General features: G+C 42.8%; 6 protein-coding genes and 3 long non-coding RNA genes across 19 annotated transcripts; 6 read left to right on the top strand and 3 right to left on the bottom strand.

The window, feature by feature from the left end:
* Window positions 1-4,613: 4,613 nt before the first annotated feature.
* XPOT (exportin for tRNA) lies at window positions 4,614-31,599 on the bottom strand. 2 transcript variants are annotated; one of them, XM_080576637.1, is made up of 25 exons: window positions 31,367-31,599; window positions 28,781-28,917; window positions 26,856-26,938; window positions 25,811-25,867; window positions 24,129-24,198; window positions 22,723-22,941; window positions 21,935-22,119; window positions 21,388-21,556; window positions 19,823-20,059; window positions 19,454-19,492; window positions 15,954-16,016; window positions 14,874-14,998; window positions 13,844-13,988; window positions 13,567-13,686; window positions 13,294-13,388; window positions 12,472-12,541; window positions 11,789-12,027; window positions 10,972-11,257; window positions 10,011-10,200; window positions 8,659-8,775; window positions 8,460-8,575; window positions 7,894-7,941; window positions 6,861-6,932; window positions 5,733-5,789; window positions 4,614-5,200 (listed from the first exon to the last, which is right to left on the bottom strand). In XM_080576637.1, exons 2-25 carry the CDS (start codon window positions 28,838-28,840, stop codon window positions 5,174-5,176), a joined length of 2,889 nt encoding a protein of 962 aa, XP_080432763.1. In that variant the 5' UTR covers window positions 28,841-28,917; window positions 31,367-31,599; the 3' UTR covers window positions 4,614-5,173. The 2 variants fall into 2 exon arrangements, with proteins under 2 accessions (XP_080432763.1, XP_080432764.1); XM_080576638.1 differs by lacking the exon at window positions 31,367-31,599 and adding an exon at window positions 30,341-30,430.
* Window positions 31,600-31,945: 346 nt separating this feature from the next.
* On the top strand, window positions 31,946-35,247 carry RPL18A (ribosomal protein L18a). Its single transcript, XM_080576647.1, has 5 exons — window positions 31,946-32,099; window positions 32,366-32,545; window positions 33,138-33,267; window positions 34,598-34,707; window positions 35,101-35,247. The coding sequence occupies exons 1-5, from the start codon at window positions 32,082-32,084 to the stop codon at window positions 35,191-35,193; spliced, it is 531 nt and encodes a 176-aa protein (XP_080432773.1). The 5' UTR covers window positions 31,946-32,081; the 3' UTR covers window positions 35,194-35,247.
* A 672-nt stretch (window positions 35,248-35,919) lies between these two features.
* KICS2 (KICSTOR subunit 2) lies at window positions 35,920-42,175 on the top strand. 3 transcript variants are annotated; one of them, XM_080576646.1, is made up of 4 exons: window positions 35,920-36,208; window positions 37,538-37,611; window positions 37,708-37,826; window positions 40,862-42,175. In XM_080576646.1, the coding sequence occupies exons 1-4, from the start codon at window positions 35,974-35,976 to the stop codon at window positions 41,676-41,678; spliced, it is 1,245 nt and encodes a 414-aa protein (XP_080432772.1). In that variant the 5' UTR covers window positions 35,920-35,973; the 3' UTR covers window positions 41,679-42,175. The 3 variants fall into 3 exon arrangements, with proteins under 3 accessions (XP_080432772.1, XP_080432771.1, XP_080432770.1); XM_080576645.1 differs by having other exon boundaries at window positions 37,690-37,826; XM_080576644.1 differs by having other exon boundaries at window positions 37,538-37,826.
* A 427-nt stretch (window positions 42,176-42,602) lies between these two features.
* Window positions 42,603-52,825, top strand: LOC308188044 (uncharacterized protein). The gene is made up of 14 exons (XM_080576643.1): window positions 42,603-44,809; window positions 45,346-46,379; window positions 46,512-46,626; window positions 46,867-47,040; window positions 47,140-47,246; window positions 47,962-48,099; window positions 48,635-48,744; window positions 48,937-49,059; window positions 49,706-49,767; window positions 49,904-49,981; window positions 50,165-50,317; window positions 51,251-51,417; window positions 51,628-51,721; window positions 52,634-52,825. The coding sequence occupies exons 2-14, from the start codon at window positions 46,195-46,197 to the stop codon at window positions 52,661-52,663; spliced, it is 1,536 nt and encodes a 511-aa protein (XP_080432769.1). The 5' UTR covers window positions 42,603-44,809; window positions 45,346-46,194; the 3' UTR covers window positions 52,664-52,825.
* An 8,994-nt stretch (window positions 52,826-61,819) lies between these two features.
* Window positions 61,820-70,516, top strand: LOC308188562. 2 transcript variants are annotated; one of them, XR_013945589.1, is made up of 4 exons: window positions 61,820-65,738; window positions 66,823-66,948; window positions 67,387-67,459; window positions 68,499-70,516. It is a non-coding gene; the product is annotated as an uncharacterized lncRNA (long non-coding RNA). The 2 variants fall into 2 exon arrangements; XR_013945588.1 differs by lacking the exon at window positions 67,387-67,459.
* A 992-nt stretch (window positions 70,517-71,508) lies between these two features.
* SRGAP1 (SLIT-ROBO Rho GTPase activating protein 1) lies at window positions 71,509-222,471 on the bottom strand. Of its 2 annotated transcripts, none has more exons than XM_080592081.1 (22): window positions 222,161-222,471; window positions 147,773-147,968; window positions 145,015-145,177; window positions 134,684-134,746; window positions 123,759-123,941; window positions 123,251-123,379; window positions 116,366-116,587; window positions 115,472-115,573; window positions 112,516-112,713; window positions 112,311-112,395; window positions 108,002-108,029; window positions 105,486-105,588; window positions 101,765-101,825; window positions 101,530-101,607; window positions 99,820-99,954; window positions 89,911-90,016; window positions 86,289-86,513; window positions 85,492-85,571; window positions 77,579-77,759; window positions 76,837-76,971; window positions 76,365-76,710; window positions 71,509-74,542 (listed from the first exon to the last, which is right to left on the bottom strand). In XM_080592081.1, the coding sequence occupies exons 1-22, from the start codon at window positions 222,225-222,227 to the stop codon at window positions 74,165-74,167; spliced, it is 3,264 nt and encodes a 1,087-aa protein (XP_080448207.1). In that variant the 5' UTR covers window positions 222,228-222,471; the 3' UTR covers window positions 71,509-74,164. The 2 variants fall into 2 exon arrangements, with proteins under 2 accessions (XP_080448207.1, XP_080448208.1); XM_080592082.1 differs by lacking the exon at window positions 105,486-105,588 and adding an exon at window positions 104,942-104,975 and having other exon boundaries at window positions 222,161-222,470.
* Window positions 195,244-214,360, top strand: LOC308195185. Its single transcript, XR_013951316.1, has 2 exons — window positions 195,244-195,808; window positions 197,678-214,360. It is a non-coding gene; the product is annotated as an uncharacterized lncRNA (long non-coding RNA).
* LOC308195181 lies at window positions 204,851-222,154 on the bottom strand. The gene is made up of 2 exons (XR_013951313.1): window positions 210,809-222,154; window positions 204,851-210,711 (listed from the first exon to the last, which is right to left on the bottom strand). It is a non-coding gene; the product is annotated as an uncharacterized lncRNA (long non-coding RNA).
* Window positions 222,472-222,971: 500 nt separating the features above from the next.
* On the top strand, window positions 222,972-248,626 carry LOC308195157 (uncharacterized protein). Of its 6 annotated transcripts, XM_080592128.1 has the most exons (5): window positions 222,972-230,276; window positions 237,615-237,701; window positions 238,379-238,466; window positions 239,225-239,273; window positions 239,485-239,742. In XM_080592128.1, exons 2-5 carry the CDS (start codon window positions 237,631-237,633, stop codon window positions 239,712-239,714), a joined length of 438 nt encoding a protein of 145 aa, XP_080448254.1. In that variant the 5' UTR covers window positions 222,972-230,276; window positions 237,615-237,630; the 3' UTR covers window positions 239,715-239,742. The 6 variants fall into 6 exon arrangements, 1 of the variants encoding a protein (XP_080448254.1); XR_013951295.1 differs by lacking the exon at window positions 239,485-239,742 and adding exons at window positions 244,528-244,775; window positions 245,285-248,626 and having other exon boundaries at window positions 222,972-238,466; XR_013951292.1 differs by lacking the exons at window positions 239,225-239,273; window positions 239,485-239,742 and adding an exon at window positions 245,285-248,626 and having other exon boundaries at window positions 222,972-237,701.
* The last annotated feature ends 8,140 nt before the right edge of the window (window positions 248,627-256,766 follow it).

The raw sequence follows: 256,766 nt of genomic DNA, 5'->3' as shown, positions 1-256,766 counted from the left end.
CTTTAAATGTTTCACCGCATGAATCACAGGAGAGCGGTACGTTGAATATAGGAACAGGAAGAAAACAGACACCAAAATGGAAAATGTCATTACAGCTTCCCTCTAGATTTTTTTTTCCTTGGCTTCTTTTGACTTCTTTTCAATGTATTAGTTAATCTTTTGGTATTCCTCACATATTTTGTATGTGGATTCTCATTCATGTTCACAAATTCAGCAGTCTGTAGCTGTATACCATTACATCTCTTCATCCTAACGATACAGTTACACAAACGGCAGCTGAAGCTGGCATGGTTTGCACAGCCTTCTGACATGTATGGATGTGAGAGCCAGAACTCAGAGAAGAAAAAGAGGCTGGGAAAGAAGTCAAACTGAGCATCGTTTTGGAACTTTGCTCTCGAAGAATGTCAATTAGCACATCCTGAAGTACGAATCAGGAAGCTATGAGGAGACTTAAATTAGAGCGCACCCTCTGAAAGACCTGGAAGATAGACTAATACTTTTTTGTGGATGTATTATCAAGTGACTCAATTTCAGTATTTGCCTGGTGAGACAAAAAAAGATTAGGCGGAAAGCAAGGCAGCTGGGAGGGGGGACGGATATTAACAGCTTGACCATGACTTTCAGCAAGAGGGAAAGTGGTGGCTGGATTTTCTAGGATGTGTATCTCTGGTGGGTGTGTATCTGGGTGGCTGCTGGACACTGTAATACAGTTTTGATAAAAGTTTTTACTGAACTCACACAGACTAAAACTCTGGGGAATGATTAACAGTAAGCCACGTTTGGTTGAAGGAGCTCATGGAAAATATAATAGTCACCAGCGTGATCTCTTCTTCCAGATTTCCAAGGGCCCATTTCCAAACATGAAAACACTAAACGTGAAGCTTTGTTCAAACGGAACTGAGAGCAATAAAATGGGCAAAACATAGTCTCTTCTTTTAATCTTAATCTTGGGACTCTCCAGGCAACCTAGCAATAATGAGATAAGAACAGGGGAGTGCGGAAATCAACCGCAGTAGACACGTGCCACAAAAAAGAAATTATTTGACTTTTTAAAATTCTGAGTGAAAAATTGCATCTTACCACACAAATTTTAACAAAAACAAGAATCACTTTTTTCCAGCGTGCCACCAGAGCACCCTCCTGCCACGTGCTTGTGTAATACACATCGTTCACATCATCTACAGCCACCCACCTCATAACAAATGGGGAATACCAAACGTAATACCCTAAGACACACCGTGGACAAATAGACACCCACGTACCTGTCGGATTGAATGTGAGCAACCGACAGAGAAAGACCCTCTGAGAGTACGAAATCATTTTTCACCGAACAATTACTCCACCTCTGACTTTTCACTTCTGGTATCACCAGGAACCGCATCAACTTGGCCTTAGCAGAAAAGTATTTCCCAGCACTTTCCATTTCTTTCTGATGTGGCACCTTTTGCTACCACCAGCATGTTTCACGGCCGCTACCTTCCTCTCTTTCTCTGCCCCATCCAACTCCTGTTACTCGTTCCCCTCCCCCCTCCCCCTGTTCTTTCACTTCTGCTGGCATTTCCCAGCCCCGCACGGTGGTTTCAGTGTACTCAATCGGTTAAGACCTGTTGGTTATTTTCCTGCACTCTTCTTTCTTTGGTTTCCTGTTGGCTTAATTTACTGAAATGGCGTCAATTGAAGTTCAGTAACTGGCTGGTTACAGAGAGATGCTACAGTGAAATGAGCAAAATGGCCAAGTGCTGCTGGAAAGGGTGGAGAAGGGAGGGAGACCCTGCCCACACGTTACAGCTGCTTTCCTCGAGTCCACTGTAGCACACGGTAGCAGGATAGTTCCAACTGGAAAACTTTATTCTCAAAGGGTCAGTAGCTTTCTAAATAGCTTTAAAAAAAGCTATTCACTTATTTTGTAGGATCAGCTTTCCACTCTACATCATCTTGTCATGGAACCTGACAAGCTGAATCGAGGGGGGGTGGGGGCAGATTGCCTCTCTGGGCAGCTGCTAGTTGGTAACAACATGTCTTACCTAAACTGATGAGCCATTCCCTGAGAAAAATCGTCTCTCACCCTGCTGGCATGAAATTCATTGCCTCTGTTTTGCGCCTGGAAAAGGACTTACAAACCCCAAAGCTTACCTGTCTTTAATAACTACACCAGCTTGTAAATAAAAGATACAAGGACTTTGGAGATAGAGTATCTTAAAGACTTGCAGCTGTGGTTCCTACTTAGCTGTCTTTTAGTCTGCAGGAGGAAGTTTCGTTGCACACAGAAGAAGGAGTTGCTACCCCTGTGATGTTTTGTGCATCTTTAGGCAATGCAGGTACACAGCAATGGTACCTGGTACAGGAGAGCTGCAAGAAGTTGTGTTGGTGCAGCCTTCAAATCAGATCATCCATTGTCTGAAGAAAAACATATGAATATCAAGCTAATCTCTTAGAGAAATATTTTCACCCCCTATCTCCCTCCTATCCCACAAGAAGTGTTTTTGTGATACATGCAACACATGTAATTGCTCTGTCCAGAGAGTTTAGGTCATGCTCTGAATGCATGCTGCATCACCAGATTTTTCTTGGGAATAAAGAAGGAAAGTGAATTTTTTCCCAGTAGGTTTAAAAAAAAAGGCAGGACTCCATCTGTTCAAAGTCAAGATGCAGAAACCCATTGGCAGCCTTTCTTGGTTCTTTGCAGAGATGGTAAGTAGGCACTGCATAGCCACGTGCACACCACGTAACCCCACTGTAAGCACCTGCAGACCTCTGGTCCCTGCACAGCTGAAGAAAGTCACAGAAAAATAATGCTAGCAGTCAGGATCAGTCTCTGCGTGTTGTCGAAAGATACAGAAACCCACATCCAACACAACACACACATCCTGTTTTGTGGCTCACACTTCACGTAATCCCTCGCAGTACAGTATTCTGCTCCAACCAGGTCAAAGCAAATAAAAGCAAACAATAATTTTTTAAATCTTCAAGCTGAAGCAAAGTTTCTCTGAAGACCACGCTACCAAACCACTCATCCTCCAGGATATTTTTTGCAATGGATGACAAATCAAAAATCACAATTTTATGATAGCCGGGCTGATGGCTGCCATGCACGTTCCTTCTGCTTTATACCCATCCTTGCCTGGCACTGCCCCGGCAGGCCACTAAGTTGATGTGCTTTGAGGGGGAAGTGTTTCTGCCTTTTCATCTCCCTGAATAGCTCAGATGTTCCCCAAGCTGAACAACACATTTAGCACAAAGGAAACTACAGGGGAAAGCGGGGCTGAGGAAGGAGCACGCTCTCCTTGGGCAGGGGCCGGTCTTTATACTCTTCTCCCGCGGCCAGAATTTGATGATAGCTAAATCTGCTGTGTTAGGCAAATGGAGCAGTCAGATGTACTAACAGAATTGCTGACTGGAGGCTTTTCATGCTTTTACCAAGTATTGAAAGCAGCAGCACTACCCTTCCTTCAGAATATGGAAGTCTAAATCCTCTATGCCAAACAGTAATTCCATTACAATGACACTCTAGTAAAGGTTTTTGTTTGCTTGTTTTAAATTTAAAGCCCTGAGAAGAACCTTATTGTTTGCCTTATAATCTGCCTAATGAAAGGCCTCCCTTCCCTGTGATAAAGCTGCTGTAACTGCAGGGGTAGGAGACCGAGCTAAACACAGAGCAGGAGCAGACGGTGGTAGCAAACACTCAGCCCAGTAGACCCTCGAGCTATGCATGGAAGGGCAGCTACAAGGTGCAAGAGCAGGGCTGCATATGCAAAACATGGAGGCTGGAAGGCTTGTATTGCTACAGGAGAAAACAGAACTGATACTCGGCCCAGGGAACCTCTAGCAGCGGTATGGCAAGACGGAAGGAAATGTGAATGTAAAACTAAGAGGTATAGAAAGCACCACAAGAGAAAATAAAAATATTCCGAGAAAATAAAAATGACTTACAGGAAACTTTCAACTAAATGTATAAAAATCAGGAAAAAAATGTTTATAGAAGTGATACTGTCCTATCAAAGAGTAGTAAACACCCTCTGCTTCCTTCCCCCAGTGAAAAGGGAGGGAATGGCAGTGAGCATCCTCAAAACGCTACCACATTGCACTCCTTGGCTGCTGTTCCTGACCCACCTCCTTATTTTCCGTTTTAATAGGATGAAGAACCTAGTACCATAAAGTCTAGAATAACGTGCATCTAATTACGCTAGTAATTACGCTAGAGTTAAGCGAGCTGTTTACTATGCACATCAGTTCTTGAACAAAGTATTAAAACCTGTGCATAGCAAGAATTCTAACCTCCTTCCCTCCATTCCTTTAAAATAGCTATGAATGCTCTTATGTCATAGGAAAGAAAAAAAAAGCAAACAAAAAAAAAGAAATGTATAGAAATAAAATGATCGACTGATAGATTTTGAAAGAGAAATATCAGCACACTCTACTAAAAACTCTGTATAGGCTCTGGACGACCCTGCTGAAGTATTTTCATGAATGCGATTCTTTCTGCCAGGATCTTCCACGTCTAAGACTGCAATACAACTTGTTATCCAAGCATTCATCAAAATGATTCCAAGAGACTTAACGTTTCATCGGATAAAATTTTATTTTTTATAAAAAAAGATAGAACCAGAGGCTACTTTTAAATGAAATCATTTATTAAACCAATCTGTTTTATAGGAGGTATATATATATATATTTTATCATTAAGACAACTTCAATGAAATGACTATCTACAAAAATGACTTTGATTGTTTTATTTTCATGTCACCATACATGAACAGATGGATTTTATGTCTTATGAAAACATTTTACTCAGTATCAAAAATGTACACATTTTAATAACCATTTCTATGGTCTGAAGGGATTTTTACATTTAATTTCAAAAATAAGTGTCATTTTATTGCCGTACATGTTACAGCTTAAGCTTAAATCATTCTATACATAATAAAAGTGTTGTGTAGATATACGGGCAATTTTTCATGTTGTCACATACCTTCATTTTCAAGACACAGAGGTGGGGCATTTGCATTTTTCTTTTCTTTTTTAAGCAAAGGCTAAAATATGTACTGATGTGAGCACAAAGCAACAGTTTTTAAGAACAAAACCAGTTTTAATGGCACAAGAGTTAGCATTTTTATAAATTAACAGCCAGAGTTCTTGATTATGGAAACAGATACATGAGATTCCAGTCCTTCCCTCAGGGCTTTGCTCTCTGGAAGAATACCTGTCAAAATTTATTAAAAAAAAAAAAAAAAAGGAAAAGGAATACAAATTTAAGACATGGTATGTTTGAGATGTAAGATAAATAGACAGAGCTCATTTTCTACTTTAACATAACGAACCATGAGTTACAAGGATGTGACTTGTGCTATTTGATTACATTTACACCCTCAGAAATAACACATTCTCTATAATTACAGCATAAGTTTTTTTTTTTTATTTCAACTGTTAAGTAACACAAGCCACAAGAATACCAGGCTACTGAAAAAATGGCAAGGTGCAAAGCGTAAGTGCAATTCTACAGATGTAGTTTGTTGTTACTGCTCTTTCTTTCATGTAACAGCTTAGAGATTATGTAACTGCTTCTGCTGCTTAGAGGTTCACTATAACTAAAAGCTTATAAATAATTTTAGTCTCATGTTAGGACATTCTGTATTTCAATTTTAGTTCAGGTATGTGCCATGAGTGAATTATGTGTCAATGTTCAAATGGAATTAAAAATGATCTAATAAAAAAACAAACAAACAAACTTTTACCTTTAAGTAGTTTTTAAAAACTTTAGCATCAGGCTGCTGAAGTGCTTGACAGAATTCCTGTAAGAGAGAATGAAATTCTAAAGAAGTAAATGAAGCACAAGACAACCTGACATACATTAGGAGCATATAAAATATCTTGTATGTATAGCCATTGATCTTAGTGTAACCAAAGGAAAAGCATGTTATGGATAAAAAGAAAGAACTGCATTCTGGGATGAGAAAAGCTGTATGGTCAAATATAGAATATGAAGTTCACTTCCAGAGGAATAGACAGAAGCAAGAACTGCAGTCAAGGAGATTCTAAACGTTTAACTTTTCTAGTAACTTTTGGTGGCTTTGAAATGAATACTTCAGGCAAACATTTTCACTTCAGTGATATTTCTCACATACACATGAAGTGACTCTAGATTACAGCAGAACGTCTGCCCCTTCTGAAAGTTACAGTCTTAGACCAGAAAACAACACTGGGGCAAGCAACAGATAATACTTGATCCTTACGTATATGTAATACCACTTCAAAGTTCTACAGTTTAGGAGACATTTGTACTCATTACAAAACTTAAAGCAAGCCTGATTCCTACAGCACCCGAATTAATTGCAATTTCAGATTCTTAGCCTACAGGTAACATTTTCTTTACTGCAATGCTTACCATATGGCTAACAATGCTTAATGTTGAGACAGTAGACAAGCGTAAAGTGTCACTTTTGAGAATCCTCTTATACTGCTTACTACTTCAAAATAAACACACAAAACCCACACCTGTTTTGGTGTAGTACGTTATTTTGACAGTAGAGCCAGTGCTGTGGCTTAGCATTGAATACAGCCTTTATTACCGCACTTAGTGTACATTTAACATTCTTCATTGTTTTACTTTTGAGTTGCTATTATAAGTTACCTGATACTCAAGTACAAATTTATTTGTGTTGAAGTAGGAGGATGACTTTTTTGCAAGGTACCCTTGCACTAATTTCACTCCTTACACTAAATTAATCCTATTCCAATATGCAGTAACAGAATAATTTTTACTGAGGGATAGTAGGAGGTTAGCTTTGTCAGTATAGATTTTATTCCCGTATAAAATTTCTGCATATTAACAGTTTTCCAAATGTTCTTTTGGGAATTCCTACCTGAATTATCTCAGGAGCTACTTGCAAAGAAGGCAAATACTCTTGCTGAAGATATTGAATGCATTCAGGACCCTAAAGAAAAGCAGCACATAATTTAAGTATATTTTTCTATATACTTATGGAAAGTCACAACCCTATACTGCACGGTACGGAAGAGTTTTAGAACAGATGGTCTATATGGCTATTTTACAGAGAAGCTATGCGTGTCAAACACCAAGCGTTCACAGATGTCTCAGATGTTAGCAAATAAAAAGAATTATCTTAATGTTGGCATTAAGGATTCAACTGCATTTTGGTATCTTTCATTACACAGAAGAATGCACTGAAAATTGTACTGAAATAAGTTTACAATAGAGTCAATTTGCGACATGTCAATTGTAAAAGTCAGTTAAAAAAGAAGGTCCCAGCTGGAGAAAAAGGAATGCAAATGATAAGTTCTCCTCAACGCAATCTCCTCTCTGCAAGTTTGTAAATAACTTCTCATAATTTTAGTTTAGTTGTGATTTTAACTTATATTAGATAGAGAGAAGTTAGTCGGCAAGTTAAAGGGCTTAGCAGTAACATGAACATAGAAACTGCTTGGTTTCCCATTAAAACAGAAATATGCTGTAGTGCCTTAGTCATTAGCCAATGCAAACCATTTCTTCCACACGTTTCTCAATATAATCTATTAAGATACTGAAAACCGCCCTTCATTTTTGCAGAAGTACTCTATAGTACAACTCTAATCACTCTTTCGTGGTAGCTGAAGTACTACATTGAAAAGTATAAAGCCTATAGATCACTTAAACGCAGCAACAGTTGAGTGATAGGATTTTTCTCCCTTAATTAAGGAGTCAGTATTTTGCAGTATATTATCAAGACGGAGAAGTACTGGATTCTCTATTCCTACACAGCACTATATTCACCCTATTCATTTACATAAAAGTAGAATAGAAATTCATCTAAATAAGTATCTAATTTCTAGAAATTAATGAAAACATTAGAAAGAAACCTGCAAGAGTTACTCCTTGTAAAGTACTCTGAAGCTTACCCTTTTGAGATGAATCGTCTTTAATGTCACTGCACATTCTGATAAAGCCTGTAATGTAATGCATAACATTAGACTCTTCAATTAGTCTACTAGTTAAGTATTTACATCCAAAGATCCTAAAGTCAGTCCCAAAACAAGGGCTAGTGTATGCCACTGTTCCCTTCTTTTCCCTCACCCAAGACTAACTGAGCCTCAATCAAACTTTACTTCCAATTTTTGTTCCTCTCTAACCAGAAAATTATCTGTCACAGCTGAACCCTAAACAACCTAAGGAAGAGCTACCTGTTTGTTCACTTTCACTGAGTGGTAGTTTGCAAGTAATACAGGTCAATGTCAAATACTCAAACCTGCAATTCTCTAGCTTGATTTTGAGCACAGGTGAACTACAGAATACAGTGCCATAACATGTAAAAACTAACCATACAAATACCCCATTAAGAAAAAATAAGGTATTTTCTTTGTAAGACAAGACAACCCTTAATACCACGTGGCCATTATTTTTTTTTTCCCTTCAGTCTGCCACATGGCAATGAGAATAAAAGAAAAAAACAAACTGTGATACATACCAATACTGTCTGGGCATCTGCTAAGTCAAACGTTTGCTTCAAAGGTGCTAAGAAACATGCAGGTACAATGTGCTTGTAGACAAAGTCTGCAAAACCTACTGGTCCATCTTTACCTCCTGAAAAGAGAAATAACATTTCATGTTCTACCGTTGCTTCCCAGACAGAAGCAGCTGCAAAGGAATTATGGAAAGAATCTTACCCCAAAGCTCCACCAACTTCGAAAGAATAATAAAACAAGTCTTCTGTGCAATAGGATCTGGGTAATCCACTGCTCCTTGAATGACAGTGAACAACACACGTTCCACATTCTCTGCACCTTAAACAAATTAAAGGGAGCTTGTCATTTAAACCTGCAACCCAGGAGTTTCTGTACTATTGCACAATTTTTTATTTTTATTTTTTTAAAGAATACTGACCTGGAAGACATGTTTCAACTTCAAAATAGCCTTTTTTGCACAAATTTCAAATATTTTTGGAAAGTTTCCCCTACGATGCAAGACAACTCTTATTTAGGTTATTTACTTATTTATTTTCAAAGTTTGGAGATGTTTTTTCCCCCCCTATTCTGGCCTTTAACACAATTAAAGGTGAGGGGGGACCTTGATCTGCTTAGAAGTGTTTTCTCCTCTTGACCCAAACATGACAGCTAATTAAAACTCAGCAGCACCCAAGTAATTCACTTATCTTCCAATACAGGGAAAGGTGATTTTTTTTTTTATCATACTTCAAACTTCTGTGATGCTTTTATGCTTATTTCTATTTGATTCCTGTAAAATTTATTGGCCTATTACAACTACCAAAATGCCTCTTTCAAGAAAGCTCTTACTACTACTTAACACCATCCTTTCCTTTTCCATAGGTATTACAAGCATTTTAGGATGGGGGGAGAAAGTCTGAGCTCTAACTACCAGATGAGTTTCTTTAAAGTTTTTCAGATCCCTTCCTTTTTTGATGGAATGCAGACCAAGAGAATTACTTAGTAAAGAATCGAGACACTGGACATCTGGCTTTGAATTCCTGTTATGAAAAATAGAATTAATTTGCATTTCAGAAAGCCTGTTAAGTACATATTTAATAAGTCATGATACATTTTAGCATAGTTGTTAACATCAGGTGATAGTAATAAAAATTGCAGAAGTCACGGATGTGCATTTCTGAAAATGAGCAACACAGAATGAAAACTGGGAGTCGTGAATGTCCTTGCCAAGCAGCTTGAACACTGCCATCTGTTTTTAAATTATTTTCTAGGGGAAAATATTGTTTGATCTCTGATTCAGTAATCAAATACAATAATGCATGATGACGCACAAAGCATTCTTCTTATAAACAGAGTCATCATACTCAAGCTGAAAAAAAAATCAATAGGAAGAATATGCCTACTACAGCTGGATTTTACAAACCCAAATTCTTGCTTAAACAGGTAAGTGTAATACTGTATTTGCATCAGTCCATTCTATCTTAGCATAGTTAATAGCACTTGGCAGAAACTAGGCTTGTGATTTTAGCAGTCCAACCACCATAGTGCCATCCTCAAGAAACTGAACTACTTACCTTGATTAGCTATGACTTCACTCATTCCACTGCCAGTTACTGTCTGCAGAAAAGCAAAGTAACTCCTCCGTAACATTTGTTTTTCTAAAGCAGCAGACTGGTCATTTTCTTCTGCTGGAAGGAGCAACACTTCAAAAATAGCATGAAGTAGTGGCATAAACATCTGTTGCAGAAAAGGTGAAACCTGTGTCTGTGGAGATTGGAAGAAAAAAGTATGAGCACAAGCAGTTACTGAAACTGACACTTGGAAATTAAAAGCTCAGGGCTTGTTACAATTCTCAGCTTTGATTCACTTTCAAAGTTAATATTTTTGTGTACCAAGTACATACAGCAAAGAAAGTCACATCAGGGCCACCAAGAACATTATTGCATCTTGACTTACGTGCCACCTACTTCATGTCTTTTGTACAAAAATATCTAGTCTCAGCTAATCTCATTCTGAGTAGGAACAGAAGCTTTAGCCACATTTCTCATCCTTTTGTTCAGGCAGACTATTTCTAAGTCCCCAAAATATAAAGGTGGGCTATTGTAAAGTCACTGTTGTTACATAAAAGTGTACCTTTAAGATGTTAAAACCAAAAGCAGACCACCTTTTTCAGTACTTAAAGTTCACCTCAGTGTACATTTTGGGCAACAACAGTGCATTGAGATCTTGTAAATCATAAAAAGTTCATTGTGTCTGTAAAAAAAACTGTGCTGCAAGTAATACTTTATTTTTAAATATTAAACACAAAAATTCAGAAACAACATAAAACTTTGAGACTAATCAAAGAAAAACTTGTTACTGTGAGTCTAGCAATACATGCCAGTGGTTGAAGACTGTCTGCTTCCAAGAGTCATAGAAATATACATTTTTATTAAACGTCAGGCAAGGTTTTGACACACATCACCTCTTTGCTGGTTCCAGAAAACTATCTATTCATCAATAGTTGGACTCCAGAAAACTTATGCAATATCATACCTTAAATTTTGCTGTTATTTGGTTTATAAGAGGAATGAATTCCTGAAGATCTTTTGCTTCGCAATCCTTAAGCATGTGTTCAGAGGCAGAAGGAATGAAGGGAAGAACTTCTTCCTCTAGGCAAATAATCATGCGGTGGAGGAAAGTGCGGACACCGCTTCTCAGAACTTCCTTTTGTAATGGACAACTGAGAGCCGGCAAAAACGTTTGTAAGCAGTCCAGATATACCTCAGAGCAGCCACATTGTTTTACAGTTTGCTTATTGCTGAAAGCCTTGCTGGTTCGGCTGTAAAAGCAATACACCAAGTTTCATATAAGCTCACGTTCTATATGACAGAGAAGCAATAACACTGAGAACAACGTATGCTTTAAAACCCATATACTAAACTAAAATACTATGCTTTGTGAAATGGGAGCCAAACACCAGAAGAAACAATTACTTGATATGAAGTAACTATGCTTTGGCAGTTTTTGGAGAATTGAATTCTAACAAATCACAAACAATATATGATTAGAACAGCTCCAGACAATTATTTGAGGAAGCTATTTCATAAGGAAGGGAATAGATGCTGCTGGTTCATTATAAACGTGCTAAATATTCTTTATCTACATCTTTAACAGCCTTCTTTAAGGGGATTTAACTCATTTTCTGGGCTACTATAAGAAATTTTACAGCCACTAGGGATATTCTAGGTCAATACAACACAAATAGAGACTCAGACCCTCCTGCTAATAATTTCTTTCATTTAAATTCTTTAAAATAAATTCACTTTTACTCAAATGAGAAACACACATGCAGACATTGTGCAGTACCTACCTAGCAAACCCAACAGCATGATTGAGGCAGTCAGCCAGTGCCATCTGTCTGTCCTCATCTTGTGCCATCATCAGCTTTTCTAACAATACTTTGAACTTCTCCATCAGTGGAGTCAACAAATTCCTCATTAGAGCCTGTTTTCTTTCTGCGGAGTATTCACTGTTAACTATCAATACTCCAGCTGTTTCATAAATGAAAAGTTGATCATCACTGCTTAACAGAGCTTGGTAACCATTTTCCTAAAATGGAAGATAACAGGCATAATTCACTGTGTCCTCTATCAAAATCACTCTTTCTTTAATCACACTTTTCTTTAATTTCTACAGTACAGTTACAACACTTTAGGTATTTCTTTTACTACCTAGACAGAAGTGTAAAGCACAGGCAAAACTTAGTTGAAGGAACAAAAATTTCTATACAATTCAAACAGCCTTCTATACACTTTTCTTTTGCCTATACACCCAGAAATCCAAAAAAGGAAGATTCTTAAAGTTAGGTTCAAATGTAAACATGCAATTATGCAATTCATCTCCCCGCCCCCCCCCCCCCCCCCCCCCCCAAATCCAAGACAATTATTTGTGCTTAAATGTTTGTGTACTAAGCTCACAATTTAGTATGTATTTGGGCTCACTGATGAATAACCACAAGCCCTATTTATTACAAAAAATGCTGTAAATACTCACAGGAGGAGAAAGTTCCAGAAGGTCTTGTATTCTATTCAGAACATCTTCAATAAAGGGATTCATTTGTTTACTGAAGTAAAACAAAAATATATGACACTATTTAGAAGTGTGTGCATTTTTACAAAATTGCCATTTTCCTTAAGGTGTAAAGCTTGACATTAAACTACCTTCCTAATATAGAACATCCCTTTGAGCATTAGAGCACAGTTTTAGAAAAACCTGGGTTACAGATATGGTGCTTGTGGTAGGCCAAATAAATACGTGGTACAGCTGAAAAATAAGCATTTTTTTCTCTCCCTCATTTTTTAAAAATATGCATAAACAGCATCACTCAGAGTGAAGTATTTTCATTAATAGTGAAAAAAAAAATAGAATCCTTCTGAAATGTGTTCCATCTTGGAGCTTCTCCTGCCTCTACATTCAAACATGTTTGTGAAGTAAGACCAATAGGTCAGGGATATCTGAAGGGCTCTAATAGCCTGAGTAAACTCCAAGTATAAATTTTGTAAATATTGAAATCACTCTCATCTGTGCTTACAGAGGGGGAAAAAAAAGGCAGACATCTATATCGTTGATCAGTTTCAACATCTAATCAAAATCGATTAAGTATATGTATTCAAGTTCTTTGTTCTATGACAAATTTGTCCACTACTAGCTTGGTATTACATAGTAGGACTACTCTGTTAGAGAACTGTTTTGTCATATTACTTCACAGCAGTCCATTTAAAGCCCTGCCTGTTTCAGTGACAGCTGTGATGCTCCTATTTTACCATACATAAGCCTTCTGCACAATTTGAATACATTTGTAGCAGCTCTACTCACTTAAGAGACTTGACAAATCTGGAAAAAAGGTAAGCTGTTCGACTTCGTACTTTTGGACTTGTATGGCGAAGACCACGGTGATCTAAAAATGCCATCTGCAATCAAGAAAAAGTATTTCAGCTTACAATCCCTGAACAAGGTGGGGAAAACTAGTCATACAAAAATTTAAGAAAGTCAGCATCTTTAGTGATGTTCAGAAAAGAAAAAAGTTCTTAAATATAAGAAAACTTATCTACACTTACTAGTTGAATATGTAAATTAGGAGAAACTTACTAGAACAGTTGGAATGTGCTGAGGTTCAACAGCAAAGAATTTTTCATATCTAACCACTGTTTCAAAGAATTCCAGAGTCACTGATGTATGCTGATAGGCACTAACACCAGAAGTCACTAGCTACAAATAAAAGCATTAGCAAGTTAGTACTTTACCCATTTATAACACCAAAATAGTACAATGTAGTTGAAATGCTGGTAATTAACATAAATCATATGAACTGAAGTGTTTGTCTTTATTAGCGTTTTTAAATAGCTCCCACATCACACATGCTTACCGTTCTCATCATATCTTGCAAAGCCGTAGCTTTTGTAACATCACCAGAGAAGTGAGCACCATGAGATACAGGAAGAGCCTCAGCCAACATATACAACAGCCTTATCGCTACCTCTACTTCCATAAATCGTGTAGTCTGCCAATTTCTAGAGAAACATTAAGAAAATCACATCAGTCAACAGAGATTATGAAATAATCACAGTTCTACCACATTAAAATATTCTTTTGAATATTCAGAAACATAGCATAAAAAAAGATTTCAGATAAGAAAATAAATACTCTAGGACCTAAGGCAGGATTTCAGGATGCTTCTGAAGACCTCATCCACACATGTAACACCTCTCCATCAGGGTGCTAACAATTTTCTTTGACCAGTTTCAACTTAAAAGCTACAGATTTTTCCAAGTGTTTCTTTAGGCACAAAGATCTACTTTGATGTGCCAACAAGGCATTCACCTTCACTTAAAGAGAGGGCTCACTAAAAAGCAAGGCACAAGGAAGGCACTGATGACACCATATTTTGATTTGCACACAGCCATCCACCTAGCCAGGCATCTAGCTTATTTACGTGCATAGTTCTCAGGATTGGTTCTGTTCTTTTTGTAAGAATTAAAAAAACTTCACCGTTGTTTCTCTTCTGCATCCAACTTTGTTTTTCTGCTAGCAATAGTATTCAAAATAATTTTCCATATCTCATAAGCATTTCCTGGCAGTGTAAAGTGAACACTTGTCCAAACGGATGTCGTGTAGGTCTAAATGACAAAGATGAAGAGACACCCCAAGGAGAACAAAAAATAGCTACCATTTAAGGTTTCAAAAGAAAGCTTCTTCTTTCTAAGAAGCGGAGTAAAATTATTTTTATCATGAAGTTACACAAAGTCACACTTAGAGAATTGCAACTAGCTTATTCTATCAATAGGCTTTGCCTTGCTACATCACGCTTACGTTTAGTGCAAACCCTGAGAGTAAGAAAGGCAAGAAAGCTAACAAAATTGTATTCACGTAAAGAAGTTAAAAACCAAAAATCTTACTGAAGTGTAGTGTTAAAGACTCTGCGGACAGATGCCAACAATAACTCTGGTGAGACCTGAGCAAGTCTGTCCAGCAACAGTTTCAACTGCTTTCTGTACTCCACAAACATTGCTTCATCTTCACCCTACAAAACATTCACGTCAGTTAAGTACATATTTGCACGTTTAAATACATCCAGAACTGTTTTAGACAATTGCACCTAAAACAAAAATGTGTACATACACGAACAGCACAACACTCTCTGAAAATTCAATAATGCTCTTGCAACATGACTGCTGGCTCCTTTATTGTCTGGTTGCAATATGTTGAGATCCATTGCATTCAGTCCAGAAATACACTAAAAAGGCTTTCCAAACTGAAAACTAGCCAAAAAGTATAAGAAAGAAAATGCTCCTGGCAAAGCATTATTGACCTGTTTCTTGAAAATTGACTCATTCCTCATAAAGATGTTCTTCCTCAGCATCTTAGTTTTAAAATTAATCTGACAGAAACAGTGAACTTGGACTACACGTAGTCCATGTTAATCTCTAAAACCATTGCTCTCAACAGCCCAGAGCAAAATGCCTAACACATTCAATCATTACTGCTGGCTGGCACGGGCAGAAAGTGAAATCAAAGAAATTCCTCCTCTTTTAGGCTATTTTTGCAGGGGTTTGGCCTCCTCCACTCAAAGTAGGTCAAGTAGTATCTCTGAAGTGTTTCATTACACAACGTTTCTTAAATCTTTTTGCGTGACAGTAGAAACGTGCAAACTGAAAAACACTCAAGCACTGAACAAGCCAGCTCAACAGCTATGTTTAGTTAACAGCGCAGTCATATTTACTTAGGAATAGTTCTGTACAAATGCAGCCAGAATTACTCTGTTAACTAAACTGGCTTGGATATCCTTTTACTATGTTGTTTTGTCTTATGCAGATCTCAGGTTAAAAAATACGCTTTCCACACAGAAAAAAATCAGTCTACAGACCTTAGCTTTCTACTTTCACATCCTTACCAAATGAAAAATATGTTTTTTAAAACACGAGAAAGTTTTACTACATGTAATTTAAGTTGCATTTGCCTGTTTATTCACACAATACCTCATTTTCAAAGTTATATTCTTCATCATATGTCAACTTCTTCATAACAGCCAACATGATTGCCTAAGATAAAGAAGAAAACAGAACTAAGGGTAGAAGCAGAAAAGCGGTAAGAAGCAACAGTTAAAATCCTACAGGAAAGAATAACATTAAGGCAAACGTTAAAATATTTGTAAGCATTTAAATCCCATTTGAATTATTATTTTCTGAGGTTTAACAGTATTAACGATCCATATTAGAACAGATTCTATCCAGAGAATACACAGATATCATTCCAGATGACCGGTATGCATGACTTTGAGCTCTGTTTAACAGTATTATCTGGCTGTATTTCCTGCTTCTAATCTGTGCTGTACAGTTCACACTGAAAACAACAATTAGAGGTGACTGAACTAGGCAGAGGAAGCTAAACAGGATGTCCGAGTTCATATTTTAAAGAGGTAGGTCAGCTCAGCCATCACATCGCATTCCCTAATAACCACCTTTCGGAGATGGTGAGGCATTTATTTATTTATTTTTGCCAGGTTAACAATCTGAATTGGTTCAGCAAACGATTCAAGAACAACAGCCAGGACCAGCAAACAAGAATAAGAAAAGCAAAACCTTCCCTTTTCCACAGCAGCAAGTTGTTAGATCAGTCCAAGTGCTAACGTGTAATTTCACTTTAGCAGGGACTGTCCGTAAGTCCTAAAACAGGAATAAAGACTTGATCTTGTCTCTACTGAAGTCTCAAATGCTAAATGTATCACTTTGATGTTACAAAGCACTTATTATTTCATGTGTTAGAACTTTGATATAATGTTTAAAATATATAGAGTACTCAACTCCATTCACATTTTCCAGGATGGAAAAAACTGGACGACAGACTGACACAGCTAGCTAAAACAGATGTTTAGAAATCTGTTATACTTTAATTTTCACTTTAGTTTAAGAGTTTGTTCTGGGGAGCCTACAAAAATATGTACTAGATCTAAACATTCCAAATGAACAGAAAGCTATCCCAGATAGCAAAAACTAGAGTCAAAGGCAGCCTTTTCCTTATGTTTATTACAACAACAAAGTGTAAGAAATCTGAGAGAATATTCAGTAGCAACAGGTAATTGGGCAGGGCATTTCCATGCTCCTTACACATGGAGCGGACTCACTAAATGTTAGAGAAGACTCGGTAGAATTATAACAGGTATTTGATCAGTGTTACAGAGCACCTGATCCCTATTCCTAATACCAGGTTAAAATAACTTGCTCCACCATTTGTTAAGTTCCGTAGTTGACAGTTTTTGTATTTTTTTTTTTTATTTCAACTATAGCAAATGAAAATTGTGATCATATCTGCAACAACTTAATTAGTATTTTGCTATTCTCTTCCACTACTGGAGGTTCTAAATGTAGGTACCCATTCAAGTCAGGTAAGCAATAAAGAAGAAAAAGGTAAATAAAGTAATAATAATAATAATGAACTTTTGATGAATTAATCATGATGTTTTTCTTTTTAAGTGCAAAAAAACTTAAGTTCTTTAACACCAAAACAGGCTGGTAAATTAAACTTAGGTTAGTGAAATGAAATTCTTGGTGATCTTGCATAAACAGGCATTTGCAATAGTTTGAGGAAGAACGTGGTCATATGGCAAGAATGTGGTCAGGCTTTCTATTGACACCAAGTGTCTGCATCGTATGCAAGCATTCTCTGCAGGAAGTAAAATTAAAGAATTAAAAGAATTATAAAATCTCAGTGTGATATGCTTGTAGACAGAAATGCCTAGAAACAGCTGTCATTTTAAGAATTAAAGATATAATCCTGCAGATGAGAAAAAACTTTGCAACTTCAAAGGCACAATAAACATGATTCCCTTTCCTCCCATTCAAGTAATGCACAAGTTGAAAGTGGTAACTTCTTAGGTGCAAAATTTTAAAGGAATGCTGCTAAGCATATGATTTAAAGCTTGGTAAGAAAGTCAGCCAAAAGACAGACTGTTTCAAAATTTTCTTATTATGAATTGGATGAAAGAAGAGAGATTGGTACGATTGCTTCTCAATTAAACACAAATCCTCAATAAACTTACGAAATAATTATAACTGGAAGTTCTTCAGTACAAAAGCAACTTCAACATAATCACAGTTCTGGACAGCAACACCTTCAAATTTTAAGTGCCTTAATGTGTGCTGCAGTAGTAATTTGGTTTGAACAGAAGAGAGAAAGTATCAAAAATAAAAGATTCAGTAATACTATCAAACTTAGGTTACCTCATCCACTTTAAACAAACATTAAACAAAACCAGATCCAGATAGTCTGGACACTATCCAAACTCAAATGTTAATGTTAGAACAGCTCAGTTTTCTTTGTAAAGGAAAAGGAATCACAGCAGTCAGCTATATGAGCTTACAGAGGATCTGTACCAACCTAGCCAATAACATTTAAATTGGTACATCCACATTGGTGCAGAAGTGCCACAGTGAAGAAAAAATTTAAAAACTGTGCTGAAAAAATAAACAGGCAAGTTTACTACTTCCAAAACTGGACACAAAGTTATTTATTAATTTTAATGACTAATGTATAAACTTAAGCTTAATGCATAGCTTAATGCATGTAGCTGCTCATCCTAAGAACAAGCATTATATTCAAATAGCAGCTTCTTTCATAAGTTTAACTCCTGATATCATCAAGGGTTGAATTTTATGACAACTCTTCCCATATTTCTTCCATTTCTTTGGGATTATGGCAGGTTTTAATAAAAAATACAAAGCTCCAGGAGAAAACGTCTTCTATCTTGGTTTAAGACCATTCTGTCAATAACCTGTCCAGGAGTATACCAAGATAAGGTACTGACGGCCCTTGGGAAGACCAGCACTTAAATAGCTTTCATCTTTATGTACAATTCAACATAGGCTTACTAATTAAAGAAACAACTGCAGGTATTGAGTGGAAGATTGAACATATTGTCCTTACTTTTAATTATTGTCATATGAATCACAGAATGGACGGGGTTGGAAGGGACCTCTGAAGTTCATCTGGTCCAAATCCTGCCGAACAAGGTCACCTAGAGCACATTGCACAGGATGGCATCCAGGTGGGTTTTGAATATCTCCAGAGAAGGAGATTCCACAGCCTCTGTGGGCAACCTGTTCAGTGCTCTGTCACCCTCACAGCAAAGAAGTGCCCCCTCATATTCAGCCAGAACCTTCTGGGTTTCAGTTTGTGCCTGTTGCCGGGCACAACTGAAAAGAGACTGGCTCCATCCTCTTGACACTCTCCCCTCAGATATTTATACACATTGATGAGGTCTCCCCTCAGTCTTCTCTTTTCCTGCTGGCAACACTCTTCCAAATGCAGTCCAGGATACCGTTGGCCTTCTTGGCCACAAGGGCACATTGCTGACTCATGGTCAGCCTGGACATTTTAAGGCATACAAATAGTACATGATTTGTTTCAACAAAAATAAAAGTTCTGACACAAAATGTGTTTTTGCAATAAGAAGCCTTGTAAAAAGAAAGTCAACACTTACCTCTACATTAGCTTTTTGTTGGTCTGAAAGTGCAGAAAGCTACAAAAGAAATTTCAAGTGTTACTTTTTGTATTGTAACTCCTTTGCTACATTCCAGTAGCAAAAGACAGGTTTGCTTTTTGTATTTTTTTTTAAACAGCTATATGATCTGCAACCCTCCTGTCCATTATTGCAAGATTTAACACAGTTCCTACGGATTTCTAAACAAAACTATGTAAGCAGTATGCTCACAGCCAGTGAATGTACTGAATACTAGTTAGTCAAAAGGTTATAAGTCAGCTTAAAAAAATATTAGCTTCATACATTCCCACAAAATCAAAGTAAATAATACATCAGAAATGATGTTAAATTGAAGCCAGACATATTTACTTGTTTCAAGATGTGAAGGTAGTCGTAACAAAAGCCGATGATATTAGATGAGATGTCATCATCTTCATGAATGAGCAGCTGCAACATTAGGGACACTTTTGCTTCAATAGCTTGCAGAGTGTCTTGAGCACTCTTCATATCACCATTTTTTATCAGTTTAGTCCAACTAGCTATTAACGCTTGCCCCATTCCATTGACCAGCTTTGAAAATCTGGCCAGAAAATCCACATCATCTTCCTGTAAGAAAAGATATCTGATTAAAAATACTAGCAGAGCTGAGGTTTAAATGGCATGAGCTTACCGATGGTACTACCCACATTTAGTATGTAGCAGAAGTAAAAGCAACATTTGATTCCCAGATGGAAAGTATAATTATCTGGTTTGTTTTCTCTGGAGATTAGAAGAAAAAAGGAAAAGCAATGCTTGAGAGCTGGCTGCCCTCCATTATACAAAAGTAGTTTGCTCATCTCTTCAAATTAGCTTGTTTCACTTTTTGCTTTACAGCAAGAAGCTGGCTAGCAGGTTCAAAATAAAAGAGGAAGCACATACCTACCATAAATTTTAGTCTGTATAAGAGGAAAAACTTTATGGGAAAACTTCAAAGAATTAACAGCTGCACCTCACTTCAGAAATACTGATAACAAGCAACAGTCAGTACTGCCTGTAAAAGCGAGTGATTATTTAATATTTATGGCTTGCTTTTGCAGAAATACATTGATCAGAATTGAGAAACACTGCTAGATCAGTCATCCCAAACAGATGCTTTAATCCATGTCAGAGCTGCACAAGTGCAGAGCAATAACAAGTCTCTCTGAAAGACTGAGATCTTCAGAGGTTTTTTTAGAGAAATGACTCCTGAATTGATGAATGCACATTTTTTGCCTTCTGGAAGGAACATATATTGGATGCAGACTTCACAATAAAGAGAAAGCTTCCTTGCAATCCAAGAACTAAGGAGTGGTTCCTCTTTCTCCATAGCACATAGCAAACAGTTATTCCTGAAGTACTATAACCTCATGGGGAATATGTATTTGGTTGGTAGGTGTATTCTTCCAGCTCCCAGATAATAATTTCAAGCCTCACGTCTGACAGTGCAGGCATGCATAACAGCACACATGACCTAAAAAAGTTAGTCTAATGTCTCGCACTAAAAACTTCTGCCTTGGCTATATTCTTAAAACACCTTGGCTAGAATATCCATTACAGAGTCATTCAGAATGGAAGACACAAGGCAACAAGTCATAAAAGCAGCATAAACAGCATGCGCACCACACTTCTGGAGAGGAATAGGAGTTACACAATACCTTCTAGAACAACAAAAAAAAACACCTCATGCTGAAGACAAACAAAATGCAGTGACTGTACTTTAAATGAGTAAGGTACATTAATAACCAGCTGTTAATTTAAGTATGAGAAAAGTACAAGAAGTGTTTAACGTTGCTAGAGAAGCACAGCTAATTCTCCCTATATTTGTGGACTTACCTTGACAGTTTTCTGTTAACCTGCTTATTTAAGAACTGTCTGAAACTTGTGACTCATTCCTATTGTAAAAGCAATTTACAAACCTGATCAATACTGAAGAGGCCAGCAGACTGTAATACTTGACATAAAGATTCAACCAATTTTGTTTTATCAATTGGGTCCATTCCCTTATTTACAATTTCAAACAGACAATCACAAGCTTCTTCCCGGAGGACTTCCACAGACATGTGACCTAGCAGCATATTTATAAACCTTTGGAAAAAAAAAAAAGTTTATATTTAAAAGTACACAGTAGCATCATATAGAAGCTTTGTATTATTTGTGTGAATATTTAAAAACGTCTTATTAAGAAGAAACCATTAGGAAGTCTTTTGTACTGACTAAACCCAGCATTTTATACATTTTAAGGACAACCAAGCAAAATCTGCAGTGTTTATTTTTACCATTATATCAGTCTGGCTTGCCAAGTCAATTGCTCTTCAGAAACAAAAGACTCAAACATTTACATACAATTAAAGTCTCTATTCAAAGACAAGTTTTAATGTAGTTCCACAGAAATACAGACAACATACTAGCAAGTTTTGTACTATCTCCTCTCCCCCCAGAGATATCCCATCAAAAAATCCTTACCTTTCATTAGCTATCAGGCTCAAATCTATCCAGGATACATAAGCTCCAACTACTTCAAGGCACTGGCATGTCAACTCCGAGTTATTACACTGATAGTTTTGTAAGATTTGGTACCACGATTCCACCAAACTTGGAATGCACTGTTCCCTCATAGTATCTTTTAATAAAGTGTTCCTACGAGCCTCCTATCAACACAGGAAACAGAATAAATCAATCCTGTCATAGAATAGCAGCATTTTCTCAAACTAGTACCATTTTTGCATCCAATACCAGAAACTCCATGTCATAACTAGATAAACAACTCAAATCAAAAGCCCAAAAAGAGCATTTTTTTTCCTTGTAAGAAAAAAAAAATGGCCTAGTTTTCTCCTCCCCTCCCCTTTTTTTTCCCTCTTTTTTTTTTTCCTACCACAATGCCCAAACACTTAAGAAAGGCAAAGGAGAAAGAAGTCTTCTAGATGATTAAATGGACTTTTGACATTAGGACTCCTTCAAAAATGCAGTAGTAGAAATTAACGTTATAAAATGAGTCAGTGTAACATTATGTTGGCTAACTCAGCTCCTTACTTTTTGTTTGCTTGCTCTTCAAGCAAAAAAATGCATTAACTGAGAAGTATGAAATCAAAAAAAGCATTAAACAACATATGGCTTTGGATCTAAACCACCTCATGTCTCTAAGGCAGAGCTGCCATAGGAAAAAAGACGAAGAAAACTTCTTCTGTCTTTTGCTGCAATTAGAGAATGTTTTTGAACTTCAAAACAAATATTAATGTGAAGTAATAACTTGCCTCTGATGTATGAACAACATCACGGTCTACCAGCTCAGCGTCAACAGCCATCAGGATTCTGAGGTACATATCCACACCTCGTGGATTAAGGTCAACTACTGATAAAATATCGAAAAAAAACTTGGGCCATTTTGTGAGATATTCAGTAACAAAAAGCAACGCAAAGACTTGTGCAGCTTTGTTCCGAATAAAAGTCTTCTCAGGCTGGGGATTCAGCATCTGGTAGAAAAAACATTTGTAAATTTTTACTAAATTAGAGAAAAATCAGATATGCTTGTTGATCTCTGTACAGTGATTAAGGTACTACTTTCCTCCTTTTATCAGCTGAGATTTATAAAAAGCCTTTCTTCCTAATGATTTTGAAAAAAAAAATTAGCTAAATTATAATGAAGCAGGGAAAACATTCTTGGTGACGCAGTCCTGATTTTTTCATTCAGTACAAAAATATTAAGCATACTATTCAAAAACTAAATGTCTTCATTTCTTGTCTGAAGTAAACAAGTACTTCTGGAAAACACGTTACGGTCCTCAGGTAGCTAGCTTTGCCCAAGTTAGATGTTAGTAAGAATAGCAAGGAGTTCTTCTAGATCTCCATTATTCTTCAGGAGAAAATGGAATCTGTCACTACCAATTTTTCTCTCCCTCCTTCCCCCCGCCTCATTGGAACAGCTTGCCACAAAGAGAAAAAAAACACAACCCATTTCACAACAACCTGTTCAAGTTGTATTATATTCCATTTCTTAATGTTCAGATCTCCACAAACAAAGCAACTATAATTTGGAATTGGAATGATATTGGAATGAGAGCCAGATAACGGCAGGTATAGGCAAAGACCAGCAACAGTTCACTCCACAGTTGTGCAGATTCCAAACTCTTGGGTCCAACTGATACTACAGCTTCAGCTGATACTCTAACTCCAGTAACTCAGTCCCTAAAAACAGTAGCCGATACACTACCACAGCATTACCAGAGCAGGTGATACGAGGAGTCTCATCCTTTCATTTACGAACATCTGCCAGCACTCTAAGCAGACAGGACACAGGCCAGGAGCGTTGTGAAAACAGAATTACCACTCCTATTCTAGACACTCAAGAACGTCAGGAATCTAGATTACACCTCTCTAGAGGGAAACTTTAAATGCTCCTTACTTCACACACAATAGTTAAACCGCAATCATTATCTGACATAAGAATTTTATATTTAGTATTAAGTTCAAGCACAGATTTCCTTACAACATATAATTTTAAAAAAATAAAAAAAATAGCTTCTTAAAAGTTTTTACTGTCACATACTGTATACCTTCAGGAATATATTTTTAAACTCAAATGACAGATTAGACATTTAGCCTGCACTGAATGCACTACGTTAGCTTACCATGCAAAACTGCTGTAACGTAACACACTTACCTGGGCTTGCAGCCATGTTATAAGCGTTTCCCTAATTAGCTGCTGCTGGACTTCAGTAAGTTCAGAGTATCTGAAACAAAGCATAATAAGATCAAAATATGTCTGCTTCATGGAAAGAGCAACATTCACTAAAGCAAAAACCAGTTTAATAACTACGCTACACATTAGTGTAAATTAAAGGTTTCTAGAAAAAGGAATTTACACAGCTATTAACATATTAAAATTCTGAATAAAAGATGTATTAAAATAACGAAAAACATTTTGGCTGTATTAAAGAATTATGTCTCCAGGCATTAATACCTCCTTTATCAGAGTAGGAGCTTGAAATTTTGCAGGAAGTCTGCCCTTCTACAAGGGACAGGACTTACGACCCTGATAAAAACACACCTTTGACTGGTAAGCCATGGGGAGAACAAATAACATTTGTATATGCTCAAATTTGATTACTACACTATTCGAAGACGCTGACAATAGCGAACACAAGGAAGTCCTTCACTGATCTGACCCTACAGGACATTGATTATCACATGTATGTCAGAACAAGCAAAGCAAAGCAAACAAGGAATTCAATTCTGCTTTGCATCATGCACAAGTCTTGGCAGAACTCTACGTTATAACCAGCCCAACTCATATACTACCCACACATATTCCTTCTGAGGACTAGGCAAGTTGAGAAGACTCTTCCTGCCATTACTTCTCCAGGGTGCTACAGCTCTGGTACACCCCCTGACAGGAATGACTGCTGAATGCCATCTCAGTGTTCCTGTTAAAGTATCTAGTCATTAAGGAGAAGAAAAAAGCAACCCCACTGAAAACAGTGAAAAAATGAGACGCAGGAAAACAGGAGAAAACACTGCAAGAAGCAGATGACAGAAGTGACACATGCAGATGAAGGCGGACAATGAGGTAAGACCAAGTTAATAAAATCTCAAAGAGATAAGTCTTTAATTTTTGCTCTGATACTTAATTGTGAACCTCAGCTGCAATATACATCTTATTTCTATCTGGAGCCTGGCCCACATGCTCAGTGTACTGCAACCAGCACACTGATATCCCAGAGGCAGACACCTCTGCCATGATGTTGGAGGCCAGACACCAAAGGAGCCCAAAGTATGAAACAAATATAGTTCCACACACCTAAACTTTTACCGTTTCAAATTATTTTGTCCTAAAATTATGAAGCTACAGAAACACTACACAGTGAAAACACTACTTTCTCACAACATCTCTGCCATGCTTATTGCATGAATAAGGCTTTGTCTGGAGTCCAGGATTCTGTACTGAGTAAGGCTGCTGTTTGCAGGACTTAAACTCCTTTTTTTTTTTTTTTTTTGGTAAAAATTAATGAGAGTGTGGAGTAAGGCTTAAAGGGCAATGCTAAGTAAGTTTCATTCCACACTTGGTGATCGGGTCTGTGTTGGGCCATATGCAGGCATTAGACTAGCTAGGGAGAGCATGCTGCTAAGACACCAGCTACTTCTCTCCCAGGAAAAGCTGAAGGAACACAAGAAGTCCTGTGGGACGAATTAAGCTCATCAACCACACTGAGGTAATGGTTTACAGAATAAAGGTTCTAAAAGCTTTTAGTCAGGAACGACATCCCATTTTAAGTTTATTTGCAAGCAGAATAAAAAGAAAATCAAAATAACATTGCATGGTTGCTATCAAGAAAGATTACTAACTTGAACTTAATTTGATGTTCCAGAACTTGAAAGCAAAAGAACTTGATGTGATCATCACTAGAAAAGAAGACAAAATTCTGTTAGATGTGGCAGTATGGTACACTTCTCTGTGAAGAACAAAATTCCTCATATCTTACAACCAGGTGGTGCCTTTGGCAGTTCAAGAACTACCGTGCACTGAAGAAAAAGTCTACGCAAAAACAGCAAATACTCTAGCAATGCATTTGAAAAAAACAATGTGCAACTAATATTGATATTCCCTCTTATAATATTTTTTTTCTTATGTTCACCAGTTTATCATGCTATGAGTTTGGTATTGAACATAAACTACAATATGTATTGCATCCTGCCTTTAAAAAAACTAAAAATTGTATGAATCAGTGTATTTTAGTAAACAGAGACTACAACTGTTTTTCAAATGTTGCATGGTTTTGTTAATCACTGCGTACTCTGCTGGAGTCTGAGAAGCTTTAAACAATCTTTTGCAAAAAAAGTGTTCACTATCAATCACTGATATTATTTGGGAGATATACATCCCTGAGTTTCCTTCCAACTTGCATCATTGTATGACACAGCAGCAACCTATTATTTGAGATCCAAGTACACAACTTTGTGCAAAAACAGGGGTGACGACGCTTTGCATTTTGAAAAATAGGGGGGTGAGGCACTGTTCCTAAGCTTAGTGCATATAAAGCCTACATTCTCACAACTTGACAGTTTCAGCACTCCTCCCCTCCCCAGAATTGAATGGGGATGCATTCAGTGGGCTTGAGTGCATTTTTTTTGCCCTGGATTTCATAACGCAGCAGTCTTTAAGCTACCAAATTAATATTGGGTTTTATTTATACATTATTCTTCCTTGAAAGACATTATATGGAAATCACAGATTAACAGTGATACTAAGAATGGCATGAAGACCATATTAACTTTCAGCAATTTACAGTTTGCTAATTATGCTGTAAAGATAAAAAAAAAAAAAAAACAACACCCCAAAGACCCAAACATATTACTAATGAAAATAAGCAACGATTCTTATCTATATTACCTGTATATACTCTGAGCTAATGCTTCTGCGCAGACTTGCCAAGCATCCTGAGATATCTTGAGCTGCTCAAAGTAGGCTAGTGCCTGCAAATATTCAAGTAAGAAGGAATGAAAAAGCCAAAAACACACACACACACACAAAAACAAACAAACAAAAAAACCCACAGCCAGACATCTTATTCACACTTGACACATTTAAACACCTCTCCTTCAAAAAAACACAAACAGTATTTGGAAAGAGGTTTTTATGTGGCTTCCTCATTACCACAACACAAGTGTTTCTCCAAATGTTAACCCTACAGGTACCTACCTCCACTGTACATTCAAGACAAAGGTTTCTATTACTTCTATATAAAAAGGTCAGATTCACAGAACTGGTGAGGTTAAAGGGGACTTCTGGTGATAGTCCAGTCCAACTTGCCTGCTGAAAGCAGGGTCAGCTAGGAGAAGTTGCTCAGGGCCTTGTCCACTAGGGTTTAAAATACAACTTCCAAGGGTGGAAGTTCAAGTCCAAGTTAAAAATTTAGGTTTTTCACTGAAAACGACTCACAATTTTTATTGCACAGCTTTGGTTGTATTCTACATCTCAAGCAGCATTCGAACACAGTCATTGACTGACCACCTGACAAACATCAGTGTGTGAACCTATTAAGGAGACTGGAAAGAACTGTCTACTTCAGCCAAATTGTAGACGCCCAAGTTGTTGATCAGTTCTTCTAAGAACGTCCTGAAAACAGTTCACTCGATCTAATTGCTTTAAGATTTAGTGTGACTTGCTATACAAAAGAGTAAAATAATTTTTGAAACAGAGATTTGATTGACACATTATTTTAAGCCTATGAAGGCTTGTCTTTCAAGCTTATTTTTTCCACTAACTTAACTGTTTACATTCAACAAAGTGATTATTCAGGGAGTTGAATTAAGTTCTTAAAACAAGAGTTCATTGTAGACAGCACTGGCAATATCCTTCTACTGAACAGTTTTAATAGCTGATGTTTGAGATGCATTTTATGTGAAGTCCCTTTCCGTATGAATAGCAAAAAGATATGTCACCTTTTAGTATAAAATATTTCAGAACTATGCAGATTGCATGGTTAAAATGTCAATGAATTTGTAAGCTTCAAATTCCATAGCGACATTCTGTTAACAAAACTTTAAACTTTAGCTATATCCCTCTTTTCAGGAAGGACAAACACCCACAATAAACATATTTAACGAGCTGCTTAGCAATACCAGCATGCAGTAAACTACATTTGTAACTGCCTTACATGTTCTGGGATTCGTTTTGTGAACACCAAAAGATATTAAGTATCCACACTTCTGAAGGATTTTACTGAACATCATCCTGTATGCAACAATGAGTAAGCAGAACTCTTTACTCATTTGATAGTTACAGTAATGCCTTGCCACATAAGCACCTCTCATATCACGTAACTGTTACCATTTACTATGATTATTTTCTTAAGTTACTCTAAACTTCACCACAGTTCAAAAACCGATGTTTCATTACAAGACACTGAAGGTAGGCAATCCATTCAAACAACAATAACAATAATAATAATAAAACCACACAAAAAAACAATCCCCACCTAAGAATTAAAGGGCAATTTTAAGCAATATTGTTTCCAGTGGCTGCTTTTCATTCTGTGGGAACCTGCGTAAGGTACTGAGCAAAAAGTACAGATAATTGAAAGGACTGGAAAAGCCAGAGGAGCCCAGAGAAATAAATTCTGTACACGTTAACTGTAACTTCACAGAGTTGGAAACAACTCCTGCAGCTTACATGCATGCCTGCAACATGACAGTTTGCACATGCCACCACAAACCCTTTGTGCTGGTTAACCCGATAACAATCAAGAAAGCGTTAGACTTTTCAGTGAAGCAACACTCCAAATTATTAGAGAGATACGCAAGTTAATTACATACTCTTTGTCTGAAGTCTGCATCAGCATTTGGGTTTAGCCCCAAAAGGGCTTGTTCATCCATCTCTACTGCTATACGATTGGTTTCCTACTCCTACTAACAGGTTTGCCCACTTCTTCTAGAGGAGAGCCTACGATCATCTGAAAATAGAGAAAGAGATTTTATTTGCCCAGCACAGCAATAAAAATTAAACGCAGGACAGCAGCAACCGCAGGCGTTTGCACACAAATCTCAGACACCCAGCATGAACTCCACCACAGCATGAGCATGCATTTTTCTGATACAGAAAACAAAATGCAAACTCCCTTAATCACCCTTCGATAACAGAAGTGCCGTAAGGTGAACTATTTAACTGAAAGGCTGGAACTTAAATTTCAAGCACGTGAAGTTTCAGCAAGATATGACGTAAGCATAAATCATCTGCTTAAATGATACACAACAGTATTTTTTATCCCACAAGCTTAGCAACTGCAAAAATAAGCTTCTCTACTCATCTCTAAAATATTGTTAAGATGCTTCATAAAACCATTTGTAAAGTATTTCCCCTGGGGAACAAAACCCATTAGGAGGTCTTTCTTCTAAAGAAAGGGCATGCTGGAGAAGTGTCATAGACATTAACCACAAAATACATCATACTGAGCTGTTAACAAAGCTGCCTCTCCTGCTAATGGGTGCTAATTTACTAGTGATGATTTTTATTTAGAAATTTCAGTGTAAAACTAACAAGCAAGCTGGACAAATGTTCTAGAGATTGTGTCTCTACAAGCTGCTCTGTAATGCTCTGGATAAAGCACAGCGGATTAAAAAAAGTCTCTGTCAAATACGCAGATGCTGTTAGACAGCAAGAGGGGACAAAAATCCACCTAGCCGTCAAAAAAAATTCCCACATGGTAACATCATTAATCAGGCCTGAAGCAAGGCCTCGTTATGTAAGCACGTAGGAGGCAGGGGAAAGGAAGACAGACAAGAGGAGGAGAGGAAACACAAAGTAACTGTGGTCTGAAACTGCCTCCATGCCTGTAGGTAGAATTTCCGATTTCTTAGCGTGACATGCCTGGTGCAAGCTCTGCTGTGAGCCCTCCCCCCGAAGAAAAGTGGCCCAGTGACAGCGAGCACGCCTGGAAGGGAAAGCCCAGCATTTGGTGTGACAGCGGACAGACATTCCTACAAAAGCCATTACAGAACCTATGATAACTAAATGCATCACGAAAGGCAATTTAATACCCAAAATTAAGCAGGCGCGCACACAAAAATGCAGGTTGTGGCAGCACAGAAACCAGAAAGTCTGGAACAAAGCAATGACTCGTGGCAAAACGAGCTCTGCACACTGCCTTACGACACAGAGCAATCCCGCGCGGGGTCAAAACCTTTAGGGATTAAAGCTGCTCTGCTGAGGCTTCGCCCTCTGCGTCCCCAGCTCGTTTTCCCCATAACCAACAGCCAGAACAGGCAGACGAGGGGGGAAAAAAAAGTAAAATGCTGTAGGAAAAAATGCTTTTTTGGACAGCATCTTTCAGATGGGGCCTGGTCCACAGTTACACAAGGAGAACTGTTTCAACTTACACAGGCATATTTCTGGCATATTTTCCCGCTGATATCACTTGATCCTCTGCCCGAAAGATAGGAATCTTCCACACACAGGTGACAGGTTTTGCTATTAAAAATAACCTGGCTCAAAATGTGTTCTCTTCACGTGTTCAGCTAACAGCAAGGCCAGGCGGTTCTACTAACCTCGTATATGCTACGTGAGCATATTTAAAATTTGATCCTCTACCAAATATCCTTTCCTAAGAGTTTTAGGTTGACTAGCCCGCTCTGGAGAACAATTAATCAGACAGCTTTCTGAAAAGACCCGTTCAAATACCCTAACAGAACAGCTTCTCATGGTACCTGGGTTTAGCTGAGCAAGTCGCTTTTCCTGCACAGATGAATTTTACTAACAAGTTACGCTTGGAAAGCAAGGCCCGACTGTAATTTTAAGAGAATTTGCCCAATCAATCGAAATATACACCCAGCTGTAACACCGAGTATGGCGTTCAAGGCAGTTTTACTTGTAAATGGTGTTCGCCACTAACATTAAAAGTTAACACACAGCTGTGCAGAAGGCAACGCCAAAACACAGAGGAGGTTTTTTTTGTGGCTGCTGCTAGCCAGTGCCCCGTGATGGGCGGCTGAGATCCCAGTGCAGCCAGAAGGGTGCAGGTCGTTAGCAGCAGGGTCACACAGGTGCACGTCTCGCTAACTGGGATGGGAAATGGGGATATGAGGTACTCTCCTCCGCAGTGCCTACGAGAGCACTCGGTAAGAGGCTGCTTCCCCACAGGGACGGGGGCAGACCCCGCCGCGGCACCAAGCAGGGGGGGCAGGGCAGGGCAGGCCGCCCGCCCGGGCAGCCTTACCCAGGGGCCTAGCGGTGACAGCGCCTCACAGGCGGCACCGCGGGGCCCCTCGCAGCCCCGCCGGGCACAGCAGGCGCCGTGCCCGCTGCTTCCCCCCACCCCACCCCGGGGTCCTCCCGGTTCCCCCCCGACCCCTGCGGCACCTCCCCGGGGAGCGGCGAGGCCCCGGCCCGCCCCCCCCCGCCGTTACCTTCCCGGTCACTGCGCCATGGCCGCGGCCGCTCCCGCCCCGCAGCTCCGGGGCCGCCACGAGCATAGGGAGCGGGCAGGGCCGGGCCGGGCCGCGCCGCCTCGGCTGGCGGCGGCAGGAGGAGGAGGAGGAGGAGAAGGGGGGGGAGGAAGACGCCCAAGGGGAGGTGCCGCGGCCCTCACGCGTCCGGGAAGAGGTGCCCCCGCCCCTCAGCGGTGGAGCAGGACTACAACTCCCAGCGTGCCCCGCGGCGCGCCGCTCGGCAGACACAGCCTGCCGCGCCGCGGGACACGCTGGGAGTTGTAGTCCTGCACCGAAGCACCCTGGGAGAGGTAGTCCCGCCGCGCGGTGGGGTACGTGTTACATGGCAGGTTACCGGCCGTGAGGCGGGGAGACGGGCACGGCACAGCCGCACGGCGCCGGGAAGCCACCCGCACAACGCCAGGCCCACCCGGACCCCCCCGAGGCCAAGGACGGGGCCCGCGCCCCCTCCCTCCCCCGGCGGTTAGGCGGTTGCCGCGGTTACCGCCGGCGTAACGCGCTCCGTGAATAGCGTAAGGAAGGCCCCGGGCGGCCACGCGGGCTCCCACCGCACGGCGGAGATTGACGGCTGCCTGGGCCAATCGCGCTGCGCGGCGGGGCGGTGGGCGGGGCCGGCGGCTGAGGTGAGGAGGCGCCGCGCGCGGCCCCTTCCTTTCCTGCGGGCGGCGGCACCATGAAGGCGTCGGGCACCGTGAGTGGGGCCGCGGCGGGGCGCCCGGCGCCGGGATTAGGATTAGGATTTGGATCGGGATTGGGACCGGGATTGGGATCGGGATCGGGGTCGAGGCGGCCGCTGGGAGCGCGGTGCCGCGGGTTTGGGCGCTCCGTGCGCGGCCCTGCAGGGAGGCGAGCGGCCAAGATGGCGGCGGCGCCTGAGGAGGCCGCGGCGGCAGCGGGCCCGGGGACGGGGCAGGCTGGCGCCGAGCCGCTCACGGCTCGCTCCCTGTCTGCCCCCAGCTGCGGGAGTACAAGGTGGTCGGGCGGTGCCTGCCGACGCCGAAATGCGCCACTCCTCCGCTGTACCGCATGCGGATCTTCGCCCCGAACCACGTGGTTGCCAAGTCCCGGTTCTGGTACTTCGTGTCCCAGCTGAAGAAGATGAAGAAGTCTTCGGGAGAGATCGTGTACTGCGGCCAGGTGCGCGCTGGAAGAGCCGATAATCTGGGAGGCTTCTGGGGAATTCCACCTGGTATACATAGAAGGAATTTACATGAAGCGCTGTTACGGGGGGGGGGCAAAACTAAAGTTCATCCTTCATTTGCTGTGAAGATGAGGAACAAATTCACTTTTTGGAAGTGGCAGTGCATGTCCAGGGAGCTTAAAACAAAATCCCATTAACTTAATATTTTAAACATATGATGAATTATACCATTCAGTGCTGTTTCCTGAGTTTTATACTCATTTCATTGTGGCATGTGCATTTTAAGAGTTACGTGGACATTCACGATTCTTGCAACATCGATACCTGGGCATATCTATCTGACTGTTTAAAGGATGTTCTTTTTTTTATTATTATTATTTTTGCTGTGATGTAGAGCTGAAATCTAGTAATTTCACACTGAATTGTTAAGGTTTGACTGCTGCTATGTTGGTGTGGGAGAAGAGACCAAATGTTCTTTGGCAGTAGAATTTTTTACAGTGTTCTCGTAAGAACTTTAATGTAACTAAACTGATGAAACACTGATGATGTAGTTTCTTTAACTTCTTTTATGCTCTTGTCTAATTCCAGGTGTATGAGAAGTCCCCTCTGCGGGTAAAAAACTTTGGCATTTGGTTGCGCTATGACTCTCGTAGTGGAACTCACAACATGTACAGGGAGTACAGGGATCTGACCACTGCGGGTGCTGTCACTCAGTGCTGTAAGTATGTGTAACTGTTGGAGATACAAAATGGTAGGAACGGTATATAATGCAAGCTTAAATATTAAATTGTGTGTGAAGCCTAGGTAAGAGCGCTGTCTTCATCCACGGTAACCAAAACACTCGGAATCGAGATTGTGAAGTGGCTGGAGAAGTCTGCAGATGTTTGTGCTCCCTTACTGATGATACGTTCTCCATACTGATGATCACATTCTCCACCTTGAAAATATTACCACTTAATGTGACTTTCTGTAATTCCAGTAACAAATTTTGCTATACAGGCCAACAGTTGCATAACCTTTCAGGTGCTATATACATTTATTTTACTGTATATAGTGTTTTGAAATGGTCGAGTTTATCTTCCTAGTTCATGTGGGAAGAATATCTCAGATCAGGTTCTTCTGATTCCTCTTAATATGAAGTATTTGAGGGACAGACCATTTGTATAGACGATGCTATTGACAGTTGAATCTGGAAGCGTTCAAACCGCTACAAGTTGCACACAAAAACCCAAAGAACGTTGTTCTTAGTAATGATGTTCTTGTCATGTGTGCAGATATTATATGTATCTTGTCGCCTTTCAAGAGCTGAGGTGCTCTTGGAAGTGAAACTTAAGGTCCTACATTACCTTGCAGGATATTGCCAGTTAACAAACATACCAAAAAGCTTGCTTAAGAGGTCTGAGAACTTGATTTGTCGTAGCATAATGACTTTGAAAGCTTCATGTTCAAGAATACTGTAGCAGATGAAGCTTTTACTAGGTTAGATCTTCATGGGGGACACAGTAAGCACGGTATTTCAATAGGCCTGTCTTGTAAAATTAGCTATTGTCATGATCTAAGGCAGTGTGACTACCACTGAGAGGAGTTTTCGGGTAGCCTATGTACAGATCCTCCTGTTCCATAAGGCAAATTATGTGGGCTAAGTAACAATTCCTGATTGTATCACTAGTGAATTTTTAGAAAAACCTATTTTCCCAATAATTGTGTTTCATTGTTGATTCTGAATTACATTTTTCTCGTGGGGGGAAAGAAAAAGTCCCATATAGATTTCTGTAACTTCATAACTCCCTGAAATCAGGCAAGAGCAGTAAGATGGCATTCTCTTGGAGAAGTTCTGTTCTGAGTTCCAGGTGGAATTGTCTGCTGCACTGTGGTTCTCTGATGAACAGTTCCGCCATCGCTCTAGATGGTGGAAATAACGTGGTTAAGCAGAGTTAACCACGAATTCTAGAGGTTGTGGATGGCATTCATGTTTCTTGGATGGATGCTGGTAGGATTTTGAACTGAAAATGTGTGAAGATTTATTTTAACGAGTTCTCTCGTTACAGACCGTGATATGGGAGCCCGTCATCGTGCCCGTGCTCACTCTATTCAGATCATGAAAGTGGAGGAAATTGCTGCGAGCAAGTGCCGTAGGCCAGCAGTCAAGCAGTTCCATGTGAGTGAAGTGAAACTGTGGCGCCTGCCGGGTCCCAGTTTAATATCGGGCTGGGGGGGGGGAGCTTTGTTGTCTGGTACACCTTTGTTTTGCAGGGAAACGGGAGGGGACTGAACTGGCATGCATAGCTTTACAGTTACTTTATGCTGTGTGATCAAGGCTTTTAGAGAAGTCAAAATAAATGCATGTTATATTGCAGGAAACTTGCCTTAAACGGGCATTTTGTTCAAAAAGAACCATAAAGCTAGCGCATCCATTACCTCCTATGAAGTGTATCTAATCTGTGGATGCATTACATAAATCACCTGTTGAATTATAACCCAGCTTTTTGTTGCAAACTGGTTTTGGTGTTCATCTAACATCTCAACTAACACAAAAATATTTTTCTTGCAGGATTCGAAAATCAAGTTCCCTCTGCCGCACAGAGTTCTGCGTCAGCAGCACAAACCCCGTTTCACCACCAAGAGACCAAACACATTTTTCTAAATGCAAAAACGTGCTGTTGGCTCCGTGTTGTAATAAAGATGGATTTGAACCTTTGACTCCTGGTTTTCTTTGGAAAAACTCCCCAGTCTTTTTCCTTCCTTCCCTGAAGCCCCTTTCCTTCTGTTTGCTACGAGCTGTCAGCAGCCCGGTTGGAGAGCGCAAGGGAAAGAGGGGCTAGGGGAAACGGAGGATGTTGCTGTTCTGGGGGTGCTGGAGGGGTGCAGCTCGAGGTGGGGAAGCGCTGCCTGTTAATTTCATGGGGGATTAATGGGGTAGAAGGGAGTGGGCAGGTGTTCCAGGGGAATTACAGAATCGGTAGGTTGGAAGAGACCTCCAAGGTCACCGAGTCCAGCCTCTGCCCTAACGCAAGTCCTCCGCTAAACCATATCACCGAGTTCTACATCTAACTGCCTTTTAACGACCTGCAGGGGTGGTGACTCCGCCGCTTCCCCGGGCAGCCCATTCCAGCGCCTCACGACCCTTCCGGGGAGCAGGAACAGCCCCTGCCGCCTAGCAGCCCTCCCACGGCCCTCGTGTTCCTGATGGCTGCGTGCCTGTTCTCAGCGCTTACACAGGGTCTGCTCGGGGAGCTGATCTGTCCGCAGTGCAACGCGGAAGGGGATTGATTTGGGCAGTTCTGAGCTATCAGCAGGCTCCTCGGAACCTCGCTCAGGGCCCTGAGTCCCTGGCGGGGCGGAGCGGGGCGGAGCGGGGGGGGGAGCCGGAAGGGGCGGGCGGTCGGAAGCGGCCGGCAGCAGCGGCGGCGGGTGCGGGTGCGGGATGGGGGAGGCGATCGCGCTGGGCGCGCCGGTGCCGGTGGAGCAGGCGGTGCTGGAGACGTTCTTCTCGCACCTCGGCATCTTCTCCTACGACAAGGCCAAGGACAACGTGGAGAAGGAGCGCGAGGGCAACAGGAGCGCGGGCGGCAGCTGGCTGGCCCTGCTGGCGGCGCTGGCGCACCTGGCGGCCGCCGAGAAGGCGTACCACAGCATGGCCTTCCTCGGGCAGAAGCTAGGTACCGCCCGCCGGGGGGGGGGCACGCACCGCGGCTGGCGGGCGGGGAGAGGAGCCCGCCCCTCCGTAAGGTCCGGCCTCGGTGTTGGCGCCGAAGGGGCGGCCGATTTGACCTGCTTCAGGAGGACCTTACAGGCAAAAAAAAAAATCCGTAAAGCTGGCTTTAAAAAGCGAACTTGGTGCTAGCAGAAAGAAAAAATTGTCAAAATGACAGGCGAAGTTCTGCTTGTTTCCAGACTTCCCAGACAACAGCAGTAGGTGATGGCTCCTCTGCCGCGACTTGGGGGCAGGTCGCGGCTTGGAAAGCTGGCTGTTTATCCGCCGTAACCAATCCTCTGCTTTTCTGCCTCAAATTGCTACGGTTACTCTTGAACAATACGTGTGAAAAGAACGGCGCGCCGTTATAAAAGCCACGAGCAGGCTCAAAGTGGAACCAGAATTTGGAGTCTCCTCCTGAAAGTTCTGCAGGCTCAGCGCTTGTGGGCCTTGCTCTGCCGCAGCCCGCGGCAGCTACAGCAGCACCTTTGCACGGGCTTTTGGTAGCATCAAAGTTTGTCCCTGCCCATGGCAAGGGGCTTGGAGCTGGACGATCTTTAAAGTTCCTTCCACCCACAGAAAGGTCCCATAGAAAGTGTTTTATGATGGCCACTTTTATTTTTTTTTTTTTTTTAATTTTTCATAGCATTGAGCAGGTAGAAAGAAGCCCTGACCTTTTTTTCTCAGTTTTAGTTACGCATTAACCTGTGCTGTGGTCCTGCTGAGATAAGCTGTGTTTGTTTTGCCTGTGAATTCTGGCGTATATTAGGTGGTTTGGGGACTGGAAACGTTTGGTTTTGTAAGTCTGAGTGTTTGACGTTTCAAGTGGTATCGTTAGGGGAATTCTCTTCAAGAGATCTATTAACAGCAGTGGAGCCTATTAAAATTTCACGATGACTTGATTCTTCTGACTTGCACAGATAACACCATTTCCAGGTTATGTAGCATAGCAGCAAAATCACCTAACCCCTTGTTATCAAAAAGGTCACGCTGTAGTTAAGGCCAATGTGAAGGGGTTAAAGAAATTTTGCAGCAGTCACTGGCTGCTGAAATACGAACAAGGACAAGCGTGACCTGTATCAAATTAGGTAGAGTGCTTCTGATTTTCTGCTACATGCAGCTCAGTCATTCGCAAAACAATACACTGAAATTTATTTCTTGATGGAAAATGGTGTGATCGAATAACGCTTGGGAACACCCGGGGAAAAACAAGCACGGTTTTATTTTTTCCAGTACTGCTGTCTCTCTCTGCTGTCCCTGGATTTTGGTAATCCCTCCATGTTTGTCTGAACAGGTGGTCAGTCATTCTTCAGCCGAAAGGACTCCATCCGAACCATCTACACATCCCTGCACAATGAGCTGAAGAAGGTGGTGGCGACGGGTCGCAATGCACTAGGAGGAACAGCTCCTCACTTGGAAGAGCTGCTTTCTCACCTGTCTGAACAGCTCTGTTTTTTTGTTCAGGCTCGGATGGAAATTGCTGACTTCTATGAAAAAATGTACACGCTCAGCACCCAAAAGTTCATTAACTCTGAGGAACTGGTAAACATTTTGGAATCCATCTTAAAGAAATACAGCTCAAGGTCAGTGCTTGTTTGCTGGCACTAAGTACTCAGCCATGTTTTGTAATAAACGATGTTGAGGTTCAAAGCAAGCCTGAAGATTTTGCTCTCCTTTGATTGCTGAGCAGCGTGGCCCCTTGCATGAATTCACACGTGACGTGAGCGTTGGGGAGCGGTGTCCAAACATGAGCTGAGGGCTCCAAATAAGACAGTGAGACCTCCCTGACCCCCAGTCTATGCAGCATGTTATAGAAACCATCTTTCTGATTCCTAATTCATGCTCAGCAGAGAGGGAGAATCATTTTCCTCATGGAAAAAGTACAAGAATTATTTCCTTTTTTTTTTATTTATTAGGTGTGTGTGAAGGGGAAGCAAGGCGTAATTTCATACAGACTTCAGTAAAATTAGTGTAGAAATATAACAGATATTTGTGTGCCAGTTTTAGTCTAGAATATGTCTGTTTAATTCTAAAAGCCATAGTAAAGTAAAAAAATAAAGATAACTTGGTGCTGTTTTCTGACATTCAGAATCTAAGCACTGCAGCTGACTCCCTTACTTTTAGGAATAATTTAAGGAAATTGTAGTGTAGTTTTGCTATTTAAAAGTCAGAACTAGTCTGTCATCTTACTAGTCATTTTTGGTGATTCTCAGCTTGTAAACCTTCACAATATCGGAGCAGTTAGTCCAAGGAAAAATGAAACTACAGTTTTTTTTCCTTGGTATGATAGTCAGTAGAAGAGTAAAGGAAGGCATGCTTGTTGCAAAGTTGCTTTATGATGTACGCTGGCCATTATCATTTGTTCTGAGCGTGTGCTTAGTCAACAGTACTGTTTAAAATTCTGGAAATCAAAACTGAGTCTCCGAGGTGCGTTTGTGCTTCTAGTGCACTATTGTAAGGAAATAAGAAATGCCTCCTTGGGAAAATAGTGATGATCTTGCTTGGGGATAATGAGCAATCTTTAAGACGAAGACATTCTAAGAGGCTGCTGGAGCTATTTCAGTCGTTCGGTTCTCCCCAGTAATGTACAGAGTATTTCTGAAAGAAAGGAATAATTTAACTGCAATAATTAAGACAGCATCAGGTGCAGGATCCTTTAAACGCCTAGTATGAAATGAGTAAGTAAATAGTAAACTATCTTGATGTAATTATTCTGGAGTGTTAAACGCTCTCCATCTAGTCAGCGTTTTCTAGATTTGTATGCATCTGTGTTCTCTAGAAGGAAATGAAGAATGATGTGGCTTGTTTATGGTCTGCAAAACAAATCTATCATCCCTCTGCTTTCAAGAATGATTGGGGGAAGAATCAAATTTCCAATGTGCAGTTAAGTTCTTAACACGCTGGCTTACCGAAATAGCGTAAAAGCCTGTCTGTTTTAAGTGATAGCGAGCTCAGTCAGGTGCTCCTCTGTTAGGAAAGTTAATTACAGCAGATAGTCTGAGTGCATAACCTGGTTCCTCCGCAACCATATCAGGCTTCTCAGCTGTGGCTGAGAAGCGTATTTTTGGATTAAAACAGTTTAGCAAATCCTGCCGTGCAGTGAAACATGAAAATAGCAATGAGCCGTGAAGGAAAGTGGAAGTGGGAAGCCGTACATCAAAACATTAATCCAGGAGACACGGCGGCGAGTTTTTTTAATTGCTTTTAAGGTTGAAGAATAAGCTTAGGCTGACTGCAAGTGTGCTGAAACCACTGTGCTAAGTGTACGCTTGGTGGGAATATCTGGAATAAATAGTGTTGCATAGTGCTTCTCTTCCCTTCTAATACCTGCCAACAAAACTGTGTTTTTTTCTACTGAATACCTAAACCATTGAAAAAATATAGTGTTGACTATTATGGGAATATTATTTCTAATTGACCCTTATTTGTTTAAAGAAATTCAAATATGCTCTGGGCTTTTCGACCCACCAAAGCAGTTGGTAAACACTGGATCACTGCTACAGCAGAAAGACATGATGGCTGCTGACATACGCCGTGTACAGAAGGTGGCAGGTCCCCCAGCCGAGCCTTTTTGCAGAACACGCTGCGTCGGTTGTTCCACCACATCCAGCATTTCATTTCCTTCAAATAAACTTGGACTTGCATCTTAAAAGCAAATCCTTTCAACACACGTATTGTGGCTGTTGAGAAAAAAGGGACACTTGAAAATATTTTTAAGATCACACAATTTTTGGATAAAATATGAAGAAAACAAGGTGGGAAAGAAAGCTATAGAATGGCTCTATTAAAATTCCACAGAGACTTGTTCTAATGGTAGGGTCACTCTAGTGAATAAGATGTGCAGTGACACTTCTACCTTGTAGATGAGATTTTTTTTCTGTGAAATTCAGAGCTGATCTTGTCCTGAATTTTTAGAGAGGAAAAAAATGATTGTTAGAGCATCTTTGTTGTGATATTATGAAGTCCTGCCAAATGTTGTTTTTTTTTTGCTCTTAGCACACTAACGTTCAAAATTTGGGACCAGGTTCATTAGTAAATACAGTCAGTTGTGATGCTATTGACTAATTTCCCATCACATTTTTATTGTGAATTAAAAAGAAAAGAATAAAACTCAATTTGGTTTCCTCATAGCTTTTCTACATAAACATTGAATTTATAATGTAAGATAACTTTTTGTTTTAACTTAATATCTTAGCACTATTCTATGACTATCAAGACATATTGCCACTGGAAGGGATTTTAAATTGGAAGAAAAATTAAAAAAATCTTAATTCTTACTTAAAAAATTCTTAGATCTGAATTTAAAGAGGAATGGCACTATGGTAGCTTGTGGATCAAGATTATCAGTGCCTTTTCTTGGACCGGTCAAAGAGGATTCCCTTGCTTTGGTAAATGCCTGATGGGTGTTTTTGTTAAATATGAAGTGCTGTATGTTCATTAAAATGTTTGTCCTAATTATGTTAAAAGAGGAGTTTTTAAACTTACAAGGTGATTTTTTTTGTTTTACACTGTAGCCTCCTTTATGTGGTGTTCTGTATATGAATTGACAACTATTAGCTGGTAATTTCACTGCTGCGTACAGCAGTTCTCACGTCTTGAATAACGTTGTGTTTTCTAGATTTCATCATCCAATCCTCAGTCCTCTTGAAAGCAGTTTCCAGCTGGAAGTAGATGTGCTTGCACATCTCTTAAAGGCTCAGGCTCAGATCTCAGAGTGGAAGTTCCTTCCATCCCTGGTCAACTTGCACAGCGCTCACACAAAACTACAGACGTGGGGCCAAATTTTTGAGAAACAGCGAGAGACCAAGAAGCATCTGTTTGGAGGGCAGTCTCAAAAAGCAGTACAACCTCCACACCTCTTCCTCTGGCTGATGAAACTCAAAAACATTCTCCTTGCCAAGTTTAGCTTTTACTTTCACGAGGCCCTTAGTCGACAAACAACAGCATCTGAAATGAAAACGTTGACTGCAAAAACAAATCCTGATTACTTTGGGAAAATTTCCAGTTTCATTCGGAAATATGATGCTGTCAATGTTTCCTTGATTTTTGACAATCGTGGATCGGAAAGTTTTCAGGGACACGGTTATCATCACCCCCATTCTTACAGGGAAGCCCCCAAAGGAGTGGATCAGTACCCCGCAGTGGTGTCTCTGCCCAGCGACAGGCCTGTTATGCACTGGCCCAATGTAATCATGATTATGACTGACAGAACCTCTGACCTCAACAGCTTGGAGAAGGTTGTTCACTTCTACGATGACAAAGTCCAAAGCACATACTTCCTGACTCGCCCCGAACCTCATTTTACCATCGTAGTTATTTTTGAGTCTAAGAAGTCAGAAAGGGACTCTCATTTTATTTCTTTTCTCAATGAAATTTCGCATTCCCTGAAGAACTCCAAAGCTTTTGCAAGCTTGAAGCCTGGATCCAAAGGGTAAAATACGTAATACAAGTTTTCAAGGCAGACTGCCAGCCTCGGGGAAAGCTGTAGGGTTCAAGACTTACATAAATCAATGTTTTTTCAGAGTCTAATTAAAAAGGAACCATTATTTTTAATTATATAAGTTCATTTTTTTTAAGCTAACAGACATTTAAAAAAAAAGTATTTCTGGTTGTACTTAGTGGGACAACTTAACCGTGGGGTGCTAAATGGCCACAGCAAGTTTTTTTGTGTGTGTGGTTTTCAACTTGCAGAACGACTTATTTTTTCAGTCCACAGCTTTGTTGCCTGTATCACAGAGGAATATGTGCACTTTATTGTAATCTGATCTATAGAATTTATTGAAAATGCTATGAGGGTGGAAAATACTATCTTCAGAAAACCGTGTTGCCTGACAGGAATTATTTCTGGGAACTATACACTGATAGAAGGGAATATTAAAATGTATGAACCTGCAAGAACACATTTTAAATAAAAATACATGCATCATAAAAATACTCTGAATTCTGAGTTTTCAAGTGGCTTAAAATTGAGATCTTTGACATAAACCTTTAAAGAGCTGTCTCCGTTCTGAACAGATGTTTCAGAATGCACACTCGTGCAAATAAAGCTGAAGTATGAGTTGGAAGTAGACTATTCACTGGAGTGTTGTGACATTGTGTGTACAGTATCAGTCTTAATTCAGATTTAAACTCGAGATAAGCTGAGGTTGAGCAGGTGTTTTAGAAGGAACCATGAAGAAGTGCCATGGAAATAGCAGTGAAGCTATTTCAAGTTGTGCTTTGGTCTGGCTATGTTTAAAAAAAATGCAGTAGGAAATACTCTTTGTGAATGAGTTAATTTACAATTTGCTGCTAGGGTCAACCTAGATTTATTTTTTTTTTTTTTGTAAGCATATTTTTGTAAGATTTTTGTAAGATTTTTGTAAGCATATTTTTCTTTCTGCTTAATTTTAAATAATTTCATAATATGGCCAAATCACTGTTGGAATTTTTATTTAAATATACAGCCTGCGTAGTATGTTTACCTCATTCTGAAATGTCTCTTATACCACTTACTTCTAGCCTCCACATTTGGAAAAAAGTATTGTGAGAAACACTCCGTAGCCAATAACTTAGGCTCAGGCGAGGATCTCAGTGAAGTAGTAATTTATTTGCGATTGTAGTGGCGGGTGTCCCACAAGCAGGAGCGCACCTACTGGTTCCAAAACGCAGTTTATATACTTCTTGATGTCAGCACCCTCCCCTGTTTCCCCACTGTGTGGGTAATCACAATCTATCTGATGCTTCACAGACAATGCATGGCCTTCAGTTGCCAGCCTGTTAAATTTCAAATTTCTTTTGACTTTTTTACTGTTTGAAGTGGTAATGTTTCTTCACTTATCTGAGACTTAACACCGTGATTTTCACCTAATTGTTCTAAGGAGTCTGGTTGTCTGCATTTTACAAGGTCGCCTGCTAAGTTTTCTTATCACTGCAAGCATATCTCAATACCCCATTCCTTACCTTTAAAAAATGTAACTCTGCAAAAACAACATCTTTATTCCCACAGTATGACATCTGGTTACCCTGTAAGTGCTGTGTTTATTTGGAGAATCAATAACCCTCATATTCTATTTGGAAATAAGTTGGCTGTACCTGTAGCCCTATGTTATGTGATTCTTCTGACGACGTGTGGTGATTTTACCCTGCTGGGCAGCTGAGAGCACAGCTGCTCTCTCACTCTCCTTCTGAGGAAGGGGAGAAAATATCGTGGAAAGGGCTCAAGGGTTGAGCTAAGGACAGGGAGACCACTCAATTATTGTCACAGGCAAAGTAGACTCAATATAGGGAGATTAATACAATTTATTATATACCATTAGCAGACTAGAGCAGTGAGACTAAAAGCAAGCTAAAAACACCTTCCCCCTCTTCTCATTCCTCCCCCCCAAGTGGAGCAGGAAAATGGGGGCTGCGGACAGTCCTTGGTGCTTCATCTCCTCTGCTCCTTCTCGGTCACTCCCAGCCCCTGCTCCCCGTGGGGTCCCTCCCACGGGATGCCGTCCTTCTGAACTGAGCCTGCGGGGGCTGCCCACAGGCAGCAGCTCTTCAAGCACTGCTCCCACATGGCTCCGTACCACGGGGTCCATCCCCCAGGAGCAAACTGCTCCAGCACGGGTCCCCCACGGGCGGGCGGCAGCTCCCCCCAGACCCCCTGCTCCTGCGTGGGCTCCTCTCCACGGGCTGCAGCTCCGGCCCGGGGCCTGCTCCTGCGGGGGCTCTCCATGGGCCGCAGCCTCCTCCAGGCCACATCCACCTGCTCCACCGGGGGCTCCTCCACGGGCTGCAGCGTGGAGATCTGCTCCGTGTGGGACCCATGGGCTGCAGGGGGACAGCCTGCTCCACCAGGGGCCTCTCCACAGGCCGCAGGGGAACTTCTGCTGTCTGCCTGGAGCACCTCCTGCCCTCCTGCTGCACTGACCTGGGGGGCTGCAGGCCTAAGTTGGTTTTTTTTGTTTTTTTTTTTCCTTCAATCTGCTCTCCCAGAGGCCCACCTAGCGTTGCTGGGCAAAGTAGGCAGGCAGGGCTTTTTTCTGGCATCGAGGCCACCGGGGGAGCTGCCAGGGCCTGGCTGCCCTCCTGAAGCAGGCTGACGAGGCGTGGGCAGAGCCAGCAGCGACCCCTCCCCTGTTGCTGCCCTCTGAGGGCGGCAGAGCCACCGTGTGTGTGGGGTGTGGGCATGTGGATGGCCTGGTCAGCCTGGTGGCAAAGCTCAAGGAGGACGTGGAGAGGTTGAGGGCCATCAGGGAGTGTGAGCGGGAGATAGACTGGTGGAGCAACTCCCTGCCAGGCCTGAAGGAAAGGCACCAGGGTGAAACACCGCAAACTGGTGGGCCCCCTGCCCTGTTGCTGTTGGGCAGAGGGAGGGGACCTAGGAGATGAGGAGGAATGGAAACAGGTCCCTGCTCGATGTTGCAGGCAACCCCCCTCCCTACCGGCCCCACCTTCCCAGGTGCCCTTACACAGCAGGTCTGAGGCCTTGGAGCTTGAGAGACCGGTGGGTGAGGATGAGGTGGAAAGTCTACCCAGGAGGATGCCTGGGGCAAGGGTGGACTCCACGCCTCAGGACTGCGTCCACTAAGAAAGAAAGGTGATCGTTGTAGGCGACTCCCTTCTCAGGGGAACAGAGGGCCCTATTTGTCGGCCTGACCCTACCCGTAGGGAAGTCTGCTGCCTCCCTGGAGCCAAGGTCAGGGACGTTGCCAGAAAGCTTCCCAACCTGGTTCGCCCCTCTGATTACTATCCTCTATTGGTAGTCCAGGCTGGCAGTGATGATATTGAAAAGAGAAGCCTGAAGGCTATCAAACGGGGCTTTAGAGGACTGGAGCGATTAGTAGATGGATGGGGGAGTACAGGTCGTGCTTTCCTCCATCCCCACAGTGGCAGGGAGGGATACAGAGAGGACACGGAAAGCTCACCTGATAAACACATGGCTCAGAGGCTGGTGCCAACACAGATATTTTGTTTTTTTATTTGACCATGGGGCGCTTTACAGAATAACAAAATCATCTAGGTTCTTCCCTCTGAAGCTCGCTTTGGTTACTGCAACGTTCTTTCTGGGTATTTCTGTGGCCCAGGCTTCTATAAAACTAACATGCAGCATTTTCTCTTCCTGCCCTTCCCCAGTCACTGCGGAACTGGCGAAGTCGGCAGTGATGAGATGATGCTGGAGCTAAGGAAGAGCCAATTCCAGAAAGCAAAGAGCAGATCTGAAGAGATGAGGGAAGCCTGGAAAACTCTGGCTTCCACCTTGTGAAGCTCCTCCCTTGCATTTCGTTCCACATGTGCTGCTCCACCTTGCTATTCAATAAACTTTGCCATCTAGTCCGTCATAGAAGGACAGAATCACTGAGGTTGGAAAAGACCTTCAAGACCATCAAGCACACTGGTCAACCTGACCTCCGGAACCCCATTGCCAGGGAAGTGGCTGCGATGTCTGCACAATGCACAGACCGTCACAGCTTTTAAGGACTGAAAAGCAACATGAGTTGCTAATGGCCAACTCAAACCTCCCCTGGCGCAACACCTCCTCACGTGCTATCCCTTCTCACCTGAGAGCACAGGCCGGCACCCACTTCCACGCGAAGACCCGGGCTGCCCTGCGCTCACCCTGTGCCTCATGCCCGCGAGGCCACCCTGCAGTGGAGGCACCGGGCAGGCGCCCCCCGCCCCTGCAGGGCGGTGCCCCTCAGGCTGCACACCCATTGTGATGCCCTTTGTGACACCCTTTGTGACACCCTGCCCGTGGCCTGGCAGCAAAGCCTTGTGCTGCCTGCAGCCGGCGGCGCTCAGTGCTGTCGCCGCCACTGGGGAAGCGACAGCGCGTGCGTGGCCGGGAGCGTGGCTGCGGCCCTGCCCTCGCGTGGTGCCTCTGCCCCGCTGCGGGGCTCCCAGCCGTCTCGGCTCCCATCTCCCTGCCCGGAGCCCGGCAGAGCCCGCCGGGCGCCTCCTGGTGCCGTTGCCCTGAGGGGGGCCATGGCCTCATCCCAGCGTCCTGGGGCTCCTCAGGGGCTGTCGGGAGCCACCGTCGGTGCCTGTCGGCTCCAGAAGAGGCAGCTTGGTGGGCTGCACGGCGCGGCCGCCCGCGGTGACCTGGCCCTGCTGCAGCGGCGCCGGTGGCTGAGGAAGCTGTGCATCAACTGGCGGGATGCGGAGGGGCGGTAAGGGGCAGCCAATGCCTGCAGCCAGGCCCTGGCCCTGCCTGGAAGCGCCCAGCCCAGGCGGAAGCGCTCTGGGCCCTGGGCCGGCCCGTCGTGGTCTCTCTGCCTTAACGTAGCATCTGAAATTTGCAGGACACCTCTGCATCTTGCTTGCGCCAACGGCCATGTGGATGTCGTTCAGTTTCTGGTTAGGAAGAAGTGCAAGCTGAACCCACGTGACAATTTGAAGAACACGCCCCTGATGAAGGTACGTGAAAACACGACGCCATTGCTGTCGATGGGGCTTGTTGGCTCCGCTCTGAGGGCTGATGGCTTCCTGGCGGCATTCTTTACGTAGGCCCGCGCAGACACAGGGGCGCTGCAGTCAGCGCAGAATGGGCACGTGTTCCCTGACCGTTGGAGACCCTCTTCCCGTGTTGGGAAGCTCTCTCTGACAGAGAGAAGCGTAGGCGTTGCACGTCATTCCTTTCCTGTCTCTGGTTTCCAGGCGGTAGCATGCAAGCAAGAAAGCTGCGTGGCTGTTCTGCTAGAGCACGGCGCTGACCCAAACATCACAGATCATGACGGCAACACTGCCCTTCACCTCGCTGTCCAGACTGCTAACGTGTTTGTAGCGGAGATCTTACTGCAGTACAATGCCCAGATTGATGCTCTGAATGAGGTAACCTGGTAGCTTGGGCAAGGCTGTCCTTCCAAAAAAAAAAAAAGAAGTGACTTCACTTTTCTCTCCTGTGCTAAGGTAGATTCTCTCTCCTTTCAGCTGGGATACACGCCGCTCGCTCTCGCAGTCTCCCACCGTTGCAAAGGGATGGCAGAGTTCTTTCTGAACAAAGGAGCCAACGTGAATGCGCGAGATTGCTCTGGAAGGTGAAGGGTTTTTCAGAAGTTTGCCTGGGTTTCCTTAGCATTGCTCAAGTGAAATTGATCAGAGGCATAGGAACGACCTTTGCAAAAGAAGCTGGAGCCGCACCGGAGGAGTTCCTTCTGCATGCCTTGTGAAAGCAGATCTGCGCGTGGCTGTGGTCTTCCTGCAGGGGGTGTTTTCCACGCTGAGGGCTGCAGGAAAGCATTGCCTGCGGTGCCCCCCAGCACACAAGCACAGCCATTCTGAAACTTGCCCTTTGCTCAGCAGCATTGCTGTTAAGCAGGAGAGGGGGGGTTGAATCGAGGCATAGTTTGTACGTAAGAGTTGTCAATGGGCAAGAGACAAGGGGCGTAAAGGGAAGCAAGGGGAGTGGGAGTTGCGTGTAGGGCGGCACCTTTCAGCACGAGCATGGGCAAGCAGTGGGACGGGTTGCGCGGGAGTTTGTGCAGCCTCCAGCCTTTGAAGGAGGCTTTGAAGAGCAGAATGGGAGAAGCCCCAAGCAGCCCAGTCTGACCCGATAGCTGGAGACCTGCCTGGAGACCTCCTGAGGTCCCGTCCAACAGGAGTTCTCTCGTGCTTTGCCTTTGCTTTCGCTGTCCCTGTAGGAAAGGGGGGGGGATCCGTTGCCTGGGAGGCAAATGGGGAGGGGACTAAAACAACGGCAACGCGATGTCTGCAGAAGCTGATGTCTTTTGCACCTGGTTTTGGATGCTACAGGACCATTCTTATAATTGCTGCTGTTGTGGGGGATGTGGACATCATGCAACTTCTTCTTCAGCATGGTGCTGACCGTTCTCTGACAGACATGGCCGGCATCACAGCCAGGAGTTACTTAGCAACTCTCCACAGACAAGAGTAAGTGTTCTGCATCGTTCATTGCCAGGGGGTTGTCCAAATGTCCGTGCTGTCTTATGGACCGCTTGGTAGAGGCACCAAAGTTTAAGGAGGCGTTGAGACCTTTGTGTCAGCTGGGCTCAGTGGCATCTTCAGATGCATCTCCTTCCCGCATCCTTTTTCAATAGTAGCCTGGGTCTGCAGCAAATTTTTGTTTATTTATCTTCTAAGGTTTAGTTAAGAAGCAAACGTGCAAGTGGTCTCTTCCAGAGCCCCAAGTTACCCTCTGCCAGGCTGGTCAGAGGATAACAGCTGTCCAGCAGCGGGGAGTTACCCTATAGATGGGAAGAGGCATCTATAGACTGACTGAAGGTGCCTGTAGTGAATATGAAATCTGTAAGAGTAGCGCAAGCAGCAGTGTGTGTGTAACCCTTTCTCAACTGGCTCTGAAGCTGTACAGGCTGGACAATGAACGGCTGCTGCTTTTCTAGTGAAGACTGTAGGCAAGGCTGTGGTTATTGTTATACAAATGGATTCCCTTTCTTTCCGTCTGTAGTCTTACTGAGGAACAGGAGGAACCCGTGAGCTCTGAAACCACGGGAGAGTCTTCTGCAGATGCTGCAAAAGGCACAACAGTACCCGACAGCTCCTGCCCGGTGACAACTGGTGGGTACCGATTAGGCACACTTGCACTGAGCGGAGTAGGCGGGATCCTTCAAAGTGGATGAGATGATGTGGAAAACCCACTCTGGCCTGTAGCAGAATAATAACCCATTTTTGGGATGCAGGGCTTGAGTGATGGGGAGAAATAGAGTGAAGGAAACACTCGCGGTGACTGGTTTCTTACCTCCTTTGCAGGTGGTGTCCCAGCAGCAGCAGAAGCGGAGCAAGAGGAAGATGATGACTCTTGTGAATCCTTTTCAGCAAGTGGAATAGCGGAAGGTGGAGAGATGCAGATCGTGAAATCTGCCGAGGAGCCTGGTAAGATGGAGATGGACGCTCAGTTGGCTGAGAAGCTATCTGCAGGTTAAACCCCTCAGAGGGAAACGGTTGTCATGGGGTCAGAGCTGTGAACTCCTAGCCCATTTTTAAGTGGCAACACCTAGGTGTCTGGCTTCTGGGAAGGTTTCAGGCAGTGCATCTCAGAGAAGGGCGATCTCTTCTGGCAGTGCTACGGAAAGAGCATTCTTTCTTGTCGATTTCCCGTCAGCACGAGGATGCTTTGCAGTGTTTCTCCAGTGCCTCCTGGCCAGTGAAAAGTGACCCTAAACACCAGAGTCTGGAGATGTTGTCTAGAGACCAGACGGCCCAAACTGTCCGCACACCGCGACTCCTGCATGCCAGAGTCTCTTCCTGGATGCTACCCAGCCACCTGTGGGGCGCTGCTTAGAGCCACGTGCGCTGTCATGCTTAGGCACCTCCTGCTGGAAAGGAGGCAGCAAGAGGTGGTGATGCCAAGAGGATACCGTGCTGCGGCTGGGTGTGAAGGCACCCTGGGAAAACACTTCCTATCTGCATTTGTACCGTGGAGTTGAACCGCTATGCGTCATTTGATGCAGGCCTTGAGGGATGGGGAAAAGTAGAGAGAAAAGGACACAGAGCGCCTTGTTTCTGACTTCCTTTGCAGATACCTTGCTGCCAGTATCAGTAGAGGAAGAGGAAGGTGGTGACTCTTGTTCTGATTCTGAGGTATGATTCTGAGAATGATGAAGCTGTGGCAGACGTTGTGCTTCTGCATCCCAAGTGCTGAAAGGCAGGGCGACGGTGCGTTATTTCTGGGCAACCTTTCCACACTGCCTGCCTGTCTGTGTTCTTGCTCACTCAGGGGTCTGCAAAGGAGAAAGAAAACCTTCCAGAACAATGGGATGCTGAAACTCAAACAGATTTTCAGGACAATACACAGGTGACTGTGCTAAAGAGTGATGCAGATCAGTTGTGCAGATGCCTGCTGGTGGCAGGCACAATTTCTTAGGTTCAAATTCCAGCTGAAGACCGACCTAGTGATAGAATCAAATGAGTAAAGGCATATCTCGTCTTGTCATGTCCTTACTGATTTCTGCATTCTCATGTAATGCCATTTCTTCAGGGTGTGGTCAGACAGCTGCCGCAGGAGCTTCCCGGTGCTCTTGAAGAGCAGCCCAAATTCCAAGCTCCTCTTGAAGACCCTATGCACTGCCACAGGTGCCTGAAGGGAGAGAAGAGGCGTTTGCAGAAGGAGTTGGACTTGTTCAAAGCCAAGGTATGGGAAGGCTGTCTCTTGCCATCTCTGCAGGGGCCCAGGCCTTTTTTGTGGCAAACCCAAGTGGGGATCTGCTCCTGTTGTGGGGGGTTTGTGTAACCCCGGCTGGTTCAGTGTGCGGCCAGCTGGGATGAGGGGGCTGGGAGGGAACAGAACTGCTGCTTTAGGGTCTGCTTGTTTGTGCCTCCTGAAGTAAGAGCATGGAGCTGAGCTCAGGTTGTCTCAGTACCCTAGACAACTTGGCCACAGGGTGGGATTCGGTGGCAGGGAAGTGACTCGCCTTCCTTATACGCCTGGCACCTATGGTTAGAGAGGTCAGGATCCACGAAGTCACCTCATCCCGACTTGCAGCACGATGTGCGTGTTCCTTTCAAAGAGCTGCTTCCCAAGTGTAGCGGGGCGGGTGCACTTCTTTCTGTTTTGTTTGGCCAAGCAGGGTGTGTGGGCTCAGGGAGAAACAGGAGACATCCTGGACTGCTGCGCTGGTGCATTTTTGTCTTCTCTGTCCTCTTTCTTCCTGCAGCTGAGTAACTTGCTGTGAATCCTGAATTCTTCCGTAGCGTGTTGCGTGTAGGCAGCAGCATCTGCAGTCTTTATATAGGAATTGAGGCGTAGAGGCCTGGGAAGTGCTGGTGTAGAAATCCTCTCTTCACCCTTTTTATAGAGATGTGTTGTCACCGTAGGAGAAGCTTTTCACCGAATACTTTCCATGCAGTAGCCAACAAGTGGTTAGAAAGGGTGTTTGGAGTCCTTGAGAGGGGAAGACGAATGCTGTGGCAGAGTGTAGGGAATGAACGTAGACATAGGAGAGGGGCCAGTACGAAAGATGATGAAGTAACTTGGCTTTTGAGAGGTGACTGGAGAGTCGAAGCTGTCGACCCCTTTTTGTCAAGCCTAAGCTCACTTGTGTGAATTCCTGTTGCGATTTGACAGCTGCTGCAATTGCAAGAACAGCATATCTGGAACCTGAACTGCGGAGTTGGCCTGCAATTTGCTATACAGAAGGTGGAGAGGGAAATAACAGCTTCTCGCCCGAAACAGCAAAGCCTTCTGGTACCATCTGGTGCAGCTAACAAACAACTGGAGGAGCGCGTGCAACGGTAAGGGAGTAAGAGAGGGGGAACAAGGCCTCACTTTCTGGGACTGTGTGAAAGCCAGAGGGTTGCCTTCTTGCAGCACAGCAAGTTAGTGCAGGCTTTCGAAAGACGCTTTTGCTTTTGGCTCTGTTACTTCATGCTCTTCTTCCAGGCTTTATACTCTTGAGGCTTGCTGTATCCACACAACTATAATTGCTTGTATGTCTTTCTTAGGCTTGAAGTTCAAAGTGCCAGACTGGAAGCCACGGCCCAGCGACAAACCATGATCATCAAGGCCCTTCAGAAAGACCTGCAAGCCTCTGTCTCAGTAAGCTAGCCATAGACTTCCCTCTTTGTGAGCTCCTGAGCCTAACTACTTAATCACGTGGGGAAATCCTGCCCTTCCCCAGCTTTCTGGTTGTGAGAGCTGTCCCACGATACCATAGCAAGTGCTTCTTAACGCCCTCTTAGGTAAAGCCCTGACAGTAATGCGCTGGCTGAAGCCCTTTCTGCTTTAGGCCAGTCGTGAGGCAGAGACCTCATGCTCTCTAACCACGTGTAGGTGTTGTGCATCATTCATTGCTAGGGGTTGTCCGAATGTCTGTGCTGCTTTCAGGACCTCTTTGGTAAAGGCACCAAGGTTTAAGACCTTTGCGGCAGCTGGGCTCAGCGACGTCTTCGGATGCATTTCCTTCCCGTGTCAAGAGCGGGTTTGAAGCTGAGGAGAACAGCCACCCACACTTCTGAGAATTCAGTCCTGTGTTGCGGAGCTCCGCCTTGCCCCTAGGCGGCAAGGAGCTTCCCAGCTTTTGTTTCAGAGGGGATTCAACTGATAGACCTGGAGTTAAGCTCCTTGGCAGTGTTCCTCCTCTTGTGGGTAGCTTTGCACTCCTGGGCGTTCCTTGACTTCATTCCCTTGCCCCCCGCCCTTTTCTGTTAGCCTGTATCAATAAGCAGCAGAAGAGAAGGGTACCTGGGTGAAGTTTGGAGTAAAAACACCTTTAGGAATATAGCACATTTGAAGGTAGAGGGGAAAAAAAAACAAACAAAAAACGAACACACATTCGTTCCTTTTGTTCATCAGTCTGGCACAATATAAAGGATGTGCTAATGCATCATTTTCCACAGTTTTCAAGTCTCTTGGAAGCTCGGTTTGGTTACCGTAATGATCTTCCCAGGGATTTCAGTGGCCCAAGGCACTGCAAAACTAACAGCGTTTTCTTTCCCTGCCCCTCCCCAGTCACCGCGGAACTGGCAAAGTCGGCAGTGATGAGATGATGCTGGAGCCAAGGAAGAGCCAATTCCAGAAAGCAAAGAGCAGATCTGAAGAGATGAGCCTGGAAAACTCTGACTTCCACCTTGTGTAGCTCCTCCCCCGAATTTCGTTCCGCATGTGCTGCTCCACCTTGCTATTCAATAAACTTTGCCATCTAGTGTGCATCTTTATTGTCATAGGAGGACAGAATCACTGAGTTTGGAAAAGACCTTCAAGACCATCAAGCGCACTGGTCAACCCAACCTACGAAGCCCCATTGGTAGGGAAGCTGCAGTGAGAAGAGGAAGTGTGTGGGTACAGTCACCCAGCTGCTAATTTCGAGTTGCAGAGGCCTGTGTTCTTCAGCAGGGGTGTGTTGGAAGAGGTGAAAAAGAAATCTGCTGCCCTTTGGAGCATGCCAGCTACTCTTGGCAGCAGCTTTTGGCAGCTACCAAAATGGCTGGAGGCTGTCCCCAGAGCTTTCTATGGGGAGAGGAAAAGGAGGCGACTCTGTTCAGCAGCGCTGGTGGTTTGCTGCACGCACCTGCTACTGTAGTTGGCAAGTGGTGCCTGTGGCTATGGGGAAGGGATGCTGGGCGATGTTTCTGTGCAGGAGGAGGCGGGAGTTGTTTTGGCCCTCAGCGGTGGGGTGGTTTGCTGCAGTTTTCTTCCATGGGTCTGGGGGAAGCAGCCATAGCAGCCATCTAACTCTTGGGTAAGAATTCCTGAATAGCGTCGCTGATGGAGAAGCGGACAGAGCCATAAGCATAACTCTCGTGGTGTGCAAAGGGCAGGAAAGGGGAGATGTGCAAGAGACAAGTGGCAGGAGAGGACTGGGTGCTGTTGGGTAGGAGAGAGAGAGCAAATTCTACAGAGCTGTGCCCCAGGCTCTGCTTCTAAGATCTCAGCGTCCCATGAATAGGTAGGGAGCAGAAAATCCCAGCAACAGGAGCTGGCTTGAATGAATGCAGTAGCTATGAAGCTGAAAAGAGGTAGCAACAACAGAATCCGTACCAAACAGTCGTGTAAAGCTGAGATGTGCCATGAGCAGAAACTAAGTGTGAAGGGTGTGAGGAAAGAATATTTGCAGCCTGGTTAGCCCCGTGCAGACTTAAAGCACGGTCTCTTTTCTGATGCCTAGAGCAGTTTACCTTTTAAATGACAGATGAGGTAAGGGGGACACTGAGTTCTCTATGATGTGAAGTTGGCTAGGCCAACGTTGAAGACCTGCCAGCTCCAGGGGAGAATCAGGTATGTGCAGTAAGTACAGGTGATCAGAGACTCACCAACGAGGAAAACATAGATCGACTTCAGTGCTAGAAAGATCCATCAGCCTCTTTACCATAAGAATTGCAAAGCAAATGCACTTCTGCCAAACTGCATGCTATCCCATCTGTCAGCTTTTCCTCTCCAGCAGTTCAGCTAAGCAACGTTGAAGACACTGATGTACTCTCAAAGCCTGGTCTACAGGACTGCTTCAAATGCAAGGTGTAAAGATGTTGGTGGTAACACAATGAGAGCTGATGCTTCCAGGTGTACTGAAAAGTTTTAAAACCGAGTACTGAGCGTTGATATTCCTGGTCCCCATTGCTTAGAATAGCAATGTGGAAGCTCACCTTCAACCACATTTCAGAGCCTGCCATTACTTATCAGAGTCTCTGAGGATTGGGAAAGTACTTTTAATTTAGCATCCCTTGCCTGGAATGTGAATTAAACAGCAGAAAGTAGGATCAGAAACATAGAATGGTTTAGGTAGAAAGGGACCTTGAGGACCACCTAGTTCCTATCTCCCTGCCATGGGCAGGGACACCTCCCACCACACCAGCTTGCCCAAAGCCCCATCCAGCCTGGCCTTGAACACTTCCAGGATGAGGCATCCACAGCTGCTCTGGGCAGCCTGTGCCAGGGCCTCACCACCCTCACAGTAAAGAATTTATTCTGAATATCTAATCTAAATCTACTCTTCTTTACCTTAAAGCCATTCCCCCTTGTTCATTCACTACATCCCCTGACAAAGAGTACCTCCCCAGCTTTCCTGTAGGCCTCCTTTTGGTAGTGGAAGGCCGCTGTAAGGTATCCCAGGAGCCTTCTCTTCTCCAGGCTGAACAACTCCCTCAGCCTGTCTTCACAGGAGAGGCTCTCCAGCCCCTTGATCATTTTCGCAGCCCTCCTCTGGACTCGTTGTTATATGACCACATCCTCCTTGTTCTGGAGGCCCCGGAGCTAAACACAGCACTCCAGGTGGGGTCTCATGGGAACAGAGAAGAGGGGGAGAATCACCTCCCTTGACCTGCTGGCCATGCTGCTTTTGATGCAGCCCAGGATACGGTTGGCTTTCTGGTCTGCAAGCACACATTGCTGGCTCGTGTTGGGCTTGTCATCAACCAGCACCCCCCAGGTCCTTCTCCTCAGTGTTGCCAATTTCTCTAGGAGAATGCTGTGGGTAAGAGTGTCAAATGCTTTAGTCAAATGCGGGTATATGACATCCACGGCCTTTCTGAGATCTACTAAACTGTTCATCGTTCTGTAGATGGAGATCTGGTTAGTCAGTCAGACCCTGCCCTTTGTAAACCTATGCTTGTGCATGCCTTGTGATGTAATTGGGATGATCTGCTATGTGACTTCCCCTGGTACCAAGGCCAAACTGACATGCCCCTAATTCCCTGAATCTTCCTTCCTGCCCTTTTTGTAGACAGAAGTCGCGTTTGTTAACCTCCAGTCAGCTAGGACTTCCCCAGTTAGCCAGGACTGCTGGTAAATTCTTGAAAGTGGCTTGGTATTCAGAGAGACGCTTGGCTCCTTGAAGCAGAGGCTCTAGGCGCTCCCCTGCCACCTCAGGTGAGAATTAAGCTTTCCTCTTTTGGTCCTGTGACTTCCGAGTTGTGCTGGAGGGTGCCACAGCCTCAGCTGGACAGCAGGGGTTTATACTAAACACCAGGACACACACAGGGTCATTCTCCTGGTGGTTCGGGAGTGTCTGAGTGGGCTCAACGCACACAAATCCAGGGGTCCTGATGGGATGCATCCACGTGTGCTGAGGGAGTTAGCGGAGGTGATCACCGAACTGCTCTCTATCATCTTTGAAAGGTCCTGGAGAACAGGAGAGGTGCCTGAAGACTTGAGGATAGCCAATGTCACTCCAGTCTTCAAGAAGGGCAAGGAGGATCCAGGAAACTACAGGCCAGTCAGTCTCACCTCTGTCCCTGGAAAGGTGTTGGAACAGCTTGTTCTGGATGCCATCTCCAAGGAATTGGAAGACAAGAAGGTTATGAGGAGTAGTCAGCATGGATTCACCAAGGGGAAATCGTGTTCAACCAACCTCGTTGCCTTCTATGATGGCATCACCAGCTGGGTAGATGGGGGGAGAGCAGTGGATGTCATCTACCTTGACTTTAGCAAGGCTTTTGATACCGTCTCCCAGAACATCGTGCTAGCAAAGCTGAGAAAGTGTGGGATAAAGGAGTGGACAGTAAGGTGGGTTGAGAACTGGCTGACTGGCCGAGCTCAGAGGGTGGTGATCGATGGTGCAGAGTCTAGCTGGAGACCTGTGACTAGCGGTGTTCCCCAGGGGTCAGTGCTGGGTCTGGTCTTGTTCAACCTCTTCATCGACGACCTTGATGAGGGAATAGTGTCCACCCTCAACAAGTACGCCGATGATACAAAGCTGGGAGGCGTGGCTGACACGCCAGAAGGCTGTGCTGCCATTCAGCGAGACCTGGACAGGCTGGAGAGCTGGGCAGGAAGTAACCAAATGAGGTTTAGCAAGAGCAAGTGTAGAGTCCTGCACCTGGGAAGGAACAACCGCATGTATCAGTACAGGCTGGGGGATGACTCTGTGGAGAAGGACCTGGGGGTCCTGGTGGACGACAGGTTGACCATGAGCCAGCAGTGTGCTCTGGTGGCCAAGAAGGCCAATGGGATCCTGGCGTGCATAAAAAGGAGCGTGGCCAGCAGGTCAAGGGAGGTGATCCTCCCCCTCTACCCTGCCCTGGTCAGGCCTCACCTGGAGTACTGTGTCCAGTTCTGGGCTCCCCGGTACAAAAAAGACGGGGATCTTCTGGAAAGAGTCCAGCGGAGGGCAACAAAGATGATATGGGGCCTGGAGCATCTTCCCTGTGAGGAAAGACTGTGAGACCTAGGTCTGTTCAGCCTTGAGAAGAGAAGACTGAGAGGGAATCTCATCAATGTTTACAAATATCTTAAGTGTGGGAGACAGAGGGATTTAGCCAACCTCTTTTCAGTGGTTTGTGGGGACAGGTCAAGGGGCAATGGTCAAAAAATGGAGCCCAGGAAGTTCTGCACCTGTGTGGAACATGTGAAAGAACTTCTTCACAGTGAGGGTGATGGAGCACTGGAACAGGCTGCCCAGGGAGGTTGTGGAGTCTCCTTCTCTGGAGATACTCAAGGCCCATCTGGACACCTACCTGGGCAACCTGCTCTAGGGAACCTGCATTGGATGGGGGTTTGACCCGATGATCTCTTGAGGTCCCTTCCAACCCCTACAATTCTGTGATTCTGTGAACCAGTTTATCTCACAATTGGACAATTTGTCCAGAAGGATGCTGTGAATGACCGTATATTAAAGGCCTTACTGAAATCTGGGAAGATTACGTCCACTGCTTTCCCTTCATCCACCAAGCGGATGACCTTATCATGGAAGATCAAATTCCTAAGGCAGGACTTTCCCCTGATGAAACCATGTTGACTATGCCTGGTAATAGCTTTGTTCTTTAACTGACTTTCAATATTCCCCCAGAACAATTTTTCTCCATAACTTTTCCAGGGACTGCGGTTAGACTAATTAGCCTGTAGTTTCCTGTGTCTTCTCTCAAGCCCTTTTATAAGATTGTTATAACGTTGTCTAGTTTCCAGTCAGGAAACTAGACTGGGGACCTCCCCAGACTCCCATGACCTTTGGTAAATTGTTGAAAGGGGTCCAGCTATAACACCTGCTTATTCCTTCAGCACTCTAGGGTGAATCCTGCCTGGCCCCATGGACCTACGAATGTTGAGCTGATACAGCTGTTCCCTTACAGTTTTGGTGACCACAGAAAGAAAGTCATTGCTCTCTTGTCATGGTCCCCCAACTTGGAGGTCCAGGCAGCCCAAGATGTGTTGTTGATGCATTGTTACTGTTAAACACTGAGAAAAAAAAAAAAAGCATTAAATCGTAGAATCATAGAATCAGTAAGGTTGGAAAAGGCCTCCAAGATCGTCTGGTCCAACCACCCCCCTACTACCAATATTAACAATACAACCGATACTCACCGAGGCGATCGGCTCCGGGGCGGATGCGTTCTGCAGCGGGGCGGGGGATCGAGGCGGGCAGGGCTTTTTTTCGGCACCCAGGCCACTCGAAGCAGCCGAGGGAGCCGCCAGGGCCCGGCTGCCCTCCTGAGGCAGGCTGACGAGGCGCGGGCGGAGCCCCCTCCCCGGCCGTACAAAGGCAGCCCCCGGGGGGCGCGGGCACCAGGCGGGCACACGGCATGGCGCCTCGGGCAGGGCGAGCGTGGGGGTGGCGCCCTCACCGCTGGTTTCCAACGGTCTTCTCCAACGGTGGTTGTAACCTGCTCGTGAGGAGCCCGGCCACGGTATCCGGCCAGGGGACCTAGGCCAAGGGGGGGGGAATGGAAGCAGGTTTCTGCTCGGGGTGGTAGGCGAGCCCTCACCTCACCTTCCCGTCTACCCTTAATGTAACAGGCATGAGGCTCTGGAACATGACAGTCAAAACACTGATGTAGACAAAAGCCCATCCGTTTGGAAGGGGTGCCTAAGGCAAGGCAGCCTACCCCCCGCATCACTACATCTTCTGTCAAGAAAGAAAGAAGGGTTATCGTCATGGGGGACTCCCTTCTGAAAGGGACAGAGGGCCTGATATGCCGATCAGACCCAACCCACAGGGAAGTCTGCTGCCTCCCTGGGGCTCGGGTGAGAGACATTGCTAGGAAAGTCACTTGCCTGGTACGGCCCAGCAACTACTACCTGCTACTGGTCTTTCAGGCTGGTAATGACGAAATAGCAAGAGCAATCAAAAAGGATTTTAGGGCTTTGGGGCGACTGCTTAAAGGATCAGGGGCACAGGTTGTGTTTGCCTCTGTCCTTCCAACAGGAGGGATCAATGTTGACAGGCAGACTCGGCTCATCAATACGTGGCTTTGAGACTGGTGCAACCAGCAGAACTTTGGGTTTGTTGATCACAGGAAGGTCTACACGACACCAGGCCTGCTGGCACCAGGTGGGATGCACCACTCTCAGAGGGAGAAAAGGATTTTTGCCCAGGAGTTGGCAGGGCTGATAGGGCTTTAAACTAGAGCTGAAGTGGGAAAGGGATAAAACCAGGCCCACCAGTGATAAGCTAAGGGATGGTGCGCTAGAATCAGAGGCATGGTGTGCTAGTGAGGTCCTTTGGTCTGCTCCACGAGGTGCTGCGTACTATGAGGCACATTCGAAGTGCTTCTACACAAACGCACACAGTATGAGGAATAGACTGGATGAGCTAGAAGTCTTGGCCCAGACCCAGAGCTACGACATCATCGGCATAAGCGAAACCTGGTGGGATGAGTCCTGTGACTGGTGTGTTGCAATAGATGGTTACAAGCTCCTCAGGAGGGACAGGCAGGGCAGACAAGGCGGTAGGGTGGTGCTGTACGTGAAGGCCTCCACCTTTTTCTGCTTATTTGTTAGGTGGCCATCCACTCCCAGTATCATTTCAGTGATTTCTTTTGACATCCTCTTGCTGTATTCATACTTGAAAAAGCCTTTTTTGTTGTCTGACACCACAGTGGCCAGTGACAACTCAAGTTGATCTTTGGCTTTTCTTGTTTTCTCCCTGTAGATGAGAACTGCAGTTCTGTAATCTGCCTGTGAAGCCAGACCTTGCTTCCACAGGTCTTATATTTTCTTTTTATATGCTAGTTCCAGGAGGAGTTCCCTGTTCAGCCAGGCCAGTCTTCTGTCCTGTTTGCTAGACTTGCAGGATTGCCTGCTCCCAGGCTGTTAAAGGTGGTTCTTGAAAAACAACCAGCTCTCATGAACCTCTAAATGCTCTAGAGCAGATTCTTAGGGAACACTGCTAAGTAGTTCCCAGGGAAGAGAACAGTTAAAACAAAGAAACAAACAAACAAAAAAACCACTTACCAATGATCTTCTAGTGTATCCAACCAGTCAAGAAAGAGGAGCAAAGTCTGAATGGTTTCAAGTTCTTGCCTTAACTGTCTTCAAAGCTGTCAGCTGAAATGTCTTCAGGGAGTTGATACAGTAATAGTATATTAAAAACATAAGCTTCATGCTTCAGAGTATAATTTGCTCTCCAAGCACTAAAGAATTTATCCATCTGGAAGATTATTCTGCAACTGTGCTTTATGTAGATTTAATTATTTTGTGCTTTTCATGATAGGATTTTCTTAGACACTTCTTTTATAAGTTATATTTAGAGACAAGCCAGATAGAGCTTTTTTTCAAAGCTGACATTCCTTCAAGACTACAGAGTGTAGGCGTTAAATTCAACTCGGGTAAGCAAATATCTGTTTGCAATTTTTGTACCATTTTTTGATGCGTAAGATCAATACACTAAACTACATTTTTGCTTCAGTGAAACAAAAACTGCCACTAGAGGGTAGTGTTAAGTCAAAAAAAAAAAAAGTATTTTTGGAATAAATCTGTATCCAGGATAAAATAATTTGAACTCTCCTGCACATTTATAAACATGCAGTAGATTTTACAGCTCTAGTCAGATTTGTTTTAGCATTGTTGGCTTTTTTTCCTATCAAGTTATTTATGCACTTCTATTTCAACTGTAAACAGCAATAACAAGTATCTAGTTTCATACCTTAATATATATATGAACGCTAAAATGATTTTGTTTCATCTTCTTTGTGAGGGACTTTTTCACTGAATTGAAAGAAAAATGTAAAAAGGCTTTTATGATTTTCTGTTGGAAACTACCCATTCACTTAAAATTGCATTGCATCGTATAGAATATTTCTTTTCCTCATTCTTCTTCCTACACAATAGAAGAACAGAATTATCTTTCACCAAGGCAGTGCAATATGATCTAATGACTGTTGAAGTCCATTTAGGGAGTTTGATAATGGCCTTTTGTCGGCTCTCTTGCTCCGAGCTCAGCTCCAGGACTGGTCAAGATGTGATCCTCCAGTGAGGCAAATCTATCCAAACCTACACCTTTTGACATACGCTCCTGGGAAGATTTTTTTTTTTTTTGGGGGGGGGGGGGGGGAGGGGGAGGGGGCGGGTATCATCTGTTTCTTTTCAATTTGAGTAGTTGTCTGTCAAGGGTGAGCATGTGCCAGCTTTCCATGCAAAGGTTCCCAAGGAGGCTTCTCCCAGTCACTTCTCGTCTTTGTCAGTGTGTGCTCCTCAAGGCGGGTTTGTTTTGTGAGGGAAAGGCATTCAAGGAGGCCATGCTGGGAGGCAAAGGCAGCACCAGGCTAAGGTTTAAGCCTTAAGGTTTAAGCACATTAGAATGTTTTGGTAGTCTACCTTGCACAGAGCCGTGTCCATGGGAAGTGAAGCCCTGCCACAAATCCCTCCCAAACCTGCTACAGAAATCCGTGCTGATGGCCAAACTCATCCACCACCCATGTTTCACTTCCCATCCCCAGTCTGGGTCAAAACCCATTAGCAGTTTTACTTATTCTTCCTTTTTTTTCCATGCTGGAAGATAACCGGATGAAAAACACTACCCAGCAGCAAATTATTGGGCTTTGATGTCATCTGAAGAGTGTCAGTTTGTGTTTCTCCTGCTGCTGTTGTACATCACCGCACACGATGACAACCCTGCCGGGGAGGCTGCAGCCCTGGCTGAACCAGCACTAAAAGATGATAATGTGGGTTTTGGTGCTGTGCAGTAAACACATTCTTTCGACATGACTGTGTTGAAATCGCAGCTCTTCAGGGGACAGGACAGTGCCTTTGAACTGATATTGCAACTGTGTGTGTGGGACACAAATGCAGAGTGTAAAGCTACCCCATGGTGCGCTGGTTTAGTAGAGCAGATTTTGAATGACTCATCATGAAGATGAAAATTTTCTAGTGGCATTTAATTTTAGCCTGATAAATCACTGGGGAAAAAAAAAAAAAAAAAAAGCACTCCAGCACTCCAGCACTCCAGCAACAAGATGAACTTGGTTTTGAGAGCTGGAAGTGGTGGGGAGCTTGGACAGTGGCTGGGAAGTGCAGAAAGAGGTCAGGTGAAAGCACAGAGATGGGTTGGGCATGACTGGCTGTGGGGCAGAGCCAAGCGCTTGCTGTGGTGGTGGCCATGGTGGCAATGGTGGCTGCGGTAGTGGCTCCTCCTCGTTGGCGCATTGGACACCTGCTCGCCATGCGTGTGGTTAAAAACTAATGATATTCATCTGGTTACTATGGCAATGATGTAGCACGAGTTGTCATGGTGATGGAGTGGAATTTTTTGTCATCTTCCTCCAGAAGGGTGATGTACACAGTTTTGGGGGTCTCTGACCTTGACCGCTCACCCCACGTCTTCTTCCTTGGTAGAAATGTTTGCACGCACTGCAGACAGTGAATATCCTTCCCATATGGCTACTTATTTTTTCGCATCCCAATGCTAGATTTTTATTTCACATTTAGAAAGCTAAGAATGCCTCTGGTAAGCCATAAGTTGCTAAACCTAACATAATTATGTGCACTACTATGTAAGGTGCGTTAATAAAACATACTTCTGCTAGTGAGGCTGTTTCCAGGCACTTTAATCTTGTGCCTGCTCTTCACATCTGTATCTGCACATGATACAATTTAATAGGACGTTAGGTGCCCATTTGAAAAAATAATTTTGAGCTGAGCTGAAGTTTGCTTCAGATATTCTCTTTTAGTACAGAATAAAATATGTTCTGTCTTGGAAATGCATCTGTTTGTTGCTGTTTTATTTAAATTGCCTGTGATTTCTTTTTCAGGCATTAAGAGGAATATGCAATCTTTTTTCCTTACTCATAAGCTTTGCACCAGTTCCCCCTCGTGGCTTTGTATATATAAATATATATATAGGTCATCAACAGGACAAGGACGCTGTATGTAAATTATGTTGTTTGCAGTGGTCGTTTCTCTAGGAGAGCTGATGAAAGTCATATTTTACCCATATAGTAGCAGAGAGAGTACCTATCAATCAGCTGTGTTTTTTCAGTTGTGCAAGAAACTAGATTCCTAGAGTGCAGAGAATATCCAGTTGGTTTTGTAAGGATAAAATTTTCATATTCACCTTGACTCAAGATGATGCCTGTCTTTAAGAAAACAAAACATTCTGCTCATGGTCTACTTCCAAATATCCCTAAACTGTTCATTGCACATAAGTTTCTCTGCTAAGCCATACACCTCAAAATGAAGCCTGAAAATAGTGTTTCATGGCAAGGAGTATAGGCTTCTTTCAGAAACTGTTATTTGCAGGCACCAGGGAGTCTGGGAATTGGAAAACGTGAATTTTAGGTGTACAATTTATCAGTGCTGATACTTCATAAATGTTTTCAATATTTTATTTTGCTCTGTGCTTTTTAGCAGGTAAGTCTTGGGTGTGCCAGCAGAGTGGTGTTCATTGCCAGGAAGCCTAAGACAGGTGTTGGCTCAGGGATGTGTTGGGGTTGGTGTTTGGACCTGAGCAGTGTTGGGTGGGAATCTTGTTATGCCTGGCACTCCTAAATCTTTGTAATCACAGTTGCATTTTTAAGTCCTTTTTGCTGTATAAACCCCTGATTACTGTGTGCTTCAGCACACAGCTCAAGTGAGAAGCTCTCGCTGGTGACACACACTGGAGAGCTTGTTATAGTTCCTCGAAAATACAAATAGTTTTCTGTTTATTTTCTTTGTTCATAGCTTTATAATTTCTCCCATAAGTGATGTCAAACTCATTGACCTAAGAAAATAAGTTTTCAGGAGCTCATGAGACCATACGGTACCCATGTACCAATTCAAGCACAAAAATGCAGCCTCTGGGTGAGGTAAACTCTCAGCTGAAAGTTGTGGGGAAGCAACAAGATACCACCATGTGCTGGCCCTGTTTTTCCAGACTTACTGGTTATCTCCAGAGGTCCCTACTAGAGTGGAGGTACGGAGCTACACGCACTTGTAGCTAAAGATGATGCAGCCTTTCTTGGTTGACTTCTTAACACAGGCTTCTCAAAGCCACGAGTTTTACAAGAAGCTGTGTAAAATACTGGGAAAATGTTGCTCCATCTCGATAAAGATCTTGCAGATGTGTCTTCTTCTGCCATGTCATCTCATCATCTTATTGTTCATTTCTTTTCATACAAAATATTCTGTGCTTTTACTTACTTGTGTAATTTCAAGTGCTGGCCTTAAATACAGAACCTGCCTGGATTGTCTCACCAACACAAGGTGGGACACCTGTGCAGGGCCCGTCTTGCTCTTCAGGTGTTGCATCAGCCCTGGAAGCCATTCAGAGCCGCCCCAGCTGTTCCCTGCTCAGTCTGCTTGTGTTGGGGCCACAGTGTAACCACAAACAAATGAAGTGTGAAAGACTTTACAGGACCTTTATTTAGATTTATTCAGGCATAAACTGTGATGTAAATTCAGCTGGGTTCCAGATCAGGTGATGCCAGTGAGTGAAGGTTGGTAATCTGCACTATTGTTCTTCAGGTGTGTTGTCAGCAATTTTTGGCAAGTCACTTCAAGAAATCTCATAACACATTGTTCTCTCCTACCTTATCCGTCTTTCAGATGATAAAAGAAAACTGGCTGTTGAAATCATGAATATCTCTGGAGTTACGCTGGTATAGATTAGGAGATTTATGCCCGGACTTCCTGAGTGCTCTCTCCCTTCTCCAGAGACAGAATGATCTGACACAATATCTGTCACCATATCTCGAGAGAGGTAGATTTAACTGTGTTCAGCTGCCGAAAAACTTGAAAGCTCACTGAGAGGAAGGATACTGCTCAAAGTCGTGGCAGTCACTTCTTGCTGCTGAGGTTGCACACAGGATTAGAGAACACAGAAACCTGCTAATGATTAAATTTGTGATTTACAAGCACTGAGAGCTTTTAGGGATGTCAGACTAACTCCAATAGATATAGTAAAAAACTTGATCTTTTGGGAAAGTGTTTATTTACAGGAACAATATTTGTTCAGAAACTTGTTCTCTTGCTAGAAAGAAGTTTTAGGAGATTGCTGCAAATATTTTAAGAGCAAGCTCTGATGAGTGAATGTTCACCCTGGAGATTTTTCTAAGATGTTCAACAAACTATTACAGTTACTAGTAGAGTCAATATTAAACAGCAGTGAAACTCCTCTGATATCTACATCACTGACTCTTTACGTGGCAAGAAGAGTAATGAGACGTTGCAGTATGCTACAAAGAAGTACCGAAGCGAATTGGCATTGTGGCCCAATCTTTTTCCCTCTGTGAACTCCGGTCACTTCAAGTTCAAGTCAAGCATCAGACGATGTACTCTTGATGCTCTGCTGTGAGCACACCGCAGGATGCTGCTTCATCAAATGCCAGCAAGTCCAGGAAGGAGGAGAACTCTGCGCCCATGTGAAGGTAACTGGGCTGCTGGTGAGTGGTTCTGATGGTGGGAGACATGCTCTGCATCCAAGGGGATTTCAGCTTCCAACATTTTCACATTCAATCTTCTTAAAAGTGTAAATAAATGCAAATGAAACACTTAGGAAGTGTTATCCCAGCTTTATGGGTCTGTTATTAAGGAAAGAAGTTAGGGAACTTCCCCAAAGCCTTGGGAGCAGGGAAGAGTCTGTCCTCCAGGTTTGGGGTAGAGGTGTGAAACCAGTTTGTGTGTGTTTGTGTGCATCTATATCAGAGACCTGACACAGCTGCTGTTCTTATCCTTGCAGGGATTCGAAAGCAATTGATTGTGCTGCAAATAGGAGAAGTGAAAAATGATGTAGCAGCAATTTAATCAAGTGGCAGCTAAAATATAGGGGTTATTACTCTATAAAATGCTCTACAAGCTCACCAAAGGAAACTTGATGTTAACAGATTCATTTAAAGAAAGTGGTATTGAAACAGTAAGTGTTGTGAAAATTGCGGTCTACAGCTACCTGCAAGGAGGTTGCAGCAAGGAGGGTGTCAGTCTCTTTTCTCAGGTTAGAAGGAATAGGACACGAGGAAATGGTCTCAAGTTGCACCACGGTAGGATTAGGTTGAGCATTATGAAGAATTTCTTTATGGAGAGGGTGGTCAAGTGTTGGAACAGGCTGCCCAGGGAAGTGGTGAAGTCCCCATCCCTTGAGGTATGTAACAGACATATCTATGGGGTGCTAAAGGACATGGGTTACTACCAAGACTCTGTAGGTCAGGTTGACCGTTAGACTTGATGATCCTGAAGGTCTTTTCCAACCTCTGTGATTCTATGAGACCCCCCCAGAGCCTCTCTGTTAGAAGTGGCCAGCCATGTTCCTGTACAATGCTGTCCCACCAGGAGACGCCACCTCATGAAATCCATAATATTCCCCGAATATTTCATTCTTGGAAGAGCAGGAAAAAAGTGTTCTGCTTAAGCAGCTGTATTTTAAATACATTTTTGCAATGAAATACATGTATCATGTGTATGAAAGTATGAAAGAATTGTAGCAAAACAATGCAATAAGACAAAGTTCAAAACTTTAATTCAGGGAGAGGTGGCAGAGAGTCTTTTGTCCATTTTTTTATTATGGAAAACATATTTTGGCTTGTAGAATTTGCTGTGAAAGGTCTCTTACAAGCCAGCTTTGTTTTCTCTCTCTGCATTTCTTAATGCTTTGTTTTAGGTCTTGTATTAACGAGGTGTTCAGTTGTGCAAGAAATATTTTTTTTCTCAGTTTGTGGTTGACCTTTTGATTGCTTCAACTTATTTGCTATAACTTCACAGTCCAACCTTCTCAAATTTAGATTTTAGATATAAAATACATTCATAAAGATACAATGTAGAGTTAATATCTAATACATAGAATGAGGGATGCAATTGCAGTTCTTGAGTCTCCTGAAGGACCATGGCACCAATTGGTTTGGTGTCTGAGTCTGGAACAGAGGGTGTCACTTGTGAAATAATCAGGCAAAATTTAGCAGAATCTAGTCAGGGGTTATTGGCTGGTTTGTTTCAGGCCTTTTGGAGTGTTTCTGCTTTATCCAAAGCCAAATGATGTATTTTAGAGCACAAGCCAACACCCGATGCCCTACGTTTCCACACAGGTTAACTTGCTCACTGCTTGGGCTGGATACGAGGTTTCCCTCCTGCTCAGGACATGCAAAACCCTGTGGTGGCCAAAAGCCAGCACCGTTGCCATGAAATGTGCAATATCCAGCTCTCTTTACAAGGTAAACCCTACAGAAAACCCACACAAACCATGAGCAGCTATTATGAACTGAATCCAGTCCTTTGCTGAGCTAGCAAGGTGTGGTCTGACTCCTACAGCGTTTGGATGCTGCTGTACCTCGGACCATATCAGTTGGGATTCAGTCTACACAGAATGGCTTGGGTTGGAAGGGACCTTAAATACCATTTAGTTCCAACCCCTTTCCAGTGACACCTTCCACTAGATGCAGTTGCCCAAAGCCCCATCCAACCTGGCCTTGAACACTTACAGGGATGGGGCTTCCACAGCTTCTTTGAGTAACTTTCAAATACGTGTCACCATGCTGATAGTGAAAAATGTCATCCTTATATCTATTCTAAATCTACCCTCTTTCAGTTTGAAACCATTGCCCTGTTGCTACATGCCCTTGTGAAAACTCTCTCCCCATCTTTCTTATAAGCTCCCTCTATGTACTGGAAGGCTGCGGTGAGGTTTCTTCAGAGCCTCCTCCTCTCCAGTTTGAACAACTCCATGTGAGCACTGGATGGAGGTCTTGGTGCGTGCAGCCACCCTGGCCTGAGCTGCGCTGTCCCCAGCACACAGCTGCTCGGGCAGGTTTGGTTCTTGGCCAACGTCTGGGGACAGTGGGCAGCTGCTGGGAACACTGTAGGGCCTGGGATGGCACTTTTTTTTTTTTTTTTTTATTATTTCTTCACAAAAATAATGGAAATGTTGGGAAAATTGAAATTATCTGTAGGACTTGCCTCTGCATCAATTTAATTTAACTAAGAGAGAAAAACAGATTAGCAGAGTTATTCCATGGTTAGCTAGGTTTCTGGGAGAATATCTTTAGTTCAGCGTAACAATGGACGTGTCTGATAATGGAGACGGCACCGAAACATGCACAAAAATTATATTTAAATACTTGAACCTGCTGGAACACCTCTAAAAAAAGAAAAGGTAAAAATAGTGAAATAGCAAACACCGACACTGCTGACTTGTAAACAGAAAATCAAGTTACTTCTGTAGAGGTCAACACCAAGACCTGATGTTGCAATGCAAATACAAAATACAGGAAAAAAAAACCCTTAGGCTTCTGCAAAAAAGCTTGCAAAAAAGTGGCTGCGGCTTCCCTGAACATACACATTTTCATGAAGGCACTTCATGGATTTGTACAGATACGAAAGGCATTTAGGCCTACCGTATGTAAGAAATATATTCCTGAACTTCTGGTTTGTGGAAAAGTAAGTTCTTTTTTGATGTTCGGAGCATTTTGAAGGGCCAAGGTTTAAGGGCGGAATCAAAGCAAACAATTGTTCAGGCCCGTTACTCAAGTTGCACCGGGGCTTTTCACCTAAACTTCTGTTTGGTCTTTTCTGAAAGTTCCTCGTTTTGTTGATCTACATTAGGGGTAAGAAAATAAAGCCCTGTCATTGGCAGGCTTTTGCTTCTCCTGGCTTCTGGATCACGGCCCGCAGCTTTCCCAAACCCTTACCAAGCAGAGCGGGGGAGGTTTCAATGCCCAGTGTTGCTCCTTGTCCCTGACCTTGGGTTTCTTCTGGACTCCTCCAGGTACCTGGACGCCAGAAGAGAAGCAAAACCCCAGTCGTGCTCCTGTGCTGTACTGATTTCCAGCGGTGCGCTGGCTGCAGTTCCAGGTCCAGGAGCAGCCCTGTGGTGGCTTCAGCAGCACCCTCGCTCACGGGGCTGCAGGTGGGACCACGTCTGGCTGGAGAAAGCTGGGCACGAGGGTGGGGTGGTCCTGTGGGTGTGGGGCGACCCCGCACTGCTGCCCACCGACATGCTCCTCTCACCTGGCAGGGGGTGCAGGGCACGCAGGACTGACCGCGTCGCCCTATTTTCTCACCCCAAAGTGAAACAGGGTAAAAAGTAAAAAAATGAAGCAGGAATTTCAGAGTGTACCCAGCTCTTTGCTGCTGAGTGTGCATATATGTGTTTTGTCGTTGTTACTGTTGTTTTTGAAGGAGAATAGAGGGGAATTTGGAATTTACTCTGTGAATTGCCAGCCCCAGATTAGCCATTTCAATTCCTGATTGTAATCTTGTGTATAAACGGATTTTGTTCAGGGTAACTGGGACTTAACCATAAATTTAGCCTTTTGATGTACAATTTAAAAAATTTAAAAAAATAGTCTGTATGATCGGTCTGAAATTATTTTTGACATGCTCTTGGAGTAGTGCTGAAGAAAAAAACATCCAAAGAGTTGAGAAAAATGTTGCAGTGAAGTTCAGCTTACACGTGAGAGTACTGGTGGGAACTCTCGTTGTGTTCACCTCGCTGGTCCTTCACTGTGGTATTGGTGTATGATCGTAATGGGTACCTCCGTAGACATTGTAGTCAGGAAAAAAAAGGTGAGAACCTATCGGATGTGTTACACTGACCACTGCAACTGTCTCACAGCACTCAGCGTTTCTTGGTCAAGGCTGTGAAGGATTTCAGATATTTTCCACCTTTAGCACACTTTAAATGTACGCTACATGACTCTGATGACAGTCTCCTTGTTAATGTTTCATTGCAATCAAAAAGCCATTGTTAGAAAAACGACTATTTCAGTGCCTATTTTGTTCCCTTGCAGAGCAGAGCTGGTCTCGGTGATTTGGCTCTCCTGGAAAGTAATTCATTCAAATAAATGTAAATCACCTTTTTGCGTTGTTGGGCCGGTGCTTATAGCTTTCAGCACATGCTACAGAAAATGCACATGGCAGGCACTGAGCGGGGAATCAGTGTGCTCCATGGCAGTAAGAACAGGCAGCGCTGGGCTGTGGTGAAGCCACGCTGCCATCTTGAGTGCAGCCAATATTGATCCCAATCCTGCAAGTCTGCAGCCTCCTTTGCGGAGCACAGTTTTTCTGTCTTCATGCTTTACAGCCCAGTTTGTTTCACCTTGCACTTCCCACCGTTATTTCACTTCTACGGTTTGTTAACTGAAAACCAGCCAGGCGCGGCCCCCAAGCCAAGAAGCAGCTCGTGCTGGTCCTGCTGGGCCGCCGGGTGCTCGCCCCAACGCGGGGTGCGCCCGCCTCGGGCCCACCGCGGCTTCGGGTGGAAAACCGCCTGCCAGCCGCCCCTTGGGCGCCTGCGTTCGTGTCCTGGTGCTCTTAACCTAGGCAGAGTTAAAGTTTCTTTGTAATTTTGTGGAGGGTGTGATATTCCTACCAAGAAGAATGGCGCTTTCCTGCCGTGTTGCTAGTTCATGGTTGGTCCGGTCTCAGCTGCTCCCTGCGGATCCACGCCATCTGGACAAAGCGAAGGGTTGTCCCTCTGAGCAGTGGGGACTTCACCAGCCCAGCTGAGGCTCCTCCTGTGCAGGGCTACGAAGGAACAAACTCCACATCTCTACAAGGAGAACCGGGAAAGGGTGCCAGGCTTTTGAGTTATTCCGAGTTTTCCTGGGGCTGGCTGACCAGGAGTTTTGAGTCCTGGTGCTGCACGTGGCCTGAAGCAGGCCTTTTCAGGGGTGGCCTGGTGAGCTCAGTGCACCGCTTGCACTGCTGCTCATTTTCTGTCCCGTTAATAAACTTTACTCCGAGCAACAAACCCTCACTCCTGTTGCTTTGCTGAGTGCTATTATGGCCAGCGGCTCCCTGTCCCCCTGCCAAACCCCCTGTCCCCTGACGGCAAGGCTTGCTTTCACTGCAAAACCCGGGAGCAAACTAGAAAACCGGAACAGCACAACAACAGAACTCCACTATCAAGATAAACAACAGGAGGCTGCTGCCCTTCTTGTGATTTCCCATTTATTTTAAAACAGATTGAAAGCTGCCAGAGAAGCCTCTCTCCCCAGCAGACTAAGGGCTGACTGTGAAAATTAGGTTACGCGTCCTCTGGGCTACGCAGGACCTTGAATGAGGCCTGACCTGTGCCTCCCCCTCCTGCAGCTCTCAGCCGGCTTTTGTGCGGCAGAGGACAAGGCGAAATACCTAAAGTAGGTCACTGGACACGGGAGTACAAAGGCTGGCACCACGGGCTGGCAGACGAGCCCACCAACAAGGACTCGTGTTCCTGCGGGTTTTCCAGCAGCACCAGGAGGGAAAGCTTTCCTCCAAGCAGTGGTGGCTGATGTGTGTCCCCTGCTTCTCCTCCCTTCCCGCCGGGCAGGTGGTGGTCCTCCTTTTTTTTAAAAAAAAATTATTATTAATATTTCTTTTAAGCAAGGTTTGGAAATACTTTTCCATCTCCTCGTTTTCCCTCTGGGGAGTGGGCAAGTGGTGTCAGGGTGCCGGGTGAACCCAATGGGAGGTGGGGGGGGGTCTCTGCAGGCAGGCATAGGGACAGGGCATGGCCACCCACGACAGCTTTTTCCCCCTACTGTGCAAGGTCAGGGGCTCTTTGCAGAGGTGGGCTTCGGAAATGGAGGGGCTTGGGTGAGCTTGGGCTGGTGCTCTGCAAGTTCGGGAGCATCCTGTGCGGGAAGAAGCACTTCGTCAGGCCAGGATGGTGCTGGGACCTGATTGGGTGGGGTGAGAGATGCTGGTTATTTTCTCTGTATGTGGAAGGTGAAGGTAAATCGGAAATCCACACTCGGCAGTATGGAGGTTTACCCATCGAAACTACACGCACAGACAGAACTATCTTCTTTATTATAAAGATACACTATGAGGAACAAACCTGAATGTATACTGAAGCTTGTAATGGTACATGCCAAAATGTACAGTACTATACATAAAAGTGCATTGTCACAACAGATTAACAGTACATTTCTCTTCCAGAACCATGAAGTATCCATGTTTTCGTTTGTTCTTCGAGGGTGGAAGGAATGCAATGGGAATGCAGCCATACACAAACAGGGAAGGATGCAATGGAAATGCAACAGTACAAGAGCAAGGCTAAAGCTCCTCTAAAATTTAAAGGCACTTTCACATGTACATACTACAGATGTACATTGACACAATTAGGTAACAGTCAACAAGCAGGAAGCTACCAGTACTGCGATTTATCAAACTTGACAGTAAAGGACAATACTGATTTGATTAGGTGTGCAGGAGTTACCCTTTAGTACGTCTGTAGTTGTATCGGTCTTTCCTGTTACATATCCACCTACTATACTTTTAAGTATCTATAATAACCATCAAACTACACATTTAACTGTGTGAATGCACTAAAGTGGATGCATTCACTAAATGCACTGCTTCTAATATTTTTTTTTCTGCTAAACAATTTCTAATATAAGCATTATGGAGTCCAGTACAGTTATTTAAACATACAAAATTCCCTATGCAATTTAAAGATACAGGTACCCATCTCAATTATGCCAAGTAGGTTATTTTAGGAACGCTAGACTAAAACTGCACTCAAATGACAGCTGAAATTCCAGTTTGTTCCACTGATTTGAGGAGAGGGGGGAACTACTCGCATGTATCTTCTGGTCCCGAAGAAGTGAGCAGGCCCTACAGACCAGCACTGACTGGGCTGGAGATGCACTGCTCGAGCTGCACAGCCCACGCTGGGGATTAGGATTTTGCAGCTAACCTAGGTAGATTACAGCCTGCAGCTGGGGGCTGATGGGTTTGCAAACGCCAGGAAGGGTGGGAAGAGCCCTGACAGGTTGGCTCACCGGTGCAGTTCCTGGGATGCTTTTCACACCTGGGGCTTTGAATTACCTATCTACAGAGAGTAAACCACAGCAGGTGTAAGTTGCTCGTAAGTCTTAGCACCTCAGTAATTATGTCTGTCAAACGTCGTCACTACTCCTCCCCTCCGAACCTGAATTGTTTACGTACAGTGAGGGGGGCGACCTAAAGCTTTGCAATGGTGAGATCTTAAATAACGTGTGGAAAGACAGATCTTACTCAAAGCCTGTTGTGCTCCTCTAGCTGAACCACAGTGGATTTTTCTTCCATCTTCTTCACCAAAACTTGTTTTATGGGTTGGATGCTGGAAAATATATTCACAGAAATAATGTTATGCCTTACTGTTGCAATGTACGTTTAGCTCACGTGTAACACAGCCCAACAGCCGAGCACTAAGCGAGGCTGACAGCCTTCACTCACACACAGACACAAGGAAGGTATTTATTCCTGTCATTAAAATGAGGGGGGAAAAAGGTTATGGAAAACTTGAGTCAGCTTGAATCTAGGTGGTAGAAAATCAGCTGCCTGTCCTGCGAGTGACCCCTGCCCAGCTGGCAGGAGGCCGTCCGTCTTCGGAGCCCCTTTCTTGCTGCAGTCAGCACAACCCAGGGAACGTGCACGGTGTTTGCGCTGCGCAAGGCAACCTGCAGAGCTGGGTCAGCTCGAAACTCTGGCTATTACAACTCAAATCACGCTTTTAATTGGACACTGAGCAGTAAAGTCAATGGGAAACTTTGCTGAATTACTGTGTAGTTGATCCTTTTAATCGCCCATCAGCCTACCTAATGGACCAACAGATTCACAGACTCCCCAGAGCCTGGCTCGCTGAACTACGAACTTTAAATGAATTTAGCTTTTGTGAAAAACGTGGTGTCAGGGAATGAGGGTCTATCTTTGCGGAAAAAGCTATTACAGCGGATGGCAAGAGGAGTTTCTGGATACTATCCTGGAGATGTGCTTTAGCTGTGACCTGAAATGATGCTTTTTTATCGGTGAGAGCAACGTGATCTCCAGATCTATTCAGCGCTCATCTCCGGTGAGACTGCCAACAAGAAAGCTAAAACTTCGTGCCAATTGTGAGAGTTGTGAGGGCTTTATTTTGTGTGTGTGTGTGTGTCTTAAATAAGACGTGGCCTGAGATGACTTAGACGTTCCACACAGACACTTAATCCTCACATGCTAGATTTCGGCTCTTACTAACCTGCTTGAGATTTGGTTTGGTGACCTAGAAATGAGTTTCCACTTCCCCTGATACCCCCCTCCCCACCCCTTAGTTTTGTGCAGGATTTGGTATTACGTAATTATAGTAAGACTGTGAAATATGGTACAACGTGGCAAGCTGTTTGTGATCCGTGTTGATTTTATTACAAATGGTGCAGCATCAAGTTTTCAAGTAAGTCTACGTTGTGTTTTTTCTTTTTTTAATGATGCACAATTGTCCAGTTTTTCTTTTAATTGAAACCATACAAAATACAAATGCCCATGTTAATGTAGCTAGTTTCAGACAATACATTCAAAAACACTGAAAAACAAAGCCTCTCCAGTTATAAACATGAACCAAATGGTGTTATGGAGCCCTGACTTCTATCGTTAATCCATTCCTTTCCCTAGCATACCCCAGCCGGGCACTGTGGGTGGCTGAGCTTTCTACATTGTGCAAGATTTGTCTGCTGGACCCTGGGAAGGAGGGGAAGGCCCTATGCTAGGATTTGTTTTTGGAAGAACAATAGGTTTTGGCCTAAGAGCAGGAGGTTTCAGCTGCACTCCCATTCTAGGGGCCACCATGGGCTTGAAAGTACTCATGGTGTCACTGGAAGAACTAGTGCTACGGCGAATCTGGGGCTCAGAGCTCCGTAAAACTACACTATGGAGAGGGCTCAGCGACTCCGTGGAGGTGGCAGGGGTGGGGCTGTTCTTCATCTGCTCCAAGGTGTCCAGCACGACGTCCGGGGCGTGCTTCGCAGAGCTCTGCCGCTCCAGCTCGCGGAGCTCGTTCAGCGCCGTGTTCATCGTCTCCTCGATGTCCTGGGGCAGAGCACAGAGAGAGCGGCAAGTCACTGCAATTGCTACTGAACGCAAAGAGCAGGAGGAGCAGGGGAGGGCGTGGAAAATGCACGAGTTAATTTGCCAACCATCCTCTCTTCAACGAATATTAGAGTGTTAAAGCCAACTTGCACCATGTTTATTTGAAAGACACTGCAATTAATAAGATTGCAACTTTCACTTAACATTACAAAGATTTAACCTGTTTATGTGGCACTAGAGAGTCAACATTCATCTAAAGAGTTAAAAAATCAATTAAGCCAAAACCTGGAAGCCATTTTATTCAGTGACTGTTAGGACAATGGATATTTGTTTTGCAGCATTTTTAACTGTGAAGATTTCTGTCATCTCTTGGGTAATGACAGCTGTAAAGATTTTAGTCCATTTGTTATCTCTTAGTTGATTGCAACCCTCATCTACTTCCTCGGGTGTTCAGGATCTGTACTGCCTCATAGGGATTATGAGCCAGGTTTTGTAAGGAAGTCAGGCTTGTGTGTCTATCAGCTCTTCTCTCCTCCTGTTTCTGAGCTAAATTTTAAGCAGAAAAAAAAATTAAGATATCATTGTTCAGTGAGCTTTGCTAAGAAACTGTTTTTTTCTATCAGGATTTCCAGGACAAAGGATAAAAGAAAGCACCAAGACTAGTTTATTACTTTTCAGTGGAGTTGAGATATGACTGAGACTGATGACAGATCTGGTGTTCCCTGCTTGTTCACAGTAACTTTCATGTAAGTTAAACAAAGTTCAGATTCTTTCACTGCCAAATTATCACTAGTTTAGGCATGACAAAAAATAGCTTGAGCCAAACAGCGCTGTGTGTGGTTCAAGAAAGTAAATAAACAACTTAGAGTAAAACAAAACAGTAACAACACTTAGATTTCCTAACTCTCTAGTACGTTTCAGCTTTCTGACCCAACCATGCCCCTTATGGCCCTCGTCAGAAGCAGAGTTTGAAACCAAGCATTGTCAGTACATTAAATTTTAAAACATGAGTGCCAGCGTTATTGGAAAATACTTTTGCAATCATACTGTACCCTCAGGGTGCCCCTAGTAATCACGTTATACCACCTAGACAAAACCTGGGTTTTGAAGACAGTGGCATCAATTTGTTCAAGAGCTCACTGGTACCAGCTTTGTACAACAGACCAATTTGATGACCGCGGTGCTCCCTATTCCGTCCTTTCTCATCTCTTTGCTGCCAGGAATGAGACTGTTTTGGTGCTCACACAGGGACAGTATTGCCCATGATTTATGCTGGTGCAAATTCTTGCATTTTATGTTCATAGGAACAACTACAAGCATCAAATCAACATACTGTATGAACTACATATGAACTATATGAAAACTAAATACCCACAAGACTCTGGAATGTAAATCTGTGCTTTGAATGTCAAAGGCTGTTACTAGCCAGTCAAAGCACTCTTCTGCATACCGTAATATTCAGAAATAATTGAACACTAATTACATGCACGTTAGATTAGGCCTGCCTTCATCAGAGCACACAGATTTACATAACTGTTGTAATCATATATCATCCTAGCGGTGCATGTGGCAGAGACAATTTCATTATGGTATAAGAGGAAATAATTCCTTTTTATTGCTTCTGCAATGTCTATTCCCCTTGTGCTTCTCTATCCAGAATCCCTTAATGCATCTTCTTTCACATGCACTCTGTTTACAAAGCTAAGTAGGATGTCCTCCTGCACACACACACTCCTACTACTGCCTGTGCTCTGTGCTATGCTGTTCACTGCGATTTGCCCCTCAGAAAAGCGGAGAGAGCAGAAGAAAAAAAGACACAAACCTGAGCTATTGACTCTGGGTCCAGTGGCTTATGGTCGTTGAAGCCTGTGTACTGACCAGACGACGTAGATCGTCTAATGGGAGGGCTATCAATCTTCTTCAGAGAGTCGTGCCTGCTGATGTTAGTGAGGCTGCCGTGCCCAGGCCTACGCCTCCTTTCAGGGCTGTCTGCATTGAGGTTGCGGTTTTGAAGGAGGGCCCTGGGGCTGCAGTGAGTCGCCAGGTTGGGGGAGCCCAGCTCCACAGAGGAATTAGAGAGGGGGTGCGGCGGGTGTACGGGGCAGTGACCGTCACTGCTTCTGCCGGGGCGTCTTAGAGGAGGTGGAGGTTCTGATCGCTTTCTTTGCCTGCACGAATGAAGAAGTGATCATAGTACAAGTGGTAGTGACCCACCACAAGCACGTGGAGAAGCAATTGCTGTGTTACCTGAGCTGTGGGTAGTACTACTGAAAACCTGGCATCCGCAAGCTTACCTTCCTAAATACACGTCGGAGTGACGGTCAGTGGGAGAATTCATGTCCTTTGATGACGACTTGTCCTCAGTTATGGGTCCGCTGCTGGCCTCACTGTCAGCTTTTTGGCTCAGTGTATCGGAGAAAGTATCATCCCTGAACAGAAGACACACGGTGAGATAAGAGGTCAGTGAATTAGGTGTGACAGCGAGTATCTTGGCACTCCCAGATTTTAATCCCCATTAGGGAATTTCCTTAAGAAAAGCAAGCATGTTATAATGCACTGCAGCCTCTCCAGCTCTCCAAAAATCACTTATAGTCCTTCTGTTTATCGAGCTCTTTAAGTTTCTGTTTACATGCAACCTATATGTAAACAAGAATGTTGTCATCCTTGGCAAAGCACACGTTTAATACGGTTTAATATTGTAAAACAAGAGTTTCAGGGCTGCATTTCTCCAGTCCTTGCTATTCTGAAGTTAGCAGTTGCTGCAAAGAGACAGTCCAGTGAAAATAGGTGCAGCAGCAGCAGCCATCTCTTAATGTACTGGGAACACGTCCATAAACAAAGCAGTTTAACCTACTAGTGACTTTTGATTAAGAGACACCAATTCAGGACAACAAGGACGAAGCCATTCTGCTTAGAAGGCAAAAATTTAACCTGTCTGAGCCCTCAAAGCACTGTCCCATTTGGAAATTACTTGTTAATTCCTTCAGTATGCTTTTATACCCCCCCGAGAACCTTGTCGTGCTAGACCCTGCTTACATATCCTGCACCACTATGTACTGGTGAGGGACAAGTCCGTCGATGCCGTTGTGCCTTCCTTCCCACCAGTCTTCGGAGGCTCGATGGTACAGGAGAAGGGAAGCTCCTTTTTTGAAAGAGAGTTCTCGTGCAGATCTTCCGACGTAGTCAAACTTGGCTATAGCTTCTATGGGCTCGCACTCTGGGTAGGGAGGGAAAAAGAGCAGTTATCAGATCCCACACAGGCTTATCTGTACATTTGGGCTTCATAAAACCCCTCAATTGCATTTTCTCTGTGCTCACCCTTATTGAGCAGAACTGGCAGATCAGCTGAGCTAAGGCCGACTTCAAGCAGTGGTTATAATATGTCCCTTGCAAAGAAACACAAACAGCCTGTGCCCTGAATGTGAAACATCTTGGTTGCTTTGGAAGCTGCAGAAAACCTAACAGCAGACCCAAACGCTACCAGAGCTGCTGCTGGGAGAGAGGCCTCTGCCTCCTGCTGGAAGGGCTCTCTTGTGCCCGGGAGTGGGATGCAGGCGAGGTAACGAAGACCTCTGAAAATAACACAAACGACCTCAGATGAATAACTGGAGGTCTGAGGAAGCTGTGCGATAAAAGAAAAGTAAATGGGAGTGCCTTTAACATCTGCAGCAGCAAAGGAAGGAAGACAGGATTTCCTTCTGCATGAGTAAGGATGCGCTGCTGTGTTGCACTGTGTTAAAGGCTTTAAAATCTTAAACTGATGAGATTTCTGTCTTTTACATGACAAGTGTGCAGACCTAGTGAACACCTCATGTTTTAAAATACACTGAAACCTAGTATTTGAATCTGCATTAGCTGCTTTTGACACCCTGTTGAGTAAGGTGAACAGCTCCAGACTGCCTAAGGATGCAGGGGCAGTCCCGGCGTGGCTGGAAGCTGCTCCGGGCAGTTCTGCCTGCTCCAACATCCCAAGTCCCTCTGGTGTCTGCAAGGGACTCTGGTATTTCCTAAAGTCAAATATGGATTACAGCAGTCCTGGCCAATCTCCACGCGGTGTGGCAAAGCCTCTCCATCAAGAAGTAATAAAGCAGCACTTTTTCTTAAAGCCTGGTTTTAAAGGATATTCAGACAAACAAATGAACAAACAAACAAACAAAGACATAACATTGTCTTCCTTCGGTATTTAAGCAAATTCATCCCGATAGTGGTAATGGGCCCTATCCTGTAGCCTGTCCTTGGTTCAGAAACCTCCTGATGCCAGTGAAGTGCAGGCATGCTCAGAGCTGTCCCCAGACACCAGTAAAACGGCTGTAGTATTAACGTCTAGTTTTTTACACACAACACCAAAACCACTTTAGCCCAAACAGATTATGATTTGTTATCACAGTCTCAAAATACAAAGAAAAACCTGCAAAATACTGTCCTAAAAATTGCATACACTGTTGGTTTGAATAACTCAAAGTAGAGCCCCTGAAATGACAAATTTCTTTATGTAACCAGAGCAATATTTAAGTGGAAATTAACATCTGGGCTAATGACCAGCATAGCAACTTTCTGTCTGGTGCAAATTACAATCGCCGAGGCTGTAATTCCCCGAAGAGCCAGGCGTGTAATAAAAGCCACTGTCCCTTTATGACAACATTTCGTGCGGGAATGTCTTTTTAAAATTAACTTCATCCTGTAGTATGCAAATATAATGACAATACCTTTATTGAGGCTATAGTTTGCAGCTATTTTTAATAACTTGCCCAACCTGCAGAAGGCTGTCTTGTGGTTTGCTGCTTACGCAGCCGTGTTAAGAGCTCCTGTTAGTGATGAGCTGCAGGGGGTTTAGGTTAGCCAGGAGCTGTAAAAACAGAAACTTTCCAGAGGTGGCACGCAGGGGTATGGAGAATTCACTGTCACACATGCAAATATAAAGCACACTGGAAGAAATGACTTTAATTACATAAATGCAACTATTCTAGTAATAACAGCATTAATTCTTCACAATGCACCACTGCTGGATGGCTCAGTAACAGATATTCCCTGGGGTGGGGTGGTGGTGATAGTTTATTTTATTTTTAAATGTTTTTAAGCAAAGGCAGCGTAAAAATGACACAGATGGAGACATTCTGGAAAACTTGGAAAACTTTAATGCTGCTGTATATATTTGTGATTTATTCTAACATACGATCTTGTTTTCATTTCTAGCTATTCTGTATCTAACAGTACAGATGTGACAAAGCAATTACAGGTATGGAAAGACATTATTGCCATGGGAAGATAAAGTAAACTAAGTGTGCCTGTTTATCTTGCATCACGTTTTAAGAGAGAAATATTAAATTGAATCGCAATAATCTAATATTGATAAAAGGAAATGCTGTTTCTATACGTATCGTGCATGCTGCTTGTGGAATTCTTTATAGGAAGGTATCACTGAGATCAGGTAAAATTAAAAAGGACAAGACATTTGGATGAGCACGCTGTTTTCAGATGGCAGGTATGTTGTGGGCTATGGAAGAGCGGGTCACAAATTCAGAAGCATAAGCTCCCAGCTTTCAGAGTGCCAGGCACTCACTAAAGGCTAATACGATAAAATGCAAAAAAAACCCCACACCACCACCAACCAAACACCGCAAAAAAAAAAACAAAACACAAAAAAATCAACAACAACAAGAAATCCCACTTTCCAGCAAGAAAACCCCAAATTGCCTAGACCTATTTTCTTTTGGCATTCTCTGAAGTTAACTGATGATGGCCGTGAATACCGGGCTGACTGAGCTAAGCTGGCTCCTTACGGCATCTCCTGTTACTCTGCTAATTTAAACAGGCCATACAGTGTCCCACACTTAAGCATTCAGGTCTAAATGTCTTTTTACTTACAAACTAATGGACTAAATTAGAAATCTCTCTCTCTCTCTCGGTAGCATTACACAAATGTAAGTTTGGCACAGGATGGGAGTCTGTCTCCTGCATCCCCCATTGCCCGAACCTCAGTACAGACCCACGTATTTTCTCAGATGTCTGAAGGAAGTCGCCCCATTGGAAACAGCTGCATGAACTGGTTATGTACGGATAATGATGTTATTTTTGAGACATGTTTGTTAGATTTTGGCAACAAATTCTGCTTCTTCGCGGAGGAACGCTCAGTAAATCTTACACGGTTTTATTAATGGAACCAAAAATAAATTCAGACAGGTTTTACTATTTTGAAAGGGGCATTTTCCTTGCTTGAATGTTCCTGTTACATGGACAGAACTTTCCTGTAGCAAACAGTATTCAGATTTTACATCTTACATAGCAATTCACCTTTTTATAGGTCAAGCCTGAATAGTTAAAACCGAAGTACCATGACAGTTACTCCTAGAAATAAATGCATTTTGAAAAGCTAAGCCGTTTAATATCAAGGTTACTGAATGACAGGCGAGCATTTTTCAAAAAAGCAAAAGTGATGAAAGCTAAATTTGGGATCTGTATCTTGAATTCTGCATGGTACTGAATTGTAATGTCTGACAGAAAAATTGACAGCTTGGAGGGAAATGTAATTGCACTGCTCTGTCCATACCTGGGGGCATTTGCCTACAACAGCACGGAGTATTTGGTGACATATATGATCTCACCAGCTCTCATCTCTAGTGATTCAGGCACAGGAATGGAAGTGAAAAATTAGGACAAATTGAAGAAGTGTAGGAAAAGCTTTAGGGACTCTGTTAATCAGCCAGCTTTGTTCTCACTTTTCACTGATGCCCCCGAGTTTTGTTATGATTATTACCACCATTTGATGATACGTTATGCTGTAGTGGGCTTAAAAACCAAGGTCGGACTGCAAGTAGGGCTGTCCTGATCCAAGAGCTCGGGAGAGCAGGACGGACATAGGACACATAAGTGCTAATTTTAACGTTGCAATTGGAGTGCCAGATGTAGTATTAGCCTCCCTCCAGAGGCGACAGCATTAAGGTGTCACGAGGCTGCCCACTGCACCTTGGGGCACAAGGAGCAGAGGCTGAGAGGGGAGATATCCCCCCGCGCTTTTCAGGGGGGCTGCTGTTGCTGTACACTTCCTCAGTTACCCCAGACGCACGCTGCCTGTTGGGAATACGGTACATCCTGAAATCCCCCAAGAAGAAGCTAGCTCCCCATCTGCTTAGCCTCTTCTGCACCCCATCAAAGAACAGCAGCTTTGCAATTTCCAAGTCTTGTCCTCAGGACAGCAATTCTCTGACTGGGGAACAACGAAAGCAAAGCGATGTTGCGAGGCATTGACAGAAGAGATTTGTCCATCACAGCATGCAGTGCTGAAAAGCAGTAAAAATACTGTGTGTTGGAGACACGACTGTAGCTTATAGCCTTCCATGTCCCTGTAATTTTTGTTTGCAGCAGAACTACCATCTCAGTTTTTACCCTATGTTTATGAGCTATCTATGAACAGTCTGACAGTAATTGTATGTATGTTTTCCCAAGAGAAATGACCCATCTGTTTAACTTCCTCAGGAAATTCTCATTTACTTCCTTTGAAAACAAATCTGGTCACCCTTTCTCATATGCCTCCAATAAGAATAAAAATTCTCCAGCAAATTAAAGGCAAAGGAAATATTCTAAAAACTCCTTGAGCAAAACATAAACAACATCCTTCATCCGTTGAATCTTTACTGAAGAGGCACTTTCAGGTAGATGTTCTGTGGCAAAATTACAGATATATATATATATATATATATATTTGTGCCTCAGCTTGAGTACAAATGTTCTGAACTTCACAAATCAAATTTCATTTCCAGATTTAGGAGAAAAAAGAAACTGTTTTTCTAAATAGGGATACTTTCTGCAAATTGAAAAAAGCCTGTAAACACAGTAAAATGTATCATCTTCTCCTTCCCTCTTCCCTTTCCAGTGATCAACAAATATATGAAAACAAATAGCCTTAGGAAAAAAAAAAGACAACTTATATGAATAAAATTAAAGAGTTATGAAGTATTTATATGCTCAGTTGTAAGTTCCAGTTGTCTTTTCCCTGAACTTCCAGATGTTACCTCTGTAGACATAATACATTTTTTAATTTTTAAAAACTCTGTTTGTTCTGTAAATTGTAATTAAACATTCCTAGCACTACTTAAACAGAAAATACAGATGGGTTTATTCTAGTAGGCACAGAGAGATTCACTTGCAGTTTAAGTTTATACAGCAAGTAAATCTTTACAATAAGTATAGTAGAAAAATAAATCCTTTAGCTTTTGATCATAACCTCTGGATTATGTTTCAATAGCCCTGTAATTCCTACAGGGCTAGCTGTTTGATCGTGGTTATGTACAGAACATTTTAGCATAAATCTAATCAGACTTTCAACATTAAAAGAAATTTACACAATCTGCTTCTTCCATCTCCTAACAGGGTGAAATGCATAAGGACCGTGTGTGCGATCAGTACAGCAACAACGCCGCACCTCCCCTTCTCTCTCTCCACATAGAACTGGCAGCGATGCATCCAGCTTATAACCAGTGAATCAGTCACATTAAACCACCAAAATACTCCAGACCCTTTAGTGGAAGCTTTCTTTTTGCCCATCACAGGTCAGTCAGCGACTCCCAGGAGACTCAGTATGTATGCAGACTGCACAATTCTCACCTATTCTCACTTCTGGTACCAAGAACATTTTTAAAAAGGAATTGTCCAAAAAATCACATGAATATATGTGTTGGAATATATGTGAGATGGTGAATGCATTTAATTTAACGTCTACAGACAGCAATAGAAAAGTGAGCTGTTATAAAAGAAAGCTCCTGTCCATGGAAAAGAACGGGCTAAAGCTTGCAGACAGAGAACTGAAGGCCAACAGAGTTTTGTATGCAGCCCAGGCTTGTTCATCGTTATCTTTGCAACAGTATTTCCCTAGATTACAAATATTTTTGTGCTCACGACTAGTTTGCTGTAAACACAAATGTCTGCTTCCTTTCAGCACTGAATTGATTAAAAAGGTGTGATGGGGCAACTACAATTAACTTGCTCGCTAATCTGGTGAACAAAAAACCATGTATTGAGCAGCTCAGTCTTTTAACAGAACACCCTTCTGTTGACAGCTCTTCTCTTCAGGGTTTGTCTCCATCAAGGACACAGGTGTAAGTAATACAGGCACCACAACAGCAGTGTAAAACGAGGCACAGGTGACACACACTGTGACACTTCCATAGCCAGAATGTGCATACTTTTGCTCCTCTGATGTTTTAATCTCTCCTAGGCATGGTTTTGAAGTAACCACCTTTGACTGCTGATGAAAAGCTGCGCTTCTCTTCCATGTCCACTCAGCACTTTCTCTCTCATTTTGGTCCCAGGTCCCCACAGTTGGCCCTCATATATAGCACTGGTGTGTCGCCTGCACTTCACTACCTCATTTATGCTCTAAAGGAGAGGCAGACAGACTTCTTCAGCTTCTACTCTGGCTCGATGCCTCCAGTAGAAGAAGGACTTCCTATAAAGCATAGCTATACCGTCTTGGAAAAATAAGGGATAATTCTGAATTTCTTCACACGATCTAGTGGCACTGGAGAAAGAAGGTCCAGTTAGCTCTACAGAGCTGGTCAAGACAAAAACATGTCCAGGCTGTCTTGTAAAACAATATTCCCTACAGTAAGTGCAGGCATGGGTATAGACCCCAGGCATAAAATTAACAGAGACCTCTCTCCTCCCTTATTTTTTTTCACCCTTCTGTGATGCTTGCCCACCCAAATGTGCCTCCCCTCCAGGCAGCTGCAGTGATAGACTCTGCCTGCCCCTCCTCACCCCGGGAAAGGGGAAGAGACAGGCAATCTGTCACTGTCGGCTTGTCTACGTGACAAAGCAGACGGGTGCAGCTACACCGGAACAATTGCTTACATTGCTTTCTGTGCATTAGGACCAAGGCAGCTAGGTTTCCTATAGGAACACCTTCCTGTTCCCCTTCCCCATGGCAGCCATCCCAGCTGTTACTGATGACATACTTGTATTTTTTTAAATTTCCCTTCTCTGCTGCAGCTCCCTTCCTCCCCTCTCCCCCTCTCCGTCTCTTCCTCTTCCTCCCTCCATGCATCCTCTGAGACGGACACGAGGCAGCTTTTGTTTCTGCTGGCCGTAAGCGCACGTGTTCTGGTTGCTCTCTTTGAGTCGCTTGCTGGCCAGGCATTCAGTGAGCTCACACTGCAGCTTTTCTCTACAGGAAGCATTATTTTCCATCTTTTTCCTCTAACCGGCTACCATTTGTCAGGGAAACGTAGTATTTCTTTAACAGTTATTTAACAATTTTGATGCTTCTGTTACATTTGTTTAAAACCCAGCAAAAGTTACCGGGAGGTACATCTGAAGGATGGCCTAACTGAAATACATCACAGCCAAATAGACCTTTATGGTTTAGCGAACCTAGCTGAAAAGAGCTAATATAACAGATGCTCAAGATTTTCATGGGTATCTACAGTACCTAGAGCTGTCGTAGTGTCTATGATCGATATTTATAGCAAATGACTCGCTCAGAAGTTTTACTGGGGGTGGGTGGGGTAAACGCATGTTTTTTTTAGTAGTTAAAAACCCTTTAGATGGCAGCAGCTTTTACAATTGTATCAAAATAGAGTATGTTGAATGACAAATATCCCTTGGTTAAAATATTCAAAGACATATTTTGATAAGTTCAGCTTTTGTAGACCAAAGATAAAGAGTCACTAAAAGTAACTTTATATCAGAAAATAGTATGTGCTGACTGAAATAGTTTCTGTCTTGCCCTTCCTGTGACTGGACAAACCAGGAGATGACAAGGAAACAGCTGGCCAAACACAGATGCATCAGAGTGAAAAAGAACACAAGAGATTAAAAATGCTGGTTTTGCTACAGCGCACCGGGACTGAAATCCTTGTGCTTCAAATAAGACACAATTAGGAAAGGAAGAAGGTCTACATAAAACACCTGTAAGACTTACTCCTATCAAATACAGAATAACGTAATGCACATACCATCTTCACTGGTATGGGGCTCTGTACTAGCATCCTGGTCCACTTCCTCTAATGTACCATGTTCGCTGTATGGGCTGTCACTGCAGGGAAACAAAAGGTCAAGCAGAAAGAGAAACCAGAGCATGAAAAGGATGCTTCAATGGGCACTAAACCCCAGCCCCTTTCCTTTGCAGTCCACTGGTGGTAACTGATGTTTTCCACGCATATCAAAGACGTGCCACTCCCATGCCAATTACTTAAAATTATTCTTATAATGTTATAAAGTAATATACAACATGATTTGCATGACATGCGATGGATACACAATTGCTGGGGAAGTCTACATACCTCTGTTTCAGATAACATCTTCTGTTATTAAGGAATTATCAGGACCTTGGAATCCCTTCATTTATGAAAAGTGTCTGTGGCTCAGGGAGGAAAGGAGCAGGGGGGAGACATCACAAACTGAAATTTAAGTTGTTCGCATCTCTTGTGAACTGGTGGTTCTCAGTCAGATAGCCAGTTTCCTACCTGGCTATGGACTTTGTGTAGTACGCTGGGAATCCTGGCATCATCTGGCTGAATACAAGGGTATCTTCTTCCAGAAAATATTGTAGGGAATCTCACCATAATTGCCTTTACTTCATGTGTTTTACAGCTAACACTTTTCTATGTGAACATAAATGCTCTTCTCATTTATTTCTCATTTATTTCCATACTTCTATGGTGTGTGACAGCTATTCTATATCACAGGAGTTGTCCAGACAATCAGTCTAATGATTTCATTAAGAAGAAAGAAGGATAATATTCTGACTTACCAGTAGTCATCTCCAGCCATGCATTTTTCGTACACTGGGCCATCAAGTTCCTTAGCATCTGGAAAAATAGCCTCATGATGGATGATGATAGTTTTGATTATCTCATTCACGTGTGCCTGACAAGACACCTGGTCTTGTATGTCTGGAACAGGCATCAGGGTAGGCCCAAAACAAATGGCCAGGTTGTATGGATCCATCATGTTTTCATCACTGTACTGCGAAAGGCTGTTATAAAAGAAAAATCAAGAAAAATTGACTTTTCCACTGTAACTAACCTTATTTGGAAAACTGGAGAAACTTCATTTTCCATCCCCATTCAGAGATTTCCTGTTCTCTTTGACACAACCCTACGTAACAAAACATAAAAGGGGATTTCTTCAGTAGGTCATATACATTATACCACATATCCGTATGTATATGTATGTGTTCCTACACTAGTGTATTTAGCATACGCTGACCTAATGGGCTAATATAAAATGCATCAACTGCTGCTGCTTCTATCTCATCAGGCTTACCCTTGAAGGCCCAATTGGACTGCATCATAAGTGGGTATTACATACTCATCATTTCTCATCTGGCCTTGATGAAAGTCTTCCACCAACTCGGTATATAACTTAGGAAGACTGAATTGTCTTCTGGAGGTAACTAAGTTCCTGGATCTTGCAATGTCTCTTGTGACTTCTAGTTTCCATTTTTACTATAGATCCTAAAAGCCCTGAGCGTCTTGCCTTTTGCTCAGAAACTCCCACAGGAGTTTCATTTTGGAAGCAACCAAACAAAAGTCTTCGATTGTTCTTATTAATCAACTTTTGCCAGCTCTCCTTTCCTACAGAAAATTCAACATGACTAGTTCTGAATTTTGATTTTGAACGACAAGTTTGACAAGTCGATCTTTATTCCTCTATTGTAAAACACTGAAATTTTTAGTGGAAATTCTGGCTTTTGTGTGGTTCTGTGCAGGACCAGTTTAACAGAACCTGAATTGCTGGGACACCCTTTACTTCAGTGCCATTCTGCACTCTGAAGCAGCATATGCATTGGTATGTCTGGTTGCATCTAAATGCAGCAGTATATTCCCTTTAGAAAGGGAATTTTAGAGAGTGCCTTGTAACAAACAATACAAACTGAAGAGGCCAACCTTTAAATGATTCATTTTATAACTATTCTGTAAAATTAACCATGGTCTGACTTTTTTATGCCTTGATGTTATCATATCCTGTGCATTGACCGGAGATGTTGCTCTACTGATATGTGAGGTTGGTTGTTCAGCCTTTATACGTGTACAAGGTGATTGTGTAAAAACATGAAAAACATCATCGTGAAACATGGGAAGTGCTGCTGGTGACCGCTGACATGCAATACTCTTCTGGGGTCATTGGTGGAGCTGATGCTGGTTCAACATCTTCATGAATGACCTGGGCAACGGGATGGGGTGCACACTCGGCCAACTTGTAGATGATGCCACACTGTGGGGAGCAGTAGGTACACTAAAGGACAGGGTTGTCATTTGGAAGGACCTTGACAAAATGGAGGGCTGGATTAACAGGGACTTCATCAAGTTCAACAAGGATGAATACAAAGGAGTGAAAGGTACTTTACTGCAGTCTGGAGCTGACTGCTGCGTAGCAGCTCCCAGTGGAAAACACTGGAGTCTTGTTGTACAGGAAGTTACTTGTGATTCCGAAGTGCGTCCTCTGGCGATGAAGGCTAGCTGCATACGTGGCTGTACTAGGGAGAGCAAAACCAGCAGGTCAAGGGAACTGACTCCGCTCCACTTGGCACTCACAATGCTGTACATGAGGCACCAAGTCTAGTTTTGAGAAACTGACAAACTGGTGCAAGTCCAGAAAAGGTCCACTGGGGTGGTTAGGGAGCTGGAGCATCTGGTGTACAAAGTGAGGTCAACAGCACTGGGTTTGTTCAGCCTTAAGAAGAGAAGGGGACTCTAGCTGCAATCTTCGACCACCAAAATTACAGACACGAGAGAGACAGACTCTTCTTGGAGGTACACAGCAAAGGGATGAGAGGCAACAGCTGCCAGTCACAGCAAGGGATATTCCAACTGAGAGCAGGAATAAAATTCTGCAGTGTAAGGGTGACCGAGCACTGGCCCAGACTACCCAGAGAAGCTGTGGGTTCTTTGCCTTTTGAGATACTTGACTGGTTAAGGCCTTGAGCAACTCGATCTAACTTTAGAAGCTTTGAGCAGGGGGCTAGACCAGTTGACTTCAAGCCATGGGGTGCGATGACTTCATGTGGCCAAGCAGGTCACATGAACATATGCAAAAAGCAGAAATGGATTTGCAGGAAGTCAGACTACGGGAATGTTTTTTCTGTGGCTGTACCAGAGGCAGTCTGGATGCAGAAAGAGACTTAACCTTCTTTCTGAATTGCATTCCTGGGTAGAGAGCATAGATTTAGCTAACATGACCGTGTACTAAGTATAACCTTGTGTAACTGATATGTCTAAGTGAAGAAGAAGCTGCAATGTAAGCATTTGAGCTATTTACATGGTGTCACTACTGAGGGATGAATTCATATTTTCAGTGAATAGTTACTTTCACAAAACTTTGGATCTCTGCCTCTCTTTTAAATATTGACTGAAAATGGTTTATGAATTACTAGAAGAAAGGAAATAGGAACAACTGTGAATGCAGGCACACACACATAACCTGGCTGAAAAGACCCTGTTTCTATAGGAACAGACAGAAAGGATGAAATGGGGAAGGTAGCAAAGACAGAATGAATCAGCAGGGGGAAAATTTAGAAAGAAAAAAAAAAGAGGAAAAAGGCGATACAAAGACAGATATAAGGGGAAACAGACAACATAACAGCAGAAAGAAAACAGCCAGAATCAGGGCAAAGTGCACAGGAAGAAAAGTTTGCAGTGAAAATACCGGCCTCAGCAAAACCAGAGGGGGCTATGAAGGGCTGGAGGGAGAAACACAGTGCAGTCACCCAAACTGTCTTCTATTTTCTCTCTGAGAATGAAATAGTTTTTTGGTGTCATAAAGACATGAACACCTCTCTCCCTTTCTTACACACCCCTTCTTCCAGCAGCTGCCTGTGTTTTGCAGTGCCAGGATCCACCCAGTTTATACCAAAGCATACACAGAGGATACGTGTTCTCTGTGCTGGTAGCCCCACTACCAGAGAATAGAAGAAGCAATACATATCTCACCCTGGCAGTGCCTAGCATTAAATAGCTAGCTTGTACTGCCTGTTTTGCCTGAATATACTGTTTACTTTTTCCATCAGGAAATTACAATCATCTTCAGATGAGGAAAAAAATAAATAAATGATATAAATTATTTTAAATTTAACTACAGCTTGTATTTGTTGTTTTTCTTGCTGTATTGCTGTAGCCTGCACTCCCCATTTCAGATATCACTTTAATCTATCTTATTACAACCTTGCTCATTGTTGGACAAATGGAATTTTAATTTGAATGAAAACTGGCATTTTCCATCTATTTTCATTGCCAATTAGAAGATCATCTTTTGTGTTAAATGGAGCTTAAATGTAAACAATACATAGAATATGAGTAAACGCAAAGAATGTCGATACCAGCAGAGGACAGCAGACAACGGTACGGTACCTCCAGGAATTATAAAGCACTTACTGGTTGAGGAAGGCAAAGAGGTATCTCATCACTATAAGGACCGACCTGGGCAAAGTAAGGAGGAGTTTGCGGATGTGAAGAGCCCTCTCATAGAGATTGTCTATTCCTGTAAACAGAAGAGAGTACTTTAAATTCCCTTTCATATTATCGTCTAAAATAACATTTAGTCATTTTACTTGATTTGACTCTTGACCCAACATGTCCCTGGACAGTATCTTCTCATTTTGTGTTATTAGAAAAATAATACCTGAAAGTCTTCCCTCCTCTCATTAAAATCACACAATATGCAAGTAGTGTCTTTAATTGTAAGAAGTGGCAAATCTCCCAAACCCTGTGTCATTTGCTGAGCTAGACAGCTCATGAAACCAAAATATCAGAACATAAATAACCTGAGGGAACATGCTTGCCATCAGTTTTGAATACAGATTCATTCTCATTGAATTCACTCATTTGAATATGGATATCAGATACAATATTCTTATCTGTGAGCTTGTCTAATTAGTTTTCTTAATGAACTGTCTGGCTATAACTCTATTAATGTTAAGTAGACAAAGTAAGAGAAAGGTCTTAAGTTGTTTGGGGTGTAGACAACAAACAAAAAGATCCCATGTACCTTCCTGACTGATTCTATAGCAATCCACCAAAATTCTTCTGAAGCAGGCAAAACAAAGTCAGCTTAATAAAAGCATCAGTTCTTAATGTTTTGTAACAAGGATGCACTATTTTCTATGCTGGTCAGAAAGATTATGTGATGCAAGTGGGGTACTGATGGGCTAAAAGAAATTATTTTTCAGAACAAGTAATCTGTAAAGTTTTTACTCAATGTGTCTTCTACATAAATGCCACTGTTAGAAACAACCTAAATTTTCAGTAATGCTCCTTCTGTTAACCAAGAAAGAATGCTACAGTTAACAACGCCTAGGGAAAATCATAGTAGACTAGATGAGGAATACTGTCCAGTGGCATTGACATGTATATTCAAAAATTTGGAAATGAGAAACAGGAGCTGATGCCAATAGCTAAAAAAGCATTTGAATCAAAAAAGTTATATTTAATAGTAGACATTAAAATAAATATATAAAAATGTGCTAACTGTACTCAGAGTTCTTGGTGTTTATTCATGCTCTCTGGTATGGCTATTTCTCCCAATCAGCATTTATTTGTAGATGCAAAGTGCGTGTTGACTTATGTTTCTTAGAAGACCTACTGGTGTCTAGTAATTAGTATTTTGGTACCAAGAACGAAGCATAAGAAGAGTATCAGCTGTGAGACTTCTGTCTACCACACAGTAGCGCTGCACTTCATTAGGAAATGCCACTGTAGGAAACTAAGGGGCAAAAGCTGTTCCTACATCTGTGCTTATGGGAGATCCCACTGGCTCAGCACCACTAATGTGCTGGGGAACAGAAGATTTTGGGATGGGGTGAAACAGTTTCTTGCGAGTCTCTGCAGAAGCAGACCAGTCCACCATTGCTGGTATAAAGGAAATCCATTTGGATTGTGGTGTTCAGCACAGAAATAGCAAAGAGGAGCACTTGCAGGAGCAAAAAACCTATAACGCCGTGGGTGAACACTGGAATACCGACCCTGGTGAGCTACCACTGACTGCATCAAAACTCATGGGGAAAAAGACTGCTGTCAAGTTGTGTAATTTATAACCTAGTGAGTCACACTGAATCAAAGCTCTAGCTGAAAATCACTTCAAGCCATTACATTTCCTCAAGTGGAATACAGGACTTTAAATTTATTTTTATGTTTCTGTTAAACTTGAACTATATAAATCAAAAAGAAATATTTCTGGTTACTGGTTAAGGACAGGAGTCCTTGGCAGGGACCTGCTATGCCTGGGAGCTGTTTGCACGTATAGGGTCCGCAGAGCAATTGAAATTCTCCTCTCTCTCGTTAGAGGGCATACCACATCTCAGACATGCTAATGCTATGCAGCTTCACTTCTGCACTGGAGTGCCATGTTACTCTTCTGCACTGCTCATGGTCACTGTTTTTAGCACGAGGCCTTTCTCCACCTGCCTAAACTCAGCAGCTCTCAGTGGAAGGAGCCCGACCATATCTTCACTTCCCATTCCTCCAGCAGAAGCAGCAGTTGTTACTCCTAGCGGTGCCTTGTGGTCTCCGACTCACCCAGCCTTCCCCCTGTCTGTGAATCTTTGTAGGTTTTGGTGGTTCTGAGCCTGCGTGTATGTGGATTTTCTATGGAATGGGGCTCAGGTAGGAAGGTGCATCAGTTACTTCTTTCAACACTCCTGCCTCAGCAGCATGTCTGCACAGTGACGTGGTTCATCTTCTCCCGAGCCTTTCCACCCTGTGTACTGGAAATGGGAAGCTGGAGAGAAGTTGTGACACAGATCTGCCTTCTGCATCAAAACCTCCGCAGGCTGATTCCTTGTGCTGCAGCCCTGCCTCTTCCAACCACTTCTGGAGACCTGCCCTGACCCAGGTTCAGTTATTACTGAATCCAGACCAGCACTGGACTGAGAAATGCACTGGCCTGACTCCCAGGTGGGTCTGGCGGCTCGTTCCAGCAGTGTGCTGCCCGCCTGGGTGTGATAGCTTTGTCAGAACTAATAAATGAAAACCAGCGTGGGACGCAGTCTCAAACACTGGCAGGCAGGTACCGCACAGAAGCCGTCACACTCTCTAAAAGAGAGTCTCTGCTTTGTGCCAACTGCAACTCTTCAAGCAGCTCCCAGACATGGATGACAGGATGTGTGAGTCAGGAACTGGTCCCTGTAGACACCATGGACCAGCAGAGGAGGCACAGAGAATTTAGATGTGTGTCCACGTGTTGAGCTCTCCCAGCTGCCCTAGTAGGGGCATTACTGCTACTAGCAGGTCACCTCCACGCCGAAGCTGTTACAAGCTGCAGATGCGAGAACGAGGTGTGTGTATTGCCGATACCTTCCTGGTAACCCAGTCCTAGTTTCTGTGAAAGCCCCTTTATTGAAAACCCAAACCTCTGCCAAGTGGTAAGTTTGTGTGCTTTCCGCACCATTTCAAAAGGCTTGTTTATCTTTCTTAGCACTGACTCTGTTTAAAGGAGATACGAAATAACATAATGTATTTGCATGCTGCTTTTAAACGAGGAGCCAAATTTAATAGTTGCTTGTGTGCATGCAGTGCATGAGTATTTGGATATGTGGGAAAGAAGGAATGAATACAGAGAGCTCTTTCTGCATCCAGGCAGAAAGAATTTGCAGCTCTGCTGTTTCCCATGAAGAGGAAAGAGAAAGCATTGCTTTGCCTACACTTGGCTGCATGGCCAAAGAGGAGCCCAAGACGAAATGGCCATCCAGGCTACAAACTGGTTGCTGCAAGGAACCACTGGCAGTCCCAGCACTGAGGTGTATTGCCACTGTGTCCTCCTAGTACCAAAGTGTACGTAACACTGTGTCTTCCCTCTCACAGTGCTTCTGTTAGAGGCCCTCTGTATTACTCTGATTTTCAAGAACTGCAATTAATCCTACCTCAGCACACAGAAGGGTATCTCCCACTTTTCAGCTAAGAAAACTGAAGTACTGATATTACAGGACTTGTCCAAATAATGCTATAGTTGCCAAAAGAAATAGAAATCAGGGAAGTTGAAAACTGATTCATTACTCCAATGATATGATTTGATTCCCATTCTCAAACACAAGCAAGGGGATAAGCCTCTGGCAAGGCCAAAGACAGAACTATTGTGTTTTCTCTAACTATGGCAGGGAAGGGAGATCTGTGTGAAGGACACACGAATACCAACCTCAAATCAAGACTACCACCGGTTAAAAATAAAAAATAGAGACAATTATTTATTTTCTAGTTCCCATGTCTCAGAGCAGAGCAAATTTTTTGGAGCTCTTGTCTGACACGCCTACATCCAGACCTGTCTCAGCCATGAGGGTCAAATCCACAACCAGGAGAATGAATCCAGCTTACTCATGTCACTGCATAAATGAAAAAAATATCAGCTATCTGCCTCTTTATCAGCCACAGGCTAAGGTCCGCTTCCCAGCAGCATGAGACAAGCATAAATCCTAGCTACTCAACCCTCCTGTAAAAGTTGTGATTTTCAACCTCCAGGAAAGATGCAACACTGGAACCCGTTTTGGAGAGGTGGTGCCACCTTTGCTTTCTACAGAGTTACATTGAGTCAATGAATGTGCGCTTTTCTCTTGCTTGAGAAATAACATATTTTAACCACCTGACTGATGATGAGTTGACTCATGATGAGGTTTTTGCCGAGGTAGACACTGTAACGTGAAACAGATTAGAAGTGAACAATCTGCCTCTGAAGAGTAAAGGAAGCTTAAGAGGGAAGAAAACATAATTACTAACAGAAGTCCCTAAATGCAAATAAAACAAGACCAACTTATAAATGAAGACAGGGATACATTCATCCTAAATAACGTTAAGAAAATGTAAGTCAAATTGAAGTTTAATTAAGCAATAATCATGAAGTAGTGGAGCATGTAAAAGGCAATAAATATTCAAACATATATTAATTCAGTGCTTTGGTGATGGAAAACAAAAGACTTCTGCAAGACAGCAATTGCAGTTGCTCCCAAATACTCTGGGCCAGCTGGACAGCTACAAGCCTTTATCATCCAGTTTAGCTGAAGATGCTACAAGTGCACTGGCCATGGTCGTGGTCCTACATATGGCCCCTCCTGCACTGGTGGTGAAACAGTTATTCAACAAAGAGAAGATCCAGCCTGGGAGCAGTCAGAGCTCAAAAAACACATACACAGATTCTGATTTGTGCTTGTTTAACCATCCTCTGTTGATATCCTTCCTGGGCCAATCTCAGTCGTAACAAAAGAAATGCAAACATTTTGCAAAGGGAAGATACTATTGATCAGAACACGTGGAAGGAGAAAACTGGTCTCAGCAAGGCATGAACTGTGCTAACCTAATAGCCAGTACTGTGCAAGCTAAGCATATTTCACAGGCAAGGGTGGTATAAAGGAGGAAGAAGAAAGCAAACAATGGTAATGTAAGATCTCTCTCTCCTTTAGGATCACTGATTTGAAGGATAAAATCCAATGTGGTGTTGCTGTGTGGGGGTGACTCACTCCTTCGACTTGGAGTGGCACCTACTAGTAACAGAATGAGTGCCTAATGCTTTCTTTACACACACATTGAACATCAAATGGGAATGAGTTACACTTGCAGATGCAATTTTTATGGTCAATTTGTAGCTGACAGGTAATCTACGAGAATATGAATTAGTGCTGAATTTAGCAATTTGTGCCTCTTTCCACTTTGGTAGATGAGTCCAATACAACTCAGAGATACGTATATATTAACTCAGCAATGCCATGTACAGCTGTTTCATATCTATTTATGAGGGCATTGCAGGAGGACAAACACAATGGTATCCACCGTCACTTCGGGAAAGAAACAGTTGTCCTGTTGTAGAAACTTTTTCAGGAAGAGCTGACAACTCATAATACAGTTTTTATCTTTTAAAGTAATAGTCTGGAAAAGCAGTAAAATCAATTTCTTACATAATATTTATGTCTGGAGGAAAATGCACACTGCTGGCTGCAAGGGATCAAAATGATGAACATTAGAAGGAAGAAATATGTAAATTTTCATCCACCCTGGCATCTTAGTATATCAAAATTAAGGCAAGGGAGATGAAACCAAGAAGAATTTTAATGACCCAAGCAGAAGCTAAACAGTCTGGGCAGCTGAGGTGAGTCCACGGCCACAATTGCGCAGGTATGTATATATAAAAATAAACTATAATGAACACGTATAAGAACTCACACCAGGAGAGGAACTGCAGTCCTCAAGCAGTGAAGGTGAGCTATGGCAAGCGTTCAGCACAGCTTCAGTACCCTCTGCCTACCTGCAACTCCTGTTACAAATATTCTGCGTATGTTTGTCCCAACCTGTTTCTACAACGGGGCGGAAAAGATGCACAGCACAACTCTCTTCCCTTCCCCACCACCCCATTTTACCTGCTGGATTGCTGAGTGCTGCTCTGAGCAATAGTGGCCAATACTTTTGCTGGGAACGTAGACTTATGACCCATAATGAAATGGATTCTTTATGTTCTGTCCTACCTTTCATGCTTGCTCTGGAGAAGTCAGAATTTGGACCCAATTTTAGCTAAAACAGTTCATAAACCCCAACAGAGTAACACTGTTCTCATGAGTCTAATTAAAACAAATTGTCCTAAAAGTCAGTCATTTTGCACTGCTTCCAATGTGTTTCCAAAAGGGAAAGCATTAAATCACAATGCTCTATTTCATTGAAAATATATGCATAAATGTAAAGGAATTCCTCAGTGGCTGTACTGAGGAAAGGTTCATTTTGCAGCTGTAACCTCAATTATGCTTGACATCCATAACTAAGTATTTCAGTTTCAAGAGGTTTTTCACTGGCAACATTTCATTTCCATATAAAATGCGTGACATTCTGCCCTCTTAAAGTTTTACATGATGATTAACTTTATTCATTTGTTTTTTTTCCATCCCTCTTTTTATAACAATGTCTGCCACCAATTAATAAAAACACATTGGTATTTATCTAAAAAAAAAACATTTGAAAACAACTTAATGTTTACTCTTTTTCTCACTGTTCATCAGAAAGTGAATGCAGTAAGCATTAAGAGTACTTAAATCCTCTTAAATAAAAATGTGAATGCTTTCTGGTCTTAACACACTCAGTTGTGACCTAAAGAAGTTGTGGTAACCTCTGTTCTGACGAGGGAAATGGAGTCTCTCCTTGCTCCCACAAAAATGAAGACACTTAGTAGGCAAGGGAACTGTTTGGTGTACGAGGGCCGTGTGAGCACAGAAAAAGGAACTAACACAACTATGACAGGTTCAAAGTCTGTAGTGGGAGAAAAAATCTTGCCTCGACTGTCTTCCTTTTTGCAAGATATATGAAGTGTTAGGGTTGAAAGAGAGCAATGGAAAGAGTCTTTGAAAAGACAGGCAGTTTCTAATATTATGTGCCACACAGGTTCTATTTAAATTGAACGGTGACAGGTAGTATATTCTGAAATGCTTGCTTTTTTTTTTTTTTTTTACAAATAAAAAGCATCTTATTGCCTGGAAGTAGCGGACCACTTAACGAAGCACACAGACTAGGTACACAGCTGTAAAAACAGTCCACCCCAGGCTGCTCTCAGATAATCAGAAGATGCAGACACACAGCTCACTATTCTCAGTGTGTGACTCTGGGGCTGGCTGTGGATACAAGGTACAAGAGCTGTTTCTTTCTCTGATCACACCACATTCAAAACTCCCACTGTGACAACACAAAGTAAAACCACCCCAATATGTTCAAAACAAAAATCCCCTTTGTCCAGCCGAATTCCAGATTTATGTCTTCTCCCTCCTCTGAAGGGAGGCACTGACATGTTGTTTCGGAGTGCCCCTAAAGATAACCTCATGGAAACCAAACCAAACAACACAATCCTGCTCTCTCTTATGTAGATATCTGTCTTCCTCCAAAACTTGTCAGAAACATATCGGGGACTCATTGCGAACATTATCACAAACAAAATTTCTTTCCTCTGTAAGAGCAACAGTACAAGTCAAATCCAGCAGAACTACTCAGTCACTACACCTTGTTTTGACAAGCTGTTACAGAGCTGATAATCCAGTCTTAGGAGAGCCTCAGAGAACGGGCAGCCTAAACCAGAATCAGATGGCGACACCTCTTCCCCTGTAATGGTCCATTTGAGAGGGCCACGAGGATGCTCAGAGGGCTGGAGCACCTCTCCTATGGGGACAGGCTGAGGGAGCTGGGGTTGTTCAGCCTGGAGAAGAGAAGGCTTCAGGGAGACCTTACAGCGGCCTTCCAGTGCTTGAAGGGGGCCTGCAGGACAGCTGGGGAGGGACTCTGTGTCAGGGGGTGTAGTGATAGGACAAGGAGTAATGGCTTTAAAGTAAAAAAGGGGAGATTTAGATTAGATATTCAGAAGACAGTCTTTACTGTGAGGGTGATGAGGCACTGGCACAGGCTGCCCAGAGCAGCTGTGGGTGCCCCATCCCTGGAGGTGCTCAAGGCCAGGCTGGATGGGGCTTTGGGCAACCTGGTCTGCTGGGAGGTGTCCCTGCCCATGGCAGGGGGTTGGAGCTGGGTGGGCTTTAAGGGCCCTTCCAACCCAACCTGTTCTATGATGATTCTATGAACACAGTGGAGTGCAACTCCACTGACTATATTGCCTGTAACAACACATATAGTATCGCCACATATAAGAATCACCATCTCAATTTTCTTATTGCTTAGTCAAAATAATGGAGTCATAAAGAGATCCAAAGGGTAGAGTCTGATAGCAGAAATTTTGAAAAGAAAATCTTGTACAAATGTTAATGATGAAAGTGATTAATCTTTTGAACAGCTTATCTAAGAATGCGGTAGATTTCCTGTCAACTGAAGCCATTAAATCAATACATTTTACCAGCAGACATGCTTTAATTCATCCAAAAGTTATGGAAATCAGCACAGAATTATTAGGTAAAGTTCCATCACCCCTGTCGTGCAGAAAATCACTCAGTCAAAACGATCCCACTTTAGATTTCAATTTCTATGACTCACAGACATTTTCTGGGCTGTGACATTACGGTTAGCTAAAACTGAGCTCAGGCAGTACCAAGATTATCCTTTCCAAAACGAGGGTGCCTGTCTCAGCATCCTCCTTAGTGTGGTATCAGACTGTTAAACTGTAGTGTTAAGGTCCTTCAGGACTCTTCACAACCACTGAGACTGTGAATAGTAACAGCTACAGAAAATCACGCTGGTCTGTTGGACAAAAACCATAACATTGCACACAGAACTGATCCCAGCAATCCACACACTTGTAACCTCCAGGCTGAATTACTGCAATCCTCCCTATCTGGGAAGGAAACCGCACGTGCGGGGTTCCCCCTGGCATGGAGCAGAAAAGCCCATATACTCACCAGCCCAGGACACTGGGAACACATAAGTCTGCTGTCCTGACTGCTGGGCTGTCTCCTTTGCCAAAATAGCACAGTTCGGAGAGCCTGCCCTGATTAGTATTCCAAAAGGACTGGCCCTTGTTACCTGTGAAACTGCCCATTGGCTCCATTTGGCTGAAATAAGCTATTTACAAAGGAAGAGTTCAGAGGAGGAAATTCTTCCACAAAGCTAGGACCTCTGACTACTTCTGATGGACCCGCAGGGAACAGTAAGCCTACTGATGGTTGGTTTGGCCTCACACCTCCTGAACATCTGCAGGGATCTGTGAACTGGAAAAGGTTTTGTGCATGCCAGAGCAATTCAGCCATCCACTGAGAACTTCCTAAATTACTACAACCTTTCAGCGTCCAGCTATGAACGCCAGCAGCACACAGACCCATATGCTGCTCCTCTTGGGCATCCCATTACAACTTGGCAATTCTTGTGTGTTGGAAGGCAGACTGGGCTCTTCTGCAGACAACATTCAGCTGCTTCCTTCTGTTCTTGCACTGAATAGTTTTCCTGCCGGTTGGACCTGGGTTTTTAAGCTAAGCGCAACAAAGGAACCACACAATGCCGAGCGACTAGTTACTTATTCACTAGCACTGACTCCAAGCTGTAGGGCATGAAAACCTTTGTGAAATGTAACATACACTGTTTGCATGGTCATGACTTCATCCCCTTCCGTCTGCCTCAGTGCACAGAGGAAAATAATAATGCGTATAAATTTAACTATCTCCTGTATACCAAAAGGTTTTCTTCCTGCTCTATTAAACAAAGAGTTGCACTGTACATTAATCCCACTGGAAAAAGGGAACAACCACAGCTGCAAGTATGACTAATAACTGACCCAGGCTGTTACAGATGGCAAACAAATTGTCTCAGAAAAATCTGTGAAGATAGCTCTTTTTTCAGGCTGCTATTGTATATATGAAAGTAAAATTCTATTGAGAAGAAATAGAGATTTCTACTTACTGATACAAGAAATAAGATCATTAAATCTTTCCTTAGGAAAGACAGGATTTTCCAGCCCTCGGAAATAGAGCTTCAGTACTCCAGCAACTGAGTTAATGTCGTGGTTACTTTGGTCATCTGCCAAAGGATTTTCACCTTAAAAAGAAAATAAAGTGAATGAAACACATGCAGGAGCATTCTTGCATGCAACATTTTAATAAATGAATGACTTTTTTTTCGATTGTTTTTGTTTTTACTATGTGGGAGGTGACAAGGCAAGCATTCAAGTAAGATTATAAACATTGCTTTAGAAATCCCAGGCTTTTCACTGTAGAAATTACACTGAAAACAGTAGCCTAAATAAAGCTTCCTTTACATTACATAATGTAGTGATCTCTTAAGTCCTGAACTTCCAATCAGGTATTTATGAACATGTTATGATTTACCAGTAGTAAAATAAAAAAGCTGTATGTTCTTAACTGAATAGAGTTTCTCAGACTATTCTTTGGGAGCTTACATAAAACAAACAGATTATCTAACTCTTCGAATTGCAAATTTGTCTTCATTATTTAAAACTAAAGCATTCAGGAATATTTACAACCATTTAGTGAAAACACTTTATGGAAACTGAAAACCTAAGGCCCAAGACTGAACTATGTGTAATTTTAAAGGCTTAATCTTTATTTTGAAACACTTTAAAATGTATGCACTTTCCAGACTAACACTACCTAGGAGAAGCACTGAACAACAAGGCAGATGCAGAAGTTGTAGAGCAGGAGGACATGCCTTCACTTAGCATGTAAAAACAGCTACTTCACCTATCTTGTCAAGGACCAGATCAACTTTAACAAGATATGCAATTAATATTTGGGAGAAAAATACTGGGCATCTTTTTTCATGCTTTTAGTCATAAGATTTATTCCTTGAAGGGTTTTCTCATTAGCAGATGATCTGCAAAAGTTTCTTCTGGAAACTAGTAAGAAAAAAAAAAAAGGTTCCAAAACCCAAGAAAAGAGAATGTAAGATTAGTCAAACAAACAAACAAAAAAACTAAGTAACTAGTGTTGCTTTAATGTAGTTAGGGGATTGGATTGGCAATGCCCTGGACCTTGTCTCCCCTAGCAGAGGAATCCTAGGTTTGCTGTTGCATTTTACATTCATGTGTAAAAAATTATTTTCAATTCCTGGTATCTTTCCCATAATTCCTCCTCTGGGGCTGAAGTTTCCTTGAGGAACGAAAACCGTAGTTAAAAATGGAACAGCTCTTTCACAGCCTGTATTTGCATTGATCCTGTATTTGCACTGATCATGATGTCACTTTGGCAGAGGGACTAGGAACTTGAGCACTCATATTCCAGAAGATCAAGTAACAGCATTCTCAAATTGCATTAAGTAGTCTCTTGAATGTAATTAAAAACATAATCTTTCCTTTTTGAGGATCTTTAAAATAAAATAAAGACTAACTATTCTTTGCAGTTTACCATAACAAAAGACTAATCCAAGAGACACATGAACATCTACACAAAAACAACCCCAAGCTCCTGGGACACAGTGTGGGAAAAACATGTACGTGTCATCATTATACTTCATCTTTAAGCATATGACAGTGCAAAGTTTAAGGTGCAGTACAAAAAGTGAACAAAATTCTTAAACAGACAAGAAAGTAATTAGAAATTAAAACATTTTAAGTGTCAGATATTAAGGTGCTTGAATAAGCAAAAATGCAATTACCTCTCTCAAATGAATTTTTAATATCATTGACTTCCACCTGGGAACCAGACACTCTAAAAATTCCCTGATGCTGAAGACCTGCAGCAAAGACGGGAGACAATGGTGGGAAATTAATCTATTTTAAAAATACTTTTCACTTCTAGTTTTAAAACAAAGCTGTAGCTGTAAACGCATCATGCACAACATACACAACTAAGTTCAGTAATGAAATGACATAACATATTTCATTGCTTACCATACAAATTGATAAATCTGATACAGCTTTCCACAATGAGAGGAATGACTTGTCCTGAATCCTGGAAAAACAAGAGCAGAAAGAGTGTACTGCAGATGTGAAAAAGGAAACCTCCCTACTCTGGAATGAATGTGAAAATGGGTTTTCTTGGTCAATCCAGATGGACATACAGTGCTGCCAAAAAAACACATAAGAAAATATATAATTTCTAACAGAATTCTCATCCCATTTAGGGAGGGAGGGAAAGGAACAGGTGAAGAGAAAAGATTAAGGTTCTTAATGAAAATCATTGAATCAGGAAATTCACAAACTTCATTCTCTAACTCTGCCACTGTATCCGGCTAACACTGTATGTGACATCTAAGCTCATGCATTTATTTTAGATTTTTGAAGCAAAATGAGTTAAAGCAGTGAATTTGCCTTTAGTTTATTATTAACAATAATACTCCATGATGAAGACGATCCTTCTGCATTCATTTAACTTACCCCTTTTTTTCCCTAGGGGAGAAAATCTTACATGGGCCTAATTACACAGGGTCTAATTCCTGGAGGTGCTCTTTTTTTTTTTCTTTTTTTTTTAGCTAAAAGTTACTGACGATAAACAGAAGACAAAGCCTTTCCTGGACCTGCTGGACTATCAGAAAAGTTCTTGGAGATGAGCTACCCAATGACACTGCATGGAGTACTTACTAGCTGTCTCCCTCCTCACCTCCCTCCTGATTTGTGTATCCTAAAATACAGCAGATGATGTCTTAGCACATTATTTCAGGCTGCACTAACTGTGGTAATACACTGCATGGTGAACTGCAGCCACTTTGAGTTAGGAACGTTGATCAGCTGCCCCTTCAGCACAAAGGCATTGGGAAAGGGAGGTCACAGCCTGCTCCTCCCCACCTTCAACTGGCAGAGCTCATGAATCAAAGCTCTTGGTCTCAGCCATGGTAGAGCAGCCAATTTATAGGTACATCTCCAGTTAAACAGAGGTGTTTTAATAAAGGAGAAAAAATGCTAGTGGTGGTAGGGGGAGAGGATGACTACACACCGATTTTCAGTGAACTGTCTTTTTCCTTCAAACTGCTGATTTTCCAGAAGAACCATCATGGTCCTTCAGTTGTGTGTTTCGGCACTTTAAAAAATGGCTATTTTACCCTATGCACATTAATGACTACAAGTCATCAAATATCTATTAGAGATACAAATCATATGATTAAAATTATGCTTGTGTTGGAAAAAAAATACTGTTTCATAAATAATAGGTACCTTCAAACTTCTCATCTTAGAAGCTATAATTTTTCTTTCCAAATGAATTTCAAATATGTAAGCGCTCAGAGAATTGACTAATTCATTTGAAAGTTTAATATAAAACCAGTCTGTATTATAAAATCATGAATTCAAAGGCACTCTGTAACTCAGAATACACATTTCTTCTTGCTAGTCCTTCTAATTTTCATGCTAAATTACACTAGCAGGATGTTTATGAATTAAGCCCAAGTAGATGAAAAGCCAACTGCTAAAAAAAAAAGCGTTTGAAAAATAACACACACTGAAGCAATGAAACAATGTGATTCCTGAGGCAACCTAACTCCTGATTTTCTGTGTACTGCATATTGTTTTACTGGGGTTTACAAAAAACTGTAACAGTAATTATCCTATTTAAGTTGTGGCTTGTTTATCTTTTAGATCAAAACCTAGCAAACACTGGTTAGCCAAGAACCACTAGTATCTTTCTGTTTGAGTAGTGTCATGATTCAGTAAGAGCTGAATAAAAAAACAAACAAACACGGAACAGGTCAGTTGCTAAATGAGGAATACACACTGTCATCTTCACAGACCAATGAGCACTCTGGCCCTCCACAAAAGCAGAGTATTAGCAACATGCCCAACATGCACCCGTATCTCCTGTTAGTACACTGGTTTGTGCGATAAATGTAAAGCCTCTGAAGAGATGGTGTTTGCAGTAAGAAATTACGAGTATATTACTCTCTTACTTGTTTCTTGGGGGAATCTGCTCAGAACCACATACAACTTCGTAGTTAAAGAGATTCCTTTAAATAACATAAACCAAAAACTTTGGATTTGGGATTTAATGGCAAGAAAAAGTTTGAAGTAACAATCTGTGTTGGTGAAATTCAAGAACAGTGATCCTACTGCTACTGTGAATTTAATCTGATGTGTGTAGTCAGCAACTGCATGTTTGGGACTAATTATTGTATCTTACGATGCAAAAACGGAACAAAAAGCAATTTGCTGTGATACTGTATTTCACTAGCTGTAACCCCTTCTTGCACGTCAGAATGACACATCCCTATGAGGAATGACCTGTTCTTTGTGCAGGGATGACTTCCTAGGTTAGCTCCCACACTGCCAAATCTGTGATAAGGCTACCTACTTTTTCCTTTTGAAAGACTACGTAGAACTTTCTCTGCTTGCAAGTAAGCTCTGTCACTCACACTGCCATGTAGTACAGCCCTCTTCAATGTGAGAGAAAACGACAAGGTAGCATTTCTCCAAATTTCCTCTGTTCTTCCCTAATCCAGGGGCTTTTTGCTGTGGATTTTTTTTTCTTACTTTCTCCCTTGAGCAAGAAACCATTCATGATATTAATCTCTGGCCCCATGTGATGATTTCCTGGAAGTCTTTGCACAACACATCACCACCAGCATAATAATAATAATAGTTTTTCCACATAGTTGTATTGAGGCTGGCTGAAAGCTCAGTTCAAAGACAGCTAAACTGCTACGGTGCCACTGAGCACAGAATTTGGTCTGCAACATATTTGCTGCTAACTAAGCTGTGCAGAAAGAAAAAAAAAAGACACATATAACATTCAAATTCAGTTCACAGAGCTTGCAGTCAGGAATTCCATTCATTGCACTTATAAATGTATTGCTACGTATTTTTTGAAGCTTGCTTTCTTTTATCTTTGTCAGCCGGTGTCCAAAACCACTAACTGACTGTGATGGGGAGGTGTTTGTTAATGAATAAGGGAATATCCATCATTTAAGACTACAATCACTCCACAGTTACGCCACGGTTCAGTTTTGCCTGCTGTACTCGTAATATCATTTCTTAATGCAAACTTCCCCCTTCAGCTTAGTGAAAGAACTAATTTTGAGCCAGGCGTGAATGAAACCCGAGAGTGAGGCAGAGATGGTTCTCTTTTCACCAGAACTATACCTGATGTCTTGTGTGAGAGTTCCTTCGGCCTCGGCTAGACGCATTATTAGAAATAAAAGTATGAGAAAGAAGAAGATAGTAAATACAGCAAAGATATAAGATCCATAATAGTGGTGATCACAATTTCACGCAATATAATAAATTCCTAAAGTCAAAGGAAATCAAAAGCTGGATATCAAACCCAGGCTAATACTGCTTTTTCACAGACTTTGAATATTGAATGTAACTGAAATGGCAAGCCAGAAACTGTGCCAAGTTGTGGGGTACACCGCTATTTCCCCTATCTTCTAAATGATGCTGTTTCCTAATAAAACCAGGCTGCCAATCCTATCCCTACTTGATTAACAGAACTGTAGGAAGACTATTGTGAGAAATGAATCCTCCTCTTTCCCTCTGACTTCAGGAAGTATTATATTGATCAACTGGGAAAGAAAAGAGCCCCAGGACAGACTTAAACATAATGATCTGCCTCAGCTCACGTGAGGCCGTGACCATTATAGTAGGAAGTGTTGAGATCAGCCACTCCAGTGGCTGGTGCCAGTACCTTGATGAATGACTCCAAATCACCATTAAACAACTTAGCACTATACTGTGATCGGGGTCTGGGCTTCCTGTGTTTCTGGGGCTTAGGGGGAAGATTTGGAGGCCTAAGGGAAGGGAATATGATTACTGAGCAAGTAGAATTAAGTCATACAATAAAACGAAATGTCTGTAAAGTCACGGCAAAACAACAGAGCATTGTAAAGGGAGAAATAAACACATTACTTATCAAGCAAAGACTTTCCATCAAATTTAACTGTAACACAATGATTAAAGAGTGAAGAACTCCCCCATTAAAAATGCATTACTTATGGATAAATGCTGACATTCTTTATGAATACCCGTTTCACAGTTTTACCATACACATTTATTCCAAACAATGCACAACTGGAATGGCCATTTCTTGTCACTGTCATGCATGAAACGTGCAGCCAACACTGGAATTCACGCTGCCAGCTGCGGCAGAACATGGGGCACTTGAAGCACCTCAAGCAGAAAAGTTGCTACCTGCCGGAGCAGCTTCAAATTCAGATTGAAACTGCTCAGCACGCTCCCAAGATGCTTCAAAACCAATCTCTGCATTTTCAACTTGAGCCAGCAACAGTACACAGCTTTAACCTTCCACATACAACCATCAGCATCTTTACACAGGGAAAGAAACACTTTGCAAATTAGCTAAAGGAATTAAAAGGATGTTATCAACGTAGAACAAATAAACAAAACCAGTATAGCAGAAAAATAAAAGAAAGAACACACAAAACTTTGGTATGCAAAACATTCATCTTGCATGTTACATGTTACGCATGTGATGACTATGACTGACAGAGATTACAGGAAATAAATATTCTTCTTTTTTTGTGAGTGTCATGGCACTCCACATGCCAACAGCTTCTCTAGTTCTCCTGCATCAGCAGGCCAATGTTTCTATGGCTTCCTCAGGAATCAGTAAAAAATTACAAGGTTTTGGGGAAACAGTAAGGAGCACTACTTTAAATCATAAAACATAAAGTGGTGGGACTCTGGTCCATTCTTGTACTACCTGCTATTTAATTTAAACTCATCTTTAAGAATGCCCTCTTCCCTTCTACATTTTAACTTTGATCTTGAAGAACATTATCATTTGCATGTCTTACAGACTGGAAACTTAACAACCCTGGGGTAACAGATAGGTCTTACCCAGAGTGGGGAAACTGGTCCCAAGGATCAGATGGGGAGGACCTTCTCCCTCAGAGCTTCTTTTACTAAGTGACCAGGTGTGGGAAGACAGGAGTTAAGAAGGCTTCAAGCTGTTCCTTCACTTTACTAAGGTAAAATCATTGCCTAGATCCATCGTTTTCTTTCTGCTTACAGAACAAGGAATTTAGGATGAGGTGAGCCTGATGAGTCACTTAATTTGGAGTCAGGAAATAACATTTTTTTCATTAGGCATAAGCTTGCTGACTTCCATGTACTGCTGGTAGCATCTGGGGTCAGAGTTTAAGTCTCAAAATTAATGTCAGCAATTGGGAAGAATGCTCCAATTTGTCACCACTTTTCAACGGTGGTCATGTAGGGAAGGAAGGTGAGTAAGTCCAGCTGATGGAGCTGAAATGGACCATGAGTCAGTGGGAAGAGGAAGAAGGGAACTCTGAAGTCTGTAGAGATGTTCCCAGGAATATGGGGGCCAGACAGAAGAAAATATACAAAACCAAGTGGTCTAGCAAATGCAGAGCCAGAACTTGATCCAAACTTTTTAGCTGGAAGGGCAAAACTTCTGTTCTTTTTTTTTTGGTTGTTGTTGTTTTGTTTTGCTTTGCATTGTTTTTAATTCAAGATAAGGGGTGGCAGCAAAGTCATTCCTACCCAGGAAACAAAAAGTAGAAAGAGAAGGCATTGAGCAAGGATGTATTGACTGGAAAGGGCAGGGAAGAGAGAGACCAGGAAGGTTAGTCTGGATGTTCCTGCTCCCAGCAGTACGGGAAAGGTGGTGCCCAGAAGCAGCAATACAGGAAAGCGGCAGCTGCAAACTGACAGTCTGATACCCTCGGGGTTGCAGCGTGCTTGTCTGTGTTTATGTCTGGAAGCAGCCTCACAGGTGTGGCATTATACAACCAAAATGTATGTCCTGAACAAAGCGGGGAGACCTAACACAGTCTCCCTTCTCTTCTGTGAAGGTGTAGACCCATTTAAGTATCAAACACATGGATACTGAGGGAAACAGGTATTTTCTTCTGAACTGTGCATTCTGCTCAATAAAGATATATTTTTTTTCCTAGCACCAAAAATCCACCTGCAATGTCCAAATTCACAAATATTTTCAATGATTTCCCTGCTTCTCCCACCACTGACACTGGCCTAAGCAGCTCACAAGAATGCCGAAATGTTAAAATGCTGAATGTTAAAACACACAGTGCCTGTACACAATTTAAGTAACAACAACAATAATGTTACACATCATTAGGAACTTGCTTTTACGTGTGTGATTTCTGTTTTATTTGCCATTTGTAGCTCTCTAAACCAAGTTAAATAAAAATGTCTTACCTTGTTGTCATGTATTCAGCCCTGTGACCTAGAAAAGTTGAATAAACAGGAAACAAAAATGTGCATGTTTTAGGTACATCTTCAGTTGTTTGTATCTAAATTATGCTTGGTAAATTGCTTTTAACCCTAACGTTCACATTACCAGCAAAAGATAGACAATTATACAACTAATAAGGCAATACCATCTCCACAGCTGCATTTAAAATCCAAACACAATCCATGTTATGGAACAACTTCTAAGAACCCTGCGCACTATAAAGGATCATTTGATACTGTAAATAATTTGAAGCAAAACTCCAAACAATGCCTATTGGTTTTGCGAATGTATTTTTGTTGGCTAAATCAGTATAGAGATAGAGCTGCGCCAATATTAGATTACATTTCCCTTGGTGCCTTGTGCCTAAACCTGTTCAGTGCAGAAAATGCAAAGCTCTGGACATCAGTGGCTTGCTGCTGAAAGACTCCTTTTCATTTGTGTAACTCCAGGAAAAAAATACAGCACTATCACTGGGAAATTATGCAACACAGACATAAGAAGAGTGACAATTGCACAGAATTGTACAGAAGCAAATACTGTACTCCAGAAAGGTTCATGGATAACATTTGCAGAACAACAGACCAGTAAGTCAGGCACGTGCCCCATGTAAATGCATGATAACGAAAAGCAAAATAATCAAATAGTAGGATGGTCACGGTATGGTAAGTTCCCACTGGTCTTGTTTTCCCAAAGGGAGATTGCACCCTATAAATTTACTAGAATTCTTTGAACGTGTCAGTAAAATACTGGGTAAAGGAGAATCAGTGGAATTAACTTCTTCAGAAATTCAAGGTCCTCTGATAAATGTCTTCACAAGAGGCTAATAAGTAACTAAACAGCTATGGATTGAATAGCAAAATATTATCACTGATCAAGAATTAGTGAAGAAAAGGGAAACTGAATGGAATTAAATGGTCTATTTTCATCATGACAAAAGTGTAATGGTCACTTACTCAAGCCTTCCCATCAGAACCACTTATGTAATACATTTACTGAAGTCTTAGGGATATCACAGCAGCTAAGGAGGCAGAAAATTGTGCAAATAGCTAAAATACTTTTTTATCGAGTCCTGACAAAATTGTGAAGCCCTTCAGAAGTGTTTATCAATGCTAGGGAAGAAGACACACAATGGCAAATTGAAGTCAGTATTGACAGGTTCAAATAACAGATATTAGGGAAGGAAGAATTAAATACCTATGCAGCTAGCAGAACTACAGATAAGTATGCTGACTCGGAAAATCACTCTGAGCATCACTTGGACTAGCTCTAACATCCCTGTTCAGTTTGAAAGTGACATAAAAAAAACTTGTAATACTGCAAAAAGAATAAAAATCAGTGATATGCAAAAATAATATTATCTGGCAATCTCCTGGTGCACATGAAATACTGCACAGTACTGAATACCCTCCTCTGAAAATATATTAAGCTCTTGGAAAAAAATCTCTGGCATTGATAAAATGTGCAAAGTTTGTTGGCACTTATTTTACAGTGGTGAAAAAAAGGGATAAAGATGAGTATGTTTAATAATGAATGACATGGAAAGGGAAAATCAGGAACTTCTCCCTGCTCATACAACCAAGGGAAATTCACTGAAACTAAGAATTCCAATAGTAAGTGCTAGTTAAACAAAAGATGTTACAAATCCCAAGTCTGGAGGTTTTAAACACATCTCTGATATTTAATAAATGAGGGTAAAAACTATCTGGGACACAGAGTCAATTTCTTTTACAACGGCTTATTCTCTTCTTGCATTTCTCTTTTCTTGGTTCAATAGATGTGCCTTGGGTCTGAATTAACATGGATATAAGTGTGCTTCCTATGTATAGTATCAATTTTGTTTGAGTATTCCTCATTTACTGTTCCAAATTTGCACATGCATACTCAGCACAGAGCATTTTATCTATCTTCCTTGTGCAGATCATGAAAATGCATCTGCAGTGTCCATGAACAGCAATGGATTGGAGTAACTAGATGATCAGCTGGAACAGAATCCAAATGCTGTCAGTGCTGTGGACACCACACACTTTTGAACAAAAGCAGGAGAGGGTGCCAAAGAAAATTACTGTTCAGACCATCCTCTTCCTCTCCTCGTTCTCGTCTCCCCTCCATCTCCCCCCATTCCCCCTGCATTACTTAATTTGGCACCCTGTGTTATTTGTCAGCTGTCTTGCTGACATGAAAGGTTCCAGAAGAGGCAGTCTGAGTGGAGCAGGGGAGCAGTTAGTTCACTTCCTAAAAAGAAATATTTTCTACACTAGCTACTAGTAATAATGTTTGTAATTTTACTGTGATTCTACCCTTTCAGTTATCCCTATTCAAGGCATGCACAGAATCCAGGTCTTCCTTCCCAGGCATGTGTGCTGTCATGCAAGACATACCTCAATAAAGTGGGGTACCCAAAATTTTTTACCTATAATAATGGTGGCTTTTGCTCCAAATATCAGCTTTGAATGTGCATTTATACATTTGGGATACTATTTCTATGGCGTGATGATAGAATAATAACTATGTTCAAAAACACTGTGGGCAACAGAAATAAACGACTTGGGGTTACAGCTGGCTGGGTCAAAGGGAATGCTCCAAACAAAATGGCCCAAGCATGCCCGAACGGCCCAGAGTCTGACAGCAATTTATCACTTAAGACATCCTGCTGAGCAGTTTTTCTTTGGATTTCCTTTGATACTGCTCTTTCCTTACTTCTTTCCAACATGCATTCCGCAAAGGATCCTACTGCCTTTTATTCTTCTCCCTTCAGTAAATGATCATGTATTTTACTGGGCTTCCAAATAAAAAATATTTACTTTATTTTTCCAAATATATTTTTGTGAGCATTTGGAGGAAAAATTTCCTCATTTTTGACCAACAGAGCTGCACATTTTTTGTGGGAATAAACTTCTCAGCACTTGGAACCAAATCCTACTAAATTAAAACTTCTATGAGAAAGAATATAACATAATTAGCTGTCTGAAAACAGTTAGTATCTTCTACAGTCCAGCCCTGCAAGAAAACACTGCTTATTTCATGCTTAGTCACTCCCTGGACAAGGGCTTTGTTTGGGTCATAGCCACAGAAATGTTAATAGCTGTTTAGGCACCTCCACAACTGGATTTTTGGATCTGGTGTTTTATATTAAAAGCATGAAGATTGTCTGATTAACAACACATTTTTTTGGCAGTAAAAAGAAAATAAATTGACATATCCTGTTACTCTTCAGAGAAAAAGTTTCCTTTCTCGTGTCTGAACTTTGAATTACAGTCTTTAACCTTCAGGAGAGGATTTTTATTCTTTGTGGTGTAATACACTTCCTCTCAAGTCTGTAGCACTCTGTGTGGCATGTGGTATGATTCTCCTTTTCCCTTTGGTCCATAAGGAAGTGCCTGCTGGGAGGGCTGCTAAGAGGTGGGCTGGAACTATGCATAATGCCTGATTCATTACTGTCCCAATTCTGTTTTACTTCCTTTTAATTATGGGAATCTGCTCATTTGGTTTGCATTTTAAGATGTATTTTTTAAAAATTATGGAGTGTGTTCAGGACAATGGATAATTCTCTGTCATCATAATTTGTAAAAATTCAAATAATCGTACATGCAATAACAATAATCAACAGGTACAGAGCTATGCATTAAGTTTTCATTCATTACAATTCACAATGTGAAAATACTTTGTAGAATCCCACATCAATTAAGTCTGTAAGAGTCTCACTACTGAAGTAGGTGAGGAACTACAGTGAAGTCAGGATTTAACCTATTACCTTTCATAAAAGCTTCACTGAGTTGTAAGACTGCAAGAAGGACATTCTTGTCCATGTGTCAGAAATGTTGCACTAGCGTGTCTATTGTTAGCTACGCATCCTGATAATTTTGCATGCTTAAAAAATGTCACTTTCGTCTAACTCTTAAATAAACCCCAAGTCAACAGAAATCATTGGGAAGTAGAAACAGTGCATTTATCACAGCTCTCAAATCACCCTGCGTTGACTGTGTTAGCTCTCCCTTCAGACATGAGATTTTTCATTCAACAGTTCCATCTCCAAATATAGCCATTTGTCTAAGCATATGCACAGTGGAAATAAATATCCGTTGTAGAAATACATTTGATTTAGGGTGTGCAGACTTATCACTGCATCAAAACTATGACTGATTAAAAATCAAATCTATGCTTAGTGGACAATTGAGCTTTAAGCTCTGTCACTTTCTCCAGCATACATCCTGAATTTCAGGTGGTTCATTGTATACTCTGGAATCACTTTTAGGTTTATTGTGCGATATTTACCTTCTCCAAGTGTCCTCTGCAGCAAGTCATGCTTTGCTTGAAGTTTTGTGATGAGATTACTACCTTCCAAATATTCTCTGAATTTCTGTAGAGATGAAGATCAATCTATTATTACGTATGTGACTTAAATTCCAGGAATTTCTGCACAATGTTTACTTCAGGTGTTTGAACTGTTATCACATGAATGAGGAAGCAACCAACATACCATGAAATAGAATTGCTCGGTTTCCTGCTGGTTAGCTCTTCTTTTTGCAATGCTAGGCTTACTCAGATATGTCTCAGAGACCGTGGACTTCACAGACTCTGTTGAGCGACTGTGCTGGAAACATTCTGACACATCGTAGTCTTCAATGGTGACCATATCTTGTATTGTTTGCAAGGTAGCCTCTGTTGTTTTCTTAACCTGGTGTTAAAAAAGCACATCTTAATAAATGGAAAGATAAACATGTACTAGAACAGCTTAGAATGGAAGCTCATTACTTAAATGAATTCTCTGGCACACTTGCCCAAACGGTGTTGTGTAAACATGAAAAATTAAATGTACTAAACCAGGTATCTGTGTAACACAAAAATCACATCATTAGGCTTCACATCTAGTTCTCTGCTTTACCATGATACAATCCATAAACATTGATGTACTGTTGTGTTGACTGTATGTGAGAGAAATGTGATATGATTTTATAATGGTCCCTAATTTGGGGCAACAGGAAATAGAGATGACAGGCTGTGCTGAAGGGTTAACTCTTCAGCATATGGCTGAATCTGCTAGTTTCAACATATATATTAAAGGATCTGGCTAGCAGAATGTGTTCTTCCATGTTAAAAATCCATGCGACTGTGCTGTGGTATGAAGGACAATGATGTCTGGACACAGCTGGAGGAGAGGGTTGGCAAAAGAATATTTTACACCAGTCTCACAGCACTTCCTATGGAGCATAGTCATGATGGAAACCTGGGGATGGATGCCTTGGAACAGAGGATGCAGTGTTTCCACTAGCAGTGGAATAAAAATAACTGGCAAGATTGACAAGGATGTAATTTACCTCCAAGTTCTGCTTTTCAAGACTCTCTTTAGTAGAGTCAACTGAATCATGCACACTTCTACACACACTTCCAGTGCAGGAAAATAACCTTCTTGTGCCTGCCAACATGATTTCTCCCTCTATGTCCTTACACTTACTGGTGAAAAATATCTTTCTTGTTCCTTTTGTCTTTGCTACCTTGAGATGCTTTCTAAATTCAAGTGTTTTTTTTTTTGTTTGTTTTTTTTTTAGAGACTACCATACAAATCTAACAGGCATTACTATTTTGTTCTAGGCATTCAAGACATGACATAGAATGAGAAAAACTCAAATCCCAAAAGCTTATCAAAAAAGCACACACAAACACAAAAACATCCCTGTACTTTAATTTAGGAACAGATACCCATTTAAACTGAGGGCCTTTAACACTGCCTTAAATTGGATAAAAGTTCAATTTATACCCACGGTGGGGCCTCTCTCTACTGCTGGAGCAGAAGAAAGAGAATGGCATTGTATTTCTGTAGTTTACAAAAAATGTATTTTGCTAGGTGAGCTATTCCCATGCCAGGCATTCAGTACTCCTGTTTATAAATAGCTGCAGATGAAAGCATAACAGATTTTGACTCAGCTACCACAAAAGACAGTCCAAATTCCTTTGACCTTCAGAAGTAGCAATTTGGGGACTGGACAGAGGGTGGTCACAGAAGACAGTAAGTGTGCTCAGTGGCTTTCTGCCACAAAACTATACGCTATAACATGCCAAAGAAATATATGCCCTGCAAGTTTTCACTGAAGCACTCGCAAAATATAGAACTTAGTACTATAACCACATGGACAGGTAAAAGATGAAGTTTCCAAACATCTATAAAGCAGGCAAGGATCTACATGCTGTAAAAAGAAGCCAAAGGAAATTCTATACTCTGGACAAGTGAAGCATTCATACACATATCAGTATCTGTAGGTAGTTAAACATACAACACCTGAACCAGCTGAACAAGTAAGGCTTCCAGAAACGTAGACCTTTGAGACACTTGATGTTAATTCCTAAATTGTACTTCTTTTAACATCTCTGGAACTGCCTCCAAATTCAACCCATTTGACCATTTTGTAACAGGCATGAAAAGTGGTAGTTTTATATCTGATGCATATTTAACCTCCTAAGAAAAGGCTAAGTGCAAATTCTGTGGTTTTCCATGTTTATCACATCCACAAAGTTGGCTACCAAAGGAGCCTCTACATACTTCTTTGCCAGTGATCTTCAAAATTAAGTTCTACGCCAGGGTAAATGGGTCTCAAGAAGTAGTGTGAGGTGATGGGCATATGAATATGGGAAAAAAATCAGCCTGTTTCAACTGTTTCAACTCTTTTCAGTTCAATGGTTCTCTAAAACTGGACAGAACAGTTATCAGAAGAACCAAGTGATTTCAATAACTCAAAAGAGCACTAACATCTAACATTTGAGTGTCTGGAAGCAAACGTTTGGTTAAAAGAAAAAAAAAAAGAAGAAAAAAGCACCATCTAAAATACAAGAAATTCTTTAAGAATCAGAACTACTGGATGAAATATGGGGGTAAATAAATACAATCATTAGGAAAAAAAAAGATCAGCTGTTTTTCTCTCTGTTGAAAGTTATTTACACAGTAAATTTATTTTCATATTTTCATATAATTATTCACATGATTGATAAATAAAAGTGTGAAAACAGACTAAAATAATTTTGGAGACAGATGTATAGAAGCATATGAATATACATATGTTTTAGCTGAAACTGAATTACCTCAAACCTCTCCTGAAAAGGACAATGAACAATACATACGTAGCCAACACACGTTGCTGTTTCGTTCTGGTTTGTTAGTATACTTGGCTCAGGCAAACAGCCATGCTTACCACAAGCCAAATCCTGCATTCTTTTACATCCCCTGAAATGTCTCCAACAGAAAAAAAAAAAAGGTATATAAGAAGCTTTTTCAGTCACGGTTCTAACTTAGCATATTTGTCAGTATTTGTTTTTAAAATTAGGACGGCTCATATAGATTGAAGCCATTTTACTGTCGTTTACGTGCTTCTGACAAGGTAAAAAACACTGCATCTTCCTGAAAATGGTGTCCGATGCATAGCTCATGCATACAGAGACCTTACCTCCTCATTTTCAATTTTGAGAGTGGCCAGCCGTGACTGTAGCTGCTGATACCTAAGCATAAGCTCTGCTTGCACAGGTTGCTGGGCAGTGACTTGACAAACCTAATAAAGAATCAGAAAGAGCTGTGAGATACAAAGAAGAAAAAAATTCAGGTCTTTGGTTGCTCTCCTTAACATGAGGTGAATTCCCACCAATGCCATTAAAATGTGATAAAGCAGACAATAAAATGTAACCATCTACATTTAAAGCATTTATATGCCACAAGGTGTGGAACTACACACCCCATTTTAGGACTACAGAGCACAGCCCTGTTTGTATGGCTGCTCTGTGTTGCTTTTCTGTCATACAGAAATGCAAACCCTGGAGTTGCCTTCCTGTAAAGATGTACACAGGTGATTCTGTGTTCTACTTTGCTACTGGCCTTTGGAATACAAGAGCAGGGCACAGCTGGCGAACCCTGTACTCTTGAAATCTCCAGATGATAAAATGGAGAACAAAGGGAAAGGGCTGCATTTCAGTGGGCCCAGCTTGGAGATCTGCAGCTGCTCTCAAATAACAATCACAAGTGCTGTTACAGGAGAGAGAGGTAATGAAAACATAAAGTCACTACTTACATTGGTGCTGGACTGAGCACAGGCTGGCCAGCAAATCTTCTGGATATGTCATAATGGGTAATACAGAATACAATAACACACAACACCTTTTATTTGGGAACTCTGAAGAAGCTCAGAACAGCACTGCAAGTTTTGCAAAAGGTTATTGCTTATCTACTTGATTTTAGGTAGCAATAGCAGCTGTTACCATTCTGTGTCTTTGTTAAAGGGGATAAAATTTCTATCCTGGTATACAGGAAGAGCAATAACCACTGTGGGGATATTTGTCACTATACAGACCTCATCACCCATATGAGACTGGAACTCAAATTTCATTGGCGGACAAAAAGCAGTGGGGTACATTTCCATGAATCTCTGCTTGTCACTTCGTGGCTCCAAGCTGTCAACTGCATTTTCAATGATGTCTAGTCCCTCATGCCTGGAAGTTTCAAGGTTATACTCCGCAGAAAGATATGTTCTTAGGGCTCTGTTCAGACTTGCGTGGTATCCAAGATCACAACACTAGTAACAGAAAAAAGAGAGAAGAAAACCAGTTAAAAGGCAAGAACACCATTCCAATACACAAAATCATAAATTATCACTAAAATTTTATGTCCAGAAATTTTCTGTCTTCAAAGTATTTTACAAAATATCTTGTACATCAAAACACAGTATTAGGGTCAAAACAGTAAGCATTTAGTATCCTCATTTTATTGCAAAAACTAAAGGACAGTTTTAGAAAAGAGATCAAGTGTACAAGTACAGCAATATGTTTGCATTTGTTTATCTGATACAGACGTGCAATGACTGCATTTACATAAAAAAGTTCTGGGACTCCAGCAAGAAGTGGGCTTTATAGTATTATTGTCATATGTAAGCCTCAGATAATCGATTTAAATATATCTTGATATACCTAAGCATATAAGTCAATGCTAGCACCTAACTGAAAATGAATCAGTTCTTGCTAACCATGTGTGCGCCACGACAAAAAAAAACAAAAAACAAAACAAAAAAAAAACCTGCTTCCCACATTAGTGACTCAAAGCCCACCCAGTTCCACCCCCCTGCCATGGGCAGGGACACCTCCCACCAGACCAGGCTGCCCAAAGCCCCATCCAGCCTGGCCTTGAGCACCTCCAGGGATGGGGCATCCACAGCTTCTCTGGGCAGCCTGTGCCAGTGCCACACCGCCCTCACAGTAAAGAATTTCTTCCGAATATCTAATTTAAGTCTATCCTCTTTTAGTTTGAAGCCATTACTCCTTGTAGTCAACACACCCCCTGACAGAGTCCCTCCCCAGCTGTCCTGCAGGCCCCCTTCAGGCACTGGAAGGCTGCTGTAAGGTCTCCCTGGAGCCTTCTCTTCTCCAGGCTGAACAACCCCAACTCTCTCAGCCTGTCTCCACAGGAGAGGTGCTCCAGCCCTCTGATCACCTTTGTGGCCCTCCTCTGGACTTGGCCCCAGGACTGAACACAGCACGCCGGTGAAATCATTGCCGTCGATGCAATGACAACAGTTTAACATCCTTTCCCCCGACAGTACAAGCGTACTTACTGTAAACACCTTATTTCCCATGCTGAGACAGAGCCAGCAATACACATCATTACTAAATGCAGAGTCATAATTTATCTCTTTTATTTCTAGGGATGAGAATAACCCTGGAATATAATTGAAATCTAATTGGTAAAATGTAAATTGTGTTTGTTCCTGAATTTTAAACACCCTACATTTGCATTATTCATTATCAGTTAATATTTTAACGGAATGGCTGCGTATATTTTTAAAACATTGCAGCAGAAGTGTATCAAGTGATTGTTTTCTTAGTCCCCTCTTCCCCCCATTTAGTAGTATCTTAATAGTAGAGATGCTATTAAAGATAATAGTATCTTTAGCTTGTGCTCGGTGAGTTTCCAGGTAATGGCAGGAGCACTGCAAACCTCTTTGGCACCCCCACACTGGAACACCAGTCTGCTAACAGCTGTGTACAAAGCAATGTTCTTTATTTGAAAAGTGTGTTTAGGCTTGACTCAGTCCAGGGTCAAACTGACCAGAAGTCTGTTGGCAAACAGTCTGCAGCAGATGAAAATATCCAAAATTTCTCATCTCATAGGGTGTCTGCAGGAAATTGCTGCAGTTTTAGGAGAGATTTGTTCCAGACAGAGGACAATACCTGTCTAGGGCAGTCAGGGAGCACACTGCCTCTGCCTACCTCCATCCCTCCTGGGTGCCCAACCACAACTTAAAATCTTTCCCTGCAGGACTCAAGAGCAAAGTGATGCATTTGGGTAAACAAGTAGTTTGAATTCAGTTGACTGTATACCACGTTTATATGCATCCCTCCCTCACAGCTATTACAAACCCTTACGACTCATTAGGAATCATGTTTCCTTCCCTTTCCTCTTCCTTACTGAATAAGAGAAAAAGGCAGAGAGACAGAAAGACAGACACCTGCACAAGGGTAGGAAAGAGAGTTTTCAACCTATTTACCATACCCAAACCTGTGTGTACAAGAGAAACAAACCACTACCTAAAAACTAGCTCTTGAACTATGTAAAGAAAAAGGAAAAAAGCTGTCATGTTCATTCAAATACACACAGCTTAACCTCTTTCTTTTGCATTTATACAATGGAAGTGTGTTTCATGTACTATAACAGCCACTCAAATTTTATATTAAAGCCCATCCATATTTCAAAGATACCCAGTCCCAAAAATATTGTTTCTAAAAGGAAAAATCTCATGGTGTTTTTCTCTTGTTCTGCGTCAAATCAGATCTCATATTTAATTCAGTATCGTTGATGAAAAAGACAGACTAAAAGTGATGATAAGAAAGTGGATCAGGGAAGCTGTTTTATTTCATGTGCATTAGTTTGAGAGAGACCTCAAGGAAGACTAAATCGAGAGGAAATACGAAATGGAGGGCAATGCTACATTTAGCATGGCCAACTATCCATGTGTTATAAAACTACAGGCATTTAGAGCCTGTATTTTGGCGGATTAATAGAAGTGTCACTGATTTACTATCATAGATGTGGGGGGTTTTGATACAGCTGTTTTACAAGTTGGAATATAACACTGCAGCCTTGCAGCTTTATGCAAGACCTCCACTGTTTAACCCCTAATCTACTCAGTGACTACCATCTGATCAGGAATGAAAGCCTTGGTTATTATTTGCAGGTGATAACAGCTGTACAGGGTAACAAATACTGCTTCCCAGACATGAACAAGGATTCCTCCAGGGAAGCAGAATATCCTGCCAGACTAAGGCTTTTTTTTTTTTTCTTTTTTCAGTGCTAATGCCAGCAGAACAAACAGGAGCAAAATCCAGAACCTGAACTAATGCCTTATGAGTGGAATTTAAAATGCCTGGATTTAGATTTTTACTTCAAAAAAATTAAGTAAAAGTAGAATTTGTATAAGCAATACTATATTTTTACAAGCAGAATTAAAAATTATAAGGCATTGCAACTCTTAATTCTGCCAGACTGGCAGAAAACTGAGAGACAAAGATATTCTTCACCTGGAAACAGCTCTGCCACAATACCAACTCACAGCTATTCGGAGAGTAGAGCACTGCTTTAATCTGCTAGTACTAGTAATGGTTTAGAGATGCACTTGCTTATTATTAAAACTAATAATGTAAGGTACTACTACTAAACTGCTGCCCCCCCAATGCTGGAAGAAAAAAAACCAACCACACAGCAACTTTTCAGGTATTGCAAAAAGGTAGATATGTATCCACTTACACATGCATGCACGTATACATGATTTTCAGGAAAAAAAATGTAGACCCAAAAGACTTGTAAAGCTCAAACGAGCAGCCACTGTTAGCCAAAAGAAATATGAATCCTTGAGGTTCGCTAATCAGCACACTAAGGTGACAGCCTGGATGGCTAGTAAGACCTATCAATCTATGGGCTAGAGAGATGAGATGTCAGTTGGTGCAGTAAGACATGAAGATGAGAAATGAGAGAATGAAGTCATAGACTATGAGTTTTATTGCATTTCAGGATTTGTACAGACTTTTAGTTGGGCAAAGTAGAGGGAGATGAGTGATGCATTTGGGATATGTGTGAAAAATTAATTTTGTAATTTGCATTTTATTCTTATTTGGAATTTAATCTGAAGCAGTCTCAAGAGCATTTACTTTCTTTATTGCACCCCAGAGTATATTTAGGCTTGAACAAAACAAACTGCAGTGCTTAGCACAGAGCTGCAACCAAACAACCAAGCTGATCTTCATTTCATTTCAGGAACAATAATAAAATTCTAATGCCAACGGAGACAGAAATTCATAAAAATGCCTTAACCTCTAAATAAGTCATGTTCTAATCTTCCCTCAAACACAGACATCAACATTCAAATCAAAGGGATCTGACTGTACATATCGTATTTATGAGAACTTATAATAAAGACTGTGAGCTGCACACGCTCTAGCCTCATTTTAAACGTGCTTCTATGAATGATTAACAAAGAACCTTTACAGAATAAATTAAGTTTGTAACAGCTAAATAGTCTCTAACTTCCTAACCATCCAAAGCATGTAGACTGCAATTAGATATTTGGAAACTCCACTTTAAGGAAGATCAACACATAAACATTATATTTATTCCAGTAGCAGAACTACTGTGAAATTAGTTTTGATCAATATTTCCTAGCACTTACCTTCAGATCACATGCTAAGTCTGAAAAAAGTTCCTTACCTTCCTCTTATACTCAGATAAAACTAATAAACACAAATACATGGAACTCTTCAAATAAATGAGTAATAATTTGTGCCACATGGACAGATGTTGGTACTAACAGTCAGCTTAGCAGGGGTGTGTATGCTACCATTCCTCAGAAATCCACAATCTTAAAAAAGAAAAATCTGTGTATCAGACAAAGATTATTTAATTTAGCTAAAAAGCACTCTGCTACTTCCTACATGATACACATAAGGAGAAAAACTAATCCTGTCCTTCATTTGAACAAGATCCTACTACATATTCAAAAGAGAAGAAATATTCGACAGAAAATTCAAATTTCTCTAGAACAATATGGTGAGAACAGCAATACACTGTACATAATAAATCCTGCTTATCCCCTCTCTTCTCTGCAAATGTTGGTCCCAGCCTTCAGCTCATGAAATGCATTAAAGCATCTAGCTAAGACTCCAGTAATATTTTATCTTGCTTTTATCACAAGGGCTTAAGATGAACACCACATCATCATTTTAAGTCAGAAGCCCTGAGCTTTGTTAATGAAATGAACAAGTTGAACAGTTCAGACTGAGTTCATCTAAGGAACTGCAATTTAGGATTTTCCATATGAGCCTCACAAATCAAGTTGCAGTGGAAAAAAACCTTTAATAAATAAATAAATCCCACAACCATCCCCAATTTTGTTACGAACAGTTCACTGTGCTCCTCCATATATTTATCCCATTTTCATCAGACATATTTATCGGTAATGTAGGAAAACATTCAGTTTCATTTACGATCAACATCAACAGCTCAGGGGGATCTAAATCCCTTCCATGTTAACTGAAATTCAGACACAAAGGAGAAGTAATCCCCTTCTGCAACGAGAGAGAGAGTTCAGGGAAGCACAGAAAGGAAGGCAGGCAAATAAGGACAAAGTAGGGAGGGTAAAGAATGAAATAACCACCCCTGCTCTGAAAACTCAAAATCGTCCCATTACATTAGTAGATTTACAGAATGAGGTAGTCTGAATCGTTGTAACATATGGTCAGTGGGAAGTATGTCTCACATTCCAATGATATAACCCAAAAATCTTGCCAAGACTCTTGCATTTACAAAAAGTGTTTCCTCTGTCAAGTAGTAAACACTCTGTCTAGATATCAGTGCTTTCACGGAATATTCTGATTAAATACAAATGTCTGCAAGACACTTCCTTTAAAGAAGCTCACAGTCAGACTAAGTTGGCTCTGAAGCAAATTCTGGTTACACGTTTATAGACAACTCTTACAGAACAGACATGAAAAGGGCATTTAAATTTTCCATTTAAATTCTTTAGAGAAGTGTAATTTCTAAAGCCATTTCACCAAAAGAATGTTATTCATGGCTTGGAAAAAGCCACTCAAAGTATGTATTGTTTTCCTGCATTAAGAAATATTGCAAAATGTAAATTTCTGTTAAAGAGTAGAGCTGTTAGAAAGCTCTAGTCTTCATGGTTGTGTAAATATCTTTTCAAACACTAACTCCAATGAGTGTTGTCTTTGCATATATGTACAGAGAGCTTCAGCTCGCTTCTCCTCACAATTCTTTGTGAAGCTCCAGGGCTGTGGTTTCTACAGCATTAACTGCTATGGCAAACTCTGTGAACATCACTGAAATCGGTAAGAACCAGGAACATTTTCCACTCTGAGAAAGTCTTGACAGAGTACGAGCATACCCTGGAGACATTCACTGGGAAATGTGAGCTCTAAAAGAGAAGGCAAGAGAGAAGACTAAATCAGCATCTTTCCAGCCTCTGAAGGGGTAGGGGTTCCACAGGGGTCTGTACCGGGCCCACTGCTGTTTAATATCTTTATTAACGACATAGACAGTGGGGTCAAGTGCACCCTCAGCAAGTTTGCAGACGACATCAAGCTGAGTGGGGCAGTTGATACAAGAGATGGAAAGGATGCCATCCAGAAGGACCTGGACATGCTTGAAAAGTGATCCCAGGTGAACCTCATGAAGTTCAACAAGTCCAAGGTGCTGCAAATGAGTTGGGGCAATCCCAAACATCGCTACAGACTGGAGGATGAATGGATGGAGAGTAGCCATGAGGAGAAAGACTTGGGGGTATTGGTGGATGAAAAATTGTATGTGAGCTGGCAGCATGCACTTGCACTTAAGACGTTTATGTTCTAAGAAATATCTGTAGTCAAGAAATAGTTTAATAGTACAAAATGGAATAGTTTCCTTTTCTATTTTATTCCTGTCATATTTGCTCTTGCCATATAGGGAAGAAAGGTACCATTCTAACTTTAAAAGACGGGGTTCAGCATCTTATTGGCACTTTATTTTGTGAAATATAAAGCTGAAAGGAATATCTGCTAATTATTCCACACAAATTATAAATGGTGAATGTATTGTCATATGGGCAACCCATATGACTAATGTATTCCCTTTGAAAATGAAAAACATACATATTATTCGTGAACAAAATAAAGATAAAAATAAATGTGCAAATACTTACGTCAATTAAATCTGAAAGGTCATGAATATAATACTTGAAAACAGAAGCATTGGTTGCTTCAAGGGTGAGCAGGTATTCATTACGGGCCTTAATAGATTTCAGCTTGTTTTCAGAATATTTTGCTTGACGCTAGGAAAGAGATTGCATATGAATGTATTTGAATTACTTAATTGATGATATGTAGCAAAAATGGAAACAAATCAAGCAAACATTCCTATTAACAAGAAAGAACCTTAACTACCAGCCTATTATTCATATAAAAATGTAATACAAAGCGATAACTTAGTATTTCGTTCCAAATATAACAAACCTTGTAGTAAGAATTATAAAGTAGTCCCTTCTCTGATCTGCAATTAAATCAAGTTGTCTATAACCCACTGCTAGTTTATTATGTGTACCTTGTTTAATTTTATTTCCCAGCTGGACATCTCTGTCTAATATCATGCTAAGGAATGTCAGAAATGCATTGAATTTACTTCAAATGAAGCAAAATAAAAGGACTATTTACTTTTTCCTTCATTTTTTCAATCTTTTTCACAGAGCTCCGTCTCTGGTGCCTTTCTTCTAGTCGAATATGAAAAACAGGGTCTCCCGACCTCCCAATCTGTTTTTCTTCTTGCTTCTCTGCCTCCTTCAGTTTGCTTTCTGCACTGATGCTCTCTGCATGATACATGTGGTATGTTTTCATGACCTGCAAAAGACAGAATCAGAAAGGAATTAGGAGAAAATGAAAATAAAAAGGTACATACAGAAAAACAACAGGGTCATTGAATAAAATGTTCTCTTATAAAGATGGAATTTGGATAAGTTTCCTTGCCAACACAGGCTGAGGACTTCCAGTTACATTTTTATTTTCTGATTTATTCAACACTATCCCAATAGGGATACTAAGAGCCTATGGGCTTTATTAATGACTGACTTTCAGTGAGGCCTTTGGATGATGCCAGAACTGTCACTATTCACTTTAAATAAAAGGGTATTTATATATTTAAAATTCTAAAAGGTCAGAGTGCTTTACCAAGCACTGTGAATAAAGAGGAAGATGATGGAGAACCAGTCATCATGTAAGTGTGACTGTCTCTCATTCTGCCTCACTTCTGCTCAGAAGGACCTCGTATCTCAGAAACATTTGGTAGGTGACTGAGCAGCAGGCTATCAAATATTTAAGCCAACAGTTGTGCAGAAAATATTTTCTAGGATTTTTTTTTGTTGCTCTGACAGGAAAGAACCAAATCCTTGTTATTAAACTTCAGGACTCTGTATGAAAGCCTGAAATGATGAGCAACAAAACTAAATCAATAACAGGGCCATATCTATCTTACTTCCTTAGTACTAAGCTAATGGCTCTGCTGGGGGCACCGAATGTTTGAAAACAGGCGGATACGCTTTTCTGTGAGGACAGGGGAAGGAAGCAGGGACAACAGGAAGCTTCAGTCTGCGGACAGGTCCCTGGTCAGCTGAATCGCTGTCAAAGGCCTGGAGAGAAGCTGTGTTTAACCACGCAGCCAGCAGATCAGCCATGATGTAGAACTGGCCAGCTCTCCAAACATGAGCTGGAGAAGAAGCAGTCTGATAGAGAAGTCATGAAGACGCTTCCTCCTTCCCCCATAACACCGCTATCTTTCCTGCACACATGCCAGCTGTGTGGCCGAGAGAGCGTGAACTGCCAGACTGCAAACACACGCGATCTTCATGCAAGGAACAAGGTGGGAAGGCGTCCTCAGGCAGACGATGGCCTCCTCTCTTCTTCAGAGGGTGCTGGAGCACTCTCTCCAGCAGATGTCATCTTTGAGCCCAGACCACCCAAGCCACTCTCATTTCCAAAGGATACAGCCAGGGAGGAGTCAAAGGGTCCCTCCATTCCTCCCTCAGCAGGGCTCCGTGTGGCCTGCTGAAGGGAGAGGCTAGTCTGGGGAGCTGCCCAGTGCTGCAATACTGATGCCACTGATATAACTGGAATAGGTTCAGTACTAAAAATGAAACAGGTGACTCTTCACCAGCTTCTTGTAGTAAGGTAAAAAAGTCACAGATGTGCATCAAAAGCACTGGTCTTATTTTTAAAAGAACACGTTCACAGCTGTCTGTGGAAACACTGGATGCACAAAGGGAACAGCTGGCGCCCACAGTCTGAACGGATGGGGCAAAACTGTGAATAAAAAAAAATATTGAGCTGAAAAGAGGATGCAAGCCTGCAGAGCTGAGATCCTCACTGTTTCCAGTTTAACCTAACAGCACGTTTAGCTTCCTATATCCTGCACTGTTACCAAAGGCATTTTTAAAGCTGTCAATATCCTCTGCCCGGGGTACCTAACTTATATAGCCAAATGGAAATAATTACTGAAAAGAGAAGAAATACATTTCTTAAAGAAGTTTTTTTATTAAATAAACCTGAAAAGGCACAGAAAGTGATATGGATCTCTTAAAAATTATGGGAAAAGGAAATTAAAGACAATGATTGTATACCCTTCTCTGTTGGTCTTTTTACTCAATTTGTTTGTGCTTCCTTACAGAAGTCTACAGGTGTTTGTTTCTTTTTATTTTTTATTTTTCATTCAGTGTCAGCTCTGGAGACTTTGTAGTTGGTGGGAGAAGGCTAAATTATTTATCTTACGATCTAGGAAAGTTATTTTGTTTTGTACTCTTTCTGTTCTTGCCTGCAAAGAGGGAACAATAATAACCTCTCTGAGTTTCCTAACAGCACATCTCAAAGCATCTGACGTAAGGAAAAATCCTTGCTTTGACACTTCTTGACAAAGGCAGTAAACACAAGTTTTAGAAGCAGTTTTTTCCGAGCGCTGTATAGCAGGGCGTACTAGGCATAAATATCTTTCTGCAGTGGCTATGACATTTCAGCCTGCCTCGCTGTTGAGTAAAGGAGCGTAAGTGCATCGCTGCCGGCTCTCACCAAGAGGCTCAGAAGCCTCCACGCTGACTTCACTAAGCTCGCATCACTGAAGAGCACTTCTTCCTCTCGCTGCCTGCTTACAGCACATGCTACCAAATCCAGAGTGCCTCCACATACCCTGATTGAAAGTCAAGTTTGTGTGAGAATGACATGGTTCTTAGTACAAATGACTGCAGCACAACTAAAATTGAAAAAGAAGCCCTCCCTTTGGCAGTATAATCAGGGCAGGACAATAGTCAGTGTGTCCTACCTGAGCCATGCTGGTTTAGAAATCAGTATACACTACGTACAGAGCAGTGATCAGTCTGTGCATTTTATTCCTGTCCAGTTTGATATATTGATAGCACTGCTTAGCTCATGCACTAGTGACATCATTACTTTGCAGGCCTCTAGGGCAAGCTGACAGCTCCAGTCTTTCTCATGATTTGCCGAAGTTTTTTAAGAGCTGATGGTGCAGCAGCTGAACAAAAACTTGAAAAAGCATTAGATAGACACAAGCAGTAAATAAATAGGAAGAAACAAGGCTTCCAAGTGTTTCATTGCATACTTCATCAACAAATTAGTGCATAATTTGCATGCTAAATTGCATATATATTAATCTTTCCCTTAACATTATGCCATCTTTTCTCCCAAGAATATTTAAAAGACTGCTAGATACTGTAAAAGACAGTAACAGGCTTGTCTAATTCTTGAAAACAGTCTTACGGTATTAAGAGTTCTAAGAACCATGGATTTCAGATCTGTGAACATGTAACAGATCCATAGACCTGTTACTCAAATGACAAATTCTCTGATGAGGTAAGCAATGTAGATTCTCAAATGCCCACCAAACTGTTGAACTGATAGACTATCCTGTGAGAGCATCCATCAATGAACTGACTTTAATTAGTCCCCCAAAGTGCTTATTGATCAGCTATCAAGTATACACTGAAAAGACAGCAAGGTTGTAATGTTGCAGATGCTGAACTGCCATCATGATGGATATGCTGCACTTTTCTGCTGTACTGAACAAGCATTGTTAAATACATACAAGTCCCTTTCTAAAATCAAATTGGGAGTTCATCTCCTGCTAATTTAGCAGGTCTATTATTGGAGATCCAATGATGTAAAATATAGATTTCTGACAGATAACTAAGTCAGACTATACGCAGTTGGAAAAGATCATGCTATACAAACTATGCACCCTCTTACTTGTAGGAGACAGACTGCACTTAGTGGTAGCAACTTTCATCATTTGTAAGAGCTCAGCAAGTGGGCTCAGGGCAGGACACAGCACCTATCACAGTGAAGGGAACATTAGAGTAATCACTTAGATAATTATTTTATTTAAACCCACAATCATTATCGGGGTAAATCCATCAACAAGACAGCAATTCATGCTGAACTTCTGTGGGCTACAAGAGAGGAACATTCCTGTAGCAAGGCTCTAGCTTTCATTTTCTACAAGCAAACTACTTTTCTAGAAAAAATCTTAACCCAAAGTATTAAGACTGAATGCTACAAAGAGAAAATGTATTGCAGTTATCTTGGGTTTGTCAAATGAACGTGCTTTATTTGTATAATAAAACTGCATAATTAATAGCTTTTTCACAGTGCTTTTTCAGGAAATAATCATTTAATGGAGCAGAAGTTCATTCCTGTTGGAATTAGTGAGTTTAAATTGTTTCAGAATTGTCTCTGGTAAGTAGCGAGTTCCTATCAGAAACTGGAGTTGCAAGGGATTCATTACATTAGGTGAGCTAGTGCTTTCCCCAATAAATAAGTAATATCTTATACCAACACCACTACATCATTGGACTTTAGCAGTTAAGCAGGCTTAGTATTAGCTGTTTTCGTCATCTTTTTCACTTCCAAGCCAGCCTCTGATGTGTTTCCAGGAGTAACCTCTGGTATATTATTACCAATACAGAATTACTGCATCAGAGATTTCACCAGCTCTCGGATCTCTGATATACTACAGTAAATTGGACCTAAGTTTTCTACAGAGAATCCAGATTCTATGTTATTTCAGTAAAGAAAAAAAAGAAAATCTGGCTGTAACTACCCTTAGAAATTAGACAACTAAAATTTTAATGAGTGAGATAAAGAAACTGAAAAATGCAAGTGGCCCAGCAGACCTAGTCTTATTTAATATTAAATTGTTTGCTTTAGACTGTCCCTGTTTTTTCACTTTTCTGCAAGCCTTACGATTGTATTGCTTGGGAAAAGTATGATGACAGAAGGTGAAATTTGGAAAAACAAGTAGTAGACATGAGGATGTATTTTTATGATGTTTGAAAAAAATCCTGCTCCTTGCTATAACCAATGGATTTTATCATGGTCAACTTCTGCAAAATGGCGCACACACACACAAAAAGATATTACAAATACAGGTTAACAGGCTGACTAGACTGTCACTTATCAATTCTTCAGTTGCCTTAGATCTGCTTTGATGGTAGAAGGTATCTACAGTTTTGCTTCCTTACACTCAGAGCATGCTTTCACGCTCCTATTCCAAAAAGTAAGAGGCAGAGATTTTGCGTGAGATATATATGAGGCAGCTAAATACTTTTCACATTTCTAAATGTCACTAAACATTGCAGATGATTCACATTAGTGCTCATACCTAATGAACTCTTTCATAGGCCTTTCTGACTCTTGAGCAAAACAGCTCAGTAAAACAAAAAAACAGAATGGTACAGGGCCAAAGGAAAGAGAAGGAGAGCACTGTTCTCAGTCAGTGAGCCTCTAAGATCTTATCTTCCTTCACTGACTCCAGTCTGATGTGTAATAAATCCAGTCAGATAAGTATAGGTGTATAATTCATACACTGAAGTTGTACTGGTCCAGGCATACCACCCCCCAGGTTTAGTAGCCTGTCTTCAAAAGTATCTAGAAAGCAGTTGGCACTGTCATGGTTGCTTTGCTCAGTGTTCACTTCAATTCCTACCAGTTTCTTGTTTTTATTCTTGTGGCTCTCAACTCCTTTCTTTTGAACTTTTCATTTATAGTTCCCCATTTGATCATTCTCTGTTTTACTTAGCCCCTCTTCTGAAGGAGGAGTGGACATTAGTAATTTCTCCCTAAAAGCAAGAAATGTCATGAAGAGTAGACGCAGGACACCTAAGAAAACCCTCAATGGATCTTTCTTCCAACTACTTTTTTCCAGTGCTTCCAAGTGAGATCAGAGCCATACACAGTACTGATAGATGTGAGTATACATGGGCTATAATTATACATGCATCTGATTGTTTTCTGTCTTGCTCTCTTTTCTTTTCCTACTTTCTCCTAACAGCCGATCCCCCCACTCTTTAAAGTTGCATGGTATATTTTCCTAGAATTATCTACTACTGACTGTTACCAGTCAGTTAAAAGTTCAGCATGTTGTATTTATGTGAAATTGCTTTTTCCCTCCAATGTGCACTACTTTTCTCCACCACCTGTCCTCATCCTGATTACTGGAACAGTTCTGTATTTTCAGCAAACTTGTCAACACGTTACTCCCCACCACCGCACACACACTTGGAGGTCATTTATGAATATGCCCTGACTCCTAAATAACCTCAGTGGAGACTTCCCTCCACTGCAAGAAAAGCCTATGCCTACTCACTGTCTCCTACCATGCCCCATTACTCAGATGTTATCGTTATTTTGCAGTACTTGATCTGATATTACAAGATATGGTAGCTTTCAAGAGAAATGGAAGAAGAGTTTGGGGAGCTTTCTCTGTAGCAAGGAGGATCAATGGTAAAATCAATAATTTATTCGCTCATTCAATCAACATGTAAAAAGATCTCTAAATCTCTCAGTTTGCAAAAAACGTTGACACAAACCTCTACAGTTTTCAGCTTGATCAACATTTTCTGCTGGAATTGTCAGGAAAAAACCTTCAATCTGTGACCTCACACAACTAAATGGGCTCTTCTTTCTTCATCTCTGCTTACTCAAAAGGAACAACTTGCTCTAGTTTCAACAGCTTAAATCCTTATGTAAAACGTGGGACTAATTTCTAGCCTACACTGGCTGAAAGAGTAATAGGGAGAGGATAGGAGTAAGATGAATGCACAGTAGCTGGGATGTTGCAGACCTGAAAATACTGATTGTCTGGCACAGCCAAGAAGAAACCATGCATAATTAAAAGTACTTGCCACTTATAATTTACTGAACTTGCAAAGATACAGACTGAAACTTATCTATTTGATTATTTTTAGCATGATGTTTTGAGTCGTAATACAAGAACAAGAGCATAAAATACTGAGAATTGAAAATAGAGAGTCTTAAAATGTATTTCCACTAGCCATGTGAATAACATGCAGAAAACATACAAATATTTATTGTAACATTCAAGTAAACCTTCTCTATGGAAAAGAGATGAAAAACAAAAAGGAAAGTTTGCCTTACAAAATTTTGATTACTCCAGTAAAATAAGCCTGCTTCACTCACACGTTCTTAGAACATCTTCTGGAGCCTTACTTCACCTGCTTCTGTTTTTATTTTTTCATTAATCCTGTACGTGATGCATAATTGTAATTAGGATGGCATAAGACAAAGTGAATACAAGCTAAACTACTCTCAGTGAATAAACAGAAGACCTATTATACACATCTCCTATTTTCAGAATAATTCCTAGTGATGCAAATGGGTAGAAGAAGGAGTTACATAAAGTGTAAGCAAGGTGAAAGATCTCTTAATGGAGTGATTTTTTAAAGAACGGGCATTTAATATTCTAAAATGTCTTTATTTTTTTGGACATCTCACTGCAGTTCTGAGCTTCTCCACATTCAATATGCAGCCAAATAGCTTTGCAGTCTCTCAAAACGCAGAGATTCAGACTTTCATGGTCTTAAAAATATATCTGCACAGAAAGAGGTTTTTTAATTGGAAACCTTCAGACTGCATTCTTAGTGGAAGGTGGCAAGTCTCTTCAGCTCCTCAGTGCTTTATTTTTTTCTTCTCTTGGAACAGTTTCTCCTTTGAAAAATCTATAGCGCTACTTATTGATTTGAAGAATTTGATTTAAAAACCATCAACACCAATGGACAGAAGTCCCTAACTAGAGCAGTAGCTAGATCTGATCCTATGAACAGGTTAAAAAGGATTTTCTGAGGCAAAAGTGAAGCTTATATTTTCAGAGAAGGGTCCTGAAATCACCTTTTATTTCTGACACTGGCTGTGATAGAGATGACTAGGATACTTGATGCAACACTATCACCAGAACAAAGTCAGTTATTATTCTGATACTTAGTAGGTTGTGCCTGAACTCATCCATTATAAATATCTGGACCAAATCAGCAGCAATTCATTTAAACATCCCATTTATTCTGGATCATTCTAATTGGGTTTGAGGTACCTTGTGCTTGAGAAGTCTGAACGCAGGTGGGGTAAGGCCTGATGTCTGGCTAGAGATGGGTGGTAAAGCCTCTCATCATCTGGGTTTGAAACAATTACTTAATCCAGCCCTTCATCCCAAAACATTAGGGAAATCTAGGCACGTAATGTCTTACATCTTGTCAGTGGAGCACACAACATGATGTTTGCATGAAAGAGGTATTGTGGAGCTGCAAAAATACTCGTGTGCCTGCATACATCTGCCTAAGGGACCCAATCCTTATCTGAGAAGTCCAAGGAGTAACAAATAAAACATGCAACTTCTTTAAAATGACTATACCCGTGCCTCAAAACATGTCCTTCTCATTATTTTAGCTGTTAGTGATTTTAATTCTCTCATTCTTTTCACTGCACTTTTGTAACTTTTTTTTTTCTTTTAATTCTGGAAGGTGACCTTATTTTACAGATATTTCTTGTAAAATAAAGGATGATGCCGTAAGTAGTAAGCAGATTATTAAACCCACATTCATTCACATACTCTGTTTGTTTAGAAACTCTGATATTTGCCCCCTCACATGGAGGCTTTAGGGGTATTAAAACTCCAGTAAGGCTTTACATTTTAACAGTTATTTTTCATGAAAGTACCATTCTTTAAAAAAAAAAAAAAAGATTAATAGGGAGAGACTTCAGTTTTTTACTGACTTGAAATTCATTTGATTTCTTTTGGACACAAAGATTTACTTCACAACAGTTAGACTGAAATTAATTTTACTATTTTTTTTCTTTTTCTTCCCATAAATCATGGGAAAAGCAGAAAGATGACTTTTCCCTTTTGTAAATGACTGAGAAACATGCCTCCCGGAGTTAAAAAAAACGTAGATACTTGTTTATGTGAAGCCACTATGATATGATCTTATTCTGTAAACAGTAAATGTTACACAGAATTAGAAACCTATGTATGAGGTGTCCATCTGCCTAGGTATCTTTCTACCTTTTATGTACACAAAGATGTATATTACACAGATAAGCTGATGATCATTCTAATGCTGCAAGTAGTAGAACAGGTGCTGTTCTGCACCATATTGGCACTTTACTAAGTGTGGCTTGTTTCTGGCTAAATATGGGCACCTACAGCTGATGAAGTCCTTTGCAATCAATGAAACGCTGGACAACAGAGTTATCGGTGTAGTTAATTTCATCTGAAGCACATGCTTACATCTGATCAGATGAAGGGTTCTGATCTCCACATATTAGATTTCCAGCGACTGTAACTGGAACACAGATGGCAGGCTAGGATATTTGTACATACATTGCAGATGCCTAAAAATTAGCTGAAGTTTATTTCATCCCCCAAATAGTATTGTACAGCAGTAATTTAATTTAAATGGTGCATATGTTCTGTATTCTATCAGCTTAAAAAACCTTCCTAGTTAACAAAAATTTTAAATTCTGAGAAAGGAAGTGGCACTCACTGGAAGGCATAACATAGAAGTTAGTATCTGAATAAACTTCTGCAGCTCTCAGTGGGAAGACATAAGCACTAATGTGATGAAAAAGAATGAAAATACTAAAGCCTAGTCCTGCGGATTTTCACTGGTGATTCAGCCAAGTATTTCAGCACATGCTTCGGTGTTTTCCTATCCTGGGAGCACAGGCACTAATCCTGCACCTCACTAGGCTCTCGAGTTACATAACTGTTTAATTGGAACAAGGCTGTATCTTCAGGGCTTACTCATCACTGAAGTCCTGCTTGTGCAATTGCTCCTACAGTTGCTGATTCCCTGCAGCTGTGTGAATTGTCTGAGGCTATCACTACTTTAGCAAAGCAGATCCCAGCATATTTAAGAGACTACAGGCCTGAGGCAACAGGCTTTTGCAGTATCGCGTTCTACAAAATCAGCGGTGATTTCAGGGAAAAAAAATTAAGAAAAGCCCTCAAAAAAAGAAGCTAAAAAAGTTTTAGGCAGGTTTTAGGAACTTGCATCCTTAACTACAATCCAAAAGAATCTAGGGCAGTGATACAGGTCTACATTTATTTGGAATTCTTTTTCGCCACCCAAGTTGTTCTTGAGTTCAAATGCTCTTCAACCCATCTGCAGATGGTGCACAATTTTTCCTAGGTCAAAATAAAAACAGATGAGACACGAGTAATGCTTGACTGATCTCAGCGTGAGGAGAGCTAGTCTCTGCTGTCTTCCTAAACTTCCTTAAAATCACAAATTGTTTCTCAATGTAAATAGTGTTTTTTTTTTTTACTGTTGTTGGTGGGTTTCGTTTTGTTTTTCTGATCCCCCAAATACTGAGGATAGGGAAGGGAGCAGTCTAGGGACTGTTATGTAAGGTATCAGAGTGCAGAACTTTCATCTCTTTCAGATACAAGATAAAATTTAGATGTACTACTTCCTCAACCAGCAGGAATCAACAGACTTGTAGGAGGTGGATCTCACCAGTTCCTTTTCATTGCATAGCTATGTATAAACAAAACAAAATAAAAAGTAATTCTCACTTTGTTCTTTCTTAGAAAATATTGTTGGTACCTATCCCCAGAATATTTTGAGAAATGGCTTTCAGGTAGACAGGATCTCATCCTGCAGTAATGAGATACGTAGATGAGTTTCAAAGAGGAAAAGAAGTTCAGATTTCCCCTCTTTCAGAATTTCCAAACAGTTAGCAGCAGCTTGCCAGAATGCTCTACGTTTTGTTTTTTCTCTTCTTGACCTTTCAGAATGGTATGGAAAGCCTACACAACCCTCCATTTTTCTTTTCGTTATTTACTTTTCAAGGATAGGGCAGTGCATATAGGAAACGTTTAGACACCACAGCACTGGATCTGCAAGCAACTATGACTTTTACTGAGTCTAGTCAATGATTCAAATGGCAGCACTGACAAAAAATAAAAAAGGCAGAAAAGCTTTGCTCTGGTAAGGTCTGAGTAGAAATGCCTTATTAATAACCAACAAAAATTATAAGAAACTGGTTTAGCATGGTCTGGGGGAAGAAAGGGTTGAAAATAGAGAGTAATCCTGAAAGTATTAGCGTACGTATTCTAAACAAGTGAGTGGAGTGGTCTTTCCAAAAGAGATAATTTGGCCTTGTGTAAAGTGACAAAAATAAGCACCTCCACTGGGGGTAACTTGCTAGATAAAAGGATACTTAAAGCTTATAGAAGAAGTCTGATATGGAGTTTGTATAAGATAAGCTAAGTAAGCAACTGTACTTACCGTGTAAAGCTCATTAAGGACTTTCATTAAGTCTTCATGAAGCTGAAATGCAATCTCTTTGCTCTGTAATTAAAAAGAAATCATTAGAAAAAGGCACACAAAAACTGTAACATACTATTTGTATTAATTGCTCGTCCTAGATAGTGAATGCAATGCAGCTTGCAAAGACAACATTCTGTCGGAATTACAGTGCACTAAAAATAATCATTTGGGAAGGCAGAGGTAGACAGACAACATCTGGACAGGACTCTTATAAAAGGAAACTCAGAAGTAGTTTAAGAGGGGGTTTCTCATGAAGCATCGGGAAATTAGGTGCCAACAAAAAGGGTGAAGGTCAGGATTAATGTTACAAGCCTTTTTAATGGAACAAACTGTGTACTGTCTTACCACTGCTACGGTATATACATAAACTAAACCATGTGAAATGTAAAATTCTAGATGGATGTCCCTCACAATTTCAGATCTAGAATAGTCTTTGTTTCTCAGCACATGCAACTATCTAAATATTTACGCAAGAAATAATTGTGTCTCCTCTTTGAAACAGATACTCAACTACATAATACTCCACAGAGTGGGCTGCTGAAACAGCTTTGTTTAGCTTTTCTGGACTCTGGCTTTACTTTCATTCTGACCCAGAAAAAAAGAAATACTTGGCAGTGGTTATTACAGAAATCAAGTATGTCAAAATAAGAGTATTTAACTGGAGTCTCATTCAAATATATTCCTTTGTTAGTTGACCATAGCAGTTTAATCAGATGAAAATTGTGGCAACTGTGCAAGAGTTGAAGGCATTTGTACCACAGCCTTTGGAAAACAACTATAGAATAGAACTACAGGACTTGGCAAAAAGCCTGGCTACATTTCTTCTGCAATGTGTATCATCATAACATACATTCTGGAAATGTCAGCTTTTTTTCTTCCTTTTCTGTGAATATATTGATAATTAGCCCAGCGTCTAAAAACGCCAACTTCATAATAGATAATGGCCTTAGCTATGAGAAGTACTTTGTATTTGTACAGAAGCCAAAGGAAAGTCTTCTGGGGCAATTTATCTCCAAGGCTGCTAACACATACTTGGCCATCACTAAAACACCTGCAGGAATAATGGTTTCTGAATGAGAATTTCCAGTGCAACACCCACATATGAGAAGGAACCACAGCACACATCCCACCCACTATGTCTCTCAGAAGGATGAAACCAACACATCAGTAGCTGGAACAGAAAACTTTGCATATTTTCCTCCTATTCCTACTATCATACCCCTAACTCTGGGCAGTATTTAAGGAATGTGCCTTAACACTTATCAGCATTCACTCCAATCCTTACATGCAAGATGATTTTTAACTGACAAGAAACTAGAAATATAAGCACAGAATCACAGAATCACTGAACAGTTTGGGTTGGAAGGGACCTTAAAGCCCAGCCAGCTCCACCCCCCTGCCATGGGCAGGGACACCTCCCACCAGACCAGGTTGCCCAAAGCCCCATCCAGCCTGGCCTTGAGCACCTCCAGGGATGGGGCATCCACAGCTGCTCTGGGCAGCCTGTGCCAGGGCCTCATCACTCTCATGGTAAAGAATTTCTTGTGAATATCTAATTTAAATCTACCTTTTTTAGTTTGAAGCCATTACTCCTCGTCCTATCACTACACCCCCTGACACAGAGTCCCTCCCCAGCTGTCCTGCAGGCCCCCTTCAGGCACTGGAAGGCCGCTGTAAGGTCTCCCTGGAGCCTTCTCTTCTCCAGGCTGAACAACCCCAACCCTCTCAGCCTGTCTCCACAGGAGAGGTGCTCCAGCCCTCTCATCACCTTTGAGGCCTTCCTCTGGACTCGTTCTAATATTTCCACATCCTTCTTGTTATAGAGGCCCCAGAGATGAACACAGGGCTCCAGGTGGGGTCTCACAAGAGCAGAGCAGAGAGGGAGAATCCCCTCCCTCGCCCTGCTGGCCATGCTGCTTTTGATGCAGCCCAGGATATGAATGGCTTTCTGGGCTGCAAACAAACTTCTAAAAGTCTGGTATTTTTTCAAGAGCTATGCTCTGCTACTCCAGCACCTAGAAAACAATTCTTATCACTTCAATTTCTTTGCAAATATCACATTATTTTTATCTAATGCTAAAGACAAAAAAATCAAATGCATAGCAGTGCATAGACTGCATGTGAAGAATTGCAAAGGATTGGAGAAGGATTGAAGATTTGCAAACTGCTGTAGGGAAATGCAGTAAAAGCTTTAATCAAAACTCTGAATTGCTTTTCATTGCTTTACATTGGCACCCTGCCTTCAAAAGTCTGCAGTGCAGCTCTGACACAGCTTACACATCTCCTAAAAGATCCAAGAACTGGAGGCCACCTGTTTTCTCTTGGAAAGCTGCTTCTATACTGTTGAATATGAGCAGTCTACTTTTTAAATCATTTTAGCAGAAAGAAGGACAAAACGTACAAATAAGATGGTAGACATTACAACTGTTAGATGAAAACATACACACATGGGAAAAAACTGTAGAGACGAAGTCCAGCTCCAAGCAATTTATCCCTTTCAACTGCTGGTCACTGCCATCTCAAAGCTGATGACAGCACAAGCCCTAAATACAGCAAGGTTGGTTTTAAGGCAGCATCACTTAACTAGGCAGCACAAAAGTTTTTTTTCAGAAAGTGAGACTGAAAAGTCGATTTTCTTTGTACCCTTCACAGATTCTTTTGTGTAAAAAACAAAACAAAGCAAAACTGTAAAAAACAGGGAGACACATCTTAGCAATGGCACGTGGTCACAGATGAGTCATCCTTCCACCAATTCATCTGGGGACTTCAGCCTTACTGCCTGTGGCTTGTAAGGGTCCCTGTAGATGTATAATATGTCACTTTCTATCTTTTTCCGATGAAATATTGCATAGGAATCGTCCAATAAAAATCAGGAAATTTGGCTAGCCTTAGCAGTGTAAAAGGGATTTATGTTCAAGAACCAACACATTTTACATTAGCATTTAAAATCAAGAAATACTGACTTCGAGTGGCTTGTGATACGGCTTTTAGTGTGCAATATATAGTGCGGTAGAGCACCAGATAAGGAGTGCATTTATTTTCAGTGGTTAATGGCTCTCCTATTTCTCTTTGATGCTACCTATTCTCCGCAGTAGTTCAACATGTCTGAGCAGTATGCTCCTCTAGGAGCCTCTCTGCAGGCGAGCCAAACAACAGAATGTAAGATGCAACACACATTTTCCTGGAGCTAAGCTGATAGCTCTAGTCAGGCCATTAAAACCCGAGAAACAATCAGTGAGATACTTCCTTATTCCCCATGTCCTAGAGAAATGTATTAGCATCTATTAACGAAAAGAACATAGACTGTACTAAAAATGTTAGAGTACATGTAAACTCTTCCTAAAAATAATGTATTTTTAACTAATCTGGTTCAAAGCATGAAGAGACAATTTGAAGAAACTGCCACTGGAATTTAAGAGGCCACATGTCCCTGCTTCCACTGCCTGTGCATTTCTTTCTTGTGCCTCAGTTTGACCAGCGGGTCCTTGCTCAGCCATCCCCATTTCCTGCCCTCCCTGCTTGCTTTCTTACACATGAGGATGGGGAGCTCTTCTGCTCTAAGAAAAGCGTTATTAAAGAGTTACCAGCTCTGACCAGTTCCTCTGTCCCTAAGGACAGTGTTCCAGGGGATCTCATCCACTAGGTCTTTAAACAGCTGGAAGTTTGCCCTTTGCCGAGCCCATTGTTGCATGAGAGGGGACTTACCAGGGACCAGCGTTTGCCTGTTTCAGAGCCTTGGTAAGAGCTCTCACAGAGTTTCACAGAGTTGAAAGCATTTGCAGTCCAATGTTTGCCTGTTTCAGAGCCCTGCCAAAGACTTTCACTGAGACAGTTTCACAAAGTTGAACATATTTAATGAGGTGACAGATATAACAAATTTGGAATTGCCATTGATAAATACACTTACTGCAATGGAGATAACACAGGATTATAGTGCTAGCAAAATGCTATCCCAGGTATTTCTCACCAAAGAGGGAAGGCGCAGAAGGTTTCCCTGTCTTAGTGGAGGAGAAAAGGGCACAGCCTCTTCTAGGTTTCCAATTTCTTCTTTCCACCCCCCAGCTCTTCTTTTTTCCTCACTCTAACTTCATCTTCTCTCTTTTTTTTTTTTCTTTCTTATTCTCTTGTATGTTTACACCAACTCCTTTTTTTTTTTATATCCTATCTATTCCCTCCCTAGGGTGATGTTTACCATGATTTGGGTAAAGAGTTATAGTCATATATGCTTAGCGTGTACTTCATTAAGCTCATTATCATATTCAGGGTTGTGAACTTTAATATTCATGTTGCACATAATGACGAAAAAGTTTTCACTCAGGCACTGTGGGCCTCAAGATTCTGTTCTGCTGCCAAAACAAGGCCATGTCGCCAACACAAGAGTCCCTCCTTCAGCAACCTCTCATACCAAGCGTGCGGACCTCCATCCACAAAGTTTGTGTAAGAGATAAACAAGAACAAGCTGCTCAATTCCCCTTCGCCCAAGGCTGGTGCTTATCAGTGACACTAACAAGTTTGTTCTCCAAACCCATATTCCTCCAAATCGTGAACTCAACCAGGGCCTGGTCGCCGCAGCCCAGACTGCCTCCAATCTTAACCTCTTTAAAGAGTTCCTCCTCACTGGTGAGCACCAGGTCCAGTAACACCTCTCCTCTGGTCGGTTTGTCCGGCAAGTTATCCTCAATGCTTGCCAGGAGTCTCCTGGATTGCTTACAGCCTGCTGTTTCGCTTTCCCAACAGACATCTGGAGCAGAAACGCTCAACTTTAAACACATCAGTGGTCCTCCTGATGTTATCAAGATTTGTGTTTATGGGTTAATGCTTGATAAACTTAAAATTTTACTCCACATTAATACCCTTTCAGTGAAGTTGGTAAGAATTTTCCGTCCATTTTAGAAAGAGTGTAATTGGGCACCCAAAGTTTACTCATCTGTTGTTTTTTTTTTATTAAAATTTTAGTCAGTCAAGTTGTTCCTGGAACTCTTTAGTGTCTGTATTTAGCACACACAATGCTACTATCAGCTGCATCATTTAGGGAAAATATTCTGTGACTGCTTTTAAATGAGTCTGCTGCTGGTCCCCGGGGGAAGTGATGTGCAAACCATTGCTTAAAAGAAGCTTCCATGAGCTGCTGTGACACTGACATAGCCAGTGTGTGACAGTAACGTTCTGTCCCAGATTTGCCAGTTTATAGCAACAAATAGCTTTGCTATCCTTTTAGACCTCTAAACATTTAAGAAAATGATGTGAAAAGTCTCTCTCTATGCCACAATTTTTATAACTTCCAAACAGATTTGGCAAGTAGTCACAGTCCCTGTTAATAGCCAGATTATGGAACTAAAATATTTATTGTGCTTGGCTTCTCCAGCATCTTTTACTGTAAACACTGGAAGATATGTTCATCTTGCCTCGTTATGGTTTCTGTCCAAAGAAAATACATTTTTATAAATTATAAATATACAAATCTGTTTAAGGATTTTGTGGTTATGTGTTTATACAGTTGATTATTAATGCCGGGGTAACCAGAATCACTGCATGAAATGTTCTGCCTAATACTTTTTCCTTCTGCTTGACATTTTTCCTTATTGCTTTATTCTTTAATTGTCCCCATGAGGCCATCTACCCCATCTGCCTGAAGAGACGTGCAAGCATGCAAGGTTTGAACTCTGCTACTTTCTGTTTGTAATTTTATGTGCAACAATAAGGCCAGGCATGAACAGCAATCTGTACTGCTTTTATATGCCAGCAACTGAAAAAAAAGAAGAGCTTAAGTGCCTCCCTGATAGTATGAGGCCTGGCATAATACAATCAGGTAAATGCCTTAAAATCTCTGAACTAGATCCTATCCTTGTCCTGCGTTTAGTACATTTAAACAGAAGCTAGATCCTGACCCCTGTAAAAAAGAATGACAAATTGCTCCCAGGAGAACAAAAATAATGAGTATCCAAATATTAAGTGGACCAGCCTAGACAAGAAAGCCATGAACAGGTGTGTGAATACAATTTGTTTTCAACATGTAAGCTGGAAGCTATAAAAATCTTTTCACCGCAATAACCCAAATGTTAAGACAGATGTAAATAAGCACACAAAGGAAGAACCAGAATGAGAAAGCATGGGTCAGGAATAACAGAGAGTGAGCCAAGGGAAGGCACAAAGACCAAGGGGCAGAGACATCCCTCATCACTACATTTCATATAGACCAACACTGGGTATCACACACATCTTTTTCAGAAGGCCTAGAGAAAGGGGTTGCTACATGTAGCAGGCGCAAGCAGGAAAGGGAACAAAACAATACTCTACTGCTAAGCATGGCCAGGAAATGAAGATATTGTTTGATATTTTAATTACCAGAAGTCCAGCTGGAGCCAGTCTTGGGATAGGATATAAAGAGTATATGTCCAGAAAATGTTCTCAATTCATGGAAAAATTTAATCTGAGGACCTATGTGGCCACCAGCTAGCTGAATAAAGCCAGTAACGGCTACCATTGAGAAGTAGAATGGGGAGTGTTGTCCTTGGGGGGCAGGAGGGAAGGGGGTGGGGGGGTGTGTGCAGAAAGAGCCAAGAAAATCAGCGACTTTGCTGTTGTCAACCTGCAACTTGTCTGTGAGCAAGAAAGAGGGTAATCCACCCTGAGGCACCTTCCCTTTCTGCAGCAGGCAACTTGGGGGTTTAGAGCAAAATGATGAAGACCTTATAGCTCTCTACAACTACCTGAAAGGAAGGTGTGGGAAGCTGGGGATTGGCCTCTTCTCACAGGTAACTAGTGACAGGACTCAAGGGGATGGCCTCAAGTTGCACCAGGGGAGGTTCAGGTTGGAAATGAGGAGACATTTCTTCTCAGAAGAGCAGTCAGGCACTGGAAGGGGTTGCCCAGGGAGGTGGTGGAGTCACCGTCCCTGGAGGTGTTCAAGGAAAGGTTGGACGTGGTGCTTAGGGACATGGTTCAGTGGGTGACATTGGTGGTAGGGGATGGTTGGACCAGATGATCTTGGAGGGCTTTTCCAACCTTAATGATTCTATGAGATCATCTGTGAGCCAGATTTGGTGTAGTTACTCTCCAGACCTGGAAGGGGGACCTAAAGCACCTCCAAAGATGCAGAAGATGCCGATGTTGCAGGACCAGGGAAGAACTAAAACAAGGTGGTAACGGGGATGCATAACACTATTAGGTTAATAAAGTGGTAGACATATAATTTACTAACTTAATTATTGAATACAGAGAAGCTTTATTAGCTGGTATTTGGAAATTACTTAGAAAGACATTAAGTGCTCCTATGTGCAGTGCTATGAGAACAAATGTTACATGGGTGTATTTCTGCTTTTGACCACAGACTGCAGTAAGGTATCGAGCACGCACTTGTCAGTCTTTATTTTCTAAAACTTCGTATTTAAGATTTATGTTCTTATTCTCTACATTTATTACTTAGAGAGAGAGTACATATTTCAAAGAACACTATGACCAGATTCCAATGTATGAGTATCTGCAGGATATTGTTTGTGTCTTATTTAATCTAAAATCTCTGAACAGTGAACAAATCCCATATGCTTTCATAGGGACAAAACCCACTGAGATTGATTAAAATTTTCTCTGACAGGATTTTATTCTAAACCCAGTCTTTTTAAAATGTAACCTACAGACAGTGACAGAAATTGGTTAAATATTCTACTCGACATTTACAGTTCTCCAACAACTTTCTTATCATTTTCTCTAGGGAGAACACAATTTTGATGGAGGAGAGTGTTGGATGTCTCCTTTCTCATTCTAAGCCCACCTCCTATTTGCTCCTCTGACCTCTGCCTGCAAGGTGGACTGCAGTACAGGACACGTGCACTTTGCACCCCATCTCTCTCTGTTCCCCAGTGGATGCCCATTAAGCAGTCCTGAGATGTGAGGCATCTTGAGTTAGATTGCTCATTCACATCTGACAGAAATTATGGTTGAAGCTGCCCATTTGCGCTAAACATAAATGTAGACAGCTTATGTTCTTCATGAATAAAACAAGACAATTTGCTAACAGCTTTACTTCCCGCACTGGTCTTGGTTTTCTCTCTGTCCAACGTGGCTCACCTCATTTTATATCTCCCTTCCCTTTTACCCAGAGCTGGAGCTTCATCATCATCCAGTTCTGCACCTGGGGACTAACAGCAAATACCTCACCTCACAAGCACTCCGCAGCAAGTACTACAGCAAGAGTTGTGTACACCATGAGTCAGTGGAAATACCATCATGCTCCAACAACTGTTAATTCCTGACAGAATGACATCCCAAAAATAAATGCTCAAAATTAATACTGGTGAACGACCACTGCCACATTGATGCTGCACGCTCATAAAGCTCATTTACACTACTCCACGGTGCCACGTGTCTTCTTTTAACCATCCCCTTCACATCACGGGGTCTTGCTCAGGTCCCTTCATGCGTCCTTTAGGGAGCAAACTCAGCCTGTGCTCCAAGTTAACAGCTGTTTGATGTGACAGTATCACACTGAGTGTTAACCAGACAACCCTTCCAAAAGGTAGTATATGGTTGTTTAGGACCTAGGCTCCACTAATGTGACCTTTGGGGTTAATGCATACTCAATTTCCTTTCTCCTGTTTCACCCGTAGAAGATCCAAACTAGGAATAAAATAACAAGAAAAGCTGTTTAGTCTTCTTCGATAAGCTATGCTAAAATGAGAAATTCTGAAACATTACACTTTCCTGCGCATGATCTGGAGGAAACAGTAAAGTCTGTCAGGAAGATGCGACAGTGTGCCTCCTGTTAATGCACTGAATATTTTCACATATTTTCCTCTTTCTAAAAGGTAGGCTGCAGCAATCCCCATTCAAAAATTATAGGTGAATAAAGAAGGAGATATACCTCTCCATGGAAAACTTTATCTAGATATTTTTGTACAGTGCCTCTGGAGAGAAGGGAAGCCAAAGCAAAAAATTTCTAGTGCTGAAGATCTGAACTACGGGCCAGTCTAATAATGCACATATAGCAAAAAAGAGATTTCTAAGCAACTAACATAAGCAACTGAGGAACTATTCCAGATTCATTACTGAAAAATTTCTACTGTTCCGAGAAGGTCTGAGACATCTCCACATAGACTGTACTTGAGCATCTTCAAATTGCTTTTCCCTTCATCTTTCCAACTTCCACAACAATCTTCCTTATTAGTAAGTTTAGTGGTTGGCGAACTACAGTTTCATGCATCAAACCCATCTTACATGAATGACTCACTACTGATTGAAGAACTATAAATTTAGATCCTATTACTGTCACAGGTTTTAATGAACACCAATAAAACTGATTCCTGTTTTTACTCCTTTTTCTTCAACTACAACCCATGTGCAACAATGAGGATTCTTCTTCCCACCCCATTGCTATCTGTCTAGGATTGTGGTCAGGTATACTTGAGATCAGTTTCCTATTTTGAAGTATTAACCTGCTACCCCTGCAGGAAATGCCATCACATTTAGTCACATACTTTACATTCTGTAACCTTTTGGAATTATTTTTTGTACTAAGCGTGACGTTTACCAACCAGCATCCCGCTGTGACTGACGGATATGCATTTATATTCTATTTTTGTTTCAGAAGTTTATAACAACAATAACTGCAAACACATTACATAGATCTCAAACTAAGGCTCCCTCAGAGTGCCTGCTTAGCCAAAGAGGGATTTATAAATTGTATGGGTAATGAAAACATGCAACGGACATGCACAAGTACAAACACGTACAGAGATAATGCTTAATGATCTAATAGAAGTAGTTATGATATCAAAAGCATATGTTCATATTTAATACCGGGAAAGAAAAGAAACTCCTTCAGCGGAACCACAGCATACGCTAGAATCTTTATGCTACTGCACTGCTGCAAGGTAAACCCTTAATTTGGCTTGAATCAAAGTTTTTCTGATGACAGTTATAATGAAATACTGTTTTTACAAATACTTCATTAATTCAACGTGACTATTTTGGGATTCCTAAGAGAAAACTGTTTTCTTTCTGCATGGGTAGACAAATGTGTTTTTGAGAGAACAGGCTTTTTTCTTTGCCACTTAGATATTTGCGATTCATTTCTTAAGGTCACCAGCATACACAGCAAGTTCCCAAACATTTCAGCACTAAGGATTTGCTCTGTGAGAACAGTCATGAAGAATTTATAAGTGTGCTAAAACAGATTTTATGCTACGTGTGCTGAATCTTCTCCTCAAATGCTATTAAGACACATTCACCTCCCTCATGCATCTGAGAGGCACTCCCCACTGGAGGAGGACTGACTGCAGGAGAGACGTTACCTTCTTGAACATTCTGGTGGAGTCTTCGCTTATCTGCATGAAGCGCATGATCACATTGTTCAGGTAGATATCACTCAACGTTGCGTGGTCTTTGCTTTCCCTTCTCACTTGGTTCAGGAGTAAGTACCAGCAATTCACTGGTGATAAGAGGTTCTGGTCTTTCCTAAGGAGGAGAGAGACATAAGTATCACATATAGAAATGGAAAAGTTACATAATTAACACAAACATCTCCCTGACATTTACACTTAGAGCTTTTTATGTAAAAATGACTGCTTCTGAACACTCAGTCTATCCATTCTTGGAATAACTCAGGTTAGGCAAGCTTCAGATGATTCGTTTAAGAAACATTTTACAAATCCCATGAGGCATAGATACAAAAATACAGAAAAAGCAGAAGAATTTAGGACACTAACTGCAAGCCAGCCGAGAGCTTAAAAATCTTGCCACAAAGCTTGCAGCTGCTTACGGATTCAAAAGGCCATGGATACAATATTAATATAGTAACGATATTTATTGTTTTGATATTAGAAATAAATAAGAACAGCAAGCACATTTGAAATCCTTCATAAGCAAAGTTGTAGGTGTGGCTGTTTCACAGTAATGAATTTGTATAACTGCTATAAAATTATAGCAAACACAAGCATACGTATGTCACAAGCATACATATTCTGTGATCAGCATTCATAAATTCACAGCATTCATAAACACTCTGCTCCTGCCAGCCACAGATAGTTCAGTTACAAGACAAAGAGAAGGAAGGACATTTTCTATGATGGTACGGTTCTGAATTTCCTTTACAGAATTTTGTGTTGTAGACACAAGTGTTTAATGTTGCGAAAAGTGAAATCATGAACAACTTCTGATTTCTTTTACACAAAGCCAACAAAAATACATGTAGCTGAACAACTGTTTCACAGACAAAACAAAACAAAACAAAACAAAACAAAAACTATTATAAAAGATATCTTTTGATTTTACTGAAAGTTTAATTTCAAGTTTGTCTTGAAACTGCACGGTCTAGAAACTTGCTACTCTTTCTCTTTTCTTGTGCAGGATTCTCATACAGTCAAAAGGATCAAGCATGTGGAGATAAAACAGCCGGAGGTGGCAGTGAATTGAGGGAGAAACTCCTTCAGCTCTTGGTAAATTGTTCTAATAATTAACTATTCTCACTGTTAACAATATGCTCTTTAATTCATCATCTGATTGGCTTTAGCTTTTACCCCCAGAATCAAAGCAACAATGAATGATTAACAGACAAAAGCTTTTTCTTGATCATTCCGTGGTGCAATGCTTTGCTATGAATCAGTAGTGCGTAAAGGAAACTTCCCCATTTGGTCTGAGAGGGACATCTTAACAGAGTTACTCATACTGACGAGCGTCAGGGTCTTCTCACACAGCTCAGATAGTGGAGGAATCCCTGCAGGGCCATGCCAATATAAGCTGGTCCTCACTGCCTTTGCATGTCTCAAAGCCAATCCTACAGAAGCATTTACCAGGCCATCCTGCCTGTTCTGGGCAGAATGATAGGAACGGCAAGAGGACCACCTGTTTAAGTAACTTTTGCTATGATCTCTGAAAACAACTGGACAGTTGCACAACAGAATCGAAGACAGGACTTCAGTCATGACCTCTTGCACATCCAGACTCTGCCAGTCTGGATTTAACAGACTTATTCTGACACAAGCTGAATGAAAGCCTGGGCTCCCTCTGAAGCAGAGACACATGCACACCTTGGTTATTGCGGAGAATCACCGGGTTGCTTAACTGAATCTTAAGAAATATATAGCAGTGTTCTTTGAATTGTGCAAGTTGTATCTGCAAGTTGTATCTGAATTAACCTCTTCTTTGTTGGGTGTGTTTCGAAAAGACTTTTGTCCCAAAACAAAAAATCTGTCTGTGTATCTATAGCACAGTACTAGTTGGGCAGTGGAAAAAAGTACTTATTTTTCAGCTTTAAAAATACAAAATATTGTTTTATACCCCTAAGCATAACAGGGCCAGGCAGATGCATTCATTCATCAGCTCAAGTCAGGAAAATAACCAGATGACACTATGCCAGCAAGGAACACATTTGAAATGCTTTATAAAACACGCTGTACACACTTTTTGACAAATACTACCTGACCACTTCTGTTCAGTACAGAAGTTACCATGCCATCAAGGAGATATATTAGCTTGTAAGCAAGACATAACATTCACATCTTTTTCATTTCCAGGAAAAAGAGTGACCAAGAGGCACCAGAAGTTCATATGCAACAACAAATCAAAATAGCTTTCTTTCTCAATACCTTTTTTTGCTAATATTCCTGGCCTCTTTTTGTCTTTGTGGTGGTGATTGACCTTTATTTAGACACTTTCAAACCCGTCAACCCCACTGCAATAGATCAACCCACACCTTTCAAGCAATTTTGAGGCCCTGCTTCTCTTCTAGATACTGCGTGAATTTTGCATGTTTAAAGTCAATAGTAGTAAGTGAGGGATCGTATTTGTGCAACTTACCTTTTAAGAAACTGAAATAATTTCTAAGAAGTTTACGTGAATAACTGCAGTCGTCCAAATCTACAATACAGTATTTAGGCAGCCAGGTACCTTTAGCTGCAATGAGAACAGCTATGCTGCTAAGCAGGAGTGAGAATTTTAAACATGCCTTTGACCTGGGTCCAACCTAACAATACTCAAAAACAGCAGAAGCAATGAGTGGGGTAGCACAGGAATGGCAGACATGGGGATGAGAGGGAAGGAAATATCTCTTACTTGTACTGCTGATGGTCTTTTGTACTTCTTGTTTTTGCCATGAACCTTTCTGCCAATTTTTCCAGGTTTCGGGAATACTCCATCTCTATTTCCGACTTCTTGCGGAAGAAATCCTGCAGATCCTGAAGGAGCTGCACTCTCATTTCAGTCTGCTGCTCCAGGCATTTCTGCTGCTCTATGAGTTGAGCTCGGATCTCTAATAAAAGAAGAACATGCCATACGAGTCAGTGAAAACAAATGAGAACTGAGCATTATCAATTAAAATCAAATGTTTCAGAGTACTTCAGCCTCTGCAGCTACACCAGCTGCACCTGAATTTCAGGTCTTGTGGTGGGATGCAGCAGTGGAAGCTCTCACTTGTGCCATGGCACACATATGCATCGGGGTGCAGTGTCCTCCTGCCCGCTGCCTTTCTCTCACAAATGGCTGTGGCAAGGAAAGGGCTCGGGACTCTGCTGGGCTCATGTAAGCAGATCTGCCTCTCCTTTCCTCTCCCATCCTCTGGCACTAGCAAGGCATCTGGCTCGGAGCAATCTGCTTGTGGGGGGTGGTGTTCAACTGTTCGGGCAGCAGCTCCTTCTGCTACCCTGAAAAATGTCAGGCTAAGCGTGCACCCTTTGGGCCGGGATCAGCTTACTGCCAGGTGGACCACGCCAGCTCACATCATCATGTACACCACGGAAACTACCTTGCAATAAATTCTGCAGGCATTATCCACCATAACTGTGCGCAGATGAGCTTTCACATCTGCCTCATCTACACCAGAGGGAGAACTGGTATATTACACACAAATTCACCAATATTCTGCAGTGAACTTGGAGGAAAAAGTGTACATGTATTTAGAAGCTGCTATCTGAAAACGCATACAAGGTTCCAGAGATTGTGGTGTATTTATTAACGTAAAACCAAATTAGTCAATTTAGAAGAGGATGTATGTTCACAATGATAGTCTGGAGTAACAGGGAAAAGCCTCCAGATTTCTTACCACTGTACTGCATGCTGTTTGCCATATGCACAATTACTATGTGGCAGGGCTTCTTTTCAAGGTCTGTTTTTTAGCACTTTTATTTCTTTAGTGCTACACAGATAATCACATTCTGCAAACACTTAGCCTAAAAACATCCCTCTGGTTCTTCTGAGAGACTGGTTCATTAGAGTCGTTTTCAGCTGCCCATGCACATTGTAATCCAATATTGTGGAGTAAACAGGAGTAAACATTTTGCAACCATAATATATATAATTACATGCATAATATATATATTTAAAATGGTTTAACACTGTAACAGGGACTTATTGATAACAAAATAATATGCCAGAAGTGAAGTTATGTAAAAGCAAAATTGTTGTGGATGTTTACTTGATCACAGAATCACAGCGATTAGAAAAGACCCTGAACAGCATTAAGTCCAACCATCACCTGACACTACCAAATCCCATCAGTAAAACATGTCCCTAAATGCCACATCCACACGTCTCTTATATACCTCCACGAATGGAGGCTCCGTCGCTTCCCCGGGCAGCTCATTCCAGTGCCGAACCACCCTGTCTGTGAAGTCTTCCAGACTTCTAACCTAAACCTGCCCTGGCACAACCCGAGGCTGTTTCCTCATGTCCTAAGGCCATTTCCTCATGTCCTGATGATGTAACCATGCTGTGGGTAAAAAGACATTGGAAATATTAAGACGCCTCACTGGGCCGAAGTAGAAAATCTCTCTAAAAACCACTGCTAACATCACAGGGAACTGCAAACCAGCAAGCGGTAACAACATTGCAAAATCTTATCCGAGGCAACTAGGAACTAATGCATCCTCACTTATCTTAGAGCAGGTATGAAGGCAGAGATCCGCCCTGCTGGGATTCAAACGTGTCTGTTGAAATAAGGTAGGATGAGCACAGAAAGCTGTTAAGTCAATATATTTACTGGAGGAGGGAGATACTGCAGTGTTTTCCTCCAAATCTCCTTTGAGCTACCATCTGCTGTGTTAATCATTGATGAGACCATCCATTTTTATACTCCGGGAGGTGAACCAAAGAATTCATGGGTTGGTTTTCATTTCATTTCAAATCAGCTCGCTGGAAAAGGACCGTGCCTCCAGCAAGGCTGAGCCACTGTAATACAACACTGTATCAATGACATTTGTGTATATAGAGAAGAAATTTATAATGGAGCTGGAAGGTTATTAACAGGGAAAAAAAAAAAAAAGGAAAAAAAGACTTTTTTTGGGCATCCACTACTTGTTAATATTGTAATCATGGAAAAATCCTGCTTAAAGGAAATCAGTTGTACAGATTCACTGACCAGAAGCAGGACTTCTGACTAAGACCATACCCACAGATGTCCCTGTACTTCGGTCATCTCCCATTGCCACTACAGATTTCCCACCGGTGACCTCAAAGGCAGAGCTCTGTACAGAGCAGCTACGTTCTCACTTTGTTGTAGGACAGTGGATGTTGCTGCTGTAATTCTTCCTTTTAGGCAGGCTTTTACCATAGCAACAGCAAAGAGAAAGATTTTAGAAAAATGAATATATGAAGAGAGATGCAAAAAACAATGACCACGGGATGACAGACACAGTGTGAGGACCTACACCAGCTGTCCGACACTGCTTTTCCAGCAGATAGCGGTGGCTTCCTTCAACCTTGCATATTCAAAACCAAAATTGGAGCGTGACTGTTGGAAGCTGACAGTGGCTGGTGGTCTCCAGGCTCTGGGTAAGGCGGGATGTTAGTGGGACTGCAGCTTCATGAGGGAAGTCTCACCATTTCTGGCTTTTTGAATCTCAGCAAGGAGAAACAACGTGCTGCTTCCCAAAGGCTGTGCCCCTGGCCTCCAGCTAGAGGAGAGAACGGGGAGATGCACGTCCTCTTCATGCCAGCAGACCAGTCTGTTCGGAAGATGCTCTGGCACAGCAGATCTCCCTCTAGCTCTTCGTGTCCCGATCCTACTCTTTTTAATTCTACTTTTACTAATGATGTGTGCAGTGCCGCATTGGCAGGCTGGGGAGATGGCAATGAACGAGACAACAGATTAGCAAATGTTGTGATTTTTACTTGCTGGTAAGAGACAACTGTGGATTAAAAAAAAAAGAAGAAAAGAAAGAAAAAAACAACAAACATCGGCGTAACAGCCAGCCAGCGTGAGTGGCTGCGCATCAGGAGATCCCAAGCAAGCGGCCAAGCACTGCTAAGGAGCATAGGCTGTCCATTACCTCCTGTTACGGAAAAATTCACCAAGGCAACGCTCCCGTCTTTAACCAACCCACACGTGTGTCCCTAGAGCTGGGAAGGGCTGCAGGGAATATCACTGCACCATGTTCAATGAGAGGGTGCCAAGTTACAAGGAGCAGAGCCCAGCCTCTCCAGAGACACAGCCAGGTGCGGCGGGCAGCAGCGGGGTGCCTGTCCTTCCCCTGTTTTGCTGGCGCACTCAAATTCAAAGCCGAACTGGCACCAGCTGTAAGGGACGATGACATTGTCCTGCTCGGCTCTGCGGGGTGGCTGACGTGAAATGATTGCCAGGGTGCTTTGTGCCAGGAACGGACACGTTTGAACGGTGGGCAGATTAACACCTTCTCTTTCTCCTCACTGCAACTTTGAGCCATAATCACCGCTGTTCTGGCCAAGCCCTGGTTCAAAGGGAATCCCATCCCTTTACACTGCGGCTAAAACAGACTGAGTTCACATCAAGCGAAAGCCTCCAACCTTTCTCCAAGATTTGCACACACGACCAAATCGAGGAAGCAGTTAATGTGACCATAATTAAATCAATAACCTCTGAGTAAAGTTTTATGCTAAAGATTTCCATATTGAAACTCATTTCAGAATTATTCCCTGATCTACACCACTCTCCAGAATTAAAGCATTAAGAAGAAATACAGCTTTGTTTGTGGCAGCCTTCAAGATATACCTTTAACCTTTCAACACTTTTTATTTTCTTCTCAGCTTAGGTTAAGGGGGTGCACTACAGAAAGCAAAAGGAGACAAGATTATAGCTCTTTTTGGGAGAGGTAAAGAGTAGACGAAACTGAACTACAAACATCACCCTAATCCTAAGCAGAAATACACTCACCAAGGCTACCTCTTTGTACACAGTACAGTATTACAGCGCTGCAGCAACACACCAAATTACCCTGTGGCTAACCAGGGCCAGTGCCCCATCTGAAGGCACCTGCCGTGAAATACACCGCGATGCGGCACACCGCGATCATGCTGGCCACACGTCAGCAAGGAACTGCACTCGCCACCTTCCCTTCCACCTGTGCCCAAGTACCAGGCTCAAACACCCTGGAAAGCCATGGGCAAGCTTCTCCTGTCCTCAGAAGGCGAGCAGCTGGACACCTTGTAGATATCTAGTGTTTTCTGCTTCTACCGTCACTGCGTGTGAAGACACCGGCATCCCTTGCCAGGCAATGCCACAGAGCCCATGCAGTCAGGCAGGCTCCAGCCATGCTGTGCTGGGCTGTGCCTAGTCTCATCAGCCCTCGGACACCTTCCAGACCACCACGAACCCTCATCAGCAAACTATCAACCAAAACAATGCTAATGAATGATGTGTAGTGCTGTTACGTGGCTGCTGGGCTATGCTTTCCACCAGAACCACCCTGAGAGCTGTTCCAGCCTGCCACCCTTGACTCCCATCTCGGTGGAGGTAACTTTTGTGCCTTCAGAACAGCCCCGGCACAGATTTTGCTGTTTGCTCCAAAGCTTGGAAAGTGCCACGGAACCAGACCCTGTTCACCCCCGGGGCTGCTGGCAGCAGACAGCGGCACTGCACGTCTCCCACCTGCTGCCTCGGCCTGCCCGGCGAGGAGCTGTACGTACCTCATGGTTACAACACGCAGACACATCCCTCCAGCAGCATTACTGGATAATGATGCGGACAGCCCCAGGGCCCCATCCTGCTAACAATTAGAAAAGCAAGCAGCTCATCAAAACTATTTAAGAGTACAAATCTAACAAGGCATATTTATGTTTGCAGGTCTTCATCTGCTTGGTTACTTCAGACAAAGTCATATCACCTACCCATCTTTCTCTAAATATCCCATTCACACACACAAAAAATATAGCTTTAACACATACGGAAAGGTCTTATCTAAAGCACAAAGGACAATATATAGTGTTTTAGACTTCGTATTTCCAAACCATCACACCTTAGTCACTTTTTTACACCAGTAAGCTATTGATACACATATTCCTCATTCTTACATTTATGATATCCAGATTGTGTTTCAGAGGAAAAGTTTCAGAGCTTAAATTCAGTCTAGATATCATCTGGTGACTGGCATGTGTTTGTAATTACACAGATATTGGAGCCTTATCATCTTGCAGTTCCTCCTTAAAGACACAATCTTACATGATTCCCACAGTGCCTTGGCTTTTTCATGTGAGAATGGCACGTCTGAGTTTGATGTAGCCGGGATGCTACATCAAGGGACCGATCTTTCCAGTTCATTCTCATCTTCTGCTTTCGTGAGGACCTGCCTTTGGCTTCTCTATCAAGATGAGCAGAGGTTTGGTCTAGTTGAACACAGCTGGCCAACAGCTGCATCAGTGCAGACATTCCTTATTCCTGTGAAAGCACAATCAGACAACTTGGTTTACAGAACCAGTTTTTCCCATGTTTAGATATTCTCAGGAAAGCACTTAGCTGCAGCTGGCCAGGTACACTGTCAGCAGAGAAACAGCAGCAGCAGCCACTGAAAGGCCCTGGAAGCTCCCCTGTGCACAGTTAGGTTCGAGTCACCCCTAGGATCAGCACTCCCAAGCCTGCCTGCGATGTCATCCTGTCTCACAACAGACAAGATAAAGATTATGAGAGGTATCAGCCCTGGGGTGGATCCTCTGGCCCAGGAGCTGATTCTCCTCGAGGAGACAGGGAGCCTAAAGGTACTCACGCTGGACAAGCTTTTATTTCTCAGAGCCGTGACTAGAAAGCTGTCATAGTGGTTCTCTGACAAATCATGAGGAAAGCTGTGTGGTCGGCAGGGAGCCTGGCTCCTGCTCTGCTCCAGGTCCTTACTGCCATCTTCTAGGACCACAAGCACTTCCAAAGCCAGGAAATCCCAAGTGCCTGACAGCCACTGAGAGGCGCTGGGGTGAGGATCTCACAGGCTGCTGCAGAAATCCATTTAAATAGATCATGAGCCCGTTCCACAACGTTAACTTTCTATGACAGACGAGTGAAAATCACTTCCTTATCTTCAACATGTACGCAATAAATGTGGCTGCATAGATGGTGATGCCCTGGAGCTTCTGAAAGCAGGATTTTTGGGGACTTTCTTCTACTCCCTAGCTGACTTCACTTAGGACACTCAGTATATGGCTTATGCATGCTTCCACTTAAAATGAAATCTCTCCAACACACACCCCAGCTGTAAATTTATTGTTTGGCTACGTGCCATTTCCCAGAGGATCCATTTCAGGCTTTTTGTGTGCTCGGGGGTTTTTAGGGATGTGTCTGAGGTTGCCTTCTACTGAACACAGCTCCAGGCTGTAGGAGCCTGCGGACGTGGAAGGGGAGTGAGAGCCATGCCTGGCATCTGAAGGGCTGCGCAAAGGGTCAGGACTGAAGTCCCTGTTGACAACTGTGTTCCCGTCCCCTGTAAAACTAATTCATTCAAGCACTTCAGTAAGCTTTCAGATAAGAACAGTCCTTGTGTGGCCATTAGCAGGATTGCTGCTGTAGAAACCATTTTCGCAACGCACACAATTACTTACAGATCCTTTTGGACATCATGCTGAAACAAAGCACAGAGGAAGAATGGATTTTCTCCTTGCTGCAACTGCAAACTTTAGGCAACATATTCAAGCAAATACTGCCCAGGTTCTGCTTACTGCGGCCACAGATGGAGCAGCAACATGCCCTCAATCAGATTCACACAACTGGGGGATCCCAGTGGATGTGATCCAAAAGGGGTGGCTGCATTTGGGCACCTTCCACGTTCCAGTTCCCCTTGGAATGAGAAGACACATCTGGAAGAGCCACGAAAGCCCCTAGACGTAGCTGAAGAAACTTCTCTTCTTGTTGTTCTTGGAATAACGCCCTCCTGCTATTCACAGCCACAGCTGCTGGTCACTTGGCTGCCTACAGCCGGAGCCTGAATGGAGGGCAGCCCGCCAGCTCACGGCTTGGCTGGGTGCTTCTGCCCCGGCGCTGCTGCCAAATGGCCATGGGTTGAAGCAGGCAGGCTGCCTGCACCACCTCTCGAGTGCCACTGCTTCGGCAGCAGCTGCTCCTTTGCGCCTGTAGCAAGGCTCTGGCACCGCAGCCTGCCCAAACCTGAGCGCGGCCTACGTCGGCCTTCTCATCGCTGTCTGGCCATAGCTGGGACTCTAAGAACAAAAGCTCTGATCCTTGTTTTGCTCGACAGTGAAAGCCCAGCTCATCCCAAAACACTGCCATTTAGAAAAGAGAGCAAAGCACAAGACACCTCACAGGCCTCAGAGGCCCGGTGCTGGGCCCGTCAGCAGCCTCCCGCGGCCCGTGCCTCCCCGCTGTCCGGCCTCCCCCCTCCAGACAAATAAATCAGCTCCGCAAACCATAAGCACGCAGGAGAGTGAAGGATCCACGTCAAACAAGCCCCAAAACACAGTTCGGAAGAACACAACAAACCAGAAGCTACCCCAACCACGGCATTCACAGCAAAGGCCTGCAACATTAGAAAGGAAAGGAAAAAAAAAAAAGCGAGAGAGAGACAGACAAGGAGTCTGCGGGCATCTTTGTCTGCCAAGCAGACAGGCTATCAGGCAGTAGGTGTCTAAAAACCCATTTAGGCCATCTAAACTGTCAAGATCTGTGTGACAACTCACTTTGACGGTTCCAAAGGGTTTCAACCATCCAGGTTCTTTTTTTATTTTTTTAATGCTTGTTAAAGATACCACGAACCTTTCCCTGCAGACTTAAATTTTGGGCACATGGGAATATTAAAAGAAAGCTCAATCTGCCCAAATCTTTCTCCTTTCCTTATAGTGAGGTATCTGCCAGCAGAATAAAAAAATGATTCATGACTTTTCTTTCAATAATTCTTTGCAGCAATGTCTGGAATTCTGGATTGACAAGGGCACTCTACAAGAAAAAAAAACCAACACCATACCCCTTCCTGTCCACAGATTTCTATAGGTCTATTATTTAATTTGGTTATTATAGGCTGCTGTGATTGCTCTAATCAGTAGATGAAATGTATCCTTCCTTCTGCTTATTTTCTCTGTACAGAAAGTTCTCTCTTTACAGAACACAGACTCTCTCTCAACTATTCAAACAGAATTCATTCATTATACTATATTCTTGTTACATACTTGCTCTTCTGTGTTTAGATTGCAAATTCTACACTTTAACTAGCATCCAGGGAATGTTATTTCAGCTATGCCACTTCATAAAGTGGACAAAAGAACCCCTTTATTCCTAGAGCTTTAAAAGCTGTTTTAGTGTCAACTGATGGTCAACTCACGTCTCCCAGAAAATTCACGTCAGCAAAAGATCATGGCTTCTAAGCTAAATTCTGACCTCCCTGAAATCAACAGAGTTTTGCTACTAACTTTTCTCATGCTGAGATTACTATCTACCTCTTTGCTTGAATTTATAAGAAGCTCACACTCACCTAACAGGCATACTGCTGTCAAAGAAGGCAGTCTTTTTCCTCTTTTTCATCCTGGCTACACAAACCTTCCCAATCATCGTGCCTCAGTACTGGCACTTCTGCAGACACAACTGCCCCATGGGAAGAAAAGAAATGTCTTCTGCCAGCTATATAATACTAATACTCCAGAGGTATTGTCAGACCAAGGAAAAGAAAGGAAGGTGTAGCTCAGTCCACTCATGTCAGTGCCACTACTGATCAGCCTCACTGTCTTTCAAACCCTTGCCAAAAGTTGGTAGCTGCAGCAAAGTTTGCTTCCCAGCAGTTTACATTGAGGAATGAAATACTGAGTTCCCCACCAGGCTTGTCAGGAGCAGGCAGGAACTCTGGAGAGGCTGATCTGAATCTTGCAGGAATGAACCAATTCCCACATTAAACTTGTCACAGACAATTGGAAACTCTGTCTGTAGTAATTAACAATTCCTAACAACCACCACGACGCGGTCTTGGCACACTGACACCAGTGCCACGGGACTGGGACTGCGAGATAAACTCAGCCTTACAAGTGGGATGATCCTGCTTCAGGGATCGGCAGAGAAGCACTTCTGAATGAACATACCACTGCTGTACAGGCTGGCTGATTTTACCGCTCCTAAAGCACCGTATGTGGTTTACAAATTAAATCAGACTACGAGGTATTATTTTTCTGGATGACAGTCAATTCTCTTGCTCTTTACAGATAAATGATGGCAGGTTTTGTCTTTCTGTACAAATACCACGTATCTGTATGCACTTAGTTCAGTTCACCTGGAACTTTCAGAAGGGATCTCCTTATTGTTGTAGAGATTCTCTGCTTATGGAATCATTACCTGACTATTTTAACGAAGAATGCACAATACTTGCTTTTTTACAATTACTGTAAGAATTTCTTGGTGGTTGCATTTTGTTTCTTTTAAAGCCAGAAGAGACTTGAGGACACAGGTGGCCAAATGGCCATAGAGGCTCTTCACATCATTCTGGGGGCTGCTGCCATCCATAGGGCATTGCTGAGATAAGTGATGCACTGGTGGCAACAGCCATGAATGGAAAGAAAGGGAGAACAAAAGGGGCAGCAGCTGGTAGTCTTAAACATGATGGTACGATTTAAAAATGAATGCTGGATGTATGCAGGTTTACACACTTTGGGATCACCATTATTAACTTTGTAATAAAATGAAGGGAAGCACTTTTGTTAAACAATCTCATTCTTGCCATGGAAAATTTCTGTATAATCTTTTCTTTCCCACACACAGCCACGTCTGGTCACTGTTATATTGATTTCCCCTGTAACAAGGAGCAAAGAGGAGGAAATTGCAAGGCAGACAGAAGACATTGTAGTCCCTTTCTCTCTCTTTCTTTGTTTCTTTGTTTCTTTCTTTCTTTTTTTCTCTCTCTCTCTCTCTTTCTTTTTTAATTTGCACTTCAGAGACAGCACTGAGCAGGCAGAAGCCAATGAAGCACTGGGGAACCCTTGCATCCTGCCTGACGCTGCTTTATTTTCTCAATGCGACAGATTTAGGTCTGCTTTTTCCACCCCTCTCCAGAGCTCAGAAATTATTTTAGTGCTTCTGTTAACTAATTCCTCCTTTAATTAAATTTAGATGGAAGAAAAATCTAATATTGATTTCAGACTTTTATAACTGCTATGACTTTTCACCATAATATCCAATCGCAGGTGAAAAAATAAGACTTGTAGTGAAAGCATGTTCTCAGTTACCCTGGAAATAATTCAAGGCAACTCTGCTCCTTCGGTGCCTTAATTTTAGAAGCCCCTCCTGCTCCCTGTTTACCCAACTTGCGAAAGTTCATTTTCTTGAGAGTTATAATGTGACAATTCGAAGAACATTTTCTGTCATTCTGCCTTAGCTGAGATCAAGCAGAAAAAAGTAGTCAACTACCAGGTGCTGAACAAGTACTTCAACACGCAATGTATATATATATATGTCCTTGCTGTTGAGTCTATGCAATAAACACAGGATATTTGGTAGCTGCAGCATCTGCTTTCAAAAGGTTCTACTAACTTACCTTCAGAGAGCAGAACATAGTATGCAGGCAAGTATGCAGCAGAAAAAAAAATATATAGTGGTTTGTCAGGATCAGAACAGTAATGAAAACCTGACTTTAATCAGCTTCCTTATTCCCAGGTGGGGTGAAGCCTGGTGAAAGCTCTGCCCTGGCTGCTGCAAGGCTGAGTACAGAGCCGACCCCAGGCAGCATAGGAGTGTCCGCACCGCCACAGGCACTGCGCCGTCCATCCGCTGACACCTCCTGCAATGCCACCAGGCTTGGTGCTGACACACAGCCTTCACCTGGGGGGATACAGAAACCTCCCCACTGCACAGACGTGACCACCGTGTTATTTTGTTGAACTGTACAACAATAAAACTCTTCCTTCTTAATATCTCAGGTGGACAGCTTGTAAGCAAAATGTCTGATGGCTTTTTCTATAAATTAAATGTTGAGAGATGTCTTTTCTTGACAAAGAACAAATTATCCTGAGCCTCTGGCAGGTGACATAGCTGTTAAAATGACAATCATGCTGGTAGCAGTGCAGGGCAGGAATTTCTGAGCAGCGAACGACGAGGAAGGCCATGAAATCCAAAGTCACTATCTGCGTATCCATCAGTGTGCTGTGCACGGCCTCTCCTGTACTTTGATTACTATCAGTGTGATAAGGCTTGAGAATTAATAACTACAGAAAATGCCCTCTCTGCACCCTCTGAAAATGATTCTTCATGCGTGGCACATCTTCGAGAGGTCAGTAAAACATTTTTAGTATGACACGTGCTCCACTGCATGCCATAAATCAGACCACGCATTTGACCCAGCCATGACTCTCAGTGACAGCTTTTTAAGTCCCAAGGTGAAGTCACCGTCCAGTTAAGGACAAAAGGGAAACCACAATTCGTGCTTTATGTGCCAAGATGTTACCCACATCCCTTTTCAGCCCAACCTGTCTGGCACACAGCAGAATACTTTCACCGCTGTTCCTTTATCTTTATCAGCATGGACCGGGGACTGTCCTCAGCGCGCTGCATCAGTGAGGTGTCCCCATGGCAGCCGGGGACCGGAGCTCCAGCCTCTCCCATGCAGCACTGTGAGGAGGCCGGTGTCTCCCACACAAGGAACCTTTGAACTAAACCATATCGCCAAGCTTCATGCTCCTTGTAGGGATTTATCTGTACCAACGCAAGCCCTGCTGGATGACCTGTCAGACCTGCGGGCAGGCCTCGATCTACATCCTTTTGTAGTGGAGACGTTGCCTGAGTGTCTGTGAGAGGCAACCCCCAGTCTGCGACTACTGGCCCTCTGAGTCCCACTGTGATATTACCTAAAAACATGTTCCAGTGTCTTGGCTCAATTTCACATAGCAAATAATACTGAACTTGAATCAACAGTTGATTTAAGAAACTGGACAACTTCACATTCTGGGAATTAAAAGAAAGTTTCATGTGCCAAACTTTGAGCAGAAGAAGTTAGTATTTTTACAAATAAAACAAAGCAATAACCCCTATCATGACAGAAGAATTTCTTCTGTCTGTGGGAATCCTACAAAACCATAAAATGATAATCACAGTGCTGACTGACTATAACTATCAAACAAACAGTATTAACAGTCAGGTATTTTCATATGTCACTGAACTAATAAGATGATAGGAATTCTACCAAGCTTCAAACACATTTGTCTATGTACTGGTCTGATCCCATAAAAGATGTAATTTCTATGTGAGAAAATAAACTGTCTACCTCAAAGGAAGGCTTTCTGACAAGTTTGAACGCAATTACTCAGAGCCCCAACTTCCACTAACAGCAGCTGGGTAAAAACAAATCCTTTAGTGTCACAGAGCAGATTCTTTGTTCCATCTTCCTGCTAAGGGGAAGTATAAATTGGATTGTGGACTACATTTAATTAAATTTAGCTTCAGTTGTTACAGTATGAGGAGAAGAAAGCCCCCCTGAGGTTCACGCTAATGGGAATAGAAAAAAGTATATCTGCTGCTGAGGCTGTTTGTAGGTAATCGCTGCTCACCCACTCAACACCAAGATGAGGAATAGCATCTGCTAATAAGTGATCTTTGGGCTAAAACCATTTGCATATTACCAGCTCCTCTGGAAACAATCTTCAAGCTGTTAGAAACTTAAAAAAATCACTTTTTATTATTTTTTTATGAGTTGAAATATCAGAACCAGCAAAATTTAAAGCTGATGACTTGCAGAACTCGTTATCTGCATTGTCTTCCTGCAATAATTCACTAATCTGTATCTGTTGTGAAAATTGTCTCACTCCAAGAGACATATGGATGGTTAAGGCTTCCAGCAGGGCTCTGATGACTCCTCTATGGAAGCAACGGCACCAAGAGCAGCTGGAGGAAACAGATGTGCCGCCATGGGCACTTCCCGTAAAAAGCCAAGGGATGAATCCTTCACATGCTACTTAGTTCAGGATCCCGTCATAAAAAACACCATTACAAAACAATTATTGCCTATGTTTTTAGCCTGGCTCCACTTGGAAGCAGACATTTTGGTAGCAAAATCCCCGCTGCAGCGAATACAGGAGAAGGGTTGGAATGGGCAGGGCAGGAGGCTCTTCCAGGCCCTGCCTTTGGTTAAACAGAAATTGAACCCAAGCCGCTGAATTTTCATACGGATAAAGTGCCAGCTCTGAGAAGCACATCAGCAGTAGTAGCAGTTGGGTGGCAAAGTGGTAACCTGCAGAAATAGTTGTTTGTTATTCTGGGGGGGGAAAACGTAGTTTGGTAATTCACAGAAAGCAGTTAGTGAAGAAATCAAAGATGTGACACCTACAATGCAGAAACTGTCCTGTAGAAACCCGTCCTCCAGACATGGGCAAAAAAAAATGGGGAACTTTTTTGAAGAATAAATGCAGTAAACATGGATACCAACTGGGTAAAAAAGCAAAGGTACTCAAAGGGACAAACCAGATACGCCAACAAGCAAAGAGAGTCTCACAGGCTTCTGGCAATTCGCCAAAGGAGCCTTTATCCTCAGCTACGGAGGAGAGGAATACTTGAAATACTCCCGGTGCTGGTTTTTACAACAGTGACACGTTTCCAAATGTTTACCTCAGGTCTGCTTTTTTTTTTTTTTGGAAACAAGTATGGGCTAGAATCAGTCACTAGTATTGGGAAAAGAGAAAGAATAAACTGAGGAGCAAGGAGCAAAACTTCATGAGGTCTGGACAACGTACGTCCACTCAGCCTGGATGAACCCAAGAGTGTGGTGGCTGCACTGCTAGCAAAAAAGTGACCTCACTCCCTGATACTGCCTCCTGTGACCAAAGGACTGGAGAGCATTTTGGGGATAAGGGCACGGGGAGCAGAGAGATGTCAGCATGTTCTTGGCAAGCACAGGCAAGCAAATCACTACTTGTGCATCAAGTTACTGAAGCTCGAATCAAAGATACTTAAAAAACAAAAGTGGATGGAGAGATGAGGAGAAAACAGTACTGTCTGCAAAAAAAAAAGGCAAAAAAAAGCAAAAAGCAAGCAAAAAAAAAAAAAAGCTGTATGGTGCCTAGCTTTAGAATTACTGGAGCTTATCAACAGATAGTGGCAAACTGAAACCCAGGTGACCTTCAGTTTCAAGTCAGTCTTTAGCCTCAAATTATTCCATTCCCATTCTATTTACAATCTATCAACAAACCCTTAAAGGGCATGAAATTAAAAAAAAAAAAAAAAAGCTGTTAAAAAGGATTTAACCTCCCCAGTTAGAGCAAAACCTTCATTTTGACCACAGTTTCCTTTCTGCACCTAATCTGTTAAAGCACAGAGAGAGTGTTTACTGAAGCCCAGTCCTGTGGATACACATTTCCACCTTAGCACTAATCTACCACTTTACCACTTTGGGATCCTCACCAAATTTCAGGCTGTCATAATCCAGCCACCTAAAAACCCTGAACAAGTGAAGACTGCATCTGAATGAAGAACAAGTCAACCCCGTTGACTCCATACACGCAACACACGGTCTAAAACTGTACGTTAGTCACATCCAAACTGGGCATATCTGAAAGACCTCCTCTGCAGGTTTTCTATCCAAAAACCCATCCAACAGCCCTTTCACTGCTGGCTGCACCCTTTTCAGGACAGTCATCGATAACCCAGCTCCTACTGCCAGCTTACTATGTACCCCTGCAGGGCTGAGCAAAGTGCCAAGCCTGGATGTGACCGGGGACGGTAACACAACACCCATCAGATACTAGTGGTGAAGCCGTGGTGGTTGTTGGTGAACACACCACTTGTAGGTAGCATGACCTGTTTGGGAGCACGGGCACAAGCACTGTTCAGAAAGGTACAAGACTATTTATTACTGTAAGTTTTGTTCCACCTTCATGCAGGCCTGAAAACTGTATAGTCCTAGTCTTTCACACTGTCATTTCTAAATACAATGGTATTACAAAGAACAAGGTCCAAATGTCTGAAGTCCAAATGATGTAGTGAATTTCAAACCATAAAATTGTAGAGAAAGTAGTCTCATCAAAAAGGTTTTACATTTTTTCTTGCTTTTCACACAGGCTTTCAGGTTATGAGTAATGAGACTAAGACAGCCTGTAGATGCTGAGAAGGGCTTTGAAAATAATTTGCTTTTATCTACTTTAAAGGAACTGATACTGATAGCAGGAAAAAAATATTTTTTCTATAATGGAAAGCAAAGACAGTAAGTGCTCAGATGATATTTGAGAGTCCTGCAAGTTAAGCCCTTCTGACATGCTGTTCCAGGTAACAATCCTTTCCTTACCTGTAAAACACAGTTTCATGCCAGATTAGCACTAGTTTTGACCCACGAGAAAACAAATGAGCTTGGCATGTGAAGAAAGGCTGCTCAGAAAACTCGACAGAACCATAATAACCAGACACTGCTGCAGAGGGGCCCAGCTTCCCTCACCAGAGAGGTCCTTTCCCCACCTCCAAACGGCAGCAAATTTGCTCAGAGAACAAACCACCCCCTAGACTGCGTCAGTCACACTCAAACTATTTGCAAATATAACTGAAATTTATGGAGAAGATGCAACTAGATTATTTCTTTCCCCTCTAAGGCCAGATTTACAACATTGCTTAAGAGACAGGAGCTGGCAAAAGCCCCGTGTGGTGTGAGAGATGACTGCGCGTGCCACCAGCCATGCTCAGCATTCTCCTCTGCAAAACCGGCCCCATGCTTTCCATAACGAGACCTCTAAACATGCATGTGTACAGCACTCCTTGAGAAACCCAGGATTTCTCAACCTCTCCTGTTGAAGCCGTTTCCTTTTGTATAAATTATTAAGCGCTCGTTACTGCGGGAACGAAAACCTGAGCTGCCTCTTCCCAAACAAGTGTTCCAGCCACCGAGCTGGAAAGCTGAACATTGTCACTGGTCCAATTGGTTTTAGAAACAGTGAGTGCTTTAACATCGCTCATGTCTGTATTCAAAGCACGCTGCCCTACAACGAGCTTGGTGCCCAGATACGCCTGCTTTGGGAACCCCTTTGGAACTCCATTCTTAAAAATTCTCTTTACGCCTTACTCCCTTTCCAACCTCTTCACATACTGAAGATAAGCAAATTTCAGATCAGAAAAGCCAGTAGCTCAAATGGTAAAAGCTGGCCGTAAGCCAACTTGCTAGGAAAAAGTTTTCCAGCAGACCTACAAGCACTTTGCACTCGAGCCAAACAAGCTGCATGAGCTCCTCAGAGTGGGTGTTAAAGCCACCCAGAATTAGCGTAGTCTCTTACTGGAGCACCGCGAGGAAACGACTGGAGGCAAATCTCTTGTCCTTTGAGAGCGCAGCACATCTGCAACAGTTTAATTCTTTCGAATCGCTGTTTCTTGCATCGTCGTGAAGGCTAGACATCTAAAATGGATTTTGACAGAAATGTAACAGATTTCATTTTTAGGGTTGGACATTTACAATTTTGAAAAGTGAATCCTTCCTCTTAAAAGCAAAACTCCTAATTGCCCCCCTGCTCACCCCATCCCACCGCCGGGACTGCGGTGTCAGACAGCTGCCCCCAGCTGAGCCTCTGCGGTGCCTGGAGGCTGGCGGCTGGCGGCTGCCCTCCCCAGGCACTGCCAGCTCTGGGGACAAGTCCACGCTCCTGACCTCCACGGGGATCATCCCAGCAGCTCTGCAGCATGGCCAGGTTTGCAAATGAAAAGGAAAGATGCGTTCGAAGACTATCACTACCCATGAGGCAGCACGGACAGGGTAGGTAGAGCTCATCTAAAAAAAATCCAAAACACAAAACACCCCAAACCCAACAGATCAGACAAGCCCTTAAGCATTTCCATTCAACAAAAGAGAACAAATACACGCCATTTCTAAGGCACTTCATCATTTTAATTAAAACTTCCCTCCTCTGCAAAGTTTCAGTCTTTTGATTTATTAAAAGCTTCTAATTAAGGTGTAAACAAAGCTTCAAACATTCCCACTTCCTCCAGGAGGGAAATTCTGATATTTTTTTCCTTAAAATGTCATTTGTCAGTACGATTTAGGCAGAATTTTTATAATTTAAGTCTCCAAATTAAAAGAATGAAACAAGTGCTGCCAAAGACAAGGCAAGAAATAAAACTACCAGCACTCCAGGAGAAGCAGCAACCTCGCAGAGGCTGTACCTGGTGGTGGGATACCTGGCCAACGTGTCTGCTCTCTTACGAGTCCCTGACTGTTACCACTTTGCATCTTCAGTTGTAAGCATTTGTTCCTCAAAATACGACTCGTAACAAAAAGTGCAGTCCTTGTTCCCGGCGCTGTCAGTCAACATACATACAGTCATCAGCTCAGCACTGTGGCATGTCTCAGATGCTCAACCTTGCTAGAAACCTGCACTCGTCCACTTCTTAGCTATGCATGAGGACACGCTGGCTGGCCGGCTGCTGCTCGTGTGATGCCAAATACATCTGCCTCTGCTGCCGGCTGGATTCACACCCACTTACGCCCTCCTTTTAGGCTCTTCTGTGCACACGTAAATTTAATTTGGTGCTCCCAAGCAAGTGAATTGAAAACTACCTCGGTATCAGTTTTGGTCTCCTTTTGGAAAGGGGTTTTGTGATGCTTTCCCTATATTCCCCCTGCTATAGCAGGACATCCCAACACCTACCTCCATTGCTCAAGAGCTTACTTCCATGTTCTCAATGCAGGGAAAGAGACACAGCAAGAACCTTAAGTGCTTGTAGGCAAAAAGAAATCCTTTCACTATCTTTCTACACAGGCACTAGACAGACATGTAAACTACTGATTTGTAGGATGCTCCTCTCTATTTACCAATATGGTCTACTCAGCACACATATGTTCCTTCCGTATTCCCATATGTTTTTTTTTCTTGTTTTTGTTTTTTTGTTTTTAATTTGAATGCATTTGGAGTAGTGGAATCATTTGCTCTGTTGCAGGCAGCTTATATGAGAAGCATTTGGAAAAGTGGAAGAGGATAGAAAAAAACTACCTGATGAATTCATGAGAAGATTTTTAATCTGGCAATTCAAAAACTTTTCAGCAAAAATACAGAATAAGGTTCTGCAACATTAAGGGCATTCCTTATTACAGCCCATAGACATAAACGTCTGAATATGGGTGTGCTTCTTCAGCAAAAATATAGTAAAGGCCAGGTCACCTGATGAAGCTGTACCTTTCTCGCATAAAAAGAGTATCACACCCTCTTCAACACGAGAGATCTTTTATTAAGATCTGGTCACGGAAGCCATTTCCAGCTCACAACAGCAGCTGCATTGATCAAATGCACTAACACCCGGTTGTGCTTACTCCTGTCTGTTACGTGCTGGTGACCTTTCCATCAGCCATGTACACAGAAATCTCAAACCACCATTTGAGAAATGCTGCACATACAGGAACAATGTGGTTTTCATGCCGCTTTATGTGTCCCAGGCCTCAACACATGCAGACTAGACAGAAGCTGACGGTCTAGGGGTGAAGACAGAGTACAGACACAACACTTGGGAAATGGGGATATTAGTCTCAGCTTTCATAAAATCCTCATGTGATCTAGGGCCAAGTTGTTTTACTTTCTTCTGTGACTGAATTCACAGTGGTTCTGCAACTTATTCACCTTTTTGAATAACTTTTTTTGTATCTGCAATTTTTAAGGCTCTTTTTTTAAAAAAAGACAAAAGAAAAAAGAGAAAGAAGTGGGTTGTTTGGTGTGGGGTTTTTTGTTTGTTTTGTTTTTGTTTGTTTAACAAGGCAACAGGCATTTCAGTATAAAATTGGGTTGTTACAAAGAACCTAAACAAGGCAATCCTCTGCTTTCATGATATTGTTTTTAAAAAAAGCATTTTAAAATGAAGGAATACTCTCTTACGATGAAGCAGGAGTGGTCACTGTGAATAAAAGCAGAAAAGTTCAGTTTGACAGGACTGTACTTGGCCATGCTTTCTTCACCATGGGCCACATATGATTGCTTAGAATCTATTTGAACTCAAGACAACAGCAGGGAGGCAAAACTAAGTTCTGGCATTCACAGAAAACAATGAAAGGGGAAGACGAGTCCACCTTTGCTCTCTGAAATCAAGGCCTGAGCAAGTCTTTGAGGAAAACGATAATCCATCAGAACAAAACCCCAGCAGCCATCCTGTCTACCACAAGTACTATCAAAAGCAGAATTGTTAGCAATATGCTATAAAATTGGGTGTTATGAGATAGGTGAAACTTCACAGCCCATCTTTACACTTGTTAAATGATGATCTCTGTCTGACTTTTTTCTCTGCACACTGCAGAGAGGTGCAACCGAAGCCAAGCTAAGCTGGGTCTGCAATAGTACATGTGCATGAAGTGCTGTGCCTGCTCAGGGCTTTGATCTAGCTAAAAATTAATCAGGCAGCAGAGACTATCCTTCATATCAGCTCTCGATGCAACCACACCACTGCCAGTGTGCGAGGAAGGAGAAGGCAAGAACATGAGGGGGCTAAGAAGGCTATTGCAGACCAGACTGACCAAGGGACCTGAAGTGCAGACTGACTGAAGCTTCAGCTGATCTCTGTCTGATGATCGACTGCGGGCTGCAGAGGAAACACGGGGTCCCACCTTCCCTCCTCTCCCTGGTTGTTCATGCCCCCCTTCCCTCCAGAGATAAGGTGCATGTGGTCACACAATCACTCAGAGCAAGGTTACAGTCCAACCAGAAAAAAAAATAAAAAATCAGGTGAGGGAACTGAGGGCAAGGTTAGTTTTCCATCCATGTCAGTAGACAGCAGAGCTGCCTTATCACCTTGGCCTAGGAAAGCTGATCCTCCATGCTGCTTCTCCGTTTCAGACAGTGACTCAGGGCAGCAGCTGGGCTCCGTGGGCTCGCATCTGCTGCCTCACGGAGCTGCTCCTCTTTGCACCGCTGGTGGAAGGAGCCCAGAGAAACCAGCCTTCAGCAGCACAGCCTGACCTCTGCAGTGAGAGACACACTCAAGTGCCATCCTGTGCAGATTTGAGGTTTTAAGTGCTCTGAAGCCTCACAGCACATCTGCGGCTTTTCTGAAAGAGCAAGGCTTAGGACAAACCAGGCAAAATAATTTGCCATTTCCCAGTGGCCCCATTTCTGCATCTAGCTGGGATTACAGTGAATATACTCCAGGTGAACCAGTCACACAAATGAGCCCTTCCCAATATGACTTGCTGACTACAAACTACCAGTCCCCGCATAATCTGCCTCTGTGCTGGCGAACGGAGCTGCAGGGCCTGAAGGTGCAGGCAGAGACCCGCAGGGAGGCCCGGCAGGGCCGCAAGCACCCGGCCTGCACAAGAGGAGCGGGGTGAGAGAGGCAACTACACGCTGGGGCAGCAGCACAAGGACAAAAATTCACTTCAGATGTGCGGTCACGTGTGGTAGGAGAAAGAAGGGGCGAGGAAAGCTCCCCGTGCCCTGCGTGAGATGTTGTCGCCTGATCGCGTGCTCCATTATTCCCTGCAGTGCCTGGCAAAGGCGCTGTCTTGTCTGTCAGTTCTGCATCAGGCACCCCGGTGAAGTACTTGCAAGGATACATTTCCTGAAAAATGATGCTCTGATGCCTTGGCAAGAGTAATGGCACTACTGCTGAGGGCTCACTGTCTTCCAGTCCAAATCCTACAGCACGGGGGCGATTTCTATTACTGTCAGCCATAAAGTACAATGGGTATTGTCAAGCACTTGAGTAAGAATGCATGTGTAAAGCATTAACAAGAAGGATGATATAGCTTCCTCCCTGATAAACGATGCCGTTGCCTAAAGCCTGCAGCACACACAACCACATATTTCACCTCGTTTCCGGTGGAGGATTTTCCTCTCGGTTTTGTGGCCCAGACCGTTGTTTAACATGCCCACTCCACTAATGGATTTTCAGTGGTATGGAGCAGCTATCCGTAGGAAGTTGTGTCTCAGGAGCAGGCACCTGTGTTAGATTTCTAAGACATATCACGGTATCTATGTTCAGGAACCTAATTCCTCATTCAGTGGACTATGAACAGTCCTCCTGCAGGGACGTCAGGGCAGGTACGATGCCCAAAGGGAATAAGCACCCACTCCTCCATCACCCCTGTGCAGGTTACCTGTCCTGGGGGGCTGGACACCCATGCTGGGCACAGATCCATCAGGGCAGTGAGGACACGGGAACGTGGAGAAATTGAATCAAGGAGGAAGACAGGGAGGAAACAGTATATTTCATGTAATTGCTTCTTCGCGTGTGCATTAAGCCTGAGGCATAGAGGTGTCAGGATGTTATTCACTCGCGAGGAAAAGGAAATATCTTATCCTGTAAGTCTGGTTATTTTTACTGGGGAGGGAAAAAGGACTCCCATGACAGGAGTTGGCTCTTCAAAAACTGTCAGTCCCAGAGATAGGACACCAAACTATGGCACTGCTCAGGACTCTGTCTTTTGCAGAGGGCTGGATACAACACCAGCCTGTGCATTGGTGCATGAAACAGGCGGATTTGCTAAGCAGGAGCTTGGCCAGGTCACCAGCTGGCTAATACGCACATACTAGACAGGGACACACACTGCTCTTTTCTAAGGAGTAGAAACAGGCCCTCTCACTCTGCACCACGGCAAGCTGACTTGAGCCAGCCTCTCCTGCACCAGTGGGATGCCTTTTGTAACTGTGGAAGCACTTCCCTTCTTGCTACCGCTCCTTCCCACTCCATATTTTCTGCATTAGGAAGACAGAACACAATATCTTTCATGTCCCAAGGCACTTGCTGACACAAAAGCACCATGGAAGAAGCTATCAAGTGCTTATTATGGATCAGAGGCACTTAATAAGGACCTCTGAGTCCAGATGTCGGAATGCTAACACAAAAGAAGTTACAAACTCTTATAAACATATTAGTCAGGATAGAGCGTGGTTATGGCAATTAAATATGAAACAAAACCAAACATCTCCTTGTTCAAAGGGACTTAAAACTATAAAGAAAGTACATCAGAAAGGAAATGCTACAGCAAAAGCTATTCACAAGAGAAGAATGAGGATTTGTCTCAGGAGGAAGGAATTATACCTATTATAAATGTCACATCAAGTGCAACAGATAACTTCCACAAACAAATACATTCAAGGGAATTCTACAAGGAACTGAATCCTAGGCTAATGCTTTCCAGGTGTAAGATGATAGCCTGAAAACCATAGTAATAGCAAGCCCATACCTATGACGGAATGAGAAGCTCTAACGGGGAGATAACCTTCCCAAAAACTCTCTGCAGAAGAGCTCAGCTGGCCGCTCTGGCCTTCCCTTATCATTATCAGTTTTAAAGGTATGCCACCAACTTCAACTCAGTCAGCCTCCAAGCCATTGGTAGGAGTCATCCAGGCTATGATCTGTCACTTTAACCTTATGGTTGTAGAAAGAGCGGGAGAAGGCTTACACGTCTTCTCTGCCTGCCTTTGCACTGCCAGGGAGTCAAAAAGAGATGGTAGGGGCTCTCTCCTCCTGCTGCCATCATACGCTGAAGAGGGGAGAGTGTTTTCGTCACTGTGCATACAGTGCAATAGGGGAGGAAAGGTGTTGACATATCAGGCTATCTTCATTCCTTCTCCTGACCTTAACAAAGTCAGGCACAGGGGACCCGAGAGCTACAGCGATTCCTGTACGTTTCATTCTCAGAGCTGGCAATCAATTCTCCTTCCTCAGCTTCTCTCACCTACCACGGCTCTATTCTAGTCTCCTGCAGTTAACGCGAGCTTCCAGGTTACAGGTGCTGGTCTGTTACAACTCACAGAGGCAGCCCTTATTAAAACAACACACAATTAACACCCCATTATAAGTCACTGCATAAATTGTGACAGCTATTGCTATGTCTGTGTGGTAGCTGGGGAACTAAGACAGATATGGATAGGAGGACCTGTCTGATGTCCTGCAGCAGGACACGAAAATACAGAATTTGGGAAACGGCCAAGCAGCAGGAAAGGGGTGGCAGCAGATTCCCACCTCCTGCAGCTGTAGGTTTGACCTCGTGCATGCACACCGGTAGGCACAAGTGTGTCATCGACGGTAAAGGGAATCCAGGAGGAGTGACAATTCTGGTACAGAGCGTGTATGCGACACATTTACCCACATACTAGTACTTTTCAAATAGCTCATTTGAGAGCTCTGTTGTGGGTTTGCATACTAATAACTTCCTCCCGCTTCCTAAGGAAAACATTTTGTTCTAGGTGTCAAGAAACCCTTTTCGAGAATTCAAATGTGCAGACATCTGTAGCTAGGATGAAGAGAGGAAATTGTGTGCAGTGCTGCCTTCAGCGTGCAAAACAAACATCTGCGTGGTCACAAGCAGTTAATTGTCCAACTTCAAAAGCAGGAGAGCTCTACAGCTGTCTCCATCTACTCCCAGCAGCTGGGAAAAGAAGAGGAAATAAGTGTTACCGTTGAGAAGAGTGCGAGAGGTTCCATTATAGAAGGCATAATGCTTAAAAACTTTTTTTTTTAAAAAAAAGGAATGATGCAACTAGACTACAGTCATGAAAAAATATCTTGAGTATGAAAAGCTGCTGTAAATCGTCTGGCAACATTTCAATTGATTTACATTTGCGGTAGGATTTGCTCATAATTTGTAAGTTTACTCATCTTCAAAAGCTCCAAAATGAAGTTTTAGCTACTTTGTATAATCTTAGTTCCAAGTCTAAGATTCTAATTCTAAAAATTTAAAAAGTGCTTTTGAATAGCAAGAAGTTGTTATATCATTTTTCACTTCCTTATCTGTATATTTTCAATTAGCAGGCTATCTAATAGAATATATTGCCATGCAAACACAACCCCATTTTAGAAACCATTATTTTTCAGGAGAACCACAACCTGAGGCTACTCAAAGCTCAGTGGGAACATCTGAGCAACAGACAGAAGCCAGGATAGTTAAAAAGACCTTGGACTACATCTCCTCTTAGAAAATCTGGACGTCGCTAAACAAAACACAGGAACAGACTAATTCAGTCAGAGCTTTTTAAAAGACATTTTCAAAGTACCGTGTTCTGATTTTAAGTTTTATAACTTTTATACTGAATTTTGACCAACTGTGTAAGGATCTTGTTCAATACACTACACAGCAGAACTGCCCGATCTTGCTGCAGTGTGGATAATCCTTTCTACAGATGTTGATATGATGGACATGAATGAGAAAACATCCAGGATTCTGGACTCTTGCAATAAAACTAGGATCTGGCTTTGATCTCAATTTTTATAGGCATAGAGCTGAATAAATTCAGTACCTTTTAGCGTTACGTTTACAGCTGCATATGTGACATCCAAATCTATCAGTCTTGTACTTCTTTATGGGCATATTTGCCTTAACCTGTACCTATGCAGAGCAAGGCGGCACTGCCCTAAATCTTGGCAGTTTGAAAAGAAGAGTCATGTTCACTCCAAATTCTCTTAAGGGAAGGTGTCCTGGATTTCCAGAAAGAGAATTAATCACATAAATAACTTTTACCATTTACAGCCTAGACACAAGGACAAGGAGGTTTACTTATACATTTGATCTCCTGAAAGTAATATTGCTGTTCATCATTCGACTGAGACACTTTTCCCTTCTCCCTCTGCAGAAAAGGTAGAAGGTATTCCATAATTTTGCTTTATCCATAAACGTTGTGAAACATCTGTAAATTCTCTATGATCAAGGCTATTATATGGTGTACTGACAGACATCTTCATGAAAGGGAAAGACAGAGAACATTTTCAACAGCTCAGAAGCATCGTAGTTTTATGGACTTGCAGCGTGTGCAAACTAGATAGACTTTAGCATCTTCTAGCCAACATACTTTTACACACCTAATACATTGTGTGCTGAAAGTGGCAGTGGCAGAAGTGAGACTGCTAACGTGGAGCAAGGATTCTGTTTTACCTAATTACCATCACACAGCACTTTCTAGAAAGCTAGCTAGGAGAAAGTGTTGGAGAAACATATCTAATGAAGAGGCTGGAGAACACCTACTTAACCATCAGTCAGCTGGGAGGAGTTAAACAGCTAACCCTAACAGAAAAGGAGAGATAATAGACTGTACAAGTGCTTTGCTGATATGCTTGAGAGCAGCAGGCTAATGCTTAAGCTTCTATGGGGCTCCGCATGGATGGCGGGTTGGACTATAAACCCTGAGACAAAAAAAAAAAGTTACTCCTTTCCATGACATCTTTTTCTTTGCTTTTGCAATACTCAGTTCACGCTGATGAAGTTCCAGAAGCTTTTCACTTCCGCAGCACTAATGTGAGCCTTCTAAACTTAAAATGTCACATCCTGGTTTCTTCTCTAACCGCAGCAGAAGTTTTGGGAGCCGCAAGGCCACCCAGCACTGACTGGTACAGTAAGCAAAAATGTCCTGCCCGCCCAGTGACCCACAAGCAATTATATGGTTGCAAGGAAACACTGTGGGCTGGGCTCCAGTGGAACATGCCAGTTTTAGACCTTTTTCCAGGAAGTAAACACTATGGAAGACATCTGACAACACTGAGAATCAGAGCCAGGATTTTAATTAAAAGCCTTTGGGCCTTTCACCCCAGAAGAGTCCAAACTCTGCACTATCAGCATTTCGCTAATAGCATTTCCACTGAAGAGTGAGCTGATCCTGTTGGTGGAACAGTGAGATTAATCTGCATGTAAAAACGTAAAATTTATTTTTCAGAGCAAGAAAAGCAGGAAACAGCACAAGCTGAAAGCTGTGCATCAGGAGCGTGGTATCTACTGGTGCGTAACTTATGTTTTACAATAATACGCTTATCAACACTGAAATCTATTTTTATGCTGCTACTCTTGCGGAGAGACTAACAGCTACCTTGGAAAGCCAGGGCTCAGCACAGGGGAGAACCAGGCTTTTAATGAACCGATGGGGCAGCCAGAACCCCAACGCCACATTTCCTAGCAACCATTAAATATTCATACGGACTGTTAATATACGGCACCTGGAAGCAACAATCACAGCCCCAATCCAGAGCAAAATTGCCTTTTTTCCAGTCAAGTGAAAATAACGTACAGTCACTGCAACGATAACGGGCCTAATAATTTCCTTAGGCTGCCTCCACTCCCCGTATGGCGGCTGTGCATAATTCATAGGTTGTGCCATATGCTGTCTGCAGCAAGTGTCCCTGCAAGTCTCCGTGGTTCTGCTCAGAGGCACGTCTTCGAAAATTACATTGTGATATATCTGACATTTTAAGAAACAACCAGGGAAAACAAGTCAGTGACACGTAATCTGCTCAAAGTTTACCACTTAGGCATTTGTCGAGCACCCGAGCGATTAACTCACTGGAGTACACCGGGCTTTCGGCGCGCGCAAGCTGCTGCTGCTGGCGTCTGTTTCAAAGGCAAGAAAGAGTTCAGCTGGCTCTCAAAACCAGGACTCGCTCCAGCAGCTCCTTACACACATGGGCGGACGCTGCCGACGTCCCAGAGCCTGAGCACACCAGCTAGGATTCCTCATTTGAGCAAAGGATGGCAGGAGCAGGCTTTACGGTGGTAGCAGCCCCCCCCAAAACCCCTCAAGTCTCCTGTTTCCTGAGAGACCTTTCAGCTCGGATGCCTTTTGTTCGGTGCCTCCCAGCTGGCCTCCCTACAGCATCTCTACCAATTTTTAGGCGAGCGGGGTTAAAAAGATAAGCAGCTGTGGGGCGAATACTGGAGGATCGGTCAAAATAACAGGATGACGAACAACAGGCTCTCCCCAGAGAGCGGCATTGTTCGGAGAGGGGAAGCAAACGGGGAAGAGTAGAGGCAAGGACAGAGGAAAGGAAAAAATAAAAGCGGAAGTGATGAAACCTGTTTGCCTCTGCCTCCTGCCTTCGGAGACTTCTGACGGCTAGCAAACGATGAGCTAACCAGCACAGCCCTCAGCTGGGAGAGTAATAAAACCTCCAGACGGCTAAGCGCGTTTTAAAAACTGGCAGGAGCATCCTGCCTTGCAGACTGCTGACCCTCTGACCAACTTGGCTGAAATCTGCCCGCAGGTTCAAAAGGTGCCGGAGGGAGGAGGGCAGGCAGCCAGGTGGACGGGCAGCGGGGGCTCGCGGTGCTTGCTTCCATAGGAAAGCAGGTTGGAAATCTGAAGGACGGAGCAATACAAAGAAGCACGTTCCTCTAACACCGAGAGAAAACGAATTGTCTTCTGAGGCTTTTAAGAGGGAAGTGGGAGCTGGCTGGAAAAGAGAAGCAAACGGGAATGGAAACAGCCGTGTAGTTTTGTCTATTTAGGAGTTCACGATTTTAAGACAGCTCCTCAAAGTATCAACTGTGCTAGTAAAATCCCAATATGCTGAGGAAGTCAGAAAAGCAAGCATGAAATTACACTCTGAAGCGATGCACATCTTCTAAACCATAATTTATTTCTCATGCTCATTAGCAGCAGCGTCGCCAAAACCTCCTGGCAGTTACCACAACAAAAAGTTTCATGCATAACATAAAAATGTCTTCCACAGCCACGGCCCTGTGAAGAGTCGCACATTTCCAACACAAATAACACAAGCAGTCACATCAGAAGCTGCGGGATGACCGGCGCTTACAGCTAAACACACGCTCGCTCTTCAGAAAGCCAGCGACTCCGAAAAAAAACCCCAAAAACGCAAAAGTCTGCTCGCCCAAAAATCCAGTGCAAGGAGGGGGTGCTCAGGCTGCACCCAGAGATGGTTTTCTAGCAGGACCGTGTGTCAGTTTGATGCAACAAGACATCCAAGTGCCTCAATGCTTTTTGTATAAAATGTGGTATAGACAAAACAAGACTAAATAAAACAATAATGCGTTCTTTCCTCAAAAAAATACCTTTAGGAACAGGAAATGTTTCCGTGTGTTGGGATTCAGTTACGCTTAGAAGTCTCTCAGCTTTCATGTATGCACAAACACATGTGAGATCCAAGGTAAATGGGTCGGCGACACAAGACTTGCACAAGACACCACTGACGGGTCAGTACAAACCCAGTGCACAACGTCTTCAATTCTTCAATTTCTTCATTTCAGGGATGGCTACAGGTCTTGCCTGTCTGTGTGGCTTTGGTGCCTTTTTTTTTTAACAAAGCTATGAATTATTCATTAGATCAGAAGTTTTAAGTTCAGAAAACAATGAAAACTAAAGTCAAGGCAAACATACGGGAATGCAAAGGTCACTGTTCACCTAAGATCCAGTTTTACATAAATGAAACCGATGCAAGGTCTACTGCTGGCTGCTGAACAAGGCATCAGCTCCTCACTTGAGGTTCTTCACCTTCAAGCCTTGTAGAGACAAAAGTTTAATTTTATAAGGACTAACAGCACCCAGAACTAGGTCCTGCCTCTGGTCATCAGCACTACAATTGTCCATACCTTCCTTTTGCTAGACAAAAGCCAACAAGAAATGAGATTCAGGATCAGAGATGTGAATGCGACAGCTATTTTCAACCAACAGTATGCTCTCTTTGAAACTTGCTAAAGAACAGAATACCCTTATGCTTGAACATTCACTCCGTAATAAATACAAGTTAAACTGTTAAAATCTGTCATCGCTCATCAGCAACTGGAAAAAAAAATCACTGTCTGTATGATTTGTATGACAGTCCTATTCCTGTGGTTACCATCTCAAGAATGAGGAAGTGGCATAGCCACAGACACCTCTGGGACAACTGCTGAATAAAATTAGAGATATTAAAACCAGAAAAGGAAACAGACTCAAATGGCTTCTAGACGTCACTGTGATTTTCACCAGGTAGGGGCTGATACTGCACAGCAAATGCCTAATACATTTCTAAAGCTTCAGATATAATAAAGCATGGTGTTAGGTAACAGCACTGGAGTTCCAAATCCTCCTGTTGCAGTGGACCACACGGATTTTAATAGGGGAAGGGGCTCATTTGTGTAGGTCCCTCCCAGCTGCTGTTCTTCCTGAGTGTCCTGCAGTTACAGGCTGGATGTACGTTTGGATGGAAACGTGCTCCTCGTCCCCATCTTTCCTGAGAAAGGTTCCCTTCCCTTCTTTACCATCAGGCCAAATAATAAACGGCAATCAAGCACAAAGGCTGTTTTCATTTCTGTTACACAATGGAGGAAGAGCTGGTTGCTTTCTTCATAAATTAATCCGACCTGCACTATGCTCCTGGCTTCACTCTGAGAAAGTGGGTAGATGAGGATACACCACGGCAAAGCAATGAAGTTGATGCAGGACGTCTGTTACGCAGTGCCACACTCCAGCTTGATAGCTCATTTATTAAATGAGAGGCACGGAGAAATGGGGCTTATTGGTGCAGATCAGCAAGAGGCTTTTCTAGAGGATGTTAACCAAGAAGCTTGATGTCAAGGGCATCCCCTGGAGGATTACTGTTTTGTAATGGGACAGAAGGTCTTGCCTAGGTCTGTCAACTGGAAAAAACTGATAGCTCACCTGAATTATCAGTGCCCCCTCTACAGAATGCCTTCCATGGGAGTACACTGATACCTACAGTATCCTGCTGCTATTTTTTTCAAATGAGATTCCTGAATATCTTTTAATAGTTTAACTCTTGCTACACTAAAGGACTACAAACTCTTTTCTTTCAAAGCAGGTCTGGAGTGCAAAGGATTTGATGGGATATTTCTGTTCAAGGTTAATGTTCTTCAGTATCAAGTATATATTTAAATGAGCAAGAAAGCTAAATGTATTAAGTTTATTTCCACAGCACAAAAAAAAAAGAAGTTTCCTGTCATCTTTGCTTTTTCAAAGACATGCATGGCATAATAATTGAGGTAGATAAAATTGGTCTATTCCTTAAGCATAAAAGCTCCTAGAAAACCTAGCTGAGATGGAACCCCACTGTGCTGAATGCTGTTTAAATACAGAATAAGAAACTACACTCTCCCAAAGTTTACCCTCAGGAGAACGAAAAGTACCAGCCCTGCTTTATGCTGTGGAAGGAGACCTAAAGGAAACCGAGACCTGTTCGAGCCATGCAGGAAAGCTGAGAAAGCAACCCAGATCTGCAGAGATCTGAAACAACGGACATAGTCACAACGCGCTGTCTGCCTCCGGCCGTGGTCAGGATCACACTGAGGTCTACCCCCAGTGCTCAGTAATGCTCACAAAGTATGATCCTCTTCATCCTTTTTGCCCCTGTATTGCTACCCCCCCCCCCCCTTTTTTTCATTGTTGTCCACTCAATATTTGTCATTTCAGAGTCACCAGTGGCATGACTCAAACTGCCTGCATGCCTCATTAAATTCTTCCCTACTTACCACTGACATTATCGTACATTTCACTGGGATTTTGTCATGCTCTGCTCCAGCTGCAAGTGCTCAAGTGTCTGTTCTGTGTCTCGTTTTAATGGCTACTGATGTCCTGCTCATTGGAGCTGATGGAAGCAGTCTGCCCTTAGAGGTAGGTCTTTAGAAAATGCCAATAGGTGCCCAGAGATTGCTTTTTCCTTTTCTGAAGATGTAAGAACCACATATTTTGCAAAGTAAAACCACATTGTGTTATTTGATTATTTCCATCGCCACTTATTAGCAATGCCATGATAGGGTAATACTCTGCCCATATTCTGCCCCTGGAGTAATGCATCTATGTATCAGCCAGGATTCAAAACATGGATGGTATAAACTCTGGCAGAAATAGATGTGATAAGTAAAACTATAAATCCAACGAAAGCTGCTAGACATTGCAAACACAAGCAAGTTGTTGATGCTCCGTAACTGGGCATTAACACAAGAGTTAGTGTATGCCTTAATGACAAAACTCAACAGGGCTGTGGGAAGAGCACAAGTGGAAGCAACACAAGGGATACGCAGATAAAAACATTAAAGTGTACTCCTGAAGCACAGTGGGACAAGCTGTTGTCCTCAAGGAATTTATTTCCTGTCTCCAGCGAGGTGCAAACCTTGCTTTGCAGGAGCCAGCACGACCTGACCACAGACTTATGAGGCAGGATGAACAGCACCTTTGCTACAAAGGCAGGGTGAGCTGCCAGGGCTTCCCCAGAGAGTCGGCGCTCACAGAAACGAGGCAGCAAGGGGGGAAGCTCCAGCGAAGGATCTGAGCTCATTCAGCGCTGGCTAAGCATTTTGTAAGCATACACTGCATTCAAACCATTCTACTGCTTTTATAAGCGAAGGCTTATTTTTGCATGGGTTTTGTTCTAAATCCAGTGAGCCCTCGCTCCAAAAAGAACAAAATCACACAGTCTAGGGAATAAATTAGGCCTGGCGAGTAAACCACAATCTATATTTGGAGGACTGAGACTCAGGGTACCGCCTAAGAGTGGGGGAGTTGCGGGCTCCCGCGCGGAGCTGGGAGGGCTCCAGCTCTCCAGCTGGGGCTGGGGATCCCAGCAATGCACCGAGGGGCACAGCAAGGTTTTTAGGGACACTCATTGTGTGACAGTCACTGCACTCTAAAATATCTGAGGCAAGAAAAATCAGCACAAAACCTGAAGTCTGCTATAAATATGCGCAGATGTAAGCTGACTAGCAAGCTCTCAGAGTAGGCCCATGTGAAGAAAAGCACTTGAGATACAGCTCGTAAATCCCAGCAAAAGCAATTTTCCCAATCCGGCACCATCCCTACTGTCACCAGAATTTGGAACATATAAATCATCTATGTAATTAATTAATTTATAATGTTTATAAATGACTCAGTAAGGTGACACTGCCAGTCCACTCCTTTTTCAATTCAGAATTACTTTGTTTTCCCTACTAAGAATCAAGGCAGTAAAGAATCAAATACCTAAAAGGCAAAGTGAACGAACCAAACCAGCTCTTTCCATCTTGAAACTCACTGAATCTTATAACCCTGGCAAAAAACAAACAAACAAAAAAACCCCGATGGCTTACAAGCACATTACTGAAATGAAAGATTTATTTTCCTATGATCTGTGAGAAGCCTGTCATCTCACAGAAGAAGTTCCACCACCACAATTAGAAAAATAAAAAAATGTCTCTTAAGTCACAGGTATTTCCTCCTATTCTTATCTGCAAACACTATATTCTTATGCAACTCAGCATGTTTTCTGCAAGCATTGTGTTATGAAGCTAAAATATGAAATGGTACAGGATGTATTTCTCAGCATACACAATTATATTTATATGCCTAAAATGAGCAGGGATACCACTAATTAAAGACATAGGTATTTACAGATGTTGCATAAAATGATATTTCCTACTCTCGTGTTTTGCAATTCTTCTATGAATATCCAAGTCAAATGAAACAAACAATCCTCTCATCCAAACCCCAAAGCCCTGCCAAATCATTGAAAAGATATTGAAAATGTAGGTGGTTTTTTTCCTTCTGTTTTACATAAATCAAAATTTACGGTCAAATTAATTAATTAAACTTGAATTAAGGTGGTGTGTATGCAAGAGCATCATTAACTCAGTGAAAAGTTTCGGTACAACAGCCTTGTTCTAACCTGAAACTAAGATTAGCACACAGGCAGCTAGGGATGTCACGTAACCCTACAAGGATAGCGCCAGTAGCACCTGAAAGCCAATAAATTATGAGTTTTAAGGCAAAAATTAAAACATTAGAGATAGTTTGCCAAGTCAGAACTAAGACAAGCCCTGTAAACAATGACATCTCTGAACTATCCTGATTTTTTTGTATACTATCAAAGATGAAAGCTGTGTCAGTACAAGCATGCGGTGCAGTAGAAAATGCCATACATACACCATCCCTTGGAATTTTCTTTGCAACTGTAGACACTGCTGGGTGTATTTCTTAAACAGGTACTTCCTTCTCTTTAGTATTACCTGTAATCCTGACATTGGGCAAATGATAAATCTGATCTGGTCCACTTTATAAGAAATTTTCCATTTTTTGCTTTCCTTTGTGGTTTTATTCTCACGACAAGCGTCATCCCAGGCAAGGCAAATCTCTTCCAGCCCTCCAGGAGCAGAGCGTGGGCAGTCACCTTCTCCTGCACAGACTTTCCCCTGTGAAACACCTGCCAGCTCTTCTGGGCATGCATGGGGGGACCAGGAAGGCAGCAGCAGACATCATTAAAGGCTGGACTAGATGATCTTAGAGGTCTTTTCCAACCTGAAAAACTCTATGGTTCTATGCCCAATCAACATTCAAAAACAGCCTACAGTCTCACAGCTTGCTAACAGGTGAACAGAACCACAGAATCACAGAACAGCTCGGGTTGGAAGGGCCCTTAAAGCCCACCCAGCTCCAACCCCCTGCCATGGGCAGGGACACCTCCCACCAGACCAGGTTGCCCAAAGCCCCATCCAGCCTGGCCTTGAGCACCTCCAGGGATGGGGCATCCACAGCTGCTCTGGGCAGCCTGTACCAGGGCCTCACCACCCTCTGAGGGAAGAATTTTCTCCTTATATCATATCTAAATCTCCTCTCTTCTGGTTTAAAGCCATTCCCCCTTGTCCTATCACTACACCCCCTGACACAGAGTCCCTCCCCAGCTGTCCTGCAGGCCCCCTTCAGGCACTGGAAGGCCGCTGTAAGGTCTCCCTGAAGCCTTCTCTTCTCCAGGCTGAACAACCCCAGCTCCCTCAGCCTGTCCCCACAGGAGAGGTGCTCCAGCCCTCTGAGCATCCTTGTGGCCCTCCTCTGGACTCGCTCTAACAGGTCCATGTTGTCTTTGTGCTGGAGGCCCCAGAGCTGAACACAGCCCCCAGGTGGGGTGCTCCATGAGAGCAGAGCAGAGGGGGACAATCCCCTTCCTCGCCCTGCTGGCCACGCTGCTTTTGGTGCAGCCCAGGACACGGCTGGCTTTCTGGGCTTCAAGAGCACATTGCCAGCCCATGCTGAGCTTTTCATCAAGCAGCACTCCCAAGTCTTTCTCCTCAAGGCTGCTCTCAATGAATAGGTCGCCTTGAAGAAACTCAAAAATAGCTGTCACCATAGTAAGAACTGATTTACTGCAGTGTTCAAAGACCTCCCTGCCCCAGAGCAAACCCCAGTGACCTCTGCCCGCTTGCGCTACGCGGAGCTCACCAGCCCCAGAGCAGCGAAGCCAGCTACAACACCGACAGCCGCTGTCTCTCCACGCTGGGCGGTTTCATCAATACCAGCCCGACCTACCCAGCGAGGCCGCAGCCCAACGAGCATCCTTTGCAAACGTTACATAAGAATGAGCTGCTGGCTGTGCCGCTGCCTTTCTGTTTATCCACGCAAATTAAAAAGTGTTGTCATGCGTAAGGTAGTCGATAGCAGAAAACAGCTATCCCCACTTCTTATCCCACATGGCCTATTTATTGCTCTCCATTTAAAAAGCAACAATACAAAGGCGACAAACCAGAAGATACGTCAGAAAACTGGAGGGTGCTGACTGGTGTGAGAACAAGCCAGAGCGTGACCTCCATCAACGCACATTTCTCATAACCCAAGTAAAGAATTGGCAAAAGCTGCAGATACCTCTCAAGCCAACAATGTATATAAAGACCTATTGTAACGCAATAGAGTGAAGTCCTGGACACAGCAGGGTAAAATTGAAAGAAAGGAGGCAACTAAGAGGTATGAAGAAGCAGATGCACAGGTTCTCTCTTTCAATAAGAATAAAAAAATAAAAGCAACAGGAAAAACTCTGACTGCCACTAGAGATGTCGTACCCCCCTATTTAAGTGTTTCTAGAGAAACGGGGCATTTGTATCCAGCAGTCACCCTTTGGCAAGTCAGGAAAAAATTGTCCCAGAATTTGCCAACTATACCTACTGAATTTCCCATACGCTTTTTCACTTAATATTAGCAGGAGCATTGTGAAATACTTCCTCCCAATTTACAAGCTAAGAATAAAACAAACACAAACAACACATCCTTTGGCGTATCACCAAGCTTTGCATCTACCAGCTATGCTTCATGGTGCCCAAAACAGAAATTTGTCAAGATGCAGATGTTACCTACAAATTCCATATTGAATTCCAAACAACAACAAAAAAGAGGCAGCACCTGCATGAGGTGGCCATTAATACATCAAGAAAGTAAAGAAGCTGCGAGCTGTTAAGACTGTGGACTCCTCGTGCCTACTATGCAGTACGTGTGTCTATCACAACTATTTTTCACAGCCAGTTAGTATCCTGACAGCTTACTCTGAGGTTTGATATAATTACGATGCCAGCCTCATTCTAGCCTTACATAATACTGTGTCTGTTTAACTTTTTTTTTGTGCAATAAGGAATTAACTTATTCTAAAGCAATTCCGTCTTCCTCACCTTCCCTGCAGCCCTTCAAAGCTACGGTGTAGTTCAGCCATTTAAAAAAACATTGAAACGTGGGGGGGAAAGTGACTGCTAGGTCCCCAAACCTGTTAGTCGAGACAGAATGTCTCTTGGTGCTCTCGTCTGACCTCGGGATTTTTCAGGATTTCACTGGTCTCCCTGGTGATAGTTGCTACGAGCACTTTCAGCGTATGTCATGAGAAACACTGACAAAGACATTTTCAGTCTTAACACAGTCCTTCTAATCTTAGCCGTATTAACTTTTATCAGTGCTGTTACCTCTATAAAACACTGTAAAATTCTTCTCACTCATTTTTATTTCCTTGGGAATCCAAGTCTGAGCCATGGACAGGGTTTGCCTTTGCCTGCCACAAGGAAACACTGTCCGGCCTTCCGAGACAAGAAGACACGTCCAAAACTTGCTCTCCAAGGAATGAGCTTGGGAAGCAAGCAGCAGGGGCTTCACCCAGCTCCAGGTAAAGGCTCATCTTTTTAAAAGGCTCAGACACATCAAGGTGTGATGCAAACTAAATTGAAGCCATGGGCTACGCTCATCAACTTCAAATATCCGGGCCTAAGACTTTTATTGTCATATGCCTCTGAACACGTTGAGTTCCACTGTTTGAAAGGCAACAGTAAGACTTCATATTTGATTCTCTTCTCTTTCTGTTAATTTGAAAATAATAATACATTGTGTATTTTAAACCATATAAACCTCCAGCCAACAGATATTTCTTCATAAACCTTAGCAGGTACAACCATCTCATTTAACGTGTGCTCCATATTATCAGTGCAGTATGTCCTGGTGTCGATGCAGCACCTACCAAAATGCATTAGGTACTGCAGTGTGTCTGCTTACGCGTGCTGTGTTTTGAGAAGTTAAAACTATTTGAATAGATGTTACCAAACATCATAGCAAAATACAGCAACTCCTCCTGTCTTTTTGTTTTGTTCTGTTTTCTGGCTACTCCAAGGGAAGTTCGAATTTAATATCTGAGAAGTTCACAAAGGAAATCAGCATTTACCTGTGCACTAATTTTCTGTTTCTTGGTCTGGTAGGCAAGTAAAATTGGTTATTACAATAAGGCAATGATTCCAACCAAATCAAAATGGGTTCTTATTCTGGTTTCTGTTTTTCTGAGAAACTTTGCAAGTCCTATCAGAAGCATAAGTGATTTAAATAAATGAAGTGAAACAATCAGCTCTTCCTGAAGACACAATAAACACAGAGCTCTGAAAATGTGAGAAGATTGTACATTATATCATCACAGTTTCTTAAGATGCAAGGAGGAGAAAACATCTAGTGTTGTTTTAAATCTTTACTATATCCTATAACATCAGAAACAGACACAATTTTGAATACACTAAAAAAGGACTTTCAGTGGGCTTGGAAGACATGGTTGAGGACATCACTTTCAGAAAACACTAGGGTACTATTCCTCTGGTAGCAGCAGAAATACATCCAGATGTGTTAAACATCTGCTTAAAAGCTTTCTGTCAAAACCAAATTTTATATCAAATGGCAAAGCTCTCGATTTTCCTCCAAAAGATTGTTTTACACACACACGATTTTGATATTTTGTTGGAAGAAAGCCTGAAAGAACAAAACACTTTAAGCTGGATCTGGATTCAAAATGGAACTGTAATTCTAAGAGAGATGTAATTCAAGCATTTTATACTTTCCACTACCATTTAATTGCCAAGTTCAGCTGGACTACAGTCCCTTAAAAAGGAAGGGAAGAAATCCTATAATTAGAAGACTCTTCTAATAGAGGACTTTTGAGGCAAAAGACATCCGTATTACAACTCCCACATGAAAATGAAACAGCAACTTGTTTTTTTTTCCCCCACTTTTAATGACTGTCCAAAATACAAAGGGAGATACCAATGTTGTCCTCAACTACTTAGCAGGAAGGCACAGAGAAGAGAGACCACACTGTTCTCAGAAGCGTACAGTGACAGGATGAGAGGCAGTAGAGACACAAATGGCGAGACAGGAACTTCTGATTAGCTGTAAGGAAAAAGTTTTCTCCACGATCAAACGTGGAAATAGGTTTCCTTGAGAGGCTGTGAAATCGCCAGCCTTAGAAAGACGCAAAATTCAAGTGGAAATAGCCCTGGGCAACCTGATCAAATGGACTGCTTTGAGCAGGTTAGACTAGATGGCCCCCAGAGGTGCCTCCCAACTTGAATTACCCTATGATTCTACAGAGGCACTGGAAAGATAACCTGCATGTTCACCAGCAATGAGAATTTGCATATTCTTATTCATGTATACCTGATTTTCAATAAATACTTTTGCTACAATGTTATGGTTAAAGAAAAGTTAACTGGGCTGAATTCTTCCTTCGTTCCTTCGAGACAGTCCCTTAGACAATTAAGGATTGTTCAAATGAACAAAACTCGTATGCTAAACTCACTTAGAAACAAGAATAATCATTCTCAAAAATGCTTGATATTGTTGTGCCCACAATTTACTTGGATCAGGAAAACATCTAGACCTCCCTTAGAGAATATCCTGAGTTCAATAAAAGTGGTGATCGTTAACTATGACTATTTGACATCCACCAGGCTTGATTAAAAGCTCTGTCAAACGTTTTTAATATGACAAGGTCAATGGTCACTGAATCATACTGTTGCATTCATTATATCTCTCCCAAACTAGAGATCATCATGTTTCATGCAGAACACTTCCAGCAAAGGATAATAATTGGTCTAATCCCTTCCTAATCGTATGCATACTTTGTCCTCACAATTTCCAGGAAAAACACGCTTCAGTGCTTCACCACTTCAGTCATTCCTAGTCATCTGCTCCATGACATTCATTATTTTGCCAACTTCAGCTGCACACAACTTCCCCTTCCCCTCCCCAGTCATTTCTTTACAGGCTATTTGGAATGGTCTTTGCACCGAAGAGCTTGCATGCTTCTGCTCGTCTTCTATACTCTTTTAGTTACACTACCCTGAGACAGAGCGACCACAATGGTTTACAGCATACAAGATGTTCTGCACCATGGATTTATATAGCAGCCTCTTTCCGATACGTAGCACGCTTTGAACACTTAAAGCGACCACATTAAACCACAGCCATGATTTAGTAGTTTGATCCATGGTTTAATTCATAGTCTATTATGTATTTTACCCCTTCAGCTGCTCCTTTTAATATGCCTTTGATTGTTTCCTCGTTTTTATCTACTTCCGTTCTGAAGCATTATAGTGGGAAGTATAGGGTGGGGTTTTTTTTGGAGGTTTTTTCATTTTTAATAAGAAAAACGAATTCAATGTAAAAACACTACATTGACTATAACAATTCTTCAGCAGAGAAATTGTGAATGAAGCCCCAGAACAGTGTCAGAACCTTTCTTGTGGCTTCTCCAAGAAAGTCATCTGTACTTGACCACTATTTCCACGCCATACCTTTTGTGACTTCTCCCTTGTATGTACAGAAGAAACTGGAGTCTCTGGTCATTATTATTCTCTACCACGGCAGCAATCCTCATTTCATTTTATGTTCAACATCATTAACACCACCCTGTGAAACTGATGATTCCCAGGATCATTTCTATGCATATACTGAATTTCTATCGATACGGACTGAGTCACTTGTTGATACCTCTGGCTTATTAATGCTATCCAGTTTCACTTTCTTCAAGCACAAAGACATTATCTTAATGGCATAACCTACTCTTGTTCTGACATAAAGACCAGTATTTCACAAGGAAATATCCTAACTAATTAAAAGTATTCTAATTAATATCCAGACACTCCAATACATCAGTATTAGCTTACACAGTTTTGACACTTGTAAAGAAACACTTATAAATTTGGTCTTGGTTTTATTATCTATTTTTATGTGCTCTGTTTAAATGAGACTGTTAGTTGGAAGCAACCTTCGCAGTTTGTCCCTTGATACAAACTAATCACACTTCTACCTTTACTTCCCAGATTTTTTTTTTTAATACTTTTTACCCCAGAAGAGACATATCCTAAAGTGCACCTTCACCTGCACTCATCTAATTTTTCCAAGTCTTTAGGCTGGGAGAGAACCGAGTAGAGAAGCAAGAGCTCTTTGCTCCAACACAGTATCATGCAAATGCAGTTCTGCTGCTTCCAAACTCCAGGATGAAGACTTCCAGTTATTCAGAAGACTGCTGGGAGGAGTGGTTACCAAGTATAACACAGTCTAGCGTGAACTTGTGTCTAAAGAAATGAGACACAAGGCGTCCCAAAAATCAAGACATGGACTATCCTGAGAAACTTCACTTGATGCTGCATGAGTTCAGAAATTCATTGTCTCATGATCTCATGATCAAGGGAAAAAAAACCAACAACCAATGGCTATAGCCTAATGGTCACTCCTAGTCTTGAGTAAATGAAAACAGGTAAGGTCCCTTTTTATCACTATGACTCTTGTAAGAAAATTCCCACTAAGAAGCGACAGTTTCAGAAACTCATTCTTCCTTCCTCTTGCTTATGCACTCTGCCATCTAATGATTACAAGGGTCTTCATGGAAAGGCAAAGGCTGCCAGAGGGAAGGCAGGAGGAAGCTCTCATCTCCAAACAGTTTTGTTGTTTGTTTTTTTTTGATGAAGAGGACATTCTCATCAGGGAAGGTAACTATGAGACTGAATCTGTTCAGACGGAGGCAACATTAACCATGCCCAGCTCTGCTACATCTTTGATTAAGCACTAATTGTGCTTTTGAACTGAAAGCACACAGAAAACTTGGAGAACTTTCATGAACTATTGTAATGTGCAGAATAAATAGTTTACCAGAGACCAGATGCTTCTCAAGTGCCAAGAACACAATATTTATCTCCTATGATTAGATCCACAAAGCAAAGCCAAAAGCAAAGAGTGTTGTTATTGTTTCATAGTCCTCTGCAAAAACAGAGACTACACTTTCCACCCCATCTTTAACATATGAAAAATAATAATATGCAATGATTATTTTAGTATCAACATTTCAGGTAAAATTCAAAGTTTAGGAAGTCCTCCTCATTCCTCTGATCTATTCAAGTTTCTACCACAATGCTGCTTCTCTTTTGTTTACGATTTCCCTCTCCCCTTAATCCTGATTTTCTTTGCCCCACAGAGACTGTGATAGGTGTCTCATTTTAACAACGAGAAACTAAACAAGAGTCTGAAGGGCAGGTAAAAAGTATTCAAGACTACAAAACATTAAAAGCTTGCTATAGGTCAGTATGTGAAAAGTAATTCAGTGTGATATTGAAATAGCTTCTGACACTTCAGTTTGACAAAGTTTCCTAAAAATTCCTGTAGCTGTGTAATTGACGTAGCAACAAATAATGGATTAGTAATGAAAATGAACCCTGGGTAACTATAGCTTACTTTTTTTTTTCCAGGACACCTCCACCTTTTTGCCTAGTGTAGCATCAGCTCTGGATATTCTTCCACTAGGGAAGGTCTTCTGGAGAAACAAGCGCTAAGCTCTACAGCATGTCGGCATTCCTGTATCCAGATACACAACAGTCATGGCAGTTAAGTGCAATTGGTCATACAACTGGAAGTTACGTGTCGTTACCGTATGCCCAAATGAGGGTCTCTTTCACACATATCATGCCCTGAATGTATACGACAACCTTCTTTCCTCTAGGGAGCCCATGTGCATTTTGTGACTCCAGCCTGCCAAAGAAGTTTTGGCATCTGATAGGCATCAGCTCTCTGAAGAGGCACAGGGACCACTACACTTCTTGTCACGGTTGAGGAATACCATAATCAATCTGACCAGGCTGCCAAATCTGGAAGCATCTGTGACCAGCTGCACCTGCTGCTTATCAAAGTCTGTGTTGGGGGAGGACCTTGCACTTTGCAAGACAGAATTTTGTGGGGCATCCAATGGCAAAATTGGAAATTGGTAAAAGGAAATGATCCTGGCCTACTTAAACAAACCAAACTTAGTGGCTGTCATGGCAGATTAGCATTTTTTTTCATTGACATTAGCAATAAAAACTCAATGAAAATAGAGAGAAAACACAAAGTATTCACCCAATGAAGTCCTAAAATCCTTACCAGGTGCTTCTACATCAAAAAATGCTCGTTTGGCTGTATAATTTTTCCAATTCTGGTTATGATTGACACACAGATTATGGTGGATGCAGAAGAAGATTCCCTTTTCCACACCTCATATATTAATTCTACAAAGTATTATTCAGTTTTAATCCTGGCAATAGGCCCTTACTAATCTCCATAAGACAGTCAAGGGATATTCTCTTATCTTCCATTTATCATATACAACTACCCCCAACAAGACACAAATGCAGTTGCTGGTAGACCACTTGATGTTTATCTATGACTCCTCCTGTTTACAAGGAGCATAAGACAATTATTGCCACTAGAAAGTAAAAGTAATGATTTTATATTTTCAAACTAAAAAGCCTTAAAATGAATTTTAAAATATCTACTTTCTACTTCCCACCACGTCTATACTATTGATAAATAATTCTTTCCCTTGCAGACAACCGTGTTAGTGTACCTTTCCCAGATGGACAAGAGTGACAAAATGCTTAACAAGCAAGTCACTGTCAGGTTGACTTCTTGGGCTTCCAACAAAAGCTTTCCTTCCAACAAGAGGGGGAAAAATACACAGAAAGGTGAGCTGGAATTTCCTTCTCTATCTGCCCTTCAGTGTCTTCACAGAAGGCATTAAATATTATTGCCCAGCACTCTGATACCCCAAAAGATCAGCAGACGTCCCACCTTCCCCTTCACAGCCTACAGGCATGCAGCCTTCAGCATGCACTCATGCAAAGGGGATCAGGAAGGCACTGATACAGCAAGGTTAGAGTACAGTTCTCAAGTACACTACACTTTTTTAAACTGGTTTTCTGGCTTACCACAAACATAGCAGAAGACAATCACATGCGTTTAAAACGCCATTCTCATCCTATATGTGTAAGTATGCGTGCATTCAAATTAGATATCAAAAGGAAGAGTGGTTAGTGTCTCTGAGCAATCAAAATGCCACACAGGAAGGCCATCATGTTAATAGGCAATCCAATATTTCATTCATAACCCGCAGATGCAAAGCTGTTCCTTGTAATTCATTCATTAAGCGGCACTGAAAGAAAGGCCTACAACCAGAGTAATGAGCATTGATGACTTACACAAATTTAGTGCATGCAGTAAGAAATAAATTAGAAGAATTTACCTCTAAGCCAAGAGACATATACATGCTTGCGCACTCAGTGTAGTTTCAGATACCTTCCTTTTGTTTTTTAGCAAATCTGATACCTTATCTGATTGTTGCTAATAGCAAACTGTGACTTAGAGCTATTTTATCTCCTTAAAGACATGTACAGAGCACAATTACCACACTAACTTGGTACATAGCTTCAAGACTTCACTAAAGCCAAATTATAATTCATATAAAAAAATGCCAGGTGATGCCTCCCATTGCTTGCAGAATTTCATAAGAATTGTCAAGCAGAAGACCAGGAGCTCTACATTTAAAAGTGGGCTATGTGTGCCCTCTTAGCACAGCTAAGCTTCAGTTAAATATGAACGTACAAAAAATGTAGCATAAATGCACTAGGCACTTTCCTGTAGACCAGGCAAAACCCATTACTAGAATTCAGCTGTGTTACAACAGTAACTGGAAAGTAAAGTAAATTATAAAGTGAGATAAACAGTTAACAGCAGACCCATATACACTGGATTTTTAGTTTTGGATCTGCTGTGCAAATTCATAAATATTGTTCAGAAGAGGAAACTAATTTGATAAATATTAATGTGGGGCCTTAGGGGACCAAAGAAACAGGGAGACTGGAAACAATGCCAAAGCTAGTAAGACCCTTGGAAGATCTGAGAAAACGTCTCACTGAAGTACTTGTAGGATTTACCATGAGTTGCCAAACTATTCCTTCTAGGTCAACGACACTGATAGCCTTGCTCAGACTGAGCAGCATATGCTACTACCACTGCCCAGAGTGCAACATGCAGTAGGATAGTAAAACCAATGGTCAACAGTACGTCCTTTTAGGTAAAAATATGAGATATGCATGATATATAATATTTTCAATTTGTTGTCACTTTAAAAAACTGTGATACCTTGAGTTCGGAGTAATGTGCATTTTTTAAAGCTATACAACTCATAATGTGTCATAGTGAACTCAAGATGAAATTTAAAAAAGGATCAAATTCCTCTTTAACTATCCAATTCCAGCGATAAGTACAATGTTTGTTCAAACAATTATCCAGGGAGGAGCTGGGGGAAGAGAGGAAGATAGAAAGAGAGAGAGAGAAAAACCCTACATTTAGGTTAGAAGTGCCTTTAAATTCTTCCTTATTTAACAGATTGTCCAATTGAGTGGAAATGTTCTGATCTACAAGTTCTATTTACTTCTGCAAACTGTTTACATACCCATCTGTCTGCAGTGGCTCCAGGGTACTGTTCGGTTCTTTCAAGATAAATACACAACCAAAATATATGTAAAGTGGCACAGAAGGAAGTTCTCATGTAATACATACACAAGAATTCCTTAATAGCTTGCCTCTTATGATTTTGCCTTGAGATTAAATTATTTATTTGATTAAATGAGACATACAAGATACAAGTCTCCCTTCAGTAACTTACAAACAGAAGTCCTGACTTCAATAAAGATTGAACTGCAGAGACATAGCATAGGAACAGCTGATGCGCTAGGTTGGCATGCATAACATGAAAACATGTCAAGTGGGATTGTGCTAAAAAGCAGGTTGAGTCCATGCACATAGGCCTTTTGAGTATAGCATTCATCGGCTTTCATGACACTGAAGGACTGCAGGACCAAGCTATGAATACTCTGGAAGAAAATGAAGAAGTACAGAGACTCTACCAAGCAGAAGCACTGTAGGTGTGCCATAAGATGACTTATTTCCCTTTGCCCTTAAAGATAGACATCTCGGAGTTACTACAGAAAAGTAGAACCAGTCCAGGTGTCACAAAATTTTTACTTCTTAGATCCCCCAAAAATTCACCAGCCCAATCAAATCCAGATGGTATAAAAGTAATAAAAAATCACATAACTTGAGTAAAAGTGAAAACTATACATGAACCAATCCCTCTCCATGTGAATGCCATATCTGGGGAGAAGACTTGCACAGAGCACACACAACCGACTAGAGTCGGTAAGCACACTCTTACCCATGTCCCAGGATAACACCAGACCATAATTTGGACTAAAGAAGAATAAAAGTCTGTTACTGAATTAAAAGCACTGAAACCAAGTCAAGTACTAGGAAAACTCTAGAATTTTTAGATCAGCTTGACCATCATAACAAGACAGTCAGGATACTGTTTCATCAGCTCTGGGGCAAAGTGAGCTTGCATGTTCCCACTACATAGCATAGCAAATGTAGGTCATTTGCCATCAGACTGGGGGACAAGAGGCTGGAGAGCAGCCCCACAGAGAGGGGTCTGGGGGTTCTGGCTGACAGCAAGCCGAACACGAGCCAGCAGCGTGCCCTGGCAGCCAGGAGGGCCACCCGCACCCTGGGGTGCATCAGGCCCAGCACTGCCAGCCGGGCGAGGGAAGGGATTGTCCCGCTCTGCTCTGCGCTGGGCGGCCTCACCTCCAGCACTGTGTGCGGTTTGGGTGCCACAACATGAGAAGGGCATAAAACTGTTGGAGAGTGTCCAAGGGAGGGCTACAAAGATGGTGAAGGGTCTAGAGGGGAAGATGTATAAGGCTGAGGCCCCTTGGTTTGCTCAGCCCCGAGCAGAGCAGGCTGAGGGGAGGCCTCATGGCGGCCTGCAGCTCCCTCACGAGGGGAGCGGAGGGGCAGGCGCTGAGCTCTGCTCTCTGGGGACAGCGACAGGACCCGAGGGAATGGCATGGAGCTGTGAAAGGGGAGATTCAAAGTCCCATGAGAGAGCGGTCAGGCACTGGAACAGGCTCCCCAGGGGAACAGTCATGCCACCAAGCCTGTCAGAGTTCAAGAAGCATTTGGACAATTCTCTCAGACAGATTTAATTTCGGTGGTCCTGTGTGGAGCCAGGAGTTGGACTCGATGATCCTTGTGGGTCCCTTTCAACTTGGGATGTTCAATTCTATTTTATTCCTACAGGTAGGACTTGCATAAAAAGCACAGGCTGTTAGCCCACTCTCTGAAGATTTACTGCAAACAAGGTGATCATCTTTTAAATGAGATTAAAAAGATATGCACTCTATCGTATCAAAATCAGCTGCGTAACCCCAAACTGCATAGCGGTTATGGCAGGAAGCTCTGGTTTTGCTGGTCAAACCCAGTGAAACACTACCAGGAAGATCACCTTGCAAATCAGCACAGACAGGGTGTGTGTGTGGGGCGGGCGGAAATTTGAGATTTTATTATTTGAAGTATTATAAAGTTTAAATTAAGGAAAAATAAATATTTTTATTCCTCTACAGCTTCAACAATATTTTCAGAGTCAAAATTCAAGGGTTCTTCTGTGTCTTTCACGTAATTCATCAATAGCTTAATTCATTCAGATTAGAGAGAAAAGTGTAATACCAAAAGACACTGAAGTCTAATGCAACATATGTATTATTTTTCTCAATTTCGGTGAGGTAGAACTTTTAATTACCGTAACATATTAACCCTTAATCTTTGGGAGTTTGCTCTACAACTACTCTCTCGTAAGAGTTTAAAAATATAATCGGGGGCATACAGTCTTACTGTATTAAAGGGAAACAATTTTGTCTTGCAGTGCTTTTGGCATCACAATACATCCATTAGCAATTGCTGATTTAAGCTTTTAACAGTGACTACAGCCATATCAATTTGTGACGCTGACCTCTATTTTTCTGAATGAATTAAGAGGAAGAGAAAAACGTGGCTTCCACTGAGCTCCCATTCCAGCACAGGAAATCCTGTGTGGTTAGATACAGTATGTGTCGTGCTCAGAGGTTTCATTCTGCTCCCCTTTAAAAGCCAACATTAGCAGCATGTCACAGGAAATTCTTCCTTATTTTCAGTAGTTCATAGGACAAGGCTTCTTTGGAAACAAGGTCAGCATGAATAGAGCATTGCTTCCTTATCGCTGCTAAGCAGCTGTGTTGAGGATGCAAGACACAACACTGCACCCTGTCCCTGAATACCTCTTTTCATAAACTTCAAGCATATTCAGCTCCAGCAGTTAGAAGTTCCTTTGTGCTTTTTTATTTTGAGAGCTTTATAACACACGCTTTCCAAAAATATTTCTTTAAAAATGCACTCAGTTAGCTTTAAGGTTAATCTCCACCAAACAAACAAAAAAATCAATATTAAGCTACCTTCAAACAGCCAGCACCACACAGCAAGGTGGAGACAGAAGTGAGGTCTTTCTTGAGACAAGGTGATGAAAGACGAAGTTACAAGCACAGAGGTTTGGCCACCACTTCAGGAAGTATGAGGCCCAATTCTAGCCCCTGCTGCAACACCCCCCTTTTGAGGTATTATTGGAAGTCTCTTGCTCTTTGCCGCTCCTCCTTAAAGTTCTGGCTGTAAATAGTCTTGAACTTAACAAGCAACTTATGAAGGATTCATATGCTTAAAGACTGAAAGTAAATTCCAGTTCTTCCTGATACAGAACAGTTGCTTAGAAATCACGCAACCAATTTTCTGCATTCTTTGTACCAGTGTGCAAAGCAACCAAATGACAACAATCCAACCCGGTGAGAATATCGTCAAGTACTCTGATGAATAAGGTATTGCTAATTTCCCTCTGGAGAACGCTTTAAAAGGTTTGCCTTGATAATAACTGCAGTACCTGAAATACTTGTATTTATTTGTTCCCTATTTCTGAAAGGAAGTAAAGGGATGGAGGGAAATGAGCTTAAAAGCAGAAGCAGTTTGTCAGTCAGAACTATCTAACTGGTAACACACACCAAACACCCCCAAAACACAGGCAGACCTTTAAAACTTAAATGCTTAACACCCCCCCTCCTCTGCCACCAGACAGACAGCAGGCAAGGCTCAGCCCCTGCAGAAAGACAAACAAATCCATTCACTGTTCTTGGCAGGGAGAGATGCAGAGGCAGCATGCTTGGTCTCACAGTGCAGACTATTTGATGAAGAATTTAGGTGGAAGAGCTGTGAGGTGAAGCTCTGCCAGCATTTCTCAGGCAAGAAGATAGCAACAGCAATCTTTGAGACACAGGATGCACACTGAATGAACACAAAAGAAGGGAAGCATCACAGAGCAGTGAAAAAGGGCCCCAGCAGTTAAAATAAATTGTAGGCTGAGACACACAGCAACAGGCAGCACCCTGACTGCACTACATTTCGATCCCTTTTGAGTCGAACAACTGTGCAAACATTTTCCAGAAGAGATACATATAGATATATATGAGATACATATATATATAGTCTATATATATATAGACACATATATATAGACATATATATATATGTATTACAAATATAAGCTTATTGTCAACAGTTTTGTCTTCCTACTTTTCTGACTGTGGACACCTCCCACCAGACCAGGTTGCCCAAAGCCCCATCCAGCCTGGCCTTGAGCACCTCCAGGGATGGGGCATCCACAGCTGCTCTGGGCAGCCTGTGCCAGGGCCTCACCACCTTCATAGTAAAGTGTTTCCTCCTAACATATTATCTAAATCTCCTCCCATTTAGTTAAAAATCATTCTACCTTGTCCTATCACTATCTGCCTATGTAAAAAGTCGCTCTTCATCTTTTTTATAAGCCCACGTTAAGTACTGAAAAGGTGCAATGAAGACTCACTGGAGCCTTCTCTTCTTCAGGCTTGAACATCCCCAGCTCTCTGTCTTTCTTCATAGGAGAAGTGCTCCAGCCCTCCGGACCTTCATGGCCCTCCTCTGGACCTGCTCTAACAGATCCTCAACCTTCTTATGCTGGGAGCCCAAGACCTGGATGCAGTACTCCAGGTGAGGCCTCACAAGGGCAGAGCAGGGGGGCACAATCCCCTCCCTTGACCTGCTGGCCTCTCCTTTGTTCATGCAGCCTGGGATGTAGTTGGTTTAATGGGCTGCAAGCGCACACTGCCAGCTCATGTCAAGCCTTTCATTCAACACGGCCCCCAAGTCCTTCTCCACATGGCTGCTCTCAATGAGTTTTTCTCCCAGTCTGTACTTGCACTTGCCCTTGTTGAACCTTGTTAGGTTCACATGGGCCCCCCTCTCAAGCTTTTCCAGGTCCCTCTGGATGCCATCCCTTCCTTCTGGTATATCGACTGCACCACTCGGCTTGGTGCCAGCTGCACACTTGCTGAGGGTGTACTCAATCCCACTGTCTATGTCAATTATAAAGATATTAAACAGTACTGGTCCCAAGACAGACCCCTGAGGAACACCACTTGTCACTGGCCTCCACCTGAACACAGAGCCATTGACCGCAACTCTCGGGATGCAGCCTTCCAGCCAAGTCCTTATCCAAAGAACAGACCGCCCTTCAAATTTATCTCTCTCCAATTAAGAGATCAGGATGTGATGTTGTGTGGCACTGTGTCTAAGGCCTTACAGAAGTCCAGACAGATGACATCGGTTGGTCTTCCCTTGTCAACTGATGCAGTCACTCCATCACAAAAGGCCACAAGATTGGTCAGGCATGATTTGCCTTTGGTAAGACATGCTGTCTGTCTCAGATCGGTTCCTTGTCTTGCATGTGCCTTAACACTACTTCCAGGAGGATCTATTCCATGATCTTACCAGATACAGAGAGAAAAGGAAAAAAAAAAGAAAAAAATCCTATACTGTTCTGGGTTTGGTAAATATTCAGAAGCCATTTTACAAGCTACAAAAAAAGTTACCATGGAGTCTGCTGTATATCAAGTTGCAAACTCAATTTTGAAAGCATATTCTAAAATAGGAGTTGCAAAGGATAAATGAGTAACATTTTAAAGCACTAAAATAGTAAGGAAATGCACACAGAATCACTTTGGACATCTAAATGGGTAATCAGCAGAACATTCCCATGACACCAGGGCAATGCAGATGAGGTTCGTTCTGCAGTGCAAATAACAACAAATTGGCTTTGCCCTAATGTGCAGCGTAGTCTTCAACTTTCCAGCTGATGTCCTTCCTTACAAAGAAGGAAAGTTGCTCTTCAGGCATCCAAAGCTTCAGCCAACCCATTTTTTTTCAGGAGGTTGATATTACCTTGAACCTCAATATAATTTACAAAGCCAGCACTTTTAGTTTAATGCCTTATTTCCCGTGGGATAACTATTCGGATAGATTTTCCTTTAATCGTAATATAAGGCTAAAAAACAGAGGAAAACAACAACACATAAGCCACACTCAACCCCTTAGATCTTTCAACAGTGTTTTTGAATTTGTTGTTACATCCAACTGTAGCCATATCTGAAACTAAACAACAAAAAGGTCTATATGGTCAAACTGGTCTATGTGTCCTACAGATCTAAGTGTACCAGGAACCACTCCCTCAACACAGCATACTGTACTCCAGGATGTTTTCCTTTAGGTTTTACTTATTAGAAATATGACACGTGCAAAGCAAGCCACAAAACAGCACCTTAAAATTAGGCTCAACAAGTGTTGGTTATACTCATGGACACATCCATAGGATCCTTTAACTCCAATGCATTTGACAGGGAGAGACCTTGATTCCTGTCCATCTGTGAGGTTAAATAGCAGCTGAAAAGAGGGCTGAGGTGGTACTTCAGTTCCATCAGTGACTATGGAAAATCCAAGGCCATTCTCTTTCAGCATTACTCAGACTTGGAATATAACATGACCAGTGCCTGACAGGTTCTCTGACGGCCTAATTTTCTGTAGGTGGTGGGGGTCCCAGGATGCTGAAATGACCGAGTCCGAACAGCCCTTCCATCAAGAGGCATCCATGCTTATGGGCTGACCACTCCGAGCGCTGCAGGTAAGTGATATGACACACTGTAGGACTGCCTGGCACGAGGGCTGCTGAAGCAGCTATGGCTATTCTCGGCGCTTGCTCAGGACACTTCCACCAAGCAGTGGAGCAATGAGGCCTTGATTCAAGTCACCTGAGTGTTATTCCCAGCTCCCTACTCCCAGACCTAAGAGCTCTGCAGTCCACAGCCCGCTGAGGCCGATGACTTTTGTGCAAGGTTTTGAATTGTGAAGTTTGTATTGCTTGGCTCAAATACATTTATTGCTTAGTCTACCAGCACCTGTTTTATTAGAAACAAGAGGAAAAAGCTTCTGCCTGAGTCATATACAGCATAAGCTACACTGACATCATGATAAATGCAGACTAGCTGTGAGAAAGGAAACTACCAGTCTAGAAACTGCCCCCACTGCCCAAACAGGACGCAGCTACCAGGAAGTCACTACTGACAAATTTTAATGATTTACATTACGTTTGTCGAGGGATTATTTGCATGCAGTACACTGTAAGACAGGAAGGGAAAAAATAAAACTCACTAGAGCACAGCCCAAGCAAGGCAGCAGAAAGCATAACTGCTGAAGCAAGGGGACATTGACTGGAGTCATTAAGAATGACTAGTTGCTCGAGTGACCCGGCTTTAGGTCAGTGTCAAATTCCTCTGGGTTCTTTCAGCATCATGAAGATCATCAATATTCATCTCTTTTCTGGCCAGAAGTCTCATTCTTCAGATTCCCCCGTTAACTGAATAATGCAGGCAGAAGAAAGTTGAATTTTTTTTTTTTGGAACGGTCGGACCCATCCCTCTGCAAATGATTTTCATCTTATGTGAAAATCATCCCTCCTTTTCAGTTCCACCTTTGGCACAGAAATATTTAATTCTAGTGATTGCAAGCCAAAGTACATTACCAGGCTCATTACCTCTTGCATGTAGAGATAGCCTCTTTTTAACTTAAACCTGCCTGGCTGAGACATTCCATGTAGCAACAGACTCTGGGGCCAGATGAAGGGACAAAATGGACACACAAACATTCATGTACTCAGAGAGCTATGAAATTTGTGGTGCAACAGGCCATTCAGAAGTCACAGAGGGCCCCGAGGGAGCGAGGGGGGCAGAAAAATCCCACTGGAGCACATGAGGCTAAGCAGCAGACAGCTTTCAGTTGGATATGGAGGACCAAAAAAAGCACAAAAAAACCAACACACACACACCACCCTCACATCCTAATATTAAAGTACAAATTCTAAATGTTGTGGGGTGAATCATTCAGCAAGTCTCCATAGAGGCCTGATATTTCCTGTCCAGGAACAAGCATCCATTTCTTCACTGTGGTCACTTTAATTTTAAGGGTTCCCTTGCCAGCGGTAAACTGATCTGTCACAGGCCACAAAGGATCCCATACAACAGAAATCAGCTTTATTGCTCTTCATTGTTCTTTCAAGCAAGAACTATTTTAATCTTACCAGAACCTTCATCAGGCTGCCAACAAACATGCAGGCCATTTGTATGGAGGCTTTCACCTCACCATCCCAAAAAAGGAGGAGAACCGTAGTTAATAATACTTTGAAGAAGCGATTCTGTTTAAAGACGAAACAAAACGCACATTCACATTGCCAAGAAGAAGGATTTGGAAGATTTACTCACTAGCTCTAAAACCTTATATTTTTATAGCACGAAGAGTAAGGCATGTGGTACCTGATAATCAAGTTACAGAACTCAGTGAGACAACTTGGCTGGACTCTGTCAATCTGCGTAAGGACACCTTAACATTTGAGAATTAAACTTAGAAACTGAGCAAATAATGCCCCTGATGTTTTTAACAGTGTATAGTCAAAGAGATTTTCCTCTAATGGAATTACAGAACAGAAGCATGCCTTGTTTAGCACGTTAACAAGCTTGCATTTACTGCTGTCAGCATTAGACCTCCCAGTACAGCCGTCATCCACATAATCAATGAAAATAGTTTACAAAATGCCACTCTGGTATTAGTCAGACACTGTTATTCACCCAAGGCAAGATCGCTAAGTTTAGGAATAAGAGTAGCATTTTTCAGCATGGAAACTGGTTTGTCGACAGCTATTCTTCTCCTGCACAAAACCTTCAACAATGCCAGCTCAGAGCAACAGTAGACTCATTTACTGGCGGGAGAAAAGGCGCCCCTTTGTACCAGCAGTTTTGTGCCCTTTCAATAGCAGCTCCGGTGGTAGACTGGTGTGGACAATTGCAGTGACCATCTGTGACCACGAGACAGTTCGATAGCTGCAGGACTAACTGAGGTTCAACATCGCCACATCTTGCCCTGCTGAGTCTTTCATACTGCTTTGAAAAACTTAATGAAAATGGATACATTCAGAGCTGAATAAAAAGAGGTCTCGGCAGGCTTGACCCTAAATCTAAACAATGGAACTGTAATGCCAGCACCATTGTAACAACACGACAGATGTAGGTCGTGCTAGCTTTCATCTGTAGCTGTGACTGATAGCTTGCAATTTGCTGACAAGATGTATAAAGTTTCCATTTTCATTTGGTTTGTAGGCATGAATTTCTAGGGTTCTATTAAGATGGAAGATGCACAGATTTTATTTTGTTGTTGTTGTTCCCAGAGAAAATTCTTGTGAAGACAATAGTCAGTGTGTGTGACTGACCTAGGGACATTCTTGTCCTAAATCTGCCCTGCAGAACTTATTCCAGAATTATTCAGCGGAAGATCAGTTTTAAAATTTTACTGAGGAGCATCACCAAATTAACCAAAGAGGTTAATTCACAAAATCTTTAGTATCAGGTCCAGATTTCAATAGCTATGTACCAGTACTTACGTGTTTGCTTTAATTATGTAATCTAAGTTGCATTATATTTAGCTAATTAGCTCTATAAATCCATCCGTCCTAAGCACATGTTCTCTGATGGTACATCTGCACCACACATTCTGTCCTATTTGGATCAACATGAAGAATTGATTTTAAATCGGAGAGCCAGGGAAAAACAAACAGACAAAATCTCCTAATCCACACAGATGACTTGAAGAGCAGTTACAGGGAGTTTTACATGCGACATTAATTCTTCTCAGGTCTCTCTGGAAAGATGCAGAGCAGTTTGAGGAACTATCCAACAGCAGCACAGCTAGCTTCTGTTAGGGCTGCCCTTGTCTGACAAAATGTCTCCAGAAGAGCATCAGAGAGACATCAAGACATAACAGCAATCGGTTCTTAAGTTCCCCTGAATTTGTAGGCCACCCCCTTTCTCTGTATCCCCCTGTGTGTTTGGATGGGTGAGCAATGAAAAGTTGACAGACCTTGAATGAAGAGGTTCAAGGTCTTTCTCTTTTCTCTTCCTTGAATTAATATAAAAGGACATCAGGAAAGCTTCCTGGGTCTTCCTCGTTCTCCAGTAGGAATAGTAAGTGGTACCATTTTGCACAGAAACGTTTCCCAGGCTGAAGGCAAGCTTTAAGACAGCAGTTAAAAGACTCGGGCAATCTTTAGCCGTTTTGGGTCATGGGAACAAATTTGCATTTCATTTCAAAAATAAGGAATAAAAAGTTATTTCTTAAAAACGCTTTACTGTGTGGATGACTGAGCAATGGAACAGGTTGCCCAGACAGGCTGTAGTCTCCCTTCTCGGAGATATTCTAAAGCCATCTGGACATGATCCTGAGCAACCTGATCTAGGTGGCCATGCTTGAGCAGGGGTGGGGTTGGACCAGATGAAGTCCAGAGATGCCTTCCAAACCGACATTATATGATTCTGTGAAAAATAAAAGCATATATTTAAGCAAAATTAGGCCCCATTTTTTCCCTCCATCTCTTGTCCAAAGGAGAAGGGGACAGAGAAATAAGAAATTTACATGAGATGGCTAGGAAAATTTTAGTAACTAAGTTAAAAGAATTTTCCAGCTCAGCAGAGTCTTTGAATGTGCTCATGCAATGTATTTTCACTTCATTAAGCACATAATACCATCATTATATAAGAAGAATTCCCGTATCCCAATCTCATTTAAGCTGGTAGCTGGAGCATTTTGGGGCAAAAGCACCTCTGGCCAACCAGGAGAGGAGTGCTTTCACTCTGGAACAACAAGGGAGGGAGACAACCCATAATCTAATGAGGAATTAGCAGACCAGGACGATAAACACAGCAGCTGATGTGATATGGATGAGACCTTGTAATCAACTAAACAGGACTGAAGGGGGGTTACCTCAAGCATAAGCACAGAAACAAGAGACCACCTACAGAACAGTATTGTGGGGGAGGCCCTCATACCTATTTTGTGAAATCAGCAAGCCTGTGATGCCTCTCTGACGTGCCTGTACAATAACATACGCAGCACAGGCAACAAAGAGGAGGAGTTAGAGGTCTGATGTAGTTGTGGGGTGATAATCCCATCAGCATCACAGAGATGCAGTAGGATGGCTCACACAACCAGAGTACCACAATGGGTAAGTGAAAAACACCTTGTGAAGGACAGGTAGGATAGCAAGGAGAGGGAGTTACCCCTTATATGAGCAAAGGGATGTGAAGGCTGGGACAGTCCCAGCTGCAATGACCATGAGATGGTGGAGTTCAAGCTCCTACGAGGACAGAACAAAACAAATAGACCACTGCTGAGTGGAGCAGGAAACATGGTGATGAAGAACAGAGACAATGCTGAGGTACTCAGTGTCATCTTCTCCTTAGTCTTTACTGGTAAGACTTGCCTTCAGCAACCTCAGCTTCCAGAGACCATTGGGAAATTCATAAGTAAGACTTACCCTTGGTACAAGAGGACCAGGCTGGAAAACATTCAAGCAAACTGGATTTACGTAAGTCCACTGGTCCTGATGGGATGCATTCATGAGTGCATGAGCTGGCCAATGTGATCACAAGGATATTCCTGATTATCTTTGAAAGGTCATAGCTAGTGTGAGAATTTCCTGAGGAATAAAAAAATGCAAATGTGATTCCTATCTTCAAAGAGAAAAAGGAAAATGATCCAGGGAACTACAGCTCAGCCAATTTCACCTTGATCCTGGGGAAGGTTAAGGAGCAAATAATTCTGGAAATTACTTCTAAACATCCTAAGGACAAGAAGGTGATTGTGAGTAGTCAGTATACATTTATAAAAGAAAAATCAGGCCTGACCAACTTGATAGTCTTCTAAAATGAGATCACTGACTTGGCAGATGAGGGAAGAACAGTGGATGTTAACCTGATTTCAGTAAGGCTTTCAGCATTGTCCTCTACAATATCCTCACTGAATGAAAGTAGAGGCTAGATGAATGGACAGTGCGGTGGACTGAAAACTGGTTGAACTATCAATCTCAAAGGCTTGTGATTACCAACATGAAGTCCATCTGGAGGTCAGTCACTAGTGGTGTACCCCAGGGAGTGATATTGTGGCCAGTACTGTTCAACATCTTCATTAACAGCCTGGACAATTAGCAGAGAGCACCCTCAGCAAGTCTGCAGATGAGACAAAATTGCAAAGAGCAATTGTACCACGTGGTTGTGCTGCCATTCAGGGGGACTTCAACAGGCTGGAAAAATGGACAAATAGGAACCTCATGAAGTACAAAAAAGGGAAATACAAAACCCCATACCTGGGAAGGAATAACCCCATGCATCAGTACACACTGGGGGCAAACTATCTGGATAGCAGCTTATTAAAAAAAATAAAAAAAAGTCTTAAGGGTCCTGGTGAACACCAAGCTGACTGTGAGCCCACAACGTGATCTTACGGCAGAAAAGGCCAACAGTCTCCCAGATTGCACTAGGAAGGCACTGCCAGCAGGTCGAGAGTCTTGATCCTTCGGCTCTAGCCTGCACTGTTGAGATCACACCTGGAGTACCATGTCTATAGGCATACCAGAGCAAGTCCAGCAAAGGGACAGACACAAAGGCAATTAAAGCACTGGAAAATCTGACATAACAGGGTGAGAGAGCTGGGACTGTTCGTCCTGGAAAAGAGAAGGCTCAAGTGGATCTCACCAATGTGAAATAATATGTGATGGGGGCTGGAGAGGGGCAGTATGGATGATGAAACCAGACTCTTCTCAGCGATAGACAGGGAAAGGACAAGAAGCAATGGCCATTAACTGACATTTAGGGGAAAAAAAAAAAGACTTTTTAAATTTTCACTCTTGAGTTAGTAGTACCTCCTTTATGTGAGGTTTACCTTACTGATTCCTGTGACAAACAAGGACCAGTCATGGTCAAGCCAGGTAACAGGAGGAGTCATTTAGAAGCACATTCTATAAACGCAACGAACTGTCTCTCCTTCCTGGTGAAGGCTCCCACATGCCAGCTGAGGTTGTTCCAAGGGGAGTGTGGACAATAGCTTTATCCTGCAAATTAATTACCTGTATGGGATGCAGCAAAGGGGATGCAAGATAGCAGGAGATTTAAAGAAGTCTGCAGTAGAGTGTTACTGCGATACACCCTTTGCACCTCCGCAAGTAAGATGCACTGGGTTCTGCTCTGAAAATGGAGTTTACCATTCACCCAATAAATCTGGAATGTTAATACTTTTAAAGCAGCCCACAAAAGAAAGTTTTAAGTGATGAAGATCGTATCAGTTACTTAATAGAAAGGGCTATGCCTTTCCTTTCCAGAAACCCAACCACAAGTCCTTTGAAGTCAATGGCAGTTTTCCCTCAATTTAGCGAGTTTTGATTAGGTCCGTTTAAAGAGACATTATGGATTTTGCTCTGGAAAGCACTCTCTTGACAGGAAGGAACGAGCAGGAGGCTGCAAAGTACCCACAGAGAGGGGTAATTAGGGAAATGGAGCATCTCAAGCCATGTCCGAGAGCTCTTCTACCCAAACAAGAAGCAGAATCAATGACTTCAAAAAACAGCTGCCTTTTGTCATTGTTGGATTTGGCATCTGAACTGCAGAGGACAGGCATGGACAGATGACCAAAGCTTCATCACAGCCCTCTTTAAGGTGTTCATTTAAAAGAACTGATTTAAGACAGGAGATTATTCCGTGTCTAATTGCATACAATAAGCCTGTAAACATTAGATAAGCATGTACAAAATAAAAACTATTTCACATCTGCTAGACTTCCTCTTAACAACATCTGATGTATTTTTGTATTTTGTCTTTTAAACAATTTTTGTATTTTGTTTTTTATGTATTCTAGCTTGTATTTTTGCCACAGGTCATTTCAGGTATAAGAAAATTTTAAAACTCCTAAGTATTATTCCTTAAGGCTACCAGTTTTAAAATTTGCTTAGACTATGCATAAGGTCTTCAAAACCTCTGCAACAGAGTGCAACAACGTATACCCCTCAGACAATACCAGAAAAGATTTGTCATTGTTCATGTTTAAAGGAAATAGATTGTATTTAGCTCATACAAACTCGGTACAAGGATGAGTAAAAGAAGAATGTAATTTCAAACCATGCACAGACCAAAACCAAACCAAACCAAACCAAAACAAAAAACACAAAGAAAACAGCAAAAGCAAACTGCTATTAATTTTACATTGCCATATAGGTATTTACTATATGAAAAATTAAAGAAAAACCCCAAACCAAACCACTGAAAGAGCTCAAAAATATTTCCTTTAAATATCTTGACTTAGATATGCACGGATGTGGAGAAGGGGAATCTTATTTTAAGAGTTTCCAAACTAAAAATGACTGGTTTATTGTAAACTCGGCACTTAACTTTGTAAACAGTTGTGCTTTTTCCAAACTTCCTCCACCCCATCCATTCTTTTATTTATCTGAGTTAATGCAAGTTTCTCTTGCACAAAGCAAAAAAGAATGCAATTGAAACTCCTATCTTAGTTAAAGGTTTCTTTGTTCTATTACGAACCTTACTTGACTGCTCAACACTATTGCCCAGAAGAACAATACATATTTAAATCTCAATTCCCCTCACGGGAAGAGAGTCCATTTGGAGCCCTACAGTAGATATAACTGGCTTGAGGACAAAATACTGTTAAAAAAATGCGTTAATCTAAACTTTCTTCCTGAACCATGGAATGGGTTGAGTTGGAAGGGACCTCAAAGCCCACCCAGTTCCACCCCCCTGCCACGGGCAGGGACACCTCCCACCAGACCAGGTTGCCCAAAGCCCCATCCAGCCTGGCCTTGAGCACCTCCAGGGATGGGGCACCCACAGCTGCTCTGGGCAGCCTGTGCCAGGGCCTCACCACCCTCAATAGTAAGGAATTTCTTATGAATATCTAATCTAAATCTCCTCTCTTTTAATTTAAAGCTTTTTCCCCTTGTCCTATCACTACATGTAGGCCCCCTTTAGGTACTGGAAGGCCACTATAAAGTCTCCACGGAGCCTTCCCTTACGGGTCTCAATTCTAACACTCCACTCTCTACACCCACTTATCTTTACCCTTCTAACATTTTGAGCATTTACATTTGTGTGCAGCTGCTTCCTGTACCAGCTCATGAGGTTGTGGAGAGGGTGAAACTAGAGACTGTAAGAGATGGAGTTACGCAGATACAGGCATAGTGTAAAAATACACCGCAGAACTGGTGCTACCACCTATGAGACTGCTGCAAACAAATGGGACTTCCACTGACAGCTGTATTTCTCAGAAACTTACCGCTGGTACTCAGTGGCAAGAGGACAAGACACATAGGACAGCAGCTTTCTGACAAGCTACAGATTTGCATGCAAAATAAAAATGACCAGCAACCCCACCCCACTAAAAATAAAACCAGAAGTTCCTTTTCCAGCTCACCTTTCCATAGACAAGCTGCTCACCTGAGCCTGCTGCTAACTGAGCTATTTATCTTGCAGAATGGTAAGGAAGCACGGGACCAGTGGCATTTGTAAATTCCGTATCTGTGAGCCACTGACCACAACGGTGTCAGGCCTCTAAACACTGTCAGAAATTTGCAGCTATCTGTTGAAATAGTGGTGTTTGGTTCTGTCTGGGGGCATAATACAATCCAAGAGGCTCCCGAGGGAAACACCTTACAGCTCCTTGTGCATCTCTTGACCAAGCATGTTACTTTCCCCCATATTCCAAGTATGATCACGTAATGGCCAGGTGTGCAGTCAGTAACGGGACAGCAAATGCACACAGAATCCAGCCATATAACATGCTGCACGTATGCCCTAATGGTGTGACGTGCGTTTGAGGTCACACGACAACACTACCTGGTCGTGGCAAAAGAAGTGGTTTTAGAGCCAAGACAAAGTGGGACACAAGGCAGAAAGGAAGATCTTTGTCACCAAATAAACAAAATCAAATTGTAATAGTAACTTGGCCCACATCCTGCTCCAAAATCTTACCTGAAGCAGCTCTCTGGATAGAGGTGATTCTGATGAACAGGGTCTAGCCTAAGGTCCACAGGTTGCCTATGTCTGCTCAAGGCTCCAAAGGATCATGACTATGGATTTAGGGAGTTGCATTTAAAATAAACAAACACAAAGCACCACTTCCTGGCTAGCGATCAGTTTTACACAGACGCGCGCAATATTCAGCAACACTACCCATCACCAAAGTGAAAATGTTTAGGGAAACTGCATGCCACATCTGTACAGTAATTCAGCAAACTTCTTTCAAATACAAGCACCAAGCTTTTTAATATTTACACAACTTTTGTTCCTGATGCAAATATTCTGCTCATTCACTCTTCCATGGAACGTTCATTCCATCAATATTGCAATTTCACAGCTAAACATATTAATAGGGTCATAAATATTCAGATTATGTAATAAAGGCAGAGAAAGCAGCCGATAAAATGCTGTTAACATTCATTTACAGCAGCTGGGAAGGCCCTGCCAAATGCTGCTTTACATAACAGGTCGTGACGCTCTGACTGCATTAAGCTTTCTGATCACTCTTCCTTTATCTGCTATGATTTTGAACACAGTATGAGACAGTGCAGACTATCCAATGGATTTAGAAGTCCTTTCAAGCACACCAACATTTCAAAGGTTTAAAAGATTAAAATATCAAAAAGAACCTTGTGCTAACCATGTTTGTGCTTTTGCATTCTATAGCGGAGACAGGAAAGCGAGATTCGCATCGCTTAGCTCCCCAATTCACTGCCTGCAATAAGTTTTAAAAGTAAGTTCATTTATTGTACCATACTTTAGTTGAGCTAGATGCTCAAAAAGAACAACATTCAGTGAATTTAAAACACCTCCATTACAGTTTTCAAAAGGCATCTTGAACACTATTGAGACACTGTAGTGTGTGTATAATCCCGGCAGTAATCTAAATTAATTTTATCTTCAGAGTTGCATGTGAATCAGATGACAGTTCTTGCTTTGCTTCAGTATCTTCTGTTATGCTTCCGTATGTTTCAGTACATTCTCTGTTAGACTTACGAAACCAGGATTCCCAAAGCATGGGCCAGGTCCCACCAGCTCCCGAGCAAGCTTCAGCCTGACACGAGGCTGCAGGACTAGGTCAGGACGTTTGACTGTATGAAGTGATGACTCACACTTTGATTCATTCCATTTGCATATTTCCATGCCAAAATTAAGCCCGATCCTGCAGACGTTTATGGAGATTAGTAGCCCTAGGAAGGTTAAGAGCCCTGGTGAGGTCAACAAATTCATGTGTATAAAGTAAACAAGGCCGCGCATAACAGGACACACACGGCAGCTACTATACTGCTTAGAGAAGCAATACTGCTTCATTCATCCCTCCAGCCCCGCATTCGTTAGCAACTATTCACAGCACTGAACGCCGTACAAAGCCTAATGCTTTAACTGACGGAAATTTTACAGCAGTAGGTCTCAAGCTTTCCTGTAGCCAAGGCTCGTTAGAGAGAATTGACACGTCTGTACCCCACGGAGGAGCCTGAGCAGCACATACCAGCCCAGGCTACACCTCATCGGTGTGGGGAACAGCTTCCCTGATGCCCACGCCACCAGCTAGGAAACCACAAGGCTAAAGTAAACAGGACCTGACTAGTTACCAGATGTTGACAAAAATCTTAACCATTACCGGAAAAATAAAACTTGCAAAGGAAAACGCCAGTTTCATCAACACTCGTTCAGCTGTGTTAACTCTGCACCAAATTGCAAGGCGCTCAGTACTTCCATCTGAGTGGGGATACTTCAGTCACCTCCTGAACTCCTGCAGACCTAGCGACTCGTCAGTGCATTCACTCCCCTGAAACGAAGACCTCTCCTCACTTCAAATTAAATGCACTTGCCCAAGTTACAGTGCAGTTTTGTCCCAGCCTTGGAGAAAGAGAGGCTCAGTGTTGTGGGTTTTTTTTTCACAAGAATGTGTCTGCTTGCACAAGAATTACAGAAGAGGTGTCTTCCCAAAATCACAGACACCTGAGATGAGATTCAAAAGGGTAATTCCAACGTTATAAACACACTGTATGAATAATGACCCTTATGATCCCAGTAAGGGAGCTGAATCCCTGCTGCCCTACATAAGGTGTGAGTCGTAATTTAAAAATCGCTCTTTCAAAGCATCTTGCAAGTAGGCATATAAGCAAGGCAAAAGTTCCCCAAATGGAAAGTAACTATCATAGTAAATCCCATGATCTCACATACTACCGATATCTTATTAACAGAGAAAAAATTGTAATTTCAGAGATGGCATCTAAAAAAACAGTATCTAGAGTTAAATTTACTTTCAAATACCCTAACACAAGCAATGCTAAGGAAGAAGAAAGCCACACAATGTAAAAAGCACGTGTGCTGCAAGTCCGATGTTAAAACTCAGAAAATAACACGTTACACATAAAATTAGGGCACTGAACTTTCTACTAAGCCTTCACACGCATTCCATCTCCTTGTTTACAGTACTTGTAATGCATTAGCTATGCATTTGATACATCATTCCATTGCAATTAAAAAAAGGTAATCAAATGAATAGCTAGATAAATTACCTGGCAGCTTGGTGGAGTGCAGAAGAGAACTAGACACAAATTCTTCTTTCAAACACTAAATAAGCCAGTGTACAAATTCAGAAACATACCCAAATGGTTTTCTTAAATCCCCTTTTTAAATCAAGTAGGAGAGAATTTGGACATTTCCATCTTCTTGCCTGATCCTTAGCTACAGTACTTTGCACAGAGCTGTTGAAACAACCTGACTTGGAGTAGTACAAGGGAAGAGCAGGCACGTTAATACACCTGGGTAAAGCCCAACACCTGTAAGCACCCTGTCTGCCTGAGGTGCTGCCTGCTGTTCTGTGAAACAGCTCTGCAACAGACATAATCTGATCAACTATCATAACCAATACAGAGTTCTTCAGGATTTTTCTCCTTCCAGCTGTATCAACTGCACTGTAACCATTCAGCTCGCCCCTAAACCTCAACACATTCACTGTTTGATTAACAACTGCAGATTTGCCTCAGTAACATCTGCAAACCCACTCCCCTTCTTTCCTCCTTAAACAGTAGTTAAGACAATTTTTTCACCCTCAAAAAAAAAACCCCACTCTTCACAGATATGAAATAAGTCAGGAATATTTCCAGAATACGACTATGGTGACTGCTATGAAAGCTGGTTGTGAATTGGCAACTCGGGCAACAGGAAAGCAGAATCACCATGCGGCAGATGTCTGAATACGCTGTACGAATCGAGTACTTCGGAAAGAATAATCAGAGCAAAGGTTCGTGCAAACACACATTCGTTTACGAACCTTTCAGATAACTCTGAGCGAACATTTCTTTTTCATTGAGGCAATCTTCCAAAAATTGCCTTAACTCTAGCAGGGCATTAAAATTAAAAATCAATACAAAGGAAAGGGTCAGGGTGTTTTTGTATACTACGTGACCACATGTAATGAATGAATAAGGTATCCTCTGAATACTTCCCCCTTCCAGACTGATAAAATCCGTATTCTCGCTTTAGAGTGGTGACACAAATACCTCAGTCCTACAGCCCTCTCTCTCCACCTTTTTCATTTGTTTAGAAAAGCAGAAGAGCAGGAATACACACTTGCTGGAATACATAGTGAAACCTGTATCTCTTCGGTGACTGCTCTAACCACCAGGCGATGGATTCATATTCACTCTGTAAATAATTAAATATTCATTAAGTCTGGGGAAAAGCAGAACAGCTTCAACAGACAAGAAAACAGGGGGAGACTTGTCCCCACATATTCCATTACCTCATTCTTGGAGCAATCACTTGCAAGATGGGCGATCTGGGATTCAAAGCTCAGTTTTGGGCAAGATCACGGTAGCAAGATGTGAAAGCAGACTCCTCGTGTTAATGCTGTGATCACTAGGAAGGCTGCACTGATCAGACTCCTGACACCACAGCATCACATGGATTTTTACCTGGTTCATCGAACGAAACTTTAACATTTCAGGTCTTCCCTAGTGGCAACTCAGATTACATCAGCGTGGATGGAGCCAGCATTATCCCTTCCCTCTGCCAGCTGAAGGCAAAGCAGCTTCTGATCTATAAATAAGGGGAACTCGGCTAGCGAGATGCTGTGCTTTAAATTATAACTCCTGTTAACAGTGTGCAGAATAAACATGTAGGCCAGTATATGCAGTCACATAAACATACCCACGGACACCTCTGAAGTGAGACAGCAGCTAAAAGGGGAACTAAACATGGCATCTGAAACAGCAAACACATAGATTTAATCCCACGGGGTATTTTTCACCCTAAGCCTCTTGGAGCCCGTATGGAAGAGCGCGAAAACTGCTGTGGTAGCCTGGAAGTCTGTTTGTCCAGGCCTGAGCCAAGACCTCCCTCACTCCACAGAGGCCATCCTGCAGCCATCAGGAAGTGACACGGAGTCAGCACAGAGCTGAGCTGTTAAAAAAAAAAAAAAATCTTACTAGATTTTTTTTTACATATAAAAGTGGAAAACATGCTCCAGTTTTCTGTGTCTGGGTACAGCCAGCCGGAGCCACACACGATTCAGTATTTGATTCCCCGTGTTCTGCTAAGTTTGCAGGTAGAAGTTCAGGAGCTCTGCTCAAATACAGACTTTTTCATTGACCGCAATTCAGCCATTAATTTTTTTCATGCTTTTCTTTACTTATAGTACCAGAGACATCTCCGCAAAAGCAGGTATTGTGCCTCCCTGAGGTGCCTTTACTCAGAATGGTTATGATAATGCATTAAAGCCTTGCAGAAGCCACCAGAAGCAGCAAGTCTCAAAGCACGATCGGTACAAAAACCATACAAAACCCCCAACTCTCACACCCCCTAACCTCTCTGGCTCAACAAAAACCTGAAAAAGTAACATTTTACTTCACATTTGCAGTTTATTAGTTCCAGGGAGACCTTATTGCAGCCTTACAATACTTAAAGAGGGCTTAAATGAAAGATGGAGAAAGACTCTTTGTCACGGATTGTAGTGATAGGACAAGGAGTAGTGCCTTTAAACTAGAAGAGGGGAGATTTAGGTTAGATGTAAGGAGGAAATTCTTTGAGGGTGGTGAGGCCCTGGCACAGGCTGCCCAGAGCAGCTGTGGATGCCCCATCCCTGGAGGTGCTCAAGGCCAGGCTGGATGGGGCTTTGGGCAGCCTGGTCTGGTGGGAGGTGTCCCTGCCCATGGCAGGGGGTTGGAGCTGGGTGGGCTTTAAGGGCCCTTCCAACCCAACCCATTCTGTGATTCTGTGATTTATAAGTTCTATTTTTAGCAGCAGTTTGTTGATAGACAGCTGACCACGTAGACTTCAGTCAAGAAACCACTCAGCAAATTCAGTCAGCTACAAGGAACAGGACAGTTCAAGGTGCTCCTGGCTGCTTGTTTCTCAACAAAGCCATACAATCACATTTGTGCAGGGTAGCGTATTCCACCCTCCTTCGGGTAAAGTTCAAGGCAGCGACGGGAGTACTGCTTAAGCAGCACAGGGCTCGACCCATAGCCACAACATCATGGCACCAGAAGTGGCTGGCAATTAAAGGATTACAGCTGAGATGACTGTAATCCGATGAGCTCAGCCAGGATGTACGGGGCCACTCACAGCGGGGGAAGAACCGAGGCAGGGCTCGTGTGACATCGGTGGCAGCCGAGGGGCCTCCCCCCGGCAGCCCCAGCAGGAGGGGACCCGCCGCCCGCACCGTGCTCCCCATCATCCCGGCACAGTGGATCCGCTCCTGCTCCACGCTCCGCTGCAGCTCCAACACGTGAGTACCGGGGGAGACTGACGCTTCCCCTCTGCTTTCTGTCACGACGTGATGCATCTCACGAGTTGTATGCACTGCTGCTGGGAAATTCGGAGGGCACCAATGCATGAAGGCAGCCTTAAGAAGGTGCATACTACAAACAATCCTATTACGCTGGTTCTTAACCTCAAGTAGTCTACCGGGCAGCAAAGCCAGCATAGGTTAGGGAAAAAAAAATCAACTTTTTAAACATATCTCTGTCTGCTTGCAACACAGAACAAGGTAGCTTTCCATTACATAGCTGGTTCTTCGTGGAGCTGATATTATTTATGCCAGGCATGCAGAGACACCAATTTGCCACATGCACAAGGCACCTATGGAGTTTATGTGCTTTCATTTCTACTAACCAGCAAATTAGGGATTTGCAAGAGGAAAAGCATGCTGTGCCATCTAAACACTAACACTTAGAACAACCTTGGTGTGTCAAGTGTCCTGTAACTAAGGGTAAAAACTTTTTTTTTTTTTCTTTTTAGTATTCATTCCAAATACCTCCATAAACACTGTCAAAGGAGTAAAGAGTAACTTCCAGCCCTTCAGCTTGGCCTCAGGACGTTTTGGTACAAAGGCTTGCATTGCAGTGCATCTGGCAAGCAAGGGCACCTATGGCTGGATGCACTAGAGAGCTCTCTAACTCAGCGCCCCAAACTGCTAGGAATATAAAACCTTAAGGAAAGGACTGTGTGTGGATCACCAGGACCAGTCTGCTGTTACCACAGGCAATTCTATCATACAATCTTTCCTGACAGATTATTTACTGGACAGTTGTCACCTTCTTAAAAAAAATATAAATTAAAAATAATAAAAAAAAAGAAGTTAACAATGGAAGTCTAAAGGTGTTTGGAAGCAAAAAAACCAAAATGTTAGGTCTTCCTGTTCTATAATTAAAAAAAAAAGCACAATGTAATTGAATTGTAATATTTTCATTGTTCTTACTACCTTCCAAACAGTAATTTAATTGCTGAGATTGCTGAGTTAGAAAGTTTCAGTTCAGATGCCTGCTCGTCTTGGTACTGAATGAACGCATTTTTTTTTAATCTTGTCTCTGACCTAACACTTAAGATTGTTTATCCTCTCTTCACTTAAAAAGAGGCAGAGGGGAAAAGCTGAGAGCAGCAAGGCTTGAAAGAAGACAGGTTGTTGAAAGAACAGAGCCATACAAGAGCTATCACTGAATCTTATTAGACTTCTGCTGTACTATGTAAACACGAGCAGACTCCTCTGATTTTCAGGAAGCAGATACTTTGGAATTGGCTAGCACAGCAGCGACTGATGCCTTTTACCATATGAAAGCATGTACGCTGGAAAGTGAAAGGGGATCAGCACATCTCCTTATTTAGTTTAGCACAAGGACAGAGCAAAGCAAGAAGCATGCACTACTCCACTTGTGGCTTCTTGGAAGAAACGAGTCAAAGCGGCATCCTGAAGACTCCTGACACAACAGAGCACCAGTGAACCGCTGGTAGTTCCTACACGTGGAGTAATTCAGATGAGTAAGCACTGAGTCAGTTAAGCGGTCTGGACAGTCCATTTACATGAATGTGCTGGAGTCATTTCTGGTTCCCAGAGCAGCTCGTTAGGTACAGGGTTGCAGTCATGACTTCCTGGAAGCCACCATCCGCTAAACCAGCTGCATTTGCTTATTTCCAATATGGTTAACAAGAAATAATATGCCGTAAGTGCAGTATTTTTGTATAATTTCTGTAACTTCACTTCTATTTCACAATCTTAAAAAAATGTCTAGTATATTTTGAGAATGTTTTGGTTATACTAGTACAACTCTCTTGCCTGCTCGTCAGCACTTCACACCTGTAATAAGAAGTCTCAGGAGGTTCCAAGTTGAATTCAAAGAGGTTTTATCAGTCAATAATAGACAACATATCAAAGTTTAAAGGGATATTTTAACTGATCATACTTCTAAGCAAGTTCTACTGAAACTTTTCCTAGGAGAATAATAGCCACAAACAGCTTTTTTCCCCTCTCACCACTCTAACTTAAAAGCACCCTTCAGCCCCACCCAACCCCAAACACTACGATCAAGGTAAATGCAGATCCAAGTACCCACACACCTTCATGGGGACCTCATTAAAATCAGGTCAGCTGCGCTGTCCTGCGCTGGACAGTTCGGTGTTAGTGACACAGGTCATCCTGAACTCATCTCACAGACACGCTATTACAGAGTCGAGTCATAAAGCATACACCTTCAGCACTGCACCGTCTGAGAGTACTCAGCAGCCTTGCTGGTGCTTATTTCCTAGAGATTTCTTTGTGGGGCAGGAGGCTGGGTCCTCTTCTTGCCCAAACGTTTCAAGTGAAAGGCTACAAAGGGCACTTTTCCTACGTGCAACACCTGTATCATTGACATGCACCTAGAGCTGGGATGATTTGATTACACTGACCATGAAATAAAACAAGTGTTTTTTTCTTCTATGGAAGACAAACCGTTCATGACAATGTCTGTACTCACTGGCAAGAGGGAGCAAAACCAAGCCATTACCATGCCCATATGCAAACCAGTTCTTGGAAACCGATCATGAGGTGTGTTTGGGGTTATTTGCAAAACAGTCTCATTATGCTTTCCACAAAGATATTCCACTGCAATCTCAGCATTTATCAATCACCTCATTCTTCTCCTAAGGTGAAATCCAGGCTTCCAGTCGGTTGTATGATGCAAGACTGAACACTGCACCTTGAAATTGATACAGGTGTATGCTTGAGAAATAGTTGCATGCACAGTGGAGAGGGAAGGGATTACCGAAGAAATTTTCCTTTTCCAGTTATTAAACACCAGCTAATAGAGAATGGCTCTGGGGTACAAGCATTTTGTCCTGGACATGATGAATTACTGGGCAGAGCACAGGTACAACATAATACACCACGTTTAGCCTATCGGGTGGCCGTAACCAACTTGTGACACGCCTGCATGTCTACCAGGAGATAACTCCCACGGGCAGCAGCACGCAGCGGATTCCTGAGGAAGCTCTGCCTCAGGATCACCGCTCCCGCTACAACAGATCAAAGTGAATTGTTTGCCTCAGAGCACTCCCACAGGACCAAGCCATCACACAAACTGCCACAACAGCCTACGGTTGTTTAAATCTTGGAAACAAAGGAAAAAGAGCGGCGATAACCAACTCCTTTGGTTCTGGTGCCAGACATAGTCTTGGTAGCATAAAAGCCGCGCAGCGAGCAGACTTCCTGCGCTGACAGCTCTGCCTCTTGCCCAGAACACAGACCCCACACTCTCAGCGTCTCCCTCGCTGCTCCACCCCAAAAACCCAACGCTCGCCGGCCTCATCCCGCTGGTGGCACGCGAGCAGCCGTGCCAGCCATGGCACCACCAAGCGCCATCCAGGCCTGACAGCCACCGTGCCACCAACCACCACCTCCAGGCCTAATGTTTCTCTTCCCCCACACACATACGCAGCCCCAGCACCTCTCGCCCTCCGAGAGATGAGAAGTGGGGTGGCAAAAGACACAGAGGAACCGCAGGAGGAAGGGGCTGCTCAGGGACTGACCAGCAGCGAGCGGGGCCAGGAGGCCCGGCCTGGGCGATAGGTGGTCAGCCTGGACAGCTCGCAGTAGAGCAGAGAAGGGTCCCTGAAGGTCGGCTCAATAGCTGGCACGGTGGGAGAAGCTGGCCACGGAGGAAAGAAACGCCGCTGTGAGAATAAAACCTCCAGAAAGCAGAGGGGGCAGCACGTGGGGTGCAAGGAGCCCCAGTACACGTTTATATTAATCGCTCGTGAATGAAAGCAAGCACCCCCACTCCCCCCAGCTCCAAAGCCTATTTCACTCCACAAAAGCCAAGCAGTAAGAGTAGATTAGACTCTAATAGGGATTAATACAAGTTAAGGTAGCACTAATTTCCACTACGGAGACCAGAGAGGTTAGATGTGGGATAGCGTATCTGCCACTTGTAGCAGCAGCTTGAAAAAAAGCTGAAGGGCAGAAGTACCACCAGATGAACACGTGCTTGCTTTGACACCTGTCTGGCTCCGTTCGTGGTGTCCCCCATATCCAGCCCTGTCCAAAGCAGAGCTCAGACACGCTGAGCACCGTCAAGGCACGGTCAGTGATTTCTAATCGGCTGTGTAATGGTCAGTGGGAGACTTCTTATCCAGTCTCAGCAGCTCTGACCCGCTTCCTTCCAACACTACCACCCATCACCGCTGACTGGCAGGGAAACCCATTTGCACAAAAGGCAGAAGCTAACCCAAGCAAAGTTTGAGGCAGAAAATGAGATGAAATTCAGATCCCATTGTGTCTTACCACAGCCATTTCAAAGCTATAAGTTTAATTTTATTAGCAACCAGTACTTCAGTTCATAAAAAAGTGACCAATAAAAGATAATGGCAGGAAATTAAATGAACCTTACCATGATTTAGAACCTTATTCTGCAATACTAAAACTGCACAGAACGTACACTTGGAAAAGGAAAAAGCCCAAAAGAAGTAATCATAAAAGCATCCAAACTGCTATAGATGCAGAGACATATTAAACCTTTCTTAGAGAGTAATGGAAAAAAAGTGCAGGAATAGACAAAACTTAAATATTAAGTATGTGTTATGATTGCCATATTGCCAGAAATACTGGTCAGACAATCCATTCATTGCTTGCCCTTTCATGTGTGCTACAGCACTTAGAACTTCATCCACCTTTAAATTCAAACAAAATAATAAATAGTTTCACTGCATGAACTGGAGACACCAGCTACACTGTGTGGTTAAACCAGGAAAAAAATAAAAATCTATTTCCTGACTGTTGGCCATATTTTCAAAACAGGTACCACAAAAAGTATTTTTTCCTTAATTACTAGAAAGACTAAGAGGCTCAAACCTCTGAAGTTCTTCAATCACAACCTTTGGGAAGTAGGCTGTGGTGTTTGTCTACCACCCAAAAAAATAAAAAATGAAATAAAATAAAGAATGCTCAGTTTATGACTGAACTACTTAAACTTGCAGATACTCCTACCAGCTGCAAAACCATCTACAAACTCACTGATATTTACCCAGACAACTGAAGATTTGTACTCTGAAGAGAAGGATCAGAGAGCAGAAAGTAGAAAGGAAAAAAAAAAGGTAAGAAACTGCCCTCCCATAGCCTCTCTCTCAAACATTTAACTCAAATTCAAAAACTACATGGAAAGCAATATCCTTTCTGAACTAGACAACAGTTATTGTGGCCAGGTTTTCTGATCACAAAAAAAATCTACTGAACCACACTTGATAAGCTTGAACTTTGGAAATTGGCCAGAATTTTCAAATTCTCATGAATTTTCTGAAATACAACATGAGAATTCTGACATCATCCAATACATTCTCAATTCCAAATTTTTCATCACAAAGGTTGTTTTTTTTTTTCAAAGTAGTTATTAGGTACCTTTACCAAAACCTCAACCCAATTTCTATTTTACAACATAGCCCTTCCTCCAAGAGATTTCTGTTATTGTTTCAGTTCTAGATTGTTTTAATATGGAGCAAGTTGAAATTAAGTTTCACAAACTAGAATTTTTATTTTCCATAAAAGTGAATTATTCTATAAAATACAGAGTTCTAACAAATTGATTCTGGTGGAAAATAGGATTATTTCATTCTGAAGATGTCCACATGCCTATCAATTTTATGGAAGCATTTCCCTTCACAAAGTTTCTTTTGGATTTGCATTTTAAAAGCAACATATTTCTACTCAGTCACTTGCAACTGAAAAATGAAGGTTGGAAAAAGGAACCATCTCAGTAGGTCTTCTCTTACGCCTTTCCAGCTGAAGATTTAGTTGGGTAGGTAGCACAAAAGATAAACTCCATAGGTCCTCAGCAGTTCAAAAGATACAGAGGGCCTCACCGAACAGACAGGCACAGGTAACCAGTGAGCACAGTGCGTACATATGAAAAGCACATTTCTCCTGTGTGCTGAAGTCCAGCTGCAAGTCTCGAGAAGTCTGCCAGTTATGCCAGTTTAACATCTGGATCATCTGAAAGCTACTGAGCAGCATCCCCAGTCCTCAGCCGTATCAGGCTGGTCCACAGAATACAAAAAGTGTGATAATAATAGGCTACTACAGTCAACTGCGTGAACACATAGCTTTGAACTAAGGTGTGCTGTGTGTAAATTTAAGTAGGATCACATACGAGAAGGGTAATGCTCAACTCCTAACTATGCCACCTGTCTGTTGCTCATTTGAACAGGATGCTCCCCTCTCTAGCTCTAGTCGTACCACCACTCCCTTCCACCACTTAACTGCAGGGTTGGAAGGAAATGCACCTCTAATGACTTCAGAGGCCCTGTAAAATTACTGCTTTCCTCAAAAAATCCACATGCAATTGACAGTGTGGATGATCAGGGATATTATGCGAAGCTATCTTACTCAGTAATCCAATATAGTCTACACATTGCCTGAGCCATTTTAAAAATAATTAAAATTGTTCCTCTGATCTGTCAAAATGTTCTTCAATAAACAAGCTCTTGATGCCTTTCCTAAAGCTTCTGAATTAAAAAGTGAAACGTTACTGAGAAGTAGGTCCTTGTTGATTACGAAGCAACAAGGTCATACTGGAACAGAAGCGCATCGAGATAGCTCACTTCCAACCAGTAAGAGTTACAGAGCCAAGCAGTACTTCCCAGCTGCCTTTATGTCTTTACAAATTAAGGTACCTGTGTTGTCATAATATCCTTACAACCTCCAAAACAATGGCTACACATATCCATCTAGACAGATCTAACTTGAGTATTAAGGCACCCTTAAGAAATACCCTTCCACCTTCTATATGATGTTGGAGGAAGTGAACACAATTCCTTTATTTCTACAGTTGGGGTAGTTCTTGACAGAAATTAGCCTTAAGAAAATGGATATTACAGAAAAATGATGTGCAGTAAGATGTTCTGACTTGTGGGCAGAAGTACCTTGCCCACTTCAGCTTGACAAACAGGTAACATCTGCAGGCTCTTGCTGTTCCTGGATGACCTCCACTAAAGCAACAGCCAACATGCTGGTATTACTACAGGAGTATCCAAGCAGACCATGGAGTAGAGGTCAGTTTAAGCCATCCAGGGACTAGGCAGAACAATTAACATCTGTCACTGCTTCCTATTTGAGGAGTTAAGAGCAGAAAAGCTATGTGAAGAATGACACTGTTAAATCCTCATTTCCAAAAACGGCACCATATGCATACTCCGCTAGCTATGTACATCAGAGGCCCCTTTTTCTTCAGTATCAATATTCAGACATGTCCCAATGGGATTTACAAGCGCACACATCGGGGGGATGGCTCCGAAATCACACTGCATGCTGAGCTCAACGCCGCCTGACAACGAGGTAAGGGATAGACACGGTGCTACGACCCGGCGTGGTGCAGGCGCCGGTCCCAAGGACCTCACAGGGACAGTTTGCTGCCCGGTCACCCCCATCCTTTACTGACACTAAATGTGTCAGCAGCAAGCAATCCAGTAGCGGCTGCAACCCCAGAAATCCAGGCAGAAAAAGCATTTTGGCCACACCCTTTCTTCTATCCAAACGCATGAAACACCAGGCAGTATGTAGGGACCTGGGTCCCTGCATTTACGGCCCCTTAAAGTTACTTTGCTGGCTAATTAGGACTGTTTCCTTAGCCCTTGCCTGCCCCATATCAAAAAGATTTTCAAGGTATCACACAATGGTTATCACAACTTTGATACACTATCACTGAGCTAGCATGGAGCAGAATTACCCTTAATACAAAGAGTTCTTGTCACCTGAAATACAATTGCAGTGATACTGGTTGCAGAAAAAGCAGCCCTGGCTACAATTTCTAGCCCAGCATACTTTCCCCAACAGCTGCTCATCAACAATTCAAGCGAGACGGTCAGGACCGGACCATGCACAACACAGACCCCCCAAAGGAGCAAAGCAAGTCAGAATCCTGCTAAGCTATGGATACAAATGCCACTTCCCCCTGCAGTTATGATGGGGGACCGTGACACCAAAGGAGAGGCTGGTTATCAGGAATGCTCGCTACCTAAGTCTTTGTTGTTTAGGAAATGAGCCAATACATGTAGCTGAAGGGCACGTTTCTTTTTTATTTATTTATTCATAAGAAAAGAATGGCTTATACAGCAACTAGCTATAATTAGTCGGCACCGAGCCTGTGACAATCGTGTCAGAAGTAGGCAAAGAATAGACTGCACACCCTGCAAAGGGATTAAGATTATGGACATTTTTCCTGCTCAGTGATTAAGACAAATCTGAGCCATCTCCACAGAGAGGCAGAAGCACCGATACTCCGACGGCTTGATGGCACTGAATCCACCAGCAGCGTGAGAGCTGTCTCGGCTCTGTCCATCTCAGACGGGCGCCCGAACCTCGGCCTGCCAGCTCAGACAAGGACCCGCACCCCCTCCTGCCCATCCATCTGACAGGTCTCTTATTTATTTTAAACCTATATCCCACCCTGGACCCACAAAGCCTTTCATCAGTGACAGGTATTTTTCACAGGAAAAAAAAAAAAGTTGAGCTTAGGAAGAAGAAAACCAAAAAACTACCTCTTTCCTTTTAAGTACAACAACAGAAACCACAAGAATCATTCGATCCCGCAAGATCAAACTGTCAAGATAAGAGGAAAAATGCCTGTGAGATTACAGAAAGTCAACAGATCTCTGAGCAGCTGAGGAGCGGCCGTGGTCTGAAGGTCCACAGCCCCCACCCTCATGGGGCAGGGGGCTGCCGAAGCCCCCGGGGCTGTGTGGGGACACGCTCCGTCCCTGAGGGAAGGTCCTCCCGAGGTGCATGAAGAGCACACCCACACCTTTTTTTTTTTTTTTTTGTGTTAATAATCGGAGTTCAGGTGTGGCACGGCTCTTTGGGGGCTGCATTTCAGGCTCGCACCCATCCTTCAAGCACGCATTTATCGCGATTCGTGCGATATGAAGGAGAGCCGGGGGACCCACGCCGCCGCCCAGCCCGCTACTTTCTCATCCTCCAAGGCATCCGCAGGGGGGGGAAAAGCGGCGAGGGCGAGGGAAGCAGCCCCTGCCCGGCACAACACTTGCATGCGGCACGGCCCGGCGATGCGGGGCTGAGACGCTTCCTGGCATGGCCGAAAAGCCTCGCTCGGTGGCCAGCGACGAGGCTTCGCTAGCCACCAGCCCAGCGCAGCAGCAGCGAGCCGAGGGCTGGGCGGGGGCCACCGGCCATGTGCCCGCAGGCAGGGGCACGGCTCACCATTGTCTGCGGCCGGGGGCCACCGGAGCGGGGGGACGAGGGGAAGGGGGCGGCCGCTCGTGAAGTTGGGGCAACAGGCGCCGAGCCGAGCCGAGCCGGGCCCGCAGCCCCGGGGAGCCGCCGCCCCGCGCTTACCTTTCACTTGGCTCTCATACTCCGCTATAATCTCTTTGTCCTTTTTGAATCTGCTCGGGGTTGACATTATCCGCTCGCTTCTTCCGCCTCTCCCCCTCCTCCTCCTCCTCCTCCTCCTCTGCTCGCCTTCGGATCAGATGAGGACTAGCAGGTTTTCGGGACGGGCTCGCAATTCGCCTCGAGCCGGGCGAGCGCGGCGGCGGGCGGCTGGCCCCGGGCGGGGAGGCGAGGCGGGAGGCGGCGCTCAGACCAAGCCCGGCGCCGGCACCATCGCCCCGGGCAGGGCAGGGCACGGCCGGCGGCGGCGAGGCGCTCCGCGGCCCGGGGCCGCCGCAGGGCTGGGGGCGGCCGAGGGAAGGGCTGCGGGGGGCGCTAGGCGAGGGCCCGGCGGCTGCGCCCCACCATTGTTGTCTGCCCGGGGAAGGGGAAGGAGAAGAGAGGAGAGAGCGAGCGGTGGGAGGGAGGGAAGGAAGGAGGGAGAGAAGGAGGGAGGGAGGGAGAGAGGGAGGGAGGGAGGAGGGCTGCCGGGCTGCCTGCCCGCCTGGCGGCCGCGCTCGCTCCGCACGCCGGAGGCACCGGTTCCCCCTGCCCTGCCTGGCCGGGGCGGGGAGCGCAGCCCCAGCGGCGGGCGGCGCCCCGCCGCGCCCCGGAGAGGTGTCTCCGGGAACGGGCTGCTCCCCGCCCCCCTTCCTGCCTCCCCCCCGCCACCGCCCGGCCGCTGCCGCCGCCCAGCGCCCGGCTCCGAGGCCCCGGCGGCCGCCGCTGCCCCGCGGGCGGAGGCCTAGCAGGCCCGGCGGGCCGCGGGAGGGGGGAAGGAGGGAAGGGACCGAGCCAGCGGGGGCCGGGGGAGAGGCTGGAGGGAAGGTGTGATCTGTGGGGTCCCCGTGGGGCTCCCCGGTTCCCCCGAGGGCAGGGCACGGCTTCGTGGTGGCCCCTCTGCGCGCCCCAGCGCAGGGCATGCGCACCAGGGGCATGGTGGCACTGGGGGGAAGATGCAGCCCCCCTCGGGACACAGCTGGTTCTGGAGAACAGGAGCCTCAGCACCCCTGTGTGGGGCTATTCGTGGGGGAAGGAAACAAAACAGGGCGGGAGGCCACCCGAAATCTTGCTGCCTTGAAGTGCTGTGCATGGCATACAGGGGCCATGGCCCTGATGGACATCAGCGTGAGAAAGTTGGACACCTAGGCCGGTGAGCCCCGGTGCCCGGCTTTCCCTGTGAAAAGGCTGTGAGACAAGCGCTGTGATAAGCTGAAGGTGGTCTAGAAGGGCAGGAAGAGCTGCAGGTGGGAGCACGGGGCGAGCCACCTGGGGGAGACACGGCCCAGGCGTGCCCTTGCTGTTGGGCGATGCCAGCAGCGAGGGGTCAGCCTCTGTCTCTGCCTGCAGAGCTGGCACCGGACTCAGCCCTACAGGGCTGCGGAGGATGTGCCAGCTCTACGGGCTGAGATGACGCCGTGCGTGCCGGGAGCTGAGCGCAGCAGCTAACCAAACCAATAGCCACACTTCTCATAGGGCCTGTACTCCAAGCTTGATTCTCACTCACAAAAGGAGTCAGACAGGGTTCAGGTTGTGCAGCCCCTTTCCCTGACCCCTGATGGCACTGAAACTCAGCCTTTCTCTAAGAAGGGTTTGGACAAGAAAACAAGAACAAATAAAAACAAGGGAAAAGCAAAGGGTGATGGACATTGCTTCTTACGACAGGCAAAGAATGTGGCTGTCATTCTTGGAGTCAAGACCAAAAGTCAAACTCTGAGGCTGCAGATGCAGACTTTGAGCTGCAGGCAGGTCAGCTCTGAGGAGGTTAAAGGTATGTAGGGGGCTTCTGGAGACACAGAGGGCTCTACTGGCTTCAGGTAAATCCAGGAGTGATTAAGCAAAGTTGCAGACTAGCCACAAAGAGTTTCCAAAGGTGTGAGGCATGAGTGTGGTGAAAGTGCCCAGAGAAATAAAATACCTAGAGATCCTGTCCTGGACAGCTAGTCCTGACACAGCCAGGACCTGATCCTTTGGGACAAACAGGAGTGAGCACCGGGATCATCTGCTGCTGGGAGGTTTAAGCCAGCTACCCAGTAACTTGGCTGGATTTGAGATTTAGTGCTATGGAGATCTGGCCCTTGGGGGGAAATGGCAGGGTTATCGTGCTAATGCTGACTTTCTTGGCGGTGTTTATGTTTAATTCTTACAAACCCGTTGCCTTACCATTACAGCTACTCACTTCCACACCTCTACCACACGTTTCTAGCAGTAAGCATATACATACCCTTTGCAACACATCTTTCACCTTTGTTAGGTACCATGCTCTCCCATGCTACAGGATTCCTGTTCTCCTTACACCCTCTTCATGTGCTGTTCTCTATAATTTTATTATGTCTCTTCCTCTTGCTCTCCCAGCACAGCTACTCAGTGCTGATCCCAATTCTGATCACCTAAAACAATCTTAGCACAAGACGTTATTGTCTGAAGCCAATTTACCTCCAAGCTGGATGGTCAGATTACATCCCTTGAATAAGAAGCCCTGACTCAAAAGAGCAATCATCTTCATAATCCCACCAAACTCTGATTTTCATCTCAGCCTTTGATGCTTGCTTCTTTCCTCCTGGCTGTTCCAGTCCATCTGTTAGCCTGGGGACAGGCTGATTTACAACACAGTAGGCCACTTTCCCAGGGGACACAGGGTGCTAACTGGAGATTAGCTGTGAATCTTGCCTCGTCTTGCAGAGCAGAGTGTTTTCACAGCTGCTGAGGACGAAGAACAGTGGTCAAGTCCCCTCGTGCCCTGGGTGAAGCTCTGCAGGTTGGCCAGGCCAGTCCCAATCTCCCTTGTCTGGGAGCTGGGCATGCAAACCGTGCCTCAGATGTGGCTGGGGTCATGGATTTGAAGTTACCTGCCTCCTCCTCTCTTGGGGGCTGAAGGATGCAGCCCCATCTTGCCACCAAGCCTATGATGGGAAACACCACCCAGATCTTTCTGCCCAGAAGAAGGGTGCAGAGGGGAGGCTGAATGTCTGCAGCACCCCTTCCTCTGTGTGCTAGGTGCTGCAGCCAGGGGCTGTGCCTGTCTCTGTGAAGCCACAGAGAGAGCTTTCTGTTTCTCTGCAATCGCCTGTGAGGATTCAGTAACCATCTGCCCATGGAAATTGCTCTCCCTGCCTGTCTCCCTGCGTTCAGCCTGCTGGGCTCGGGGCTGCCTGTCCATGGTAGGATCACTGACCGAGGAAGGACTCGTGTCCCCAGCCGGCAGGGGCATGCCAGGCTCAGAGCTGCACGTATCCTGGATCCCTGGGTTAGGGCCGGCCTCCGGGACAACCAGGACTGAGCTGGCTGAGAAATCTGATTTCCATCCCCCCTACCACTCCCTGCCCTTCTTTAGGGATTGCCAAAGGATTGTGCATTATTACATGGGTGTAATCTTCTTTGAAGATGTTCGTGGCAGCTCAAGTCTCCGGACTCAATTCCGCACTGATTTACACAGCCTGCAATCCCATCGCGGGGATGGCGACTGCACAGGAGCAGCCCCTGCCTGGCTTTGCAGTGTCAGGTTTGAGGTGACTTACAGGGCAGAAGAGATTATTACAGAAATTCCTGTCTTTTGAGACTTGTTCCTGGAAAGGTCCCAGCAGACTTCCCATCAATTTTAAGAGCAGCAAGCGCCAGGGCTCTGTAACAGTCCTGCTATATGAACCTCTGTGCATCCATGAATGGTGTTGGAAAACGCTGGCTTATCTACAAGGTTGTTCTGTGAACTCTGAATTATGGCATGTAGAGCATATCCAGCTCTGGTCAGGGAGGGTGCTGCAGACATTTAAAAAGTATTAGGATAAAGCTGATTGAGAGCACATATGTTGTTGCAAGAGGCAGAGTTGTATCAATAATGCAGGGCAGTGGGGTACTGCAGCTGTGCGGTACTGGAGCAGGGTTTGTGGACGGTACCTCAGTGTGCAGTTAGATAATCTACTCCGTCGGGGAATTGGAAATCCTGAATTATGTATGATAAAACAGCAACGTGTTTATACAGAGAGCAGTTCCTGCAATACTTCATGCACTCAGTGCAAAAGTGGAACAACACGGGCATGCTGGATTCTGCTTGCCTGAGAACTTCATTATTGTATTTCATTTACACAGACTGATGAGCTGCGCAGTATTTGCTTTCTTGTGCTGCTAATAAAAATAGACCATATAACTGATTGCTGGAGTATCACCGACCTCTCTGTGAGCACATAATGAAATGCATCAGCCCCCTTAAACAGCAAAACCCTACACTAATTTTCTTTAGGCTGAAAAGGAGACAGAAATAATTCATCACGCTTTATAATTGCAGTCAATCAGTCATTTTACAGTTGGATAGGAAGTCTCTAAACGAACGACCAGGCTTTAACTGAAAGAATGAAATATTTGATTGTTACTGAAAAAAAAACACCACAATAAGAGGCACCATTCAACGAGCTTGTTCAAACGTTTGCCACTGATAAGATGTACATTTCTATAGAATCAAATCTATTTGCTTGGCAATTAGATTATTTTAGTAAAATCGGTTGCTTATCTAAGATATAAAACCAGCAAGGCTTTTTCCTCCCTCGCAATCAGTGCAACGCTTAATGCTGCTCTGTGCTCATAAACTCCTGAGACAAGGAGACAAAATCTGGGATAATGGGGTTTGTCACTGGCTGTAGAAGAGCTGGGACTTCACCCTGGCTGACCTGAAAGTGAGTGGCTCTGAAGGATTCGGCTGGACCTCCGCAGCAGTGAAATGTGGCTCGCGAGCTGCCCGAACTTCACCAGTCCAGGAAAGGTTTTTCCCTCATCCCGGCTTCTATGAGAGGCTAAGCTGTCTCTGATCCTTCATTTCCAGGAACAGTACTCTGATCACTGGCATAGGCATCTTGCTTGCCAGGGCCTGTGTGCACAGCATCTTCTGGAAGCAGAGCAAAGGAAGAAGAGGCATTCTTACTTCACATGGGAGTGCCTATAGGCGGAGTACATAGAATTGGTAATGTGCTTTAAATTTATGCTGCACCAGGATCTGTAATCATTTTAATGTGTAGACAAACCCCAGGGGTTTAATGTGCACTTCTTAGGGTTATTGTTTTTGTTTGTTGAGCAATTGCTGTGTTTCTTTTGGACATAGTGATCCGAGTGGAGATTGTGAGCTTCACACACCTAAATTTAGGCAACTAAAGACATATGCCTAATCTAAATATGTTACTTAACTTTCTCCAAAGTCAACGGAGTTGCGGGCATGTCCTTGGTGATGATCAACACAGTTCACTTATTTTAGATATTTCTTTCACGATGAATTTTGTTCCAGTTTTCCTTACTGTCCTAACCAGTGGTCATGTCAGACAGGAGCGAAGTTCTCTTTGTAAAACCTGAAAGCAATATGCTGAGTGTTAACAACACTCCATTAGAAATATGGTTATTAGTTTTAATACCTTGCTCCTGATTAAAATGCGCAGATAAGCATCTGCAGACTGTTTGTTCACTTACTATTTGTAATCATGTTGGAAAGGAATCCCGTTGGCCTGCTGTCTGAAGGAGGGTTCAGGAAAAATACCCTTAGGTAACCTTCTATATATAAGCGTATGCATCTGTGCATGGTTGTGTGTACAGCCAAACCTGCCACGTTCAAATGCACGCGGTAGCTCTGTCAGTACAAAATGCATACAGCTTCTGGATCCACTGGGGAATTGTTCACATCACAGAAAAAAAATCTTCCAGGTAGAGTCACGGGCTTGAAATGAAAGAGAGCCTTCTGTCTGAGTACGGTAGGATTTCAGCCCTGGAGGACTGGTACTGTCTGGTACATGAAAAATCATTGTATTTCTTGTAAAGCAAAAAGAAAAGCACCAAACCCAAACCTCCTCACATTAGTTTAGTTGCTGTTTTGTTTGAAGAAATTAATGAGACTTAAAACAGTAATTGGTATGTCAATATTTAGTCCTTTGGCTTTACTGTCATGAAATGCAGTTTAATGTTTCCTTGTTAACTTGCTCATTTTGAGTGGTGCTAATAGGACTAATGACATAACTAATACATGGGAAGCGATGAGGCTTCTTTATGCCTTTTGCTGTTATTAAGAATATTATCCTTTTTCATATGGCATTGCTGTTCTCTTCCCAATTAGTAATTATGAGGAATGAATTCCAGGTAATAACTTTCTCACTTAATGAGAAGAGATTGAAGCAGTCTTGCCGTTTTGAAAGAAGACACATCCAGGTAATTGCATCCTCGGTGCAGGGTTTGCGTTCCATATAGGGCTACTTCCATCCTGTTGGGAACCTTTAAGGCTCCAGTACACCAGTTCTTCTCAGCCTAATGATCTGAATACTCAATCTGTAAGCTTCATGCACCTAAATTTAGGCAGCTGCATGTGCCTTACACCTGCCAGCTCACATGCACCAGCATTCTTCTGGGTCTTTATCTTCCTAAATTTAAAAGCTGTATTGTGCAGAGAAGTCCTACGATCTTTTTTGGTTTAGCTTTTCTTTCCAAGCCCGGTGGGAAAACACTGGTGTGTTTGAGAGAGCTTTTCCAAGTGAGCCTGAGGGGCCATGTTAGTGGTAATTTAAGTCTCTGATGAGCAGATAATTGCAATGCTGATAATTAGCTTTTGGCTTAAAATTTTCTGTTTGCATTGTTTATGTTTGTTCTATCAGTTCTCTGCTAAAAATGAAGTACTTCTGCTACTTCATTACTCCTGACCTTCTCATCCTAATGGCTTTGACTGGAGAACATTAAAAGTTGGATTAAATTTAAAAGGAGAAGATGCTGTACTCGAAGCAACACCAGAGAATTGAGAACATTATATTTTTAAAAATCAGGTCTGTGTACTTCATCATGACGTTGCTGCCTGACGTTAACTAGAATGCTTACATGAACAGATCTGCTGGATTGCACCCCCAGCACTTAGAGAGAGGGACGTAACTCCTAGTCTTGCTATCCTTGGATGACCTACACAGGCCATCCAGATTTTGCAGGATCTCAGCTTTTGGGGCTGCTTCAGTCCATGCCAGTAGTTTAAAGGTTATGAACTGCCTTCATTTATCTCAAAAGGGCATTAATTTTGAAGCCCAGCAATGACACTTCAAATGTCAGCCTTGTTCATTTTAGCAGAAACATCTAGCTACTGTGCTTATTCATTAGTGTGGGCTAGAAGGGTGGGAACAGCTGCAGCCTAGCAGACTAAAAAAGTGCATTGCTATTAATGGTCTACCCAGCACGCTGCCATTTCTCTGATTCAGCCCCTTGGCCCACCCTCTGGCTGAGCCCTTCCCCAGGAGCGAGGCATATGCGGAGAGGAACAAGAGCGGAAAAGGAAAGGCAATTTCTGTAGAATTTTCTCTTCTTCATTATGGGGAGCAGCAATGTGCTGCTTTCATGAGTTCTTTTTTTCCTCCAGCTACTTTTGGCTTTGCTGTTGCAAAAAGATGAACCAGAATCGTGTGGAAGGGGTGCGGCAAATGGAGATAGGAAAGGATATGGGCACCAACCTGCTCTTGAGGAGACCTGGTTTTTCTACATTTTGGTTAATGACGGTTTACCTCAAAAACCCAGCTGCCTGCATGGTCTGAGAGCACTCCAGGGTGAGCTGGGTGGTGGCAGCTGGAATGGTTTCAGGCTGCAGAAGGAACTTAATTCAGACCTCCCACTTCATGGGCTGCTGCTCCCTGAATTAAAAGCAACACGATGTCCTTCTCCTGCCATCAGGTTTTTAAAGATGGAAACCCAAACGCTGCTCTTTCAAGCCCTTGATACTTGCGTGATCCCCTAAAGGGAAGGTGGTCCTTGGTTGCAGTCTCCATCTCCAAACTAGAAACACCTAGCCCTGGGCTGAGAGGAGACTTCAGACATTTCTTTGTCCTTGGCTTTTCTTATTGCCAGGCTGGAAGATGCTCTTAGCATAGCATGCAAGGCTGGGGGGTGAATTTGGAGGTGGTTTCCTAAGACAATGCCCACATCCCTGCTGCAGAGGTATGGCTCTGCGGGGGCTGGGGAGGCAGGGGGTGCTGGGGGTACCTGCATCTTCTATCGGATGTAATTTTCTGTCATATCCTCAGGTTGCAGCTGACCCTCTTGAGCTGCTGGTTCTCATCAGCAGTAGACACACAGTAGTTTGAAGGTAAGATGCAGTGATCTTAGCTTCACAACTAGAGCTTCAAAGTAAAGCTTTCAAGTTTTCCTTCCATTGTCCAAGAAGTGTCTTACATTAAAGAAAATCTGCGAGGAGTTTAAGAGCTATTTTCCCATCCTTTCTTTCTTTGTATGTGTGTTTCTTTGCACTTTTCTTAGTGTTAGCTTCTTTTTGTTGTTTGTGCTCAGCGGACCACTGTCATAACAACCGGGTGTACAAATATCGCAAAGTACACACACTTTTTTTTCTAAACGAGTGATGTATTTTCAGAGTCATGGCTCTGGTTCTCACATGCACACATATAACTGAAAGCTTTATGTTAACAACTGCTTCAAAATAATTTTTTTTACCAAGAGCTTAGTGTAAATGACAATATCTGTTTAACATAATCTGTAGTTTTCACAAATGCTAAAGACAAAAGATATGCAGAAAATCTTTCTTGAGGGGCTCCAGTGCAGTTTGCAATTCAGGCTATTAAAATATTTCAAATGCCAGAGCTCCCTCACGTGGAAAGATGAGGAAGGCGGATTAATGCCAGGAGGAGGTTCTACAGACACCAACCAAAGCTTCCAAACCTCAACAAGAAAATATTTATAACAGACATTTATTTTTTTTTCCGTCTGAATACAGTAGAAGATCCTCTCTTCTTTTCTTGCAATATAATATTATTTGAATCAAATATTAGTACAAAATCTGAGAAAATTAACCTACATGGACCAGATTTTCACATAACCTTAACAGTTCTTTACTGTTGACAGCCATGTGACTACATTTGCCCATGTTGAGTTGGGTGGCATGAATTACGAAACCACGATGTCAGAGATGCGCTAGGGTAATGAAGGTTTGTTATGTTAACATCCTACAACCGTGACTCTCTGATTCAGTAACTGCAGCAAATATAACACAAAATACATGACATTCATTTAAAATGTGTGAACTGGTGTGGGTTTGCTTTCGTAACACAGATCAGCAGTATTTTGAACCTCTACAGGAGCTGGTGCCTCCTTTTATGGGCTTTCAGGAGTGACAGTGGGTGAAGCCAAGCCCATGTGAATGACAAAGTCTAACCCAGGCTGAGTAAGACATTCGCAACAAGAATGGATTCTTGATTTCCAAAAGGCTGAGGAGACAATTATTTCAGGAGATCTCCAGTATTGCTAATTCTGGCTGTAATCCTCTCAGTGGCTTTCATATGCCAGAAATCTTTGTTATTCTGGGGGAAATGATACCTTGTGACATACGCATTTTATAAATAAGGTAATTTTCCCAAATACAGTAAAAAAAAAACATAATGTATATTAACAATTATTAGATTGAGAATGTAATATTATTAGATTGAGAATTTTATATGAGAAGAAAATTAATTAATGGAGCTTAACGCTCCTTTCCAACCAACTTATGCTTACATTGCTGACAATATTAAGCAGTGATTCAAGCTGTAGATTTAAAAATGAGTTGGCAGCAGATGGATGCTGCTGGTAAACTAAGGAGAAGATTCAGCATGATGCTTATAATTCGGTGGTGGCTCAGCTGATGTGAATCTGCATTAGATACAATGGTATCAGTAGCTGGGGATAGAAGGACAGCGCTACATAAATCATGTGCATTGTTATATATTCTCGAGGTACATAAGATGTTGCCTGGCAACTGCATGTCTCCTCGCTCAGCAAAGTAAGTGTTTTTAATTATGTCTCTGTGATACTGCATGATCATGGAATTAAGAAAACTGACTCTGCCTGAGCACTTTAAAAATGGCATTTATTAAAAATTATACTAACCAGCATCCCAATCATCAATATGCCTTGTCTCAATCAAGCATCCTGTGCCTCTGGTGTTCCTAAGCACATGTTACAATATTGCAGTTCAAGGATAATTATGCAGAAACAGTTTTCTTTTCCTTGAATATTTCAGTATTTATAGGATTTATAAAACATCCTTCACATAGTCAGAGGATGCTGCTCCTTTTTTTTTTTTGTTCTTTTTTTTTTTTCTCTACCAGTTTGTGCTTTCTTCTTTGTACCCACAGAGACAAGAAATTGGAGTATTTTGTTCTCCTGTCACTTGGACCTCTACTCTGTAAGGGAAGCCACTCATATGTAGACCATCTTGTCACATGTCAGTCATTTACAACATACTTCATCTGGATTTATGAAATCTAAGCACACCTGTAAAATTAGATACAATATATACCATATTGCCAGGTTTCTGTAAACTGCATCTATATCTTAAAAGGCCAAGAATGGAACATGTTAGCAAAACACTTCTTAAAATCACAACCCTGATGCACACTCTAGTCCACAGTCTTCAGGGCACTAGCATCTGTGAAGGCCACACATAGGGAAGGAATGGTAAGTCTCATGAATCTTTAACAGGCCCAGCTTCAGCAGGGAAGGGAGAGAACCTGAAAGTCACCAATTCCCCATAGCATACTGGCAGGACACTCAGCAGTGTGGCAGCTACCCCTCGTCGAGCTCATTTTGATGGAGTCAAAATGAGCTGTAATGGACTCCCCTATTTTTGGAGTGAATTCTCAAACCAGAAGGTGGGTGATAGAAAGACTGTTTTGATTTCACTACGTTTCTGTTTTGTGGATTCCTGCCTGTTTAAGCATCTTGAACTTTGAGACCACCTCTTGGGCTGGACCTCTTAAGGAACTTAGGAATTCCATTCTCTTCTAAAATTGATTTATTTTAGGCAGAAAGAGATGCTGAGTTGCTCACAGGTAAGAAATCCCAGGTAGATGTGGAAATTCAGCTACACCTAACAAAAATTTTCAGACAAGTGTCTAGTGAAGCAGTGTGCCACCAGCATTACTAGCCAGCTGGTGCAGAGTTCTTTGAATTGAAACCTTGGACGTAGGTATTCAATTCTGCCTTATTTCTGTATTTTATCGAAATCTTACTCTTGTCCTTTATTTTTATTTTTATTTTTATTTTTATTTTTATTTTTATTTTTATTTTTATTTTTATTTTTATTTTTATTTTTATTTTTATTTTTATTTTTATTTTTATTTTTATTTTTATTTTTATTTTTATTTTTATTTTTATTTTTATTTTTATTTTTATTTTTATTTTTATTTTTATTTTTATTTTTTTTAGGAGGGAGGAGGGGCAGTAATGGGCCCAAGTTCCTACTGCAATAGTGTTCTGTTGGTGTCTTTGCACCTAATTGCCTATTAAGGAAGCTTCAGGAAATAACTGAGTGCTAGATCACTCCTTCTAAGAAAACAGCCCCTGGGAGATGATCTAAGAGATGATGGCATTAGTAGTACTCCTTCATATCATACTTAGCTCTCTACAGCTTCTTCTCTGTATGGTTACATGAGAACAAATGCCAAAGCCTCCGGGGCATTGTTCCTTCATACCCAGAATTTCTATCACTAAATTCATGTTACACATTTTTTTCCTGCTGTCTTTATAGACTTCTTACCTAATTTTATAAAGGGAAAGAAATGTGTTAAACTTAGCATTAATATGAACATATGGTATCAAACATACAGTGAAGGGAATCGAATTAGAAGACTGAGTTATATCTGTCCCTCCTCCCTTCCCTGAAACCTTCTCACCTAACTTGAAAGTACCTATAGAGAAAATAAATAAATAAATCTCCAAACCCAAACCCATGGCAATAGGACATGACTCAGAAGTTGGCAAGCAGTCAGGGCAGACCAGTCAGGGCAGAGCAGGACAGAGCCACCTGGCACAAGATTTTTTTGTTGGAGGTTTCCTTGCCTTGGTCCCAAATTGTGTTAAACTAGGATGATTTTACATCTCTTTGCATAGAGAGCTGTGAAGGATTGATGCAGGGTTATTGAAAAGGTTAATAAAAAGTGCACTTCAGAGGATATCTTTTAGATACATCATATTGGCCCAGTGTAAGATTTTAGTCCCTACAAATCAAGCACTGCAATACTTAATGCCAAATGCAGTCTTAGCTATTTTGTTCCTTTGTATGGAGCGTGGGGAGAAGCAACTGCCCAGAAAATCCTGCGTGCTGTGAGGAAGTTGCCTTGTGCAGGCCAGGAGACATGGGCATGAAGTCTGGGATCCCTCCTCAGCTTCCTGGCATGGGACCACGTGTCTTGGCCACACGAGGCAGATGATAGCTCCTGATACCTACACTTATCCTATTGAATCATGGAGCACAGCTGAACATTTTCCCCTGTGTAGCAGCCTACTGGTTAGAGAATGTTCCCCAAAATCATACCTGCCGTAGCTGGAGGGATTCACCTCTGCATCTCACTGCCCCAAAAAATGTCCAGCCCATAGACCATAGGCAGTGCTGGCTGGGGAAGCAGTCTCTGCTGCACCACCTAAACCGTGTGGCTGGGCAGAGAGAATGATGAGATTAGCTGCAGGATGAACAGATAGGACCACAAGAGAAAAAAGATGAGAGCAGGCCTTACTCTGCAGTCTGATGAGGAAGCGAGGTTCCATCTGCTCTGTGTAGACGTAGGATAATGTGGAAATGAAATAGAGAAGAGAATCTTTGATTAAAAATGACTTCAGAGTTGAGGACTGCCTGTTTAACATTGAAACCGCCTGTTTTATAACTACAACGTTTTTGCAGTAGCTAGAGGGAAATCTGAAGTTACAGACCAGCTTTTTGTCATTTTGCAAAAGCAAAAGTGCAGGCTCTTATTAGCCAGTCCTGGCTGCACTGCTCAGTTCCTGAAATAGGTCATGGAGAGAATCTGCGCTAATTAGGAAAAGTTGGTAAAGACAATCATTGCCAGTTAAAAATGAGTGCCAGGTCCATTCTACTTGCATAGCTGATCTGGAGGTGATGTAACGAACAGGTTTTGTACCCAAACTGGACATGCTGAACAGTATGACTCAGTCCTGGGAGCCGCAGGGAGCAAGTCCGATCAGGCTCATTCTGCTGAGCTGCAGCTTTGGCTGCCTTGTCAAGAACACCAGCAGCTGCACCTTCCCCAAACACCCCACAGCGTATTGACAATTACCCCTGCAGTTAAACTTTTCCTTTTCTTCTCATATCCAATTTTCTTTAATGGATTTATATTGCTCCTTCCTTTGGCTAAGTCCAACAGAGGACTTCGGTGCCCGCAGTCAGGTGAGGTAATGGCCCTTAGGGACCTGGCGTGCAGAGCAGAGTCCCAAGGCTTGCATCAGGCGTCTCCCAGGTTCATGCAAAGTCAGGTATGAGGCTACGCAGTGCCTGGGGAGAAGGAATCATATCAGGATGGAGAGCTACAAGACTGATACGTGTGCAAACCAACATAATAGGAGCTAGCAGGAGATGGGAAGGGCGGGTGCGCTGCTACCACCAGAATTTTGGTGCCAGTGCCAGTTGGCTCAGGACGCAAGATAAAATCCCCTCTTCTTCCTAGATCCCTTCCTCCCAAAGGCTGGTCGTGGTTTATCACTAAGCTTTACTTACATTAAAATCCACAAATAGCAACGGAAACCGAACCCACAGCTCCCTTTTGCTGAGGACAGTCGTAAGGCCCTGGCTGAGCCCCCGGGAGCTGCGGGATCCTACCTGGAAGGTAGGTGCAGAGAGGAGCAGCTTTTCACAGGCTCCTCTGTGTTCAGCTTCTCCTGCTGACTCACAGCGAGGGACAGCTGAGACACCCGACCACCTCCGTGCATTCAGCCTGAAGCCCTTGAACAGGTTCTGATGCCATTTTGGCACCCAGGCATCCAACACTAAGCCCTGCAGAGCCTAAGTTTGAGCTCATCGAATAAATCGTACACATTAAACCTTTTGTTTCCTTTTCTTCTCTCTCTGGCTAAGTAGCCTCTGTTCAGTTATAGAACAGCTGTTTTGCTGCTCCAATGAGCCTGATCCTATGCATGCCCAAAAACGGGAGCTGAGGGTACTGCTAGGTCAAGCAGACAAGTGTATACAGAGCGAGATAGATGTCTGGCCAAGCATTTAGTGATGTCTGTATCACACTTACAGCGACAGGCATCTGAGGTCTGCTTGAATCCTCTTCTAGGATAGGATTGTGCCCAGACTGTTATTTAGAGCAAGACTGTCTCTTTTCCCTGATTTCCATTACTTTGCTAATGAACCACAGGAGTGTTTCTGACGTTTGTGTTAAGTAAGTATTTTGCCTACCTTCTGCTAGAACAATGCCCTGGATAAATCACCACTCAAGGCAGGTACCAACGTGGAAGGAAAATTTGAATTGATCTTTACGTATATGTTCCAAAGCTTCTGAAGTCATTTGGCACCATTTCACCGGCTTGAGGAAGCTGTAGGATTCTGTATCTTTGAGAGTATCTAGATGATGTGAGAAGCCGCATTTCTTTTATTAACTTCCAGCATTATTTCATTATATGAATCATTCCAGTATGCAAAGCTGTCATGAAAATTTACAAGTCTAGGCACACAGTCCTACTTGTCCCATGTTTTCTATGATGAAAAAAACCACTAACAATACCTTACTCAGGCATCAAAAAAATTGTTTGCCTTGGGCAAGCAGAATTTCAATCGGTTTGTCTTCCATTAGCTCATCAAAAAAGCTGGAGATAGGGAAGAACACCTCTGTCACTTTTCTTTTTATCAGTTTGCATGTTACCTTTGGATGAGTCAACCCAGAAACACTCTGAAAGAGTGGCTAAATCCTACCTTGAACTGGGAAGAAAGGACAGGTACTCTGACTTGATATCCCTTTCTAGGAAGGAATTCAGTACATCTACATGCAAGGTTTAGAAAGCATTTTGTCTGAGATATTGCTTTCACTGCCAGAAATCTCATTCTTATCAACTGTTTTCAGTATGACAACAGAAATTTTAATGTGACCGTGGAATTATTATTCTAAAAATGAACATTTCAAAGTTCATATATTGTGCAGCTCAAGCTGTGGACATTTGTTGCAGTTGACTTTGCCAAAGAAGAATGAAGCTAATGTCTTTTACAGAAAGCAGACTCAAAAGTGAGGAGAAAATTGTGTTCTGGTGAGAACAGTTCTCTACTTGCCAATATTCTGCGTTCTCTGAAGATTTTCCCCCTTCAGCTCTGCTGTCAGTAACCTGTTCACTAAGATACTAAAACAGACATTAAATGGTAACCATAGCATCCCGACTGAACCTCACTGTCAGACCAGAGCAAGGGGACTGCAGCACTCGTGAGGTGGTTCTGCTGCACACAGCTCTGGCTCCAGCAAGCTTCAGTTCATACTTACCCGAGACCTTATCTCATTCTCCATTCCTGGGCCTTGCCACAATGGTAAAATTTCCACATTGCTCTTTGGAATTGTTCAGAAGTCTTCCAAGCCCATGGACCAAAAAGTATCTTTTTCTTAATCTTATATCATACTAAGGTGTTTGCCTTTTTAATTCTTGTTTTTCAAGACAGATTCCTGGTGGGTGAGATGAGAGCAAATGAAAAGTGGGACACAAGTCTTATTTGTCCAGCACTGCACTTCCTTGCTGCTGTACAGAGGTAACGCTGTGTAGCTCCCTTGGAAACCAGGAGAAGGTAGCTCTCATAGCTCTAATCCATCTCTCTCTTCTTTCCTCCTGACACCAACCAGTTGAGAAGCAGAGCCCATGAGTGGGATTTCCACCCCTGTTGGCACTGGGGGTGTAGGCACAGAGAGTTCAGTCCCCACTTCGCTGCACCTCTACAGCTCTTACAACAGCCCTCATCCCCTTAGACCTTCCTGTCTTCCCCAGCAAATCACCCCTGCAACCAAGCCACAGTAGATCTCACTATCCCCCTGGATTCCTGCCTCCTGAACGTGCCTTTCTGTATCTGCAGCCCCCTGCTTTCCCCAGCTCTGGCAGCCTGGGGCAGTGCTCATGGTGGCTGTGTGGCCAACAGCCAGGGAATGGCTCCTCTGTGTTTGGGAGCCAGTGAGGTGGAGGGCAGGATGCAAACAACTGGGTTCCAGCTGGGGACGTCAGGAGGCTCCATCCATTTCCTATGCAGCCACTTCACGGATAAGAGGGGGGTGATGGGGGTAGGCCCATGTCAAAATACTGTTCTGCCTGCTTTTTTTTTGCAAGCAAGAAAAGCATCTTAGGTAATGAAAACTGGAAGTCTCTTATTACTGAAAGTAATAAGAAAAAGCTAAGAATACGAGAAGCTATAATTTTGTTAAACTTTTTATCCCTCAGAAGGAGGAAACCAGAAGTGGCATTGAGAAAAAAGCAAGGAATAAGTAGATGGCTGTACTGCTCCAGCATGCTGACTGAACCCAGAGAGGTAAGGCGTCCTAAGTGAGGCAAGGTAACATTTTTTAAAATCCATTTTGCATAATATATGACTATAAAAGAAATGTGATTCAGCATGGTTTCAAACTTTAATGAAGAAGACAACACATATGCTTTAAAGAAGGAACTCCTCAAGGTATAAAAACAATTTAAAAGAGGCAGCTCTACCCTTAGTTCTATGACAAAGCTGTTAAAGATTATTGCTTGTCATATTTAGTCCACCATACCCTGTAATTTTCTGAAGATGAAGGGTTATTTAAAGCTGTCTGATGATAAAATGATGAAGTAGAGGAGGAATACACTCTTGTGGTACAGTCTAGAGAAAGAGACAGACATGACTGTTCCTGAGTGGGTGATGTTGTAGGATTTATGTACAGAAGCACAGCAAAGTCTCAACTGTGTTTTTGCATAAACCCAATGAAAGTCTTCTTGCACAAATGTTAACCTTTTGAAATGAATATTTAATATTCTCCTTGCTTCTCTATGGTCCTTGGGGAACTTGTAATGAAGGAGCATGGAGGGGAGAAAGGTGAATTTATTCTCTGTCGCTGCAAGACCCTCATAAACAGCTTCAAAGCAATACAAAAAGGCTTTGTGCTAAGCCACCGATAACTTCAGTGCCACTGTGTTCAGAAGGATCCTTCTGCAAGTTAAGCTTTTGCTCACAGAAGGGGCAAAAGTCTCATTTTATGTGTGTATCATTAATTATTGCAAGCACATGCAATAAGCTCCTTTTTATTTTGTCTATAGATGACTCACACTGTGGGGACAAATAAGATAATTTTCCTGACAGCACCAGGTAAGAAAAAGAGACTGCTGTGTCTTAGCTAAAAGTTCATTAGGATATTAGTGTGGATTTCCCAACTGAGCACACAGCGACATTCTTTATCCCAGCATCTTTTCATATTTTAATAACTTCCCTTTGTAGTGGGCTGTGTTAAAGAAAAAAACCCTTTGAGGAGAGTTTCATGAGTTAGCTGAAGAACAGCTCTTCTTTTTCCCAAGAGCAGGTTTCACTTTTCTCCTGTGCTGCCGTACCCACCATGTGGGTTCCCTTTTGATGGGTGCCTGCACCTCCGCGGACACACACCTGCCATTCTTACTCTCCAGATCTGTGATAAGCCCAGCTCTCTACATGTTCACTCCAAGTCTGGAAACTCACGTCGGTTCTTCTGACCCTTACTGGCCCACTACACCTCTACCTCACTGCTGGGCATCAGAAAGGACTGTCATGCTCTGAGCTAACATGAACACGCAGGCATTAAGGTGTAGCTCACGATGAACACCCCACACTGTGCTGTACGGGTGTGAATGCAAGTGCTGAGAAGGAGCATCTCCTACATTCTCCTAGCATTCATTTTCACTACACTAGAATGTAAATTCATTGAGGGAGAGCAGGGAATATCAGAGAGGCTGGCAGCCCTTCTAAATCTCCCCAAGCAGCATGCTCTCCAATGGTCTCACCTTGCCCATGATCTTGCACAGGGCAATATAAACACAATCTAACACGCATAAAAGGAACATGAAGAAAGGGTTTACTTTACAGAGTCTTCTGAAGTAATTGTTTGAAATAGTTAAGAAAGCTAGCCCAGTATGAAAGCTGTGGGTGATTTTTTCCTTTCTTCTTGGCAGGGCTTGTTTTGATCACCTAGCCTTAGCAAAGAGCTGCATGCGTTAATTAGGAACAAAATGTCATCTCACTAGAACAAAATGTCATCTCACTAGAAAACCACCTGCCATGCGGAAAGTTGTGCCGTGAAACAACATCTATAGTGTGAATGCAAATTTAGCTGTCTTGAAAATAGAAGTAGAGAGAGAGCTGGCACAGCTGAATCACTACAGCAAGTAAACTCAGGCCTGGATTGGCAGTGCCACCATACTCAGTACATCCAAGTCATGGAAAGTCTGTGGCAGAACCTCAAACTGTCCTCAGATCCCTCAGTTTTTAGGCTGGGCTCTCTTCTGTAGCCCAGCCTTCCGCACCTTAATGAACAGCCGCTGGACTTTTGTTTAATCGAACTCTGTGCTTGTGAAATGAGGTGTGAAAACATCTCTCCAGCTAAAAGGCTTCCTCTGCAAACACCATTAACGCTGGAGCTTTGCCTTCCACACCGGTGGGTGCAGGTACAGGCCAGGCTTTTCCTCCACAGAGACATAACAGCAGAGGACCGGGGTGGTTCCTCCATGGCCCAGAGCACCAGCAGTCTCCTGCGAGCACCGTGGCCAGGCCGGAGGCAGACCTGCTCTGCCCCAACCTTGGGCTGTCCACACACAGCCTGCTGTCACCCTGTACTTCCAGCCGTGGGAGGCCTTTCTTTTCATCTCTGCAGCCCAAGTGGCAAGACTTTCTTGGGGGAATATGGTAAATTTTGCTTATGGAAATTAAATGTTTGATTTGGACACTAAGCGCCAGTTTTGGTGCAAGCAGGAAGGCCCAGGCTTATCAGCTGAGGCCTGTAGTAATCGATTGCAAAATAGGATTAAAAAAAAAATAATAATCAATGCATTGTTAAATATACTATCGTTAGGAGTCAAGAAATGCTTGTGAACAGCATTTCTACCAGAAAGGGCATAATCCTTTTTCTTCCACTTCAGGGTGAGTTTACTTTTCCTCCCACAAACGTCATTTAGGAGGCCCTGCTGCGCAAGGATTGAGTCTGAATATACTTCAGTGCTGTCTTAAATCTCAATTTCTTTATAGTCTTATCAGCATACTCCTGGTTATTTCAAACTGGCTCAACCTGGGTGTTTTACAGAAATCCTTGCTGTAATATATATATATATATTTTTTATTTTTTTTTTCTGAGACTATATTAAAGTAAAAATGCCTCAGGATATACAGTTGATGAGAAATCTAGGATATGGTATTTTTAGAATACTAAGGGCACTATTTCTCATGGAAAATAGACCAAGGGATACACAGAGCAGTGTAATTGTATTTTTTCAAAGAAAGGTTCAAAAGTTGCAGACAAATGAAGGACGATTTGACATTTTGACTACCTGATCTGGTTGGTTGATAGATACAGGAAACATGTTTTGTCGGCAAAATAAAAACAACTCTGCTAACCTCTCAAGCTCCTTTCAATATTACATGTGTAGCAGGAAAGCTCACATGTTGTTGATTTGATGATATTCTATAAAATCTATGCATCCCAGTGACAAACTGGAATGATAACTAGTTCATCTCCACAGGGATGAACCTACAATGTCAGACTATAGTAATGTTTTTTCTAGGGGAAAAAAAAAAGATGTAATTTCCAATATCTTATTTTAGCACAGTTAATGTTATTATTGTCATAATCATTATTATTAATAATAATTCCACATTATTATTAAGCTATGGTAACAGAGTGCATAGTTTCCATGTATTCAGTTATAGCTCAGGAGGTCTGACATTCTGTCTTGACCAAGAACAGAAGAATAAAGCTGGTGCATGAAGACAATGAAAAGCAAGTAAGAAATGAGTGTGGCTGCTAGAGCTGCTCAACACCACGCCAGCTCCTCCTTTGTTTTCATAAACGCCCTGGCTCCTGGTCCCCGGGGGATACTTGTTGATAGACCATTGGCTTTCTGGATAATAATTCCCTTTTTCTGGCTTAGTTACATGAAAATTGTTCTTATTATATTTGCCATGATATTCCACATTATCTGGATGTTAGAAAATACTGCTGATATCTGTCTAAGCATATAGCATATATAGGAAAAAGTAAACTGAGTGCCTCCTACTGGAGGTAAAATTGTAAAAAAAAAAAATAATTAAACATTGCAAAATATTAATTTTTAAAGTTTAGCTTATAGTGTTTACACTAAGAATACCAAGTGCCTGGGCATCTGGCATCCAGTAAGTTATAACTCTAACCTATATTAATGCTCACAGTTATTAAGGACAGAAAAAGCCTAGGTTGATCTTCTGCATTATACAGAGCATAAATTTTGGGAATTAATGTCTGCTTTGGGTCCAATAGTTCAGACTGAAACGGAACATTTTATTTCAGAACAAGGTCCGGTGCTGATTTAGATATTTCCAGTGCTGGAAAATATTCCTCTCTGCCCCCACCCTCAAAAAATACCAAAAGCAAAAGCAAAAGCCTGGACTGAGTTGTTTCTGTGGCTAATTACCAAATCTGCAGTGCTGGCTGAGGTTCTGCTCTGTAGCAAACAGGCTGTTTGTGACTGAAACATGATCGGTGTAACCTAAACAACTACTGCTTTGTTGTGGTAGAGTCCGTTCTCCGCTCTTTTTCAAGAAGTTTTTGCAAGACCGAAATCCCCTGATATTGGATGTGGTGTTTTTCTAGTTAGCACGTCATCATCTGTAATACTGAAGGGTTTCAAGGACATTTCATTCTGGTTTTATGAGTCTTGTTTTTAAATCACATGCATTGAAATCCATTACAGTATTTTTTTTTCTCCCTGCATTTTACAGACAGCTGTTTATGTGCTGGTTGTTGTGTTTACTGAAGTGATACGATGGTCTGTGGCAAATATCAACTTGTGAGTCCCTTTCTGCCTCCACGGAGCGCTCATCCAGATGTAACCATGGCAATTTATTTTCAAGTTGCTAGTGACTCAGAGAGACAGTGACACGTTTGACACGGAGACCTACTCCATTCTCCTTTTTGCCCTCTCTGTATTTGTTAAGCAGGCTGTAAGCCATGGTTTTAATACCCTAATTGTCTGAATCATCCCACAGGTCTGCAAAAACTCCAGGCAGGCAGCATTTAAAGGAACAGTTGTAGCTCCTCTTGCTGGTCACCCAGCATCCCAGCACCGGTGCCCAGACAATTAATTCGTTTCTTTCCTTTATATTCCTTGGCATCTGGATCAGAGCTGGGGATGCAAATGGGGTTGGTCCATCCACAGCCCCGGACAGGGTGAGTGATGGACCAGCTGCTTGTGAGCTCCCTGGGTGAGCGCTACAGCCAGTGCTCAGCTTCAGTGTTGCTTAGTTTAATCTAACTCGATAATTTTCAGATGTAAAGATTAATATTGGGCCTTACTGGGACACCCAACAGATCTGCTCTGTTTGGTCTGATCAGGTCTTGTTGTTCCACTGCGTGGATGAATAGTTATCTGTGAGAGCTTTTAGCAATGAACAGCTTGAATTAATTATGTAAATGTTTTAGATAAACAAGGGTTACATCAAAACATGTACTGAAAGAGGATTTCCAGAGAAAGACATGTAAATTTTCAATTGAAAAGCACCATATTATAAAGTGTTACTCTTCTCTGGCAAAAAAAAAAGTGCCATATAAATATCAGCCTGGCTACACTCCATTTTTGTAAACAGTCATCACGTAAAAGCTCTATTTGCAGGTTTTGAGGTAAAAAGAAACCCATACCAACTGCACTTCAGTGTTCCCAATTGATAACAGCCTGTAACCGCTAAAAAATGTGTCTTTTTTTCTATTCATACCAGTTGGAAAAACCTGTAGTCCACATCCTAGCAGTTGTTGGGATCCCCCAAAATAAAAGGACAGTACAACACTATGACCCCTTCCATAAAAAAGCCTTCCTGATACGTATTTCATTATCATTATAAATCTTATTCATAAAAGAGTTCTGAAAATAGACTTCACGTGCTAGCGTGGCTCTAGGAGCAAGTCCCTTATCTGAGCTGAGCACTGTCAGGGCCAGCTTGCATTTGCCCTCCGTAGAAATACGGAGGCAGAGAACATCTCTCCCAGTGTTTTGCAGAGTGCTCTTGATACCATGGGCCTGTCTCCTTAGCTTCTCAGGAGTTAAACATCAGTAAAGGTAATCATCAGAGGAAAATTACTGGAACAAACATGACTAAATGGTTCGAGCCACCTGCTGCTTTGAGGAAAGCATTGTGGTCATAAAAAGGAAAGCGCAAATTCAATCCTTTTTTAAAGTTGCGGGCAAAGCAACCTTTAAGAACACAAGGTGTTGCTGCAGTTGTCACATGTATCTGGATGATCTTAATGGAGCATAACGCTATGCATAGCTGCTCAAAGCAGTCTAGGGAAGATCTCAGGACAAAGTAGGATACAAGTGCTCTTGTCCATGTCTCTTACCATTGCCATTTACAGGCAAGTCCCTGTCAATGAAAGATCTCCGATCAGAGACAGAGAATTTATTATCTGTGCGGCGCAGAGGATACCTTGCTAGGTAGAAGCTCACGCATCTGTGACCTGGGATTAGGAGCTGCAGAGAGCTGAGCAAAGGAAGGTTTGAGGAATAACTCTTTGGATGAGTTCCAAACTGGCAGATACTATTTCCAATACTCTTCTACAGTGCTGCAATTCATTACCTGGCATGGCTAAGATACTGGGTTGAGGTGAGGAATGGGACTAAATGCCCCAGAATGGGTGATGCTATCTCTAGGTCTTCGGCCTTCTTGTATAAACAACCCCCCACAGTGAGAAGCTATCTCAAAACATGCTTCCTAAAGTGGAGAACCTTTGGTATTTCAGGAGGTGAGACTGGTTCTGCTGTGAGATAATTTAGATATATTTCCCTGATTGTTCCATTCTTGCCAAATGTAGCACTTCTAAGACAAAAGGCTCTACCATATCATTAAAACCCACATTGCCTCAAATTTCCTTTATTTAAGAATTGCAGTATTGCTTTCTGATTACTTAAATAAAAATGAGCTACAGCTCTGCTCTCTGCAGTCTGTGTTTGTTCAGTTTCTCCAGCAAGCCAGTACTTTCTGTGAAAAGTCTGGAAAAATAAAACCAAACAACCAAAAACAGTGAGTAAGAGCTCGTCTACCCCCAGTGACAGGAATGAAATGTGACTTTGAAAAAGTAGTCTCTGAGGATTTTTTCCTTATTCCTGATTCAGCTTTCAGTAGGAGAAACACGAACCAGAATTGCCAGTCAGAAGTGCAACAGGAAGAGCAAGCTGAGATGACAAACAGGGAATGGATGCAGGCGCACAGCTGGTGTCTTGTTTGAGTCGATATTGCTTCCTCAGCTCCTTGCAGCGAAGGACATACAAGCATGTGGTGTCTACAGTGCTGTCCAGGTGACAAACTGTCCATCTGCTCAATGTACCTACTGATAATCTGGACTGATTAGTCTGAACTGGAGTCCACAGAAGCCTCATGCTGTGTAACATCTGATACAACTCTCCCTTTGTTGTTCCAAGTGTTGCTTGTCCTTCCTGTGGCTGTCAGGGATGTAGGAGCTGTAGCAGACTCCCTGCTGGACCTGTGGTGCTGAGGCATTTCGTTGTGAGTTGAGCCAAAGGCACTTGTGTGCAGTGTAACAGGACAAGCTAGCATCACCTTGTCTGGATCACCGGCCTTCTCTGAGTGGCTTTTTGTGTGCTGTGGCCTTGATGAAGTCAGTTCTCAGTGAACGGCAAGGCATGAAAACGACATGGGTAAAACTAGGCTTCTGTTATTATAATCAACAGAGAAAACTTTTAGATGGATTCAAGTTGGACAGAGCATAAAACAGAAACCAAAATAGACTGAAGCAACATCTTCACCACAACTTCTGTCCCTCTGTCAGTAATGAGGGAAAGTGGAGTGTCTCAGTGTCCAAGGACCAGTGACTTGGCTCAGGTCTATCTGCCAAAACTAGTTGAAGGAGGTTATCTCTGGACTGTGAAATTGGCCTTCCTTGGTGACTCTGGTTCACTTTTGTGACTTTTGCTCCATGGGACATTCTTAGAAGGCATTCATCATAGGGATGTCTAATGGCATATCAGGATGTCTGTGTTATTATCAGAATGATGTTTGTTGTTTCTTTAATGATCAGCACTGGATGGTCATATAAATATTGCCTATGGGATTACTAGGACCCCACAGTGTATCTTGTTATGTCTTCACATCCTTCACTTGCATAGCCATAGCAATTACTGTCTTAAGTGTCAAATCAGTAGCAAGCTGTAGTTTTTCTAACATGCATCATTTCTGTATGCCAGTAATGTTGCAATACTGTGTTAAAGAGAGCTGTGCTGAAATTTTGCACAGAATCTTTGTGAAGTTAAAGTAGAACATACTTCAGAGGGAGCAAAAAAATATTTATTCAAACTTTCTAATGAAAATAACAAAAATTTTGCTTCTACAGTCACCAAAATCAAAGACAGCATTACAGGTTAGCCTGTAATCTTATCAGATGTACTGCTCCTGTTCTGTTTTGCTCTTTAGAGGCTTGTCCTCATCTTAAATGCTCCTACTTTGTTTTCTACTTCATCCAGTCATCAACAGCCTTGAAAATGATGGATAACAAGTCTTCCATCTATCCAGGAGTATGTGAACTTGTGACCGCTGCCAATACCCGTATGCCTTTGTGGTTGTCTTAAGTGCTTCCGGTTTCATTCCACTTCTACTACCATGTAATGGATTTATTGTTTAAATAAGGCCCGCTTGCTCAGAGATCTCAGCTCTCTTCAAAGCCTATGTACTTAGCTTACAGCAAGGCAAACATAGAAGTACGTCCGGGATAAACCCAGGGAAACTCTACCCAAATCCTCAGTGCCTCAGCTGCTGGCAGTCTTTTGTCTCTGGCAAGAGTGTATTTACACTGTGTTATTGAATAATAGTCACTTCATGGGTGACTATTGAAACAATGGCCTCCAGAACATACAAATAACATGGCAGTAGAAGCATCGCATGGCTGCCTTAGAGAGGAAAGTGAAGCTGCTGTCTTGGGCAATACTTGAAGCTTTCTGATGTGGACCTTCCTGCTGCTGTCTCCAAACCTCATTTCTTTTCTGTTGAAACCTCAGGTTTCTGTCCTGCCCCTCTTTCAGCCTCATGCCCAGTTTCCATCCATGTGAAATGCAAGCTAAAACACACAGAATAACTTATTGCCTTTGCTGACTGCCATACATTGCCTTGAATGCTGACACACTGTACTGAGCAGAAATTGCTGGTCATCAGGGTAGGATGATGGATGAAACATAAGGTGCTGGGAAGAAACAAACGACTGCAATATTTATGAGATAGATGTATATGTATGGTATCTCAAGATGCATGTTTTTTAAGGAAATATAAATTATTGTATTGGGTTTACATGGCAAGGGCTTGGTAGCAGGGGGCTGTCGGGGATGGCCTCTGTGAGAAGATTCCAGCAGCTGCTCCATGTTAGATAGGGGCCAGCTTCAGCCAGCTCCAAAGGGGACCCGCCACTGCCCAGAGCCAAGGCAATAAGTGATTTTTTTGTGCTTCTATGCGAGCAGATTTAAGAAAGGGGAAAAAAAACCTGCTGTGTCACAGCAGCTGGGAGAGAGAGGAGTGAGAAAATGTGAGAGAAGCAGCCCCACAGGCCCCAAGGCCAGTGCAGCAGGAGGGCAGGAGGTGCTCCAGGCACGCAGCAGCAGTTCCCCTGCGGCCTGTGGAGAGGCCCCTGGTGGAGCAGGCTGTCCCCCTGCAGCCCACGGGTCCCACACGGAGCAGATCTCCACGCTGCAGCCCGTGGAGGAGCCCCCGGTGGAGCAGGTGGATGTGGCCTGGAGGAGGCTGCGGCCCATGGAGAGCCCCCGCAGGAGCAGGCCCCGGGCCGGAGCTGCAGCCCGTGGAGAGGAGCCCACGCAGGAGCAGGGGGTCTGGGGGGGGCTGTTGCCCGTGGGGGACCCGTGCTGGAGCAGTTTGCTCCTGGGGGATGGACCCCGTGGTACGGACCCATATTGAAGGATCCATATTGTCTTTGGGCAGCCCCCGCAGGCCCAGTTGGGGAAGGACGGCATCCCGTGGGAGGGACCCCGCGTGGAGCAGGGGCAGAGAGGGACCGTGAAGGAGCGGCGGAGACAAAGCGTTAGGGACTGACCGCAGCCCCCATTGCCCATTCCCCTGCGGTGCTTGGGGGGAGGAGGTAGAAGAAGGTGGATGGGAAGCGGGTGTTATTTGTTTTTAGTTTCTCACTGCTCTAGCTTGTTAGTAATAGGTAATAAATTACATTAGTCTCCTTGTGCCGAGTCTGTTTTGCCCTTGACGATAATTGTTGAGTCATCTCCCTGTCCTTACTTCAACCGTCGAGCCCTTTTCATCATGTTTTCTCCCCTTTTCCCTTTGAGTAGGGGGAGTGAGAGCATGGTTGTGTTTTACCCAGCAGGGTAAAACCATCACGCTGATGAGGTTATTTGAGTCAGAAAGCCCAGGCAAGCTCTGTGTATCCACCTGAAGAATCAGTCTGGGAGCAGAAAGGACTCCCTAGGGCTGGGAAAGGAAAGAGCAGCCAGTCTGGGGGTGGGGGTGGGCAGGGGGTCTTATCTTTTTGTGTCAGTGCTGGCTCATGCTCCAAGTTTTACCTTTATATAAACATCACGACTGTGAGACTGGCTGGGAATGCTTTTTCTTCAGTGGAGCGAGATGAGGAGAAGGGCTTCCTCAGGAAGATCCTTCAATACTGCGTTTGCAATGAAAGAAAATCTGGATTACTCCTTGTTTGGAGGAGGGGAACAGGAGGTTGTTTCTTTACTTACGCAACACTGTGAGGAGGCTGCTGTGTGAATAAGGCAGTCTCTGCAGTAACGTTTCACTAGGTATGTCTGTGGAGCAGTGCTCTGAGACGGATGGTATTTGGGGGCGCTGTCTTTAGCTTCTACAAGAAAGCCGAGGAGAGGCTCTTGCTGGGCCTCTAGGAAGCTTCTGCAAAAGCATTTTGTTGTTCTACCTTTTCACAACTGTGGTCCCAACTCTGCAATCAGCTGATCCATCCTTAAGACAGATAAATGAAATGATCCTACCTTACTCTCATCACTGATGCTTCATAGTCACATGTGATCTCAAACTGACCTGACAGGCCTTCTCAGAGCCACTTTGCAGTGCCGTGACTGGCATGATCTTAGGGCACTTACCAGCTTGGCCTTCCCTGGACTGCGAGCAAGTGCTTTCTGCTCAGCTTTAAAGTTTGGGCACTTCAATGGAAGAGGGAGGGATGGGTTTCTTCACAGGTATGAACCAGCACCTGCCTGCAAGCAGGAGGGGGCAGAAGGAGAAGTACAGCAACACGCACATACTTCTTGTGGTCACACTTACTTTCAGATATATCCCCGCAGTTAAGATTATCAGACAAACAGGAACATTCACACCAGGAATAAGGTCACCAAAACTCAGACTGCTACTTGGTTGTGGGCGACAGATGAGAAAATGTGAAGGTGAAAACTTCATATTTATTTTTGCGCAGTTGTATTTGTTTCTTAGCAACTTGAATATTTCTTAGTCAAGCATTGCTGCAAGTTCATAAAATATACAGTGAGTGTATTTGTCTTTCTCTTTTCTGCCTAGTGAACCGTCGTTACCAGTTGGCCGTTTCCATTTTGCCATTTAACACACCCTTCACATGAACGTTGTGTTATGCTTGCTGCATTAAGCAGCTGAGAAATTGTTAACAAACCATTTGAAAGATTTACACTTGTCATACTGAGATTGGGTCTATCAAAGTGATGTATATTCATTCGGAGGCTCTGAATCAAAATAATGGCTTCCTTCAGAATCATCTGTTACCTCTTTTTGTAGCAGAAGGAAGCAGAAGGACAGCCATGAGTATAAGTGGTTTGGGGGGGGGAGATGTGACTGCAGTCAGAGGAACCAAAATTAACTGAGGCCCTGAAGGAGAAAAGCCGCCTCTAATGAAAGATCAGAGCAATCAAGACAACAGAGAGTGGGGTGTTACTGGTTGGTTGTGAATTCGGCAGGGAAAGGCAATGATCCTTTGATAAAACAATCCAATGTTGCGTGAAGGAGGTTCAATCAATAGCTGAAAAACTCTAATTAAAGGGAACAGAAGAAAAGGGGGGGAGCGGTAGTTCAGCAGAAATGTCTTGGTGATTATAGGCACAGAAGCAAGTTAAGTGCTTGATTTAAGTATTAAACAGAATAGCACTGATAGATTTAAAAAATAATTTTTAATGCATTTGTAAACCATACATGAAATCTCAATCAGAAAATACAAAATGAGAGTAGAAGTTTACAAGACATTGATAGCAAGGTATCCTCAAATTCCCAAAGTTTAAAAATGTGTACTTGTCCAACGTAAGGATTGTCTGTAAAGATCTGTACAACAGTCTGAACAGCAGCGTACTGAACAAATGCCAGCAGATAAATGCAGCTTCACAACAGTTGCATCCATGGGCAGTGGGAGAAGTATTGCAGCTCTACATACAGGAAAATTGGCAGAGAGAGGGCTGTGGAGCCAGAGCTAAAACTCAGGAGTACACGTGTTCAGGCACAGTACTGTTGCTCCATTTCTTTCCATAATATTTATAAACAAATGTTTTTTAACCTCTGCCTAATGGTTCCTTATTTACATTGCCACTGGGGTGTGCAGCAGGAACAGGAGCCAGCGGCACCCGTGCTAGCTGGGGAACAGCTGCACACCCTGTGCTGCTGCTTTCCTTGAACCCTCTGAGAAGCCTGTGAACACGCCACCGCATTTATGTATGAGGGACATAACATTACAGCTTAGAGCTCTGCAGTGTTTTACACTATATAGATATAGTGGCTCTCATCCATACCAGACAAGAGACACAGAGTTAGGTTTGGCCAGTGCGTTTCAGTGGCATTACGCTCAGCAATTGCAGTGGCCAACTTATGCGTGTGATCTCTGCAGTGGAGTCCCTGGTACTGAGTTATACGCCTAGGTCCCTACAGAGGTGGGTTGCCTTACAAGGAAAGGGGGTTTGCAACAAGTGACGGTACAGTAGTGCTTTATCTGATGATTATTCTATGTGAAATGCATGAACACAGGGGAATGCTGTGACCAACGACACATACTAGGATCATACTCATGCATATTTGCTATCCCTGTGAATACTGAAAGGTTTCATGGTGAGCGGGATGACTTAAAATAGAGACAGGCCAGCTCTATGCTGACGCTACAGGCATTTGTTAATCCGGGAGCTGGAACATGTGGGTTCAAGTTTTCACAAGTGGAGGAGGGAGCCAAGCCCAAGTCACACGCTGGGGAAGTGCTCTCACCCCAGGTGATGAATGGCGTGAAAGAACAAGTACAATCCCCTCCTTCGTAGGTGCTGCTTTCAGAACAAAACCATTCACCTTTTCTTTTTGAAGAATCCAGAGCAAAAGGTGTGCGTTAGGCATGCTGCAGACATGTAATGAACCCTGAGGGAAATATACAGGAGAAGGCAGAGTTGGAGGAGAGGCATTTGGCTGGAGACACGCATGAAGTCACTCATCTCTGACCTGAGTGGGGGACTCTGGCAGAGCTGGAGGAGCAGAACTGGAGGGGTTTCCACTGGTGGAAGTGTGGGAGCTTTGGAATGAACAGCAGGCTTTCAATCGAGGGAATACACAGCTGCTGGGAACAGGGGAGAGAGGGAATGTCTTCCACCTTACCTCACAGTACTTTGATAATGGAGGAAATAGTACTTAAATATTCACCACATAGATAATTTATATATATATATATACAACTGTATTTTATGCTTGTAAATACTTTAATGATAGCAAAGTGTTATGTTTTCCACCACAAATACTGGAAGCAGTGGGAACTTCTTTGTTTATGCGTGTGGGGAATGTGCATTGCAGTTGAGGAACCAAAGAAGTAACCAGTTCACGGACCACTTTGTGGTGTTTCACAGCTCACCAGGCAGCCAAGCAGCACAGGCTGTCTCAAAGGAGTTCAAAGGATCAATCCTTGGGACAGTTTAGTCTAAGCAGCGCTGAGCTGCCTGAAGTCTTAGACTGGATGTGAAAATCCTCTGGTGGATTTGGCCCTAGGCAACTTACCTTATGAGAAACTGAAGTCAGACTTCAAAATTCATGAGGCAATGTCAAAGACACCGGTGTCAAACACCATAATCTGTGCAGGTATCTACAGTTGGAGGTGAAGTCTCATTCAGGGAGCAAAGAGCATTCCTTGCTTTAAAATGGATAGCAAAGAGGCGCTTGAAGTTAGCTCTCTCTTCTGCTCCTGGAAACATGATCCTTTTCACTGAACTTTTAATAGACTGACAGTCAAAAATCTTAAACATCAGACTATAAATGTTTAAGATCAAGCTCTCAGCTGACGTAATATCCTACAGAGAGATATTTGGACAGCACACTGTGTAACAGTAAGAGCTTTTGCTAAGGCAGAAATTCAGCAAGATCCTAATTACGTCTGTGCTGAGACTGGGTACCTGCTAGAGCTTCTCCATGGGGACAAAGAAATGTTATTTCTACTAAATAGAAGGCAATTTGCTATAATCTGAAAATAACAGCATGAAAAGAGGGTCAGCTGGGTAAAATCAGTTCAGCTCATTTTATAGGGCACAGGGAAGAAAATAAAAGAATAAGAGAGACATACAAGAAGAAACAATCAGAGTCTGATTAGACAGGGGAAGGAAGGAAAATTGGTACAACATGGCATAACTTGCAAATTCCTGCATGTATACTCACCAGCTGGTATATTGTCTGCAGTTTTAGGCTGAGCAAGACTACTTATTTTTCATGGTAAAGCAATCATGATGCCCTGTACAATCATCAGCAAGGGGCTGCATTGATAGAGATTGATAAATTGCTATTAAATGAATAAAGTGAACCCTCCAGCAACAGCAATATGAAATTAAAGGCTGCATACCAGAGAGTGCATGTCACTGACTGTCTTAAATTTCTGCTAGCACTTGAAGGAAGTGTGAAGCACAATTTAAATCCCTACAGCAATTAATCAGTACATTCCCACCTCTCTTAGGTGAAACACATCTGTCCTTGATTTTCTGTTTCCCCCAGGAGATTCAAAAAGAGAATCCACGAGCTGAAGATGGCTGGGCTGTGTTTGAGGAAATTAAAAGTATCTTGAAATCAAACTACCTGCTTTTCCATGTACACAGTGGTGGCAGACGACAGATTATTGCTAAAAAATGCTTAGTTTCTGATACAATTCTTTTTATCTAGGGATATAAAGAAATCTCTTCCTGCTACACCTGAAGTAACAATTGCTTTATTTAACTTATAAGCAAATCAAGTAATAAGGCTATCAAAAACTACTATGCATTTTATCTTGAAGTTTAGTTCAGTTCATTCACAGAGCATGTTGCTTCTCCTGTAAAACCCCTCACCATCAACCAAGGTCCTAACAGGGCTGCTACGTTCCACCACCACTATCAGCTTGCACTTTTACATTGCACGTTTTAGTGTTCAGATAGTTTGGCTGCTTCCAGCATCGTGTGATTTAGATGAGATGCCATTCAACAGAAAACACAGTCTGTATGAGAAAGAGAAAACAAAAATGAAAGAGAGAAGAAAAAACACTTGGTTTGGTGCTAAAGCCCCACCCAGACTGTCAGGGAGCCTTCTTTGGGTCTTTTGAGTTTCTTTAGGCAGAAATGGTTTACTCTGTCTTCTACAGCATAGGACTGTTTTCACGTCTTATACAAAATTTCAAGATTTATTTATTATTCCCAGCTTTCCACCATGACAAAAGAAACCTGCGCTGTCCCTGCTCTGCCCAGCCCTGCCCTAAGACTTGAACCCAGGGAACCCCACCTCCAAGAGTATTTTGTGTGTTAGCATCTAGCACTGTGGCAGCCTGCCTGCTGATGAGGGTTGTCAGGTGCCACGATCCCACAAATTCTAAAACGTACTAAATGTAGGTCAGGACTTCATGATCCTAAAGGTCGTTTCCAGCCTGGATGATTCTATGATTTTAAATAAGCAGCTAGAGAGGAAAACATTGCATCGCCCATCATAAATATTACTTGAGATGGATCTCCTCTTGTGGCCAGGGACTACTGTTATCCTTCAGGAAAGAACTCTGTTGCAGAAAGAAAAAAGAAGATAAGAAATCACTTACGTGGAAATCGTGCATTTTGGGCCCTGAACAAAACTCCTTGGATACAGCAAACTTCATATATGACATTTAACAGATTTATGCCATTTGAATAACTTCATTTGGAAGAATCGGGCTAATTTCAGTCATTCAGAGACTCATTTTCCTTTATTTGTGGCCACCTGCACAACTTGCTTTATTTCAATGAGCCATGTCCTCATCTGGATCTTAGTGAATGACTCATTTCTGTTTGATGCATTTATTTTGCATCTCATGTTTTGAAAAAACACATTTCATGGAACCTGTGTACAACGCTTCAGTTCTGTTCTGTTTGTTTTAAGAATGCAGCCTAAGCTAAAAATGGCATACTCCTGAAGGTTAAAAAAATGAAGATCATGGAATGTCACCTGAAAATCACAAAGTGTGGATTGCCAGGTTGGGCTGTGCAGAATATCAAATAGGAAGCAATTTGAGGATATTTACCTAAAATCATCCTTCTGCGATTAGGCCGGTGTAAGACTGGCTGAGAGAGTGAGTCATGAGCTAGGACAGCTTGCCTCTCTGAACACATCTGTGTTGTAGGACAACAGATCAGAAATACCACAGAATCACCGAATCACAGAATCGAAGGGGTTGGAAGGGACCTCGAGAGATCATCGGGTCCAACCCCCATCCAACGCAGGTTTCCTAAAGCAGGCTGCCCAGGTAGGCGTCCAGACGGGCCTTGAATATCTCCAGAGAAGGAGACTCCACAACCTCCCTGGGCAGCCTGTTCCAGTGCTCCGTCACCCTCGCTGTGAAGAAGTTCTTTCGCATGTTGGTGCAGAACTTCCTGGGCTCCATTTTGTGGCCATTGCTCCTTGTCCTGTCCCCACAAACCACTGAAAACAGGTTGGCTAAATCCCTCTGTCTCCCACACTTAAGATATTTGTAAATATTGATGAGATTCCCTCTCAGTCTTCTCTTCTCAAGGCTGAATAGGCCCAGGTCTCTCAGTCTTTCCTCACAGGGAAGATGCTCCAGGCCCTGTATCATCTTTGTTGCCCTCCGCTGGACTCTTTCCAGGAGATCCCCGTCTTTTTTGTACTGGGGAGCCCAGAACTGGACACAGTACTCCAGGTAAATACCTCGTGTTCTGGCATGGCAGCACCCACTGAACTGCACTCAGGTCCCAAGGGGGCTCGGAGAGGTGCATAGCAAGGCACACGATGCCAGAGCTATCAGCCCGTCAGGAGGCAAGGTGTGGTACCACACAAATGCCTGGCGGTGTGACCAGCCTTTCAAAACTGGCGAGCGGCTTTTGGCTACTGAACTAGAGAAATCTGGAAAGGTTCTTGATTTTCAAAATGTGTAGCAGTTTCACCTGAAGGCTGAGGCCTCTTTATGGGATTGTGAATCAGAGACACTTAAAATACTGGTCCCACTGAAGCACCAGACCCTAGGGGACTAACACTACGTAGCCTATTTTGAAAAACTTTGCTCTCACCCTTTTAGTGACGTGTAGTTTCAGTGCTCAGATGCATTTTCTTTCAAATTTTGAACGAAGTACATCAGAAATGCACATAGGTATTCACCTATTGCTGATGAGCATTTCTTTCAGCCCTTGAATTTCACCTCTAGCGCCTTTTCAGCTTTTAAGTTCTTTAAAACCGGAGTCACAATTTTAACATTCAAGCAGTCCTCTGCGTTCAGATTTGTAGTAAGGATGAGAAAAGTATTTATATTGGCAAGATAAAACTACCTGCCCATTTACTGGTTTTTATTGTTTGGGAGACACTGAAGAAATCCTGAAATTTGACCCACCCAGAGAACTACGGTGTCAAAAATAATCAGTAGCATGACCTTTTGCAAGCTGTTTCCTTATCAGGAGGATTAGCAGTGGTGATTTATGGGCTGGTGATTAACAAGAAATCTATGCAATTCTCTGTGACTGCCTCAGCTTCTGGGAGAAGAAGAAAGAACAAGCGCACAGAAGTCCTGTTGGTTTTGCTGCACAGCACGGCTTTTACAGCACCACTTTTGGACTGATCCCAGGACGGCTCATTGTACAGCCTATTTAACTTATCTTTCTGGACTCAGAGAGCAACAAAATCAACACAAAGTCCTGGGATCCAGTGTAAACTCTATGTCATCCTTTCAGGCACATTTTCATGAGGTCAGCTTTACTTTTTTTGGCTGATTCATCAAACCCTTTGTATTGGACTCGGAGCACTACGCAAACATTAGATTCTTTCTTAGCTATTGGAAAATGACAGTCCTAACATGCCTTATGGTAGCAATTTTCCTGGAAGAAAATTGGATTTGGACCTGAAATACTTTTCTTTCTCCCATCATCAGCCTTCAAGGACATGCCAAAATAAACATAATCTTGTTCTACTGTCTTTCATTTCTCCCGTCCCAGTAGGAAGAATGCCTGGAAGTATTTTAGGACTCTGTCAAATGGAAGCTGCTGCTGAGTCTGCCCAGCTTGGAGGTTAGTACTAACATGGAAGGTTTGCCAAGATGTAACAGGATTTTATTTTTGTAGTTTTGCAAGTGTTTTGGTAAGGCCAATAGGCCAACAGAGAAACTGCTGATACCAGCATATAGCGGCCCTAATTCAT

The sequence above is a fragment of the Anser brachyrhynchus genome (genome assembly GCF_964034855.1).
Source record: "Anser brachyrhynchus genome assembly, chromosome: 1".
Lineage (NCBI taxonomy): Eukaryota > Metazoa > Chordata > Aves > Anseriformes > Anatidae > Anser > Anser brachyrhynchus.
The sequence above is the reverse complement of the archived record's forward strand: the minus strand, read 5'-3'. Positions and strand labels throughout refer to the sequence as shown.

Excerpts from the sequence above, each read along its gene's own strand:
- SRGAP1 (XM_080592081.1), bottom strand. The coding sequence starts at position 222,227 with ATGTCAACCCCGAGCAGATTCAAAAAGGACAAAGAGATTATAGCGGAG. Across the intron at positions 116,588-123,250 it reads ACCTTTCAGATTTAATTGAC|TGTTGTGATCTTGGATACCA; the intron begins GTAAGTATTTGC and ends TTCTGTTACTAG. Across the intron at positions 112,714-115,471 it reads TCAAAATTGAAAATGAGGAG|GTTAAGAAAACAACAGAGGC; the intron begins GTAAGGTCTCTG and ends TTTTAACACCAG.
- LOC308195157 (XM_080592128.1), top strand. The coding sequence starts at position 237,631 with ATGAGAGCAAATGAAAAGTGGGACACAAGTCTTATTTGTCCAGCACTG. Across the intron at positions 237,702-238,378 it reads TTCCTTGCTGCTGTACAGAG|AAGGAGGAAACCAGAAGTGG; the intron begins GTAACGCTGTGT and ends TTTATCCCTCAG. Across the intron at positions 239,274-239,484 it reads AATTTTCCTGACAGCACCAG|GTTTCACTTTTCTCCTGTGC; the intron begins GTAAGAAAAAGA and ends TCCCAAGAGCAG.
- RPL18A (XM_080576647.1), top strand. Across the intron at positions 32,546-33,137 it reads AGATCGTGTACTGCGGCCAG|GTGTATGAGAAGTCCCCTCT; the intron begins GTGCGCGCTGGA and ends GTCTAATTCCAG. Across the intron at positions 34,708-35,100 it reads CAGCAGTCAAGCAGTTCCAT|GATTCGAAAATCAAGTTCCC; the intron begins GTGAGTGAAGTG and ends TTTTTCTTGCAG.
- KICS2 (XM_080576644.1), top strand. The coding sequence starts at position 35,974 with ATGGGGGAGGCGATCGCGCTGGGCGCGCCGGTGCCGGTGGAGCAGGCG. Across the intron at positions 36,209-37,537 it reads CTTCCTCGGGCAGAAGCTAG|GTGGTCAGTCATTCTTCAGC; the intron begins GTACCGCCCGCC and ends TTGTCTGAACAG. Across the intron at positions 37,827-40,861 it reads TTAAAGAAATACAGCTCAAG|ATTTCATCATCCAATCCTCA; the intron begins GTCAGTGCTTGT and ends TGTGTTTTCTAG.
- XPOT (XM_080576637.1), bottom strand. The coding sequence starts at position 28,840 with ATGGATGAACAAGCCCTTTTGGGGCTAAACCCAAATGCTGATGCAGAC. Across the intron at positions 6,933-7,893 it reads AGACGATTCATCTCAAAAGG|GGTCCTGAATGCATTCAATA; the intron begins GTAAGCTTCAGA and ends GCTTTTCTTTAG. Across the intron at positions 5,790-6,860 it reads TAGCTCCTGAGATAATTCAG|GAATTCTGTCAAGCACTTCA; the intron begins GTAGGAATTCCC and ends TCTCTCTTACAG.
- LOC308188044 (XM_080576643.1), top strand. The coding sequence starts at position 46,195 with ATGGCCTCATCCCAGCGTCCTGGGGCTCCTCAGGGGCTGTCGGGAGCC. Across the intron at positions 47,247-47,961 it reads GCGCGAGATTGCTCTGGAAG|GACCATTCTTATAATTGCTG; the intron begins GTGAAGGGTTTT and ends TGGATGCTACAG. Across the intron at positions 51,418-51,627 it reads CTGGAGGAGCGCGTGCAACG|GCTTGAAGTTCAAAGTGCCA; the intron begins GTAAGGGAGTAA and ends TGTCTTTCTTAG.